Source organism: Oncorhynchus nerka, linkage group LG15, assembly GCF_034236695.1.
Source record: "Oncorhynchus nerka isolate Pitt River linkage group LG15, Oner_Uvic_2.0, whole genome shotgun sequence".
Classification (NCBI taxonomy): domain Eukaryota; kingdom Metazoa; phylum Chordata; class Actinopteri; order Salmoniformes; family Salmonidae; genus Oncorhynchus; species Oncorhynchus nerka.
The window spans coordinates 18,148,627-18,411,126 of NC_088410.1; the positions used below are offsets into that span (position 1 = coordinate 18,148,627).

At 46.0% G+C, this 262,500-nt stretch overlaps 8 protein-coding genes and 1 pseudogene across 17 annotated transcripts; 3 read left to right on the forward strand and 6 right to left on the reverse strand.

Moving 5' to 3' along the window:
* Positions 1-54,171: 54,171 nt before the first annotated feature.
* LOC115120901 (H-2 class II histocompatibility antigen, A-D beta chain-like) lies at positions 54,172-55,813 on the reverse strand (annotated as a pseudogene).
* A 3,530-nt stretch (positions 55,814-59,343) lies between these two features.
* Positions 59,344-80,025, forward strand: si:dkey-93h22.8 (uncharacterized protein LOC449943 homolog). 3 transcript variants are annotated; one of them, XM_065001165.1, is made up of 13 exons: positions 59,344-59,406; positions 63,525-63,629; positions 64,310-64,462; positions 64,987-65,094; positions 67,737-69,672; positions 73,090-73,143; positions 73,786-73,869; positions 74,116-75,277; positions 77,161-77,379; positions 77,533-77,605; positions 78,249-78,370; positions 78,800-78,951; positions 79,395-80,025. In XM_065001165.1, the coding sequence occupies exons 2-13, from the start codon at positions 63,561-63,563 to the stop codon at positions 79,496-79,498; spliced, it is 4,236 nt and encodes a 1,411-aa protein (XP_064857237.1). In that variant the 5' UTR covers positions 59,344-59,406; positions 63,525-63,560; the 3' UTR covers positions 79,499-80,025. The 3 variants fall into 3 exon arrangements, with proteins under 3 accessions (XP_064857237.1, XP_064857235.1, XP_064857236.1); XM_065001163.1 differs by lacking the exon at positions 59,344-59,406 and adding an exon at positions 60,322-60,468; XM_065001164.1 differs by lacking the exons at positions 59,344-59,406; positions 64,987-65,094 and adding an exon at positions 60,337-60,468.
* Positions 80,026-80,392: 367 nt separating this feature from the next.
* On the forward strand, positions 80,393-105,208 carry ogal (O-GlcNAcase like). Of its 2 annotated transcripts, none has more exons than XM_065001166.1 (17): positions 80,393-80,825; positions 83,262-83,313; positions 85,813-85,910; positions 86,502-86,632; positions 87,257-87,428; positions 87,783-87,881; positions 88,060-88,199; positions 90,630-90,780; positions 91,970-92,083; positions 92,305-92,573; positions 97,821-97,995; positions 98,246-98,331; positions 99,669-99,761; positions 102,312-102,397; positions 103,229-103,349; positions 103,656-103,773; positions 104,754-105,208. In XM_065001166.1, the coding sequence occupies exons 1-17, from the start codon at positions 80,759-80,761 to the stop codon at positions 104,888-104,890; spliced, it is 2,109 nt and encodes a 702-aa protein (XP_064857238.1). In that variant the 5' UTR covers positions 80,393-80,758; the 3' UTR covers positions 104,891-105,208. The 2 variants fall into 2 exon arrangements, with proteins under 2 accessions (XP_064857238.1, XP_064857239.1); XM_065001167.1 differs by having other exon boundaries at positions 80,394-80,825; positions 91,973-92,083.
* Positions 105,209-105,259: 51 nt separating this feature from the next.
* Positions 105,260-126,327, reverse strand: cant1b (calcium activated nucleotidase 1b). Its single transcript, XM_065001168.1, has 6 exons — positions 125,955-126,327; positions 111,873-112,390; positions 109,863-109,989; positions 106,955-107,095; positions 106,670-106,873; positions 105,260-106,419 (listed from the first exon to the last, which is right to left on the reverse strand). The coding sequence occupies exons 1-6, from the start codon at positions 126,310-126,312 to the stop codon at positions 106,049-106,051; spliced, it is 1,719 nt and encodes a 572-aa protein (XP_064857240.1). The 5' UTR covers positions 126,313-126,327; the 3' UTR covers positions 105,260-106,048.
* Positions 126,328-126,651: 324 nt separating this feature from the next.
* Positions 126,652-146,995, reverse strand: afmid (arylformamidase). Of its 2 annotated transcripts, none has more exons than XM_065001171.1 (11): positions 146,664-146,995; positions 145,762-145,852; positions 145,317-145,421; positions 142,699-142,747; positions 141,377-141,462; positions 141,079-141,151; positions 140,762-140,859; positions 137,394-137,472; positions 129,784-129,919; positions 129,273-129,380; positions 126,652-128,888 (listed from the first exon to the last, which is right to left on the reverse strand). In XM_065001171.1, exons 1-11 carry the CDS (start codon positions 146,691-146,693, stop codon positions 128,859-128,861), a joined length of 885 nt encoding a protein of 294 aa, XP_064857243.1. In that variant the 5' UTR covers positions 146,694-146,995; the 3' UTR covers positions 126,652-128,858. The 2 variants fall into 2 exon arrangements, with proteins under 2 accessions (XP_064857243.1, XP_064857244.1); XM_065001172.1 differs by having other exon boundaries at positions 146,590-146,674.
* Positions 146,996-147,380: 385 nt separating this feature from the next.
* Positions 147,381-151,654, forward strand: tk1 (thymidine kinase 1, soluble). Its single transcript, XM_065001174.1, has 7 exons — positions 147,381-147,581; positions 147,749-147,780; positions 148,184-148,297; positions 148,959-149,052; positions 149,860-149,949; positions 150,679-150,798; positions 151,222-151,654. The coding sequence occupies exons 1-7, from the start codon at positions 147,516-147,518 to the stop codon at positions 151,405-151,407; spliced, it is 702 nt and encodes a 233-aa protein (XP_064857246.1). The 5' UTR covers positions 147,381-147,515; the 3' UTR covers positions 151,408-151,654.
* A 948-nt stretch (positions 151,655-152,602) lies between these two features.
* Positions 152,603-172,982, reverse strand: syngr2b (synaptogyrin 2b). The gene is made up of 5 exons (XM_065001173.1): positions 172,730-172,982; positions 159,601-159,733; positions 157,992-158,096; positions 157,509-157,645; positions 152,603-157,290 (listed from the first exon to the last, which is right to left on the reverse strand). The coding sequence occupies exons 1-5, from the start codon at positions 172,847-172,849 to the stop codon at positions 157,045-157,047; spliced, it is 741 nt and encodes a 246-aa protein (XP_064857245.1). The 5' UTR covers positions 172,850-172,982; the 3' UTR covers positions 152,603-157,044.
* A 162-nt stretch (positions 172,983-173,144) lies between these two features.
* si:dkey-93h22.7 (platelet endothelial cell adhesion molecule) lies at positions 173,145-192,807 on the reverse strand. Of its 2 annotated transcripts, XM_065001169.1 has the most exons (13): positions 192,432-192,797; positions 192,320-192,346; positions 192,078-192,240; positions 190,992-191,167; positions 187,657-187,843; positions 187,275-187,381; positions 179,558-179,830; positions 178,575-178,877; positions 177,183-177,284; positions 175,417-175,447; positions 175,232-175,319; positions 174,991-175,056; positions 173,145-173,617 (listed from the first exon to the last, which is right to left on the reverse strand). In XM_065001169.1, the coding sequence occupies exons 1-13, from the start codon at positions 192,466-192,468 to the stop codon at positions 173,528-173,530; spliced, it is 1,650 nt and encodes a 549-aa protein (XP_064857241.1). In that variant the 5' UTR covers positions 192,469-192,797; the 3' UTR covers positions 173,145-173,527. The 2 variants fall into 2 exon arrangements, with proteins under 2 accessions (XP_064857241.1, XP_064857242.1); XM_065001170.1 differs by lacking the exons at positions 173,145-173,617; positions 174,991-175,056 and having other exon boundaries at positions 175,149-175,319; positions 178,592-178,877; positions 192,432-192,807.
* A 3,978-nt stretch (positions 192,808-196,785) lies between these two features.
* Positions 196,786-209,284, reverse strand: LOC115121480 (Fc receptor-like protein 5). Of its 5 annotated transcripts, none has more exons than XM_065001177.1 (10): positions 208,980-209,284; positions 208,524-208,550; positions 207,896-208,177; positions 207,350-207,661; positions 206,614-206,886; positions 201,555-201,875; positions 201,044-201,154; positions 200,888-200,927; positions 199,922-199,990; positions 196,786-199,417 (listed from the first exon to the last, which is right to left on the reverse strand). In XM_065001177.1, the coding sequence occupies exons 1-10, from the start codon at positions 209,017-209,019 to the stop codon at positions 199,306-199,308; spliced, it is 1,587 nt and encodes a 528-aa protein (XP_064857249.1). In that variant the 5' UTR covers positions 209,020-209,284; the 3' UTR covers positions 196,786-199,305. The 5 variants fall into 5 exon arrangements, with proteins under 5 accessions (XP_064857249.1, XP_064857247.1, XP_064857251.1 ...); XM_065001178.1 differs by having other exon boundaries at positions 199,304-199,417; positions 199,867-199,990; positions 208,980-209,283; XM_065001175.1 differs by having other exon boundaries at positions 199,867-199,990; positions 200,888-201,154; positions 208,980-209,282.
* Between the last annotated feature and the right edge of the window lie 53,216 nt (positions 209,285-262,500).

Below are 262,500 nucleotides of genomic sequence, written 5' to 3' on the forward strand. Positions count from 1 at the left end.
TTGAAGTCACACATGAGAACACACACACATATGCAAACACACACACGTCAGCTGGCGTATACAGTATGTGAGTGTTTGCCCTTCCTGATAGCAGTCTTTTAGTTCTGTCTCTCTCTTCCCTCTCTTCTCTCTCTCTTCCCTCTCTCTTCTCTCTCTCTTCCCTCTCTTCTCTCTCTTCTCTCTCTCTCTTTCTCTCTCTCTTCTCTCTCTCTTCCCTCTCTTCTCTCTCTTCTCTCTCTCTTCCCTCTCTCTTCTCTCACTTCTCTCTCTCTCTCCCTATAAAAAGAGTCTGTCCTGATAGCAGTCTTTTAGTTCTGTCTCTCTCTTCCCTCTCTTCCCTCTCTTCTCTCTCTCTTCCCCCTCTTCCCTCTCTTCTCTCTCTTCTCTCTCTTCCCTCTCTTCACTCTCTCTTCTCTCTCTTCTCTCTCTTCTCTCTCTCTCTCCCTATAAAAAGAGTCTGTCCTGATAGCAGTCTTTTAGTTCTCTCTCTCTTCTCTCTCTTCTCCCTCTTCCCTCTCTCTTACCTCTCTCTCTCTCTCTTCCCTCTCGTCTCTCTCTCTTCTCTCTCTTCTCCCTCTTCCCTCTCTCTTCCCTCTCTCTTCTCTCTCTCTTCTCTCTCTTCTCTCTCTTCTCCCTCTTCCCTCTCTCTTCCCTCTCTCTTCTCTCTCTTCCCTCTCTTCTCTCTCTCTTCTCTCTCTCTCTCCCTATAAAAACAGTATGTCCTGGTGGCAGGCGGTGTTGCCTCTTTGTCCCTTGTCCCTATGTCTTCACCCCACTCCTCATGTTGACACACACCAGCACGTGCGCATGCGTGCACACACACACACACACACACACAAACACACACACACACAAACACAAACACACATACAGTTGTAAGAAAAAGTATGCGAACCCTTTGGAATTACCTGGATCAAATTTGATCTGATCTTCATCTAAGTCACAACAATAGACAAACACAGTCTGCTAAAACTATTAACACACAAACAACTACACGTTTTCATGTCTTTATTGAACACACCGTGTAAACATTCACAGGTGGGAAACGTATGTGACCCTTGGATTTAATAACTGGTCGACCCTCCTTTGGCAGCAATAACCTCAACCAAACGTTTTCTGTAGTTGTGGATCAGACCTGCACAACGGTCAGGATGAATGTTTTCTGTAGTTGTGGATCAGACCTGCACAACGGTCAGGGTGAATGTTTTCTGTAGTTGTGGATCAGACCTGCACAACGGTCAGGAGGAATGTTTTCTGTAGTTGTGGATCAGACCTGCACAACGGTCAGGGTGAATGTTTTCTGTAGTTGTGGATCAGACCTGCACAACGGTCAGGGTGAATGTTTTCTGTAGTTGTGGATCAGACCTGCACAACGGTCAGGGTGAATGTTTTCTGTAGTTGTGGATCAGACCTGCACAGCGGTCAGGGTGAATGTTTTCTGTAGTTGTGGATCAGACCTGCACAACGGTCAGGGTGAATGTTTTCTGTAGTTGTGGATCAGACCTGCACAGCGGTCAGGAGGAATGTTGGACCGTTCCTCTTCACAAAACTGTTTCAGTTCAGCAATATTCTTGGGATGTCTGGTGTGAACTGGTCTCTTAAGGTCATGCCACAGCATCTCAGACGGGTTGAGGTCAGGACTGACAGGGCCACTCCAGTGTATTTTCTTCTGTTGAAGCCGTTCTGTTGTTGATTTACTTCTGTCTTTTGGGATGTTGTCCTGTTGCATCACCCAACTTATGTTGAGCTTCAATTGGTGGACAGACAGCCTCCTGCAAAATGTATTGATAAACTTGGGAATTCATTTTTACGTCGATGATAGCAAGCTGTCCAGGCCCTGAGGCAGCAACGCAGACCCAACCCATGATGCTCTCTCCACCATACTTTACAGTTGGGATGAGGTTTTCATGTTGCTGTGCTGTGCCTTTTTTTCTCCACACATAGTGTTGTGTGTTCTTTCCAAACAACACAATGTTAGTTTCATCTGTCCACAATTGTTTTTTGCCAGTAGCACTGTGGAACATCCAGGTGCTCTTTTGCGAAATTCAGAAGTGTATCGATGTTTTTTTGGACAGCAGTGGCTTCTTCCGTGGTGTCCTCCCATGAACACCATTGTTGTTTAGTGTTTTACGTATCGTAGACCCGTCAACAGAGATCTTAGCATGTTCCAGAGATTTCTGTAAATCTTTAGCTGACTCTGGGATTCTTCTTAACCTCATTGAGCATTCTGCGCTGTGCTCTTGCAGTCATCTCTGCAGGACAGCCACTCCTAGGGAGAGTAGCAACAGTGCTGAACTTTCTCCATTTCTAGACAATGTGTCTCAGCGTGGACTGACTTTTAAAGATACTTTTGCAACCCTTTCCAGCTTAATGCATGGTAACCATTCTTAATCTGAGGTCTTCTGAGATCTCTCGTGTTTGAGGCATGGTTCACATCAGGCAATGCTTCTTGTGAATTGCAAACTCTAATTTTGTGAGTGTTTTTTATGGGGCAAGGCAGCTCTAACCAAAATCTAAAATCTCGTCTCATTGATTCGACTCGCGGTTAGTTGACTCCTGACTCCAACTATCTTTTGGAGAAGTCATTAGCCTCGGGGTTCACATACTTTCCCCAACCTGAACTGTGAATGTTTATATGATGTATTCAATATAGACAAGAAAAATACAATAATTTGTGTGTTATCAGTTTAAGCACATTGTGCTTGTCTACTGTTGTGACTTGAAGATCAGATAAAATGCTATGTAAAATTTATGCAGAAATCCAGGTAATTACAAAGGGTTCACATACTTTTTCTTGCCTCTGTACAGAGCTGTAGGACTGACAATCCATGAAATCAAAATAAAATGTCTTAAAATGTTTTAACCATGTTTGGATGTAACAATCCCAGATTGGCCCTTTAAATTAGGGTAGGGTGAAGGGTAACCTGATCCTAGATCTGTGGTTAGATGTAACAATCCCAGATTGGCCCTTTAAGGTTAGAGTAGGGTGAAGGGTAACCTGATCCTAGATCTGTGGTTAGATGTAACAATCCCAGATTGGCCCTTTAAGGTTAGAGTAGGGTGAAGGGTAACCTGATCCTAGATCTGTGGTTAGTGGGCAACTTGTTCTGCTACGTCCAGACAGCCTGGGGGTTGAAGGGTTGACCACACTGGTCACTGTGGCTTGGCTGTGGGAGAGGAGAGGGTCAAATGCAATACAACACAGACACACACACACTCCTAAAACGTCTTCTACTGTACAGCACAGAGGGGCTGGCAGACTGAGCTGAAAACATGGAGCACCTGCACACGACATAGAAGGGTTGGGGTCCATTTGAATTGAAGGCAGTCAGTTCAGGAAGGAAAACAAGGCATCTATTTTCAATGACATCAATTCAAATCACTTCCTGAATTGACTGCCATCCATTCAAATTGACCCCAACCATGAGACAGCTCTGCTACATAGAATGAAGCTACACTATAGACACAAAAGTATGTGCACCCCTTCAAATGAGTGGATTTGGCTATTTCATCCACACCCGTTGCTGACAGGTGTATAAAATCGAGCACACAGCCATGCAATCTCCATAGACAAACATTTGCAGTAGAATGGCCTTACTGAAGAGCTCAGTGACTTTCAACATGGCACCGTCATAGGATGCCACCTTTCCAACAAGTCAGTTTGTTAAATTTCTGCCCTTCTAGAGCTGCCCCAGTCAACTGTAAGTGCTGTTATTATGAAGTGGAAACGTCTAGGAGCAACAACGGCTCAGCCGTAAAGTGGTAGGCCACACAAGCTCACAGAACTAGACCCCCGAGTGCTGAAGGGCATAGCGTGTAGAAATCATCTGTCCTCGGCTGCAACACTCACTACCGACTTCCAAACTGCCTCTGGAAGCAACGTCAGCACAATAACTGTTCTTCAGGAGCGTCATGAAATGGCAGAGCAGCAGCACACAAGCCTAACATCACCGTTCGTAATGCCAAGTGTCGGCTGGAGTGGTGTAAAGCTCGCCGCCATTGGACTCTGGAGCAGTGGAAACGCCTTCTCTGGAGTTATGAATCACACTGCATCATCTGGCAGTCTGACGGATGAATTGGGGTTTGGCGGATGCCAGGAGAACGCTACCTGCCCCAATGCATAGTGCCGACTGTAAAGTTTGGTGGAGGAGGAATAATGGTCTGGGGCTGTTTTTTTTGTTTGTGCTTGGCTCCTTAGTTCCAGTGAAGGGAAATCTTAACACCACAGCATACAATGACATTCTAGACAATTCTGTGCTTCCAACTTTGTAGCAAGAGTTTGGCATGACAATGCCCCCGTGCACAAAGCAAGGTCCATACAGAAATGGTTTGTGGAAGAACTTGACTGGTCTGCATAGAGCCCAGACCTCAACCCCATCGAACATCTTTGGGATGAATTGGACACTGACAGCGAGCCAGAGGCCTAATCACCCAACATCAGTGCCTGAACTCACTAATGCTCTTCTGGCTGAATGGAAGCAAATCTCCTCAGCAATGGTCCAACGTCTAGGGGAAAGACTTCCTGGAAGAGTGGAGGCTGTTACAGCAGCAACGGGGGAACCAACTCCATATTAATGCCCATGATTCTGGAATGAAATGTTGGACGAGCAGGTGTCCACATACTTTAAGGTATGATCTGATCCATGGCTCATGAGCCTTTAGGGTATGATCTGATCCATGGCTCATGAGCCTTTAAGGTATGATCTGATCCATGGCTCATGAGCCTTTAGGGTATGATCTGATCCATGGCACATGAGCCTTTAGGGTATGATCTGATCCATGGCTCATGAGGCTTTAGGGTATGATCTGATCCATGGCACATGAGCCTTTAAGGTATGATCTGATCCATGGCTCATGAGCCTTTAGGGTATGATCTGATCCATGGCACATGAGCCTTTAGGGTATGATCTGATCCATGGCTCATGAGCCTTTAGGGTATGATCTGATCCATGGCTCATGAGCCTTTAAGGTATGATCTGATCCATGGCTCATGAGCCTTTAGGGTATGATCTGATCCATGGCACATGAGCCTTTAGGGTATGATCTGATCCATGGCTCATGAGGCTTTAGGGTATGATCTGATCCATGGCACATGAGCCTTTAAGGTATGATCTGATCCATGGCTCATGAGCCTTTAGGGTATGATCTGATCCATGGCACATGAGCCTTTAGGGTATGATCTGATCCATGGCTCATGAGCCTTTAGGGTATGATCTGATCCATGGCTCATGAGCCTTTAAGGTATGATCTGATCCATGGCTCATGAGCCTTTAGGGTATGATCTGATCCATGGCACATGAGCCTTTAAGGTATGATCTGATCCATGGCTCATGAGCCTTTAGGGTACGATCTGATCCATGGCACATGAGCCTTTAAGGTATGATCTGATCCATGGCTCATGAGCCTTTAGGGTATGATCTGATCCATGGCACATGAGCCTTTAGGGTATGATCTGATCCATGGCTCATGAGCCTTTAGGGTATGATCTGATCCATGGCTCATGAGCCTTTAGGGTATGATCTGATCCATGGCTCATGAGCCTTTAGGGTATGATCTGATCCTTGCCCTATATAGAAGCTTGCTTTCCTCTGTTGCGTCCACATTTTTTGACAAACAATTGCTACCTAGTTCCTTCACACTGTTACCTAGAACCATAAAGGGATCTCTGGCTGTCTTTGTAGGTCAGGAGAACCGGTTTTGGTTCTAGGTAGCACCATTTTTTTTAAATAGTCCACCTCCCCAAACTACTCTCACCAGGGGAGATGAGGACATGGAAACCTCCAACCTCTGTTGACCTCTATTCATTTCATCCCAAAAAGGGGGATTTTAAACATCTGGCGTACTGGCAACCTGGAAGGAACTCAATGTCCTCTTCCTCAGAGCTGCTCTTAATTTAGGGCCACAAATAAGAACATAAACAACAACAACATAAAACAACAAACTGGTATAGGGACAGAACAGGCATTACTGGCGCCATGGGAACCAACGACCTCATGCCGATGTCACCAGCTGAGCAGAGCAGAGCAGCAGAATAGAACTGCAGTCATCAATAAAATAGAAAACTAAACTGTATTCTCTCTCTCTCTCTCTCTCTCTCTCTCTCTCTCTCTCCCTCTCTCTCTCCCTCTCTCTCCTCTCTCCCTCTCTCCTCTCTCTGCCTCTCTCTCCTTCTCTCCTCTCTCTCCTCTCTCTCTCCTCTCACTCCTCTCACTCCTCTCACTCCTCCTCTCTCCTCCCTCTCTCTTCTCTCCCTCTCTCTCCTCTCTCTCCCTCTCTCCTCTCTCCCTCTCTCCTCTCTGCCTCTCTCTCCTCTCTCCTCTCTCCTCGCTCTCCTCTCTCTCCTCTCTCTCCTCTCTCCTCCTCTCTCCTCCCTATCCCTCTCTCTTCTCTCTCTCCTCTCTCCCTCTCTCTCCTCTCTCCCTCTCTCTCCTCTCTCTCCCTCTCTCTCCTCTCTCCTCTCCTTCTCTCTCCTCTCTCTCTCTCCTCTCTCTCTCTCCTCTCTCTCCTCTCTCCTCTCCTTCTCTCTCCTCTCTCTCTCCTCTCTCTCCTCTCTCTCTCTCCTCTCTCCTCTCTCCTCTCCTTCTCTCTCCTCTCTCTCTCTCCTCTCTCTCCCTCTCTCTCTCTCCTCTCTCTACTCTCTCTCCTCTCTCCTCTCTTTCCTCTCTGTCCTCTTTTCTCTCAACAATAACATTACCCTTCATATAGACTGAAATATTCAGAGTAGCTAGAACAAGGAAGTGAATCATTCTATAAACATGCTTAAGTCCTTTCTGCTGTATCTTTCTTTTCCCAGGACACAATCGCCACGGCAGCCATAGTAGGGTCTGTTTCCCATGAGGCATTGCAAGCATTCAGGGCCCTGGGCACTTTCTCTCTCTCCTTGACAACGACCCAAACGTCCACAGCTACCACCACTACCAGCGGCAACCAAGGTCCCTATCGCTACGGGCGACAGACACACAGACACACATACACACACACACACACACAGACAGACGTAACGGATGGTTGCCACGGTTGTTACTCACCGGGACACGCGCAGCCGCCTACCGACATCTTCTCACATGTCTGACCTCGCTCTGAACGGAACGGTGCGGAGGATCCCTCCTTTTCCTCTCCTCCTCCTCCTCCTCTTTATTGTGCTCCTCAGCTTTTCGTCTCCTCTCTGTTGCTGTCCTCTGTTTTCTATTCCTTTTCTTCTCCTCTCTGATCCTGTCTCCTCTCACCAGTCACTGCTGCTACTGCTCCTGACTCTCACATGAGCGTCTGTTTTCCTGAGGTCCACACACACACGTACATACACACACACCAGGGACGGGGGAGGAAGGGAGAGAGAGAAGGAGAGAGGGGGAGTAGAGCGTAGAGAGAGCGAGAGAGGGGGAGTAGAGCGTAGAGAGAGCGAGAGAGGGGAATTGAGCGAAGAGAGAGAGAGAGAGAGAGTGAATAAGGAAAGGTTAAAAAAAGCAACAGAAACACAAAGGATTGTGTTCTCTCTCAGTCAGCCAGTCAGCCAGTCAGACAGCCAGTCAGCCAGCCAGTCAGACAGTCAGACAGCCAGTCAGTCAGACAGCCAGTCAGACAGTCAGTCAGTCAGCCAGCCAGTCAGTCAGTCAGTCAGTCAGCCTGTCAGCCAGCCCTCCAGTCAGCCAGTCGTGTTCGTATTTCTGTTCCTGCTCTGCTCTACCCTCATCAGCCAGCAAATTACTGTACAGGTGGGAGGAGAGAGGGAGGAAGAGAATGAGAGAGTGACAGAGAGAGAGAAAGAGAGAGAGAGTGACTGACTGACTGACTGAGTGAGTGAGACCGAAGGGAGCATGGCGCACTAGAGAGGGAGAGAGAGAGAGGGAGGGAGGGAAAGAGAGAGAGAGAGGGAGGGAGGGAGGGAAAGAGAGAGACAGAGAGGGAAAGAGAGAGAGAGGGAGGGAGGGAAATAGAGAGAGAGAGGGAGGGAGGGAAAGAGAGAGACAGAGAGGGAAAGAGAGAGAGAGAGGGAGGGAGGGAAAGAGAGAGAGAGAGGACTGTCAAAGTGATTGCATCCCAAAAACACCCTGCACCCTATTCCCTGACCAAATCTGGTGAAAAGTAGTGCACTATGGAGGGAATAGGGTGCAGGTTGGGAGGCAGGGTGACCTGGGAGAATAACAACCATGTGATGTGGCCCTTTTTTCTCTTTTAAAGATATAGAGGCTGTTTTTCACCGCTGCCTGCACTCACTCACACACACACACACAGGCGCACACACACAGGCGCACGCACACCCACACACAGCTCTCAATGTTCTGGAGCAGATGAGCTGTCAGTGGGGAGGCTGGTGGCGGCGGTGTGTGTATATGAGGAGCTTGTTACACTGAATGTCAGCTACACTGCAGAGGGGAAAGGAGGAGGGGGGAGGGGAGGGTGAGGAGGAGGGAGGGAGGGGAGGGTGAGGACGAGGAAGGAGAAGCGAGGGCAACTGACGTGCCTGAGCTCTCTCCTTTCTAGCTCTCTCTTTCTCTCTGCAGTCTGTCATACAGTGTTGATCCCTCCTCCACATCCATCTCTCCCTCCCCTGTTCTCTCTCTCCACATCCATCTCTCCCTCCCCCTGTTCTCTCTCTCCACTCCTCCACATCCATCTCTCCCTCCCCCTGTTCTCTCTCTCCACTCCTCTACATCCATCTCTCCCTCCCCTGTTCCCTCTCTCCACTCCTCCACATCCATCTCTCCCTCCCCCTGTTCTCTCTCTCCACTCCTCCACATCCATCTCTCCCTCCCCTGTTCTCTCTCTCCACTCCTCCACATCCATCTCTCCCTCCCCTGTTCTCTCTCTCCACATCCATCTCTCCCTCCCCTGTTCTCTCTCTCCACTCCTCCACATCCATCTCTCCCTCCCCCTGTTCTCTCTCTCCACTCCTCCACATCCATCTCTCCCTCCCCTGTTCTCTCTCTCCACTCCTCCACATCCATCTCTCCCTCCCCTGTTCTCTCTCTCCACATCCATCTCTCCCTCCCCTGTTCTCTCTCCACTCCTCCACATCCATCTCTCCCCCCTGTTCTCTCTCTCCACCCCTCCACATCCATCTCTCCCTCCCCTGTTCTCTCTCTCCACTCCTCCACATCCATCTCTCCCTCCCCTGTTCTCTCTCTCCACTCCTCCACATCCATCTCTCCCTCCCCTGTTCTCTCTCTCCACATCCATCTCTCCCTCCCCTGTTCTCTCTCTCCACTCCTCCACATCCATCTCTCCCTCCCCTGTTTCTCTCTCTCTCCACTCCTCCACATCCATCTCTCCCTCCCCTGTTCTCTCTCTCCACATCCATCTCTCCCTCCCCTGTTCTCTCTCTCTCTCCACTCCTTCACATCCATCTCTCCCTCCCCTGTTCTCTCTCTCCACATCCATCTCTCCCCCCCTGTTTCTCTCTCTCCACTCCTCCACATCCATCTCTCCCTCCCCCTGTTCTCTCTCTCTCCACTCCTCCACATCCATCTCTCCCTCCCCTGTTCTCTCTCTCCACATCCATCTCTCCCTCCCCTGTTCTCTCTCTCCACATCCATCTCTCCCTCCCCTGTTCTCTCTCTCCACTCCTCCACATCCATCTCTCCCTCCCCTGTTCTCTCTCTCCACATCCATCTCTCCCTCCCCTGTTCTCTCTCTCCACATCCATCTCTCCCTCCCCCTGTTCTCTCTCTCCACTCCTCCACATCCATCTCTCCCTCCCCTGTTCTCTCTCTCCACATCCATCTCTCCCTCCCCCTGTTCTCGCTCTCCACTCCTCCACATCCATCTCTCCCTCCCCCTGTTCTCTCTCTCCACATCCATCTCTCCCTCCCCTGTTCTCTCTCTCCACATCCATCTCTCCCTCCCCTGTTCTCTCTCTCTCCACTCCTCCACATCCATCTCTCCCTCCCCTGTTCTCTCTCTCCACATCCATCTCTCCCTCCCCCTGTTCTCTCTCTCCACTCCTCCACATCCATCTCTCCCTCCCCTGTTCTCTCTCTCTCCACTCCTCCACATCCATCTCTCCCTCCCCTGTTCTCTCTCTCCACATCCATCTCTCCCTCCCCTGTTCTCTCTCTCCACATCCATCTCTCCCTCCCCCTGTTCTCTCTCTCCACTCCTCCACATCCATCTCTCCCTCCCCCTGTTCTCTCTCTCCACTCCTCTACATCCATCTCTCCCTCCCCTGTTCTCTCTCTCCACTCCTCCACATCCATCTCTCCCTCCCCCTGTTCTCTCTCTCCACTCCTCCACATCCATCTCTCCCTCCCCCTGTTCTCTCTCTCCACTCCTCCACATCCATCTCTCCCTTCCCCTGTTCTCTCTCTCCACATCCATCTCTCCCTCCCCTGTTCTCTCTCTCCACCCCTCCACATCCATCTCTCCCTCCCCTGTTCTCTCTCTCCACTCCTCCACATCCATCTCTCCCTCCCCTGTTCTCTCTCTCCACTCCTCCACATCCATCTCTCCCTCCCCTGTTCTCTCTCTCTCTCCACTCCTCCACATCCATCTCTCCCTCCCCTGTTCTCTCTCTCTCTCCACTCCTCCACATCCATCTCTCCCTCCCCTGTTCTCTCTCTCCACCCCTCCACATCCATCTCTCCCTCCCCTGTTCTCTCTCTCCACCCCTCCACATCCATCTCTCCCTCCCCCTGTTCTCTCTCTCCACTCCTCCACATCCATCTCTCCCTCCCCCTGTTCTCTCTCTCTCTCCACTCCTCCACATCCATCTCTCCCTCCCCCTGTTCTCTCTCTCTCTCCACTCCTCCACATCCATCTCTCCCTCCCCTGTTCTCTCTCTCCACTCCTCCACATCCATCTCTCCCTCCCCTGTTCTCTCTCTCCACTCCTCACATCCATCTCTCCCTCCCCTGTTCTCTCTCTCCACTCCTCCACATCCATCTCTCCCTCCCCTGTTCTCTCTCTCCACTCCTCCACATCCATCTCTCCCTCCCCTGTTCTCTCTCTCCACTCCTCCACATCCATCTCTCCCTCCCCTGTTCTCTCTCTCCACATCCATCTCTCCCTCCCCTGTTCTCTCTCTCCACATCCATCTCTCCCTCCCCTGTTCTCTCTCTCCACTCCTCCACATCCATCTCTCCCTCCCCTGTTCTCTCTCTCCACATCCATCTCTCCCTCCCCTGTTCTCTCTCTCCACTCCTCCACATCCATCTCTCCCTCCCCTGTTCTCTCTCTCTCTCCACTCCTCCACATCCATCTCTCCCTCCCCTGTTTCTCTCTCTCTCCACTCCTCCACATCCATCTCTCCCTCCCCTGTTCTCTCTCTCCACTCCTCCACATCCATCTCTCCCTCCCCTGTTCTCTCTCTCCATTCCTCCACATCCATCTCTCCCTCCCCCTGTTCTCTCTCTCCACATCCATCTCTCCCTCCCCTGTTCTCTCTCTCCACATCCATCTCTCCCTCCCCTGTTCTCTCTCTCCACATCCATCTCTCCCTCCCCTGTTCTCTCTCTCCACTCCTCCACATCCATCTCTCCCTCCCCTGTTCTCTCTCTCCACATCCATCTCTCCCTCCCCCTGTTCTCTCTCTCCACTCCTCCACATCCATCTCTCCCTCCCACTGTTCTCTCTCTCCACTCCTCCACATCCATCTCTCCCTCCCCTGTCTCTCTCTCCACATCCATCTCTCCCTCCCCTGTTCTCTCTCTCCACATCCATCTCTCCCTCCCCTGTTCTCTCTCTCCACTCCTCCACATCCATCTCTCCCTCCCCTGTTCTCTCTCTCCACTCCTCCACATCCATCTCTCCCTCCCCCTGTTCTCTCTCTCCACATCCATCTCTCCCTCCCCTGTTTCTCTCTCTCCACTCCTCCACATCCATCTCTCCCTTCCCTGTTCTCTCTCTCCACATCCATCTCTCCCTCCCCTGTTCTCTCTCTCCACCCCTCCACATCCATCTCTCCCTCCCCCTGTTTCTCTCTCTCCACTCCTCCACATCCATCTCTCCCTCCCCTGTTCTCTCTCTCCACTCCTCCACATCCATCTCTCCCTCCCCTGTTCTCTCTCTCTCCACTCCTCCACATCCATCTCTCCCTCCCCTGTTCTCTCTCTCTCTCCACTCCTCCACATCCATCTCTCCCTCCCCCTGTTCTCTCTCTCTCTCCACTCCTCCACATCCATCTCTCCCTCCCCTGTTCTCTCTCTCCACTCCTCCACATCCATCTCTCCCTCCCCCTGTTCTCTCTCTCCACTCCTCTACATCCATCTCTCCCTCCCCCTGTTCTCTCTCTCCACTCCTCCACATCCATCTCTCCCTCCCCTGTTCTCTCTCTCCACTCCTCCACATCCATCTCTCCCTCCCCCTGTTCTCTCTCTCCACTCCTCCACATCCATCTCTCCCTCCCCCTGTTCTCTCTCTCCACATCCATCTCTCCCTCCCCTGTTCTCTCTCTCCACATCCATCTCTCCCTCCCCCTGTTCTCTCTCTCCACTCCTCCACATCCATCTCTCCCTCCCCTGTTCTCTCTCTCCACATCCATCTCTCCCTCCCCTGTTCTCTCTCTCCACTCCTCCACATCCATCTCTCCCTCCCCTGTTCTCTCTCTCTCTCCACTCCTCCACATCCATCTCTCCCTCCCCCTGTTCTCTCTCTCTCTCCACTCCTCCACATCCATCTCTCCCTCCCCTGTTCTCTCTCTCCACTCCTCCACATCCATCTCTCCCTCCCCTGTTCTCTCTCTCCATTACTCCACATCCATCTCTCCCTCCCCTGTTCTCTCTCTCCACATCCATCTCTCCCTCCCTGTTCTCTCTCTCCACATCCATCTCTCCCTCCCCTGTTCTCTCTCTCCACATCCATCTCTCCCTCCCCTGTTCTCTCTCTCCACTCCTCCACATCCATCTCTCCCTCCCCTGTTCTCTCTCTCCACATCCATCTCTCCCTCCCCCTGTTTCTCTCTCCACTCCTCCACATCCATCTCTCCCTCCCACTGTTCTCTCTCTCTCCACTCCTCCACATCCATCTCTCCCTCCCCTGTTCTCTCTCTCCACATCCATCTCTCCCTCCCCTGTTCTCTCTCTCCACATCCATCTCTCCCTCCCCCTGTTCTCTCTCTCCACTCCTCCACATCCATCTCTCCCTCCCCTGTTCTCTCTCTCCACTCCTCCACATCCATCTCTCCCTCCCCTGTTCTCTCTCTCCACATCCATCTCTCCCTCCCCCTGTTCTCTCTCTCCACTCCTCCACATCCATCTCTCCCTCCCCTGTTCTCTCTCTCTCCACTCCTCCACATCCATCTCTCCCTCCCCTGTTCTCTCTCTCCACATCCATCTCTCCCTCCCCTGTTCTCTCTCTCCACATCCATCTCTCCCTCCCCTGTTCTCTCTCTCCACTCCTCCACATCCATCTCTCCCTCCCCTGTTCTCTCTCTCCACATCCATCTCCCCTCCCCTGTTCTCTCTCTCCACATCCATCTCTCCCTCCCCCTGTTCTCTCTCTCCACTCCTCCACATCCATCTCTCCCTCCCCTGTTCTCTCTCTCCACATCCATCTCTCCCTCCCCTGTTCTCGCTCTCCACTCCTCCACATCCATCTCTCCCTCCCCCTGTTCTCTCTCTCCACATCCATCTCTCCCTCCCCTGTTCTCTCTCTCCACATCCATCTCTCCCTCCCCTGTTCTCTCTCTCTCCACTCCTCCACATCCATCTCTCCCTCCCCTGTTCTCTCTCTCCACATCCATCTCTCCCTCCCCTGTTCTCTCTCTCCACTCCTCCACATCCATCTCTCCCTCCCCCTGTTTCTCTCTCTCCACTCCTCCACATCCATCTCTCCCTCCCCTGTTCTCTCTCTCCACATCCATCTCTCCCTCCCCTGTTCTCTCTCTCCACATCCATCTCTCCCTCCCCTGTTCTCTCTCTCCACTCCTCCACATCCATCTCTCCCTCCCCCTGTTTCTCTCTCTCCACTCCTCTACATCCATCTCTCCCTCCCCTGTTCTCTCTCCACTCCTCCACATCCATCTCTCCCTCCCCTGTTCTCTCTCTCCACTCCTCCACATCCATCTCTCCCTCCCCTGTTCTCTCTCTCCACTCCTCCACATCCATCTCTCCCTTCCCCTGTTCTCTCTCTCCACATCCATCTCTCCCTCCCCTGTTCTCTCTCTCCACCCCTCCACATCCATCTCTCCCTCCCCTGTTCTCTCTCTCCACTCCTCCACATCCATCTCTCCCTCCCCCTGTTCTCTCTCTCCACTCCTCCACATCCATCTCTCCCTCCCCTGTTTCTCTCTCTCTCCACTCCTCCACATCCATCTCTCCCTCCCCCTGTTCTCTCTCTCTCTCCACTCCTCCACATCCATCTCTCCCTCCCCTGTTCTCTCTCTCCACCCCTCCACATCCATCTCTCCCTCCCCTGTTCTCTCTCTCCACCCCTCCACATCCATCTCTCCCCTCCCCTGTTCTCTCTCTCCACTCCTCCACATCCATCTCTCCCTCCCCTGTTCTCTCTCTCTCCACTCCTCCACATCCATCTCTCCCTCCCCTGTTCTCTCTCTCTCTCCACTCCTCCACATCCATCTCTCCCTCCCCTGTTCTCTCTCTCCACTCCTCCACATCCATCTCCCTCCCCCTGTTCTCTCTCTCCACTCCTCTACATCCATCTCTCCCTCCCCTGTTCTCTCTCTCCACTCCTCCACATCCATCTCTCCCTCCCCTGTTCTCTCTCTCCACTCCTCCACATCCATCTCTCCCCCCCTGTTCTCTCTCTCCACTCCTCCACATCCATCTCTCCCTCCCCTGTTCTCTCTCTCCACATCCATCTCTCCCTCCCCTGTTCTCTCTCTCCACATCCATCTCTCCCTCCCCTGTTCTCTCTCTCCACTCCTCCACATCCATCTCTCCCTCCCCTGTTCTCTCTCTCCACATCCATCTCTCCCTCCCCTGTTCTCTCTCTCCACTCCTCCACATCCATCTCTCCCTCCCCCTGTTCTCTCTCTCTCTCCACTCCTCCACATCCATCTCTCCCTCCCCTGTTCTCTCTCTCTCTCCACTCCTCCACATCCATCTCTCCCTCCCCCCTGTTCTCTCTCTCCACTCCTCCACATCCATCTCTCCCTCCCCTGTTCTCTCTCTCCATTCCTCCACATCCATCTCTCCCTCCCCCTGTTCTCTCTCTCCACATCCATCTCTCCCTCCCCTGTTCTCTCTCTCCACATCCATCTCTCCCTCCCCTGTTCTCTCTCTCCACATCCATCTCTCCCTCCCCTGTTCTCTCTCTCCACTCCTCCACATCCATCTCTCCCTCCCCTGTTCTCTCTCTCCACATCCATCTCTCCCTCCCCCTGTTCTCTCTCTCCACTCCTCCACATCCATCTCTCCCTCCCACTGTTCTCTCTCTCTCCACTCCTCCACATCCATCTCTCCCTCCCCTGTTCTCTCTCTCCACATCCATCTCTCCCTCCCCTGTTCTCTCTCTCCACATCCATCTCTCCCTCCCCCTGTTCTCTCTCTCCACTCCTCCACATCCATCTCTCCCTCCCCCTGTTCTCTCTCTCCACTCCTCCACATCCATCTCTCCCTCCCCCTGTTCTCTCTCTCCACATCCATCTCTCCCTCCCCCTGTTCTCTCTCTCCACTCCTCCACATCCATCTCTCCCTTCCCCTGTTCTCTCTCTCCACATCCATCTCTCCCTCCCCTGTTCTCTCTCTCCACCCCTCCACATCCATCTCTCCCTCCCCTGTTCTCTCTCTCACTCCTCCACATCCATCTCTCCCTCCCCTGTTCTCTCTCTCCACTCCTCCACATCCATCTCTCCCTCCCCCTGTTCTCTCTCTCTCCACTCCTCCACATCCATCTCTCCCTCCCCTGTTCTCTCTCTCTCTCCACTCCTCCACATCCATCTCTCCCTCCCCTGTTCTCTCTCTCCACTCCTCCACATCCATCTCTCCCTCCCCTGTTCTCTCTCTCCACTCCTCTACATCCATCTCTCCCTCCCCTGTTCTCTCTCTCCACTCCTCCACATCCATCTCTCCCTCCCCTGTTCTCTCTCTCCACTCCTCCACATCCATCTCTCCCTCCCCTGTTCTCTCTCTCCACTCCTCCACATCCATCTCTCCCTCCCCCTGTTCTCTCTCTCCACATCCATCTCTCCCTCCCCCTGTTCTCTCTCTCCACATCCATCTCTCCCTCCCCCTGTTCTCTCTCTCCACTCCTCCACATCCATCTCTCCCTCCCTGTTCTCTCTCTCCACATCCATCTCTCCCTCCCCTGTTCTCTCTCTCCACTCCTCCACATCCATCTCTCCCTCCCCTGTTCTCTCTCTCTCTCCACTCCTCCACATCCATCTCTCCCTCCCCTGTTCTCTCTCTCTCCACTCCTCCACATCCATCTCTCCCTCCCCTGTTCTCTCTCTCCACTCCTCCACATCCATCTCTCCCTCCCCTGTTCTCTCTCTCCATTACTCCACATCCATCTCTCCCTCCCCTGTTTCTCTCTCTCCACATCCATCTCTCCCTCCCTGTTCTCTCTCTCCACATCCATCTCTCCCTCCCCTGTTCTCTCTCTCCACATCCATCTCTCCCTCCCCTGTCTCTCTCTCCACTCCTCCACATCCATCTCTCCCTCCCCTGTTCTCTCTCTCCACATCCATCTCTCCCTCCCCTGTTCTCTCTCTCCACTCCTCCACATCCATCTCTCCCTCCCACTGTTCTCTCTCTCTCCACTCCTCCACATCCATCTCTCCCTCCCCTGTTCTCTCTCTCCACATCCATCTCTCCCTCCCCTGTTCTCTCTCTCCACATCCATCTCTCCCTCCCCCTGTTCTCTCTCTCCACTCCTCCACATCCATCTCTCCCTCCCCCTGTTCTCTCTCTCCACTCCTCCACATCCATCTCTCCCTCCCCCTGTTCTCTCTCTCCACATCCATCTCTCCCTCCCCTGTTCTCTCTCTCCACTCCTCCACATCCATCTCTCCCTCCCCCTGTTCTCTCTCTCTCTCCACTCCTCCACATCCATCTCTCCCTCCCCTGTTCTCTCTCTCCACATCCATCTCTCCCTCCCCTGTTCTCTCTCTCTCTCCACTCCTTCACATCCATCTCTCCCTCCCCTGTTCTCTCTCTCCACATCCATCTCTCCCTCCCCTGTTCTCTCTCTCCACTCCTCCACATCCATCTCTCCCTCCCCTGTTTCTCTCTCTCCACTCCTCCACATCCATCTCTCCCTCCCCTGTTCTCTCTCTCCACATCCATCTCTCCCCCCTGTTCTCTCTCTCCACATCCATCTCTCCCTCCCCCTGTTCTCTCTCTCCACTCCTCCACATCCATCTCTCCCTCCCCTGTTCTCTCTCTCCACATCCATCTCTCCCTCCCCTGTTCTCTCTCTCCACATCCATCTCTCCCTCCCCTGTTCTCTCTCTCCACTCCTCCACATCCATCTCTCCCTCCCCTGTTCTCTCTCTCCACATCCATCTCTCCCTCCCCCTGTTCTCGCTCTCCACTCCTCCACATCCATCTCTCCCTCCCCTGTTCTCTCTCTCCACATCCATCTCTCCCTCCCCTGTTCTCTCTCTCCACATCCATCTCTCCCTCCCCTGTTCTCTCTCTCTCCACTCCTCCACATCCATCTCTCCCTCCCCTGTTCTCTCTCTCCACATCCATCTCTCCCTCCCCTGTTCTCTCTCTCCACTCCTCCACATCCATCTCTCCCTCCCCTGTTCTCTCTCTCTCCACTCCTCCACATCCATCTCTCCCTCCCCTGTTCTCTCTCTCCACATCCATCTCTCCCTCCCCTGTTCTCTCTCTCCACATCCATCTCTCCCTCCCCTGTTCTCTCTCTCCACTCCTCCACATCCATCTCTCCCTCCCCTGTTCTCTCTCTCCACTCCTCTACATCCATCTCTCCCTCCCCTGTTCTCTCTCCACTCCTCCACATCCATCTCTCCCTCCCCTGTTCTCTCTCTCCACTCCTCCACATCCATCTCTCCCTCCCCTGTTCTCTCTCTCCACTCCTCCACATCCATCTCTCCCTTCCCCTGTTCTCTCTCTCCACATCCATCTCTCCCTCCCCTGTTCTCTCTCTCCACCCCTCCACATCCATCTCTCCCTCCCCTGTTCTCTCTCTCCACTCCTCCCATCCATCTCTCCCTCCCCCTGTTCTCTCTCTCCACTCCTCCACATCCATCTCTCCCTCCCCCTGTTCTCTCTCTCTCCACTCCTCCACATCCATCTCTCCCTCCCCTGTTCTCTCTCTCTCCACTCCTCCACATCCATCTCTCCCTCCCCTGTTCTCTCTCTCCACCCTCCACATCCATCTCTCCCTCCCCCTGTTCTCTCTCTCCACCCCTCCACATCCATCTCTCCCTCCCCTGTTCTCTCTCTCCACTCCTCCACATCCATCTCTCCCTCCCCTGTTTCTCTCTCTCTCTCCACTCCTCCACATCCATCTCTCCCTCCCCCTGTTCTCTCTCTCTCCACTCCTCCACATCCATCTCTCCCTCCCCTGTTCTCTCTCTCCACTCCTCCACATCCATCTCTCCCTCCCCCTGTTCTCTCTCTCCACTCCTCTACATCCATCTCTCCCTCCCCTGTTCTCTCTCTCCACTCCTCCACATCCATCTCTCCCTCCCCCCCTGTTCTCTCTCTCCACTCCTCCACATCCATCTCTCCCTCCCCCTGTTCTCTCTCTCTCCACTCCTCCACATCCATCTCTCCCTCCCCCTGTTCTCTCTCTCCACATCCATCTCTCCCTCCCCTGTTCTCTCTCTCCACATCCATCTCTCCCTCCCCTGTTCTCTCTCCACTCCTCCACATCCATCTCTCCCTCCCCTGTTCTCTCTCTCCACATCCATCTCTCTCTCTCTCTCTCCTCCACATCCATCTCTCCCTCCCCCTGTTCTCTCTCTCTCCACTCCTCCACATCCATCTCTCCCTCCCCTGTCTCTCTCTCTCCACTCCTCCACATCCATCTCTCCCTCCCCTGTTCTCTCTCTCCACTCCTCCACATCCATCTCTCCCTCCCCTGTTCTCTCTCTCCATTCCTCCACATCCATCTCTCCCTCCCCTGTTCTCCATCCACATCCTCTCCCTCCCCTGTTCTCTCTCTCCACATCCATCTCTCCCTCCCCTGTTCTCTCTCTCCACATCCATCTCTCCCTCCCCTGTTCTCTCTCTCCACTCCTCCACATCCATCTCTCCCTCCCCTGTTCTCTCTCTCCACATCCATCTCTCCCTCCCCTGTTCTCTCTCTCCACTCCTCCACATCCATCTCTCCCTCCCCTGTTCTCTCTCTCCACCCCTCCACATCCATCTCTCCCTCCCCTGTTCTCTCTCTCCACTCCTCCACATCCATCTCTCCCTCCCCTGTTCTCTCTCTCTCTCCACTCCTCCACATCCATCTCTCCCTCCCCTGTTCTCTCTCTCTCCACTCCTCCACATCCATCTCTCCCTCCCCTGTTCTCTCTCTCCACTCCTCCACATCCATCTCTCCCTCCCCTGTTCTCTCTCTCCACTCCTCTCCACATCCATCTCTCCCTCCCCTGTTCTCTCTCTCCACTCCTCCACATCCATCTCTCCCTCCCCTGTTCTCTCTCTCCACTCCTCCACATCCATCTCTCCCTCCCCTGTTCTCTCTCTCCACTCCTCCACATCCATCTCTCCCTCCCCTGTTCTCTCTCTCCACATCCATCTCTCCCTCCCCCTGTTCTCTCTCTCCACATCCATCTCTCCCTCCCCTGTTCTCTCTCTCCACTCCTCCACATCCATCTCTCCCTCCCCTGTTCTCTCTCTCCACATCCATCTCTCCCTCCCCCTGTTCTCTCTCTCCACTCCTCCACATCCATCTCTCCCTCCCCCTGTTCTCTCTCTCTCTCCACTCCTCCACATCCATCTCTCCCTCCCCTGTTCTCTCTCTCTCTCCACTCCTCCACATCCATCTCTCCCTCCCCTGTTCTCTCTCTCCACTCCTCCACATCCATCTCTCCCTCCCCTGTTCTCTCTCTCCATTCCTCCACATCCATCTCTCCCTCCCCTGTTCTCTCTCTCCACATCCATCTCTCCCTCCCTGTTCTCTCTCTCCACATCCATCTCTCCCTCCCCTGTTCTCTCTCTCCACATCCATCTCTCCCTCCCCTGTTTCTCTCTCTCCACTCCTCCACATCCATCTCTCCCTCCCCTGTTCTCTCTCTCCACATCCATCTCTCCCTCCCCTGTTCTCTCTCTCCACTCCTCCACATCCATCTCTCCCTCCCACTGTTCTCTCTCTCTCCACTCCTCCACATCCATCTCTCCCTCCCCTGTTCTCTCTCTCCACATCCATCTCTCCCTCCCCTGTTCTCTCTCTCCACATCCATCTCTCCCTCCCCTGTTCTCTCTCTCCACTCCTCCACATCCATCTCTCCCTCCCCTGTTCTCTCTCTCCACTCCTCCACATCCATCTCTCCCTCCCCTGTTCTCTCTCTCCACATCCATCTCTCCCTCCCCCTGTTCTCTCTCTCCACTCCTCCACATCCATCTCTCCCTTCCCCTGTTCTCTCTCTCCACATCCATCTCTCCCTCCCCTGTTCTCTCTCTCCACCCCTCCACATCCATCTCTCCCTCCCCCTGTTCTCTCTCTCCACTCCTCCACATCCATCTCTCCCTCCCCTGTTCTCTCTCTCCACTCCTCCACATCCATCTCCCCCCCCTGTTCTCTCTCTCTCTCCACTCCTCCACATCCATCTCTCCCTCCCCCTGTTCTCTCTCTCTCTCCACTCCTCCACATCCATCTCTCCCTCCCCTGTTCTCTCTCTCTCCACTCCTCCACATCCATCTCTCCCTCCCCTGTTCTCTCTCTCCACTCCTCCACATCCATCTCTCCCTCCCCTGTTCTCTCTCTCCACTCCTCCACATCCATCTCTCCCTCCCCTGTTCTCTCTCTCCACTCCTCCACATCCATCTCTCCCTCCCCTGTTCTCTCTCTCCACTCCTCCACATCCATCTCTCCCTCCCCTGTTCTCTCTCCACTCCTCCACATCCATCTCTCCCTCCCCCTGTTCTCTCTCCACATCCATCTCTCCCTCCCCCTGTTCTCTCTCTCCACATCCATCTCTCCCTCCCCCTGTTCTCTCTCTCCACTCCTCCACATCCATCTCTCCCTCCCTGTTCTCTCTCCACATCCATCTCTCCCTCCCCCTGTTCTCTCTCTCCACTCCTCCACATCCATCTCTCCCTCCCCTGTTCTCTCTCTCTCTCTCCACTCCTCCACATCCATCTCTCCCTCCCCCTGTTCTCTCTCTCTCTCCACTCCTCCACATCCATCTCTCCCTCCCCTGTTCTCTCTCTCCACTCCTCCACATCCATCTCTCCCTCCCCTGTTCTCTCTCTCCATTCCTCCACATCCATCTCTCCCTCTCCCTGTTCTCTCTCTCCACATCCATCTCTCCCTCCCCTGTTCTCTCTCTCCACATCCATCTCTCCCTCCCCTGTTCTCTCTCTCCACATCCATCTCTCCCTCCCCTGTTCTCTCTCTCCACTCCTCCACATCCATCTCTCCCTCCCCTGTTTCTCTCTCTCCACATCCATCTCTCCCTCCCCTGTTCTCTCTCTCCACTCCTCCACATCCATCTCTCCCTCCCACTGTTCTCTCTCTCTCCACTCCTCCACATCCATCTCTCCCTCCCCTGTTCTCTCTCTCCACATCCATCTCTCCCTCCCCTGTTCTCTCTCTCCACATCCATCTCTCCCTCTCCCCTGTTCTCTCTCTCCACTCCTCCACATCCATCTCTCCCTCCCCCTGTTCTCTCTCTCCACTCCTCCACATCCATCTCTCCCTCCCCTGTTCTCTCTCTCCACATCCATCTCTCCCTCCCCTGTTCTCTCTCTCCACTCCTCCACATCCATCTCTCCCTCCCCTGTTCTCTCTCTCCACATCCATCTCTCCCTCCCCTGTTCTCTCTCTCCACCCCTCCACATCCATCTCTCCCTCCCCTGTTCTCTCTCTCCACTCCTCCACATCCATCTCTCCCTCCCCTGTTCTCTCTCTCCACTCCTCCACATCCATCTCTCCCTCCCCCTGTTCTCTCTCTCTCTCCACTCCTCCACATCCATCTCTCCCTCCCCTGTTCTCTCTCTCTCTCCACTCCTCCACATCCATCTCTCCCTCCCCTGTTCTCTCTCTCCACTCCTCTACATCCATCTCTCCCTCCCTGTTCTCTCTCTCCACTCCTCCACATCCATCTCTCCCTCCCCTGTTCTCTCTCTCCACTCCTCCACATCCATCTCTCCCTCCCCTGTTTCTCTCTCTCCACTCCTCCACATCCATCTCTCCCTCCCCTGTTCTCTCTCTCCACATCCATCTCTCCCTCCCCTGTTCTCTCTCTCCACTCCTCCACATCCATCTCCCTCCCCTGTTCTCTCTCTCCACTCCTCCACATCCATCTCTCCCTCCCCTGTTCTCTCTCTCCACTCCTCCACATCCATCTCTCCCTCCCCTGTTCTCTCTCTCCACATCCATCTCTCCCTCCCCCTGTTCTCTCTCTCCACTCCTCCACATCCATCTCTCCCTCCCCTGTTCTCTCTCTCCACCCCTCCACATCCATCTCTCCCTCCCCTGTTCTCTCTCTCCACTCCTCCACATCCATCTCTCCCTCCCCTGTTCTCTCTCTCCACTCCTCCACATCCATCTCTCCCTCCCCTGTTCTCTCTCTCCACATCCATCTCTCCCTCCCCCTGTTCTCTCTCTCCACTCCTCCACATCCATCTCTCCCTCCCCTGTTTCTCTCTCTCTCCACTCCTCCACATCCATCTCTCCCTCCCCTGTTCTCTCTCTCCACATCCATCTCTCCCTCCCCTGTTCTCTCTCTCTCCACTCCTCCACATCCATCTCTCCCTCCCCTGTTCTCTCTCTCCACATCCATCTCTCCCTCCCCTGTTCTCTCTCTCCACTCCTCCACATCCATCTCTCCCTCCCCTGTTCTCTCTCTCTCCACTCCTCCACATCCATCTCTCCCTCCCCTGTTTCTCTCTCTCCACATCCATCTCTCCCTCCCCTGTTCTCTCTCCACATCCATCTCTCCCTCCCCCTGTTCTCTCTCTCCACTCCTCCACATCCATCTCTCCCTCCCCTGTTCTCTCTCTCCACATCCATCTCTCCCTCCCCTGTTCTCTCTCTCCACATCCATCTCTCCCTCCCCCTGTTCTCTCTCTCCACTCCTCCACATCCATCTCTCCCTCGCCCTGTTCTCTCTCTCCACATCCATCTCTCCCTCCCCTGTTCTCTCTCTCCACTCCTCCACATCCATCTCTCCCTCCCCTGTTCTCTCTCTCCACCCCTCCACATCCATCTCTCCCTCCCTGTTCTCTCTCTCCACTCCTCCACATCCATCTCTCCCTCCCCTGTTCTCTCTCTCTCCACTCCTCCACATCCATCTCTCCCTCCCCTGTTCTCTCTCTCCACATCCATCTCTCCCTCCCCTGTTCTCTCTCTCCACTCCTCCACATCCATCTCTCCCCCCCTGTTCTCTCTCTCTCTCCACTCCTCCACATCCATCTCTCCCTCCCCTGTTCTCTCTCTCCACATCCATCTCTCCCTCCCCTGTTCTCTCTCTCTCTCCACTCCTCCACATCCATCTCTCCCTCCCCCTGTTCTCTCTCTCCACATCCATCTCTCCCTCCCCTGTTCTCTCTCTCCACTCCTCCACATCCATCTCTCCCTCCCCTGGTCTCTCTCTCTCCACTCCTCCACATCCATCTCTCCCTCCCCTGTTCTCTCTCTCTCCACATCCATCTCTCCCTCCCCTGTTCTCTCTCTCCACATCCATCTCTCCCTCCCCTGTTCTCTCTCTCCACTCCTCCACATCCATCTCTCCCTCCCCTGTTCTCTCTCTCCACATCCATCTCTCCCTCCCCTGTTCTCGCTCTCCACTCCTCCACATCCATCTCTCCCTCCCCTGTTCTCTCTCTCCACATCCATCTCTCCCTCCCCTGTTCTCTCTCTCCACATCCATCTCTCCCTCCCCTGTTCTATCTCTCTCCACTCCTCCACATCCATCTCTCCCTCCCCTGTTCTCTCTCTCCACTCCTCCACATCCATCTCTCCCTCCCCCTGTTCTCTCTCTCTCCACTCCTCCACATCCATCTCTCCCTCCCCTGTTCTCTCTCTCCACATCCATCTCTCCCTCCCTGTTCTCTCTCTCCACATCCATCTCTCCCTCCCCTGTTCTCTCTCTCCACTCCTCCACATCCATCTCTCCCTCCCCTGTTCTCTCTCTCCACTCCTCTACATCCATCTCTCCCTCCCCTGTTCTCTCTCTCCACTCCTCCACATCCACCTCTCCCTCCCCTGTTCTCTCTCTCCACTCCTCCACATCCATCTCTCCCTCCCCCTGTTCTCTCTCTCCACTCCTCCACATCCATCTCTCCTCCCCTGTTCTCTCTCTCCACATCCATCTCTCCCTCCCCTGTTCTCTCTCTCCACCCCTCCACATCCATCTCTCCCTCCCCCTGTTCTCTCTCTCCACTCCTCCACATCCATCTCTCCCTCCCCTGTTCTCTCTCTCCACTCCTCCACATCCATCTCTCCCTCCCCTGTTCTCTCTCTCTCTCCACTCCTCCACATCCATCTCTCCCTCCCCCTGTTCTCTCTCTCTCCACTCCTCCACATCCATCTCTCCCTCCCCTGTTCTCTCTCTCCACCCCTCCACATCCATCTCTCCCTCCCCCTGTTCTCTCTCTCCACCCCTCCACATCCATCTCTCCCTCCCCCTGTTCTCTCTCCACTCCTCCACATCCATCTCTCCCTCCCCCTGTTTCTCTCTCTCTCCACTCCTCCACATCCATCTCTCCCTCCCCTGTTCTCTCTCTCCACATCCATCTCTCCCTCCCCTGTTCTCTCTCTCCACTCCTCCACATCCATCTCTCCCTCCCCCTGTTTCTCTCTCTCTCTCCACTCCTCCACATCCATCTCTCCCTCCCCTGTTCTCTCTCTCCACATCCATCTCTCCCTCCCCTGTTCTCTCTCTCTCCACTCCTCCACATCCATCTCTCCCTCCCCCTGTTCTCTCTCTCCACATCCATCTCTCCCTCCCCTGTTCTCTCTCTCCACTCCTCCACATCCATCTCTCCCTCCCCTGTTCTCTCTCTCTCCACTCCTCCACATCCATCTCTCCCTCCCCTGTTCTCTCTCTCCACATCCATCTCTCCCTCCCCTGTTCTCTCTCTCCACATCCATCTCTCCCTCCCCCTGTTCTCTCTCTCCACTCCTCCACATCCATCTCTCCCTCCCCCTGTTCTCTCTCTCCACATCCATCTCTCCCTCCCTGTTCTCTCTCTCCACATCCATCTCTCCCTCCCCTGTTCTCTCTCTCCACTCCTCCACATCCATCTCTCCCTCCCCTGTTCTCTCTCTCCACATCCATCTCTCCCTCCCCTGTTCTCTCTCTCCACTCCTCCACATCCATCTCTCCCTCCCCTGTTCTCTCTCTCCACCCCTCCACATCCATCTCTCCCTCCCCTGTTCTCTCTCTCCACTCCTCCACATCCATCTCTCCCTCCCCTGTTCTCTCTCTCCACTCCTCCACATCCATCTCTCCCCCCTGTTCTCTCTCTCCACATCCATCTCCCTCCCCCTGTTCTCTCTCTCCACTCCTCCACATCCATCTCTCCCTCCCCTGTTCTCTCTCTCTCCACTCCTCCACATCCATCTCTCCCTCCCCTGTTCTCTCTCTCCACATCCATCTCCCTCCTCCCCTGTTCTCTCTCTCTCTCCACTCCTCCACATCCATCTCTCCCTCCCCTGTTCTCTCTCTCCACATCCATCTCTCCCTCCCCTGTTCTCTCTCTCTCCACTCCTCCACATCCATCTCTCCCTCCCCTGTTCTCTCTCTCCACATCCATCTCTCCCTCCCCTGTTCTCTCTCTCCACTCCTCCACATCCATCTCTCCCTCCCCTGTTCTCTCTCTCCACATCCATCTCTCCCTCCCCCTGTTCTCTCTCTCCACTCCTCCACATCCATCTCTCCCTCCCCTGTCTCTCTCTCTCCACTCCTCCACATCCATCTCTCCCTCCCCTGTTCTCTCTCTCTCTCCACTCCTCCACATCCATCTCTCCCTCCCCTGTTCTCTCTCTCCACTCCTCCACATCCATCTCTCCCCCCCTGTTCTCTCTCTCCATTCCTCCACATCCATCTCTCCCTCCCCTGTTCTCTCTCTCCACATCCATCTCTCCCTCCCCTGTTCTCTCTCTCCACATCCATCTCTCCCTCCCCTGTTCTCTCTCTCCACATCCATCTCTCCCTCCCCTGTTCTCTCTCTCTCCACTCCTCCACATCCATCTCTCCCTCCCCTGTTCTCTCTCTCCACATCCATCTCTCCCTCCCCCTGTTCTCTCTCTCCACTCCTCCACATCCATCTCTCCCTCCCACTGTTCTCTCTCTCTCCACTCCTCCACATCCATCTCTCCCTCCCCTGTTTCTCTCTCTCCACATCCATCTCTCCCTCCCCTGTTCTCTCTCTCCACATCCATCTCTCCCTCCCCTGTTCTCTCTCTCCACTCCTCCACATCCATCTCTCCCTCCCCTGTTCTCTCTCTCCACTCCTCCACATCCATCTCTCCCTCCCCTGTTCTCTCTCTCCACATCCATCTCTCCCTCCCCTGTTCTCTCTCTCCACTCCTCCACATCCATCTCTCCCTTCCCCTGTTCTCTCTCTCCACATCCATCTCTCCCTCCCCTGTTCTCTCTCTCCACCCCTCCACATCCATCTCTCCCTCCCCTGTTCTCTCTCTCCACTCCTCCACATCCATCTCTCCCTCCCCCTGTTCTCTCTCTCTCTCCACTCCTCCACATCCATCTCTCCCTCCCCTGTTCTCTCTCTCTCCACTCCTCCACATCCATCTCTCCCTCCCCCTGTTTCTCTCTCTCTCCACTCCTCCACATCCATCTCTCCCTCCCCTGTTCTCTCTCCACTCCTCCACATCCATCTCTCCCACCCCCTGTTCTCTCTCTCCACTCCTCTACATCCATCTCTCCCTCCCCCTGTTCTCTCTCTCCACTCCTCCACATCCATCTCTCCTCCCCTGTTCTCTCTCTCCACTCCTCCACATCCATCTCTCCCTCCCCTGTTCTCTCTCTCCACTCCTCCACATCCATCTCTCCCTCCCCTGTTCTCTCTCTCCACATCCATCTCTCCCTCCCCTGTTCTCTCTCTCCACATCCATCTCTCCCTCCCCTGTTCTCTCTCTCCACTCCTCCACATCCATCTCTCCCTCCCCTGTTCTCTCTCTCCACATCCATCTCTCCCTCCCCTGTTCTCTCTCTCCACTCCTCCACATCCATCTCTCCCTCCCACTGTTCTCTCTCTCTCCACTCCTCCACATCCATCTCTCCCTCCCCTGTTCTCTCTCTCCACATCCATCTCTCCCTCCCCTGTTCTCTCTCTCCACATCCATCTCTCCCTCCCCCTGTTCTCTCTCTCTCCACTCCTCCACATCCATCTCTCCCTCCCCCTGTTCTCTCTCTCCACTCCTCCACATCCATCTCTCCCTCCCACTGTTCTCTCTCTCCACATCCATCTCTCCCTCCCCTGTTCTCTCTCTCCACTCCTCCACATCCATCTCTCCCTTCCCCTGTTCTCTCTCTCCACATCCATCTCTCCCCTCCCTGTTCTCTCTCTCCACCCCTCCACATCCATCTCTCCCTCCCCTGTTCTCTCTCTCCACTCCTCCACATCCATCTCTCCCTCCCCCTGTTCTCTCTCTCCACTCCTCCACATCCATCTCTCCCTCCCCCTGTTCTTCTCTCTCTCCACTCCTCCACATCCATCTCTCCCTCCCCCTGTTTCTCTCTCTCTCTCCACTCCTCCACATCCATCTCTCCCTCCCCCTGTTCTCTCTCTCCACTCCCCACATCCATCTCTCCCTCCCCTGTTCTCTCTCTCCACTCCTCCACATCCATCTCTCCCTCCCCTGTTCTCTCTCTCCACTCCTCCACATCCATCTCTCCATCCCCTGTTCTCTCTCTCCACTCCTCCACATCCATCTCTCCCTCCCCTGTTCTCTCTCTCCACATCCATCTCTCCCTCCCCTGTTCTCTCTCTCCACTCCTCCACATCCATCTCTCCCTCCCCTGTTCTCTCTCTCCACTCCTCCACATCCATCTCTCCCTCCCCCTGTTTCTCTCTCTCCACTCCTCCACATCCATCTCTCCCTCCCCTGTTCTCTCTCTCCACATCCATCTCTCCCTCCTCCTGTTCTCTCTCTCCACTCCTCCACATCCATCTCTCCCTCCCTGTTCTCTCTCTCCACCCCTCCACATCCATCTCTCCCTCCCCTGTTCTCTCTCTCCACTCCTCCACATCCATCTCTCCCTCCCCTGTTCTCTCTCCACTCCTCCACATCCATCTCTCCCTCCCCTGTTCTCTCTCTCCACTCCTCCACATCCATCTCTCCCTCCCCCTGTTCTCTCTCTCCACATCCATCTCTCCCTCCCCTGTTCTCTCTCTCCACTCCTCCACATCCATCTCTCCCTCCCCTGTTCTCTCTCTCCACTCCTCCACATCCATCTCTCCCTCCCCTGTTCTCTCTCTCCACATCCATCTCTCCCTCCCCTGTTCTCTCTCTCCACATCCATCTCTCCCTCCCCTGTTCTCTCTCTCCACTCCTCCACATCCATCTCTCCCTCCCCTGTTCTCTCTCTCCACATCCATCTCTCCCTCCCCTGTTCTCTCTCTCCACATCCATCTCTCCCTCCCCTGTTCTCTCTCTCCACTCCTCCACATCCATCTCTCCCTCCCCCTGTTCTCTCTCTCCACATCCATCTCTCCCTCCCCCTGTTCTCTCTCTCCACTCCTCCACATCCATCTCTCCCTCCCCTGTTCTCTCTCTCCACCCCTCCACATCCATCTCTCCCTCCCCTGTTCTCTCTCTCCACTCCTCCACATCCATCTCTCCCTCCCCTGTTCTCTCTCTCCACTCCTCCACATCCATCTCTCCTCCCCTGTTCTCTCTCTCCACATCCATCTCTCCCTCCCCCTGTTCTCTCTCTCCACTCCTCCACATCCATCTCTCCCTCCCCCTGTTCTCTCTCTCTCCACTCCTCCACATCCATCTCTCCCTCCCCTGTTCTCTCTCTCTCCACATCCATCTCTCCCTCCCCTGTTCTCTCTCTCTCTCCACTCCTCCACATCCATCTCTCCCTCCCCTGTTCTCTCTCTCCACATCCATCTCTCCCTCCCCTGTTCTCTCTCTCCACTCCTCCACATCCATCTCTCCCTCCCCTGGTCTCTCTCTCTCCACTCCTCCACATCCATCTCTCCCTCCCCTGTTCTCTCTCTCCACATCCATCTCTCCCTCCCCTGTTCTCTCTCTCCACATCCATCTCTCCCTCCCCTGTTCTCGCTCTCCACTCCTCCACATCCATCTCTCCCTCCCCTGTTCTCTCTCTCCACATCCATCTCTCCCTCCCCTGTTCTCGCTCTCCACTCCTCCACATCCATCTCTCCCTCCCCCTGTTCTCTCTCTCCACATCCATCTCTCCCTCCCCTGTTCTCTCTCTCCACATCCATCTCTCCCTCCCTGTTCTATCTCTCTCCACTCCTCCACATCCATCTCTCCCTCCCCTGTTCTCTCTCTCCACTCCTCCACATCCATCTCTCCCTCCCCTGTTCTCTCTCTCTCCACTCCTCCACATCCATCTCTCCCCCCCCTGTTCTCTCTCTCCACATCCATCTCTCCCTCCCCTGTTCTCTCTCTCCACATCCATCTCTCCCTCCCCTGTTTCTCTCTCTCCACTCCTCCACATCCATCTCTCCCTCCCCTGTTCTCTCTCTCCACTCCTCTACATCCATCTCTCCCTCCCCTGTTCTCTCTCTCCACTCCTCCACATCCACCTCTCCCTCCCCTGTTCTCTCTCTCCACTCCTCCACATCCATCTCTCCCTCCCCCTGTTCTCTCTCTCCACTCCTCCACATCCATCTCTCCCTCCCCTGTTCTCTCTCTCCACATCCATCTCTCCCTCCCCTGTTCTCTCTCTCCACCCCTCCACATCCATCTCTCCCTCCCCCTGTTCTCTCTCTCCACTCCTCCACATCCATCTCTCCCTCCCCTGTTCTCTCTCTCCACTCCTCCACATCCATCTCTCCCTCCCCTGTTCTCTCTCTCTCTCCACTCCTCCACATCCATCTCCCTCCCCCTGTTCTCTCTCTCTCTCTCCACTCCTCCACATCCATCTCTCCCTCCCCTGTTCTCTCTCTCCACTCCTCCACATCCATCTCTCCCTCCCCTGTTCTCTCTCTCCACCCCTCCACATCCATCTCTCCCTCCCCTGTTTCTCTCTCTCCACTCCTCCACATCCATCTTTCCCTCCCCCTGTTCTCTCTCTCCACTCCTCCACATCCATCTCTCCCTCCCCTGTTCTCTCTCTCCACATCCATCTCTCCCTCCCCTGTTCTCTCTCTCCACTCCTCCACATCCATCTCTCCCTCCCCTGTTCTCTCTCTCTCTCCTCTCCTCCACATCCATCTCTCCCTCCCCTGTTCTCTCTCTCCACATCCATCTCTCCCTCCCCTGTTCTCTCTCTCCACTCCTCCACATCCATCTCTCCCTCCCCTGTTCTCTCTCTCCACATCCATCTCTCCCTCCCCCTGTTCTCTCTCTCCACTCCTCCACATCCATCTCTCCCTCCCCCTGTTCTCTCTCTCTCCACTCCTCCACATCCATCTCTCCCTCCCCTGTTCTCTCTCTCCACATCCATCTCTCCCTCCCCTGTTCTCTCTCTCCACATCCATCTCTCCCTCCCCTGTTCTCTCTCTCCACTCCTCCACATCCATCTCTCCCTCCCCCTGTTCTCTCTCTCCACATCCATCTCTCCCTCCCCTGTTCTCTCTCTCCACATCCATCTCTCCCTCCCCCTGTTCTCTCTCTCCACTCCTCCACATCCATCTCTCCCTCCCCTGTTCTCTCTCTCCACATCCATCTCTCCCTCCCCTGTTTCTCTCTCTCCACTCCTCCACATCCATCTCTCCCTCCCCTGTTCTCTCTCTCCACCCCTCCACATCCATCTCTCCCTCCCCTGTTCTCTCTCTCCACTCCTCCACATCCATCTCTCTCCCTCCCCTGTTCTCTCTCTCCACTCCTCCACATCCATCTCTCCCTCCCCTGTTCTCTCTCTCCACATCCATCTCTCCCTCCCCTGTTCTCTCTCTCCACTCCTCCACATCCATCTCTCCCTCCCCCTGTTCTCTCTCTCTCTCCACTCCTCCACATCCATCTCTCCCTCCCCTGTTCTCTCTCTCCACATCCATCTCTCCCTCCCCCTGTTCTCTCTCTCTCTCCACTCCTCCACATCCATCTCTCCTCCCCTGTTCTCTCTCTCCACATCCATCTCTCCCTCCCCTGTTCTCTCTCTCACTCCTCCACATCCATCTCTCCCTCCCCTGTTCTCTCTCTCCACCCCTCCACATCCATCTCTCCCTCCCCTGTTCTCTCTCTCCACTCCTCCACATCCATCTCTCCCTCCCCTGTTCTCTCTCTCCACTCCTCCACATCCATCTCTCCCTCCCTGTTCTCTCTCTCCACATCCATCTCTCCCTCCCCTGTTCTCTCTCTCCACTCCTCCACATCCATCTCTCCCTCCCCTGTTCTCTCTCTCTCTCCACTCCTCCACATCCATCTCTCCCTCCCTGTTCTCTCTCTCCACATCCATCTCTCCCTCCCCTGTTCTCTCTCTCTCTCCACTCCTCCACATCCATCTCTCCCTCCCCTGTTCTCTCTCTCCACATCCATCTCTCCCTCCCCTGTTCTCTCTCTCCACTCCTCCACATCCATCTCTCCCTCCCCTGGTCTCTCTCTCTCCACTCCTCCACATCCATCTCTCCCTCCCCCTGTTCTCTCTCTCCACATCCATCTCTCCCTCCCCTGTTCTCTCTCTCCACATCCATCTCTCCCTCCCCCTCTTCTCTCTCTCCACTCCTCCACATCCATCTCTCCCTCCCCCTGTTCTCTGACTCTCCTCGTCTTTTCTCCATCTCTCACTCAGCCCATTTCCCACCTCTGTCCTCTCCAATCTTTCTCTCCACCGAATGACCTCCCCCTTCTCCTCCCCCTCGCTCCCCCCTCTTCTCTCCATCTCTCCCTCAGCACGTTGCTGTGGAGCGACTGATATTGTGTAAGTGTGTCCGCGTGTGTTTGTGTGTTTGTGCGTGTGTGTGTTGTGTAAGTGAGGGTGACTAGGCGCACTACGGACGACTAAACCACAGGGGAATCCTGGGATATGGGAGGACTCATGGAGCTGTGCATGGACTGGAAAGGTCACACACACACACACACACACACACAACACTCATGTGGACCTCTCTGTGATTGGAACCCCTTAATGGGAGAGTGATGCTCTGAAACACCTTCCTGACACACACAGACAAACACACACACACTCTCTCTCTTACGCCCTCCCTCTCTCTATTCTTCTCTCTCCCTCTCCCTCTCCCTCTCCCTCTCCCTCTCTCTCTCTCTCTCTCTCTCTCCCCTCCCCACCCTATACACTCCTCCTGTCTCCTGGTTGGTAGAGCTTTCCCTCCAAAATGACATCACAGCTAGATGCAATGTAGGACCTAATAAGAGAACAAAGGTTTGCTCTGTTGCTGTCGACTGTTCCTTCTCCCAACCACACACACACACACACACACACACACACACACACACACACACACGCTCACACATGCTCATACACGCTCACACATGCTCATACACGCTCACACATGCTCATATTGTCATATAATTTTCCACCTGTTCTTTGTGTGGATTTGAACAAATCTCAGTCTGTCATTTTAGAATGCTGAGCATGAGAGGAGAAGAGAGCAGAGGAAGGAGGGAGAGGAGTAGTGATGGAGAGAAAATAATTGAGGGATAGAGAGAGGAGGAGGGAGAGGAAGGAATAGAGGGAGGGAGGGAGACAGAGAGAGAGGGGGGGAGGGAGAGAGAGTTTAGAGAGGAGTGAGAGGGAGGAAGTGAGGGAGGTAGACAAAGAGAGAGAGGGGGAGGGATACAGAGAGAGGGGGAGACAGTGAGTGAGAGAGAGGGGGGATAGGGGATAGAGGATAGAGAGAGGGAGAAAGAGAGAGAAGGGGAGGGATAGAGGATAGAGAGAGGGAGAAAGAGAGAGAATATGAGGGATATAGGATAGAGAGAGAAGAGGGAGGGATAGAGGATAGAGAGAGAAGGGAAGTGATAGAGGATAGAGAGAGAAGGGGAGGGATAGAGGATATAGTGAGAAGGCGAGGGATAGAGGATAGAGAGAGGGAGAAAGATAGAGAAGGGGAGGGATAGAGGATAGAGTGAGAATGGGAGGGATAGAGGATAGAGAGAGAAGGGGAGGGATAGAGGATATAGTAAGAAGGGGAGGGATAGAGGATAGATTGAGAAGGGGAGGGATAGAGGATAGAGTGAGAATGGGAGGGATAGAGGATAGAGAGAGAAGGGGAGGGATAGAGGATATAGTGAGAAGGGGAGGGATAGAGGATAGATTGAGAATGGGAGGGATAGAGGATAGAGAGAGAAGGGGAGGGATAGAGGATATAGTGAGAAGGGGAGGGATAGAGGATATATTGAGAAGGGGAGGGATAGAGGATAGAGAGAGGGAGAAAGATAGAGAAGGGGAAGGATAGAGGATAGTGAGAAGGGGAGGGATAGAGGATAGAGAGAAAAGGGGAGGGATAGAGGATAGAGAGAAAAGGGGAGGGATAGAGGATAGAGAGAGGAGGAGTGAGATTGAAGGGGAGGGATAGAGGATAGAGAGAAAAGGGGAGGGATAGAGGATAGAGAGAAAAGGGGAGGGATAGAGGATAGAGAGAAAAGGGGAGGGATAGAGGATAGAGAGAGGGAGAAAGAGAGAAGGGGAGGGATAGAGGATAGAGAGAGGGAGAAAGAGAGAGAAGGGGAGGGATAGAGGATAGTGAGAAGGGGAGGGATAGAGGATAGAGAGACAAGGGGAGGGATAGAGGATAGAGAGAGGAGGAGTGAGATTGAAGGAATAAATAGCTCGTCCCCCATTACCCCGGGAGGGCCCTGTCACCATGGCAATGTGGCAGAGAAAGGATAGAGCAGGCATGATGAGCGCTCACACACACACAGAGAGACACACACACACACACACACACAAATCACATACACATGCACATGCAGGGCCGCAGAAATGAATTACAAAACACACACACTCTGTACAGAGTCAGAGTTTACTCACGTATCCACCCACATACACACCCACATGCACAGACACACATTCACATAACATGTACACACCCACATGCACAGACACACATTCACATAACATGTACACACACACATGCACAGACACACATTCACATAACATGTACACACACATCCTAATTCCAGGTTATAAGGCAACAAAATAGGAAAAATGTCAAGGGGGGGTGAATACTTTCACAAGCCACTGTGGTACTGTATATCTCCCTGATCTATTAGTCATGTCTGTGTGGTACTGTATATCTCCCTGATCTATTAGTCATGTCTGTGTAGTACTGTATATCTCCCTGATCTATTAGTCATGTCTGTGTGGTACTGTATATCTCCCTGATCTATTAGTCATGTCTGTGTGGTACTGTATATCTCCCTGATCTATTAGTCATGTCTGTGTGGTACTGTATATCTCCCTGATCTATTAGTCATGTCTGTGTTGTACTGTATATCTCCCTGATCTATTAGTCATGTCTGTGTGGTACTGTATATCTCCCTGATCTATTAGTCATGTCTGTGTGGTACTGTATATCTCCCTGATCTATTAGTCATGTCTGTGAGGTACTGTATATCTCCCTGATCTATTAGTCATGTCTGTGTAGTACTGTATATCTCCCTGATCTATTAGTCATGTCTGTGTGGTACTGTATATCTCCCTGATCTATTAGTCATGTCTGTGTGGTACTGTATATCTCCCTGATCTATTAGTCATGTCTGTGTGGTACTGTATATCTGCCTGATCTATTAGTCATGTCTGTGTGGTACTGTATATCTCCCTGATCTATTAGTCATGTCTGTGTGGTACTGTATATCTCCCTGATCTATTAGTCATGTCTGTGTAGTACTGTATATCTCCCTGATCTATTAGTCATGTCTGTGTGGTACTGTATATCTCCCTGATCTATTAGTCATGTCTGTGTGGTACTGTATATCTCCCTGATCTATTAGTCATGTCTGTGTGGTACTGTATATCTCCCTGATCTATTAGTCATGTCTGTGTTGTACTGTATATCTCCCTGATCTATTAGTCATGTCTGTGTGGTACTGTATATCTCCCTGATCTATTAGTCATGTCTGTGTGGTACTGTATATCTCCCTGATCTATTAGTCATGTCTGTGAGGTACTGTATATCTCCCTGATCTATTAGTCATGTCTGTGTAGTACTGTATATCTCCCTGATCTATTAGTCATGTCTGTGTGGTACTGTATATCTCCCTGATCTATTAGTCATGTCTGTGTGGTACTGTATATCTCCCTGATCTATTAGTCATGTCTGTGTGGTACTGTATATCTCCCTGATCTATTAGTCATGTCTGTGTGGTACTGTATATCTCCCTGATCTATTAGTCATGTCTGTGTTGTACTGTATATCTCCCTGATCTATTAGTCATGTCTGTGTGGTACTGTATATCTCCCTGATCTATTGGTCATGTCTGTGTGGTACTGTATATCTCCCTCCTCTCTGATTGTCTGCTGCTGAAAGGAATCCTGTCTTCTCCCTCTCCCTTTCTCTCCCTTTCTCTCCCTTTTCACTCACTTTCACTCTCTCCCTCGCTTTCTCTAACCCCCTCACTCTCAATCCCCCTTCTCTCCCTCCCCATCGCTCTCTCTTCTCCCCTCACTCTCCCTCCCCATCTCTCTCTATACCCCCTCTTTCAGACCCTTCTCTCTCTCTCTCTCTCTCTCTCTCAGGCCCTCTGGTTCTCACTAACAGATGTTCTTGACTCCATGTGGGAATCGCATTCCTGTTCTGAGAAAGAGGGAGGGAAAGAACGAGGGAAAAAAAGACCTGAGGAAAGAGAAAACAGACGAGGGCCACAACAACACAACTCTAACTTTCTTTCCTTCACTCCCAAGTGTGTGTGTGTGTGTGTGTGTGTGTGTGTGTGTGTGTGTGTGTGTGTGTGTGTGTGTGTGTGTGTGTGTGTGTGTGTGTGTGGAGATGGTGTCAGGTTAAAGATCATAGTACCTTTGCCCTTTTATAACACAGCTCCCCCTGTCAGTCTATATCTAAAAGGAGGGTACACACACCTCGTCTGACTGCATGGCTGGAGGACACACACACACTTTACACACATATTGCATGTGAACTAGAAGAAAGACACACAAATACACACTGCAGGACTGCACTGGAAAGACGTCTGCATGAGTCACACACACACACTTCCACAGACCTGCACATACCGGCGTACTTATCTCTCCGGGGCCTATTGAAAATGTACACATGCCAAAAGTGCATTGTGGGAATCTTCCTCTGATGGCAGGAGAAAAGGAGGGAGGGAGGTTTTTTTTTCTGAGAACGAGGCTTGAGTCTGATTCTGCAATGGGCAGTAGCTGTAGTAGTGAGAGAGAGAGAGAGAGATTTGGCAACGTTAACACATGTTTCCCATGCCAATAAAGCCCTTGAATTGAATTGATTTGAATTGAGAGAGAGAGACTTTGCACATCATTACAACACTGTATATAGACGTAATATGACATTTGAAATGTCTTTATTCTTTAGGAACTTTTGTGAGTGTAATGTTTACTGTTATTTTTTTATTGTTTATTTCACTTTTGTGTATTATGTATTTCACTTGCTTAGGCAAGTAAACATAGGTTTCCCATGTCAATGAAGCCCCTTAAATTAAAATTGAGAGAGACAGAGACAGAGACAGAGAGAGAGAGAGAGACAGAGACACAGAGAGACAGAGAGAGAGAGAGAGAGAGAGAGAGAGAGAGACACAGATAGACACAGAGAGACAGAGACACAGAGACAGAGACACAGAGACACAGAGACACAGAGACACAGAGAGACAGAGACACAGAGAGAGAGAGAGACAGAGACACAGAGAGAGAGAGACAGAGACACAGAGACACAGAGACACAGAGACACAGAGACAGAGAGAGAGAGACACAGAGACACAGAGACACAGAGACACAGAGACACAGAGAGAGAGGTTATGTTTTTCTTCTTTCTTCCCCACTTCAGGTTTCCTGCCAAACACACAGAGGCCTGAGTGGGAAAAGGGGGCAGTGGGTGGAGGGAGAGGGAGAGGAGGACGTGGTGTATGCGTGCATGTGTGTGTGTTTGTGTGTGCGTGCGTGCGTGCTTGTGTGTGTGTGTGTGGTGTGTGTAGCAACTGGGAGGCCGGATGCCGGATGCTCCCGGAAGGTGACCCACTTACACACACACACACACACACACACACACACACACACACACACACACACACACACACACAAACCTGCTTCCCCCTCCTCCTCTGCATGACTGAGAAGATGCTTTGGTCCCATTACTCACACTGTGTTACAATATATGGGAGTGAGGGAGGAGAGAGGGATGGAGGGGTGGGGGGATGGAGAGAGGGAGGAGAGAGGGATGGAGGGGTGGGGGGTGGAGAGAGAGAGGAGAGAGGGATGGATGGGGGTGGGGGATGGAGAGAGGGAGGAGAGAGTTATGGAGGGGTGGGGGGATGGAGAGAGGGAGTAGAGAGGGATGGAGGGGTGGGGGGGATGGAGAGAGAGAGAGGAGAGAGTTATGGAGGGATGGAGAGAGAGATGGCAGAGAGATGATGGGGTGGTGGGGTGGAGAGAGAGAGGAGATAGGTATGGAGGGGTGGTGGGATGGAGAGAGAGTGGACAGAGGGATGGAGGGGTGGAGGGATGGAGAGAGACAGAACAGAGGGATGAGAGAGAGAGAGAGGACAGAGGCATGGAAAGAGACAGAACAGCGGGATGAGAGAGAGGACAGAGGCATGGAAAGAGACAGAACAGAGGGATGGAGAGAGACAGAACAGAGGGATGGAGAGAGACAGAACAGAGGGATGAGAGAGAGAGAGAGGACAGAGGGATGGAGAGAGACAGAACAGAGGGATGAGAGAGAGAGAGAGGACAGAGGGATGGAGAGAGACAGAACAGAGGCATGAGAGAGAGAGAGGCCAGAGGGATGGAGAGAGACAGAACAGAGGGATGAGAGAGAGAGAGGACAGAGGGATGAGAGAGAGAACAAAGGGATGAGAGAGAGGGCAGAGGGATGGAGAGAGAGAGAGAGAGAGAGAGAGAGAGAGAGAGAGAGAGAGAGAGAGAGAGAGGACATGGGGATGGAGAGAGTGAGAGAGAGGACAATGGGATGGAGAGAGAGGGCAGAGGGATGGAGAGAGAGAGAGAGAGAGAGAGAGAGCAGAGGGATGAGAGAGAGAGAGAGAGAGAGAGAGAGGACAGGGGGATGGATAGAGAGAGAGGACAGGGGGATGGAGAGAGAGAGAGAGGACAGGGGGATGGAGAGAGACAGAACAGAGGGATGAGAGAGAGAGGACAGAGGGATGGAGAGAACATGAGATGGAGAGATAGAGGGATAGAACATGGATGACAGCGGAGGGATTGAAGAGGGTGAGAGGCTTGGAGGCACAGGTAGGGTCTGGGCCCAAATTTAAAGGACACTGGTTTCATTGAGGCACTGGTAGGGTCTGGGCCCAAATCTAAAGGACACTGGTTTCATTGAGGCACTGGTAGGGTCTGGGCCCAAATCTAAAGGACACTGGTTTCATTGAGGCACTGGTAGGGTCTGGGCCCAAATCTAAAGGACACTGGTTTCATTGAGGCACTGGTAGGGTCTGGGTGCAAATCTAAAGGACACTGGTTTGGTCAAAATGGCACCGGAAGCAATGGCAGCAGTTTTACAGGAGCCCAACCAACTGTGCCATTATGATGTTTCTGCAACCGTATTTTATGGCAGAAAAGTGCTTCTGGATGTCAGGACAGCGATCACTCACCTCGGATTAGACTAAGAGCTTCTAGATGTCAGGACAGCGATCACTCACCTCGGATTAGACAAAGATCTTCTGGATGTCAGAACAGCGATCACTCACCTCGGATTAGACTAAGAGTTTCTAGATATCAGGACAGCGATCACTCACCTCGGATTAGACTAAGAGCTTCTAGATATCAGGACAGCGATCACTCACCTCGGATTAGACTAAGAGCTTCTAGATGTCAGGACAGCGATCACTCACCTCGGATTAGACAAAGATCTTCTGGATGTCAGAACAGCGATCACTCACCTCGGATTAGACTAAGAGTTTCTAGATATCAGGACAGCGATCACTCACCTCGGATTAGACTAAGAGTTTCTAGATGTCAGGACAGCGATCACTCACCTCGGATTAGACTAAGAGCTTCTAGATGTCAGGACAGCGATCACTCACCTCGGATTAGACTAAGAGCTTCTAGATGTCAGGACAGCGATCACTCACCTCGGATTAGACAAAGAGCTTCTGGATGTCAGAACAGCGATCACTCACTTCGGATTAGACTAAGTGCTTCTGGATGTCAGGACAGCGATCACTCACCTCGGATTAGACTAAGAGCTTCTAGATATCAGGACAGCGATCACTCCCCTCGGATTAGACTAAGAGCTTCTGGATATCAGGACAGCGATCACTCACCTCGGATTAGACAAAGATTTCTTCTACAACTAGGAGGACGCACAAGACATTCTCCAAACACCCCTCAGGGCCGACATCCCCGTTATTTGCAAGAGGAAGCGATGCAGGTACAGAGGACAAAGAACCAGATGCCTGGTGCATATTTGTAAACAACAGCTGGTGCACGAAATCTAAGGAAGTCTCTAGATTTTGCTCGCCTGAAGTAGAGTATACTGTAATAAATTTCAGGCCACACTACTTGCCTAGAGAGTTTTCAGCTATACTTTTCATGGCTGTTTATTTACCACCACAGAACTGATTTAAGTTTCCCTGTATTAAAGTCTCCGGCACTAAGACCGCACTCAGTCAGCTGTATAAGGAAATAAGCAAACAGGAAACTGCTCACCCAGAGGCGGCGCTCCTAGTGGCCGGAGGCTTTAATGCAGGCAAACTTAAATCAGTTCTACCAAGTCTCTATCAACATGTTAAATGTGTCTAACCAGAGGGAAAGAAATTCTAGATCACCTATTACTCCACACACAGAGACGCGTACAAAGCTCTTCCTCGCCCTCCACATCTCTATCCTCCTGATTCCTGCTTACAAGCAAAAATGAAAGCAGGAAGCACCAGTGACTCTGTCTATAAAAAAGTAGTCAGATGAAGCAGATGCTAAGCTACAGGACTGTTTTGCTAGCACAGACTGGAAAATGTTTTGGGATTCTTACGATGGCATTGAGGAGAAGTACACCACATTAGTCACTGGCTTTATCAACAAGTGCATCGAGGACGTCGTGCCTACAGTGACTGTACGTAGATACCCCAACCAGAAGCAGTCGTGGGTGAACAGGGAGTACAGGAGGGGACTGAGCACTCACCCCTGGGGAGCTCCAGTGTTGACGATCAGTGTGGCAGATGTTGCTACCTACCCTCACTGCCTATGGGTGGCCTGTCAGGAAGTCCAGGATCCTGGTGTTGAACGCTGAGCTGTAGTCAATGAACAGCATTCTCACATAAAGGTTCCTTTTGTCCAGGTGGGAAAGGGCAATGTGGAGTGCAATAGAGTTGGCATCATCTGTGGATCTGTTTGGGCGGTATGCAAATTGGAGTGGGTCTTGGGTTTCTGGGATAATGGTGTTGATGTGAGCCATGACCAACCTTTCAAAGCACTTCATGGCTACGGACGTTAGTGCTACAGGTCTGTAGTCATTTAGGCAGGTTGCCTTTGTGTAGGCCTGATCACCGACAACGACGAGACAGCCTATAGGGAGGACGTAAGGAGACGTAACCAAGACTAAGGAGATGATTGTGGACTACAGGAAAAGGAGGACCGAGCATGCCCCCATTCTCATCGACGGGGCTGTAGTGGAGCAGATTGAGAGCTTCAAGTTCCTTGGTGTCCACATCAACAACAAACTAGAATGGTCCAAACAACACCAAGACAGTCGTGAAGAGGGCACGACAAATTCTATTCCCCCTCAGGAAACTAAAAAGATTTGGCAAGGGTCCGGAGACCCTCAAAAGATTCTACAGCTGCAACATCGAGAGCATGGTTGCATCAATGCCTGGTACGGCAATTTCCCGGCCTCTGACCGCAAGGCACTACAGAGGGTAGTGAGAACGGCCCAGTACATCACTGGGGCTAAGCTGCCTGCCATCCAGGACCTCTACACCAGGCGGTGTCAGAGGAAGGCCCTAAAAATTGTTAAAGCCCCCAGTCACCCCAGTCATAAACTGTTCTCTCTACTACCGCATAGCAAGTGGTACCGGAGTGCCAAGTCTAGAACCAAAAGGCTTCTCAACAGTTTTTACCCCCAAGCCATAAGACTCCTTAGGTAATCAAATGGCTACCCGGACTATTTGCATTGTGTTCCTCCCCCCAACCCCTCTTTTTACGCTGCTGCTACTCTCTGTTTATCATATATGCATAGTCACTTTAACTATACATTCATGTACATACTACCTCAATTGGGCCGACCAACCAGCGCCTCTGAACATTGGCTAACCGGACTATCTGCATTGTGTCCCACCACCCGCCAACCCCAGAGCAGCATAGGGCTCTGAACAAAGGCCAAGGGTCAATAGTGCTCTGGTTAAAGTAGTGTGGTATATAGGGAACAGGGTGGTGTTTGGGTATTAGCCCGGGTTTGAAAGTAATTACAGTATCCATCTCATTTTACTCCTGTTCGGCCATCTTGGATTAAACTGAATTAAACTCAGGTGTGATGGTGATTCATTATAGAAAGGCTGAGATTCTCCTCAGAGGAAGAGATGTGTTTGGTTGGGTTGGTGGGACAGAGATGGGCTTCTTCAAGTCTTCATCAGGGTTCCCAACATGACGCTTTGTCAATTAGATTGTTAGGTTGATCAGTTTTCGATTTGATAAAAACATTTTCCCTAAGTGTCTCATTCCTGTTATCTGTCAATCCAGCAGCAACATCACATAATCAGGCAGGTGTACTAGCCGGACCACAAAAAATCAGGAGATGGGCCGACAAATGGTTTGACACACCTGAGTTTCAGAATTACAACTGCACTAGACTCTACCCACACTCTCACTAGACTCTACCCACACACTCACTAGACTCTACCCACACACTCACTAGACTCTACCCACACACTCACTAGACTCTACCCACACACTCACTAGACTCTACCCACACACTCACACTACCCCACACTCACTAGACTCTACCCACACACTCACTAGACTCTACCCACACACTCACTAGACTCTACCCACACACTCACTAGACTCTACCCACACACTCACTAGACTCTACCCACACACTCACTAGACTCTACCCACACACTCACTAGACTCTACCCACACACTCACATAGACTACCCACACACTGACACTCCAGACTCTACCCACACACACTCACTAGACTCTACCCACACACTCACACCCACACACACTACACACACACACACACACTCACTGCACACTCTGTTTATTATCTATCCCACACTCACTAGACTCTACCCACACTCATAGACTTACCTCAAGACAGCTCAACTACCCACACACTCACTAGACTGTTCTACCCATCACTCTCACTAGACTTTTACCCCACCTACAGACATACCCACACTCAACCACCTCAACTCACCTCTACCCCCACTCATTGAGACTGGTACTCCTTGGATATCGCCTCACTATTGTTTTTAGTTACTCTACCCACACAAATCACTAGACTTTTAACCCACACTTCACTAGATATTTCACCCACAGTCTTCACTAGACTCTACCCAAAATCAGATTTGAATTGACTGACAAAAGAGACAGACAGATACAGTAGGTCTCTACATAGCGTGTTTATCATTTGAACAGGTACTGCCACCTAGTGGATGAAATAGGTTATAACAGCTAAACCGACTTGAATAGGCCTAGTACTCTGACCCAAATCAAATCAAATTCTACCCACAGTACTCACTAGACTTTACCGTGAAATACACTCACAAGACTTTCCCAACTATGCATATTAAAAACATGAAAAATATATATAGAATAGAACACAACACAAGACAAATAAAATACACAAGAATGGACTAGACTACATACCCACAATACTCCTGGCTCCTCCCTTCTCTCACGTGGTGGACCAATTAAAACACCTGACTTCATCTGACGGGTAACACTCAAGATTTATTTATTAAACTTGTATTAAACAAGAGAGACACACTGACTTAGGTCTCATTCACACTGGGAACCACTCACTCAGCACACACACACTCTTATACACAATATACACATACAATATACACATTATACACATACAATATACACAATATACACATACATTATACACAATATACACATACACACTCACTAGACTCTACACCAATATACCAATATACACATCACTAGACAATATACACATACAATATACACTCAATAGACTCTACCCACACACTCACTACAGATATCTACACCACACAATATACACATACAGACTCTACAATATACACATACTATACACAATATACACTACATTATACACAATATACACACACAATATACACAGACATTATACACAATATACACATACAATATACACAATAGACACATCATTATACACAATATACACATACAATATACACAATATACACATACTACACCTATACACATACAATATACACAATAGACACTACAATATACACATACACTACACATACAATATACACAAAATACACATTATACACATTATACACATACAATATACACTGACTTATTTGAGACATATACACATACAATATACACAATATACACATACAATATACACATTATACACATACAATATACACATTATACACATACAATATACACAATATACACATTATACACAATATACACATACAATCTACCCACAAAATACACATTTACAGACTCTACACATACAATATCATATTAGATTATGATCAAAAAAACAAACACATTCATCACTATAAAAATCGTGTTCAGATTTCTAAATTACCCACACCAAATGACAAACTGACTCCTAAACCTACATATCAACAGAGATGTCAGTATGTTACCTACCCACACTCTAAACAAAAAGACAGTAATGAGGTGACTCTACCGTGTCTTTAAACAGGTCCCAGACAACTTTAAAAACATGATGAGGTGATCTACGTGTCTTTAAAAGAGGTCCACAGACAACTTGGTAAAGGATGCAGTGATGAGGTGATCTACGTGTCTTTAAAATAGGTCCCAGACAACTTGGTAAAGGATGCAGTGATGAGTATTAAAGCTGTCAGATGTAATAAATGAAGGGCTCATAAAAACACAATCAAGGGATTTTAAGAAGAGTCCTGTTGTACTTCATCTGAGATGGTATCACCATAGTCAAGAACTATTAAAGTTGATTCTACAATTGGCTACATAGGCTAGATAGAGAAAAACAAGCTCTGTGTCTACCACAGGAAACCCACTTTACTGTTAAATGACTCACTCTTTTATCATAGACTCCTAATAAAATAAAACTGTCCATAGCCTGCACTTTTTAGTTCCCTCCACTTGTTTTAACATGTTGTTTACATAGCACAGTCCCCATCTCAAACAGCTATTTGCTACCATGTCTAAGGGCAACCCTGCTCATTAGTTTGACTCTAGGTGTCTGCACATTATACTCCTTGGATATATCATATTCCAGCCATCACTGGCCCATAGACTCAATGACACCTGACATTTGTTACAGATATATTAGGATCCATAGGGTCCAAACTGTCTCCTTAAGTTATCATAGGCTCCATAGGGTCCAAACTGTCTCCTTAAGTTATCATAGGCTCCATAGGGTCCAAACTGTCTCCTTAAGTTACCATAGACTCCAAGGGTCCAAACTGACTCCTTGTTACCATAGGCTCCATAGGGTCCAAACTGTCTCCTTAAGTTACCATAGGCTCCATAGGGTCCAAACTGTTCCTTATTTACCTAGGCTTTATAGGATCCAAACCGTCTCTTATTTAGACCAATAGATAAAACTTTCCATAAATTATCTTAGCTTTTAGTTTAAGATGACGTGTCTGACTTCAACAGAGTGCATTTAAGATAAGTCTGACTTCACAGAGTGCATTCAAGATAAGTCTGACTTCAACAGTTGCATTCAAGATAAGTCTGACTTCAACAGAGTGCACTCAAGATAAGCTGACTTCAACAGAGTGCATTCAAGATAAGTCTGACTTCAACAGAGTGCATTCAAGATAAGTCTGACTTCAACAGAGTGCACTCAAGATAAGTCTGACTTCAACAGAGTGCATTCAAGATAAGTCTGACTTCAACAAGTGCCAAGATATCAAAAAATAGAATTCCTGTGACTTTTAATGTGTCTGAGTCTGACCAGCTCCTTCATCAGTAATACCATCGATGCTTCCTCCGTCAAACTTTCCAATCTGCTTCAACTCCTAGAGCATCCCATCCTGACGGTTTAATTGTCCTTGTTTACTTGTGCGGGATATTCAGCTTTTTAAAAGCATGAAACATGTAAATAATAATGAACCAGGATTGTTACTACTAACTTGACCCACCTCATCCACTAGGTGGTGGTTTTGACTAAGCCAAAAGCACAGAGGTAACGCTGAAGATACTTTTAACTGTTTCCCCTTTTATCTGTGGTAATAGCGACTCGCTGTTATTGTAATGTTAATGAAGTCAGACTTATCTGTGGTAATAGTGGCTCGCTGTTATTGTCATGTTAATGAAGTCAGACTTATCTGTGGTAATAGCGACTCGCTGTTATTGTAATATTAATGCATCCACTCTCAAATCCCCATATATTACATGGTCATTGACTTCTAATGGTTTTCTAATTATTGCTAAATATTGTCAGATAAAAATGCACGTGAAGATTTTGGTTCCTTTCAGTCAGGTAAAGTCATTGAGAAAGTGAGGCCAGTTTCAAAACTTCATTTTAAAGCTTTATTCATAAACCCAACACTCCCAAGTATTACAGCTTTATTCGTAAACCCAACACTCCCAAGTATTACAAAAGTTATATGTATAAACAGTGGTGGAAAAAGTACTTAATTGTCATATTTGAGTAAAAGTATCCAGTAAAGTACTACTTGAGTAAAAGTATCTTAATAGAAAATGATTCAAGTAAAAGTGAAAGTCACCCAGTAAAATACTACTTGAGTAAAAGTCTAAATGTGTTTGGTTTTATATATTCTTCAGTATCAAGTCAATGCAATTGATAAAATATACTTAAGTATCAGAAGTTAAAGTATAAATAATTTCAAATTCCTTCTATTAATCAAACCAGGCGGCACCATTTTCTTGTAAACTCAGTCATTGTTTACAAACAAATCATGTGTGTTGAGTGAGTCTGCCAGATCAGAAGCAGTAAACCAGGGATGTTCTCTGTTTAGTGAGTCCGCCAGATCAGAAGCAGTAGGCAGGGATGTTCTCTGTTTAGTGAGTCCGCCAGATCAGAAGCAGTAAACCAGGGATGTTCTCTGTTGAGTGAGTCTGCCAGATCAGAAGCCATAGGGTCCAGGGATGTTCTCTGTTGAGTGAGTCTACCAGATCAGAAGCAGTAGGGACCAGGGATGTTCTCTGTTTAGTGAGTCCATCAGATCAGAAGCAGTAGGACCCAGGGATGTTCTCTGTTTAGTGAGTCTGCCAGACCATAGGACGACCAGGGATGTTCTCTGTTTAGTGACTCTGTCAGATCAGAAGCAGTAGGACGACCAGGGATGTTCTCTGTTTAGTGAGTCTGCCAGATCAGAAGCAGTAGGACGACCAGGGATGTTCTCTGTTTAGTGAGTCTGCCAGATCAGAAGCAGTAGGACGACCAGGGATGTTCTCTGTTTAGTGAGTCTGCCAGATCAGAAGCAGTAGGACGACCAGGGATGTTCTCTGTTTAGTGAGTCTGCCAGATCAGAAGCAGTCGACCAGGGATGTTCTCTGTTTAGTGAGTCTGCCAGATCAGAAGCAGTAGGACGACCAGGGATGTTCTCTGTTTAGTGAGTCCGTCAGATCAGAAGCAGTAGGACGACCAGGGATGTTCTCTGTTTAGTGAGTCCGTCAGATCAGAAGCAGTAGGACGACCAGGGATGTTCTCTGTTTAGTGAGTCTGCCAGATCAGAAGCAGTAGGACGACCAGGGATGTTCTCTGTTTAGTGACTCTGTCAGATCAGAGTAGGCACCAGGGATGTTCTCTGTTTAGTGAGTCTGCCAGATCAGAAGCAGTAGGCACCAGGGATGTTCTCTGTTTAGTGAGTCTGAGATCAGAAGCAGAGTGACCAGGGATGTTCTCTGATGAGTCTGCCACTTCAACAGTAGGTGACCAGGGATGTTCAAGATGAGTCTGCCAGATCAGAAGAGTAGGACAACCAGGGATGTTCTCTGTTTAGTGAGTCTTCAGATCAGAAGCAGTCAAGACCAGGGATGTTCTCTGTTTAGTGAGTCTGCCAGATCAGAAGCAGAGGTGCAGGGATGTTCTCTGATGAGTCCGCCAGTCTGACCAGGGATGTTCTCTGTTTAGTGAGTCTGCCAGATCAGAAGCAGTAGGACGACCAGGATGTTCTCTGTTTAGTGAGTCTGCCAGATCAGAAGCAGTAGGACACCAGGGATAAGTCTGAGTCTGCCAGATCAGAAGCAGTAGGACAACCAGGGATGTTCTCTGTTTAGATGAGTCTGCCAGATCAGAAGCAGTAGGACATTCAGGGATGTTCTCTGTTGAGTGAGTCTGCCAGATCAGAAGCAGTAGGACAACCAGGGATGTTCTCTGTTTAGTGAGTCTGCCAGATCAGAAGCAGTAGGACGACCAGGGATGTTCTCTGTTTAGTGAGTCTGCCAGATCAGAAGCAGTAGGACGACCAGGGATGTTCTCTGTTTAGTGAGTCTGCCAGATCAGAAGCAGTAGGACGACCAGGGATGTTCTCTGTTTAGTGAGTCTGCCAGATCAGAAGCAGTCCAACCAGGGATGTTCTCTGTTTAGTGAGTCTGCCAGATCAGAAGCAGTAGGACGACCAGGGATGTTCTCTGTTTAGTGAGTCCATCAGATCAGAAGCAGTAGGGAGGACCAGGGATGTTCTCTGTTTAGTGAGTCTGCCAGATCAGAAGCAGTAGGACAACCAGGGATGTTCTCTGTTTAGTGAGTCTGCCAGATCAGAAGGTGACCAGGGATGTTCTCTGTTTAGTGAGTCTGCCAGATCAGAAGCAGCGACCAGGGATGTTCTCTGTTTAGTGAGTCTGCCAGATCAGAAGCAGTAGGAGACCAGGGATGTTCTCTGTTTAGTGAGTCTGCCAATCAAAATGAACCAGGATTGTTTAGTGAGTCTACAGATCAGAAGCAGTAGGACGACCAGGGATGTTCTCTGTTTAGTGAGTCTCCACAGTAGGTGGATGTTCTCTGTTTTGAGTCCGTCAGATCAGAAGCAGTAGGACGACCAGGGATGTTCTCTGTTTAGTGAGTCTGCCAGATCAGAAGCAGTAGGACATGTTACCAGGGATGTTCTCTGTTTAGTGAGTCTGCCAGATCAGAAGCAGTAGGACGACCAGGGATGTTCTCTGTTTAGTGAGTCCGTCAGACTTATCAGGGATGTTCTCTGTTGAGTGAGTCCATCAGATCAGAAGCATAGGACGACCAGGGATGTCATGTTAATGAGTCTGCCAGATCAGAAGCAGTAGGACGACCAGGGATGTTCTCTGTTGAGTGAGTCCATCAGATCAGAAGCAGTAGGACGACCAGGGATGTTCTCTGTTTAGTGAGTCTGCCAGATCAGAAGCATAGGACGACCAGGGATGTTCTCTGTTTAGTGAGTCTGCCAGATCAGAAGCAGTAGGACGACCAGGGATGTTCTCTGTTTAGTGAGTCTGCCAGATCAGAAAGTAGGACGACCAGGGATGTTCTCTGTTTAGTGAGTCCGCCAGATCAGAAGCAGTAGGACGACCAGGGATGTTCTCTGTTTAGTGAGTCTGCCAGATCAGAAGCAGTAGGACGACCAGGGATGTTCTCTGTTTAGTGAGTCTGCCAGATCAGAAGCAGTAGGAGTAACCAGGGATGTTCTCTGTTTAGTGAGCTTTCAGAAGCAGTAGGACAACCAGGGATGTTCTCTGTTTAGTGAGTCTGCCAGATCAGAAGCAGTAGGACGACCAGGGATGTTCTCTGTTTAGTGAGTCTAGATCAGAAGCAGTACCAGGGATGTTCTCTGTTTAGTGAGTCTGCCAGATCAAAAGTAGGACGACCAGGGATGTTCTCTGTTTAGTGAAAAGAAGCAGTAGGACTACCAGGGATGTTCTCTGTTTAGTGAGTCCGAGATCAAAGCAGTAGGACGACCAGGGATGTTCTCTGTTTAGTTCCGCCAGATCAGAAGCAGTAGGAACCAGGGATGTTCTCTGTTTAGTGAGTCCGCCAGATCAGAAGCAGTAGGACGACCAGGGATGTTCTCTGTTTAGTGAGTCCGCCAGATCAGAAGCAGTAGGTAACCAATGTTCTCTGTTTAGTGAGTCTGCCAGATCAGAAGCAGTAATGACCAGGGATGTTCTCTGTTTAGTGAGTCTGCCAGATCAGAAGCAGTAGGACAACCAGGGATGTTCTCTGTTTAGTGAGTCTGCCAGATCAGAAGCAGTAGGATTGACCAGGGATGTTCTCTGTTTAGTGAGTCTGCCAGATCAGAAGCAGTAGGACGACCAGGGATGTTCTCTGTTTAGTGAGTCTGCCAGATCAGAAGCAGTAGGACGACCAGGGATGTTCTCTGTTTAGTGAGTCTGCCAGATCAGAAGCAGTAGGACGACCAGGGATGTTCTCTGTTTAGTGAGTCTGCCAGATCAGAAGCAGTAGGACGACCAGGGATGTTCTCTGTTTAGTGAGTCCATCAGATCAGAAGCAGTAGGACGACCAGGGATGTTCTCTGTTTAGTGAGTCTGCCAGATCAGAAGCAGTAGGACGACCAGGGATGTTCTCTGTTTAGTGAGTCTGCCAGATCAGAAGCAGTAGGACGACCAGGGATGTTCTCTGTTTAGTGAGTCTGCCAGATCAGAAGCAGTAGGACGACCAGGGATGTTCTCTGTTTAGTGAGTCTGCCAGATCAGAAGCAGTAGGACGACCAGGGATGTTCTCTGTTTAGTGAGTCTGCCAGATCAGAAGCAGTAGGACGACCAGGGATGTTCTCTGTTTAGTGAGTCTGCCAGATCAGAAGCAGTAGGACGACCAGGGATGTTCTCTGTTTAGTGAGTCTGCCAGATCAGAAGCAGTAGGACGACCAGGGATGTTCTCTGTTTAGTGAGTCCGCCAGATCAGAAGCAGTAGTGAGTCCGCCAGACCAGGGATGTTCTCTGTTTAGTGAGTCCGCCAGATCAGAAGCAGTAGGACGACCAGGGATGTTCTCTGTTTAGTGAGTCTGCCAGATCAGAAGCAGTAGGACGACCAGGGATGTTCTCTGTTTAGTGAGTCTGCCAGATCAGAAGCAGTAGGACAGGGACCAGGGATGTTCTCTGTTTGTGAGTCTGCCAGATCAGAAGCAGTAGGACGACCAGGGATGTTCTCTGTTTAGTGAGTCTGCCAGATCAGAAGCAGTAGGACGACCAGGGATGTTCTCTGTTTAGTGAGTCTGCCAGATCAGAAGCAGTAGGACGACCAGGGATGTTCTCTGTTTAGTGAGTCTGCCAGATCAGAAGCAGTAGGACGACCAGGGATGTTCTCTGTTTAGTGAGTCTGCCAGATCAGAAGCAGTAGGACGACCAGGGATGTTCTCTGTTTAGTGAGTCTGCCAGATCAGAAGCAGTAGGACGACCAGGGATGTTCTCTGTTTAGTGAGTCTGCCAGATCAGAAGCAGTAGGACGACCAGGGATGTTCTCTGTTTAGTGAGTCCATCAGATCAGAAGCAGTAGGACGACCAGGGATGTTCTCTGTTTAGTGAGTCCATCAGATCAGAAGCAGTAGGACGACCAGGGATGTTCTCTGTTTAGTGAGTCCGCCAGATCAGAAGCAGTAGGACGACCAGGGATGTTCTCTGTTTAGTGAGTCCGCCAGATCAGAAGCAGTAGGAGGACCAGGGATGTTCTCTGTTTAGTGAGTCCGTCAGATCAGAAGCAGTAGGACGACCAGGGATGTTCTCTGTTTAGTGAGTCCGCCAGATCAGAAGCAGTAGGACGACCAGGGATGTTCTCTGTTTAGTGAGTCCGCCAGATCAGAAGCAGTAGGATGACCAGGGATGTTCTCTGTTTAGTGAGTCCGTCAGATCAGAAGCAGTAGGGAGGACCAGGGATGTTCTCTGTTTAGTGAGTCCGCCAGATCAGAAGCAGTAGGGAGGACCAGGGATGTTCTCTGTTTAGTGAGTCCGCCAGATCAGAAGCAGTAGGATGACCAGGGATGTTCTCTGTTTAGTGAGTCCGCCAGATCAGAAGCAGTAGGATGACCAGGGATGTTCTCGGTTTAGTGAGTCCGCCAGATCAGAAGCAGTAGGACGACCAGGGATGTTCTCTTGATAAGTGTATGAATTGAACCATTTTCCTATCCTGCTAAGAATTCAAAATGTAACGAGTATTTTTGATTGTCAGTAAAATGTATGGAGTAGAAAATACATTATTTTCTTTAAGAATATAATGGTAAAGTACAGGCCTAAAAACCTACTTAAGTAGTACTTTAAAGTATTTTTACTGAAGTACTTTACACCACTGGTTGTAAGGTTAGATAGCTCAAGTTTAAAGGAAAAAACAAGTGAAACAGAATTGTGTCATTTTGACCAAAAGGCATCCATCCTATACAAAGGCTGCTCTCCAAATGGCACCCTATTCCCTATGTAGTGCACTACTTTAGACCAGGGCACATATGGCTCTGGTTAAAACTAGTGCACTATATAAAGGATAGGTGCCATATGGGCTCTGGTCAACACTAGTGCACTATATAGGGGATAGGGTGCCATATGGGCTCTGGTCAACACTAGTGCACTATATAGGGGATAGGGTGCCCTTTGCGACGCACCCAGAGTGTTGCTGTAGTAAAGGAATTAGTTGGTACTGTAACAGCAATGTAAAAAGCCTCAGTGATACACATATGTAGGATCTTAAATTGATCACTCTTTTGTTGCTGAGAATTTACCTGCACCACAGGAAATGCAGATGAGCTTTGTGATGTACATAAGTTCACTGAAAGCCCCAACCTAAAACACAAGATTATATTAACAGTATTGCCCTTTTCATGTAGCCTACTTTTGTCCAGCTTATAGCCTAACCACATCCAGCAATATTATGGACAAAACGTTTCAATCCTGTTACTACAGGATTATTTTGCTGTGACAATATAGGTCAAATTAAGATCCTACATCTGTAGCCTACACACAGACATTATACACGCACACATACCAATATGAAACTTCAATGTTCAGCAAACTACAGTGGAGACTAGCATAATATCAGAATGAGAAGTAAAGCATGTTTACAGTAATAGCAAACACAACATTCTTAAAACTGAAATCCGCACCAGGGGAAACAGTGCCACTGTTCAACCCAGCATATTTGTTAATGTTATTGTTTTTGTTGAGGAGTATCAACAACAACAATTTTGCAGTACATACTCTGCTGTTATATTGTATGTACAATGACGTACAATGGTGTCCAAGGAGAAAAAACTGTGTACGTTGTTGTTGTAATATCGCAAAAGGATGAGACAGTTCCACAATGACGGATTCCAGGGTCAAAGGGATACTGCGAGATTCTGGCATTTACAATATCATTTTTATTTCCCTGCGTGTAGTATGAAGGTGTCACGACGTCCGCCGAAGTTGGTGCCTCTCCTTGTTCGGGCGGCGTTCGGCGCTCGTCGTCACCGGCTTTCTAGCTTCCACCGATCCATGTTTCTGTTTTCCATTTGTTATGTCTTGAGTGTACACACCTGGTTCCCATTTAGTTATTATTATTATTTCCCTATTTAACCCTCTGGTTCCCATTATGTTTTGTGAGTGATTGTTCCTGATTTGTTGTTAGTCTTTTGTGTTAGGGTTAATGATCCCTGCGTGGATGTATTTTTCCGGATTATTTTTCCCGAGTAAAGTTCCGTCATTTTTTACTCAGTTCTGTGTCCTGCGCCTGACTCCGTTCTCACCTCTGCACAACTAACACCTGACAGAAGGAAGTTAGCGGTACTTTCGCGAGCCAATGCTAACAAGCGTTAGCGCAATGACAGGAGGTCTACAGGTATGGTAGCATTGAAGGCTAGTTTACACAGTTGTACATTAAGGTCGTTTAACATAAAAAAAGTGGTTCCAACTTCTTGTTTTGTTCAAAACAATTCAAGACAATTTGTGAGAAACTACTTCCTAAAAATATATCTTGCATCCTATAGCATATATGTAGGAACTTGTCCATATAGGCAATAGGGTGCCATTTGCAGAACTGTAATATGTAGTCACTGAGAGATCACTGGGATATGTAGTCACTGAGAGATCACTGGGATATGTAGTCACTGAGAGATCACTGGGATATGTAGTCACTGAGAGATCACTGGGATATGTAGTCACTGAGAGATCACTGGGATATGTAGTCACTGAGAGATCACTGGGATATGTAGTCACTGAGAGAACACTGGGATATGTAGTCACTGAGAGAACACTGGGATATGTAGTCACTGAGAGATCACTGGGATATGTATGTAGTCACTGAGAGATCACTGGGATATGTAGTCACTGAGAGATCACTGGGATATGTAGTCACTGAGAGATCACTGGGCTATGTAGTCACTGAGAGATCACTGGGATATGTAGTCACTGAGAGATCACTGGGATATGTAGTCACTGAGAGAACACTGGGATATGTAGTCACTGAGAGATCACTGGGATATGTAGTCACTGAGAGATCACTGGGATATGTAGTCACTGAGAGATCACTGGGATATGTAGTCACTGAGAGATCACTGGGATATGTAGTCACTGAGAGATCACTGGGATATGTAGTAACTGAGAGAACACTGGGATATGTAGTCACTGAGAGATCACTGGGATATGTAGTCACTGAGAGATCCCTGGGATATGTAGTCACTGAGAGATCACTGGGATATGTAGTCACTGAGAGATCACTGGGATATGTAGTCATTGAGAGATCACTGGGATATGTAGTCACTGAGAGATCACTGGGATATGTAGTCACTGAGAGAACACTGGGATATGTAGTCACTGAGAGATCACTGGGATATGTAGTCACTGAGAGATCACTGGGATATGTAGTCACTGAGAGATCACTGGGATGGGTGACTTGTTGGCACCAGTTCCATCCCTGTTGAACAAAATACACCACAATTTGAGTTTTTACATTTGTGCATTTTGGTTGTTAGCATTGATTGACTAAGTAGTTTATTAACATTATTCATTTATATTGTTGGTTTTGAAAAGTGACAGCAGCACAATCATGGGGGATAGATACTGTAGAGGCAGAGTGCAACAGACTGAACAATAAACTATACTATCTGTCTATAGAGATTGGCAGGTAGCCTAGCGGTTAGCGTATCTCACAGTATCCATAACTGAAAGCCGACAAGATGTGCCCATGAGCAAGGCACTTAACCCTAATTTGCTCCAGGGGCTCTGTACTACTATGACTGACCCTGTAAATCAACACATTACCGTGTATCCGGTGTATTTGACAATAAAACATCTTATACTCACCATCACCACCAGTGGTCTTCCTCCTGTTGTAGTAGAGACCAGCTGCTGCAAAGACCACCCCCAGCACCAGCCCAGACGCCCCGATGGCTATCTTACTCCTCTCAGACTCTGGCAGAGACATGTCTGGGATGAAATGTAGTGACATGAATGTCGTTATAGTTACAGTTGTTTGAAAAACAACATGCATCATTAATTACCTATCAGAGCTCTTTGCTCCCTTATTTCAATATTTCCTTACTTCCTTGCTTCCTTATTCCCTTCCCTAAACCATTCCAGTAACACTCAGTTTGTTCCCTGACTTCCTTGTCCCCTTACTTCCTTACCCCAGTGGAGGATCTTTGGTTCAGTGAAGCTGGCGTGCTCCACCATGCAGGAGATCTTCTCTCCAGGCGTGGGAGTGTACTCCAGGTAGGAGTGGATCTGATAGTGCCAGTCGCCATTGGCTAGCTCCTCAGAGGAAGTCATGTGTGAGGTCACTTCCTGTCCATTCCTCAACCACGTCACCCTGATCTGTTTGGGGTAGAACTTGTAGGCGCTGCACATCAACATGGAGGGGTGTCATTTTAGACAGAGTCAATTGAGGTGGCTTGTGTTGTGTCAAGACTGATACCCGAGCTAGTTCTCTTTTATTCCCTCAAAACAAACTCAGCAAGATTCCACCCTGGGATGGTGCGAGTTAGATAAGAACTGCACAGACAGGTTTCTTTCTGGAAGTTCCCTGACTTGTCAAACCCAAACGTAACTCATGTAATAATCAACAAAATGGTGCTTAAAAAAATATTGTAAAATTATGTGAAATCAATTTTTCCTGAAATATATATTTTCCCCACCACTGCTCTCCATAGAACTGCTTACCGTTGTTGTTTACTCCAGCCTCGTAGGCGACGGCACCATAATGCTTGCAGAAGGAAAGAAGTGGAGTTTGAAACGATGCCAGGACCACGGGATCGGCGTTACATTGCTCAGCCTTATGTATCCCAATGGGTGTGTAACCAGTCAATCTATTGAGACTGCTGTTGTATTCCATGACCTTCACCAGGTCTGAAATAGCTCTCCAGATGTACTCCACATGTGTGGATCTTCCCCTCTGGAATAACAAAGGTCGAGGATGGTGATAAAGTGTCCATCTGGTGAGAAAAAACATGAATGAACCATAAAGGTTTTTGTGTTTAATTTTTTTTTATTAAACTGAGCACATATGACTTTATGAAATTAATATAAAAAAAAAAACATTTCCAAATATATTGCTGAATTTCACAACAGCTACTGCAAAATCAAGCATTTTTGGCTGCAGAAATCACACAAAAAATTGCGCGAAACCCTGGAGGGACTGAATAATAATGAAGACATCAAAACTATGAAATAACACATATGGAGTCATGTAGTAACCCCAAAAAAGTGTGAAACAAATCAAAATATATTTTATATTTGTGATTTTTCAAAGTAGCCACTCATGACAGCTTTGCACACTCTTGGCATTCTCTCAACCAGCTTCGTGAGGAATGCTTTTCCAACCGTCTTGAAGGAGTTCCCACATATGCTGAGCGAAGGCCGTGGCCATGGAGTCAGCATTAGGGGGGACCAAATCTGCCGGGGGGTCTGTGGGTCTCCCCCAGAAACAAATCTACATTTTAAAACTAATTTCCTGTCATTCTAAAATTTTAATTTAAAATTCACTAACACATGGGATTACCTTTTTATTTATTTTTTACAATAATGTTTAATAGGGGGCAAGGAGATTAGGAAATTGGAAACAAGCAGGCAAGTGTGACTCAAAATGGCTAGGGTAAGGGAATAAGGAAGTAAGGAAGCAAACTGAGTGACTGACTGGAATTTCTGTGGTAAGGGAGCAAGGAACTAAAGAAATAGTGAAGTAGGGAATCAAAGAGCTCATATTAATGTGGTTAACCATTTCAGACATACTTTTATTTCATCCCAGACACAACTCTGCATGATTTAAGTGTGGTTATATGTATGTTAGAGATGTGTTTGTTTTGTGACTGTAACTTGAGCCATTCTAACTCAGTCTGAGAGGAGTAAGATAGCCATCGGGGCGTCTGGGCTGGTGCTGGGGGTGGTCTTTGGTGCAGTTGGTCTCATCTACTACAACAGGAGGAAGACCACTTGTGGTGAGACATACAAGAATCTATCAAAGATATTATAGTTCACTGGTGGTGAGACATACAATCCTCTATCTGAGATATTACATTCAGAGGCCTACCTTTTGACCCACAATTGCCTCACAATGACCATGGCACTAAGTTAACCTGTGATAAGTGTGTAACTTTTTAAGCCAAGCCCAGACCAAGTGGATAGGTTGGCGCATGAAACACAGACACAGAGAGCCTCCCAGCTGTGGCACAATGCAAGGATGCAAAATAACTCAACATAACTCAACTTAACTCATCACTGCCAGTACAGCACAAACAGTTCCCAGGGAAATTCTTAGATGAACACTTGCTCCTGACTTTTAGAGGGAATTCTGCCACTTGGTACCGCAACAAGTACAAAGGCACACAACTGATGGAAGGCAGAGGATTTGCTGTGGAGAGAAAAGGCATGGTGGTGCATCCTGGCCATCCCTGGTCGGCAGCTGGGATTCTGGATCCTGGAGGTCAAATGTGACCTGCGGCTCCAAATCTAATTTTATTGGTCACATACACGTGTTTAGCAGATGTTATTACAGGTGTAGTCACTGTATTTCATGTTTTCAAATAAAAATGTATAAGTTACATTGAACAATACATTGCAGTTAATGAGGTTACTAGTACACACACACCCCCCCACTTGCTGGAAATAAGCTCTCTCTCAGATTCACAAGGCCAGCACAGATATGTAGTATTTTATCGATTATGGAGACCAGTGTGATTGGCACAGTCTTTCAAATGCCGTATTGCCCTTTCGACATGGATGTGGACGTTTGCAATACGCCGAGTGTTGGTCACCTCCTCACAGGTGAGCTGCCCTCCTTGGCACATAAACGCTGGAAAGACCAAGGTCACCCTACGTTCATCCGGTACGTCCCGGATGTTAAATCCACGACCCCCAGTCGCCTCATCCCCAGAGCGAAGGTAATTCACAAAAGGCTGAGTGCTGTATTGTGGCCACACAAAATATTGACACTTTGGGCCCAATTTGGACATTTTCACTTAGGCGTGTACTCACTTTTGTTGCCACTGTTTAGACATTAATGGCTGTGTGTTGAGTTATTTTGAGGGGACAGCAAATGTACACTGTTATACAAGCTGTACACTCACTACTTTACATTGTAGCAAAGTGTCATTTCTTCAGTGTTGTCACATGAAAAGATATACTCAAATATTTACAAAAATGTGAGGGGTGTACTCACTTTTGTGATATACTGTATAGTATCTGCAGGTTTGGCAACCAGACTGTCGGCAAAAGTTCTCGATCCCTCATTGGATACCTGGGTCATCTCCATGGCACTGCTGATCTGTATAGTTAGACTGCAATAGTTGTGGTCCTCCAGGATGGGATCCATCCATTGTGACTGAGCATCAGAGAAGCCCTGGGGTGCAGGAGGTGACTAACTCGCCCATGCTTGACAGTCACCTTCAAGGTTAAGCATCACGTAATAGCTGTCATTGTAAGCTTGGACAGGCAATGGCACTGGAACATCTGATCAATAACACTGACATTTTGGGAGTCAACTAATAAAAACTGTTTGCCCGGTCAGTGAGCTGAAAACACCAACCTGCTGTCATTATGTTGTCAGTTCATCTTTGCAACTGTCGTTGGCGTTTCTTCTCTGGAGCTCTATCGTAGCCTAGTCATCGGGTTGGGTAAGGGTACTCGACTTGGTCAACAAAGTGGAACGAGCAGACAATGTCTTCGGTGGTTTCTTTCATTTGAGATTTCGCAACCACAATCTTCTTCTGCAGTTGGTAGACCATGGAAAGTGTACCATGGTGGACGCGTGCATTCTGACCTTTTTAATGGTGTATTAGTTTGAACCAAACAAAAAAACAACGTTAACAACGAAGGTCAAATGTACTATTCAACTAGCGATTAAGTTAGCTAGCTACTCCGGGAGAAAACATCTGCAATAAGAAGTCTACTTCAAACTGGAAACTACAGAATATTGTGGATTGAGTTTCCTTCACATTCTGGAGCCTACATTATTTTTGACTGTGCATCCTCATGCCGCTAGATGGCACTTTTGTAATAATGAAGAATAACAATCGATGGGTTAGTTTACAACTGGCAGAAAGCCGTTTGTTGTGATTCTGGATGGCCAGATAGCTAGCAACAATGACAAGAAGCTGCCTTGTGGGGAATCGTATGTGGCTCTTTTCAGTTAGTTATCTAACCAGCAAGTGTAATGATGTATTTGAGAGACAACAAGTGCTCATTGTGCAAATGTATTTATCTTTTCAATAAACATTGGAGATGAAATCTAGTTTCCATGTTGTGAACAATCTAAGCCAACCCTGTGTGTGTGTTTTGCCCCATAGTTGCGCAAGCATCAGTTTTGTTTGCTAAACAACCAACCTTATAATTTGAGGCGTAAAACAGAGGTATACTGGACCCCCTAAAACATACCACTTCGATACAGCTACGACTAGAAGTGACTTTTCGTAACAGGTGCAGACGTAGTTGGGGGAAGTAGTTTGGGGCGTCATATTTCCGTCAGGGGACAGCTACTCTGTGAAGTGCACGTGTGCAATAACTCAGTTCGCCTTTGCACTCCTTCTAAACAACGCCGATTTTTGGAAACTTTGACATGGGTAAAGTCTACAAAACTTAGTCCACTCTGTTCGTAACAGTTTATAGTATTGAGAACAGAAAACTGTATTGAGATAAAATGTTTAATCGATGATAAGATTTGCAGAATGTCTGCCAAAATCCATCTCGTTCAATCTCCTCCCATTGCCGGCCACTGGGCTTCCTCTCACTACCATATTTGGTGAAATATCTGTTCTTTCTGTGCCTTAATGCTCAAATGTCAGATGTGTTCAGACTGACATGGCTACTCTAGTTGTCATGGTAATGGCGGGTGTGTGCAGGGGCATAGGCTGATTGGTGGTGGTGCCCATTCTTCCTCTCAATCAGAAGTTGTTTTGTAGCTTGCAAAGTTTACCCCAGTTGCTTTTAATGTTTGATATGAAAGTCTACCACAGTTGCTTTGAATGTTTGAAATCTTAGTGTAAGAACACTTTTAAAGCCTCAAAGGATAAGATGATCCAACTTTCAAAATGAGTCATTTTCTGATTCCATGTGCTTTTTGTCTGTGCAGACTCCAGGAAAAATATCAGATTTGACTCAGCTATATACATTATTTTTTGTATTTGAGTCAAACTTCAAACTGCCACTCTGGCATTGCAGTTGGGTTGGGCATAAAACTAGAAAACAATTATTTGACAGGTATAAAATCCGTTCTTCGTTTCGGGCAATATAACATGCATTGACTTTGACATGATTAAGGTAACTACTGTGTAGGTGCATGACAGCAATAGCATTTGACATATCAAAGATATTTAATTTGGGGCTTTCTGCAGAGACCAAAGCGAATCGGATGACGATCTGATTTCCGGTCAGTTTTGTTGTTACTTGCAAAACAGTACTTGGTTATGATTTGAGCAAGATACAATTGATCCCAGATCTGCGTTTACCGGCAACCTCCGTGTGCTGGCGACCACGTGTCTGTGCGCTGACCAATGGCAACGCTCCTAGCTATAGCTGAACGAAGCCATGTGAGGATCTGTAAAATGGCGGCGCAGTGGCGTGAAAAAGATGAGCTTATAATCACCGGCAACACGGACTTTCTGACCGCAAACACATTCAATGAGGTACGGCTTTGATACATAATTTTACTGCATACATGCGGCCAAATAAAAATTACTTGTACCACTTGTCTTTAGCCTTTTTCATACACGAAAAATGGCAAACCAGCACGCGGTGCCTACACGTGGATGTGAACGGCTAGTAGTAGCTAACATTAGCTGCGAATCGCATGGCGGCATGGGAAAATAACTGCTGGTGACACAAGTAGCTAACTATGTCTCCCTTATTTCACGATTTAGTTCGGCATAAAATAATCTTATTGGCTTTCTGCAAAGTAATACCTGTCTAAGTTGCCGTGACAGTAAGTTGAATGTGCTATAATTCAATAGGGAGTCAGCAAAGTTTCTTCTCTACTCGGAAAAAGCGATGCTCTGTCTGCTGTTAACGTTCATAGTTGCTGGACTCTCACACCTTCTAAAGACTGGTCGTGTTGGGTATCCGGAAGCTGGCAACAATGAATTGTCGGTTGGCGTCAACAAAAAGCAAATGATAAGATTAAATTGTTGAGTTTATTCTTTCGAATATTCTGCATTCACGTTGCTGCCGATATGGATATTTAGCAAAGTACTGGAACACACTCACTGTCCCATACATAGCAGACCGGGACACATTACTTTTGTAATGTTGGAACGGGTACTGTCCAAGTGTTGGCATGCTACCTATGTCAACCATTGGCTCATACAAAAGTACACCCAATTCCGCTAAAATGCACCCTTATTTTACTCATTGTTTTTATATCATTGCATTTCGATTGCCTTTGCGTACCACCCATTTCAGTAAACATCCTCCATATATCATTCACACCTGTCAACACTGGTCTCACACCCAGGGTCTTGTTTTGTTGAACTAACTATAGCCGCTTTACTCTTGTGGCAAACATGAATGACAAACAGCGTTGTAGCTAGTGTGATTGTATAGGCCTAACATTGACGTTAATAGGAGTGTCAGGCACCTAGTAGCCAACAATGGCCTGTTATTTCAACGCTGTCCACCTCTTTGTACTACTGTACTATCCCGCTCAATTAAAATAGATAAGGAATAGGGTGCCATTTGGAATGGGCTCAATAATAATAAATACAAAATAACGTTAAGCCACGCTTTTCTGTTTTCCCCTTTCTGCACATTTTACAATGCTCCCATTGTTACTGTTCACTGTCTGCTCTCATCTCCCACACATGTATTGGTTGGGTGACTCTGAGAAGAACACTGTCTGCTCTCATCTCCCACACACGTATTGGTTGGGTGACTCTGAGAAGAACACTGTCTGCTCTCATCTCCCTCACACGTATTGGTTGGGTGACTCTGAGAAGAACACTGTCTGCTCTCATCTCCCACACACGTATTGGTTGGGTGACTCTGAGAAGAACACTGTCTGCTCTCATCTCCCTCACACGTATTGGTTGGGTGACTCTGAGAAGAACACTGTCTGCTCTCATCTCCCACACACGTATTGGTTGGGTGACTCTGAGAAGAACACTGTCTGCTCTCATCTCCCACACACGTATTGGTTGGGTGACTCTGAGAAGAACACTGTCTGCTCTCATCTCCCTCACACGTATTGGTTGGGTGATGCTGAGAAGAACACTGTCTGCTCTCATCTCCCACACACGTATTGGTTGGGTGACTCTGAGAAGAACACTGTCTGCTCTCATCTCCCACACACGTATTGGTTGGGTGACTCTGAGAAGAACACTGTCTGCTCTCATCTCCCACACACGTATTGGTTGGGTGACTGAGAAGAACACTGTCTGCTCTCATCTCCCACACACGTATTGGTTGGGTGACTCTGAGAAGAACACTGTCTGCTCTCATCTCCCTCACACGTATTGGTTGGGTGACTCTGAGAAGAACACTGTCTGCTCTCATCTCCCACACACGTATTGGTTGGGTGACTCTGAGAAGAACACTGTCTGCTCTCATCTCCCTCACACGTATTGGTTGGGTGACTCTGAGAAGAACACTGTCTGCTCTCATCTCCCACACACGTATTGGTTGGGTGACTGAGAAGAACACTGTCTGCTCTCATCTCCCACACACGTATTGGTTGGAGTGATGCTGAGAAGAACACTGACTGGGAACTCTCCCAAATGGCACCCTACTCCCTATAGTGCACTACTTTTCACCAGAGACCTATGGGCCTTGGTCAAAAGTAGTGCACTGCACTTCATATGTAATAGGATGCCATATGGGATTCAGCTTGTGACTATCACGTTTCTCAAGAAAGCTCCATTTGGATCTATAAGCCCTGGTTATAAGTAGTGCACTGCATTTGGGAATAGGGTGTCTTTTAGGACGTTGCCCCCATAATCATATTATAGACAGACAGTGTCCCAGCAACAACCACCACCACACCCAGGGAGGGGCCTGTTGTTGTCAAGGAGTGAGAGTGCAGACTAGTGTGCTATGGGCTAACTGTCACTTTCTATGACAAGACAACGCATGTCCTTATGATGCGAGACACTTTGTGCTGCTGTTTTTACACCTCGTTGGATAAATCAAACTGAAGTGTGGGAATGACTGTCTGAACATTTCCCTCCTCCGCCCCGCGTCAGGGCTCTGCTCTTCAACAGTCTGAAAACATGGCATGCACACACACTCATTCTGATGGGAAGAGGAAGCATACAAACGCAGCCTCAACAAACACTATTGACTAGCAGCTTGTTATATTGTATTCAGACTGCCCTTTGAGTTATGTTCCTCAAGTGTCTTTTAGGAGAAATGTGTTAACTTTCTCAATCTTTCCTTAATTCCCCCCGTCCTTCCTCTTTGCCACTTTCTGTAAATACATTAAAGAAGAACGTCAGAAGGGAGGGACTTTAGATCCTCTCCTCTAATACGATTGGGAAAGAGACGAGGAGATGGGATGCAGGGAATCACAAAAATACTTATGATCGAGCAACTGTTTCTGTAGGCTGCGTTTACACAGGAGGCCCAATTCAGATATTTTTGCTTTGCTCTTTTGACCAATCAGATCAGATCTTTTTCCCAATAATTGGGCAGCCTATTTGCCTGACTCGTGATTGAACTTGTTCTCCCTTTCTGATCTTGTTGCTTGTTACAGGCTGTCCTGGGTAAAGGGGAAGTCAGTGATCTGGAAATGGACACTCACTCCTGCCTGGACCCTTCCATCCTGGCTATGTTTGAAGACTCCGCCGTAGCTGCAGAGGTCAGCATCAGGACACAATGTTGGCCAACATTCAGATATACTGGGGCGTATTCATTACGCTGATTCTGTTGTAAAACATTTCTTAAAAGAAGGCAAATGAAACAGGGAGGGAACTTCCTGAATTTGTCCAATAGAAACTCTAATTTTGTTGTTTGCTTACAGTTTGGGTCTTAAACGGTTTCTGTAATGAATACGCCCCTGATGTAGACCCTGTTCCCATCTGAGACAGGTTCTACATCAGTGGTTCCCAAACTTCAGGTCGGGACCCAATCTGGGGTCCCCTGAGAAAATGTGTGATCTTATCAAACAAATTAAGATTTTTTAAAATCTTGAAATGGGTATAGAGTACAACCTTTTAGTGTCGACTAAGGGCCTTTTACACTATTAGAATGCCCTTTCATGTCATTATTATGGGTTGGGACAGCCTGCGGGGCATAAAGTGGAGGAAATATCGACACACAGCGTTAACTAGGGAATATCATGTTTCCAAGTGGGGTCCCCTGCATTTTCTACTGTCAATTTGGAGTCGTGTGCAGAAAAACTCCTGGTTTACATGAACTTGTCCAATTAGAAACACTCTGCCTGTTCCTCTGCAACTATTGTTTCCCGTCACAGAAATGAGAGATGCCATTTGTACTATTTTTAATTAATTCAATTTATTTCATTTGTTTTTTTTTTAGACTAGGAGCAGACTGGATGAGGAGAGTGAGTCCACGTTGTTGACAGCTCTAACGGAGATCCTGGACAGTGTTGACGATGAGACCCTGTCTCCCTTTGACACCCTGCCTGACACTGGGCTCTTCTCTGACCAGAGGCTACGGGACAACTCCCCGGTGGGTAAAAACCAAGTGTGGGTCTGTGTGTGTGATTCAGAATTAATTGAGAATTAAGAGTAACCAGCAGTCCTGCTCTGAGACGTTGTGTGAAAACAGTCCCAGGTGTTCTTGGTAACCAGCAGTCCTGCTCTGAGACGCTGTGTGAAAACAGTCCCAGGTGTTCTTGGTAACCAGCGGTCCTGCTCTGAGACGCTGTGTGAAAACAGTCCCAGGTGTTCTTGGTAACCAGCGGTCCTGCTCTGAGACGCTGTGTGAAAACAGTCCCAGGTGTTCTTGGTAACCAGCAGTCCTGCTCTGAGACGCTGTGTGAAAACAGTCCCAGGTGTTCTTGGTAACCAGCGGTCCTGCTCTGAGACGCTGTGTGAAAACAGTCCCAGGTGTTCTTGATTTGATGAGAATCAGGGGTACCGCTTTTATTTTGGTTTTATCTGTAAGTCATGCTGAAAATGGTGTCTGTGGGAGAACAATGTGATAGTTGTTTTGTAATTACTGTATTTCTCCTGTTTGGTGTGTTTCTCCAGTTGAGGCGGCTGCTGAGTTTAACACGGTCTCCACCTGATAAAGAAGCACTCTTTCGTTCCATAAAGACACCCTCTTCATCTTCATCCCCCTCCTCCTCTGTTGGAAAGGTAGAAACCTCATCCCTTTCTGTTTTATGGAAGTGTGTGTGTCAGATTAGGATTAGCCGTACTACTACTGGTAATCCCACCCGTTAATCTAGGTTTACAGAGGTAATTTCAATGATAAAAGAACCAATAGAAGAGTGCTCTCCAACCATGTTCCTGGAGAGACACCCTCCTGTAGGTTTTCACTCCAACCCTGTTCCTGGAGAGACACCCTCCTGTAGGTTTTCACTCCAACCCTGTTCCTGGAGAGACACCCTCCTGTAGGTTTTCACTCCAACCCTGTTCCTGGAGAGCTACCCTCCTGTAGGTTTTCTCTCCAACCCTGTTCCTGGAGAGCTACCCTCCTGTAGGTTTTCTCTCCAACCCTGTTCCTGGACTGACACCCTCCTGTAGGTTTTCTCTCCAACCCTGTTCCTGGAGAGACACCCTCCTGTAGGTTTTCACTCCAACCCTGTTCCTGGAGAGCTACCCTCCTGTAGGTTTTCACTCCAACCCTGTTCCTGGAGAGACACCCTCCTGTAGGTTTTCTCTCCAACCCTGTTCCTGGAGAGCTACCCTCCTGTAGGTTTTCTCTCCAACCCTGTTCCTGGAGAGCTACCCTCCTGTAGGTTTTCACTCCAACCCTGTTCCTGGAGAGCTACCCTCCTGTAGGTTTTCACTCCAACCCTGTTCCTGGAGAGACACCCTCCTGTAGGTTTTCACTCCAACCCTGTTTGTAACTATCCTGGGGTGTATTTATTACGTATTGCAACGGAAACCGTTTACTGTTTAAGAAGCAAACATAATGAAATGGAGAGGGTCCTACTTGAATTTGTCCAATAGAAACTCGATTTGATTGCAAAAACGTTTTTCCGTTTGGAGTAAACTGTTTCTGTTGCAGAACAGTCATTTAACTGGCGCTTCGCTTTTTCTGTCACCGAGCAAATTTCAGGTCTGCTGACCGCAAACTGGAACATTCTGTGCAACTTCCGACGCGCGTTTATTGTGACCACTGAGGCTGTACCAGCTTTAAGTTAGTGAGTAGGCTACTGTGGCTATTTGATCATCATGTAGGCCTACCAGAGTAGCCTACCATTCAAAACAAGGGAGATAAATGCCTCCCATAACATTTTAACATGGAAATAGCTGTTCAATCATTCAGCCTACAGTAGCAGCCAATGTGTGGTGTTCAATGTAGGCTACATTCTATGAGACGTTTGGAGAGAAAAACATGTAGGTCTTGACATGAACCGGTTTATCCACTTGTCATATAAGGAGGTGACTGAAAAATGTTGTTTGATGCAAGAAACCACTTTACAAAATAAAATGCATAATTATTCCCATACCGTTATTACAGAGAATCAAGACATTATGCTTCCCTCTGCCGATTGGATACTTAGCTCATTCAAGGCCGTCTCAAAATACAACACTGCCCCTTTAAGACATGCAAATGCTCTTTACTTGACTGGCTTTTCAAAGATGTTTAGAAATACAAACGTTTTGTGCTCTTGTAGGAAGCAACCACTTAATGCAAACTCTCATATGCAGATAACATCTATGCTGGCTGGGAGGCATACAGGTTTTTAGCAAATGGTTGAAATAGGCCCCATTCACAAAAGATATTGTGTCAAATCCAGCTCTTCAGATATGAAGAGGGTATTTACATGTTTGTTAACTACAAATGATCTGGGCTAATAACTCACTAACTAGCAAAGGATATGAACAAATGTGCACAGGTGGCTACATGCAGCTCTCGTTTTGATCTCAAAACAAGCCCATGCTGTCCAGTGGCCAGATGGCAATGGCTATTTTCATATAGGCCTACTGCGGCTCTGATTGGTTATGGTGCACTGGTCTTTGTAAGGGTGCATGTCAATGCAATAGAATCCTACTCCGATGCGTTCTGCCTACAACAACATCTCCTGCACAGTTAGTTTTGCATACTAAGTCCTGCGTAGTTCCTTTTGTATCTGTATGTTGCATTGAAGGTGACTAACATTGAGTTGATTCGATCCCAATTCCCACAGTAGAGGGAAACGTTGATAGTGGTAACTAACGGGGTAAACTCTAGAAAGTCGAGCAAAGTTCAATCTCGTGCTTCTCTGCGAGGGATGATATTTCATCTGCGTGGCAGTCCGAGGCGAGCTGTGCAACCGCTCACCTTAGAGGGACCATTGGCAGTCACGTTTTTAAAAAACTATTTCTGTCGAGGCGCACTTTGAAGATGCTGGAACAGTCAACATTTACTTTTCCTCTGCAAACAAAAGGAGTTATGAATAGAAACATCTGCCAACCCCATTGTAGAATTGTTTATCTATTTCTGTGAGAGATAAATATTCCTCTGGAGGTTATGAGTACCGTAGGACAAGCCCTGCACTGGAGTAACTTGTTTGATTTGAAATAAGAAAAACGGTTAAAGATTTACATTCATTTTAATGTACTAAATAAAATGCCTATCATAATGAATTTGACATAAATGGGTATGGGATTGGGTTGTGTCATAGTTTGGAAATGATATACAAAAAATATTAGTGTACTACACTATGGGATTGAGTTTGTCATGAAAAATAATATAGAGAATGATATCTTTATTAAAAATAGAGCAATAGCAAGCGAGATTATGAGCATAGCTGGAGTAACAGTCTTGACGTCGTTCTTCCTTCCAGGTTGAGACAGTCATTCCAGACAGACCCTGGAGGACTAGGCTAACTCCCAGAGCCCAGGGCTCTTCCACATCCACACAGAGGAGCGATGGAGAGGAGGAGGAGGGCGGCAAGGTCCACATTCACAGCCCGCCTCACGACTTCAATCAGGACTCGGGAGAACTCTCCCTCGACCGATCAGAAGTGAGAGCGCTGAACTCTGTAGAGAAGGACCATGGCTACTCCTCTACAGTGTCCCTGGTGGACCTGGTGAAACTCATGCACCCCTACTGCCTGAGGGTGTGCCTGGATGAGGAGGGGAAGGACTGGGTCAGCACATCCAGGCAGGAGGCCTCCTCCCTGGGGGAACGGAGTGCGGACCAGAGTGTACCCCTGGAGGGCGAGGTGTGGAGGTATACGAAGCCTGGTTCGGAAGAGAGCGGCGAGGAAATTGATGTGGACGGATCAGATGACGAGTGTCCCTCGGTAGGAGGGATGAAGGGGGATGGAGAACAGGGAAGTAAAGGTGAAGAAGTGAAGCAACTAAAAAGTCTACTTGTGAAGTGGGACGGGCCCACAGAAGGCCAGAAGACCAAGAACAAAAAAAGAGTGAGCTTCGGACCTGTCCTGGTGACATCCTACGAGCTACCAGCAGCAGACGAACCTGACTTAAACGTGCTCCCGGACTTGAGCGAGCTCACCAGCCAAATCCCCATTTTTGACTTCAACACCAAAACAACGACCATTTCCCTCACAACATCCTCTCCGGAGTCTTCAGCAGCATCTTCAAAGGACAGCCAGCATCAGGTTGTAACTGACTTGCCTGAAAGGACCGGAGAAAAGTCGTCGTCGGAGCCTCTACCACAGCGAGGCGAGTCCAAGCCCAGACCGGCCCTCAGTCTCCAGCAGTACCGCCTGCTGCGTCAGCAAAGACTACCCCTGGTGGGGAAACCTGAGAATTACACCACCAAATGGCCCTCTCTACCTGAAACCCCCACGGAGTTGCCTCCTATACCCTATTTACAAGGACCTAAATATAACATGTGGGGACCAACGACACCACATCATTACATAGGAAGTAAAACAGGGGGTGATGTCAGTGAATTCAAGTCTATATCTAAAACTAGGACGAAGATGGTCTCTCCTGCTTGTCTCAGTAAACCTGGTAAAGGTATTGGCATCAATGGATCAAAGCCTGTAAGAAGTGGGACTAAGACTCCTCCTACCAGCTCAGCTTTAAAGCCCAAACACAACTCAAAGGAAGCTAAATCTGCGAATGATGTTGGTGTATTAAAGCCTATTTGGACTGAGACCATCTCTCCTGCTAGTCCCTTACCAAGTCCCAACCTGAACTCCAACTCAGTGGCGGGTCTGGGCCAGAACAGGACTAACCCAGAAAAGAGTGCTGTTGCGGTCAGTAGCGACCCCCCAAACCCTGTCCTGGTCCCACTACCAGGAACCCGTCCATCTTTGGATGGATTTGATAGGAGCCGTGGGACCAACCAGGAGAAGCAGGAGCAGGAACAATCTCTACCTCCGTCCACCACCCAGGAGTCTTCGGCGCCCAAGCCCAAAATGGTGTTCTGCAACCGGGATCCAAGCCTGAAGAGCACCAGTCTCCTCCTTGAGATCCAGCGGAGGTTCTCCACCAAACAACCATTGCGGAAAGCACTTCACACCCAAAACACTGCAGAGACCACGAAACAAGGGGATCAGCCTCGCTCTCTCAGCCCAAGGAAAGGGATCGAGACAGTACCAGAAGGGTCCAAGTTTTCCCCAAGTGCACCAGTAATGGCAAGTCCATTGTCCAGCCCCTCAGTCCATCCACCCACCCATGCTGTTGCTCCTTACCCAGAGATGGAGAGGGCAAAGCGGGTAGCCCTTGGTAACCTCCTCCATGTCCGACTGTCCACCTCTCCAGAGAGTAACACCTGCATACAGACCCCCACCTGCGGCACAGGTAAGCCAGATGAGCCATAACACACATATAAACAATATATTTTGTTGTAGGGTGAAGTTGACTGATTTTGGGTCAGTTTAGTATTTTACTTACTACAGGTTAAGGTTAGGTTTGGTGGAGTGGACTCTGATCCTAGATCTGCACCTAGGGGAAACTACACCCTGAGTATATATTTATTCAGATAAAGCTAATTCAAATCAAATCAAATGTATTTATATAGCCCTTCGTACATCAGCTGATATCTCAAAGTGCTGTACAGAAACCCAGCCTAAAAACCCAAACAGCAAGCAATGCAGGTGTAGAAGCACGGTGGCTAGGAAAAACTCCCTAGAAAGGCCAAAACCTAGGAAGAAACCTAGAGAGGAACCAGGCTATGTGGGTTGGCCAGTCCTCTTCTGGCTGTGCCGGGTGGAGATTATAACAGAACATGGCCAAGATGTTCAAATGTTCATAAATGACCAGCATGGTCGAATAATAATAAGGCAGAACAGTTGAAACTGGAGCAGCAGCATGGCCAGGTGGACTGGGGACAGCAAGGAGTCATCATGTCAGGTAGTCCTGGGGCATGGTCCTAGGGCTCAGGTCCTCCGAGAGAGAGAAAGAAAGAGAGAATTAGAGAGAGCATATGTGGGGTGGCCAGTCCTCTTCTGGCTGTGCCGGGTGGAGATTATAACAGAACATGGCCAAGATGTTCAAATGTTCATAAATGACCAGCATGGTCGAATAATAATAAGGCAGAACAGTTGAAACTGGAGCAGCAGCACGGCCAGGTGGACTGGGGACAGCAAGGAGTCATCATGTCAGGTAGTCCTGGGGCATGGTCCTAGGGCTCAGGTCCTCCGAGAGAGAGAAAGAAAGAGAGAAGGAGAGAATTAGAGAACGCACACTTAGATTCACACAGGACACCGAATAGGACAGGAGAAGTACTCCAGATATAACAAACTGACCATAGCCCCCCGACACATAAACTACTGCAGCATAATTACTGGAGGCTGAGACAGGAGGGGTCAGGAGACACTGTGGCCCCATCCGAGGACACCCCCGGACAGGGCCAAACAGGAAGGATATAACCCCACCCACTTTGCCAAAGCACAGCCCCCACACCACTAGAGGGATATCTTCAACCACCAACTTACCATCCTGAGACAAGGCTGAATATAGCCCACAAAGATCTCCGCCATGGCACAACCCAAGGGGGGGGCGCCAACCCAGACAGGATGACCACATCAGTGAATCAACCCACTCAGGTGACGCACCCCTTCCAGGGACGGCATGAGAGAGCCCCAGTAAGCCAGTGACTCAGCCCCTGTAATAGGGTTAGAGGCAGAGAATCCCAGTGGAAAGAGGGGAACCGGCCAGGCAGAGACAGCAAGGGCGGTTCGTTGCTCCAGAGCCTTTCCGTTCACCTTCCCACTCCTGGGCCAGACTACACTCAATCATATGACCCACTGAAGAGATGAGTCTTCAGTAAAGACTTAAAGGTTGAGACCGAGTTTGCGTCTCTCACATGGGTAGGCAGACCGTTCCATAAAAATGGAGCTCTATAGGAGAAAGCCCTGCCTCCAGCTGTTTGCTTAGAAATTCTAGGGACAATTAGGAGGCCTGCGTCTTGTGACCGTAGCGTACGTGTAGGTATGTACGGCAGGACCAAATCAGAGAGATAGGTAGGAGCAAGCCCATGTAATGCTTTGTAGGTTAGGTTAGCAGTAAAACCTTGAAATCAGCCCTCACTTTGACAGGAAGCCAGTGTAGAGAGGCTAGCACTGGAGTAATATGATCAAATTGGTTGGTTCTTGTCAGGAGCCGTATTTAGCACCAACTGAAGTTTATTTAGTGCTTTATCCGGGTAGCCGGAAAGTAAAGCATTGCAGTAGTCTAACCTAGAAGTGACAAAAGCATGGATTAATTTTTCTGCATCATTTTTGGACAGAAAGTTTCTGATTTTTGCAATGTTACGTAGATGGAAAAAAGCTGTCCTTGAAATGGTCTTGATATGTTCTTCAAAAGAGAGATCAGGGTCCAGAGTAACGCCGAGGTCCTTCACAGTTTTATTTGAGACGACTGTACAACCATTAAGATTAATTGTCAGATTCAACAGAAGATCTTTGTTTTTTGGGACCTAGAACAAGCATCTCTGTTTTGTCCGAGTTTAAAAGTAGAACGTTTGCAGCCATCCACTTCCTTATGTCTGAAACACATGCTTCTAGCAAGGGCAATTTTAATTAGGCTATAGCTAAAAGAAGATTATTTTTGATTTAGTTAGAGCTGGTGTGAAATTAACAAAAATGTATAATTTGTGATTACTTAGATATCCTGTGTCAAATTCTTTCTAAGACCCATTCAGAAAGAGATTGTTGTCTCCATGTTCAGCTGAAGGAGTCAAAGCTTTAAACATATATTTGATGAGGCCTAGTGGTTAGTGTTGGACTAGTAACCGAAAGGTTGCAAGTTCAAATCCCCAAGCTGACAAGGTACAAATCTGTCGTTCTGCCCTGAACAGGTAGTTAACCCGCTGTTCCTAGGCCGTCATTGAAAATAAGAATTTGTTCTTAACTGACTTGTCTAGTTAAATAAAGGTACAAAAAAAAATGACGGCTGCTTTTCAGAAAGAGTTTATTTTGTATATATTTTGTAAGGGGTGGTGCAGTCCAACTCATATTTTTCCGATAGGAAAGATGGAGAGGAAAGAGTTCCTGAAATAGCAGGGTTCTGGACTGGAACCCATGTTGCTGAAATAGCAGGGGTCTGGACTGGAACCCATGCTGCTGAAATAGCAGGGGTCTGGACTGGAACCCATGCTGCTGAAATAGCAGGGTTCTGGACTAGAACCCATGCTGCTGAAATAGCAGGGGTCTGGACTGGAACCCATGCTGCTGAAATAGCAGGGTTCTGGACTGGAACCCATGTTGCTGAAATAGCAGGGTTCTGGACTGGAACCCATGTTGCTGAAATAGCAGGGGTCTGGACTGGAACCCATGCTGCTGAAATAGCAGGGGTCTGGACTGGAACCCATGCTGCTGAAATAGCAGGGTTCTGGACTGGAACTCATGCTGCTGAAATAGCAGGGTTCTGGACTGGAACCCATGTTGCTGAAATAGCAGGGTTCTGGACTGGAACCCATGCTGCTGAAATAGCAGGGTTCTAGACTGGAACCCATGCTGCTGAAATAGCAGGGTTCTGGACTGGAACCCATGTTGCTGAAATAGCAGGGTTCTGGACTGGAACCCATGTTGCTGAAATAGCAGGGTTCTGGACTGGAACCCATGCTGCTGAAATAGCAGGGTTCTGGACTGGAACCCATGCTGCTGTGGTGTTCTGGAGGAAGCAGCTTAGAACACTAGACCAGCAGAAAGTTCACCTCGACGAACTGCTACTGTCCCTGCATTCAGAAAGTGATTTCTCTTGGTTGCGTTGCAGGAATCCAAGCCACAGATCTGACCAGCCTTCTGGAGCGGTTTGAGGAAACACAAGGTGAGTGAGGGATCACTGGGGTTTCGTTAACTCTCTCCATTTCTTCTTCCAGCTATACTACGTCCCATCCACTCTGGGATTTGCATTAAGATGTATTGATTTGGTTGATGCATACATCCCAGCTACCCCTGTCCTTGTCATCTTACATACCTATAGTCCATCTGTAAATAGCCCATCCAATCTACCTACCTCATCCCCCATATTGTTTTTATCTACTTTTTTGCTCTTTTGCACACCAGTATCTCTACTTGCACACCATCATCTATTCATCTATCACTCCAGTGTTAATCTGCTAGATTTTAATTACTTCGCTACTATGGCCTATTTATTGCCTTACTTCCTCACGCCATTTGCACACACTGTATATAGACTTTTCTTTGTTTCTATTGTGTTGACTGTACTCTTGTTTATTCCATGTGTAACTCTGTGTTGTTTCTGTCGCACTGATTTGCTTTATCTTGGCCAGGTCGCCGTTGTAAATGAGAACTTGTTCTCAACAAACTTACCTGGTTAAATAAAGGTGAAATGTAAAACATCTTGAACATGGTGATGGAAAAAGGCACAACAGATCCTAAATCAGCACTTCTACTCTAAGATTGAACCCCTGATCTTGCCTCCCCATGTCTGTGTCTCTTCCCACAGCCAAAGAGGAGACTGAGAGTGAACCTGAAGGCAGTCCAGATAGGAGCCCTGTTAGAGATGAAGAGCCGAGCAACAACACTGAAGGTGAGTTAAAGGAAGGACTTGCACCCTATTACCTCCTTAGTGCACTACTTTTAACCAGAGCCATATATGGGTACTGGTCAAAAGTAGTGCACTATAAAGGGAATAGGGCACCATTTGGGATGAAACTGTTCTTCGACTTAATTTCTAGTCTAGTCAGCACAGTTGCTCAGAGGACTTTGCTGTGGTTATTCTCATGCTTTAGAATAGAACTTCAGTTCATCATCTGGTTTGTTGCTTTCTTTCCAGGGATGCTGACACTGCTGGGTGCCTATCTCCTCGGCACCCAAGATAAACTCTGTCTTCCAGCACCCACTGGCTTTCCAGAACTTGTCAACACACTTGAACCCCTCAGAACTCCGGGACCCCTCAGAACTCCGGAGCCCCTCAGAACTCCGGAGCGCCTCAGAACTCCGGAGCGCCTCAGAACTCCGGAGCCCCTCAGAACTCCGGAGCCCCTCAGAACTCCGGAGCCCCTCAGAACTCCGGAGCCGCTCAGAACTCCGGGACCCCTCAGAACTCCGGAACCCCTCAGAACTCCGGAACCCCTCAGAACTCTTGAACCCCTCAGAACTCCTGGACCCCTCAGAACTCCGGGACCCCTCAGAACTCCGGAACCCCTCAGAACTCCGGAGCCCCTCAGAACTCCGGAGCCCCTCAGAACTCCGGGGCCCCTCAGAACTCCGAAACCCCTCAGAACTCTGGAACGTTGCGATACTCAGGAACCTCTCAGCACCCAGAATGTTCTCAGCACTCAGGAACAGGCCCCTGCACAGCCGCGCTGGAAACCTCTTACCCCTGTCGCACCTCAGAGGAAGCAACCGGCGACCCCCAAACCTCTCCCTCCCAAGGCCATCCAAATCATCGACCCCCGTCCTCTACCACCCAAAAAGGCCCACCCCCTCCCCCCAAAGCCCCCTGTCACCCCCCCTGAGTTCCAGACACCAGTATCTGTCTCCTCGGACCACGACTACTGTCTATCTCAGGATCAACCAGGGAGTAATACTACTATGTTATGCAGCAAAAGACAAACCATACTCCCCGACCACCAACCAATTCCCAACCCCTCCTCAGTGCCCGGCACACAGAACTCTGGGAAATATTTGCGGCAGCCAGTGGACTCCAGGACTGTTCCAGAGACACAACTTCCCTCAGACTCTGCTCCGCCATCTACAGAGAGCTCCCCCTCTAGGACGGATGCCATTACTGCAGGGGAGACACAGGAAGAGAGAACCAGCCCCTGCATCCCCTCCCCTCCTTCACCCAGTCCCCCTGCCAGAGGTAGGAGGTCGTCCCGGCGCTATCGGACAAGGTCTTCATGCTCGGACTCAAGCTCTAGGTCCCCTTCTTCATCGTCATCTTCCTCATCCTCCTCCTCTCGATCCAGGTCTCGCTCTCCACCCCGAAAGAGGTAGGTTCAAATTCTGTGTGGTGACTGTTATTGCTCTTGAATTGAAGTTGGGGAGAGAGGAGGGGGCCATGTTAGTGGGTGTGGCCATGTTAGTGGGTGTGGCCATGTTAGTGGGTGTGGCCAATGGTAAGGTACTTTTTTGTTGTTGCTGTTTTAAACCTAATTTCTTCCAATTCTACATGTTTTGCCATGAGGCTGACAGAAAAAAATATCCGTTTTTAAAGATAATTTTTTTGCAGTTTTACACATTTCGCCAAAGCATAAAAACACGTTATGACATCAATGACATGAGAGGTTTTGAACTTCTCCCTGACTGTGTTCTTTTTATTTTGGTGATTGTTAGTTCTAAAAGATGATCTTCAAGATAAATGGCTCCACTATATCTACAACATACTTTACATCTGGTTTTAGTCATTAAGTTTACACACAACGTTTTACCCAAAATGTATTTTCTTTCTTTAACCCACGTCCTCTTTCCTCTTTGTCCCACCCCTCTCCTCCCGCCTCCCCACCCCTCTCCTCTCTCCTCCCGCCTCCTCTCCTCTCTCCTCCCCATCCCCCTCCCTCCTCCCCATACTCTCCTCCTCCTCCCCATCCCTCTCCCTCCTCCCCATCCCCTCTCCCTCCCCTCCCCCATCCCCTCCCCCTCCTCCCCCTCCCCCTCCTCCCCATCCCCCTCCCTCCCTCCTCCCCATACTCTCCTCCTCCTCCCCATCCCTCTCCCTCCTCCCCATACTCTCCTCCCCATCCCCTCTCCCTCCTCCCCATCCCTCTCCCTCCTCCCCATACTCTCCTCCCCATCCCTCTCCCTCCTCCCCATCCCTCTCCCTCCTCCCCATACTCTCCTCCCCATCCCTCTCCCTCCTCCCCATCCCTCTCCCTCCTCCCCATCCCGCTCCCTCCTCCCCATCCCGCTCCCTCCCCGCCCTCCTCCCCATCCCTCTCTCTCCTCTCCCTCCTCCCTCCTCCCCATACTCTCCTCCCCCTCCCTCCTCCCCATCCCTCCTCCCCATCCCTCTCCCTCCTCCCCATCCCTCTCCCTCCTCCCCATACTCTCCTCCCCATCCCTCTCTCTCCTCCCCATCCCTCTCCCTCCCCATCCCGCTCCCTCCCGTGCCCTTCTCCCCATCCCGCTCCCTCCTCCCAATCCCTCTCTCTCCTCCCCATCCCTCTCTCTCCTCCCCATCCCTCTCTCTCATCCCCATCCCTCTCTCTCATCCCCATCCCTCTCTCTCATCCCAAACCCTCTCTCCTCCCCATCCCTCTCTCTCATCCCCATCCCTCTCTCTCCTCCCCATCCCTCTCTCTCCTCCCCATCCCACTCCCTCCCCGCCCTCCTCCCCATCCCTCTCCCTCCTCCCCATCCTCTCTCTCCTCCCCAAACCCTCCCTCCTCCCCATCCCGCTCCCTCCTCCCCATCCCGCTCCCTCCTCCCCATCCCTCTCTCTCCTCCCATCCCTCTCCCTCCCCGCCCTCCTCCCATCCCTCTCCCTCCTCCCCACCCCTCTCCCTCCCCATCCCACTCCCTCCCGCGCCCTCCTCCCATCCCTCTCCCTCCTCCCCATCCCTCTCCCTCCCCCCCACCCCTCTCCCTCCTCCCCACCCCCCTCTCCCTCCTCCCCACCCCCCCTCTCCCTCCTCCCCACCCCCTCTCCCTCCTCCCCCCCCCTCCCTCTCCCTCCCCTCCCCATCCCCCATCCCTCCTCCCCACCCCTCTCCCTCCCCATCCCACTCCCTCCCGCGCCCTCCTCCCATCCCTCTCCCTCCTCCCATCCCTCTCCCTCCTCCCCATCCCGCTCCCTCCTCCCTATCCCTCCTCCCTATCCCTCTCCCTCCTCCCTCTCCTTCTCCTCCCCATCCCCCTCTCTCTCCTCCCCCACCAGGTTCTGTCCCAGGCGTTCTGAAAGCAGCTCCTCGTCCTCTTGCTCCAGCCCCGTCTCCCGTTCCCCGGTTCCCTGCCGGTACCGGCTCCCCTACCCACAGTCCTGGAACCGCTCTCGGTCCACATCAAAGTCCTGGACTCAGTCTGGTTCCAGATCTCGGTCCAGATCCCCCACCACACTGGCCTACAGCAGGGCCCAGAGGTGGAGGGACTGCTGCAGGTCAGTAATGGCTTAAAGTATTTAGTAAATGTTTTTAGGGGGGTGTATTATTAAAGGAGTTCTGAATGATTGTATTAGACTCTGATTAAAGTATAGCCACACGGGTCTTCTGTAGTCCGTCTCACCTTGCTGCCTCCTCTCCCCAACCTTCAGCTCCAACAACATCAGGGACTCCAGGAAACGAAAGAGACAACAAGATATGAGGAATCAAAAACTAAAAGCCATCGTGAGTACTGTGTAGTACATTACAAATCGTGGTACACCTTGTGTTTTTGCTGTTAACATTTTAGAAATATATTTTTTTAATACTTTTTAAGATGTTAAATGTAAATGTGACATTACTTCCTGATTTGATTTGGAGACCAAATTGCCACCAACTGTCCTCTTCGGTTCCCACCGGATGGCCAAGCTGCAAATTGAAGATCGGCTATATCATAAACATTTATGGAAACCAAAATGAGCTTTTTGGTCTTGGATTTAGGTCAGGAATAAGGTTAGCAGTGTGGTCAGGGTTAACGTTGGATGAGTTGCGGTGAAACTGCCACGTCCGTTTGAGATTATTACAATAACAAAGATGTTTCAAACAACACGCACTTTTATTCCCCGACATCATTGTATGTGTGATGAAACAGCAAGTACTACAATGTATTTCAATGGCATTGCTGGAGGCTCGTCTCCTCCTCCTCTAAAACCATAACAGATGCTCCTGGGAGAGACCTGTGAGGTGAGGGCCTGTGACAGCGTTGCCCCTTTCACACATCTCAGCTTTAATGTTTTGGGTTTAAAATAGGATTTTGAGAAGATCATTTGTATAAATGTGCAGGGCTTGTGATAGTGACAACCCTTGGTGCGTTGTTTTGTGTGGCCAGGACGAGCGCAGGGTGGTGTACGTGGGCCGCATCCAGAGGACCATGATGCACGCGGAGCTGAGAGAACGCTTCTCTCTGTTTGGAGAGGTGGAGGAATGCACCCTGCACTTTAGAGACAGGGGGTGAGTCTCTCTGCATCAAAAGAGATGGTCAAAAATTGTTAGCATCAGTGTCTTTAAACTCTTTTTTTCTCTAGACTTTCTCTGTCCTCTTTCCCCTTCTCGCCCCCTCACCTCTCTCTTTCTCTCTGTCCCCCTCACCTCTCTCTCTTTCTCTCTGTCCCCCTCACCTCTCCCTCACCTCTCTTTCTCTCTGTCCCCCTCACCTCTCTCTTTCTCTCTGTCCCCCTCACCTCTCCCTCTCTGTCCCCCTCACCTTTCTCTTTCTCTCTCTCTCTCTGTCCCCCTCGCCTCTCTCTTTCTCAGCCCCCTTAGATATAATCATACTTCATTTTATTTATTGAAGACTTATTTCATCAGGTAACTTACTAGCTTACCTTTGTCAGGTGGTTAGGAAATAACTATTTCTTAACCTGTGTTCTGTTTCCATAGCGACCACTACGGCTTTGTGACGTTCTACAACATGAAAGATGCGTTCGCAGCCATCGAGAACGGTTACAAGCTGAGGAGACCTGACGAGCTGCCCTTTGACCTCTGCTTCGGGGGCAGGCGTCAGTTCTGCAAATCTACGTACGCCGACCTAGGTGAGAACCTTTAAGGGTGGTCTCAATGAGAAAGGGGGATACCTACTCAGTTGTTCAACTGAAATGTCTTCCACATTTAACCCAACCCCTCTGAATCAGAGAGGTACGGGGGCCTTAATCGACATCCACGTATTCGGGCGCCTGGAGAACAGTGGGTTAACTGCTCAGTGGCAGAACAACAGATTTGACCTTGTCAGCTCGGGGATTTGATCCATCAACCGTTCGGTTACTGGCCCAACGTTCCTAACCACTAGGCTACCTGCCACACAATGGCGCCCTCTGTTTGTTAAGAATGTGTATCAGCCTCTCGAACGAAGGCTTTCCCCTTTTGGGAAATAGATGACGAGTTTACTAAGTCACATGCCCAGGGTCGCAGATGTAATTGCAGGGTAAACAGGTTGACATCATAGCATATTGGTAACTGAACTGGTTTGTTTCACCAGATTCTAATCGGGAAGAGGAGGAACCCACTCCAGCAAAAAGTGAGGAGGAGGAGCTGGACTTTGACACTCTATTGAAGCAGGCACAGAAAGGCTTGAAGCGGTAGCAGAGTCCTGGAGGAAGAGCGGGAGCCAAGAAAGGAATGATGGAGACAAGGTCCCAAATGTCACCCTATTCCCTATAGAGGGTACTAACCTTAGGGTTCTGGTCCCAAAGCAGTGCCCTCTATAGAAGGGAACGGGGTGTTATTTGGGACTGACTTACCTCAGAGCTACACACATACTTTAACATGTTTAAATGTTGTTTTAACTTGTATTGGTTCACTGTTATCAACTCATTTTATTTACCTTGATAGCACAACTTTGCTGATGCAGTAAACAGATTTTTAAAGGGAAAAGAATCATAGGAAAATGATTAGAATATTGTAAAGTTGTTTTTTTGTATTATTATTATTTTTTTTTAAGAAGGCTCTTTTTAAATATCTTTGTTTGCACTAATATTGCACTTGCAAGCTTTGCTTTACTCTTGTCTGTTACAATGTTTAAAAAGTTGAGATTCCCTTAAGTCATTTTATTCCCAATTATGAACATGTTCTTTATGAATGAATAAAGACTATTATTGTGTCATCCTGAACTAGTGTCCATCCCATTGCCCCGACTGGGTGGATCCATGGACTGACAGATGAAGGAATATCTCTACACTGTCAGTCTTCTTAAAGTGGAAATGAGTTGCTTAGTAAACAGCCAACCTTTGGCTTTGAAGCTCACAATGTAGAAAATAATTAACCTGCAACACTATACATTTCCAAAACTACATTGACTTTGAAAAATTGGTACAGGGTAATCACAAGCAAGACTAGTTTAAGATGAAGATAAATTAAGTTAAAGTAGACTTGTGAACTAATGCCAGTTTTTTTATTTGACACGTTGATAAAATGGGAGAGCGGACCCTTTAAAGGAAATTGTACACTGTCTCTTTAAGCACGCACCAACCAGTAGCCCTAAATCGATCCACGACGGTACACGCGCATGGTTAACTAAAACAATATTTTCTTCATTTTTTAATTATGATTCTTCCTATGATTGGCATTACTGTCTAATTGTGTAATACAACTTGTATCGCTTTATTTAGCGAGCTACTGAGTCTGCGCACTAGAGAGCAATAAGGAACTCAACTATCATTCTAATAAAATCCCATGCAGAGCTTCGTGGTTGACACAAACACAACTAGGCCATTTTGAGTGATCGATTGTCATTGAGTAACTTTACCTAGCTCGATGTGCTACTAAAGGCTTCATCTAACGCCAGATCAAATCATCTCCGGGACAGGTACACAAATTGAAACTACCTAGAACTTGGAGAAAACCATGCCGAAGCCGAGCGCTTCCAAGGCGACCGGGAAGACCCGCAGGTTCATCAGTGGTGTGGTGGAAGGTGAGAGTTCTACTCGTCATCACGTCAAATGGTCTACCTACTGCAAGATGTCAATCAAATAGCGTGCTGTAGGAAAGGCCTACAAATAGTGTCTGTTTTGATTCAATGTAGTTACATTACGCCACATATTTCAGGGTATGTGTCAGATTATAATATGGTGTATTTGTAAAAACACCATATAAACTCAGCAAAAAAAGAAACGTCCTCTCACTGTCAACTGCGTTTATTTTCTAATTCTAGGAGGGCATTTTAGTTCTATTGAGACATTGTAATTGTATTAAGACATTCAAATTCCATGAGGACATTCTAGTTCTATGAAGACTTGAATTATCTGAGTACATTTTAGTTCTATGAGTACATTTAAATTCTATGAGTACATTATAGTTCTATGAGTACATTTTAGTTCTATGAGTACATTTTAGTTCTATGAGTACATTCTAGTTCTATGAGTACATTCTAGTTCTATGAGGAAATTGTAGTTCTATGAAGACATTGTAAACGCAGCAAAAAAAGAAACGTCCTCACTGTCAACTGCGTTTTATTTTCAGCAAACTAAACGTGTAAATATTTGTATGAACATAAGGTTCAACAACTGAGACATAAACTGAACAAGTTCCACAGACATGTGACTAACAGAAATTGTATAATGTGTCCCTGAACAAAGAGGGGGTCAAAATCAAAAGTAACAGTCAGTATCTGGTGTGGCCACCAGCTGCATTAAATACTGCAGTGCATCTCCTCCTCATGAACTGCACCAGATTTTCCGGTTCTTGCTGTGAGATGTTACCCCACTCTTCCACCAAGGCACTTACAAGTTCCCGGACATTTCTGGGGGGAATGGCCCTAGCCCTCACCCTCTGATCCAACAGGTCCCAGACATGCTGAATGGGATTGAGATCCGGGCTCTTCGCTGGCCATGGCAGAACACTGACATTCCTGTCTTTCAGTAAATCACACACAGAACGAGCAGTATGGCTGGAGGCATTGTCATGCTGGAGGGTCATGTCAGGATGAGTCTGCAGGAAGGGTACCACATGAGGGAGGAGGATGTCTTCCCTGTAACACACAGCGTTGAGATTGCCTGCAATGACAACAAGCTCAGTTTGATGATGCTGTGACACACCGCCCCAGACCATGACGGACCCTCCACATCCAAATCGATCCCGCTCCAGAGTACAGGCCTTGGTGTAATGCTCATTCCTTCAACAATAAACGCAAATCCGACCATCACACCTGGTGAGACAAAACCGCAACTCGTCAGTGAAGAGCACTTTGAGCCAGTCCTGTCTGGTCCAGCGACGGTGGGTTTGTGCCCATAGGTGACGTTGTTGCCGGTGATGTCTGGTGAGGACCTGCCTTTACAACAGGCCTACAAGCCCTCAGTCCAGCCTCTCTCAGCCTATTGTGGACAGTCTGAGCACTGGTGGAGGGATTGTGCATTCCTGGTGTAACTCGGGCAGTTGTTGTTGCCATCCTCTACCTGTGCAGCAGGTGTGATGTTCGGATGTACCGATCCTGTGCAGGTGTTGTTACACGTGGTCTGCCACTGCGAGGATGATCAGCTGCCCGTTCTGTCTCACTGGCCACATCTGCAGTCCTTATGCCTCCTTGGCAGCATGCCTAAGGCACGTTCACGCAGATGAGCAGGGACCCTGGGCATCTTTCTTTTGGTGTTTTTCAGAGTCAGTAGAAAGGACTCTTTAGTGTCCTAAGTTTTCATAACTGTGACCTTAATTGCCTACCGTCTATAAGCTGTTAGTGTCTTAACAACCGTTCCACAGGTGCATGTTCATGAATTGTTTATGAGTCATTGAACAAGCATGGGAAACAGTGTTTAAACTCTTTTACAATGAAGATCTGTGAAGTTATTTGGATTTTTACGAATTATCTTTGAAATACAGGGTCCTGAAAAGGGGACGTTTCTTTTTTTTGCTGAGTTTATATCAGGGATGGTAAACTCCAGTCCTGAGGGGTGAAGGGGTGTCACTATCCCCCTATCTCTAGCAAACACAGCTGATTTAAACTAATTGCATTCTAAACTGAAGACGACTATTAGTTGATCATTGGAGTCAGGTGTGTTAGCTGGGGCAAAAAGAGTGACACCAATCAGGCTCTGGAGGACGGGAGTTACCCATCCCTGATATTTACAGTACCAGTCAAAAGTTTGGACACACCTACTCATTCCAGGGTTTTTCTTAATTTTTTACTATTTTCTACATTGTAGAATAATAGTGAAGACATCAAAACTATGAAATAACACATATGGAATCATGTAGTAAGCAAAAAATTATTCAAAGCAGCCACCCGTTGCCTTGATGACAGCTTTGCTCTGTGCGCCACATTATGCCTGACAATTATATGACCTTTGCTTCACTCAGGCTTTTATGGGCGACCATGGACAACTGTAAACGTTTATATGACCTTTGCTTCACTCAGGCTTTTACGGGCGACCATGGACTATGGAACAGAGGACTGAGCTTTTCCAAAGGTAGTAAACCATTTCTAAACACACTCACCCATACTCTTTCTCTCCCTCTTCATCATCCTCTTTCTCTCCCTCTTCATCATCCTCTTTCTCTCCCTCTTCATCATCCTCTTTCTCTCCCTCTTCATCATACTCTTTCTCTCCCTCTTCATCATACTCTTTCTCTCCCTCTTCATCATACTCTTTCTCTCCCTCTTCATCATACTCTTTCTCTCCCTCTTCATCATACTCTTTCCCTCCCTCTTCATCATCCTCTTTCTCTCCCTCTTCATCATCCTCTTTCTCTCCCTCTTCATCATACTCTTTCTCTCCCTCTTCATCATACTCTTTCTCTCCCTCTTCATCATACTCTTTCTCTCCCTCTTCATCATACTCTTCATCATCCTCTTTCTCTCCCTCTTCATCATACACTTTCTCTCCCTCTTCATCATACACTTTCTCTCCCTCTTCATCATACTCTTTCTCTCCCTCTTCATCATACTCTTTCTCTCCCTCTTCATCATACTCTTTCTCTCCCTCTTCATCATACTCTTTCTCTCCCTCTTCATCACTCTTTCTCTCCCTCTTCATCATACTCTTTCTCTCCCTCTTCATCATACTCTTTCTCTCCCTCTTCTTCACAGGGAACTTATTATCCACCTTATTGCTTTCACCGATCCAGTCCTTACAGGAAGTTGTTGCTTTCACCGATCCAGTCCTTACAGGAAGTTGTTGCTTTCACCGATCCAGTCCTTACAGGAAGTTGTTCCTTTCACCGATCCAGTCCTTACAGGAAGTTGTTGCTTTCACCGATCCAGTCCTTACAGGAAGTTGTTGCTTTCACCGATCCAGTCCTTACAGGAAGTTGTTCTTTTCACCGATCCAGTCCTTACAGGAAGTTGTTGCTTTCACCGATCCAGTCCTTACAGGAAGTTGTTGCTTTCACCGATCCAGTCCTTACAGGAAGTTGTTCTTTTCACCGATCCAGTCCTTACAGGAAGTTGTTGCTTTCACCGATCCAGTCCTTACAGGAAGTTGTTGCTTTCACCGATCCAGTCCTTACAGGAAGTTGTTGCTTTCACCGATCCAGTCCTTACAGGAAGTTGTTCCTTTCACCGATCCAGTCCTTACAGGAAGTTGTTGCTTTCACCGATCCAGTCCTTACAGGAAGTTGTTGCTTTCACCGATCCAGTCCTTACAGGAAGTTGTTCTTTTCACCGATCCAGTCCTTACAGGAAGTTGTTGCTTTCACCGATCCAGTCCTTACAGGAAGTTGTTCTTTTCACCGATCCAGTCCTTACACGAAGTTGTTCCTTTCACCGATCCAGTCCTTACAGGAAGTTGTTGCTTTCACCGATCCAGTCCTTACAGGAAGTTGTTCTTTTCACCGATCCAGTCCTTACAGGAAGTTGTTGCTTTCACCGATCCAGTCCTTACAGGAAGTTGTTCTTTTCACCGATCCAGTCCTTACAGGAAGTTGTTCCTTTCACCGATCCAGTCCTTACACGAAGTTGTTCCTTTCACCGATCCAGTCCTTACAGGAAGTTGTTGCTTTCACCGATCCAGTCCTTACAGGAAGTTGTTGCTTTTACCGATCCAGTCCTTACAGGAAGTTGTTCCTTTCCCCGATCCAGTCCTTACAGGAAGTTGTTCTTTTCACCGATCCAGTCCTTACAGGAAGTTGTTCCTTAGTCTCAGTGTGTTTGTTTGTGTAGAGAGCAGAAGTGTCTCAGTGTGTTTGTGTAGAGAGCAGAAGTGTCTCAGTGTGTTTGTGTAGAGAGCAGAAGTGTCTCAGTGTGTTTGTTTGTGTAGAGAGCAGAAGTGTCTCAGTGTGTTTGTTTGTGTAGAGAGCAGAAGTGTCTCAGTGTGTTTGTGTAGAGAGCAGAAGTGTCTCAGTGTGTTTGTTTGTGTAGAGAGAAGAAGTGTCTCAGTGTGTTTGTTTGTGTAGAGAGCAGAAGTGTCTCAGTGTGTTTGTTTGTGTAGAGAGCAGAAGTGTCTCAGTGTGTTTGTTTGTGTAGGGAGAAGAAGTGTCTCAGTGTGTTTGTTTGTGTAGAGAGCAGAAGTGTCTCAGTGTGTTTGTGTAGAGAGCAGAAGTGTCTCAGTGTGTTTGTGTAGAGAGCAGAAGTGTCTCAGTGTGTTTGTGTAGAGAGCAGAAGTGTCTCAGTGTGTTTGTTTGTGTAGAGAGCAGAAGTGTCTCAGTGTGTTTGTTTGTGTAGAGAGCAGAAGTGTCTCAGTGTGTTTGTTTGTGTAGAGAGCAGAAGTGTCTCAGTGTGTTTGTGTAGAGAGCAGAAGTGTCTCAGTGTGTTTGTTTGTGTAGAGAGCAGAAGTGTCTCAGTGTGTTTGTTTGTGTAGAGAGCAGAAGTGTCTCAGTGTGTTTGTTTGTGTAGAGAGCAGAAGTGTCTCAGTGTGTTTGTTTGTGTAGAGAGCAGAAGTGTCTCAGTGTGTTTGTTTGTGTAGAGAGCAGAAGTGTCTCAGTGTGTTTGTGTAGAGAGCAGAAGTGTCTCAGTGTGTTTGTTTGTGTAGGGAGAAGAAGTGGGGTCTGAACACGTACCTCTACGCCCCTAAAGATGACTACAAACACAGAATGTACTGGAGGGACCTGTACTCACCTGAGGAGGCAGGTTAGGAGGACACAGCGTCTCACACACACACACACACACACACACACACACAGCGTTGCAAACCCCTGACCCCTGTGGCCTATCAGTACCACCTAGTTACACCCCACCCTTAGTTCAGATAAGAGACATAGTGATTGTGTTGTTGTTGTTGTGGCGTTGCCTAGGAGATGCAGCTCCATACTGTTGATATGTTGTCATGTCAGATCATCGTTGATGACCTCACTTTGACCTGAAGATCCCATTTACCTTTGATCTACTTTGATTTAATTGATCTACTTAGCAACTATCTCATTGTTGTGAAAGCCTCTGTCTCGAATGACACCATTTCCCTCAGATAGTAGAAGTAGATGGTGCACGTCTTTAGGTCGTCATTTTGAGACTTGGACAAATAAAATGTTTTCTTGTCAATCCATTTACCTGGTTAAGTGAAGTTAAAATGGTCTTTTTATTTTACTTTGACGTGGCACCCTCTTCCCTAATCTATACAGCATGTACAGGATATATAATGCACAACCTTTTACCTGGTCAAAAGTAGTGCACTATAAAGGGAATAGGGGGCCATTTGGGGTGAATCTTAATCTTCTGTTCCAGAGAAACTGGTTGCTCTGATAACTGCAGCGAAGAAGAACGGAGTGGACTTCATCTACGCCATTTCCCCTGGACTGGACATCACATTCTCCAACCCCAAAGAGGTTGCCACCCTGAAGAGGAAACTGGACCAGGTGATGTTCTAGAACCATGGTAACCTAGAACTGGACCAGGTGATGTTCTAGAACCATGGTAACCTGGAACTGGACCAGGTGATGTTCTAGAACCATGGTAACCTAGAACTGGACCAGGTGATGTTCTAGAACCATGGTAACCTGGAACTGGACCAGGTGATGTTCTAGAACCATGGTAACCTAGAACTGGACCAGGTGATGTTCTAGAACCATGGTAACCTAGAACTGGACCAGGTGATGTTCTAGAACCATGGTAACCTAGAACTGGACCAGGTGATGTTCTAGAACCATGGTAACCTGGAACTGGACCAGGTCATGTTCCAGAACCATGGTAACCTGGAACTGGACCAGGTCATGTACCAGAACCATGGTAACCTGGAACTGGACCAGGTCATGTTCCAGAACCATGGTAACCTAGAACTGGACCAGGTCATGTTCCAGAACCATGGTAACCTAGAACTGGACCAGGTGATGTTCTAGAACCATGGTAACCTATAACTGGACCAGGTGATGTTCCAGAACTATGGTAGCCTAGAACTGGATCAAGTGGGGGTATTAGAACAATGTTTAGAGAGAAAGTGTGGCCTGTGAGAAAAGCTGATTTCTCCTCCCCTCCTCTTCCAGGTGAGTGGGTTTGGCTGCAGTTCCTTCTCCCTCCTCTTCGACGACATTGAGACAGAGATGTGTCCGGCGGACAAGAAGGCATTCAGCTCGTTCGCCCACGCCCAGGTAGCTGTCACCAACGAGGTGTTCACACACCTGGGACAGCCTGACACCTTCCTCTTCTGCCCCACAGGTGAGGTCAGAGGTCACCTCAGAATCAGAATGATCTAGAATGGACAAACGGTCAGTCAGACCCATAGAAATGGAGTCAGAAGGATCTAGAATGGACGAATGGTCAGTCAGACCCATAGAAATAGAATCAGAACGATCTAGAATTCCATATCAACATTCCAATGTCAGACAACCGCACAGTGAGAAGGTCATTGTAATTAAAAGCAGTGTTCCATTACATGTTGGTTGCTGGCAGCCATATTGGACACACCCTGTTTTAAGATTCAATATAAATTATTTATTTTCTCACAATTTGCTGCTTTTTGCAAGAGTCGTCAAGGACTAGAATGTCTGTGTGTGTTGTGGTTTGTTTCAGATTACTGTGCAGCATTCTGCACTCCTAACGTCTCCCAGTCGGCCTACCTTCACACTGTGGGAGAGAACCTCCTACCTGGGATTGATGTTCTCTGGACAGGTGAGAGCAGACAGGAAGTCACATTCCTTCCTTTTGTTGTCCACCAACTATGGTCTGTTTGCTAATTTTGCTCCTGGAATGTTTCCTCGGATGAGTGAGTTTTAAGGACATTACAAAGCGCAGTGTAAAGACTATCAGGCATCCCATCTAACCCACTCTATGCTATCCTGTCCTGCAGGTCCTAAGGTGGTGTCGCACCACATCACGGTAGAGTCCATTGTAGAGGTGTCCTCCGTCCTGAAGAGGGCGCCGGTTATCTGGGACAACATCCACGCCAATGACTACGACCCCCAGAGAATCTTCATGGGACCATACAAGGTGTCTATTATTAATACTATGACCCCAGGGGATGAGACCATACAAGGTGTCTATTAATATTATGATGACTATTAATACTGTGACCCCAGAGGATGAGAAGGTGTCATATGACCCCAGAGGAAGGTGTGTATATTATTAATACTATGACCCCAGAGGATGAGACCAAACAAGGTGTCTATTAATACTGTGACCCCAGAGGATGAGACCATACAAGGTGTCTGTTACCCCAGAGGATGAGACCATACAAGGTGTCTATTATTAATACTATGACCCCAGAGGATGAGACCAAACAAGGTGTCTATTAATACTGTGACCCCAGAGGATGAGACCATACAAGGTGTCTGTTACCCCAGAGGATGAGACCATACAAGGTGTCTGTTACCCCAGAGGATGAGACCATACAAGGTGTCTATTATTAATACTATGAGACCAGAGGATGAGACCATACAAGGTGTCTATTAATACTGTGAGCCCAGGGGATGAGACCATACAAGGTGTCTATTATTAACACTATGAGACCAGAGGATGAGACCATACAAGGTGTCTGTTACCCCAGAGGATGAGACCATACAAGGTGTCTGTTACCCCAGAGGATGAGACCATACAAGGTGTCTATTATTAATACTATGAGACCAGAGGATGAGACCATACAAGGTGTCTATTAATACTGTGACCCCAGAGGATGAGACCATACAAGGTGTCTATTATTAATACTATGACCCCAGAGGATGAGACCATACAAGGTGTCTATTAATATTATGACCCCAGAGGATGAGACCATACAAGGTGTCTATTACCCCAGAGGATGAGACCATACAAGGTGTCTATTACCCCAGAGGATGAGACCATACAAGGTGTTAATTAACACTGTGACCCCAGAGGATGGGACCATACAAGGTGTCTATTATTAACACTGTGACCCCAGAGGATGGGACCATACAAGGTGTCTATTATTAACACTGTGACCCCAGAGGATGAGACCATACAAGGTGTTAATTAACACTGTGACCCCAGAGGATGAGACCATACAAGGTGTCTATTATTAACACTGTGACCCCAGAGGATGAGACCATACAAGGTGTCTATTACCCCAGAGGATGAGACCATACAAGGTGTCTATTACCCCAGAGGATGAGACCATACAAGGTTTCTGTTATTAATACTATGACCCCAGAGGATGAGACCATACAAGGTGTCTATTATTAATACTATGACCCCAGAGGATGAGACCATACAAGGTTTCTGTTATTAATACTATGACCCCAGAGGATGAGACCATACAAGGTTTCTGTTATTAATACTATGACCCCAGAGGATGAGACCATACAAGGTTTCTGTTATTAATACTATGACCCCAGAGGATGAGACCATACAAGGTGTCTATTATTAATACTATGACCCCAGAGGATGAGACCATACAAGGTTTCTGTTATTAATACTATGACCCCAGAGGATGAGACCATACAAGGTTTCTGTTATTAATACTATGACCCTAGAGGATGAGACCATACAAGGTTTCTGTTATTAATACTATGACCCTAGAGGATGAGACCATACAAGGTTTCTGTTATTAATACTATGACCCCAGAGGATGAGACCATACAAGGTGTCTATTATTAATAGACTTTTCTATTCACCTTCTATTGTGGAAGGTTTATGATAATTATTAATTGTCAATTCAACCACTATTGCTTATATAATGCACTACTATTGCACTATAAGCAGTGTTCTAGAAGCAGTGTTCTAGAAGCAGTGTTCTGTAAGCAGTGTTCTGTAAGCAGTGTTCTAAAAGCAGTGTTCTAGAAGCAGTGTTCTGTAAGCAGTGTTCTGTAAGCAGTGTTCTGTAAGCAGTGTTCTAGAAGCAGTGTTCTAGAAGCAGTGTTCTGTAAGCAGTGTTCTAGAAGCAGTGTTCTGTAAGCAGTGTTCTAGAAGCAGTGTTCTAGAAGCAGTGTTCTGTAAGCAGTGTTCTAGAAGCAGTGTTCTAGAAGCAGTGTTCTGTAAGCAGTGTTCTAGAAGCAGTGTTCTGTAAGCAGTGTTCTAGAAGCAGTGTTCTAGAAGCAGTGTTCTAGAAGCAGTGTTCTGTAAGCAGTGTTCTAGAAGCAGTGTTCTAGAAGCAGTGTTCTGTAAGCAGTGTTCTGTAAGCAGTGTTCTAGAAGCAGTGTTCTAGAAGCAGTGTTCTGTAAGCAGTGTTCTGTAAGCAGTGTTCTGTAAGCAGTGTTCTGTAAGCAGTGTTCTAGAAGCAGTGTTCTGTAAGCAGTGTTCTAGAAGCAGTGTTCTAGAAGCAGTGTTCTAGAAGCAGTGTTCTGTAAGCAGTGTTCTAGAAGCAGTGTTCTAGAAGCAGTGGTAGACAGGGAGTATGTTAATAGTAGATGTAGAATAATAGAGAAGCCCCCCCCCCCCCCAATTCGCTACATGTCTTCCTCTTCTTAGGATCGTCCCACAGACCTGATCCCCAAGCTGAGAGGGGTGCTGACCAACCCTAACTGTGAGTACCACCCTAACTTCGTGGCGATCCACACCCTGGCGACGTGGTGCCGGTCTGAAGGAGGAAGAGTAGGAGGACAGAGAGACGTGGAGATGAGTGAGTATCTATGAGGTGTTACTGTTTTACACTCCTTTTAATGTCTTATGTGAGGCAGCTTGATGTACAAGTAACCCCTGGACAGGACGCTAGTCTATCGCAGGGCCTCGGCCCCCAATCCATCCCCTGAGTGCCATGCCGAGAGGCCTCGCCCCCAGTCCATCCCCTGAGTGACATGCAGAGAGGCCTCGCCCCCAGTCCATCCCCTGAGTGCCATGCAGAGAGGCCTCGCCCCCAGTCCATCCCCTGAGTGACATGCAGAGAGGCCTCGCCCCCAGTCCATCCCCTGAGTGCCATGCAGAGAGGCCTCGCCCCAGTCCATCCCCTGAGTGCCATGCAGAGAGGCCTCGCCCCCAGTCCATCCCCTGAGTGACATGCAGAGAGGCCTCGCCCCCAGTCCATCCCCTGAGTGCCATGCAGAGAGGCCTCGCCCCCAGTCCATCCCCTGAGTGCCATGCAGAGAGGCCTCGCCCCCAGTCCATCCCCTGAGTGCCATGCAGAGAGGCCTCGCCCCCAGTCCATCCCCTGAGTGCCACGCAGAGAGGCCTCACCCCCAGTCCATCCCCTGAGTGCCATGCCGAGAGGCCTCGCCCCCAGTCCATCCCCTGAGTGACACGCAGAGAGGCCTCGCCCCCAGTCCATCCCCTGAGTGCCACGCAGAGAGGCCTCGCCCCCAGTCCATCCCCTGAGTGCCATGCCGAGAGGCCTCGCCCCCAGTCCATCCCCTGAGTGCCATGCAGAGAGGCCTCGCCCCCAGTCCATCCCCTGAGTGCCATGCAGAGAGGCCTCGCCCCAGTCCATCCCCTGAGTGACATGCAGAGAGGCCTCGCCCCAGTCCATCCCCTGAGTGCCATGCAGAGAGGCCTCGCCCCCAGTCCATCCCCTGAGTGCCACGCAGAGAGGCCTCGCCCCCAGTCCATCCCCTGAGTGACATGCAGAGAGGCCTCGCCCCCAGTCCATCCCCTGAGTGCCATGCAGAGAGGCCTCGCCCCCAGTCCATCCCCTGAGTGACATGCAGAGAGGCCTCGCCCCCAGTCCATCCCCTGAGTGCCATGCAGAGAGGCCTCGACACCCTGTTTTAGTTTTTGCTATGACTCAACCTGGGGGATCAAACCCCCAACCTTCCAATCTTAGGATGAACCACAATGCCAATGAGTTAAATTAGCCCTAAACTATGTCATCGCCCCAGCAGGTGGTGATGATGATGAGGCAGGCTCAGACCCCTGCTACAGCCCCAAGAGAGCCCTCACCCTGGCCCTGACTGACTGGCTACAGGAGTTCCTCAGCACGGACCAGCCTGGAGGTACAGAGGGGAAAGATGACCAACCAAGAGGGCAGCTTCAACATTCAATTCAATACAACTTTATTTATCCCCTCGTGGGCAAACACATGAAAACCACACAAAAACAACACATCCTCGTCTCCATGAGGACCGTGATTCCAGATCCACTTTTTAATTACATCTACTCATTGTGACGAGATAAAACGGATGAATTAACTCTCTGGCTGTCGTCTTCACCTCAGGCCCTCGACCTCTGAACCCCACCCACCTGAAGAAAGAGTCCTCTGACGAGGAGCCCATGCAGACTGACGTGGGAGACCCCGTGTACGTGCCAGGTTCTGGGGACAACCCCCTGTTCACAGCAGAACCCCTGACCCTGGACGATCTCCAGCTCCTCTCAGAACTGTTCTACCTGCCGTATGAACACGGTTCTACTGCTAGAACCATGCTGACGGAACTGGACTGGCTGAAAGCACACAGAGAAGCAGTGGGAGAGGCAGAGACTGAGCTGGTGAGGAGTGTGTGTGTGTTGGGACTGAGATGGTGAGGAGTGTGTGTGTGTTGGGACTGAGATGGTGAGGAGTGTGTGTGTTGGGACTGAGATGGTGAGGAGTGTGTGTGTTGGGACTGAGATGGTGAGGAGTGTGTGTGTTGGGACTGAGATGGTGAGGAGTGTGTGTGTGTTGGGACTGAGATGGTGAGGAGTGTGTGTGTTGGGACTGAGATGGTGAGGAGTGTGTGTGTTGGGACTGAGATGGTGAGGAGTGTGTGTGTGTGTGTGTTGGGACTGAGATGGTGAGGAGTGTGTGTGTTGGGACTGAGATGGTGAGGAGTGTGTGTGTTGGGACTGAGATGGTGAGGAGTGTGTGTGTTGGGACTGGACTGAGATGGTGAGGAGTGTGTGTGTTGGGACTGAGCTGGTGAGGAGTGTGTGTGTGTTGGGACTGAGCTGGTGAGGAGTGTGTGTGTGTTGGGACTGAGATGGTGAGGAGTGTGTGTGTGTTGGGACTGGGATGGTGAGGAGTGTGTGTGTGTTGGGACTGAGATGGTGAGGAGTGTGTGTGTGTTGGGACTGAGATGGTGAGGAGTGTGTGTGTTGGGACTGAGATGGTGAGGAGTGTGTGTGTGTGTTGGGACTGGGATGGTGAGGAGTGTGTGTGTGTTGGGACTGAGATGGTGAGGAGTGTGTGTGTTGGGACTGAGATGGTGAGGAGTGTGTGTGTTGGGACTGAGATGGTGAGGAGTGTGTGTGTTGGGACTGAGATGGTGAGGAGTGTGTGTGTTGGGACTGAGATGGTGAGGAGTGTGTGTGTTGGGACTGAGATGGTGAGGAGTGTGTGTGTTGGGACTGGGATGGTGAGGAGTGTGTGTGTGTTGGGACTGGGATGGTGAGGAGTGTGTGTGTGTTGGGACTGAGATGGTGAGGAGTGTGTGTGTTGGGACTGAGATGGTGAGGAGTGTGTGTGTGTGTTGGGACTGAGATGGTGAGGAGTGTGTGTGTGTGTGTTGGGACTGGACTGAGATGGTGAGGAGTGTGTGTGTTGGGACTGAGCTGGTGAGGAGTGTGTGTGTGTTGGGACTGAGCTGGTGAGGAGTGTGTGTGTGTGTTGGGACTGAGATGGTGAGGAGTGTGTGTGTGTTGGGACTGGGATGGTGAGGAGTGTGTGTGTGTTGGGACTGAGATGGTGAGGAGTGTGTGTGTTGGGACTGAGATGGTGAGGAGTGTGTGTGTGTGTTGGGACTGAGATGGTGAGGAGTGTGTGTGTGTGTTGGGACTGGGATGGTGAGGAGTGTGTGTGTTGGGACTGAGATGGTGAGGAGTGTGTGTGTTGGGACTGAGATGGTGAGGAGTGTGTGTGTTGGGACTGGGATGGTGAGGAGTGTGTGTGTGTTGGGACTGGGATGGTGAGGAGTGTGTGTGTGTTGGGACTGAGATGGTGAGGAGTGTGTGTGTGTGTGTGTTGGGACTGAGATGGTGAGGAGTGTGTGTGTGTGTTGGGACTGAGATGGTGTGTGTGTGTGTGTGTGTGTGTGTGTGTGTGTGTGTGTGTGTGTGTGTGTTGGGACTGAGATGGTGAGGAGTGTGTGTGTTGGGACTGAGATGGTGAGGAGTGTGTGTGTTGGGACTGAGATGGTGAGGAGTGTGTGTGTGTGTTGGGACTGAGATGGTGAGGAGTGTGTGTGTGTGTTGGGACTGAGATGGTGAGGAGTGTGTGTGTGTGTGTGTTGGGACTGAGATGGTGAGGAGTGTGTGTGATGGGACTGAGATGGTGAGGAGTGTGTGTGTTGGGACTGAGATGGTGAGTGTGTGTGTTGGGACTGAGATGGTGAGGAGTGTGTGTGTTGGGACTGAGATGGTGAGGAGTGTGTGTGTTGGGACTGAGATGGTGAGGAGTGTGTGTGTTGGGACTGAGATGGTGAGGAGTGTGTGTGTTGGGACTGAGATGGTGAGGAGTGTGTGTGTGTGTTGGGACTGAGATGGTGAGGAGTGTGTGTGTGTGTTGGGACTGAGATGGTGAGTGTGTGTGTGTGTTGGGGAGATGGTGTGTGTGTGTTGGGACTGAGATGGTGAGGAGTGTGTGTGTGTTGGGACTGAGATGGTGAGGAGTGTGTGTGTGTTGGGACTGAGATGGTGAGGAGTGTGTGTGTGTGTTGGGACTGAGATGGTGAGGAGTGTGTGTGTGGGTTGGGACTGAGATGGTGAGGAGTGTGTGTGTTGGGACTGAGATGGTGAGGAGTGTGTGTGTTGGGACTGAGATGGTGAGGAGTGTGTGTGTGTGTTGGGACTGAGATGGTGAGGAGTGTGTGTGTGTGTTGGGACTGAGATGGTGAGGAGTGTGTGTGTGTGTTGGGACTGAGATGGTGAGGAGTGTGTGTGTGTGTTGGGACTGAGATGGTGAGGAGTGTGTGTGTGTTGGGACTGAGATGGTGAGGAGTGTGTGTGTGTTGGGACTGAGATGGTGAGGAGTGTGTGTGTGTTGGGACTGAGATGGTGAGGAGTGTGTGTGTGTTGGGACTGAGATGGTGAGGAGTGTGTGTGTGTGTTGGGACTGAGATGGTGAGGAGTGTGTGTGTGTGTTGGGACTGAGATGGTGAGGAGTGTGTGTGTGTGTTGGGACTGAGATGGTGAGGAGTGTGTGTGTTGGGACTGAGATGGTGTGTTGGGGAGTGTGTGTGTTGGGACTGAGATGGTGAGGAGTGTGTGTGTGTTGGGACTGAGATGGTGAGGAGTGTGTGTGTGTGTGTTGGGACTGAGATGGTGTGTGTGTGTGTGTTGGGACTGAGATGGTGAGGAGTGTGTGTGTTGGGACTGAGATGGTGAGGAGTGTGTGTGTTGGGACTGAGATGGTGAGGAGTGTGTGTGTGTTGGGACTGAGATGGTGAGGAGTGTGTGTGTGTTGGGACTGAGATGGTGAGGAGTGTGTGTGTTGGGACTGAGATGGTGAGGAGTGTGTGTGTTGGGACTGAGATGGTGAGGAGTGTGTGTGTTGGGACTGAGATGGTGAGGAGTGTGTGTGTGTTGGGACTGAGATGGTGAGGAGTGTGTGTGTTGGGACTGAACTGGCTGAAGGGACTCAGAGGCAGTGTGGGATATAGAGATAAATACTGAGTGGGACTCAATCAATGTAATAATTTAAGTATCTTTATTGATGTGGAAATTGTAAGAACTTACATGGACAACTCTCTAACACACATACACACTCTCTCTTTCTCACTAACTCACTCTCTCTGTCTCTATGTATCTCTCTCTCTATGTATCTCTCTCTGTCTCTATGTATCTCTCTCTCTGTCTCTATGTATCTCTCTCTGTCTCTATGTATCTCTCTCTCTATGTATCTCTCTCTGTCTCTATGTATCTCTCTCTCTGTCTCTATGTATCTCTCTCTGTCTCTATGTATCTCTCTCTATGTATCTCTCTCTGTCTCTATGTATCTCTCTCTCTGTATCTCTCTCTCTGTCTCTATGTATCTCTCTCTCTGTCTCTATGTATCTCTCTCTGTCTCGATGTATCTCTCTCTATGTATCTCTCTCTGTCTCTATGTATCTCTCTCTGTCTCTATGTATCTCTCTCTCTGTCTCTATGTATCTCTCTCTCTGTCTCTATGTATCTCTCTCTCTGTCTCTATGTATCTCTCTCTCTGTATCTCTCTGTATCTCTCTCTGTCTCTCTGTATCTCTCTCTGTCTCTATGTATCTCTCTGTCTCTATGTATCTCTCTCTGTCTCTATGTATCTCTCTCTCTGTCTCTATGTATCTCTCTCTCTGTCTCTATGTATCTCTGTCTCTATGCATCTCTCTCTCTCTGTCTCTATGTATCTCTCTCTCTGTCTCTATGTATCTCTCTCTCTGTGTATCTCTCTCTCTGTCTCTATGTATCTCTCTATGCATCTCTCTCTCTCTATGTATCTCTCTCTCTCTGTCTCTATGTATCTCTTTCTCTGTCTCTATGTATCTCTCTCTCTATCTCTGTCTCTCTCTCTCTGTCTCTATGTATCTCTCTCTCTATCTCTGTCTCTCTCTCTCTGTCTCTATGTATCTCTCTCTCTGTCTCTATGTATCTCTCTCTCTGTCTCTATGTATCTCTGTCTCTATGTATCTCTTTCTCTGTCTATGTATCTCTCTCTCTGTCTATGTATCTCTCTCTATGTATCTCTCTCTATGTATCTCTCTCTCTGTCTCTATGTATCTCTCTCTCTGTCTCTATGTATCTCTCTCTCTGTCTCTATGTATCTCTCTCTATGTCTCTATGTATCTCTCTCTGTCTCTATGTATCTCTCTCTCTCTGTCTCTATGTATCTCTCTCTCTCTATGTATCTCTCTCTGTGTATCTCTCTCTCTGTCTCTATGTATCTCTCTATGCATCTCTCTCTCTCTCTATGTATCTCTCTCTGTCTCTATGTATCTCTCTCTCTGTCTCTATGTATCTCTCTGTCTCCATGTATCTCTCTCTCTGTGTATCTCTATCTCTCTGTATCTCTCTCTGTCTCCATGTATCTCTCTCTCTGTCTCTATGTATCTCTCTCTCTGTCTCTATGTATCTCTCTCTCTCTGTCTCTATGTATCTCTATGTATCTCTCTCTCTGTCTCTATGTATCTCTATGTATCTCTCTCTGTGTCTCTATGTATCTCTCTCTCTGTCTCTATGTATCTCTCTCTCTGTCTCTATGTATCTCTCTCTCTCTGTCTCTATGTATCTCTCTCTCTCTGTCTCTATGTATCTCTATGTATCTCTCTCTCTGTCTCTATGTATCTCTCTCTCTCTGTCTCTATGTATCTCTCCCTCTCTGTCTTTATGTATCTCTCTCTGTCTCCATTTATCTCTCTCTCTATGTATCTCTCTCTGTCTCTATGTATCTCTCTCTCTGTCTCTATGTATCTCTCTCTCTATGTCTCTATACATCTCTCTCTGTCTCCATGCATCTCTCTCTCTATGTATCTCTCTCTCTCTGTCTCTATGTATCTCTCTCTCTCTGTCTCTATGTATCTCTCTCTGTCTCCATTTATCTCTCTCTGTCTCTATGTATCTCTCTCTCTCTGTCTCTATGTATCTCTCTCTGTCTCCATTTATCTCTCTCTCTATGTATCTCTCTCTGTCTCTATATATCTCTCTCTCTCTGTCTCTATACATCTCTCTCTGTCTCCATGTATCTCTCTCTCTATGTATCTCTCTCTGTCTCTATATATCTCTCTCTCTCTGTCTCTATATATCTCTCTCTGTCTCCATGTATCTCTCGGCCTCCTCTCTCCCTCTCTACAGACAGCAGAGTGGCGTTCCAGGGCGAAGTGTTTTGACGTGATGTGTGTTGCTGTGTTTACCATGTTTAACCGCCTGTCCAACGCCCCCAACCGGAGCATCCTCTACGACCTCTACAACTACATCTGTGACATCAAGAGTGGTGTCACCCTGGCCCGCGCCTACGTCAAACAATTGGGTACAACAGGGGCAGGGGGGGGGGATAGTGTGCGCGTGAGACGCATGAAGCGGCGCCGCCAAACAATTAAGTACAACGGGTGGGGAGGGGGGGAGAGACCCATATAGGTCAGTGCGTTGTTGTGTAGGTTGGTGCGTTGTTGTGTAGGTCGGTGCGTTGTTGTATGGTGTGGTACAAGGAGCTGTATGCAGTAGGCAATAAGCATACAGGTTGATGTATCATTTACATGTAATACTGTTTGTGTCCACAGGGGGGCAGAGTAGGCCCTCAGCCCAGGTGATGACTGACGACCCAGAGCCCTGGGGGTTTAGAGGGGGTCTCTCCGGGGAGTTCCAGGTACGGCGCTAACCCCCAACATCCACCCCTTTAACCCCCATCATCCACCCCTTTAACCCCATCACCCCTTTAACCCCCATAGCCCACCGCTTTTTAACCCCCATCATCCACCCCTTTAACCCCATCACCCCTTTAACCCCCATATCATCCACCCCTTTAACCCCCATATCATCCACTCCTTTAACCCCCATATACCACCCCTTTAACCCCCATCACCCACCCCTTTAACCCCCATCACCCCTTTAACCCCCATCATCCACCCCTTTAACCCCCATAGCCCACCCCTTTAACCCCCATCATCCACCCCTTTAACCCCATCATCCACCCTTTAACCCCATCATCCACCCCTTTAACCCCCATCACCCCTTTAACCCCCATCATCCACCCCTTTAACCCCCATCATCCACCCCTTTAACCCCATCATCCACCCCTTTAACCCCCATAGCCCACCGCTTTTTAACCCCATCACCCCTTTAACCCCATCACCCCTTTAACCCCCATATCCCACCCTTTAACCCCCATCATCCACCCCTTTAACCCCCATAGCCCACCGCTTTTAACCCCATCACCCCTTTAACCCCATCACCCCTTTAACCCCATATCCCACCCCTTTAACCCCCATATCCCACCCCTTTAACCCCCATATCCCACCCCTTTAACCCCCATATCCCACCCCTTTAACCCCATATCCCACCCCTTTAACCCCCATATCCCACCCCTTTAACCCCATATCCCACCCCTTTAACCCCATATCCCACCCCTTTAACCCCATATCCCACCCCTTTAACCCCATATCCCACCCCTTTAACCCCATAATCCACCCCTTTAACCCCCATATCCCACCCCTTTAACCCCATATCCCACCCCTTTAACCCCATAATCCACCCCTTTAACCCCCATATCCCCTTTGATGAGATGACTGGAATTATTTTGTATGCCTCTTACATCTCAATCGGTCAACAGAGTCATTGCATCAACATTGGTAATAAATTCTGCAGTCAAACTTTTTTAAATGTAAATATGTCATCTAAAATTGTTACTGGATGTGTGCAACAAAAGTTCAACATTCACCTTTTGCTACTATTTGTGTCAAGTCTACAAGTACAATGTGATGCACAACACAGAACACACTACAACTGTGTGTTCTTCTGCTGCCACATTCACATCACAGATCAACACTCAAACAATGACAAGCCACACACACACACACACACACACACAGGGGATCACAGACAACCATCTAGACAGAGCCATTGATCTCTCAGGCATAAAGAGATCTTTGACTTGGTACTGGCTGGTTGATGACAATAGTATTGCTGTTGTTTGTTGTTGTTCAGAGAATGCTGCCTTGCCATGGTAACAGAGATCTGTTCCGTCACCCTCCTATGACATCAGTGTATTCTATACGACCCTTCTGCCCAGAAGACAAGGTTAGTTATTTCAATATATCTAGAACTGACTCTAACATATCTATTAAAATATACGAGACGTGTGGGCCGACTGGGAATGGAAACCAGGTCTTCTGAGTGGTTTGCCATAAGACTGTGTTAGCCCACTGAGCGAAAGCCTGTATAGAGCACCACAGTGGACACGTCATCATTCCCATAAAACCTAGCAGTCAAACAGGGAAATGGTTCCAAATGTTTTTCCTCCATTCATTTTTCCCACAGGGGATTTTAGAAACACTTAATAAGGGCTGTGTTTCATGTAGACTTACCTTGGCGTGATGTTTTGATAACTATAAAGCTCTCTCGGGCAAGGTGACTTTTATCAATATATTCATCACTATTTACTCTGATTCGAAAATGCTAATTAGCATCAAAGTAGACATCATGCAGACTACAAATCCCTGCAAGCTCCTGCACATCATCTCTAGTTGACACCTTTGCTAACAGGTTTTGTGTCAATTTAAAACTTGCACAAGACAGTTCACAGAATTGTCCATATAAAGAGCTTTAGTCAATTTATTAATTACTACATCGATTCAGCAGTCTCGTCTATATCATGGCATTTGTAGTTCTGTTTGATAGCCACATTAGCATGATATTTTTTGGAGGTTAATACTGGCGAATATATTGATAGGTCACCTTGTCTGATGGGGGGGGGGTTACATGGTTATCAGAACGTCACGCCAGGGTAAACCTACACAAAACACAGCACTTATTTTAAGTGTTTCTAAAATCCCTTATGGGAAAAATGGATGATGCTAGGTTTTATGGGTATTCTGACTCATACTGTGGTACTTTGTTGTTTTAATAATTATTCTAATATGACTCGCGCGTTTCATTCTCATTGATAAGCTAGCTGATGCATGAAGAAGCTAACGCGTGTAGTTATAAGCTAGCTGATGCATGAAGAAGTTAACGCGTGTAGTTATAAGCTAGCTGGTGCATGAAGAAGCTAACGCGTGTAGTTAGAAGCTAGCTGATGCATGAAGAAGCTAACGCATGTAGTTAGAAGCTAGCTGATGCATGAAGAAGCTAACGCGTGTAGTTATAAGCTAGCTGATGCATGAAGAAGCTAATGCGTGTAGTTATAAGCTAGCTGATGCATGAAGAAGCTAACGCGTGTAGTTAGAAGCTAGCTGATGCATGAAGAAGCTAACGCGTGTAGTTAGAAGCTAGCTGATGCATGAAGAAGCTAGCGCGTGTAGTTATAAGCTAGCTGATGCATGAAGACGCTAACGTGTGTAGTTAGAAGCTAGCTGATGCATGAAGAAGCTAACGCGTGAAGTTATAAGCTAGCTGATGCATGAAGAAGCTAACGCGTGTAGTTATACGCTAGCTGATGCATGAAGAAGCTAACGTGTGTAGTTATAAGCTAGCTGATGCATGAAGAAGCTAACGCGTGTAGTTAGAAGCTAGCTGATGCATGAAGAAGCTAACGCGTGTAGTTAGAAGCTAGCTGATGCATGAAGAAGCTAACGCGTGTAGTTAGAAGCTAGCTGATGCATGAAGAAGCTAGCGCGTGTAGTTAAGCTAGCTGATGCATGAAGACGCTAACGTGTGTAGTTAGAAGCTAGCTGATGCATGAAGAAGCTAACGCGTGAAGTTATAAGCTAGCTGATGCATGAAGAAGCTAACGCGTGTAATTATACGCTAGCTGATGCATGAAGAAGCTAACGTGTGTAGTTAGAAGCTAGCTGATGCATGAGGAAGCTAACGCGTGTAGTTATAAGCTAGCTGATGCATGAAGAAGCTAACGCGTGTAGTTATAAGCTAGCTGATGCATGAAGAAGCTAACGCGTGTAGTTATAAGCTAGCTGATGCATGAAGACGCTAACGCGTGTAGTTATAAGCTAGCTGATGCATGAAGAAGCTAACGCGTGAAGTTATAAGCTAGCTGATGCATGAAGAAGCTAACGCGTGTAGTTAGAAGCTAGCTGATGCATGAAGAAGCTAACGCGTGAAGTTATAAGCTAGCTGATGCATGAAGAAGCTAACGCGTGTAGTTATAAGTGTAGTTATAAGCTAGCTGATGCATGAAGACGCTAACGCGTGTAGTTATAAGCTAGCTGATGCATGAAGAAGCTAACGCGTGAAGTTATAAGCTAGCTGATGCATGAAGAAGCTAACGCGTGTAGTTAGAAGCTAGCTGATGCATGAAGACGCTAACGTGTGTAGTTAGAAGCTAGCTGATGCATGAAGAAGCTAACGCGTGAAGTTATAAGCTAGCTGATGCATGAAGAAGCTAACGCGTGTAGTTATACGCTAGCTGATGCATGAAGAAGCTAACGTGTGTAGTTATAAGCTAGCTGATGCATGAAGAAGCTAACGCGTGTAGTTAGAAGCTAGCTGATGCATGAGGAAGCTAACGCGTGTAGTTATAAGCTAGCTGATGCATGAAGAAGCTAACGCGTGTAGTTATAAGCTAGCGCGGGCGTTAGGTTTGGTTCAAACCACCTCTGTAATACGTGAGGCATGTATCGGCTAGCTGACATCTTTATTGATTTTGTCTTTATAACATCTCTGTTGTTTCAGACTGAGATACAGAAGATCCACATGGAGATGCAGAGAGGAGAGGCCAAGGCTCCTGCAGCAGCACTACCTGCTCTGATCAGTGATGGGTGAGTGTGTGTGTGTGTACAGCATGACTCCCCAATGATCCACTCTGGACAGTCTCTGATCAGTGATGGGTGAGAGTGTGTGTGTGTACAGCATGACTCCCCAATGATCCACTCTGGACAGTCTCTGATCAGTGATGGGTGAGAGAGTGCGTGTGTACAGCATGACTCCCCAATGATCCACTCTGGACAGTCTCTGATCAGTGATGGGTGAGAGTGTGTGTGTGTGTACAGCATGACACCCCAATGATCCACTCTGGACAGTCTCTGATCAGTGATGGGTGAGAGAGTGTGTGTGTACAGCATGACTCCCCAATGATCCACTCTGGACAGTCTCTGATCAGTGATGGGTGAGAGTGTGTGTGTGTGTACAGCATGACACCCCAATGATCCACTCTGGACAGTCTGATCAGTGATGGGTGAGAGTGTGTGTGTACAGCATGACTCCCCAATGATCCACTCTGGACAGTCTCTGATCAGTGATGGGTGAGAGTGTGTGTGTACAGCATGACTCCCCAATGATCCACTCTGGACAGTCTCTGATCAGTGATGGGTGAGAGTGTGTGTGTACAGCATGACTCCCCAATGATCCACTCTGGACAGTCTCTGATCAGTGTTGGGTGAGAGAGTGTGTGTGTCAGCATGACACCCCAATGATCCACTCTGGACAGTCTGATCAGTGATGGGTGAGAGAGTGTGTGTACAGCATGACTCCCCAATGATCCACTCTGGACAGTCTGATCAGCCAGTAGTTTTTGTGCTTCAGTATCTGACTGTGCCTTCAGTCTAGACGTCCAGTATGTAATGTCCCAGCGTACCTCTCCCCCTCCCCAGGCTAGCAGGAGGGCAGCTGTCCCCCTCCCCAAACTGTGGTCTGGTTCTAGAGGATGAGAGGGGGGTGTGTGGGTACGCCCTGGGCCTCACTGACGCCACAGCAGCTGCACTGAACAACCAGGTAACTGCTAGGTTCCTACGGGACAATCACACACTGGAATATGACTTGGTCTTGTTGGAATCATTGACCCCAACATTATTCTGTCTCTCTGTATTACTTCATATGTCTTGTTGGAATCATTGACCCCAACATTATTCTATATGGTTGTAGTTCTGTCTCTGTATTACTTCATATGTTTTGTTGGAACATTGACCCCAACATTATTCTATATGGTTGTAGTTCTGTCTCTGTATTACTTCGTGTTTTGTATGAAGTTCCTTGACTCTGAAAATACGACTTGATCTTTTCTCCCCGTCCGTCTTGTAGAGGACGTTGCCAGGAGACTTCCCTTCCTTGGTAACCATGCAGCTCCAACCCCGGGTTACAGACCCCGCCCCCGCCAGGCGTATGATTGGCAGCCTGCTCTCGTTGATGAAGACCAGTGGTGAGTTGTTAACTTGTATATTATGGTGCACCTGCACAGTGGGTTTCTGGTCACTGTTGGACTGAGCCTAGAGCAGGACTCTCCAACCCTGTTCCTGGAGAGATACCCTCCTGGAGGTTCACTCCAACCCTGTTCCTGGAGAGAGACCCTCCTGGAGGTTCACTCCAACCCTGTTCCTGGAGAGAGACCCTCCTGGAGGTTCACTCCAACCCTGTTCCTGGAGAGAGACCCTCCTGGAGGTTCACTCCAACCCCTGTTGTAACTAAGCTGATCAACCAGCTAATTATTAGAATCAGGTGCACTAGATTAGGGTTGGAGTGAACCTACAGGAGTATCTCTCCTGGACCAGGGTTGGAGTGAAGCTACAGGAGTATCTCTCCTGGAACAGGGTTGGAGTGAACCTACAGGAGTATCTCTCCTGGAACAGGGTTGGAGTGAACCTACAGGACTGTAGTTCTCCAGTAACAGGGTTGGAGTGAACCTACAGGACTGTAGTTCTCCAGTAACAGGGTTGGAGTGAACCTACAGGAGTATCTCTCCTGGAACAGGGTTGGAGTGAACCTACAGGAGTATCTCTCCTGGACCAGGGTTGGAGTGAAGCTACAGGACTGTAGTTCTCCAGTAACAGGGTTGGAGAACCCTGGCTTAGTGTGATGGCTGCTATGCAGCGTGATGATGTCAGAGTTCAACAATACCTTTGACCCATTAGTAATCAGACCGGGGTTCAAGCACTTTCAGCTTTTGCTTTAGAGGTGGGGAATTGACTATTGGCACAATATAAAGTAGGACTCAGACACATCTGATCCATTTCTGGATAAAGTAACTATGCCAGATGGTGCTTCTCTCCCTGATGACATAGGACTGGATTATCAGAACTAACACACATCTATATTCAGAATGAGGTGCATCGTTCAGTTTGTTCCTCACATTCTCCCCCCTCGTCATTTGACTGTAGTTATCTGAATCTCTCTCCCCTACAGGGTCCAGAGGTGTGTTCTGTGAGCTGAGGCAGGGTGACAGGAGGATGTTTGACTTCTACTCTAAACTGGGCTCCTTCACAACGCTCAAAATAGCGGGGCTGCCTCAGGACGTCGTCGCCATGGGAACCAGCTTGTAAACTTGCCACCACATTTGCACTACTACATCGTCAGGTTTTTAAAATGACCTTTTGGAGAACCGGGACGAGAACGTTTGATTAATTCAGCTGCTTATGATGGCCATGTGTCAATCAATTACTATAGGATGATGTGTGAGATGTATCTGATCAAGTTTGTCAATGGGATCCACATTGTTTGACTGAGTATTTGTGGAACGAATCTTTGTAAATTCCGTCTTTACATATTGAAGTGAATGATTGACGCATTTATATCAGCCTGTAAGAGGATCTAACTCATGTACTGTATCTGTTGATCAATAAAGATTTGAAAAATTTGAATGTGTGTGACCCATGTTTTCTGTGGTAAGCTGTCCATTATTCAACCAACTCTTTGAACCAGAATGAACATTTTAATCTGAGCTGTTCTGTTTTAAAAGAGAGAAAACAAGTTATTAACATAACAGCTGGTGTAAGAAGATCATGCATCTTATTCAGTAGTCTGTTCAACATATGGCAAATGTTGACAACCCAACGTCATCTAAGTTTTGCATTTGTGAGTTCGTGTTAACAAGGGTCCTCTTCAGAAGGCACAAACGTAAAAAGATAAATACATTATAACGGAAAACTTCAGGTAATTAATGCTCAGTTTTAAAACGTTTCTTTCCGATTTGTGCCTACTGAACACAACCCTGTGAGCGTTTGACCACTGTTCAACCATAGATCTTCTTAGGCTGCGTTTAGAGATGCAGCCAATTATTTTGACCAGTCAAATCTGATGTGATTGGTAAAAACATCAGAATTGGGCTGTCTGTTTAAACCCAAACTTAGTGGACTACATTACCCAGACTCATTTGGGGGGCCAGGAAGTTGCCCATGTGAAGAATCTTAGGGTGTTTGTCACCAAACTCTGGACAACGTTGTTGGTGATGACTGGGACTGTAACCCTTCCTGGAACAGAGTCCTCCTACCTCATCACACTACTTCACAGGTGTGTCAGGCCACAGGTAGGTGATGTTGGTAAGTTGTAAAAACCAACCCTCTCTCCAGTCTCTCCTAAGGATCTCTCCATCCCTCCTCTCTCCAGTCTCTCCTAAGGATCCCTCCTCAGGATCTCTCCAGTCTCTCCTAAGGATGCCTCGTCTCTCCTCAGGATCTCTTCATCCCTCCTCCCCATCCATTTTAAATGAACTCCAGTCCTTCATACTTCAGGTCTCCTATCTTCGTCTCTGGCAGTAGCATCCTCCCGTCTAAAGTAAAGGCCAGGATGTACGTCGCTATCTTCCCTGCGTCCTCCTCCGACTTCAACGCTAGTACGATCTGATCGTCGGTGTCCGGTACGAACTTGAACGAGGAGAAACCGTGCGTTGGGTGGAGGGGTCCAGCGTGCCCCACGGTGACTTCGCGGAAGTCCGAGGGGCAGGAGAGGAGGAGGTTGGTGGCGCGGTGCTCGTCGGCGATCTCATCGTAGCGTTCGGAGCTGGCGCGGCGGGGGAGGAAGAACCAGCGCTGGAGGCGGTCGGACCACGCTGCAGACTCATGGATCAGGTAACCTGGAGGGAGAAAGAGAGAAAGTGTGAGATTAACCCAGTTGACAGAGATGGTGAGATGATCGAGGGAGTGTTTTTCCACACAACTGACTTGGTGCATCAGGTCGCCTCGGAGAAAGACAATAGAAAGTGACATCTTCAGAGGAACAGAGAGAGTTAGCGTGACACAAAGAATAAAGGGTGTGTCATACATTCTTCCAGGAACCAAGAGGATTAAAGACCGGTGTATTAGACTCCTCCCCCCCTCCCTCACCTGGCGGTTGAATCCCGGCTGCGCTGCGCAGGGCGTTGTAACGCGGTACCCAGTTCTCATGTTGCACGTTGCCGCGGTAACCCACCACCTTGATCCATTGGGGGTTGTCGTTGATGAACTCTCCGGTAGTGGTCGTCCACTCTTTACCCAGACCACCCACGTAGAGGCACTCATCCTTCACCGCCAGCCACTCCGCCTTGAACCCTACACAGAGGTCAAGGGTTAGAGGTTATTACAGTATGGTCCTGGTGATCCACACTTTACCCAGACCCCCCACACACACACCTTTTGAGACAGACCCGTCTCCATCAGTCAGTATAACCCAGGGTACCGCCTGGTTCCCCTCTATCCTGTAGACAACTCCTGTACGGTCGTCCACGCTGTACAGGTGACCGTTGAACGCAACTAGCTCCGACAGCTCCATACCTGGGGGTACAATGATCAGCCGGTCAATACGATGATCAGTCGGTCAATACAATGATCAGTCGGTCAATACGATGATCAGTCGGTCAATACGATGATCAGTCGGTCAATACGATGATCAGCCGGTCAATACAATGATCAGCCGGTCAATACGATGATCAGCCGGTCAATACGATGATCAGCCGGTCAATACGATGATCAGCCGGTCAATAGTCGATACGATGATCAGCCGGTCAATACGATGATCAGCCGGTCAATACGATGATCAGCCGGTCAATACGATGATCAGCCGGTCAATACGATGATCAGCCGGTCAATACAATGATCAGCCGGTCAATACGATGATCAGCCGGTCAATACAATGATCAGCCGGTCAATACGATGATCAGCCGGTCAATACAATGATCAGTCGGTCAATACGATGATCAGCCGGTCAATACAATGATCAGCCGGTCAATACGATGATCAGTCGGTCAATACGATGATCAGTCGGTCAATACGATGATCAGCCGGTCAATACAATGATCAGCCGGTCAATACGATGATCAGTCGGTCAATACGATGATCAGTCGGTCAATACGATGATCAGCCGGTCAATACAATGATCAGCCGGTCAATACGATGATCAGTCGGTCAATACGATGATCAGCCGGTCAATACGATGCACCCAGCACAGTCTTCATTAATATTAAGTACAGACAGTATTCACTCTTTCCATATGTTGTTGTGTTACAGCCTGAATTTAAAATAGTTTTAATTGAGATTGTTTTATCACTGGCCTACACACAATATCTCATAATGTCAAAGTGGAATAATATTTTTAGACATTTTTACTACAAAGATAAAGGCGTCCTTCCTAACTCAGGAGAGGAAGGAAAACGCTCAGGGATTTCACAATGAGGCCAATGGTGACTTTAAAACAGGTGCAGAGTTTAATGGCTGTGATAGAAGAAAACTCAGGATGGATCAACAACATTGTAGTTACTCAACAATACTAACCTAATGGACAGAGTGAAAAGAAGGAAGGCTGTACAGAATAAAAAATATTCCAAAACATGCATCCTGTTTGCAACAACGCACGAAACAAGTAATACTGCTAAAAATGTGGTAAAGCAATTCACTTTTTGTCCTGAATACAAAGTGTTGTATTGGATTACAGAGTACCACTCTACATATTTTTAAGCATAGTGGTGTCTGCATCATGTTATGGGTATGCATGTAATTGTTAAGGACAGAGTTGTTTTTCAGGATAAACAAGAAATGGAATAGAGCTAAGCACAGGCAACATCCTAGAGGAAAACCTGGTTCAGTCTGCTTTCCAACAGACACCGGCAGATTAATTCATCTTTCAGCAGGACAATAACCTAAAACACAAGGCCAAATCTACACTGGAGTTGCTTACCAAGAAGACAGTTAATGTTCCTGAGTGGTCGAGTTACAGTTTTGAATTAAATTTACTTAAAAATCGATGGCAAGACTTGGTTGGCTAGCAATGATCAACAACCAATTTGACAGAGCTTGAAGAATTTTAAAATGAAGAAGGCAAAGATTGTACAATCCAGTTGTGCACAGCTCTTAGAAACTTTACCAGAAAGACTCACAGCTGTAATCACTGCCAAAGATTATTCTAACATGTATTGACTCAAGGGTGTGAATACTTATGTAAAAAATATATTTCTGGATTTCATTTTCAATAAATGTTTTCACTCTGTCATTAGGGGGTTTTGTGTGCAGATGGGTGAGAAACATTTCACTTTGTCATTAGGGGGTATTGTGTGTAGATGGGTGAGAGGAAATCATTAGGGGGTATTGTGTGTAGATGGGTGAGAGGAAATCATTAGGGGGTATTGTGTGTAGATGGGTGAGAGGAAAAACATACATCTGTTGAATTCAGGCTGTAACACAATAAAATGTGGAATAAGTCATGGAGTACGAATACTTTCTGGAGATTTATTCTTCTCATACGACAGAAGAAAGGAGAACACATTCCAACTACTGTTATGTGATACTAGCCTGGCTGCCAGTCCGTCTCTGCCCTCTAGCCACTCCTTACAAAGCAAGACAGTTCCATAAGGAGTTGGCAAGAGAGCAGAAGCAGAGTGGTCTGGCAGCCAGGCAAAAAAAACAACACAGTGGTTTAAACCAGTGGCTTTCAAACCTCTCCTCATAGAACCTCGGACGTTTCACAATTCTATTGTAGAACTAGCTCACCTGATTCACCTAGTTGACAAGTTGAATCAGCAGTCCTAGCTCTGGAGTACATTAAAAACATGGAATGACTTGGGGGTCCCTGAGAACCCCTGGTTTAAACCATTCTCTTCTGCTTCGTCTTTGGGGTCTAGGCTGGGTTACTGTAAAGACGCACTATGCAGAAATCACTCCGCCATTTCCTGGTTGCTACAATTCTAGTAGTTGTGACAAAATGCAGGTATAGCGTAGAGAATCTAAAACTTAAGAACAGGAAGCATAGAAATAGAGCGCACAGGACAGATCTACTGCTTCTTAGACTTGCTGTCAATGAGAACTACAGATCTATAACACGCATTTCTTTGTGAATTTGGTCAAGTCGCCCCAAAAAGTGACATATTGCAGCTTTAAAAGCAATTTGTGACAAATGCTGATATACAAAAAAAATAAAGCTTTGAAGCCATTTTAATAAATGGTCCGGGTCCCAAATGGCACCCTATTCACTGTTTTCTGCACTACTAAGTGGTGCACTAAAGAGGGAAGAGGGTGCCATTTTAGATGGAACCACAGTAATTAAAACCACCTCGTCCCTTCTCAGCCAGGTGGCTCTCCAGAGTCAGGCTGTCTGCGTCCCACTCCACCTCCACTCTGTCCCCACTCTCAGACACCACCAGGTGGCCCCTCCGCATGACGCTGAACCACGTCTGACCCTACAGGACAGAAGATCAATAGTTTATTTTAGCATGTAGCTGAACCACATCTGACCCTACAGGACAGAAGATCAATAGTTTATTTTAGCATGTAGCTGAACCACATCTGACCCTACAGGACATGAGGTCAATAGTTTATTTTAGCATGTAGCTGAACCACGTCTGACCCTACAGGACAGAAGATCAATAGTTTATTATAGCATGTAGCTGAACCACGTCTGACCCTACAGGACATGAGGTCAATAGTTTATTTTAGCATGTAGCTGAACCACATCTGACCCTACAGGACATGAGATCAATAGTTTATTTTAGCATGTAGCTGAACCACGTCTGACCCTACAGGACAGAAGATCAATAGTTTATTCTACTCCTAAAATAACATAAATTAAGAAATACTGTATTAATCCCTGATGTAGCTAAACACGTCTGCTCCTTAAAATAAAATAAGTTTGTTGAATTAACATCAAATCCAATCACATTTTCTTTTGAGTAAACTTAAAATCACCACACACTTCAGAGTAAAACAGTTCAAAGAAATAGGCGTGCATCACACTGCTAGCTGTGGTCTAAGGCTCTGCTAGCTGTGGTCTAAGGCTCTGCTAGCTGTGGTCTAAGGCTCTGCTAGCTGTGGTCTAAGGCTCTGCTAGCTGTGGTCTAAGGCTCTGCTAGCTGTGGTCTAAGGCTCTGCATCACACTGTGAGCTGTGGTCTAAGGCTCTGCTAGCTGTGGTCTAAGGCTCTGCATCACACTGTGAGCTGTGGTCTAAGGCTCTGCTAGCTGTGGTCTAAGGCTCTGCTAGCTGTGGTCTAAGGCTCTGAATCACACTGTGAGCTGTGGTCTAAGGCTCTGCTAGCTGTGGTCTAAGGCTCTGCTAGCTGTGGTCTAAGGCTCTGCTAGCTGTGGTCTAAGGCTCTGAATCACACTGCTAGCTGTGGTCTAAGGCTCTGCATCACACTGCTAGCTGTGGTCTAAGGCTCTGCATCACACTGCTAGCTGTGGTCTAAGGCTCTGAATCACTCTGCTAGCTGTGGTCTAAGGCTCTGAATCACACTGCTAGCTGTGGTCTAAGGCTCTGAATCACACTGCTAGCTGTGGTATAAGGCTCTGAATCACTCTGCTAGCTGTGGTCTAAGGCTCTGAATCACACTGCTAGCTGTGGTCTAAGGCTCTGAATCACACTGCTAGCTGTGGTATAAGGCTCTGAATCACTCTGCTAGCTGTGGTCTAAGGCTCTGAATCACACTGCTAGCTGTGGTCTAAGGCTCTGAATCACACTGCTAGCTGTGGTATAAGGCTCTGAATCACTCTGCTAGCTGTGGTCTAAGGCTCTGAATCACACTGCTAGCTGTGGTCTAAGGCTCTGAATCACACTGCTAGCTGTGGTATAAGGCTCTGAATCACTCTGCTAGCTGTGGTCTAAGGCTCTGAATCACACTGCTAGCTGTGGTCTAAGGCTCTGAATCACACTGCTAGCTGTGGTCTAAGGCTCTGAATCACACTGCTAGCTGTGGTCTAAGGCTCTGCATCACACTGTTAGCTGTGGTCTAAGGCTCTGCATCACACTGCTAGCTGTGGTCTAAGGCTCTGAATCACACTGCTAGCTGTGGTCTAAGGCTCTGAATCACACTGCTAGCTGTGGTCTAAGGCTCTGAATCACACTGCTAGCTGTGGTCTAAGGCTCTGAATCACACTGCTAGCTGTGGTCTAAGGCCGTGATGAGACAAGAATAACTACCAATTGGATACCACGAAATTGGAGAGATTTATAATAACAAAAATAAATGTTTTATATAAAATGTAATAAATGAAAAAGAATAAAAAATAAAGAACATAGTCTAATTACGGATAAAGCTGAAATGTGTGTTTTTAAGCTGATTTAAATACCTTGGTGCTCATTGAGGCCGTGTCCAAGTCTGCGATCACCCCAATACGGTACCGGATGCTCCCGGACGCCATCCTCTCCGGGGGACTGAGAGGATATGTGTCGTTGTAGTGTTTATTATTCCAGTTGACGCCGCCGTTGTTTCCCACTGCCGCCACCGGTTGACGGTTACCATTATTGTTTATTTCATTGTCATTGTTCGTCCACCAGCTTTGCGCCCCGTTACCGTGGTGATGGAAGCGGTCAGAGGAGACGCCGAAGACGTCATTGCCGCCAGTTCCGACCCCCGTCGTCTGGTGCAGGTAGAACAGCAGGGCGAGGGCAATGAGTGTTGCCACGGTGATGGCCCTCCATTTTAGGCGGAAGCGGGGGTCAGAGGTGGCGCCGGCCATGAAGGCCAGGGCAGGAAGGCCTCGCACGGAGATCCGTAGGGAATTCATGGAACTGGAATCATCAGGACCACCACGTTCCGGCTCTGAATTATACCCTGAGATAATGGACATGGGAGAGGGAGAGGGAGCTGGGAAGGTGGGGAAAGAGGAGAGAGAGAGAGAGATGGACAGAGAGAGAGAGATGGACAGAGATGGACAGAGAGAGAGAGATGGACAGAGAGAGAGAGATGGAGAGAGAGAGAGAGAGAGAGAGATGGACAGAGAGAGAGAGAGAGAGATGGACAGAGAGAGAGAGAGAGAGAGATGGACAGAGAGAGAGAGAGAGAGAGAGAGAGATGGACAGAGAGAGAGATGGACAGAGAGAGAGAGATGGACAGAGAGAGAGAGATGGACAGAGAGAGAGATGGACAGAGAGAGAGATGGACAGAGAGAGAGAGAGAGATGGACAGAGAGAGAGATGGACAGAGAGAGAGATGGACAGAGAGAGATGGACAGAGAGAGATGGAGAGAGAGAGATGGACAGAGAGAGAGATGGACAGAGAGAGAGATGGACAGAGAGAGAGAGAGAGAGAGAGAGATGGACAGAGAGAGAGATGGACAGAGAGAGAGAGAGAGAGATGGACAGAGAGAGAGATGGACAGAGAGAGAGATGGACAGAGAGAGAGAGATGGACAGAGAGAGAGATGGACAGAGAGAGAGATGGACAGAGAGAGAGATGGACAGAGAGAGAGAGATGGAGAGAGAGAGAGATGGACAGAGAGAGAGAGATGGACAGAGAGAGAGAGATGGACAGAGAGAGAGATGGACAGAGAGAGAGATGGACAGAGAGAGAGAGATGGACAGAGAGAGAGATGGACAGAGAGAGAGAGAGAGAGAGAGAGAGATGGACAGAGAGAGAGATGGACAGAGAGACAGTGGGTAAAAGGGGAAAGAGAATTGGAAAAGGGAAGAGGGCAAATGTTAATTTCATTGTTCATTGTTGTTCATTCATTATATTGTCCACTGTTTATTGTTAAACTGGTGCTGAGAATTAGTCAAAATATCCATTCCACTAACCACGTTTTAACCCACAGTCAAGTCATCCCTTATAAAAATGAAAATGAAATCACGACAGCTGAGATGGAAACAGGTCGCTTCTGTAAAATTGTATTTAATTCCGAGAGATAATTTGTTCGTTCGACATGGTGGATCTTTTGGTGTCTGTAAAATGTATTATGTGAGAGATGGTGGTGGAAACGCCTTTATCAGCAAATATTGGTTATTTATACATCATATGGAAGTAAACATGGAGTCACGTGATGAGATGGTGTGTGTGGTCCTCCCACTACGACTCAGGACAGCATGCAGTTTATTAGACTACAGATGAAATAAGTTATAATGAACTTCACCGTGTGGGGAGAAAGTGCACAGTGATGAGATGGTGTGTGTGGTCCTCCCACTACGACTCAGGACAGCATGCAGTTTATTAGGCTACAGATGAAATAAGTTATAATGAACTTCACCGTGTGGGGAGAAAGTGCACAGTGATGAGATGTGTGTGTGGTCCTCCCACTACGACTCAGGACAGCATGCAGTTTATTAGGCTACAGATGAAATAAGTTATAATGAACTTCACCGTGTGGGGAGAAAGTGCACAGTGATGAGATGGTGTGTGTGGTCCTCCCACTACGACTCAGGACAGCATGCAGTTTATTAGGCTACAGATGAAATAAGTTATAATGAACTTCACCGTGTGGGGAGAAAGTGCACAGTGATGAGATGGTGTGTGTGGTCCTCCCACTACGACTCAGGACAGCATGCAGTTTATTAGGCTACAGATGAAATAAGTTATAATGAACTTCACCGTGTGGGGAGAAAGTGCACAGTGATGAGATGGTGTGTGTGGTCCTCCCACTACGACTCAGGACAGCATGCAGTTTATTAGGCTACAGATGAAATAAGTTATAATGAACTTCACCGTGTGGGAGAAAGTGCACAGTGATGAGATGGTGTGTGTGGTCCTCCCACTACGACTCAGGACAGCATGCAGTTTATTAGGCTACAGATGAAATAAGTTATAATGAACTTCACCGTGTGGGGAGAAAGTGCACAGTGATGAGATGGTGTGTGTGGTCCTCCCACTACGACTCAGGACAGCATGCAGTTTATTAGGCTACAGATGAAATAAGTTATAATGAACTTCACAGGGTGGTGAAAGTGTACAGTGATGAGATGGTGTGTGTGGTCCTCCCACTACGACTCAGGACAGCATGCAGTTTATTAGGCTACAGATGAAATAAGTTATAATGAACTTCACAGGGTGGTGAAAGTGTACAGTGATGAGATGGTGTGTGTGGTCCTCCCACTACGACTCAGGACAGCATGCAGTTTATTAGGCTACAGATGAAATAAGTTATAATGAACTTCACCGTGTGGGGAGAAAGTGCACAGTGATGAGATGGTGTGTGTGGTCCTCCCACTACGACTCAGGACAGCATGCAGTTTATTAGGCTACAGATGAAATAAGTTATAATGAACTTCACCGTGTGGGGAGAAAGTGCACAGTGATGAGATGGTGTGTGTGGTCCTCCCACTACGACTCAGGACAGCATGCAGTTTATTAGGCTACAGATGAAATAAGTTATAATGAACTTCACCGTGTGGGGAGAAAGTGCACAGTGATGAGATGGTGTGTGTGGTCCTCCCACTACGACTCAGGACAGCATGCAGTTTATTAGGCTACAGATGAAATAAGTTATAATGAACTTCACCGTGTGGGGAGAAAGTGCACAGTGATGAGATGGTGTGTGTGGTCCTCCCACTACGACTCAGGACAGCATGCAGTTTATTAGGCTACAGATGAAATAAGTTATAATGAACTTCACCGTGTGGGGAGAAAGTGCACAGTGATGAGATGGTGTGTGTGGTCCTCCCACTACGACTCAGGACAGCATGCAGTTTATTAGGCTACAGATGAAATAAGTTATAATGAACTTCACCGTGTGGGGAGAAAGTGCACAGTGATGAGATGGTGTGTGTGGTCCTCCCACTACGACTCAGGACAGCATGCAGTTTATTAGGCTACAGATGAAATAAGTTATAATCAACTTCACCGTGTGGGAGAAAGTGCACAGTGATGAGCTTGATGCTCCTTTCAATAAATATCAAGGGTTTGATTCTGGTGACGTGATGATTGATGCTTCACTGCTGCTTGACTAATAAAACAACTCTTGTTCTTGTCCATAGTAACATCATAATGTCGGTAGCCTACCCACACTGCATGGTAGGTAGCCTACCCACACTGCATGGTAGGTAGCCTACCCACACTGCATGTGACAGCTGTGGCTAGAGAACACGCGGAGGGGAACATGTGATGGAAACACATTGAACTTTAAGTTTTCATGTACTAAATAGAAATGTAAGTTAAAAAGTACATTTTGTTCACCAAGACATCAACCACAACAAGTCTGTTTGGAGGAAACCCCACTGTGGGGAAAATGATCAAATGTTTTACTTTTTAAAATATTTGCATGAAGATCTGTCAGCAAATTAGATGCAAACCAGCTAGTGACTGGACAAGGCTCCCCAGGACTGGGTCGTATTCACTAAACCAGCTAGTGACTGGACAAGGCTCCCCAGGACTGGGTCGTATTCACTAGACACTAAACCAGCTAGTGACTGGACAAGGCTCCCCAGGACTGGGTCGTATTCACTAAACCAGCTAGTGACTGGACAAGGCTCCCCAGGACTGGGTCGTATTCACTAAACCAGCTAGTGACTGGACAAGGCTCCCCAGGACTGGGTCGTATTCACTAAACCAGCTAGTGACTGAACAAGGCTCCCCAGGACTGGGTCGTATTCACTAAACCAGCTAGTGACTGAACAAGGCTCCCCAGGACTGGGTCGTATTCACTAAACCAGCTAGTGACTGGACAAGGCTCCCCAGGACTGGGTCGTATTCACTAAACCAGCTAGTGACTGGACAAGGCTCCCCAGGACTGGGTCGTATTCACTAAACCAGCTAGTGACTGGACAAGGCTCTCCAGGACTGGGTGGTATTCACTAGACACTAAACCAGCTAGTGACTGGACAAGGCTCCCCAGGACTGGGTCGTATTCACTAAACCAGCTAGTGACTGGACAAGGCTCCCCAGGACTGGGTCGTATTCACTAAACCAGCTAGTGACTGGACAAGGCTCCCCAGGACTGGGTCGTATTCACTAAACCAGCTAGTGACTGGACAAGGCTCCCCGGGACTGGGTCGTATTCACTAGACACTAAACCAGCTAGTGACTGAACAAGGCTCCCCAGGACTGGGTCGTATTCACTAGACACTAAACCAGCTAGTGACTGGACAAGGCTCCCCAGGACTGGGTCGTATTCACTAAACCAGCTAGTGACTGAACAAGGCTCCCCAGGACTGGGTCGTATTCACTAGACACTAAACCAGCTAGTGACTGGACAAGGCTCCCCAGGACTGGGTCGTATTCACTAAACCAGCTAGTGACTGGACAAGGCTCCCCAGGACTGGGTCGTATTCACTAAACCAGCTAGTGACTGGACAAGGCTCCCCAGGACTGGGTCGTATTCACTAAACCAGCTAGTGACTGGACAAGGCTCCCCAGGACTGGGTCGTATTCACTAAACCAGCTAGTGACTGGACAAGGCTCCCCAGGACTGGGTCGTATTCACTAAACCAGCTAGTGACTGGACAAGGCTCCCCAGGACTGGGTCGTATTCACTAAACCAGCTAGTGACTGAACAAGGCTCCCCAGGACTGGGTCGTATTCACTAGACACTAAACCAGCTAGTGACTGGACAAGGCTCCCCAGGACTGGGTCGTATTCACTAAACCAGCTAGTGACTGGACAAGGCTCCCCAGGACTGGGTCGTATTCACTAAACCAGCTAGTGACTGGACAAGGCTCCCCAGGACTGGGTCGTATTCACTAAACCAGCTAGTGACTGGACAAGGCTCCCCAGGACTGGGTCGTATTCACTAAACTAAACCAGCTAGTGACTGGACAAGGCTCCCCAGGACTGGGTCGTATTCACTAAACCAGCTAGTGACTGGACAAGGCTCCCCAGGACTGGGTCGTATTCACTAAACCAGCTAGTGACTGGACAAGGCTCCCCAGGACTGGGTCGTATTCACTAAACCAGCTAGTGACTGGACAAGGCTCCCCAGGACTGGGTCGTATTCACTAGACACTAAACCAGCTAGTGACTGGACAAGGCTCCCCAGGACTGGGTCGTATTCACTAAACCAGCTAGTGACTGAACAAGGCTCCCCAGGACTGGGTCGTATTCACTAGACACTAAACCAGCTAGTGACTGGACAAGGCTCCCCAGGACTGGGTCGTATTCACTAAACCAGCTAGTGACTGAACAGGGCTCCCCAGGACTGGGTCGTATTCACTAGACACTAAACCAGCTAGTGACTGGACAAGGCTCCCCAGGACTGGGTCGTATTCACTAAACCAGCTAGTGACTGAACAAGGCTCCCCAGGACTGGGTCGTATTCACTACACATTAAATGAAAGAAAACAGACAGAAACTGAACTTATCCAATAGGAAAGAATCTCAGTTTACTTTGCATTACATTTCCTGTTGCAACACGTTTGCACTAATGAATACGACCCTGGGCTACCAGTGCTTCTGGGTGTAGTTTACCACTAGGTACAGATCCAGAATCAGCTTCACCTACCCCAGTCCTATCTTTAACTAGAAGTAGGGAAAATGCCAAACTGACCCAACAACAGCATCTAGGGGCACCTTCTCCCTACCTGAACACACATTCTGTATGCAGTGCACGACTGTTGACATGGTCCCATAAGGCTCTATGTAGGGAATAGGGTGTCATGGCAGTTGAAACTGGAGAGGGCTCTGTGTCTGTGTGGTACAGTACTGCTACAAACAAGATGACATGTTCTCTGCCAGTCTTGCATCATGGTTGCTAGGGGCAACAGACTTAAAAGGTAGAGGACAGGTAGGTACTAGTTCCGTTGTTCCTCAGTCACAGTTACGCACCCACTCACTTGTACTACTGAGTCACGCAATGCTTCAAGACAGGCAGCAAGGGCTAGACACTACAATACTGTAGAATACCTACCAGGGTTCAAATACTATTTGAAATCTTTCAAAGACTTTTAGCGTTTGATCTCTAGTTCCAGATGGGTGGGGTTTGACCGCCTGCAACTATTCTATTGGTTCCACTGTGCCAGGCAAGCTCAATCAAGCCCAGATCGTGTATTTGAAATGATTTTAAATAGTATTTGAACCCAGGGAAACACACATTTGCTCTGTAAGTGGAACCAACTACCGTGGAGTGGCGTCTCCCTAGATGCTATCTGCCTCTGGTCTAGGAGAGACGGTGTCCAAAACGGCACCATATTTCCTGTTTGAGGCCCTTTGACCAGGGGCCATAGGGTTGAAAAGCAGTGCACTATGTAGGGAATAGGGAACCATTTTGGAAAGAAAATCTGTTACATAAACACTGGTTCTGTTCCACTTCAGTTAGGGCTCCTGAGTGGTGCAGCGGTCTAAGGCACCACATCACTACAGACCCTGGTTCTGTTCCACTTCAGTTAGGGCTCCTGAGTGGTGCAGCGGTCTAAGGCACCGCATCACTACAGACCCTGGTTCTGTTCCACTTCAGTTAGGGCTCCTGAGTGGTGCAGCGGTCTAAGGCACCACATCACTACAGACCCTGGTTCTGTTCCACTTCAGTTAGGGCTCCTGAGTGGTGCAGCGGTCTAAGGCACCGCATCACTACAGACCCTGGTTCTGTTCCACTTCAGTTAGGGCTCCTGAGTGGTGCAGCGGTCTAAGGCGCCGCATCACTACAGACCCTGGTTCTGTTCCACTTCAGTTAGGGCTCCTGAGTGGTGCAGCGGTCTAAGGCACCGCATCACTACAGACCCTGGTTCTGTTCCACTTCAGTTAGAGCTCCTGAGTGGTGCAGCGGTCTAAGGCACCGCATCACTACAGACCCTGGTTCTGTTCCATTTCAGTTAGGGCTCCTGAGTGGTGCAGCGGTCTAAGGCACCACATCACTACAGACTCTGGTTCTGTTCCACTTCAGTTAGGGATCCTGAGTGGTGCAGCGGTCTAAGGCACCACATCACTACAGACCCTGGTTCTGTTCCACTTCAGTTAGGGCTCCTGAGTGGTGCAGCGGTCTAAGGCACCACATCACTACAGACCCTGGTTCTGTTCCACTTCAGTTAGGGCTCCTGAGTGGTGCAGCGGTCTAAGGCACCGCATCACTACAGACCCTGGTTCTGTTCCACTTCAGTTAGGGCTCCTGAGTGGTGCAGCGGTCTAAGGCACCGCATCACTACAGACCCTGGTTCTGTTCCACTTCAGTTAGAGCTCCTGAGTGGTGCAGCGGTCTAAGGCACCGCATCACTACAGACCCTGGTTCTGTTCCATTTCAGTTAGGGCTCCTGAGTGGTGCAGCGGTCTAAGGCACCACATCACTACAGACTCTGGTTCTGTTCCACTTCAGTTAGGGATCCTGAGTGGTGCAGCGGTCTAAGGCACCACATCACTACAGACCCTGGTTCTGTTCCACTTCAGTTAGGGCTCCTGAGTGGTGCAGCGGTCTAAGGCACCGCATCACTACAGACCCTGGTTCTGTTCCACTTCAGTTAGGGATCCTGAGTGGTGCAGCGGTCTAAGGCACCACATCACTACAGACCCTGGTTCTGTTCCACTTCAGTTAGGGCTCCTGAGTGGTGGTGCACCACATCACTACAGACCCTGGTTCTGTTCCACTTCAGTTAGGGCTCCTGAGTGGTGCAGCGGTCTAAGGCACCACATCACTACAGACCCTGGTTCTGTTCCACTTCAGTTAGGGATCCTGAGTGGTGCAGCGGTCTAAGGCACCACATCACTACAGACCCTGGTTCTGTTCCACTTCAGTTAGGGCTCCTGAGTGGTGCAGCGGTCTAAGGCACCGCATCACTACAGACCCTGGTTCTGTTCCACTTCAGTTAGGGATCCTGAGTGGTGCAGCGGTCTAAGGCACCGCATCACTACAGACCCTGGTTCTGTTCCACTTCAGTTAGGGATCCTGAGTGGTGCAGCGGTCTAAGGCACCGCATCACTACAGACCCTGGTTCTGTTCCAGTTCAGTTAGGGCTCCTGAGTGGTGCAGCGGTCTAAGGCACCGCATCACTACAGACCCTGGTTCTGTTCCACTTCAGTTAGGGCTCCTGAGTGGTGCAGCGGTCTAAGGCACCACATCACTACAGACCCTGGTTCTGTTCCACTTCAGTTAGGGCTCCTGAGTTGTGCAGCGGTCTAAGGCACCGCATCACTACAGACCCTGGTTCTGTTCCAGTTCAGTTAGGGCTCATGAGTGGTGCAGCGGTCTAAGGCGCCGCATCACTACAGACCCTGGTTCTGTTCCACTTCCGTTAGGGCTCCTGAGTGGTGCAGCGGTCTAAGGCACCGCATCACTACAGACCCTGGTTCTATTCCACTTCAGTTAGAGCTCCTGAGTGGTGCAGCGGTCTAAGGCACCGCATCACTACAGACCCTGGTTCTATTCCGGGCTGTATCACATCCGGCCGTGATTGGGAGTCCCATAGGGCGGCACACAATTGGCCCGGCGTCATCCGGGTTTGGCCGGAGTAGGCAGTCATTGTAAATAAGAATTTGTTCTTAACTGACTTGCCTAGTTAAACAAAGGTTTAAAAAGAAAAAGATGTCAACAGGTTGGCTGTGTAGGTAAGGAGAGTAGGATGCATCATCATGAGGTTATCAGCCAGTCTGAGGACTTACTGAGGTAGCCGACCACAAGAGACTAACGCAGGAGAGACCAAACAAAACTATGTGCCTCTCTAACACAAATACACTCTCACTCAGGCAGTCACTCATTAAATCACCACTGCATGTATAAACCCAAACCTGCTGCCACAGAAACCAGCTGCCACAGAAACCAGCTCTGAAATCTTTTGATCTCTTCCCCTCTCAGATCCAGCTGTGAGGTGTATTGATCTCTTCCCCTCTCAGATCCAGCTGTGAGGTGTATTGATCTCTTCCCCTCTCAGAACCAGCTGTGAGGTGTATTGATCTCTTCCCCTCTCAGAACCAGCTGTGAGGTGTATTGATCTCTTCCCCTCTCAGAACCAGCTGTGAGGTGTATTGATCTCTTCCCCTCTCAGAACCAGCTGTGAGGTGTATTGATCTCTTCCCCTCTCAGATCCAGCTGTGAGGTGTATTGATCTCTTCCCCTCTCAGAACCAGCTGTGAGGTGTATTGATCTCTTCCCCTCTCAGATCCAGCTGTGAAGTGTATTGATCTCTTCCCCTCTCAGAACCAGCTGTGAGGTGTATTGATCTCTTCCCCTCTCAGAACCAGCTGTGAGGTGTATTGATCTCTTCCCCTCTCAGATCCAGCTGTGAGGTGTATTGATCTCTTCCCCTCTCAGAACCAGCTGTAGGTGTATTGATCTCTTCCCCTCTCAGAACCAGCTGTGAGGTGTATTGATCTCTTCCCCTCTCAGAACCAGCTGTGAGGTGTATTGATCTCTTCCCCTCTCAGAACCAGCTGTGAGGTGTATTGATCTCTTCCCCTCTCAGAACCAGCTGTGAGGTGTATTGATCTCTTCCCCTCTCAGAACCAGCTGTGAGGTGTATTGATTCCCCTCTCAGAACCAGCTGTGAGGTGTATTGATCTCTTCCCCTCTCAGAACTCTGTGAGGTGTATTGATCTCTTCCCCTCTCCATCCAGCTGTGAGGTGTATTGATCTCTTCCCCTCTCAGAACCAGCATTGATCTCTTCCCCTCTCAGAACCAGCTGTGAGGTGTATTGATCTCTTCCCTGTGAGGTGTATTGATCTCTTCCCAGAATCCAGCTGTGAGGTGTATTGATCTCTTCCCCTCTCAGAACCAGCTGTGAGGTGTATTGATCTCTTCCCCTCTCAGATCCAGCTGTGAGGTGTATTGATCTCTTCCCCTCTCAGATCCAGCTGTGAAGGTGTATTGATCTCTTCCCCTCTCAGAACCAGCTGTGAGGTGTATTGATCTCTTCCCCTCTCAGAACCAGCTGTGAGGTGTATTGATCTCTTCCCCTCTCAGATCCAGCTGTGAAGTGTATTGATCTCTTCCCCTCTCAGAACCAGCTGTGAGGTGTATTGATCTCTTCCCCTCTCAGAACCAGCTGTGAGGTGTATTGATCTCTTCCTCTCTCAGCTGTGAGGTGTATTGATCCAGCTGTGAGCACTACATATTGATCTCTCTTCCCCTCTCTCCAGCTGTGAGGTGTAATTGATCTCTTCCCCTCTCAGATCCAGCTGTGAGGTGTATTGATCTCTTCCCCTCTCAGAACCAGCTGTGAGGTGTATTGATCTCTTCCCCTCTCAGATCCAGCTGTGAAATCTATTGATCTCTTCCCCTCTCAGATCCAGCTGTGTTCTGTTATTCACCATTTCTCCTCCTCCTCTCTGAGCACTCAGCAACAGACATATTCCTCTCCTCCTCACACATCCCTTTCTTCAGCCGCCCACTCATCCAGCAAGTGAGGTCCATCTCTTCCTCTCTCTGTCCTTGTATCCCTCCCCCCCTCTCTCTCCATCCCTCCCTCTCTCTCTGTCCTTGTATCCCTCCGTCCCTCCCTCTCTCTCTCCCCGTCCCTCCCTCTCTGTCCTTGTATCCCTCCGTCCCTCCCTCTCTCTCTCTCTGTCCTTGTATCCCTCCGTCCCTCCCCTCTCTCTCTCCGTCCCTCCCTCCCTCTCTCTCTAGCCAGTGAGAGGAGAGGTAGAACTGCAATAATGACTGAGTAAAAGAACCTCCAAACCAAGTGTTTCCCAAACGGAACCCTATTCCCTATATTGTACTCTAATTTACCATAGTGCCCTGTTCAAAAGTAGAGCACTACATAGGGAATAAGGTGCCATTTGTGAAGGAGCCAGGTGATGTAACCTAATACAGGTAAATGAGGTAACGATGTTTGATTGACTGGAGCACAAAAGAGCGAAGCGCTAACCCATAAGTAAACAACACAGAAGAGCGAAGCGCTAACCCATAAGTAAACAACACAGAAGAGCGAAGCGCTAACCCATAAGTAAACAACACAGAAGAGCGAAGCGCTAACCCATAAGTAAACAACACAGAAGAGCGAAGCGCTAACCCATAAGTAAACAACACAGAAGAGCGAAGCGCTAACCCAGAAGTAAACAACACAAAAGAGGCAAAACCACCACTGTTTCATGGTGATTGAATCACTTTTCACCATGTGCTAATAGGCTGTTATAACACAGGTTCTGTGTCTCAAATGGCACCCTACTCCCTATATACTAGGTCAAAAGTAGGGCACACGTCAAACTCATTCCACGGAGGGCCGAGTGTCTGATGGTTTTCGCTCCTCCCTTGTATTTGACTGATCAATTAAGACATTGATTAGTTAGGGACTCCCCTCACCTGGTTGTCCAGGTCTTAACTGGACACAAGGTGAAAGGAGATGGCCCAGTGTCAGCTGGTTTCTCCATGGAATGAGTTGGACTCCCCTCACCTGGTTGTCCAGGTCTTAACTGGGCACAAGGTGAAAGTAGATGGCCCAGTGTCAGCTGGTTTCTCCATGGAATGAGTTGGACTCCCCTCACCTGGTTGTCCAGGTCTTAACTGGACACAAGGTGAAAGGAGATGGCCCAGTGTCAGCTGGTTTCTCCATGGAATGAGTTGGACTCCCCTCACCTGGTTGTCCAGGTCTTAACTGGGCACAAGGTGAAAGGAGATGGCCCAGTGTCAGCTGGTTTCTCCATGGAATGAGTTGGACTCCCCTCACCTGGTTGTCCAGGTCTTAACTGGACACAAGGTGAAAGGAGATGGCCCAGTGTCAGCTGGTTTCTCCATGGAATGAGTTGGACTCCCCTTCACTAAATCAATCAGATGCTATTAGTTTCCAGCTTGGGATACCTATGGGATATTGATGACAGTATTGTGAGTTAAAACCAGATGAAAATCTCCTAAATCTGATCAAACTAGCCTCAAACCAGTTTGTGTTCCTTTAAACTGGTTTTCCTAGATTCAAACTGGTTGATGTTAGTTTACAGCAGATATACTACCAAGCAGGATCAATGTCCTATCTGCATGACCCCTCTATGTTGAACTGTCTGCTCCCTGTACATGTCACTCATGTTATGGATTCCCATCACCTGGTCATCTACGTCTTGAATCGGAAACATCGAAAGGAAATAACAAAACCAGCAGACACCCCTGATACACCCCTAGGTCCCTTCAACAAGACATCATGGCCACGAAGACAGGAAGAGAGGTGGAGCCAGAAATCAGGCCAGACTACAAGGGGTGTATTCATTATGGAAACTGTTTAAGAACCAAACGGAAGCAAACAAAGAAAAAGGAACTAAACAGGAATGGACCTACCCAAATTTGTCCAATACAAACTCTTGCTTGCGTTTTCCATTTTGAGTAAACCATATATCGATAGAGGACTCATCGTGGATATAAACTGTTAACATGGACATTGTCACTGAGGGCTAACTTGCAAGCACGAAAACAGTCAACAAATGTCAAGCAAATATATGCCCGGGATACCCTACTAATTGAAGTTTTACTGTACTTTAAAATGGAGTTGGCTTCAATGGCACTGCTCATTCTGTCACAGACACTATAACTCATCAGATACAAAGATGAGTCATCCATCTCTATGGAGTAAAGGGTTTCTGTTGCAAAACGTTTTGCAGCAGACTAAACGTTTTGCTATAGGAATCGGTGTAATGATTACACCCCAGTAATCTTGGAGAAAAACGAATGACTGTCAAACTAGCAGACTGACCAAATGCGTATCTAGCTACTAGTTAGCTTTGATACCTTCACTCCTTAAGGTCCAAGGACCGTATGCTATTTTCAGAGGTAGACCATCTCTGCAGCCAAAACAGCCAAATACTCCATCTAAACGTCAATCGATTCTCAATTGCGACATGGTTCTAGAAACATAAAGCCCCGTACTTTCCTATCACAAAATAATTTCACAAATGCAAAACACATACACATATACACTTACTGTACGGTGTTTTAACCGGCTTCATCACAGTCGCAGCTGACAGTATCTTTCAGTGACAACATGTTTCTGGCGGCCTTCTGTTACACACAGGTGTTCAGAGCATGCGAGACAGCCAATTAGCATGCCGCATTCCTCCGTCTGTCTTCCGTAAACAGCTGTAACATGGAGATATGACCTTGTGGGAACACCAACCCACCTTTTGTTTTGAGAAAAGTATGTATCGCTTATATAAGGTTATGCTTCCAAAACCGTACGCAAGTGATGCGTGTTAATGTTCAGACAGAACGTCTGGGCTCTTATTATTAACAAACCTCCACTGTAGACGCCTTCGTCCAATTACTCCTGTGTGTAAAGTAACGGAACAGAGTCATGATCAAGGTCTAGCTATGATACATGTAGGAGCTACGTCAAAGGCTGGATGACTGTCAATCAATGGAAACTGGAAAAAGTCAGAGAAGGTCGGAAATAGTTTCGGAAAGTATATTCCTCTTTTAGCAAGCTCCTAGCTAACTTGTGCAAAAAACCCTTTAGCATTAGGGGCTAGCTTATTGGATAGCATTGATAAATCCGCCTCCAGACTGACTGCATGTCAGTTGAAATTATCCGTTACTTTATTATGCCTGGCTTTGTATACTTTAGACAGACCGTACTTATTGGGAATACTTTAGACAGGCCGTACTCACTGGGTGAGAGGGAGGTCTCCGCGTCCCCCCGTAGCGACTGTTTGGAGGAGGTTATCCGGTGTTTCGGTGTTTCTCGGTCCCTACTCCCCCTGCTCCATCGCTGGAAGAGAGTTGAGGCAGCCAGCTCGACTTCCGCCTTCTCGCTGCTTCCCTGGCGCGAGCGGAATGAACTCTGGAAACTCGGCCAACTTGCCGCGCATGACGACGCACAGCCGCCGACCGACGCATCCCAACGAGCGTCCTGATTGGTCCGTTCCTTTCTGCGTCGCTTGACCCAGCGTTTGCTTAAAATATTCTGTCCTTCGCGCTGAGTTGAACACATTGACTCTGACCTTCTCGGGTAACCTGTACAGTCCATACAAGTGGGTACAGTACAGTTCAGACTCAGAGATAAATAATATTTCCCTAAAAACTCCAAACGAAACGAATAGAACTGCTGCCGCGGTAGAATTAAAATAATGTTCTTGAACAACGCGTTGTCTCTAGAGCGCGATATTCTCTCGTGAATGGATGTCAGAAGGCTGGTCGAACACAATATCCCTTATGTTCCCCAAAAACAATGGTCCTATTTATAACGTTTCATATGAGGGTTATGAAAAGGCTCGACTTCCCTTGCAACCACAGTTTTCCCTGACAGACCCATCTCTGAAACTCACCAATATTTTCTCAAAAAGAAAGCTTTGACAGAATGGCACACTTCTATGACATACACATTTATTGTGATATTTTACATAATTCTCCCACCAACATTATTACTAGTCATGTAAACAATAATGTAAACAAGCATTTAGGCTACTAGACAAAGAAGCATAATGACCCACATAAAACCATTATTACATTTTAGTGTGCAAATCTAGATTGACAATTTCATATTAGGGTAGAATAATAAACAAAATACAGTATTCCTTAGTTCTAGATTGACAAATTCAAGTGTCAAACGGTTATTTTGGGGTACATGTTACAATTAATTCCATGTGTAACACACATCTGACAATTATATAGGTCAATTTGACATATGTCCAAAATGGTAACCTTTTCCCTAAAAAAGTGCACTGCGTTTCACCATTCGAGACGTACCCTATTGAATGCCAACATTCACCTTTCTTCATACTGATTGCAATTCATGTCATGTACTTAATGTTAACACGAGAAGTCCAGACCCTGTTCATGTCCTTTAGAAAATAACCAGGGTTTGAATTACGGGGGGGGCAGATTGAACACCCTCACCGTTCATGCACCCCCAAGAGGCCATGTATAATTTGAACCCTGGTTCTAATGGCAGGTCAATTAAATTAGAATAACAGGTGAACAACATAGTGGGGAAAGATTCCCAGTCAACATGGTTCAGAGAACAGGCATCCTTATTCAAGTCAATGATGTCATAATGGGTGGACTATTTCTATGGTTCAGAGAACAGGCATCCTTATTCAAGTCAATGATGTCATAATGGGTGGACTATTTCTATGGTTCAGAGAACAGGCATCCTTATTCAAGTCAATGATGTCATAATGGGTGGACTATTTCTATGGTTCAGAGAACAGGCATCCTTATTCAAGTCAATGATGTCATAATGGGTGGACTATTTCTATGGTCCAGAGAGGTTTAGAAACAAACACAGGAAGTGATGTAACAATACAAAGAAACAAAAAAGTGCCACTGTCGGCGCGTTATCAGCTACACTGTGCCACTAAAACAAGCGGTGAAATCGACTGGCCATTGGCAAAATTGCCATGAAGACAATATTAATTTGTGCATAGTGATTGGTTAACTGATTAGCTATCTCGCTCGCTCTGGAAACAAGTGTTGCTACTTTATCCTGGCAGGCTATGCTTCAGTCCCAAATGGCACCCTATACCCTACCTAGTGAAATAGACCTGGTTAAAACTAGTGAACTATATAAGGATGCAATTTGGGACACATAATATGTTTTCAAACTTTGGCTGGTCCAGGATCAGTTTGACTATTTCCCTAAAATATTCCTAAGAGCTTTACAAGTAGGCCATCATTGTAAATAAGAATTTGTTCTAAACTTACTTGCCTAGTTAAATAAAGAAAAAGATGTCAACAGGTTGGCTGTGTAGGTAAGGAGAGTAGGATGCATCATTATGGGGTTATCAGCCAGTCTGAGGACTTACTGAGGTAGCCGACCACAAGAGACTAACACAGGAGAGACCAAACAAAACCATGTGCCTCTCTAACACAAACACACTCTCAAAAGACCTTCTACGCAGCAGTCCTGGAGGAAGTGGCAGCTTAGAGGGAACATGGCTCTTGAACGTTTAAAATGAGAAAGTATGTAGAGATTATATTGGACCTAAAAGTTAAATAACTTCCCTTTTTCTGGCCCACAAATTGTTTTTGACGAACAAATCGGTCCGGGGAAAAAATCTGTGCGGCCATCCTCGGAATTTAGAAAATATCGATGCGGCCTTTGAGACAAAATGATTGCCCACCTTTCTATAAGACATAAAGCAGGGTCTGGAGTATTTCCTGGAGTATTTCCTGGTCATGACTTGAACCAGGAAGAACTCCAGGCGATAGCTTTTTGTAACGGAGCAGGGTGAAGATGCCCCTATACGCGGATCTTGGGTCAGTTTAGCATTTTTTCCCACTAATAGTTCAAGTTAAGAGGAATCAAAAACTGATCCAAGAACTGTAACTAAGGGAATCTTCACCCCGGAGGTTCTGTAACACAAAACACAATACCTGTTACCTAACCACCTTGTTTAGCCAATAGCCATCAGTCCATAATAACTGGTGCGTGGTGCCTCTAGATGTGGTTCAGAACAGAGGTGTTTGTGGTTGATATGTAAATGAATGATTGGCCAGTGTCCCTGTATCTCTTCAATGATTGGCTGGTGTCCCTGTATCTCTTCATTGATTGGCTGGTGTCCCTGTATCTCTTTAGCTCTTCCCCATCATCTTTAACAGCAGCTGTACAAGGAGGAGGTAGACGCATGAAGACAAAGGTCACACAGGTCAAGTTCATCTTAACCTTTGAGACAGACAAACTGATACTCATGATGAGTAATGATCATTAGCCCAAGGAGAGTGCCTCACAAAAAGCACACCACACTAAGGTCTGGAGGAAATAACACTGTCTAGCTAATACATGTTTTATTTTCTTCAAAGGTTGACTGTGACTTGGAAAGAGATAGGGAGGGAGGGAGGAAGGAGATAGGGAGGGAGGGAGGAAGGAGATAGGGAGGGAGGGAGGAGATAGGGAGGGAAGGAGGAGATAGGGAGGGGCGAGCAAGAGAAGGAGAAGAAAAAGGAAGGGATAGAGAGGGAGAAAGAGGTAGGGATGGGGGTACCTACCTGAGTGAGGTGGTAGTCTCCGTCGACTAGCTGCTCGATGATGTTGAAGTGATCTGTGTTTGGAACGTCCTCCAATGTTACCTTCAGTCCTTCTGTTGACTCCAGAGTCTGCAAGAGGGAAGGAGGAGAGGAGGGAGAGAGGAAGGGAAGAGAGGGAGAGCAAAGAGGGAGAGAGGAAGGGAAGAGAGGGAGAGCAAAGAGGGAGAGAGGAAGGGAAGAGAGGGAGAGCAAAGAGGGAGAGAGGAAGAGAAGAGAGGGAGAGCAAAGAGGGAGAAAAAAGGGACAGAAAGTTAGTAATTTTCTAGGCCCTAAAACTCTCCCAAAAATATAAGGGTGCAGCTGTGTTATAAAGGTGAATTGTTTTGTCACTTTCTGAAATCTACAAGAACAATCTAGATATATTCTAATGTGTCCCAGACAATGTCTGTTTTTCCATCCATGGAACTCAGACACATTCTATTCGTCAGCTCTGATTCTGTGTTCTACTTCTATGTGTTCAGTCTGTACTGACTTTGTAGTAGTCCTCCGACTGCTTCCGGAACTCTGGCGAGTCTTTCTGCGCCACGGCAACCACGATGTCACAGTTGGAGGAGGAGAGTTTGAGCTGCGGAACCAGCTGACTAGGACTGTTCCTCAGAGCCACCTCTCTGTGAAGAGACAGAGAGTGAGACATTTCATCTTCTTCACTCTCTCACATACACAATGTCAAACACACAGACTACATCTCTCTCTCTAAATATAGGATTCAGTTCATCTTCTTCACTCTCTCACATACACAATGTCAAACACACAGACTACATCTCTCTCTCTAAATATAGGATTCATTTCATCTTCTTCACTCTCTCATACACAAACACACACAAATAAATCGGCCATTGATAAACACCATTACTCATTGACCTTAGATGACCATTAGTAGATACGGTAGAGCAGTGGTTCCCAAACGTTTTATAGTCCCGTACCCCTTTAAACATTCAACCTCCAGCTGTACCCCCTCTAGCACCAGGTTAGCGTACTCTCAAATGTTGTTTTTTGCCATCATTGTAAGCCTCCACACACACTATACGATACATTTATTAACCATAAGAGTGAGTTTGTCACAACCCGGCTCGTGGTGAGTGACAAAGAGCTCTTATAGGACCAGGGCACAAATAATAATAATCAATAATATTGCTCTTTATTTAACCATTTTACATATAAAACCTTATTTGTTCATCGAAGATGGTGAATATCTCACCACAGGTTAATGAGAAGGGTGTGATTGAAAGGATGCACATAACTCTGCAATGTTGGGTTGTATTGGAGAGAGTCTCAGTCTTAAATCATTTTCCACACCTGCTGTGCCTTTATTTCGTTTTTAATGCTTGTGAGGGCTGAGAATCCACTCTCACATAGGTACATGGTTGAATAGGGCATCAGTGTCTTAACAGCGTGATTTGCTAAGGCAAGAAACTCTGCGCGCAGCCCTATCCAGAAATCTGGCAGTGGCTTCTGATTAAATTCAATTTTCACAGAACAGCTTGTTGCAATTTCAATGAGGCTCTCTTGTTCAGATATCGGTAAGTGGACAGGAGGCAGGGCATGAAAGGGATGACGAATCCAGTTGTTTGTGTCGTCCGTTTCGGGAAAGTACCTGCGTAATTGTGCACCCAGCTCACTCAGGTGCTTCACTATATCACATGACATTGTCCGTAAGCTTGAGGTCATTTGCACACAAAAGAATCATACAATGATGGAAAGACCTGTGTGTTGTCCTTGTTAATGCAGACAGAGAAGAGCTCCATCTTCTTAATCATAGCCTCAATTGTAACGTTGAAAGAGGTGACTGGGTTTGGAGTCAGGCGCAGAGAGCCAAGGAACGGGGAAAACACGCTTTATTGTCCAACCAAGAAATGTACAGAAATAGGTGGCACCAAACACAGGCGTACATACACACCACCTAGAATACCCCCTGGTATCTAACCGGACAGCGGAAACTCCACAGTCATAAATAATACCTCTAGAATACCCCCCTGGTATCTAACCGGACAGCGGAAACCCCACAGTCATAAATAATACCTCTAGAATACCCCCTGGTATCTAACCAGAGAGCGGAAACCCCACAGTCATAAATAATACCTCTAGAATACCCCCTGGTATCTAACCGGACAGCGGAAACCCCACAGTCATAAATAATACCTCTAGAATACCCCCCTGGTATCTAACCGGACAGCGGAAACCCCACAGTCATAAATAATACCTCTAGAATACCCCCTGGTATCTAACCGGACAGCGGAAACCCCACAGTCATAAATAATACCTCTAGAATACCCCCTGGTATCTAACCGGACAGCGGAAACCCCACAGTCATAAATAATACCTCTAGAATACCCCCTGGTATCTAACCGGACAGCGGAAACCCCACAGTCATAAATAATACCTCTAGAATACCCCCTGGTATCTAACCGGACAGCGGAAACCCCACAGTCATAAATAATACCTCTAGAATAGAACCCCCTGGTATCTAACCGGACAGCGGAAACCCCACAGTCATAAATAATACCTCTAGAATACCCCCTGGTATCTAACCAGATCTAAGCGGAAACCCCACAGTCATAAATAATACCTCTAGAATACCCCCTGGTATCTAACCGGACAGCGGAAACCCCACAGTCATAAATAATACCTCTAGAATACCCCCTGGTATCTAACCGGACAGCGGAAACCCCACAGTCATAAATAATACCTCTAGAATACCCCCTGGTATCTAACCGGACAGCGGAAACCCCACAGTCATAAATAATACCTCTAGAATACCCCCCTGGTATCTAACCGGACAGCGGAAACCCCACAGTCATAAATAATACCTCTAGAATACCCCCTGGTATCTAACCGGACAGCGGAAACCCCACAGTCATAAATAATACCTCTAGAATACCCCTGGTATCTAACCGGACAGCGGAAACCCCACAGTCATAAATAATACCTCTAGAATACCCCCTGGTATCTAACCGGACAGCGGAAACCCCACAGTCATAAATAATACCTCTAGAATACCCCCTGGTATCTAACCGGACAGCGGAAACCCCACAGTCATAAATAATACCTCTAGAATACCCCCTAACCGGACAGCGGAAACCCCACAGTCATAAATAATACCTCTAGTATCTAACCGGACAGCGGAAACCCCACAGTCATAAATAATACCTCTAGAATACCCCCTGGTATCTAACCGGACAGCGGAAACCCCACAGTCATAAATAATACCTCTAGAATACCCCCTGGTATCTAACCGGACAGCGGAAACCCCACAGTCATAAATAGAATACCCCTGGTATCTCTAGAACCTCTAGAATACCCCCTGGTAAACCCGGACAGCGGAAACCCCACAGTCATAAATAATACCTCTAGAATACCCCCTGGTATCTAACCGGACAGCGGAAACCCCACAGTCATAAATAATACCTCTAGACCCCTGGTATAACCGGACAGCGGAAACCCCACAGTCATAAATATCTAACCTGGGACAGCGGAAACCCCACAGTCATAAATAATACCTCTAGAATACCCCTGGTATCTAACCGGACAGCGGAAACCCCACAGTCATAAATAATACCTCTAGAATACCCCTGGTATCTGGAAACCCCACAGTCATAAATAATACCTCTAAGAATCTGGTATCTAACCGGACAGCGGAAAACAGAAACCCCACAGTCATAAATAATACCTCTAGAATACCCCTGGTATCTAACCGACAGCGGAAACCCCACAGTCATAAATAATACCTCTAGAATACCCCCCTGGTATCTAACCGGACAGCGGAAACCCCACAGTCATAAATAATACCTCTAGAATACCCCCTGGTATCTAATCGGACAGCGGAAACCCCACAGTCATAAATAATACCTCTAGAATACCCCCTGGTTTCTAACCGGACAGCGGAAACCCCACAGTCATAAATAATACCTCTAGAATACCCCCTGGTATCTAACCGGACAGCGGAAACCCCACAGTCATAAATAATACCTCTAGAATACCCCCTGGTATCTAACCGGACAGCGGAAACCCCACAGTCATAAATAACACCTCTAGAATACAGAAACACCCACCACCAAAGGACCAAGCAGCGTGGTAACGGGAAGCAGCAGCGATCACAGGACTCCTGGACATGGGAGGAGATTCTGGACGGCAAGGGACCCTGGGTATAGCTGGGAGAGTATCGCCGCCCCAAGGCTGAGCTGGAGGCAGCGAAAGCCGAGAGGCGGTGGTATGAGAAGGCAGCACAGCAGTGCGGCTGGAAGCCCGAGAGGCAGCCCCAAAAATGTATTGGGGGAGGCACACTTGTGTCGAAGTCAGGTCGGAGACCTGCACCAACTCCCCGTGCTTACCGTGGAGAGAGAGGGACCGGGCAGGCACCGTGTTATGCCGTGAGGCGCACGTGTCCCCAGTACGTGTGCTTAGCCTGGTGCGCTACATCCCAGCTCCCCGTATCGGCCGGGCTAGAGTGGGCATCGAGCCAGGTGCCATTTTTTAATTTTTTTATTTATTTCACCTTTATTTAACCAGGTAGGCTAGTTGAGAACAAGTTCTCATTTGCAACTGCGACCTGGCCAAGATAAAGCATAGCAGTGTGAACAGACAACACAGAGTTACACATGGAGTAAACAATTAACAAGTCAATAACACAGTAGAAAAAAAAGGGGAGTCTATATACATTGTGTGCAAAAGGCATGAGGAGGTAGGCGAATAATTACAATTTTGCAGATTAACACTGGAGTGATAAATGATCAGATGGACATGTACAGGTAGAGATATTGGTGTGCAAAAGAGCAGGAAAGTAAATAAATAAAAACAGTATGGGGATGAGGTAGGTGAAAATGGATGGGCTATTTACCAATAGACTATGTACAGCTGCAGCGATCGGTTAGCTGCTCAGATAGCAGATGTTTGAAGTTGGTGAGGGAGATAAAAGTCTCCAACTTCAGCGATTTTTGCAATTCGTTCCAGTCACAGGCAGCAGTACTGGAACGAAAGGCGGTCAAATGAGGTGTTGGCTTTAGGGATGATCAGTGAGATACACCTGCTGGAGCGCGTGCTACGGATGGGTGTTGCCATCGTGACCAGTGAACTGAGATAAGGCGGAGCTTTACCTAGCATGGACTTGTAGATGACCTGAAGCCAGTGGGTCTGGCGACGAATATGTAGCGAGGGCCAGCCGACTAGAGCATACAAGTCGCAGTGGTGGGTGGTATAAGGTGCTTTAGTGACAAAACGGATGGCACTGTGATAAACTGCATCCAGTTTGCTGAGTAGAGTGTTGGAAGCAATTTTGTAGATGACATCGCCAAAGTCGAGGATCGGTAGGATAGTCAGTTTTACTAGGGTAAGTTTGGCGGCGTGAGTGAAGGAGACTTTGTTGCGGAATAGAAAGCCGACTCTTGATTTGATTTTCCATTGGAGAAGTTTGATATGAGTCTGGAAGGAGAGTTTACAGTCTAGCCAGACACCTAGGTACTTATAGATGTCCACATATTCATGAAGCCGGCGCAGCGCATCTGGTCACCAGTGCGTCTCCTCGGGCCGGGGTACATGGCACCAGCCCTGCGCATGGTGTCCCCGGTTCGCCAGCACAGCCCAGTGCGAGCTATTCCACCTCGCCGCACTGGCCTGGCTACGGGGAGCATTCAGCCAGGTAGGGTTGGGCAGGCTCGAGAGTTCAGGGGCCTTGCTTTAACAAAGGTAACCATTTTCACTGTAGTGTTCTAAACATCTTTCAATCCGTCAGGCATTCCCTTGGCAGCAAGAAAGAGCCTCTGGGTGGATGCTGCAGTGGACCCAAGAGCCTCTGGGTGGATGCTGCAGTGGACCCAAGAGCCTCTGGGTGGATGCTGCAGTGGACCCAAGAGCCTCTGGGTGGATGCTGCAGTGGACCCAAGAGCCTCTGGGTGGATGCTGCAGTGGACCCAAGAGCCTCTGGACCCAAGAGCCTCTGGGTGGATGCTGCAGTGTACCCAAGAGCCTCTGGGTGGATGCTGCAGTGGACCCAAGAGCCTCTGGGTGGATGCTGCAGTGTACCCAAGAGCCTCTGGGTGGATGCTGCAGTGGACCCAAGAGCCTCTGGGTGGATGCTGCAGTGGACCCAAGAGCCTCTGGGTGGATGCTGCAGTGGACCCAATAGCCTCTGGGTGGATGCTGCAGTGTACCCAAGAGCCTCTGGGTGGATGCTGCAGTGTACCCAAGAGCCTCTGGGTGGATGCTGCAGTGGACCCAAGAGCCTCTGGGTGGATGCTGCAGTGTACCCAAGAGCCTCTGGGTGGATGCTGCAGTGGACCCAAGAGCCTCTGGGTGGATGCTGCAGTGGACCCAAGAGCCTCTGGGTGGATGCTGCAGTGGACCCAAGAGCCTCTGGGTGGATGCTGCAGTGGACCCAAGAGCCTCTGGGTGGATGCTGCAGTGTACCCAAGACCCAAGAGCCTCTGGGTGGATGCTGCAGTGGACCCAAGAGCCTCTGGGTGGATGCTGCAGTGGACCCAAGAGCCTCTGGGTGGATGCTGCAGTGGACCCAAGAGCCTCTGGGTGGATGCTGCAGTGGACCCAAGAGCCTCTGGGTGGATGCTGCAGTGGACCCAAGAGCCTCTGGGTGGATGCTGCAGTGGACCCAAGAGCCTCTGGGTGGATGCTGCAGTGTACCCAAGAGCCTCTGGGTGGATGCTGCAGTGTACCCAAGAGCCTCTGGGTGGATGCTGCAGTGTACCCAAGAGCCTCTGGGTGGATGCTGCAGTGTACCCAAGAGCCTCTGGGTGGATGCTGCAGTGTACCCAAGAGCCTCTGGGTGGATGCTGCAGTGTACCCATGAGCCTCTGGGTGGATGCTGCAGTGTACCCATGAGCCTCTGGGTGGATGCTGCAGTGTACCCATGAGCCTCTGGGTGGATGCTGCAGTGTACCCATGAGCCTCTGGGTGGATGCTGCAGTGTACCCAAGAGCCTCTGGGTGGATGCTGCAGTGTACCCAAGAGCCTCTGGGTGGATGCTGCAGTGTACCCAAGAGCCTCTGGGTGGATGCTGCAGTGTATCCAAGAGCCTCTGGGTGGATGCTGCAGTGTACCCATGAGCCTCTGGGTGGATGCTGCAGTGAACCCAAGAGCCTCTGGGTGGATGCTGCAGTGAACCCAAGAGCCTCTGGGTGGATGCTGCAGTGAACCCAAGTGGCGTCGGGAGCAACTGCTTGCATGCGCTTTACCACTCCACTGTGTCTCCCTGTCATGGCTTTTGCTCCATCAGTACAGATACCAACACATCTTGACCACCAAAGTCCATTTGATGTTACAAACCTGTCCAGTACTTGAAAGATATCCTCATGTTGTCCTGGTTTCCAGTGGTTTTCAGAAGAGGATGTCTTCCTTAATTAACCCCCTATAAACGTAACGGACATATACCAGGAGCTGTGCCAGGCCCGCTACGTCTGTTGACTCCTCCAGCTGTAACGCACAGAATTCACTGGCTTGTATGTGAAGCAGTAATTGTTTCAAAACATCCGCGGCGCATGAAGAATGAAGTCCTCCACAATAGTATGGGGCTTGCCTGTCCTAGCCACTCGGTAGCTCACCATATAAGACACTTCTAACCCCTTCTTATTAATGGTATCTGTTGCTTTTATACATGTCTCACTACTCGAAAGTCATCTTTATTCTCGCTCAAAAAAACTCCTGTGGCTTATTTTTCAAATTGTCATGTTTCGTTTCTAAATGTCTGCACAAGAGTGAAGGTTTCCCGCGAGAGAGTAACGGTTAATGTGATTGAATGAGTAACGGTTAATGTGATTGGATGTTCATTATTTGACTAGGCTCCCTGTATTTGACATTGTGTTGTTATTTCGCTGAACACTCGATGGTTTCATTTTATTTTTGGCAGTGAAACGAGGCTAATCAGGCGAGAGAGAAAAAACTCACCCAAATGTATATCCCCATGGAAAACATTAATGTACTGTTTGAAAATGTGAGAAAAAATACATTAAATTATATATTTTTTATTTGGTGTACCCCCGACAGCATTGCGTGTACCCCAGTTTGGGAATACCTGAGGTAGAGCATTCAGTGGTGCATCTTCAGGGGAGGATGGGTGTGGGGGTGTGTGGTACGTACTCTGTCATCTTCAGAGGCTCGTTGACATAGGTGGATAGGATGGGCAGGAGGTCATATATACCACTGACCAGGAACGCACCTGAGAGAGAGAGAGACAATGTATGGGTATGGAGATAGGAGGGAGAGACAATGTTTGGGTAAGGAGATAGGAGAGAGAGACAATGTATGGGTATGGAGATAGGAGAGAGAGACAATGTTTGGGTAAGGAGATAGGAGAGAGAGACAATGTATGGGTATGGAGATAGGAGGGAGAGACAATGTATGGGTAAGGAGATAGGAGAGAGAGACAATGTATGGGTAAGGAGATAGGAGAGAGAGACAATGTATGGGTAAGGAGATAGGAGGGAGAGACAATGTTTGGGTATGGAGATAGGAGGGAGAGACAATGTATGGGTAAGGAGATAGGAGAGAGAGACAATGTATGGGTAAGGAGATAGGAGAGAGAGACAATGTATGGGTATGGAGATAGGAGGGAGAGACAATGTATGGAGTAAGAGAGATGGAGATAGGAGAGAGACAATGTATGGGTAAGGAGATAGGAGAGAGAGACAATGTATGGGTATGGAGATAGGAGAGAGAGACAATGTATGGGTATGGAGATAGGAGGGAGAGACAATGTATGGGTAAGGAGATAGGAGGGAGAGACAATGTATGGGTAAGGAGATAGGAGGGAGAGACAATGTATGGGTAAGGAGATAGGAGAGAGAGACAATGTATGGGTAAGGAGATAGGAGGGAGAGACAATGTATGGGTATGGAGATAGGAGAGAGAGACAATGTATGGGTATGGAGATAGGAGAGAGAGACAATGTATGGGTAAGGAGATAGGAGGGAGAGACAATGTATGGGTATGGAGATAGGAGAGAGAGACAATGTATGGGTAAGGAGATAGGAGAGAGAGACAATGTATGGGTAAGGAGATAGGAGAGAGAGACAATGTATGGGTAAGGAGATAGGAGGGAGAGACAATGTATGGGTAAGGAGATAGGAGAGAGAGACAATGTATGGGTAAGGAGATAGGAGGGAGAGACAATGTATGGGTAAGGAGATAGGAGGGAGAGACAATGTATGGGTAAGGAGATAGGAGGGAGAGACAATGTATGGGTAAGGAGATAGGAGAGAGAGACAATGTATGGGTATGGAGATAGGAGGGAGAGACAATGTATGGGTAAGGAGATAGGGAGAGACAATGTATGGGTAAGGAGATAGGAGGGAGAGACAATGTATGGGTAAGGAGATAGGAGGGAGAGACAATGTATGGGTAAGGAGATAGGAGGGAGAGACAATGTATGGGTAAGGAGATAGGAGGGAGAGACAATGTATGGGTAAGGAGATAGGAGGGAGAGACAATGTATGGGTTGGAGATAGGAGGGAGAGACAATGTATGGGTAAGGAGATAGGAGAGAGAGACAATGTATGGGTAAGGAGATAGGAGAGAGAGACAATGTATGGGTAAGGAGATAGGAGAGAGAGACAATGTATGGGTAAGGAGATAGGGAGAGAGAGACAATGTATGGGTAAGGAGATAGGAGAGAGAGACAATGTATGGGTATGGAGATAGGAGGGAGAGACAATGTATGGGTAAGGAGATAGGAGGGAGAGACAATGTATGGGTAAGGAGATAGGAGGGAGAGACAATGTATGGGTAAGGAGATAGGAGGGAGAGACAATGTATGGGTAAGGAGATAGGAGGGAGAGACAATGTATGGGTAAGGAGATAGGAGGGAGAGACAATGTATGGGTAAGGAGATAGGAGGAGAGACAATGTATGGGTACAGATAGGAGGGAGAGACAATGTATGGGTAAGGAGATAGGAGGGAGAGACAATGTATGGGTAAGGAGATAGGAGAGAGAGACAATGTATGGGTAAGGAGATAGGAGGGAGAGACAATGTATGGGTAAGGAGATAGGAGAGAGAGACAATGTATGGGTATGGAGATAGGAGGGAGAGACAATGTATGGGTAAGGAGATAGGAGGGAGAGACAATGTATGGGTAAGGAGATAGGAGGGAGAGACAATGTATGGGTAAGGAGATAGGAGGGAGAGACAATGTATGGGTAAGGAGATAGGAGGGAGAGACAATGTATGGGTAAGGAGATAGGAGGGAGAGACAATGTATGGGTAAGGAGATAGGAGGGAGAGACAATGTATGGGTAAGGAGATAGGAGAGAGAGACAATGTATGGGTAAGGAGATAGGAGAGAGAGACAATGTATGGGTAAGGAGATAGGAGGGAGAGACAATGTATGGGTAAGGAGATAGGAGGGAGAGACAATGTATGGGTAAGGAGATAGGAGGGAGAGACAATGTATGGGTAAGGAGATAGGAGGGAGAGACAATGTATGGGTAAGGAGATAGGAGAGAGAGACAATGTATGGGTAAGGAGATAGGAGAGAGAGACAATGTATGGGTAAGGAGATAGGAGGGAGAGACAATGTATGGGTAAGGAGATAGGAGAGAGAGACAATGTATGGGTAAGGAGATAGGAGAGAGAGACAATGTATGGGTAAGGAGATAGGAGGGAGAGACAATGTATGGGTAAGGAGATAGGAGAGAGAGACAATGTATGGGTAAGGAGATAGGAGAGAGAGACAATGTATGGGTAAGGAGATAGGAGGAGAGACAATGTATGGGTAAGGAGATAGGAGAGAGAGACAATGTATGGGTAAGGAGATAGGAGAGAGAGACAATGTATGGGTAAGGAGATAGGAGAGAGAGACAATGTATGGGATGGAGGAGAGAGAGACAATGTATGGGTAAGGAGATAGGAGGGAGAGACAATGTATGGGTAAGGAGATAGGAGAGAGAGACAATGTATGGGTAAGGAGATAGGAGGGAGAGACAATGTATGGGTAAGGAGATAGGAGAGAGAGACAATGTATGGGTAAGGAGATAGGAGGGAGAGACAATGTATGGGTAAGGAGATAGGAGAGAGAGACAATGTATGGGTAAGGAGATAGGAGAGAGAGACAATGTATGGGTAAGGAGATAGGAGAGAGAGACAATGTATGGGTATGGAGATAGGGAGAGAGACAATGTATGGGTAAGGAGATAGGAGGAGAGACAATGTATGGGTAAGGAGATAGGAGAGAGAGACAATGTATGGGTAAGGAGATAGGAGAGAGAGACAATGTATGGGTATGGAGATAGGAGAGAGAGACAATGTATGGGTAAGGAGATAGGAGAGAGAGACAATGTATGGGTAAGGAGATAGGAGAGAGAGACAATGTATGGGTAAGGAGATAGGAGGGAGAGAAGATTGTCAATCATTCAAAATAAAAAAGCAGGTCTTTCTGTGGTTATGGAGAAAGATTACTGAGCTCACGTCTCTGCTGACAACCCGCTATCTACTGACCTCTAACCTCTCACCTTTGATCTGAGGGGTCACACTGTACTGAGACCAGTCTGTAGAAAGGATCATAGCAGCCAGGTGGGCCCCCGCAGAGTGGCCACACAGGTACAGACCACTAGAGAGAGAGAGAGAGAGAGGATTGCCAGTCAGAAACCAACCCCTAACCTAGACATTCATATCATCAAATCATGACATCTCCTTTAGTCAGATAGTAAAGATTATATTCAACCACTCTTGGAGGGCAATGGGAGTTGATAAAAAATGTGCTTCTATATCATTAATACTGCCTTTAGTAAGTACAGATCTGAGATTGAGACTGATGAAGAGGGAGCACCTAATGTGTGAATACTGTTGAATGACGGACACCACACTCCTCCGCACCTGAGACACCATCAAATCCATGTTCCCTGGATGGGAAACAGGGGGACGAGGAGGAAAGTAAGAAAACATAGGAACAAACGAGGGACAGATGGAGTGCACAATTTTAGACCAACAGGCTGCTGTGCTCTGAAGACCCCAGCTGCAGTCTACAGAAGTAGTACGCTATAGATAAACAGGGAGACATTTGGGACGCATTCATAATGTCTCCTATGTTACTATGACATCACAAACCAGGGACACATCAACGGTACCTTTGGGAGCGATGTCGTAACCCACGGCGACCACCACGACGCCCTTATGGACCAATGGGACAGCCATAAACCCGGACTCCTCCTTACTAGGAAGAAGAAACATATAGGCCTTTTCTCAAATGGATTTGCTCAACTCCTGCATCCTCGTGGAGAAAAATGCACTTGTATGAAATTAGACTCCTCTCTACCTGCTGTTCTCTACCTGCTGTTCTCTACCTGCTGTTCTCTACCTGCTGTCCTCTACCTGCTGTTCTCTACCCACTTCCATTTCACCTACTGACAAACTGACTCTCTCCCACCACTTATTGGTTTCCGGTCATGGAGGAGAGAGGATGGAGGAGAGAGGATGGAGGAGAGAGGACAGAGGAGAGAGGACAGAGGAGAGAGGACAGAGGAGAGTGGACAGAGGAGAGAGGACGGAGGAGCGAGGACAGAGGAGAGAGGATGGAGGAGAGAGGACGGAGGAGAGAGGACGGAGGAGAGAGGATGGAGGAGAGAGGACGGAGGAGAGAGGATGGAGGAGAGAGGACAGAGGAGAGAGGACAGAGGAGAGTGGACAGAGGAGAGAGGACGGAGGAGAGAGGACGGAGGAGAGAGGACGAGAGGAGAGAGGACAGAGGACAGGAGAGGACAGAGGAGAGAGGACGGAGGAGAGAGGACGGAGGACGGAGGAGCGAGGACGGAGGAGAGAGGACGGAGGAGAGAGGACGGAGGAGAGAGGACAGAGGAGAGAGGAGAGAGGACAGAGGACGGAGGAGCGAGGACGGAGGAGAGAGGACGGAGGAGCGAGGACGGAGGAGCGAGGATGGACTTTTTCCCAAATGAGAAAACCCGAGCAAAATAGAATATGTAGAATGGTTATTAATTCCCCAATATCACAGCCATGACCAGAGAGACAAATGACTGACAGACAGACAGACAGACAGACAGACAGACAGACAGACAGACAGACAGACAGACAGACAGACAGACAGACAGACAGACAGACAGACAGACATTTACATTTAAGTCATTTAGCAGACGCTCTTATCCAGAGCGACTTACAAATTGGTGCATTCACCTTATGACATCCAGTGGAGCAGCCACTTTACAATAGTGACAGACAGACAGACAGACAGACAGACAGACAGACAGACAGACAGACAGACAGACAGACAGACAGACAGACAGACAGACAGACAGACAGACAGACAGACAGACAGACAGACAGACAGACAGACAGACAGACAGACAGATAGATAGATAGATAGATAGATAGATAGATAGATAGATAGATAGATAGATAGATAGATAGATAGATAGATAGATAGATAGATAGATACCTAAGGAACTGCCAGTAGCCTCCATGGAGGTAGATTACCAGTGGGACATCTATAAGAAGAAAGAAAACATGGTTATGGGCAATTCCACAGTAACAGAATGATGTGGACACTCAGATTTCTTTACTTTCAAATATATGTCAAACAAAAAACTAAGTTAAACAGCCCCATACAACACAATAACTACTTTTAACCATTTCCACTGAAAATTTACCAAAAAATTTACTTGCTAAGTTTGGTAACAGAATGACGATTTGTGCCATTTTTTCCATCCTTCCACACACCTTCACCCCCTCCCCCGCAAACACCCACTTAGAAGATCCATGGACAGATGCTTATGAGCTGTCTAACCCAGGGCACTGCCTGTGTCTGTGTGGATCTGTGTCTGTGTGGACCTGTGTCTGTGTGGACCTGTGTCTGTGTGGATCTGCGTCTGTGTGGATCTGTGTCTGTGTGGACCTGTGTCTGTGTGGATCTGCGTCTGTGTGAATCTGTGTCTGTGTGGACCTGTGTCTGTGTGGACCTGTGTCTGTGTGGATCTGTGTCTGTGTGCCCTTGATAAGGGCTACCGCATCCCCTTTAAGGGCTACCGCATCCCCTTGATAAGGGCTACCGCATCTCCTTGATAAGGGCTACCGCATCCCCTTGATAAGGGCTACCGCATCCCTTGATAAGGGCTACCGCATCCCCTTGATAAGGGCTACCGCATCCCCTTGATAAGGGCTACCGCATCCCCTTGATAAGGGCTACCGCATCCCCTATAAGGGCTACCGCATCCCCTTGATAAGGGCTACCGCATCTCCTTGATAAGGGCTACCGCATCTCCTTGATAAGGGCTACCGCATCTCCTTGATAAGGGCTACCGCATCCCATTTAAGTCATTAGACATCTGTCACGGCTGTCAGTAATGTGCTGCTGCCTTACTGCACTACAGTACTACACAACAGTAGTACACTACAGTACTACACAACAGTAGTAGACTACAGTACTACACAACAGTAGTTATGTACACTACAGTACTACACAACAGTAGTAATGTACACTACAGTACTACACAACAGTAGTAATGTACATTACAGTACTGAGCTACACTATTACACTACAGTACTACACTATTACACTACAGTACAACACTACATTACTCCACTACACTACTGAACTACAGTATTACACCACATTACACTACAGTACTACACTACTACACCACAGTACTACACTATTACACTACAGTACAACACTACATTACTCCACTACACTTACGCATCACTGCACTTTGTATACCAGGGTTGGCTGGCCTTCTATAGTCACTCGTAGGCTCAGGCACTGGTATACTTTTATTTACAAAGCCATTTTGGGTTTACTACCTTTTTATTTGGGCATTTTTATTGTTCAGAAATGTGTTGGGTACTCTCTTCATTCGCTGGACTTTATCCTGCTAACTGTTCCAAATGTCCGAACTGAATTTGGTAAAAGGGCTTTTATGTACTCTGCACCATCGTCTTGGAACACCTTACAAAATACTTTTAAACTGGAAGAACTTGTCCTGATTGGTGTTTTTAAATCACTGATGAAGGATCTTGAGACTGATTCCCTGACCTGTCAATGTTTTTAATTTGCTGTTTTTGATTTTGCTTTACTCGTGAATTCAATGGGTTTTACTAGATTACTTGTAGTTTTTCATGTTGTTTGTCTGTAATTTTTGTCATGACTTGGTGCTGCCTATCTTGGCCAGGACGCTCTTGAAAAATAGATTTTAAATCTCAATGAGTCCTTCCTGGTTAAATAAAAAAATACACTACTGAACTACAGTATTACAGCACAGTACACTACTACACTACTACACCACAGTACTACACTACAGTACTACACTACTCCACTACAGTACAACACTACATTACTCCACTACAGTACAACACTACATTACTACAGTACTACACAACAGTATACCCCCTTTGGTCTCAACAACATACTGTAGCTGCAGTACACTAGTGTTAGATCAGGAGATCTGGAGAGAGTTTTGGTTTATGCTTCCTTTTAATACTATTGTGATGTAATATCTCAAATAATCAGTGACAGAAAATAACTCAGTTTTCATGTTTTCAGTGAAACCCTTCTTTTATTTAATTTCACCACGAGATGAAGAATGAGGGTGTGTGTCTCAGTAGCTGGGATCAGAGAGATGATGCCTGAGGGCTGTCTGTGGAGATGCCTGAGGGCTGTCTGTGGAGATGCCTGAGGGCTGTCTGTGGAGATGCCTGAGGGCTGTCTGTGGTGATGGGGGGGGGGGGCTGAGGGGGGCTGAGGGCTGTCTGTGGTGATGGGGGGGGACTGAGGAGTATTTATGTCTGTAATAAAGCCCTATTGTGGAGGAAAACTCATGCTGATTTCCAGGCCCACCCATGGTTGCGACCCTGCCCAGTCATGTGAAATCCATAGATTGGGGTCAAATGAATGTATTTCAATTGACTATTAACTCTAACTCACCAAAATCTTTGAAATTGTTGCATGTTGCGTTTATACGTGTGTCACTTGATTATCCTGTTATTCTATCATCATCTTCTAGTTGAAGACAATATCAGAGAGGGTGTGTTGTTGACAAACAAGATATATCACACACACACCTAGAGAAGTGGTGGTGGGAACATAGACGTCTAGTTTCTCCCCCTCTCCTTCTCCATAGGGAACGTTGAGGAGGGTTTGGGCCAGGCCACGGGCACGCTCCGTACCTAAACACGCACCAAAAACATGCACACGGAGAAATATACAGAGACACGCCCCTTTGTTTACTTTGCAAAAATGTATTTGGACTAAACTGTAGTGTAACCTACGGATACAGAAATACTTGTTAGCCATACGGGGCACAACAACAATAGAAATCAAACCAACGACATACAGTTGGTTACTTTCCAATCATTCATTTCATTATTCGGACTGCGGGCACCACCCATATGTCACGGCTAGCCTAAAGAAGATCCCTATAGCAATCAGTTGGCTATTGCTCTTTCCTGAACCCACACTCTTGTCAATAATCAACATTATCGGCTAGTTAATCAATCATCGACAGACCTTCTTTGAGCGCCGTCACGTGGGATTTGATAACGTCGTCTGCCGACATTCTGTGCGACCATTGGCTGGGCGAAAACTGCCTCTCTAGCTCCTGTCAAAGCAACCACACACAAGTGTGTTGTGAATCGGGGCGGCCATAGGTACAAGCTGGTTGGAGTGGGAACATTAGCTCATAAAGACCAGGCAGACAGCGAGGGCGCAGTCCAACAGCGCCCCCAGTCGGTAGTCATTCGGAACTTTTGATTAATAGCAGAAGTCAACATACAGATTTTTGTTGAAACTTTTGTTGTTTCAACAGATGATATGAGCAGTGAACTAAAGCATTTATAATCGATATTTAGATATGAGAAACGGTGCTTTATTTTATAGTAATAATGGCAAACGGATAGGCAAAGTTTAGAAATTAAGAGAGTAGGTTATGAAAAAGAGGAACTAGGCTACTTGCAGATTATTATATATTTCTAACAGTTGTTCAAATACTTTGTTATATAAAGGTTACATTTAAAAAATAAAAACAAATCATATTTTTTTCACCAGGTTCATATGTTAATATAGCATGTTGTTTTGTTATTATGCATGCCTGCTTCCTGGGGAATAGGGGCGCGCGTACTTACGAGAGACGCACATATTTGTGCTCTACAAATGTTGTGTATTTTCTTTTGGATGCAGAAGAGAACTGTAATGCGTTAAAACAACCTGATATCCGAGGTCCACGTCTTTAGTCACAATCAATCACACACAAAGCAGAGCTACAGCTGCACCGGTTACATATTTACAGTACAATGTCTACTGTGTAAACAGACACAAAATCATATTAACATCACTTACATCCTTATTCATATCCTTCCAACGTGACATTATATGAACAGACACAAAACGTACATCATATTAACATCACTTACATCCTTATTCATATCCTTCCAACGTGACATTGTTGCTCTTGAATGTAACAACAGCAGATAGGCTCCGAGAGGCACAACACAGAGAACCTTTGGAATTGGACAAAAGATCAGTAGGGGAAAAAACGACCATCGGGTCCAGTGGGTCAACGGGTCTGCGGGACGAGTGTCTGCGCGGTGTCCCAATGTTCTCAGGCAAAATGTTTCAGTTGGCTAATTCTACAAACAGCTGTTTATTTGTTAACGACAAGAGCTAAGATTTTGTACCACACAGTCAGTGAACCACCGTAACTTGATGGCACAACAATAACAGCTCCTGTTATGGATGTAAGATGGCACAGTGATGCCATCTGTTGGTAAATGTTCATTACGGCAACTCTTGTGTTTTACCGGGGTGCTTGAGATACCCGGATGTGTTGTGATGTACTGAACAAGACTGGTTACTCGCATCAATGCCTCTGTCTCGTCATTTAACATTCAAACAGCTTCGTTAGAATTGCAGCCCGCCAAATGTAACAGTGCATTAGTACAGTAGTGCCTTCAGAGTATTATAATGAATTGTCTAGATACATGTTAAATACTGTGGAGCTCAGTACAATCACAAATGAGTTATGTGAAAGTACAACTTCATAATGAGTATAATTAACAAAGTCTCCCGCCAGAAGAACGAACATTTGACCTACTGGCGCGTTTGTCACGTGATTATTCTGTGAGCTGATTGGTTCGTTCAGTGACCCTGATCAAGCGTTTACAGAAACCGCCGCGGCGGGACATTCGTAATCTTTTCAGCCTCTCGAAAGAGTGCAGTTATTTTTCATAATTATTAGAAATATTGTGAAACAGAAGGTTAACGTAATGGAGTGTTTGAATGTTCCAAGAATCCTGCCAAATTCCCCACGGAAAGCAATAGGACAGATCCAGGTACGTTCACATTTTTTTTGAGACAAACGCTTGCTAGCATTTTTCCAACGTTACCCTAAACCTTTTTATAATCATATAACAAAACTAATATGCAATGCACTGACTGTACGTTCATATTTCTATGTTGATCGTACACATCAAACTCATTGTCTCTCATTTGTTTGCAGGTCATCTTTGGCCCAATGTTCTCAGGCAAAAGGTTTCCGTTCGCTAATTCTACATAAACATCTGTTTATTTGTTAACGACGAGCTAAGATTTTGTACCGACAGCCAGTGAACCACCGTTAACCTGATGGCACAACATTAACAACCCGTTAGAATTGTAGCCCGCCAAATGTAACAGTGCATTAGTACACGGTGTATTGTAATCTGCATTAGTACACGGTGTACTGTAATCAGCATCTCAAGCACTGCTCGTAACAAGCTACTGTAGTGTACTTTACATAGTAATACAAATTAGAATATATTAGTAATTGCATTTATCCTATAAACTGTAACCATCTACTCCACGTCAGTGTTTTAGAGAGCGCTTCGTAGTTGTATTACTAGTTTGTGATACATTTTTTTCTATAACTGACTGAAATGTATTTTCTTATTAACAGCACTGAGTTGATAAGGCGAGTGCGTCGTTTCCAGGTCGCTCGGTACAACTGTTTGGTGGTCAAATATGCCAAAGATACACGCTACTCTGAGAAGGGCATGGCCACGCACGACAAGTAAGAACACTCTGGTTTATGTCAAATACATGATCTCCTGATTTGTATAGATAACATTACATTTAACCTCACCCCCATGAACTAATTAATACCCCGTTTCTCCTGATTCTCATTGTTGCTACCCAGGACAACAGTTGTTTCTCCTGATTCTCATTGTTGCCACCCAGGACAACAGTTGTTTCCCCTCTGCTTTTGCGAGGTTGAACAGTAGAATACACAAGGTGTCATTGTGACATGTGGCGGTGCTTCGGCAGTGTCTCTTGTTGTGTCACTCACTGACAGACAATCAAATAGCCATGTCAGATAACATCTTATAGATTGATAAATGAGTTTAGCGGCCAGCTATTTAAACGTGTTATCATGGTCGAATTACCAGCCTGGGGCCCATTGGTTTTTTGTTTTTTGTCAGTCTCACTCAGATATATTAAAAACGTTCAACATTTCTCTCCACCCTGTTGCAAAATGTGCAGAATTGCATGAAATTAGCTGTAAAACAGTTCATTTTCCTCTCTGCCCCATGGCAAAATGTACCGAATTGCAGCATCACTAATGTATTTAGTAGGATGGTCTCTTTTTATTTATATATATATATATATATATGAATGTGTGTGTGTGCGTATATATGTGTGTGTATATTTATTTATTTATACACAAACACCAGAAACACAATGGAAGCTGTACCAGCCAACTGCCTGAGTGACCTGCGTTCTCTAGCTCTGCAGGCCTGCGTCATCGGAATCGACGAAGGACAGTTTGTAAGTATAGCACATTAGTCTGTTAGCCTCTCACTGTGTCCAACAGAGTGATCCTCTTTGTTCCTCACTAGATCATTACCTGTATGTCATCTACAGCTAAATAAGCTGCCATTGATATGCATCTGTTATATCAATCTGTTAAGCACATGGCATCATCAGCACCATATTCCTTAGTGTTATGACCTCTGCCAACCTGTTTTCAAACGTCTCCCCCAGACGTTCCACGTATTTAAGATATTCCAGAGCGAGCACACCTGATTCAACTGGTTAACTAATCATCAGGCCCTTGACTAGTTGAATCAAGGCTACAACAGAACTGTGAAATGCCTCTGAGGAGATCACTGACCTAGGCTACATTACCTACATTACACGGACCTAGGCTACATTACACGGACCTAGGCTACATTACCTACATTACACTGACCTAGGCTACATTACCTACATTACACTGACCTAGGCTACATTACCTACATTACACTGACCTAGGCTACATTACACTGACCTGGGCTACATTACCTACATTACACTAACCTAGGCTACATTACCTACATTACACTGACCTAGGCTACATTACACTGACCTAGGCTACATTACCTACATTACACTGACCTAGGCTACATTACCTACATTACACTGACCTAGGCTACATTACCTACATTGCACTGACCTAGGCTACATTACCAATGGCTACATTACCTACATTACACTGACCTAGGCTACATTACCAATGGCTACATTACCTACATTACACTGACCTAGGCTACATTACCAATGAGGTCCTAACTGTTATTTTGTTGTGTTTGTCAGTTCCCAGACATAGTGCAGTTCTGTGAGGAGATGGCCAACATGGGGAAGACTATAATCGTAGCGGCCCTGGACGGAACCTTCCAGAGAAAGGTAAACATGGATGATGAGTCCTATCCAACGTCTGCTGCCTGCCTCCTGGTTGTCGAGCATCGTAATCATGTCGTCATCGGTAACAGTTGTCTCAGAGAATAGAATATTTTACATTTACATTTAAGTCATTTAGCAGACGCTCTTATCCAGAGCGACTTACAAATTGGTGCGTTCACCTTATGACATCCAGTGGAACTGCCACTTTACAATAGTGCATCTAAATCTTTTAAGGGGGGGGTGAGAAGGATTACTTTATCCTATCCTAGGTATTCCTTAAAGAGTTTCAGTTTAATTTGAATTAATAACTGCGTATGAATGATGTGTGTGTCTGTCTGTCTGTTTCAGACAGTACACTAGCCAGAGAACTGTACTGTCTGACCTAACTCTGCCCTGTCCTGTCTGTCTGTTTCAGACAGTACACTAGCCAGAGAACTGTACTGTCTGACCTAACTCTGCCCTGTCTGTCTGTTTCAGACAGTACACTAGCCAGAGAACTGTACTGTCTGACCTAACTCTGCCCTGTCCTGTCTGTCTGTTTCAGACGGTACACTAGCCAGAGAACTACTGTCTGACCTAACTCTGCCCTGTCCTGTCTGTCTGTTTCAGACAGTACACTAGCCAGAGAACTACTGTCTGACCTAACTCTGCCCTGTCCTGTCTGTTTCAGACAGTACACTAGCCAGAGAACTACTGTCTGACCTAACTCTGCCCTGTCCTGTCTGTCTACAGCCCTTTGGAGACATCCTGAACCTGGTTCCCCTGGCTGAGAGCGTTGTGAAGCTGAACGCTGTCTGTATGCAGTGTTACAAGGAGGCAGCATACACCAAGAGACTGGGGGCAGAGAAAGAGGTGGGGGATGTGATTTATATTAGAACTGAGGAGAAACATCACATACATTAGAAACATCACATGCCTTTCAGACTCAAAGGTTGTATTCCCTTGAACGTCTGGGAGTGAAATGAGACTGGTGGTTTTTCATATCCTCTTTGTCGTTACAACCAATCTCTATTGACATTCACTGTCCTGGTCTACTTGCTTCTCTCCCTTTCTGAAATCCCCTCTTGATCTGTATCATCCCTGTTTTATTAGTCAACCAGTTAGGAATGAAAAGTCCCTGCAGGAATCACAGTTATCACTGTGTCCCATTTCACCGTTTATAACCCATCCGATCCTTTCACATCTGCCCAAAGGAGTAAGGAGGTTGATTTTAGGTCTGTGCCTATATTTGGACATGATCTCACTTCCTGTTTCTTGTCTGTGCCCCGCCCCCAGTTGGAGGTGATTGGTGGAGCCGATATGTACCATGCGCGGTGCAGGAAGTGTTACGGTGGCCTGATGGATGTGTTGAAGGAGAATAGCGCCCCCCACAGGGACGAGACGCCACCGCATGTGATGACAGGGAAACTGCTTGACAACACTACATCGCCACGGAAACTCTTTGCCACCCTACAACTCTGATCATTACCAGTAGACTATTCTTAAAGGGATAGTTCACTCACATGACTTTAAAGGGGAAGTTGACTTGGATTGGAACTGAATGAGATGGTGAACAATCCCTTTTAATTTTAGGTTTGGTAATTTGACTGGTGATGGGTTAAAAGCGATAGTTGACTTCATTTTCTAATTGGAGTAATGAACTATCCCTTTTAAGTTTTGCACTTGGAATGAGCTTGGACAATAAATGAAGCTCCATCAACCCGCTGAACGGTATGGTATCTGTGTAGTAACTGTCATTTTATAGGGCTTCATATACTTAGTACATATCATATTTTGTAAGACTTGGATACACCTGCTAAACCATACATACTGCCACGCAATGAGTCTAGTGTGCACAACTTAATATTCAACTGTTACTTTTTCTAGTTCTGGTCTGATTTGCCTCCTATAATAATACAAATATATATATATTTTTTTTAATGTTCATTTATGGTTTGTGTTCAGTCATTTTCCAGATTTTACAAAATCTTAAGTCGAACCCATAACTCAGTGTGCAAGGTCTTTTTTGTGTGCCAATCACCCCTAAAAAACCTAAGGTGGAGGGGCTCGGTTGTGCCACTACATCATGCCAATTGCACGCTCCCTCAACATGAGACATCTGGCATTGTGTTGTGACAATTGCACCTTTTAGTGGCCTTTTATTATCCCCAGCACAAGGTGCACCTGTGTAATAATGCTGTTTAATCCGCTTCTTGATATGCCACATGTCAGGTGGATGGATTATCTTGGCAAAGGAGAAATGCTCACTAACAGGGATGTAAACACATTTGTGCAAAGGAGAAATGCTCACTAACAGGGATGTAAACACATTTGTGCACAACATTAGAGAGAAGCTTTTTGTGCGTATAGGGAAAATTCTGTGTTTCTTCAGCTCATGAAACATGCACCCAACACTTAACATTATAGTTGCCAATCACCCTAGTGAACTGAGTGAAAGGAATAGCATTGGATTGCAGTCTAATGTACTAGCCTTGACTGAAATAACCTGTTTAGGTCTTGGCAGTTGGCACATTGTTGTACAGTACAACTAGCTGCCAATTAAGATTATTTTTATGGTAACACCAATCTCCAAAGCACATGTTACCAGTACTGTAGCATGGTTACAATAGACAGTCACTTCAATCTGGACTTGTAAACATGTCTTTTTTTAAACCAGTCAAATTATGAGCAGATTTTATTCTGCCCCACGCCGACACACACGTCATTTAGACAGAACAGAAGTGGAATTAGAACCTTGTGACATCACTTCCTTATACAACAATGGATTCAATAGAACACAACTAACAGGTTTCTGGTGCTATCATTTTTTGGGTGTATTAAAGTTAAGTGAGACAGAATTGTAAATAAATTTCATAAATGTAAAATAAGTGAGGAACTCAAATCTACACTATTTCATTTAGATCAGTGGTGGAGATCAGATGGCAAATCAAAACCACATAGATAACCAATGATGTAACACGATAAAACAATGGACAAGAAGTGAAATATACATATCGCCCCTACAACTACAGAAAACAAAACGCAATCAATTAACAACCCATAACTAAACTACAAATCACATACTTACAGAAGTCTTGGCTATCGATCAATCATAGATACAAAGGTTGCTCACTGGGGAGGTTCAATTTGAACAGTATGGCTGCATTTACACAGGCAGCCCAATTCTGATTTTTTTCCCCCCAATTATTGGCAAAAGATCTGATCTCACTGGTCAAAAGATCAGAATTGGGCTGCCTGTGTAGATGCCGCCTTACTAGGCCACGCTGGACATTAATTAGGGGGTATGTTCAGAATTGCAAACAACAAATTGCAACATCTCCCATACAAAAACCTGACAGTTATGAACACAAGGCAACAGTTTGATCATCCTGAATATGCCCTTCAGTTTTTGCTCCAGTGCCATCATGGCTTTAAATGACTTTGTCCACGGTTTTATAATGTAAATATATGGACTGTTTGAGGAGGTTGATTGGGCAAATAGCGTGTTACACCATCGCCTTTCAGCCTTCTGTAGGAAGGACACTTCACACAGGCACTAGCGGAGAAGTTGAAATGGTTGGTGACACTATCAGTGGAGGCTGTTGAGGGGAGGACGGCTCATATTAATGTCTGGAATGGAATCAGACATAAGACAGCCACGACAGCCATGTCTGGTACCATTCCAGACATTATTCTGAGCCGTCCTCCCCTCAGCAGCCACGTGTCTGATACCATTCCAGCCATTATTCAGAGCCGTCCTCCCCTCAGCAGCCTCCACTGTCCTGTATACATAGAAATACAGAGGGAGTTTCCACCCTCCCTAAATGTTTCCATTAGCCTTGCATAGTAGCATCACTCATATTTAATACATGCAACTCTGTGTCCCAAATGGCACCCTAATCCCTATGTAGACTAGGGCCAATATAGTGTAGTGCACTATATAGGGAGTAGGGTGCCATTTGACACACAGTGAGGTCTTCCCTTTGGCCAAGTGGACTCCAATGATGAGTTTATATACAACGTATCTTTGTGTGTCTATATTTACCTTCACACATCTATATGTGAATATGTACATCTATGCTTGTCCATGGTGGACTCAAGGTCACCATGGTGTCAACATTACATACAGTAAGTCTAAGGCACCGTCAACAAAGTATACCAGGGTTCTTGTTAAGGAGAAGTGCATAACATTTCCATAGAAGCCAGTCTTCAATGGATTCTACGTCTGCTGTTTTCAGTCTTATCCTTTAATGGATTTCTACGTCTGCTGTTTTCAGTCTTATCCTTTAATGGATTCTACGTCCGCTGTTTTCAGGCTTATCCTTTAATGGATTCTACGTCTGCTGTTTTCAGTCTTATCCTTTAATGGATTCTACGTCTGCTGTTTTCAGGCTTATCCTTTAATGGATTCTACGTCTGCCGTTTTCAGTCTTATCCTTTAATGGATTCTACATCTGCTGTTTTCAGGCTTATCCTTTAATGGATTCTACGTCTGCCGTTTTCAGTCTTATCCTTTAAAAGCTGCAATCAGCCGTTGAAACAATAACAAACCGTCTCCCCACCCGTTTCGGTAAAAAGCTGAGGGACGGGGCTCAAACTCAGAGTTATGGATACGAGGACTGACCATCCATGATGTCACAATTATAGTTAACCATGTTGAGGCTAAATAGTGTTTGTTTACATTTACTTTGTTTACAAACAAGGTAAAGTAAAAACAATGCTTATTTTGGGTTCTGATGGGGTACAACAATTGAACTAACCTCATGAGGCATTTATAAGTTCTATTCTTCCAGAATCAGTTGGTACAGATCATTAATATGTCCAAAAATGTATCTGCAGGTTGCCACTTTAAAGAAGCAATTGATGAAATCCCAAGTATTGTATTGTTATCAAGTGCTTCAGTTAGTCCTGTATGACTTACATTTAAAGTCAGTCAGATGATTTGAAGTAGTAATCTATGAAGTGCCAAAGCACACTTGGACCTTGGTGGACCGGAGCTACACAGCCGCAGCCCTTGGTCGTGTTCATTAGTGCACACCACAGCAAAACTTCTTGCAATGATAAACAAACAAAGCATTTGCCTGATAAAAACCTTCCAACTGTTTTACTTGTTTTGAAAGCAGTAAGTCCCCTCAATGTACTCTGAACATTTAATGACTCTAGGACCAAGAAAATGTATTCAAAATAGCTTCTGAAGTTCAGTAATTGTGTGTTTGTTAATGTTCATATGTAGCTGGTTTTTCTTCCATTTGGTGCCTAATGAACATGACCCAGCTGCTACACTGAGGTTCCTGAAGTCAGTTGTGGCATTAAGAGGATTTATTCATGAATTACTTTTCCCTTTAGTAGTACAAAGCAGGTAGTGGTCTGAGACTCAGAACGACTGATAGGAAACCCACTAAGTAATACAAACCATAGATGGCTTTATCTAGCGGCAGTGGAAGACTTCTGTTCTGATTCTCCCCCCTTTTCCAGTGCACATGGTTCTAAAAGCATAGCACTGGTGTCAGGATTGGCTGTGAGGATGGAGGGAGATTGCATTGTCAAAGCCATGGGGGGGGAGTAGGCCAGTGCAGTGCACGCTTTGGGAGAAGGGTGGACAATTGGGACTCTAATTTATCTCCTGGTTACAAGCCTGGTTTCAACCTATCCAGTTGCTATAGTTTTTGTGGACAGTAGACATAAAATATGACTGAAAACTCAATCAGTACATAAATGACTAGATAGGAACATGCATATTACACAGATCAGTTGAGCAAACAAGCCTTGTGTTTTCCACGGGCGGTTTAATTTAACGTGCGGTTTAATGTGTTTTTTCCCTTGGGCTTTTTATGGCTTTACCTTGACTGTTATCAGATAGACAGGGTTTAAGAGTTATGAGAAAGGAATTGTAGATTGAATCCTAAATGACACCCTATCCCCTATATATAGTGCACTACTTTTAACCAGAGCCTTATGGGTCCTGGTCAAAAGTAGTGCACTATAAAGGGAATTGGGTGCCATTTGGGACACAGTCAAAGTCTGCTTACGGCTCCTGAAGTGGGACAAAAACCCAGCAGTTTACATAGGACATTAATAGTAAGGCTTTCTTGGGCATTTGGCTTATCCTGTAGAATTCAGTAGTCTCACGATACACTGGTCAATTAAATAAACATACTTTTTTGACATTGAATAAAACATTGTGCTTGCATGTCATCAAGATAATTGTGCTAAATTGAAAACAAAAAGATAAAATGTTTTTAAAAAAAGACACTACAGCCATTCAAAGAATTGGCGTTTCAACTATGAATATCTATTATGTACAGACACCAGAGGAGGCTGGCGGGAGGAAGATATAGGAGGATCGGCTCACTAATGGCTGGAATGAAATAAATGGAACCGAGTCAAACATGTGGTTTCCATATTTGATACCGTTCCATTTATTCCATCCCAGCCATTACAATGAGCAGGTCCTCCTATATCTTCCTCCCACCAGCCTCCTCTGACAGACACATTCTCCTTCCTTCTGGAGCATAGAAGCAGGGGACTAGAATTCTGAACAGAGAGGGGGGGAGACAAGCACACTGATTAGCTAAAGCAAGCACTTGCCTCTCCCACGAGAGCTCTCATTGGCTGTTTTTCGCATATCCCAAATCATGTGAGCTCCAGTGTCACGTGACCAGGACCTGACTTTTGCCCCTCCCCCTCAGCTGTCTCAGGGTAGAAGTCTCCTTTAAACCACATCAGCCACTGAATTAGTAGTGAGCAGACCTGTGTTCAAACACTATTTAAAACCATTTCAAATACTTTATCGGTCTGTGCTTTCATCCAGTTTCCCTGTTGCAAATTAAACCAATATAAACGTTGACAGAGTGAAAACCCCACCCACCTTGCACTCCAGACAGACAAAAGCAAAACAAATATTTCAAATAGTATTTGAACCCAGGTCTGGTGATAAGGAGCTTCCACTTCCTTTCTCCATAATTCTATCCCAGTAATGGTATGGGGAAATTGCCCCTTGGCCTAGACACTGATCTTGGGTCAGTTTTGCATTTCCCCCACTAATGGTTAAGGTTAGGAATGGGGGAAGTGAAGCTGATCCTAGATCTGTACCTAGGGGAAACTTCACCGCGGAGCCCCTCAGTAGTTGGGGGGTTGATATTCCCCCTGGGGTTGGGTGATGGTGCTGGGGGTGAAGGGGGGTTGTTGGAAGTCGTCTGGCGCGCTGGAAGGGTACGGGGAGTAGGTGGTGGGGGTGTAGGCCGAGGGGGCGTAGGTCGGAGGGTAAGGGGTGTGCTGCTCCGGCGGAGACTCGGCATAGATGCTCTGGGTGACGTCGGCAACACCACGGCGATATCTCCCCAAAGCGAAGTAGGTTAGGATTCCCTGTTGTAGCCACAAAGAGGAGTCAATTAATGAATCAATTAATGAATTCAATCAGTCAGTTAATGAATCAATTAGTGAATGAATAATTCAGTCAGTTAATGAATGGAGTCAGTCAGTTACTGAAGAGGTCAGTCAGTGTGGTGAAGTTATGACCAGGCCATAGTGTAGCTGTAGTAAAGGAGAGGCAGTAAGGCAGCTGTAGTGACAGTCCTCCTCACCCAGGTGGCGATAGAGAAGAAAGAGAAGGCAATGACGGAGCGGGCGGCGTCCTGGGGGATTCCTCTGACATCAATCGTACGACTCCATTGGCTAGTCAGGAGGCAGAAACACACGAACCACAGGAACGTCCACACAACTGATACAAACAGACAGGAAACATGGAATATACATATTTACACTACAACTACCTACAGGGTCACGTTCATTAGGGAACACAACTGATACAGACAGGAAACATGGAATATACATATTTACACTACAACTACCTACAGGGTCACGTTCATTAAGGAACACAACTGAAAACGTTATGAAACCTTTTATCAATGGGGGAAAAAATATAAGCATTTCTTATTGTATGTTCCAGGCAGTCCCGCCCCGTTTCAGTCTGTTTTCTTCCATGTGGTGCTATGATGAACAAGACCCAGGTGCCTGGAAGCTCTTTCCTCACACCACAACCCTAGGTCCACACACACCCTCCTCACCTGAGAATCCCAGGTCGGCCATGACAGCGTACTTCCTCTCCTTTGCGTTGCTCATCAGCGGCATGTAGGCGTCCAATAAGAGGAAGAAAAAACAGGCCAGGAAGGCTGGAGAAATAAAGAGATAAATATATATTTATAAAGTAACACTTTATTGAGACCGTAAGGAAATGAGGTGGTGAGTCAGGCAAGTGGGAGAAACAGGAAGGATGCAGGGTTTGAACCCCAGCCTCCTGAGGGGAGTCGTATTATGAGACAAGGCATCAACCCCAGTCTCCTGAGGGGAGTCGTATTATGAGACAAGGAATCAACCCCAGTCTCCTGAGGGGAGTCGTATTATGAGACAAGGAATCAACCCCAGTCTCCTGAGGGGAGTCGTATTATGAGACAAGGAATCAACCCCAGTCTGCTGAGGGGAGTCGTATTATGAGACAAGGAATCAACCCCAGTCACCTGAGGGGAGTCGTATTATGAGACAAGGCATCAACCCGTCTGCTGAGGGGAGTCGTATTATGAGACAAGGCATCAACCCCAGTCTCCTGAGGGGAGTCGTATGATGAGACAAGGAATCAACCCCAGTCTCCTGAGGGGAGTCGTATGATGAGACAAGGCATCAACCCCAGTCTGCTGAGGGGAGTCGTATTATGAGACAAGGAATCAACCCCAGTCACCTGAGGGGAGTCGTATTATGAGACAAGGCATCAACCCGTCTGCTGAGGGGAGTCGTATTATGAGACAAGGCATCAACCCCAGTCTCCTGAGGGGAGTCGTATGATGAGACAAGGAATCAACCCCAGTCTCCTGAGGGGAGTCGTATGATGAGACAAGGCATCAACCCCAGTCTGCTGAGGGGAGTCGTATGATGAGACAAGGAATCAACCCCAGTCTCCTGAGGGGAGTCGTATGATGAGACAAGGCATCAACCCCAGTCTCCTGAGGGGAGTCGTATTATGAGACAAGGAATCAACCCCAGTCTCCTGAGGGGAGTCGTATTATGAGACAAGGAATCAACCCCAGTCTCCTGAGGGGAGTCGTATGATGAGACAAGGCATCAACCCCAGTCTGCTGAGGGGAGTCGTATGATGAGACAAGGAATCAACCCCAGTCTCCTGAGGGGAGTTGTATGATGAGACAAGGCATCAACCCCAGTCTGCTGAGGGGAGTCGTATTATGAGACAAGGAATCAACCCCAGTCTGCTGAGGGGAGTCGTATTATGAGACAAGGAATCAACTCGTCTCCTGAGGGGAGTCGTATGATGACATGTGCCAGGAGTGTTACCACTACACCATAGCTCTGCATAAAGAGATACTTTCTATTGTCGATTGTCACAGAGACACAAACAATTATTTATATCTGAACCCAGGGCACAACGGTGGGAGATGCCATCTCTGATCCGGTTTGCTACCGGGCCCCGACCAGATTCTTCCACTCAAGGGTGGTTTCCCCCTAGGCACAGATCTAGGATCAGCTTCCCCTCCCCAATCGTAACTATTAGTGGGAGAAATGCTTAACTGTCCCAAGATCAGCATCTTGAGGCAACTTCACCCAACAGCATTTTCTCAGTCAGCCCTGGGATTAGAACCTGTAACCCAGAACCACTAGACTACTTACCTATGAGCCCGATGCCCACAGCGTAGTGACACGCCGAGTCATTCTGGTTGAAGACGCAATGCGCGTCGGGGCTGTGCGATTTGTTGACAAATCCCTCCGCTGTGATGCAGGAGAAGACCACGATGGAAAAAATCTAAGAAGGGGAAGAGAGGAAAGTTTCAAATGGACTGTTTTCACTGTGACCTGCATGTTTATTTATCCATCTAGTCGTCCCTCAACGACGGGGCCTCATTTCCCCCTCCCTCAACGACGGGGCCTCGTTTCTCCCTCTCTCAACGACGGGGGCCTCGTTTCTCCCTCCCTCAACGACGGGGCCTCGTTTCTCCCTCCCTCAACGACGGGGCCTCGTTTCCCCCTCCCTCAACGACGGGGCCTCGTTTCTCCCTCCCTCCAACGACGGGGCCTCGTTTCTCCCTCCAACGACGGGGCCTCGTTTCTCCCTCCAACGACGGGGCCTCGTTTCTCCCTCCAACGACGGGGCCTCGTTTCTCCCTCCTCGGGGCCTTTCTCCCTCCAACGACGGGGCCTCGTTTCTCCCTCCAACGACGGGGCCTCGTTTCTCCCTCCAACGACGGGGCCTCGTTTCTCCCTCCAACGACGGGGCCTCGTTTCTCCCTCCAACGACGGGGCCTCGTTTCTCCCTCCAACGACGGGGCCTCGTTTCTCCCTCCAACGACGGGGCCTCGTTTCTCCCTCCTCAACGACGGGCCTCGTTTCTCCCTCCCTCAACGACGGGGCCTCGTTTCTCCCTCCCTCAACGACGGGGCCTCGTTTCTCCCCTCAACGACGGGGCCTCGTTTTCCCTCCCTCCCTCAACGACGGGGCCTCGTTTCTCCTCCCTCCTCAACGACGGGCCTCGTTTCTCCCTCCAACGACGGGGCCTCGTTTCTCCCTCCAACGACGGGGCCTCGTTTCTCCCTCCAACGACGGGGTTTCTCCCTCTCAACGACGGGGCCTCGTTTCTCCCCTCCTCAACGACGGGGCCTGTTTCTCCCTCCAACGACGGGGCCTCGTTTCTCCCTCCAACGACGGGGCCTCGTTTCTCCCTCCAACGACGGGGCCTCGTTTCTCCCTCCCTCAACGACGGGGCCTCGTTTCTCCCTCCCTCAACGACGGGGCCTCGTTTCTCCCTCCCTCAACGACGGGGCCTCGTTTCTCCCTCCCTCAAAGACGGGGCCTCGTTTCCCCCTCCAGTCATCTATCACCGACGGGGCCTCGTTTCTCCCTCCCTCAAAGACGGGGCCTCGTTTCTCCCTCCAACGACGGGGCCTCGTTTCTCCCTCCCTCAAAGACGGGGCCTCGTTTCTCCCTCCCTCAACGACGGGGCCTCGTTTCTCCCTCAACGACGGGGCCTCGTTTCTCCCTCCCTCAACGACGGGGCCTCGTTTCTCCCTCCAACGACGGGGCCTCGTTTCTCCCTCCCTCAACGACGGGGCCTCGTTTCTCCCTCCCTCAACGACGGGGCCTCGTTTCTCCCTCCCTCAACGACGGGGCCTCGTTTCCCCCTCCCTCAACGACGGGGCCTCGTTTCTCCCTCCCTCAACGACGGGTTCTCGTTTCTCCCTCCCTCAACGACGGGGGCCTCGTTTCTCCCTCAACGACGGGGCCTCGTTTCCCCCTCCCTCGCCGACGGGGCCTCGTTTCCCCCTCCAGTCATCTATCACCGACGGGGCCTCGTTTCCCCCTCCCTCAACGACGGGGCCTCGTTTCTCCCTCCCTCAACGACGGGGCCTCGTTTCCCCCTCCCTCAACGACGGGGCCTCGTTTCTCCCTCCCTCAAAGACGGGGCCTCGTTTCCCCCTCCCTCGCCGACGGGGCCTCGTTTCCCCCTCCAGTCATCTATCACCGACGGGGCCTCGTTTCCCCCTCCAGTCATCTATCACCGACGGGGCCTCGTTTCTCCCTCCAACGACGGGGCCTCGTTTCTCCCCCCCAACGACGGGGCCTCGTTTCTCCCTCCCTCAACGACGGGGCCTCGTTTCCCCCTCCCTCAACGACGGGGCCTCGTTTCCCCCTCCAACGACGGGGCCTCGTTTCCCCCTCCAACGACGGGGCCTCGTTTCCCCCTCCAACGACGGGGCCTCGTTTCCCCCTCCAACGACGGGGCCTCGTTTCTCCCTCCCTCAACGACGGGGCCTCGTTTCTCCCTCCCTCAACGACGGGGCCTCGTTTCTCCCTCCCTCAACGACGGGGCCTCGTTTCTCCCTCCCTCAACGACGGGGCCTCGTTTCTCCCTCCCTCAACGACGGGGCCTCGTTTCTCCCTCCCTCACCGACGGGGCCTCGTTTCCCCCTCCCTCACCGACGGGGCCTCGTTTCCCCCTCCAACGACGGGGCCTCGTTTCCCCCTCCAACGACGGGGCCTCGTTTCCCCCTCCAACGACGGGGCCTCGTTTCTCCCTCCCTCAACGACGGGGCCTCGTTTCTCCCTCCCTCAACGACGGGGCCTCGTTTCTCCCTCCCTCAACGACGGGGCCTCGTTTCTCCCTCCCTCAACGACGGGGCCTCGTTTCTCCCTCCCTCAACGACGGGGCCTCGTTTTCTCCCTCCCTCAACGACGGGGCCTCGTTTCTCCCTCCCCCTCAACGACGGGGCCTCGTTTCTCCCTCCCTCAACGACGGGGCCTCGTTTCTCCCTCCCCCTCAACGACGGGGCCTCGTTTCTCCCTCCTCAACGACGGGGCCTCGTTTCCCCCTCCCTCAACGACGGGGCCTCGTTTCCCCCTCCCTCCCTCAACGACGGGGCCTCGTTTCCCCTCCCTCAACGACGGGCCTCGTTTCCCCCTCCCTCAACGACGGGGCCTCGTTTCTCCCTCCTCAACGACGGGGCCTCGTTTCTCCCTCCCTCAACGACGGGGCCTCGTTTCTCCCTCCCTCAACGACGGGGCCTCGTTTCCCCCTCCCTCGCCGACGGGGCCTCGTTTCCAACGACGGGGCCCTTCCAACGACGGGGCCTCGTTTCCCCCTCCCTCCGACGGGGCCTCGTTTCCCCCTCCCTCGTTTCCCTCCTCACCGACGGGGCCTCGTTTCCCCCTCCCTCGCCGACGGGGCCTCGTTTCCCCCTCCCTCGCCGACGGGGCCTCGTTTCCCCCTCCAGTCATCTATCACCGACGGGGTCTCGTTTCTCCCTCCAACGACGGGGCCTCGTTTCTCCCTCCAACGACGGGGCCTCGTTTCTCCCTCCAACGACGGGGCCTCGTTTCTCCCTCCAACGACGGGGCCTCGTTTCTCCCTCCCTCACCGACGGGGCCTCGTTTCCCCCTCCCTCAACGACGGGGCCTCGTTTCCCCCTCCCTCAACGACGGGGCCTCGTTTCTCCCTCCCTCAACGACGGGGCCTCGTTTCTCCCTCCCTCAACGACGGGGCCTCGTTTCTCCCTCCCTCAACGACGGGGCCTCGTTTCTCCCTCCCTCAACGACGGGGCCTCGTTTCTCCCTCCCTCAACGACGGGGCCTCGTTTCTCCCTCCCTCAACGACGGGCCTCGTTTCCCCTCCCTCAACGACGGGGCCTCGTTTCTCCCTCCCTCAACGACGGGGCCTCGTTTCTCCCTCCCTCAACGACGGGGCCTCGTTTCTCCCTCCCTCAACGACGGGGCCTCGTTTCTCCCTCCCTCAACGACGGGGCCTCGTTTTTCTCCCTCCCTCCGACGGGGCCTCGTTTCTCCCTCCCCTCAACGACGGGGCCTCGTTTCTCCCTCCCTCAACGACGGGGCCTCGTTTCTCCCTCCCTCAACGACGGGGCCTCGTTTCTCCCTCCCTCAACGACGGGGCCTCGTTTCTCCCTCCCTCAACGACGGGGCCTCGTTTCCCTCCCTCAACGACGGGGCCTCGTTTCTCCCTCCCTCAACGACGGGCCTCGTTTCTCCCTCCTCAACGACGGGGCCTCGTTTCTCCCTCCCTCAACGACGGGGCCTCGTTTCTCCCTCCCGGGGCCTCGTTTCCCCTCCCTCGACGGGGCCTCGTTTCCCTCCCTCCTCAACGACGGGGCCTCGTTTCCCCTCCCTCCTCAACGACGGGGCCTCGTTTCTCCCTCCCTCAACGACGGGGCCTCGTTTCCCCTCCCTCAACGACGGGGCCTCGTTTCTCCCTCCCTCAACGACGGGGCCTCGTTTCCCCTCCCTCAACGACGGGGCCTCGTTTCCCCCTCCCTCAACGACGGGGCCTCGTTTCCCCCTCCCATCTATCACCGACGGGGCCTCGTTTCTCCCTCCCTCAACGACGGGCCTCGTTTCTCCCTCCCTCAACGACGGGGCCTCGTTTCTCCCTCCCTCAACGACGGGGCCTCGTTTCCCCCTCAACGACGGGGCCCTCCCTCAACGACGGGGCCTCGTTTCCCCCTCCCCAACGTCGGGGCCTCGTTTCTCCAGTCATCTATCACCGACGGGGCCTCGTTTCCCCTCCAACGACGGGCCTCGTTTCCCCCTCCAACGACGGGGCCTCGTTTCTCCCTCCCTCCAACGACGGGGCCTCGTTTCTCCCTCCCCCGTTTCTCCCTCAACGACGGGGCCTCGTTTCTCCCTCCTCAACGACGGGGCCTCGTTTCTCCCTCCCTCAACGACGGGGCCTCGTTTCTCCCTCCCTCAACGACGGGGCCTCGTTTCTCCCTCCCTCAACGACGGGCCTCGTTTCTCCCTCCTCAACGACGGGGCCTCGTTTCTCCCCCTCCCTCCCTCAACGACGGGGCCTCGTTTCCCCCTCCCTCACCGACGGGGCCTCGTTTCCCCCTCCAACGACGGGGCCTCGTTTCCCCCTCCAACGACGGGGCCTCGTTTCCCCCTCCAACGACGGGGCCTCGTTTCTCCCTCCCTCAACGACGGGGCCTCGTTTCTCCCTCCCTCAACGACGGGGCCTCGTTTCTCCCTCCCTCAACGACGGGGCCTCGTTTCTCCCTCCCTCAACGACGGGGCCTCGTTTCTCCCTCCCTCAACGACGGGGCCTCGTTTCTCCCTCCCTCAACGACGGGGCCTCGTTTCTCCCTCCCTCAACGACGGGGCCTCGTTTCTCAAAGACGGGGCCCCTCTCCCCCCTCAACGACGGGGCCTCGTTTCCCCTCCCTCAACGACGGGGCCTCGTTTCCCCCCTCAACGACGGGGCCTTCTCCCCTCCCTCAACGACGGGGCCCGTTTCCCTCCCTCAACGACGGGGCCTCGTTTCTCCCTCCCTCAACGACGGGGCCTCGTTTCTCCCTCCCTCAACGACGGGGCCTCGTTTCCCCCTCCTCAACGACGGGGCCTCGTTTCCCCCTCCTCAACGACGGGGCCTCGTTTCCCCCTCCCTCAACGACGGGGCCTCGTTTCCCCCTCCCCTCAACGACGGGGCCTCGTTTCCCCTCCCTCGACGGGGCCTCGTTTCCCCCCTCCAGTCATCTATCACCGACGGGGTCTCGTTTCTCCCTCCAACGACGGGGCCTCGTTTCTCCCTCCAACGACGGGGCCTCGTTTCTCCCTCCAACGACGGGGCCTCGTTTCTCCCTCCAACGACGGGGCCTCGTTTCTCCCTCCCTCACCGACGGGGCCTCGTTTCCCCCTCCCTCAACGACGGGGCCTCGTTTCCCCCTCCCTCAACGACGGGGCCTCGTTTCTCCCTCCCTCAACGACGGGGCCTCGTTTCTCCCTCCCTCAACGACGGGGCCTCGTTTCTCCCTCCCTCAACGACGGGGCCTCGTTTCTCCCTCCCTCAACGACGGGGCCTCGTTTCTCCCTCCTCAACGACGGGCCTCGTTTCTCCCTCCCTCACCGACGGGGCCTCGTTTTCTCCCTCCTCAACGACGGGGCCTCGTTTCTCCCTCCCTCAACGACGGGGCCTCGTTTCCCCCTCCCTCAACGACGGGGCCTCGTTTCTCCCTCCCTCAACGACGGGGCCTCGTTTCTCCCTCCCTCAACGACGGGGGCCTCGTTTCTCCCTCCCTCAACGACGGGGCCTCGTTTCTCCCTCCCTCAACGACGGGGCCTCGTTTCTCCCTCCCTCAACGACGGGGCCTCGTTTCTCCCTCCCTCAAAGACGGGGCCTCGTTTCCCCCTCCCTCGCCGACGGGGCCTCGTTTCCCCCTCCAGTCATCTATCACCGACGGGTCCTCGTTTCTCCCTCCAACGACGGGGCCTCGTTTCTCCCTCCAACGACGGGGCCTCGTTTCTCCCTCCAACGACGGGGCCTCGTTTCTCCCTCCAACGACGGGGCCTCGTTTCTCCCTCCCTCAACGACGGGGCCTCGTTTCTCCCTCCCTCAACGACGGGGCCTCGTTTCTCCCTCCCTCAACGACGGGCCTCGTTTCTCCCTCCCCAACGACGGGCCTCGTTTCTCCCCCTCAACGACGGGGCCTCGTTTCTCCCTCCCTCAACGACGGGCCTCGTTTCTCCCTCCTCAACGACGGGCCTCGTTTCTCCCTCCTCAAAGACGGGGCCTCGTTTCCCCCTCCCTCAAAGACGGGGGCCTCGTTTCCCCCTCCCTCAAAGACGGGGCCTCGTTTCCCCCTCCAGTCATCTATCACCGACGGGGCCTCGTTTCCCCCTCCAGTCATCTATCACCGACGGGGCCTCGTTTCCCCCTCCAGTCATCTATCACCGACGGGGCCTCGTTTCTCCCTCCAACGACGGGGCCTCGTTTCTCCCTCAAAGACGGGGCCTCGTTTCTCCCTCCAACGACGGGGCCTCGTTTCTCCCTCCCTCAACGACGGGGCCTCGTTTCTCCCTCCCTCAAAGACGGGGCCTCGTTTCCCCCTCCCTCGCCGACGGGGCCTCGTTTCCCCCTCCCTCGCCGACGGGGCCTCGTTTCCCCCTCCCTCGCCGACGGGGCCTTGTTTCCCCCTCCCTCGCCGACGGGGCCTCGTTTCCCCCTCCAGTCATCTATCACCGACGGGGCCTCGTTTCTCCCTCCAACGACGGGGCCTCGTTTCTCCCTCAAAGACGGGGCCTCGTTTCTCCCTCCCTCAACGACGGGGCCTCGTTTCTCCCTCTCTCAACGACGGGGCCTCGTTTCTCCCTCTCTCAACGACGGGGCCTCGTTTCTCCCTCTCTCAACGACGGGGCCTCGTTTCTCCCTCCCTCAACGACGGGGCCTCGTTTCCCCCTCCCTCACCGACAGGGCCTCGTTTCCCCCTCCCTCACCTAGGGTCTGATGCCAACACCAGGGTCGTGTTCGTTAGGACAACAGAAAAACTAGGGCCTGATGCCAACACCAGGGTCGTGTTCGTTAGGACAACAGAAAACCTTTTACAACTGAAAACAAAAATGAACACTTCTTATTGGACGAGTCCAGGAAGTCCCTCCCTGTTTTAGTCTAGTTTTCTCTCTCCATTTGGTGCCTAATGAACCGGACCCAGGCCTCTGTTGTCAGTTCAGTTCCTGTCTGTCTCGTTACTGGTCCACCACCGTCATGTGACCCAGCAGCACTGACATACTTGTGACCAGAGATGCCACCAATTTCCTCTTCAAATATTAGTGAGACAGAGAGAGAGAGAAATGTGTGTTTCCTTTGAGAATGGGATGGAAAAGATAGAGAAAGGAGAAAATAGTGTCTCTGTCCAGTGAAAGAAAGACAACAGGAGAGAATGGTACAGATAGTTACTGGGGAGTTCCAAAAAGAGAGAACTGAAAAGTGAGAGTAACAGAGATCAAAGCCAGAGATAATTCAACAACAACAGAGAGAGAGTCTGCTGACTGGGGAAGTGATGGAGATAGAGGGGGAGAGAGAGATGTTTATTTCACTTGCTTTGGCCATGTAAATACAGGTTTCCCATGCCAATAAAACCCCTTTGGATTGAAATTGAATTCATCAACAGCAGAGAGAGAGAGAGAATGCTGACTGAGGGAAGAGAGAGAATTCAACAGCAGAGAGAGAGAGAGAGAATGTTGACTGAGGGAAGAGAGAGAATGCTGACTGAGGGAAGAGAGAGAATTCAACAGCAGAGAGAGAGAGAGATGACTTGGGAAGAGAGAGAATTCAACAACAAAGAGAGAGAGAGAGATGACTGGGGAAGAGAGAGAGAGAGAGAGAATGTTGACTGAGGGAAGAGAGAGAATGCTGACTGAGGGAAGAGAGAGAATTCAACAGCAGAGAGAGAGAGAATGCTGACTGGGGAAGAGAGAGAATTCAACAACAACAGAGAGAGACACAGAGAGAGAGAGAGAGATGACTGGGGAAGAGAGAGAGAGAGAGATGACTGGGTAAGAGAGAGAGAGAGAGAGAATGCTGACTGGGGAAGAGAGAGAATTCAACAACAACAACAGAGAGAGAGACAGAGAGAGAGAGAGAGAGAGATGACTGGGGAAGAGAGAGAGACAGAGAGAGAGATAGATGACTGGGGAAGAGAGACGAATGCTGACTGGGGAAGAGAGAATTCAACAACAAAGAGAGAGATAGAGAGAGAAAGAATGCTGACTGGGGGAAGAGAGAGAATTCAACAACAACAGAGAGAGAGACAGAGAGATGACTGGGGAAGAGAGAGAATGCTGACTGGGGAAGAGAGAGAATTCAACAGCAGAGAGAGAGAGAGAATGTTGACTGAGGGAAGAGAGAGAGAGAATGCTGACTGAGGGAAGAGAGAGAATTCAACAGCAGAGAGAGAGAGAATGCTGACTGGGGAAGAGAGAGAATTCAACAACAACAGAGAGAGACACAGAGAGAGAGAGAGAGATGAGAGAGAGAGATGACTGGGGAAGAGAGAGAGAGAGAGATGACTGGGTAAGAGAGAGAGAGAGAGAGAGAGAGAATGCTGACTGGGGAAGAGAGAGAGAGAGAGAGAATGCTGACTGGGGAAGAGAGAGAATTCAACAACAACAACAGAGAGAGAGACAGAGAGAGAGAGATGACTGGGGAAGAGAGAGACAGAGAGAGAGATAGATGACTGGGGAAGAGAGACGAATGCTGACTGGGGAAGAGAGAATTCAACAACAAAGAGAGAGAGATAGAGAGAGAGAGAAAGAATGCTGACTGGGGGAAGAGAGAGAATTCAACAACAACAGAGAGAGAGACAGAGAGATGACTGGGGAAGAGAGAGAATGCTGACTGGGGAAGAGAGAGAATTCAACAACAACAGAGAGAGAGACAGAGAGAGAGAGAGAGATGACTGGGGAAGAGAGAGAGAGAATGCTGACTGGGGGAAGAGAGAGAATTCAACAACAGAGAGAGAGACAGAAACAGAGAGAGAGAGATGACTGGGGAAGAGAGAGAGAATGCTGACTGGGGAAGAGAGAGAATTCAACAACAGAGAGAGAGAGAGAGAGAATGCGGACTGGGGGAAGAGAGAGAATTCAACAACAACAGAGAGAGAGACAGAGAGAGAGAGAGAGATGACTGGGGAAGAGAGAGAGAGAGAGACAGAGAGAATGCTGACTGGGGAAGGAAGAGTGATGGAAGAGACAGAAACAAAGGAAACAGTGTGAGAGCACCAACAGATGATAACCCATGTTATTTCCTTACGCCATGTCATACAACAATGGTGTGTGTGTGTGTGTGTGTGTGTGTGAGCGAGCAAGTGTGTATGCGATGACGAGTGTGTGTTCCACTGGATATGAGAGGGTCATTGGAAGACACTGCCAGAGAGAGCACTGGAGGGAGGGGGGCTAGATGGGGTATCACCTTACCTCCCATCTGCCCCCACCACTAGGGAGCAGGGAGGAGAAGTGGTTGTGTCGACAGACAGCACATTCTGTCCAGACCTAGGTAGTGTCCCAAATGGCATCATATTCACTACATAGGGCACTTCTTTTGACCAGAGCTCCATGGGCCCTGATCAAAAGTAGTACACTATATAGGTAATAGGATACCATTTGAGTCACAGACCCTACTGTGTTACACTGTTTACATGTTGGTGCGCTACACTGCTCAGGCTTACAGGCTTATAGGCCAACTACACTGACAATTTACACCGTGTGGCTCTCGTGTTATCTGTTAAGTGTATGTCTCTGTATGGAGGAGACTGTTTGAGCAACAGACATCTTGGTGGTATGTAGCTACAAGACCTGAGGTTAGATATTATTGAACAGGGCCTAGGGGCATCTGGTCTTGGTTAGATATTATTGAACAGGGCCTAGGGACGTCTGGTCTTGGTTAGATATTATTGAACAGGGCCTAGGGACGTCTGGTCTTGGTTAGATATTATTGAACAGGGCCTAGGGACGTCTGGTCTTGGTTAGATATTATTGAACAGGGCCTAGGGACGTCTGGTCTTGGTTAGATATTATTGAACAGGGCCTAGGGACGTCTGGTCTTGGTTAGATATTATTGAACAGGGCCTAGGGACGTCTGGTCTTGGTTAGATATTATTGAACAGGGCCTAGGGACGTCTGGTCTTGGTTAGATATTATTGAACAGGGCCTAGGGGCATCTGGTCTTGGTTAGATATTATTGAACAGGGCCTAGGGGCATCTGGTCTTGGTTAGATATTATTGAACAGGGCCTAGGGGCATCTGAAAAGTAGATAGATGTCGCACCCACACAACATTTTTTGGACTTCCTCAAACCTAATGGACCAATCAAACCAGGAAGATCCCTAAAATTACAATCTCTACCATTAGACCTATCAGACCACAGACTGACTAACTGGGCCTCTCTCTCTTCCTCTTTGGAAAGTCCCTCTCACTGCCTTCTGGTGGATCAACGTGACATTACAACATGACCAACCCAAATGGTCAGGCAGTGTGCTGCTACCACTCACTGCTATGTGACACGTCTTTTCCTATGTCAAAGAATAGGCCTAATGTTGAGGGGGAAACGATTTCTCAGTGTCTTTTCCTATGTCAAAGAATAGGCCTAATGTTGAGGAGAAACGATTTCTCAGTGTCTTTTCCTATGTCAAAGAATAGGCCTAATGTTGAGGAGAAACGATTTCTCAGTGTCTTTTCCTATGTCAAAGAATAGGCCTAATGTTGAGGAGAAACGATTTCTCAGTGTCTTTTCCTATGTCAAAGAATAGGCCTAATGTTGAGGAGAAACGATTTCTCAGTGTCTTTTCCTATGTCAAAGAATAGGCCTAATGTTGAGGAGAAACGATTTCTCAGTGTCTTTTCCTATGTCAAAGAATAGGCCTAATGTTGAGGAGAAACGATTTCTCAGTGTCTTTTCCTATGTCAAAGAATAGGCCTAATGTTGAGGAGAAACGATTTCTCAGTGTCTTTTCCTATGTCAAAGAATAGGCCTAATGTTGAGGAGAAACGATTTCTCAGTGTCTTTTCCTATGTCAAAGAATAGGCCTAATGTTGAGGAGAAACGATTTCTCAGTGTCTTTTCCTATGTCAAAGAATAGGCCTAATGTTGAGGAGAAACGATTTCTCAGTGTCTTTTCCTATGTCAAAGAATAGGCCTAATGTTGAGGAGAAACGATTTCTCAGTGTCTTTTCCTATGTCAAAGAATAGGCCTAATGTTGAGGAGAAACGATTTCTCAGTGTCTTTTCCTATGTCAAAGAATAGGCCTAATGTTGAGGAGAAACGATTTCTCAGTGTCTTTTCCTATGTCAAAGAATAGGCCTAATGTTGAGGAGAAACGATTTCTCAGTGTCTTTTCCTATGTCAAAGAATAGGCCTAATGTTGAGGAGAAACGATTTCTCAGTGTCTTTTCCTATGTCAAAGAATAGGCCTAATGTTGAGGAGAAACGATTTCTCAGTGTCTTTTCCTATGTCAAAGAATAGGCCTAATGTTGAGGAGAAACGATTTCTCAGTGTCTTTTCCTATGTCAAAGAATAGGCCTAATGTTGAGGAGAAACGATTTCTCAGTGTCTTTTCCTATGTCAAAGAATAGGCCTAATGTTGAGGAGAAACGATTTCTCAGTGTCTTTTCCTATGTCAAAGAATAGGCCTAATGTTGAGGAGAAACGATTTCTCAGTGTCTTTTCCTATGTCAAAGAATAGGCCTAATGTTGAGGAGAAACGATTTCTCAGTGTCTTTTCCTATGTCAAAGAATAGGCCTAATGTTGAGGAGAAACGATTTCTCAGTGTCTTTTCCTATGTCAAAGAATAGGCCTAATGTTGAGGAGAAACGATTTCTCAGTGTCTTTTCCTATGTCAAAGAATAGGCCTAATGTTGAGGAGAAACGATTTCTCAGTGTCTTTTCCTATGTCAAAGAATAGGCCTAATGTTGAGGAGAAACGATTTCTCAGTGTCTTTTCCTATGTCAAAGAATAGGCCTAATGTTGAGGGGGAAACGATTTTTCTCAGAGTTGAATTTGTGTGTGTGATTGTCATTATTGGACAAACAGGCCCTGGTATCTCAGAAGGCAGAAGTGTCCATGTGTTTAGGCTACTTTAGGCTGTTGTCCCATTAAATCAAATCAAATGTATTTATAAAGCCCTTCTCACATCAGCTGATATCTCAAAGTGCTGTACAGAAACCCAGCCTAAAACCCCAAACAGCAAGCAATGCAGGTGTAGAAGCACGGTGGCTAGGAAGAACTCCCTAGAAAGGCCAAAACCTAGGAAGAACTCCCTAGAAAGGCCATTGTTCTATAACCTCACCTGTATCAGACCATGGAAACACACCGTGTTCACTACGTTTCCCTTCAGCCTGGTTCCAGCTGTGTGAATCCTTTCAGTCTGATATATACTTCTGCGTGGTGTTTCTAAACAATAACAGCAGCAGGCGTCACATGGGGGGGCTAGTTCCCCTCAGTGTGTGGGGGGGTAACATCTTCAACACTTTGTGTCATGTCATGCATATGGACTGACAATGAAGCTCCATGTAAGCCTGGTTGGAAGTGTAGCCTAGGCACATAGCTAGACCTAATCGATTTAAAATAACCAACCACCATCCATTATCGCTTCGATAGTATCCTGATTGTTGTTGTCAACAGTCGCGCGTCCGCGTGAGCAGCTGTACTTTGCAGTGTCGTGACATCAACTGTAACATTATACATCTATCAAGAGGAATACGAGTCGACAATAACACATTGGCTAATATGCAATTAGAGGGCCATCTGTGGTAAAAAAAAAATATATATTCGGGATGATCAGATCAACGTTTAACACAAACGGCATAGTTCGCTCAGTTGCGTTAGATATTATCCAAAGACAAAGTGACAGGTGACGTTAGACAATGTCTTAACGTTAAGCCTCTGTGCTCAACTTCCTTGAAACATTTTAGTCAATAAGTAACTCCCGTTATTACTCTCTGTGTTCCTTGCCTTGTCAAACTCACCCAACTCAAGAAGCGCACGATAGTGTGCGGTTGTTTAGCAAACTTGTGAAAGTCGAAGCCACCGCCTGCGAGCGAAGCTCCGTACGCACTAGCGCCACCAACTCCCCCGGTCTCCTCCATCTCTGTCGCTCAACTTCAGCACAGGTCACAAGACAAGCAGCCGTTGATTTAGCCACGGATCTTCCTTGTAACACACAGATCGCTAGACTACCAACCGCCTTCTTGTTTTCTCCCCAACGACTTTCCTGAAAGTAAAATGACGCCTACAACGACGTACGTGGCGTGCTATCTCCCAAGGGACCGTCGTGAAAATGTCATTTCACACAAAAGTGAACAATATGGATACGATGCGGCTCACTTGGTCATAAACATGGTCATATGGTTCACTTTGTGACGTAGCAGACAGAAGAAGTCATAATTATCTATCCACTTTTATTCAACAAAAATATTTTTTATTTGTCTGTCTTGTAGCAATGGACATCTCCCTAATAGTTCATTGTATTCAGTTGTCTCTCTCTCTCTCTCTCTCTCTCATTAATTCAGTTTCCATTTTATTTGCATGGAATACATGTGTTCACATTGCCAAAGCAAGTGATATAAACAACAAACAAAAGCGAGAAGACAAAACAATATTAACAAAAAACTATTAGAAATGAACAGTAAACATTGCAGTCACAAAGGTTTGAAAAATACATTTCAAGTGTTATATTATCGGCTGTGTGCAATGTTTTAGCAACGTGCAGATAGTTGTAGTACGAATAGTAGGGGAAGATAAATGAACACAAGTACAGGTTGTATTTACAGTGTTGTTTGTGCTTCACTGGCTGCCCTTTTCTCATGGCAACGGGCCACACATCGTGCTGCTGTGATGACACACTGGTATTTCACCTAGAAGATATGGGAGTTTATTAATGGGGTTTTTTTGTTTTCAAATTATTTGTGGGTCTGTGTAATCTGAGGGAAATACGTGTCTCTAATATGGTCATACATTGGGCAGGAGGTTAGGAAGTGCAGCTCAGTTTCCACCTCATTTTGTGGGCAGTGTGCACATAGCCTGTCTTCTCTCGAGAGCCAGGTCTGCCTACGGCGGCCTTTCTCAATAGTAAGACTATGCTCACTGAGTCTGTACATCATTTTGGGTCAGTCACAGTGGTCAGGTAATCTGCCACTGTGTACTCTCTGTTTAGGGCCAAATAGCATTGTAGTTTGCTCTGTTTTTTGGAGTGATTATTTCCAGTATGTCAAATAGTTATATTTTTGCTTCCTCATAACTTGGTTGGGTCTAATTGTGTTGCTGTTCTGGGACTCTGTGGGGTCTGTTTGTGTTTGTGAACAGAGCCCCAGAACCAGCTGGCTGACGGGCCTCTGCTCTGGGTTCATCTCTCTGTAGGGGAGGGCTTTGTGATGGAATGTGTAGGAATCGCTTCTTTTTAGATGGTTGTAGAATTCAAAAGTTATTTTGTGGAATTTCATCCTCCAAGGTGCTCTTCAGTTCCTGGTGTAGCTGCAGTCTGATTGATTGGTTAATTTATTGATTGATTAATTGGTTAACTGATTCATGGTGGATGGATGGATTAATAGATTGATTGGTTGATTGATTGATCAGTTAGTTGATTAATTGATTGATCAATTAATTGATTGATGGGTTAGTTGATTAATTGATTGATTGATCAGTTAGTTGATTGATTGATTGATCAGTTCGTTGATTAATTGATTGATTGATCAGTTCGTTGATTAATTGATTGATTGATCAGTTAGTTGATTAATTGATTGATTGATGGGTTAGTTGATTAATTGATTGATTGATCAGTTCGTTGATTAATTGATTGATTGATCAGTTCGTTGATTGATTGATTGATCAGTTCGTTGATTAATTGATTGATCAGTTCGTTGATTAATTGATTGATTGATCAGTTCGTTGATTAATTGATTGATTGATCAGTTAGTTGATTGATTGATTGATTGATCAGTTAGTTGATTGATTGATTGATTGATCAGTTAGTTGATTGATTGATTGATTGATCAGTTAGTTAGTTGATTGATTGATTGATCAGTTAGTTGATTGATTGATTGATTGATTGATTGATCAGTTAGTTGATTGATTGATTGATTGAGCAGTTAGTTGATTAATTGATTGATTGATCAGTTAGTTGATTGATTGATTCATCAGTTCGTTGATTAATTGATTGATTGATCAGTTTGTTGATTAATTGATTGATTGATCAGTTAGTTGATTGATTGATTGATTGAGGCTACATTACCTGATCTGAGTCAACGATCCTGGCTGCTCTCACCACTCCGTCATCCTCCATGTAATCCTCTTCATCCTTCGTCGGGAGAAAAGGGGGATATGTTACACTCTGTGGGGAAGTTCAAAATGAACTTGAATGTGAAGTATGTACTTATTATCTTTCCACACACACACACACACACACACACACACACACACACACACACACACACACACACACACACGATAACTTTGTTATCATTCTCGGCCACCATAATGCACTTGCGACCCAGGAACTCTTCATCATCATCATCAAACACCATTATGTTGTGCATCTCCAGACCCAACTTGAGATCCAGCCTGTAGGAGATGGAGGAAAACGGGGATGAGTATCTGGCCACTGGGAAACAGGTGAGATCTCAGGGCTGAGGTTGTTATGGGAAGTAAATTCACTTACGTAGACTTTTCAACAAGATACTGTCTTTTCTCTGTGGGAAAAACAGGCAACAGGGTTAGAGAGACAAACTGAAAAGAGAGAGGAGAGAGAGAGAGACAAACTGAAAAGAGAGAGGAGAGAGAGAGAGAGAGACAGAAAAGAGAGAGGAGAGAGAGAGACAGAAAAGAGTGAGGAGAGACAGAGACACAAACTGAAAAGAGAGAGGAGAGAGAGAGACAGAAAATAGTAAGGAGAGAGAGAGACAGAGACACAAACTGAAAAGAGAGACAAACTGAAAAGAGAGAGAGGAGTGAGAGACAAACTGAAAGAGAGAGAGGAGTGTGAGAGACAGAGAGACAAACTGAAAAGAGTGAGGAGAGAGAGAGACAAACTGAAAAGAGAGAGAGACAGAGAGACAAACTGAAAAGAGAGAGAGAGGAGTGAGAGACAAACTGAAAGAGAGAGCGGGGTGTGAGAGACAGCGAGACAAACTGAAAAGAGAGAGAGACAGAGACACAAATTGAAAAGAGAGAGACAGACACAAACTGAAAAGAGAGGAGAGAGAGAGACAGAGAGACAAACTGAAAAGAGAGAGAGGAGCGAGACAGAGAGACCAACTGAAAAGAGAGATAGGCGCGAGACAGAGAGACAAACTGAAAGGAGAAATAGGAGCGAGACAGAGAGACAAACTGAAAAGAGAGAGAGGAGCGAGACAGAGAGACAAACTGAAAAGAGAGAGAGGAGCGAGACAGAGAGACAAACTGAAAAGAGAGAGAGGAGCGAGACAGAGAGACAAACTGAAAAGAGAGAGAGGAGCGAGACAGAGAGACAAACTGAAAAGAGAGAGAGGAGCGAGACAGAGAGACAAACTGAAAAAAGAGAGAGAGGAGCGAGACAGAGAGACAAACTGAAAAGAGAGAGAGGAGCGAGACAGAGAGACAAACTGAAAAGAGAGAGAGGAGCGAGACAGAGAGACAAACTGAAAAGAGAGATAGGAGCGAGACAGAGAGACAAACTGAAAAGAGAGAGAGGAGCGAGACAGAGAGACAAACTGAAAAGAGAGAGAGGAGCGAGACAGAGAGACAAACTGAAAAGAGAGAGAGGAGCGAGACAGAGAGACAAACTGAAAAGAGAGAGAGGAGCGAGACAGAGAGACAAACTGAAAAGAGAGAGAGGAGCGAGACAGAGAGACAAACTGAAAAGAGAGAGAGGAGCGAGACAGAGAGACAAACTGAAAAGAGAGATAGGAGCGAGACAGAGACAAACTGAAAAGAGAGAGAGGAGCGAGACAGAGAGACAAACTGAAAAGAGAGAGAGGAGCGAGACAGAGAGACAAACTGAAAAGAGAGATAGGAGCGAGACAGAGAGACAAACTGAAAAGAGAGAGAGGAGCGAGACAGAGAGACAAACTGAAAAGAGAGATAGGAGCGAGACAGAGAGACAAACTGAAAAGAGAGATAGGAGCGAGACAGAGAGACAAACTGAAAAGAGAGATAGGAGCGAGACAGAGAGACAAACTGAAAAGAGAGAGAGGAGCGAGACAGAGAGACAAACTGAAAAGAGAGAGAGGAGCGAGACAGAGAGACAAACTGAAAAGAGAGAGAGGAGCGAGACAGAGAGACAAACTGAAAAGAGAGAGAGGAGCGAGACAGAGAGACAAACTGAAAAGAGAGAGAGGAGCGAGACAGAGAGACAAACTGAAAAGAGAGAGAGGAGCGAGACAGAGAGACAAACTGAAAAGAGAGAGAGGAGCGAGAGAGAGGATAATAAGTAAAGTGTACACTCACGGTACAGCAGACCAATGAAACAACAGGTGGTCACCAAGGTAACCAGGAAGAGGAAACAGCCGAACACAACAGCCACCACCGTGGTAGGGAGGTGGTTCAACACTGGCAGAGGAAGAAGAAGAGGTAAACAAACAAAAACAACTTCAAACATCTAAATACAGGCTTTGATTGAACTACATACAACCCATTGACCTTATGTAGAGCCATGTGTCTGTAAGATTCACACACACTCAATTCCAGTCAAACAAGGACTGTCATGCCTGGGATGGAGAGGAGTGAGGTTAACATTACACATTCTACCCACACAAGGACCCTCATGCCTGGGATGGAGAGGAGAGAGGAGTGAGGTTAACATGACACATTCTACCCACACAAGGACTCTCATGCCTGGGATGGAGAGGAGAGAGGAGAGAGGTTAACATGACACATTCTACCCACACAAGGACTCTCATGCCTGGGATGGAGAGGAGAGAGGAGAGAGGTTAACATGACACATTCTACCCACACAAGGACCCTCATGCCTGGGATGGAGAGGAGAGAGGAGAGAGGTTAACATGACACATTCTACCCACACAAGGACCCTCATGCCTGGGATGGAGAGGAGAGAGGAGAGAGGTTAACATGACACATTCTACCCACACAAGGACCCTCATGCCTGGGATGGAGAGGAGAGAGGAGAGAGGTTAACATGACACATTCTACCCACACAAGGACTCTCATGCCTGGGATGGAGAGGAGAGAGGAGAGAGGTTAACATGACACATTCTACCCACACAAGGACCCTCATGCCTGGGATGGTCCAGTGGTCTAAGCCTCTGTGTCTGGAGCATTTGTACAATGTACCGCTGCCAGCATGGGTTTGAATCTGGCCTCAATGTACCGCTGCCAGAATGGGTTTGAATCTGGCCTCTATGTACCGCTGCCAGCATGGGTTTGAATCTGGCCTCTATGTACCGCTGCCAGCATGGGTTTGAATCTGGCCTCTAAGTACCGCTGCCAGAATGGGTTTGAATCTGGCCTCAATGTACCGCTGACAGAATGGGTTTGAATCTGGCCTCTATGTACCGCTGCCAGAATGGGTTTGAATCTGGCCTCAATGTACCGCTGCCAGAATGGGTTTGAATCTGGCCTCTATGTACCGCTGCCAGCATGGGTTTGAATCTGGCCTCTATGTACCGCTGCCAGCATGGGTTTGAATCTGGCCTCTATGTACCGCTGCCAGCATGGGTTTGAATCTGGCCTCTATGTACCGCTGCCAGAATGGGTTTGAATCTGGCCTCTATGTACCGCTGTCAGAATGGGTTTGAATCTGGCCCACTGCTCTTTCAGCTATCTCTCTCTATCCAATCAAAATATATTTAAGAAAAAGAAAAGACTCGTGTCAGACCAGACCTTCTTTATCGATGTACCTCGCCTCACTGCTGATCACCGTAGTGCCATCAAAGCTGTCGGACACCTCACAATGGTACGTTCCGGCGCTGCTCCTCCCCACAGATAACAACAAAATGGATTGCTCCGGCTGGTTCTCCACCCAGTAGAAGTCTCCACGGCCTTCTAGAACAGTTCCGTTGAGGAACCAGCGGTACTGGGGAAAGGTTCCCCTCTCCACGGAACAGTAGAACCTCAGGCCCACAATGGAGAAGTTTTCTCCCACGTCGGTGTCGTAGTGCATCGTCACAGCTCCACCTACTGGAACTGGGGGGGTGGCTATCATGTGCATACTGGCTATCATTTTACAAAAAACATTTTCACTCTGTAGGGGAAAAGGATGCCATTTGAGATGCAAATATGAAATGATGAGTTTCAATATATGAGAATTTATAAGTCCAGTGGGTGATAAGTCCAGTGGGTGATAAGTCCAGTGGTTGATAAGTCCAGTGGGTGATAAGTCTAGTGGGTGATAAGTCCAGTGGGTGATAAGTCCAGTGGGTGATAAGTCCAGTGGTTGATAAGTCCAGTGGGTGATAAGTCCAGTGGGTGATAAGTCCAGTGGGTGAAAGGTCCAGTGGGTGATAAGTCCAGTGGGTGATAAGTCCAGTGGGTGATAAGTAGTTTGTGATAAGTCAAGTGGGTGATAAGTCCAGTGGGTGATACATCCAGTGGGTGATAAGTCTAGTCCAGTGGGTGATAAGTCCAGTGGGTGATAAGTCCAGTGGGTGATAAGTCTAGTGGGTGATAAGTCTAGTGGGTGATAAGTCCAGTGGGTGATACGTCTAGTGGGTGATAAGTCCAGTGGTTGATAAGTCTAGTGGTTGATAAGTCTAGTGGGTGATAAGTCTAGTGGGTGATAAGTCCAGTGGGTCTTGAGCTGAGAACAGAACTATAGGTCAAATCATTTGCTTGAAACAGACGGACAGCGAGACAGACAGACTTACCAACGTGCATGGCCATCCACTGACCGTACACCACCCCGTCTCCGTTCTGCGCCTGACACTGTAGAAAGCCCATGTGGAGATCTAGAACCACTGGAATAGAGAACGTGGCGAATCGCTCGTCAACCGTCTCCGTGCTAATGAACTCTGACCTGCTGTTGAGGGAGAAGGTGATGGGCGGAGTCCCCTTGAGTGATTGACACGTGACGAGGGCAAAGTAGGTCCCGTCTCGTTCCTTCAGTACCAGGAAGAGGAGGTCTGGTTCAGACACGAGCTCTGAAAGAGAGGAGAGGATGGATGGATGGAGAGAGTTTTGAACAAGATATCATCTGAATACAGGGTTTGATTGAATACAACCCACTGACTTCACTTCACTATGAAGATGTGACAGACTTATGACAGAATCCATTTCAGCTGTCAGGAGCTTTGAGAAATACGCAGTGTGGAGTTTTCCTGACTGCTGGACCTGACCAGGGAAAACTCCTGCCCTAGACAAGAGAGATGGGGCAACTTGGAGGAGAACTCCTGCCCTAGACAAGAGAGATGGGCAACTTGGAGGAGAACTCCTGCCCTAGACAAGAGAGATGGGCAACTTGGAGGAGAACTCCTGCCCTAGACAAGAGAGATGGGCAACTTGGAGGAGAACTCCTGCCCTAGACAAGAGAGATGGGCAACTTGGAGGAGAACTCCTGCCCTAGACAAGAGAGATGGGCAACTTGGAGGAGAACTCCTGCCCTAGACAAGAGAGATGGGCAACTTGGAGGAGAACTCCTGCCCTAGACAAGAGAGATGGGCAATTTGGAGGAGAACTCCTGCCCTAGACAAGAGAGATGGGCAACTTGGAGGAGAACTCCTGCCCTAGACAAGAGAGATGAGGCAACTTGGAGGAGAACTCCTGCCCTAGACAAGAGAGATGGGGCAACTTGGAGGAGAACTCCTGCCCTAGACAAGAGAGATGGGGCAACTTGGAGGAGAACTCCTGCCCTAGTCAAGAGAGATGGGCAACTTGGAGGAGAACTCCTGCCCTAGACAAGAGAGATGGGCAACTTGGAGGAGAACTCCTGCCCTAGACAAGAGAGATGGGCAACTTGGAGGAGAACTCCTGCCCTAGACAAGAGAGATGGGCAACTTGGAGGAGAACTCCTGCCCTAGACAAGAGAGATGGGCAACTTGGAGGAGAACTCCTGCCCTAGACAAGAGAGATGGGCAACTTGGAGGAGAACTCCTGCCCTAGACAAGAGAGATGGGGCAACTTGGAGGAGAACTCCTGCCCTAGACAAGAGAGATGGGGCAACTTGGAGGAGAACTACTGCCCTAGACAAGAGAGATGGGCAACTTGAAGGAGAACTCCTGCCCTAGACAAGAGAGATGGGCAACTTGGAGGAGAACTCCTGCCCTAGACAAGAGAGATGGGCAACTTGGAGGAGAACTCCTGCCCTAGACAAGAGAGATGGGCAACTTGGAGGAGAACTCCTGCCCTAGACAAGAGAGATGGGCAACTTGGAGGAGAACTCCTGCCCTAGACAAGAGAGATGGGCAACTTGGAGGAGAACTCCTGCCCTAGACAAGAGAGATGGGCAACTTGGAGGAAAACAACCCCCTTCAGGGAAATACTTATTTTCTAACAGAGAAAAAGACAGTTTGGTAAGACTTAGATATGTGCATACTGGCTATCATTTTACATTTTAGCAGACACTCTTATCCAGAGCAACTAACAGGAGCACTTATGGTTAAGTGCCTTGCTCAAGGGCACAGACAGATATTTGACCAAGTCGGCTCAGAAACCAGCGACCTTTCTGTTACTGGCCCAACACTCTAACCACTAGGCTACCTGCCTCCTCTACACTCTAACCACTAGGCTACCTGCCTCCTCTACACTCTAACCATTAGGCTACCTGCCTCCTCTACACTCTAACTACTAGGCTACCTGCCTCCTCTACACTCTAACCACTAGGCTACCTGCCTCCTCTACACTCTAACCACTAGGCTACCTGCCTCCTCTACACTCTAACCACTAGGCTACCTGCCTCCTCTACACTCTAACCACTAGGCTACCTGCCTTCTCTACACTCTAACCACTAGGCTACCTGCCTCCTCTACACTCTAACCACTAGGCTACCTGCCTCCTCTACACTCTAACCATTAGGCTACCTGCCTCCTCTACACTCTAACCACTAGGCTACCTGCCTCCTCTACACTCTAACCACTAGGCTACCTGCCTCCTCTACACTCTAACCACTAGGCTACCTGCCTCCTCTACACTCTAAACACTAGGCTACCTGCCTCCTCTACACTCTAACCACTAGGCTACCTGCCTCCTCTACACTCTAACCACTAGGCTACCTGCCTCCTCTACACTCTAACCACTAGGCTACCTGCCTCCTCTACACTCTAACCACTAGGCTACCTGCCTCCTCTACACTCTAACCACTAGGCTACCTGCCTCCTCTACACTCTAACCATTAGGCTACCTGCCTCCTCTACACTCTAACCACTAGGCTACCTGCCTCCTCTACACTCTAACCACTAGGCTACCTGCCTCCTCTACACTCTAAACACTAGGCTACCTGCCTCCTCTACACTCTAACCACTAGGCTACCTGCCTCCTCTACACTCTAAACACTAGGCTACCTGCCTCCTCTACACTCTAACCACTAGGCTACCTGCCTCCTCTACACTCTAACCACTAGGCTACCTGCCTCCTCTACACTCTAACCACTAGGCTACCTGCCTCCTCTACACTCTAACCACTAGGCTACCTGCCTCCTCTACACTCTAACCATTAGGCTACCTGCCTCCTCTACACTCTAACCACTAGGCTACCTGCCTCCTCTACACTCTAACCACTAGGCTACCTGCCTCCTCTACACTCTAACCACTAGGCTACCTGCCTCCTCTACACTCTAACCACTAGGCTACCTGCCTCCTCTACACTCTAACCACTAGGCTACCTGCCTCCTCTACACTCTAACCACTAGGCTACCTGCCTCCTCTACACTCTAACCACTAGGCTACCTGCCTCCTCTACACTCTAACCACTAGGCTACCTGCCTCCTCTACACTCTAACCACTAGGCTACCTGCCTCCTCTACACTCTAACCACTAGGCTACCTGCCTCCTCTACACTCTAACCACTAGGCTACCTGCCTCCTCTACACTCTAACCACTAGGCTACCTGCCTCCTCTACACTCTAACCACTAGGCTACCTGCCTCCTCTACACTCTAACCACTAGGCTACCTGCCTCCTCTACACTCTAACCACTAGGCTACCTGCCTCCTCTACACTCTAACCACTAGGCTACCTGCCTCCTCTACACTCTAACCACTAGGCTACCTGCCTCCTCTACACTCTAACCACTAGGCTACCTGCCTCCTCTACACTCTAACCACTAGGCTACCTGCCTCCTCTACACTCTAACCATTAGGCTACCTGCCTCCTCTACACTCTAACCACTAGGCTACCTGCCTCCTCTACACTCTAACCACTAGGCTACCTGCCTCCTCTACACTCTAACCACTAGGCTACCTGCCTCCTCTACACTCTAACCACTAGGCTACCTGCCTCCTCTACACTCTAAACACTAGGCTACCTGCCTCCTCTACACTCTAACCACTAGGCTACCTGCCTCCTCTACACTCTAACCACTAGGCTACCTGCCTCCTCTACACTCTAACCACTAGGCTACCTGCCTCCTCTACACTCTAACCACTAGGCTACCTGCCTCCTCTACACTCTAACCACTAGGCTACCTGCCTCCTCTACACTCTAACCATTAGGCTACCTGCCTCCTCTACACTCTAACCACTAGGCTACCTGCCTCCTCTACACTCTAACCACTAGGCTACCTGCCTCCTCTACACTCTAACCACTAGGCTACCTGCCTCCTCTACACTCTAAACACTAGGCTACCTGCCTCCTCTACACTCTAACCACTAGGCTACCTGCCTCCTCTACACTCTAACCACTAGGCTACCTGCCTCCTCTACACTCTAACCACTAGGCTACCTGCCTCCTCTACACTCTAACCACTAGGCTACCTGCCTCCTCTACACTCTAACCATTAGGCTACCTGCCTCCTCTACACTCTAACCACTAGGCTACCTGCCTCCTCTACACTCTAACCATTAGGCTACCTGCCTCCTCTACACTCTAACCACTAGGCTACCTGCCTCCTCTACACTCTAACCACTAGGCTACCTGCCTCCTCTACACTCTAACCACTAGGCTACCTGCCTCCTCTACACTCTAACCACTAGGCTACCTGCCTCCTCTACACTCTAACCACTAGGCTACCTGCGTCCTCTACACTCTAACCACTAGGCTACCTGCCTCCTCTACACTCTAACCACTAGGCTACCTGCCTCCTCTACACTCTAACCACTAGGCTACCTGCCTCCTCTACACTCTAACCACTAGGCTACCTGCCTCCTCTACACTCTAACCACTAGGCTACCTGCCTCCTCTACACTCTAACCACTAGGCTACCTGCCTCCTCTACACTCTAACCACTAGGCTACCTGCCTCCTCTACACTCTAACCACTAGGCTACCTGCCTCCTCTACACTCTAACCACTAGGCTACCTGCCTCCTCTACACTCTAACCACTAGGCTACCTGCCTCCTCTACACTCTAACCACTAGGCTACCTGCCTCCTCTACACTCTAACCACTAGGCTACCTGCCTCCTCTACACTCTAACCACTAGGCTACCTGCCTCCTCTACACTCTAACCACTAGGCTACCTGCCTCCTCTACACTCTAACCATTAGGCTACCTGCCTCCTCTACACTCTAACCACTAGGCTACCTGCCTCCTCTACACTCTAACCACTAGGCTACCTGCCTCCTCTACACTCTAACCACTAGGCTACCTGCCTCCTCTACACTCTAAACACTAGGCTACCTGCCTCCTCTACACTCTAACCACTAGGCTACCTGCCTCCTCTACACTCTAACCACTAGGCTACCTGCCTCCTCTACACTCTAACCACTAGGCTACCTGCCTCCTCTACACTCTAACCACTAGGCTACCTGCCTCCTCTACACTCTAACCACTAGGCTACCTGCCTCCTCTACACTCTAACCATTAGGCTACCTGCCTCCTCACACTCTAACCACTAGGCTACTCTACACTCTAACCACTAGGCCTGCCTCCTCTACACTCTAACCACTAGGCTACCTGCCTCCTCTACACTCTAACCACTAGGCTACCTGCCTCCTCTACACTCTAACCACTAGGCTACCTGCCTCCTCTACACTCTAACCACTAGGCTACCTGCCTCCTCTACACTCTAACCATTAGGCTACCTGCCTCCTCTACACTCTAACCACTAGGCTACCTGCCTCCTCTACACTCTAACCACTAGGCTACCTGCCTCCTCTACACTCTAACCACTAGGCTACCTGCCTCCTCTACACTCTAACCACTAGGCTACCTGCCTCCTCTACACTCTAACCACTAGGCTACCTGCCTCCTCTACACTCTAACCACTAGGCTACCTGCCTCCTCTACACTCTAACCACTAGGCTACCTGCCTCCTCTACACTCTAACCACTAGGCTACCTGCCTCCTCTACACTCTAACCACTAGGCTACCTGCCTCCTCTACACTCTAACCACTAGGCTACCTGCCTCCTCTACACTCTAACCACTAGGCTACCTGCCTCCTCTACACTCTAACCACTAGGCTACCTGCCTCCTCTACACTCTAACCACTAGGCTACCTGCCTCCTCTACACTCTAACCACTAGGCTACCTGCCTCCTCTACACTCTAACCACTAGGCTACCTGCCTCTATACTTAGGTAAACACATTCTGAAGGGAAATAACAGGGCAGAATGTTTTACGTCTGTGTTCTTCAATTAAAACATCAACTTTAGAAAGGGGGTCTTTAACCTGTCTCCTCCCCTTCATCTTTAACCTGTCTCCTCCCCTTCATCTTTAACCTGACTCCTCCCCTTCATCTTTAACCTGTCTCCTCCCCTTCATCTTTAACCTGTCTCCTCCCCTTCATCTTTAACCTGTCTCCTCCCCTTCATCTTTAACCTGTCTCCTCCCCTTCATCTTTAACCTGTCTCCTCCCCTTCATCTTTAACCTGTCTCCTCCCTTTCATCTTTAACCTGTCTCCTCCCCTTCATCTTTAACCTGTCTCCCCCCCTTCATCTTTAACCTGTCTCCTCCCCTTCATCTTTAACCTGTCTCCTCCCCTTCATCTTTAACCTGTCTCCTCCCCTTCATCTTTAACCTGTCTCCCCTCCTTCATCTTTAACCTGTCTCCCCTCCATCTTTAACCCGTCTCCTCCCCTTCACCTTTAACCTGTCTCCTCCCCTTCATCTTTAACCTGTCTCCTCCCCTTCATTTTTAACCTGTCTCCTCCCCTTCATCTTTAACCTGTCTCCTCCCCTTCATCTTTAACCTGTCTCCTCCCCTTCATCTTTAACCTGTCTCCTCCCCTTCATCTTTAACCTGCCTCCTTCCCTTCATCTTTAACCTGTCTCCTCCCCTTCATCTTTAACCTGTCTCCACCCCTTCATCTTTAACCTGTCTCCTCCCCTTCATCTTTAACCTGCCCCCTCCCCTTCACCTACACTGATTGAAGTTGATTTAACAGGTGACATCAATAAGGGATCATAGCTTTCACCTGGTCAGTCTATGTTTACATTTTTTGTCATTTAGCAGAGGTTCTTATCCAGAGCAACTTACCATACTGAGTGCTTACTTTTTTGTACTGGTCACCCTTGGAAATCAGATCCACAACCCTGGCGTTGCAAGCGCCAAGCTCTACTAACTGAGTGCTACGGGGAGGTCGTCATTTAGGAAGGTTACCTTCACGTTCTTTAGCACAGGGACTATGGTGGTCTGCTTGAAACATGTAGGTATTACAGACTAGGTCAGGGAGAGATTGAAAACGTGCCAGTTGGTCTGCTCATGCCACCCTGATTCTAGATCCAGGGTGAAGTTTCCCCATAGAACAGTGGTTCCCAACCAGGGGTACTAGGACCGCTGGGGGTACTTGGCCTACCCACATGGGGTACTTGAGAAATCTGATGAGACCGCAGGCCTGCTGGTAAAATGCACATGAGGGGTACTATGGGCAGAGCAAAATTCAGTTGGTGGTACAGTAACCAAAAAGGTTGAGAACCACTGCCATAAAGAATAATAGAGGACTCTTCTTTGTATCTGTCCCATTATGACATCTGTGAGAGCACGGGCAGCACCATTGAGAGCATCTCCATTTTGAAGTAGTCAATTTTCTTCCTCTACTATTTCTACGAGTTGGTAAACAAACTGAAAGGGTGCACACTGCCACTTGCATTGTGTTGTTTGAACAGATATAAAGCCAAGGTTGGTGATTTACTGCCACCTGCAGTCATGGAATGTTTGTTCACGAGCATAATTCATTGGCTGTTCCCTCCTGATGACCAGGATGGAATGATGTGGTCCTTCCTTATTAACACATAGGAAGTCCCACCCAGTTGACTAATTCAAAATGGTGAAATCCCTCTGTTGCTGCCCATGTTAAAACGTTTTTTTTGTGGCACTAGAGCCCTCTATCTATCTCTATGAGTACACCCTAGGTACAGATTTAGGATCAGCTTCCCCTCCCCCAAGCCTTAAGCATTAGTGTGGAAAATGCTAAACTGACTCAAGATCGGCATCTAGGGGCAACTTCACCCTACTCCATAATTATGTGATACAAATTACCCCTGACCTCTGACCTTTGACCTTAATGACCTTGGCAGTGCTCCTAGAGGAGTAGACCTTGGTGATGTTGAGTTGGTTGGTAGCAACACAGGTGTACTCCCCGCTGTCCTGGGGCACCATCCTGTAGTAGTGCATACAAATACAGATACTGTCAACAATATTTCCAGTGAGTTTTCACATATAAGAAGCTAAATAATAAAACATTGACAAAGATCTATGTGACTGGAATGGTGTCTTTGTCAATAAATATATCAGTTCTCTTCAGTTGTTTGCATATCCAATGCACCCCTGATCTAAGATGCATCTTCAGGTGGACACAAATGAACCTCTGAAAGACAAACACAAGACAGACAGACCAGACAGACCAGTAATAACGGACCATCCACAATACAGTACCTGTAGATGAAGAGTTGTTCCTGTGTCTGATTGTGTAAAGGAGACAGGGGGAGGGGCTTCCCATCCACCAGCCACTGGTAGGAGACGTGGTTCCCTTTGGCGATGTTACAACGTAGGGACAGTGGCTTCCCTTCGTAGAACTCCACAGACCCTGATTGGACTACAACCTCTGCACCGTTGACTGGGTCTGTGGGACAACACATACAACCATGCAGTAGAACCATTCTCAGCACCTTAGAATCTGATAATGTTGTGTTCTAATTCTAGGAGGGCATTTTAGATCTGTGAAAACATTTGAGTTCTATTAAGACATTTGCATTATCTGAGGACATTCTAGTTCTATGAGTACATTCTAGTTCTATGACTACATTCTAGTTCTATGAGTACATTCTAGTTCTATGAAGACATTGTAAACGCAGCAAAAAAAGAAACGTCCTCACTGTCAACTGCGTTTATTTTCAGCAAACTAAACGTGTAAATATTTGTATGAACATAAGATTCAACAACTGAGACATAAACTGAACAAGTTCCACAGACATGTGACTAACAGAAATGGAATAATGTGTCCCTGAACAAAGAGGGGGTCAAAATCAAAAGTAACAATCAGTATCTGGTGTGGCCACCAGCTGCGTTAAGTACTGCAGTATATCTCCTCCTCATGGGCTGCACCAGATTTGCCAGGTCTTGCTGTGAGATGTTACCCCACTCTTCCACCAAGGCACCTGCAAGTTCCCGGACATTTCTGGGGGGAACGGCCCTAGCCCTTACCCTCCGATCCAACAGGTCCCAGACATGCTCAATGGGATTGAGATCCGGGCTCTTCGCTGGCCATGGCAGAACACTGACAATCCTGTCTTGCAGGAAATCATGCACAGAACGAGCAGTATTGCTTGTGGCATTGTCATGCTGGAGGGTCATGTCAGGATGAGTCTGCAGGAAGGGTACCACATGAGGGAGGAGGATGTCTTCCCTGTAACACACAGCGTTGAGATTGCCTGCAATGACAACAAGCTCAGTCCGATGATGCTGTGACACACCACCCCAAACCATGACGGACCCTCCACCTCCAAATCGATCCCGCTCCAGAGTACAGGCCTCGGTGTAACTCTCATTCCTTCGACAATAAACACGAATCCGACGATCACCCCTGGGGAGACAAAACCGCGTCTCGTCAGTGAAGAGCACTTTTTGCCAGTCCTGTCTGGTCCAGCGACGGTGGGTTTGTGCCCATAGGCGATGTTGTTGCCGGTGATGTCTGGTGAGGACCTGCCTTACAACAGGCCTACAAGCCCTCAGTCCAGCCTCTCTCAGCCTATTGAGGACAGTCTGTGGTCTAGAGTTTTTTTCCCTCTGGTTGTACATGTGACATGCTGGCAGAAATGATGTAAAACGGATGTAAGTTTGTCTGTTAAAGTCCCCGGCCGCTAGGAGCGTCACTTCTGGATGAGCATTTTCTTCTTTCCTTAAAGCCTTATACAGCTCGCTGAGTGGCCTTATACAGCTCGCTGAGTGGCCTTATACAGCTCGCTGAGTGGCCTTATACAGCTCGTTGAGTGGCCTTATACAGCTCGTTGAGTGGCCTTATACAGCTCGCTGAGTGGACTTATACAGCTCGCTGAGTGGCCTTATACAGCTCGCTGAGTGGCCTTATACAGCTCGCTGAGTGGCCTTATACAGCTCGTTGAGTGGCCTTATACAGCTCGTTGAGTGGACTTATACAGCTCGCTGAGTGGACTTATACAGCTCGCTGAGTGGACTTATACAGCTCGCTGAGTGGACTTATACAGCTCGCTGAGTGGCCTTATACAGCTCGCTGAGTGGCCTTATACAGCTCGTTGAGTGGCCTTATACAGCTCGTTGAGTGGCCTTATACAGCTCGCTGAGTGGACTTATACAGCTCGCTGAGTGGACTTATACAGCTCGCTGAGTGGACTTATACAGCTCGCTGAGTGGACTTATACAGCTCGCTGAGTGGACTTATACAGCTCGTTGAGTGGCCTTATACAGCTCGTTGAGTGGACTTATACAGCTCGCTGAGTGGCCTTATACAGCTCGCTGAGTGGCCTTATACAGCTCGCTGAGTGGCCTTATACAGCTCGCTGAGTGGACTTATACAGCTCGCTGAGTGGACTTATACAGCTCGCTGAGTGGACTTATACAGCTCGCTGAGTGGACTTATACAGCTCGCTGAGTGGACTTATACAGCTCGCTGAGTGGCCTTATACAGCTCGCTGAGTGGCCTTATACAGCTCGTTGAGTGGCCTTATACAGCTCGCTGAGTGGACTTATACAGCTCGCTGAGTGGACTTATACAGCTCGCTGAGTGGACTTATACAGCTCGCTGAGTGGACTTATACAGCTCGCTGAGTGGACTTATACAGCTCGTTAAGTGGACTTATACAGCTCGTTGAGTGGCCTTATACAGCTCGTTGAGTGGACTTATACAGCTCGCTGAGTGGCCTTATACAGCTCGCTGAGTGGCCTTATACAGCTCGTTGAGTGGACTTATACAGCTCTCTGAGTGGACTTATACAGCTCGTTGAGTGGACTTATACAGCTCGTTGAGTGGACTTATACAGCTCGCTGAGTGGACTTATACAGCTCGCTGAGTGCGGTCTTAGTGCCAGCGTCAGTTTGTGGTGGTAAATAGACGAAAACTCTCTTGGTAGATGGTGTGGTCTACTCCAGCAATACATTGAGGTTACCTTAATATTAGACATCGCGCCCCAGCTGTTATTGACAAATAGACACACACCCCCACCCCTCGTCTTACCGGATGTAGCTGTTTTGTCCTGCCGACGCACGGAAAACCAAGACAACTGTATATTATCCGCGTCGTCATTCTTAGTGAAACATAAGATATTACAGTTTTTAATGTCCTGTTGGTAGGATAGTCTCAAACAGAGCTTTTCCAGTTTATTCTCCAGTGATTGCACGTTGGCTAATAGAACAGATGGTAGAGGCGGGTCACCGACAAATTCTCACAAGGATCTGATCGGACCCTGATCTCCGCCCCCTGTATTTCCTTATTTTCTTCCTGCGAATGAAGGGGATTTGAGCCTTGTCTGGGAGAAACATTATATCTTTCGCTTCAGACTCATTAAAGAAAATAATCTTTGTCCAGTTTGAGGTCACTGTTCTTATAATCACTGTTCTTATATCCAGAAGGTCTTTTCGGTCATAAGAGACAGTAGCATCAACATTATGTACAAAATAAGTTACAAACAACAAGAAAAACACACAACTGGATAGGAGCCCGTAAAATGGCGGCCATCCCCTCTGGCGCCATTCTTCCAGGACAAAACAAAAGTTTTAATACAGGGCCTACGACTCACCGACTACTCTGAGGTGGTGTCTTTGACTGACAGTGGGTTGTATTACTGTGTTGTTCTGGACGCTGGCTACACACACCATGTAGCCCTCGTAGGAAGCAGTGATGAACAGAGGGAAATTGGCCATCTCACCAGACAGAGCACTGTAGAAGCCCAAGGCCTTGGACCGGTCACCTTCCCTGAGGACAGATGACAGTAATGGATGGGATACATAACAGAGGTAAAATGTATATTTTATTGTGTTGTTTACATGGTATTATATTGACAGGGCTCTGTAGAAACTTAAAGCTGCAATTTGTAACTTTTTGATGGCGACCCAACCAAATGCACATAGAAATGTGAGTTATAGATCTGTAATCCTCATTAAAAGCCTGTCTCAGAAGCGGTAGATCTGTTCTATGTGTGCTATTTCTATGCTTCCCGTTATTAAGTTTTGTTTTTGCATCTTTTACTTTCAGTTTTGTACACCAGCTTCAAACAGCTGAAAATACTATACTGGTCATGGAAAATATATTTCACAGCGGTTTAGGCTACAATGATTCTCTACACTACACAATGATTCTCTACACTATACAATGATTCTCTACACTATACAATGATTCTCTACACTATACATGCTGGTTTTGTCACATAAACTGAAATTAGGCGATCTATTCGAATTTGAACAAACAGGAAATGGCGGAGCGATTTCTGCATTGTGCGTCTTTAAGGTTGTCTCATGTGAGTTTCAAATGGACCCCTATAACCCTACCCCCTAGGCACTGCATTGGATTGATTAGCCTACTTGCCTACTGATATATTCATATTGATAACACCTCCTTTCAGATCTACAGTACCTAGGGTCTTGAGGTAGATATTGTAGCAATCTTAACCAAACACTTAGACATTTACATTTACATTTAAGTGATTTAGCAGACGCTCTTATCCAGAGCGACTTACAAATTGGTGCGTTCACCTTATGACTTAGCAAGCTGGTCAAGAGGTTCGGAAAAGGATCTTTTGGCGTAACAACTAAGGTTTTGGGTTGACAGTTGTTTGAGTCTCGGTCAGGGCTACCCCCTGAATTCCCTACAATACAGCAACACCCACCTGAATAGCTGGTAGAGGATGGACTCTTCTTTAGGGTAACGCAGAACTTCACACTGGAATTCTTCTACAGTCTTCTCTAGGGCTGTTGAGGGGCCGTACAGCAACGGTCTGCCTAGGACTGAGGCTCCTGGGACTGAGGCTCCTGGGACTGAGGCTCCTGGGACGGGGGGTACACAACACAGTCAGACACACTCAGAAACACACACACACACACACAACTAAGAAATTGGCACAAAACTTACTTGTCTCCTGGCAGAAGGTGTAGAAACCTTCAGAGAAGAAGAAAAAGAAGACTGTTGGTGTTCTATAAAATAATAATCTGAAAGCCATAATAACAAGTACAGCACGACTCACCCAGTAAAACTACTACTGTTGTTCTGAGAGTAGTCATCTTCTCTCCTTCCTCCGTATCCACAAAACACAATTTGACTGGAAGTTTGTTTTTGACTGAAGAAGCAGATATGGACTTGCATCCGTGTGTGTGTAAAGGTTTGAATGTGTTTACATTTGTTGTGCGTGTGTGTGTACTGCAGTTAGTGGTTGGAGGGGTTAGTGGTTATGGAGGGTGGTGAGAGTGAATGAATGGTGGAGACAGAGAGATAGAGCGAGAGAGCAGGATGTGGGGGCCGATAAAAATAACAGAAAGAAAGGTTAGGACCTAGTAACCTACACACCCCACTACACACACCAGACACACCCAGCAGACACACACACACCAGACACACACACACACACACACCAGACACACACACACACACACACACACACACCAGACACACACACACACACCAGACACAAGTGCACAGAACTGATAGTACTATACACCGTCCCCCTCCCTTATACCCCCTCTCTCCAACAGCAGATCCACAAAAACACAACATGCTTCAAATGTCACAACTTTATTAACACACGAGATGTAGCATTACATTTTGTATTGTTTCAGTATTGATAACAATTCTTCCATTAAAAGTCATAAAACATTTGAAAAGACAATTTACAGTCTTCATTTTTTGCACTTTGGTGCAATTTTCACAAGTATGTGGTACATTTTCACAACTCTTAGACTCTAAACAGATCATCAGAATGTCACGTGGTCAAAACTCTAAGCACATTTTCCATTGACTGAGTACTACAAACAAATTCACAACGTCACTTGTTCACTGCACCAAATCACTCTTTCAATTTGCACACATATTCAAGTATTCAAGTATCTGCCTTTCAAAATGCAATATTCACTTTTCTTTGGATATGATTTTCTTGTCACTTGTTAACAATACATTTGTCTATCACTTAATCAAACGGCTCAAAACGGATAACTACTGAACCAAAATGGAGAAGTGCTTAGCTTACCTATATAGTTTCATAACTGCTGAACCAAAATGGAGTAGTGCTTAGCTTACCTATATAGTTTCATAACTGCTGAACCAAAATGGAGTAGTGCTTAGCTTACCTATATAGTTTCATAACTGCTGAACCAAAATGGAGTAGTGCTTAGCTTACCTATATAGTTTCATAACTGCTGAACCAAAATGTAGTGCTTAGCTTACCTATATAGTTTCATAACTGCTGAACCAAAATGGAGAAGTGCCTAGTTTACCTATATAGTTTCATAACTGCTGAACCAAAATGGAGTAGTGCTTAGCTTACCTATATAGTTTCATAACTGCTGAACCAAAATGTAGTGCTTAGCTTACCTATATAGTTTCATAACTGCTGAACCAAAATGGAGTAGTGCTTAGCTTACCTATATAGTTTCATAACTGCTGAACCAAAATGGAGAAGTGCTTAGCTTACCTATATAGTTTCATAACTGCTGAACCAAAATGGAGTAGTGCTTAGCTTACCTATATAGTTTCATAACTGCTGAACCAAAATGGAGTAGTGCTTAGCTTACCTATATAGTTTCATAACTGCTGAACCAAAATGGAGAAGTGCTTAGCTTACCTATATAGTTTCATAACTGCTGAACCAAAATGGAGAAGTGCTTAGCTTACCTATATAGTTTCATAACTACTGAACCAAAATGGAGTAGTGCTTAGCTTACCTATATAGTTTCATAACTGCTGAACCAAAATGGAGTAGTGCTTAGCTTACCTATATAGTTTCATAACTACTGAACCAAAATGGAGAAGTGCTTAGCTTACCTATATAATTTCATAACTGCTGAACCAAAATGGAGTAGTGCTTAGCTTACCTATATAGTTTCATAACTGCTGAACACTGTAAAATGAATGTACATAAATGTATCCATTGACATCAATTTATGTTGGAATTTAAAATCAAATACTACATGTATGTGTCTGTAAATACTCCATCATCATTCTCCATCAGCCAGGGGGCTTCAATTGGACAACGTGGAGAGTCACTGGACGTGCTTCCATTCGGAATTACACTGTGCTGTACAATGCACTGCTGAAACACCTGGGTTATACAATGCACTGCTGAAACACCTGGGTTATACAATGCACTGCTGAAATACCTGGGTTATACAATGCACTGCTGAAACACCTGGGTTATATATTACAATATATACCTGGGTTGTACAATGCACTGCTGAAACACCTGGGTTGTACAATGCACTGCTGAAACACCTGGGTTATATATTACAATATATACCTGGGTTGTACATTACAATATATACCTGGGTTATATAATGCACTGCCGAAATACCTGGGTTGTACAATGCACTGCTGAAATACCTGGGTTATATATTACAATATATACCTGTGCTGTACAATGCACTGCTGAAATACCTGGGTTATATATTACAATATATACCTGTGCTGTACAATGCACTGCTGAAATACCTGGGTTGTACATTACAATATATACCTGTGCTGTACAATGCACTGCTGAAATACCTGGGTTATACATTACAATATATACCTGTGCTGTACAATGCACTGCTGAAATACCTGGGTTGTACATTACAATATATACCTGTGCTGTACAATGCACTGCTGAAATACCTGGGTTATATATTACAATATATACCTGTGCTGTACAATGCACTGCTGAAATACCTGGGTTGTACATTACAATATATACCTGTGCTGTACAATGCACTGCTGAAATACCTGGGTTGTACATTACAATATATACCTGTGCTGTACAATGCACTGCTGAAATACCTGGGTTGTACATTACAATATATACCTGTGCTGTACAATGCACTGCTGAAATACCTGGGTTATATATTACAATATATACCTGTGCTGTACAATGCACTGCTGAAATACCTGGGTTGTACATTACAATATATACCTGGGTTGTATAGCAATATGTTTATACCTGAGTTGTACATGACAATATATACCTGGGTTGTATAGCAATATGTTTATACCTGAGTTGTACAATGCACTGCTGAAATACCTGGGTTGTATATTACAATATATACCTGGGTTGTATAGCAATATGTTTATACCTGAGTTGTATACAACAATATATTTATACCTGATTTGTAGATTTGTATATAACAATATATTTATACCTGGGTTGTATATTACAATATATTTATACCTGGGTTGTATATAACAATATAGTTATACCTGAGTTGAATACAACAATATATTCTACTTGTTATCCAGATTTCATTGATACACTGATGAATTTCAAGCGGAGAGACAGGCGATACCATATCAGTTGACGAGTCACACAGGAAAACAGTGTTGCATGGGGCAGAAATAGCTACACCAGACTACACCAGGACGTTATAACTGCATCCTACTGCATTACAACACCTACACAATACCCCATATATCTGATCATCTGCACATGTACTGTACAAGGATACTGAAACAATAAGACTGACATATGTACTGTACAAGGATAATGAACCATTAAGACTGACATATGTACTGTATAAATCAAATCACATGTTATTGGTCACATACACATGGTTAGCAGATGTTAATGCGAGTGTAGTGAAATGCTTGTGCTTCTAGTTCCAACAGTACAGTAATATCTAACAAGTAATATAACAATTCCCCAACAACTACCTAATACACACACATCTAAAGAGGTGAATGAGAATATGTACATATAAATATATGGATGAGCGATGGCCGAGCGGGATAGATAACGTGCAATAGATGGTATAAAATACAGTGTGTACATGTGATATGAGTAATGGCAGATATGTAAACATTATTAAACTGCCATGATTTAAAGTGGCTCGTGATCCATTGTTAAAGTGGCCAGTGATCGGGTCTCAGTGTAGGCAGCAGCCTCTCTGAGTTAATCATTGCTGTTTAGCAGTCTGATGGCCTTGAGATAGAAGCTGTTTTTCATTCTCTCGGTCCCTGCTTTGATGCACCTGTACTGACCTGGCCTTCTGGATGATAGCGGGGTGAACAGGCAGTGGCTCGGGTGGTTGATGTCCTTGATGATCTTTTTGTCCTTCCTGTGACATCGGGTGGTGTAGGTGTCCTGGCGGGCAGGTAGATCGCCCCAGTGATGTGTTGTGCAGACCTCACTACCCTCTGGGAGCCTTGCGGTTGAGGACGGTGCAGTTGCCGTACCAGGCTGTGATACAGCCCGACAGGATGCTCTCGATTGTGCATCTGTAAAAGTTTGTCAGGGTGTTGGATGACTGTTACGCACGCCTCTTGAAGAGGGAACGCAACACCCTGCTACAACTAAACTCTCCGTGAAGTGAAAGAGGTATGGACTGTAGACGTAAGCAAGGATGACAACAGACAGAATGTGGTACCGTTTACAAGGACTTTATTCGTTTACACGGTAATATGGGGAAAAGGGGCTGGACGGAACCAAAGCAAAGAAAGTAAATCTCAAAGCCCCCCCCCCCTCTCCTATCTTACCTGCCTAACCAATACTTACCTAATTTAGCACCACCTGGTGCCCTAACCAAAATACAGGGGGTGGTCCGCCCAGGTCTTACCTTCCCCTTCCCCCCTGGGAACAAGTGAAACAGGAGAACAAATAATTTCTCAAACAAACAAAGGACATCAAATAAGCTCTATCTGAGCAACAAACTCACAGAACATACCAAGTGCTACCAACAACTAACATAGTAAATTATCCACAGCCATCAGCCTCCTCTCTCAGCAATGATTCTCTATCACATTCAATCTCTCTGCAATGACCTCCCAGCAATGACCTCCCAGCAATGATCCCCAGCAATGAACCTCCTGAACAGAACTCTGGCTTTTATATAGCTTCAGAATGAATGTGTAACTGGAGACAGCTGCGTCTTGACGAGGGGGCGGGGTCAGCTCTCCAATTAGCCATGGAGTCGACCAATCAGCTGCTTGAGGGATTTCAGGAAGCCATTTCCTGAAATAAACACATGCAAATACACAAACTACAACATAAACTGGGGAACGTAACATGACAAGCCAAATTTCTTCAGCCTCCTGAGGTTGAAGAGATGATGTTGCGCCTTCTTCACCACACTGTCTGTGTGGGTGGACCATTTCAGTTTGTCTGTGATGTGTACGCTCAGGAACTTAAAACTTTCCACCTTCTCCACTGCTGTCCTTTCGATGTGGATAGGGGGGTGCTCCCTCTGCTGTTTTCTGAAGTCCACGATCATCTCCTTTGTTTTGTTGACGTTGATTGAGAATTTGTTTTCCTGACACTACACTCCGAGTGCCCGTAAGACGGTCAGCGAAGTGGAGATGTTGTTTCCTACCTTCACCACCTGGGGGAGGCCCGTCAGAACGTCCAGGACCCAATTGCACAGGGGTTGAGACCCAGGGCCTCCAGCTTGATGATGAGCTTGGATGGTACTATAGTGTTGAATGCTGAGCTGTAGTCAATGAACAGCATTCTTACATAGGTATTCCTCTTGTTCAGATGGGATAGGGCAGTGTGATGTCAATTGCATTGTCTGTGGACCTGTTGGGGTGGTATGCAAACTGAATTGGCTCTAGGGTGGCCGGTAAGGTGGAGGTGATATGATCCTTGACTAGTCTCTCAGCACGTCATGATGACAGAAGTGAGTGCTACGGAGCAGTAGTCATTTTGTTCAGTTATCTTTGCCTTCTTGGGTACAGGAACAATGGTGGCCATCTTGAAGCATGTGGGGACAGCAGACTGGGACAGGGAGCGATTGAATATGTCGGTAAACACACCGGCCAGCTGGTCTGCGCACGTTCTGAGGACACATGCTCTGAGGGCACATGCTCTGAGGGCACATGCTCTGAGGGCACATGCTCTGAGGGCACATGCTCTGAGGGCACATGCTCTGAGGACACATGCTCTGAGGACACATGCTCTGAGGACACATGCTCTGAGGACACATGCGCTGAGGACACATGCGCTGAGGACACATGCGCTGAGGACACATGCGCTGAGGACACATGCGCTGAGGACACATGCTCTGAGGACACATGCTCTGAGGACACATGCTCTGAGGACACATGCTCTGAGGACACATGCTCTGAGGACACATGCTCTGAGGACACATGCTCTGAGGGCACATGCTCTGAGGACACATGCGCTGAGGGCACATGCTCTGAGGGCACCTGCTCTGAGGACACGTGCTCTGAGGACACGTGCTCTGAGGACACGTGCTCTGAGGACACGGCTTAGGATGCCATCTGGGCCAGCAGTGTTAACACGTTTAAATGTTTTACTCACGTCGGCCACAAAGAAGGAAAGGGCGGGCTCAGTCCTTGACAGCGGGCCTCAACGTTGGCACTGTATATCCTCAAAGCGGGCAAAGAAGGTGTTCAGTTTGTCTGGAAGCATGACGTCGGTGTCCGTGACAGAGCTGGTTTTCTTTTTGTAGTCCATGATTTCCTGTAGGCCCTGCCACACACGTCTTATGTCTGAGCCATTGAATTGCAACTCATCTTTGTCCCTGTACCGGCATTTCGCTTGTTTGATTGTTAAACTCACTCACAGAGTCAGCGTATAGATCGATGTGGTTCTCTGAGGCTGATCGGAACACACCCCAGTCTGCGTGATCAAACAATCGTGAAGAATGGATTCCGATTGGTCAGACCAGCGTTGAATGGTTCTAGTCACTGGTACATCCTGTTTGAGTTTCTACCTATAAGACGGTAGGAGCAAGATGGCGCCGTGGTCGGATTTGCCGAAGGGAGGGCGGGGAAGGGCTTTGTATGGATCACGGAAGTAGCAGTGGTCGAGTGTATTACCCCCGCGAGTACTGCAATCAATATGAGTTTTGAGTTTTGTTGTAAGAGTTTTGAAAATATAACACTTCAGTCTGAGAAATGGGCTGAAGTGTTTGAAAAAAACGTTATAAATAGTTTGTTGGATAAAATGACATTGAAGGATTATTTTGTGAGGAACTCGTCGGTCTTAGGTTGGGTTTTATTTCATCACGTCGGTTATATTGTGATCTCAAGGGTCTGAAAAGAGAAAGAACAGTTATGATAAAAAGTTGTATTTTACCAAAATATATATCACAAAAAAGTGATATACTCTATGGACATTTGTCAGTGTGATCTCCTTTTTCTACCCTGGATTATTCTGGAGTCTAGATTCAAAATCATGCACCTAATATCAGTAGTATATTGGCTGTACTATTGCTGCATTCAAAACAACTGGGAACCCTGAAAAATACGAGGTCAAATCATGACGTCAGTGATCTTCAGGTCGGAAAGTCGGAGCACAAGAAGGAGGCCAGAGTTCCCGAGATGGAATTTCGTGTTGGATGACCTTTCAAATAGACTTTTCAAATAGAGCTCGATTTCTTCCGAGTTCCCGGTTGTTTTGAATGCAAGGAAGTCGGAAGTCGGAGATTTCAGAGTTCTGAGTTCCGAGCTCTCAGTTGTTTTAAATGCGTCATCAACTCTACCTGATTCTCAACATCACTGTCAACACAGGAAGTGTCCACTTGCTTGACCCCTGACCTGGTAGTGATGTCAGACAGAGGAAGTGGATCTGGAATGATGCAGAAATGTTCGCTGAATCGTCTTTCACTGAAGGGGGAGACATTAAAGAGACAGAGAGCGAGAGAGAGAGACAGACAGGCAGACAGACAGAAAGAGAGAGAGAGACAGACAGGCAGACAGACAGAAAGAGAGAGAGAGACAGACAGACAGGCAGACAGAAAGAGAGAGAGAGACAGACAGGCAGACAGACAGAAAGAGAGAGAGACAGACAGACAGGCAGACAGAGAGAGAGAGAGACAGACAGGCAGACAGACAGAAAAAGAGAGAGAGAGACAGACAGGCAGACAGACAGAAAAAGAGAGAGAGAGACAGACAGGCAGACAGACAGACAGACAGACAGGCAGACAGACAGAAAAGAGAGAGAGACAGACAGACAGACAGACAGACAGACAGACAGACAGACAGACAGACAGACAGACAGGCAGACAGGCAGACAGACAGAAAAAGAGAGAGAGAGACAGGCAGACAGACAGACAGAAAGAGAGAGAGAGACAGGCAGACAAAAGAGAGAGAGAGAGAGACAGACAGGCAGACAGACAGAAAGAGAGAGAGAGAGAGAGAGAGACAGACAGACAGGCAGACAGAAAGAGAGAGAGACAGACAGACAGGCAGACAGAAAGAGAGAGAGACAGAGAGAGAGAGAGAGAGAGAGAGAGAGAGAGAGAGAGAGAGAGAGAGAGACAGACAGGCAGACAGACAGAAAGAGAGAGAGAGACAGACAGGCAGACAGGCAGAAAAAGAGAGACAGAGACAGACAGACAGAAAAAGAGAGAGAAAGCGAGAGAGAGATGTTTGTAAGGGCAATGGCACTAATCTGAGACAGTACAAGGAGGTTTTGGAAGGGATCATAGTTGGGTTGAATTAAACTGGATAGTTTCAAAACACTGTAGGCCTACAATAGACTCAAATAAATACAGGACTCACTTTGCTGCTCTCGCTCTCTGCTCGCTGCTTGCAACAACGTCTGAGAGAGAGGGGGGAGGAAGAGAGAGAGAGAGAGAGAGAGAGAGAGAGAGAGAGAGAGAGAAAGACTGAGAGTGATACATTTAAGAACAATGACCATATTCTGAACACACCCACCTCGTTGGCGGTTGAGCATCCTCATCACACAGGCCACACCCCCTGCCAGGGTCAGCATGAGGAAACAGCAGAATACTATGGCCATGACCTCTATGGTTGTCGTGGCAACTTCTGTATGGACAGAGATGAGACGGGAGAGAGAGGTCACCACAACCTCACCTGTAAAGTTTCAACCTAACTCACCTGTAAAGTTTCAACCTAACTCACCTGTAAAGTTTCAACCTAACTCACCTGTAAAGTTTCAACCTAACTCACCTGTAAAGTTTCAACCTAACTACCTGTAAAGTTTCAACCTAACTCACCTGTAAAGTTTCAACCTAACTCACCTGTAAAGTTTCAACCTAACTCACCTGTCGACTCGTCAACATGCATAAAGTTAATACAGTTAAATAAATTGTTATCATTTTGGTGTGCTTCCCAAATGGAACCCTATTCCCCATTTGGCGCACTACTTTTGACTATGGCCTATGGGTGACTAATTCTCCCTCATTTGGGACACATCCTAACTCACCTGTGACCTGCACAAGGACAGGTTGGCTTTCCACCCAGGCGGACGTTACGTCATAACTGTCCCTTGCCCTGCACCGATAATACCCAGAGTCCTCTAGGGTGATCTCGGTGAGGAATAGGGTGCGCCCTCCGTCCGCGAGGGCGTGAGAGGGGTGAGAGGAGTCTCCCTCGGAGGGGTGAAGGAGGAGGGAGCCGTTGAGGGACCAGGAGAAGAAAGGGAATGTCCCGAGGCCCAGGAGGCATTGGAGACGAGCGGCGGCCATCTTGGAATCAACCCTGTAAAGGTACTCCACATCCACCTTTGGTGAGCCTCCTACTGGGACTGGAGGGAGGGAGGAAGGAGAAGGATGAAGGGATGGGAAGGGGAAGAGAGGAATGAGAAGGAGGAAGGGATGGGAAGGGGGAGAGGCAGAGGGAGGGAGGAAGGGATGCGAAGGGGAAGAGGCGGAGGGAGGGAGGAAGGAGAAGGAGGAAGGGATGGGAAGGGGGAGGGAGGAATGAGAAGGAGGAAGCGATGGGAAGGGGGGAGAGAGGAATGAGAAGGAGGAAGGGATGGGAAGGGGAAGAGGAGGAGGGAGGGAGGGAGGAATGAGAAGGAGGAAGGGATGGGAAGGGGGAGAGGCAGAGGGAGGGAGGAAGGGATGCGAAGGGGAAGAGGCGGAGGGAGGGAGGAAGGAGAAGGAGGAAGGGATGGGAAGGGGGAGGGAGGAATGAGAAGGAGGAAGCGATGGGAAGGGGAAGAGGCGGAGGGAGGGAGGAAGGAGAAGGAGGAAGGGATGGGAAGGAGGAAGGGATGGGAAGGGGGAGAGAGGAATGCGAAGGAGGAAGGGATGGGAAAGGGGAGAGCGAGGGAGGGATGGCCACAGTCAACACTCATACAGCTATCATGACATAAAAACAGTCAACATTCATACAGCTATCAGGACATAAACACAGTCAACACTCATACAGCTATCATGACATAAACACAGTCAACACTCATACAGCTATCATGACATAAACACAGTCAACACTCATACAGCTATCATGACATAAACACAATCAAAACTCATACAGCTATCATGACATAAACACAGTCAAAACTCATACAGCTATCATGACATAAACACAGTCAACACTCATACAGCTATCATGACATAAACACAATCAAAACTCATACAGTTATCATGACATAAACACAGTCAAAACTCATACAGCTATCATGACATAAACACAGTCAACACTCATACAGCTATCATGACATAAACACAGTCAACACTCATACAGCTATCATGACATAAACACAATCAAAACTCATACAGCTATCATGACATAAACACAGTCAAAACTCATACAGCTATCATGACATAAACACAGTCAACACTCATACAGCTATCATGACATAAACACAATCAAAACTCATACAGTTATCATGACATAAACACAGTCAAAACTCATACAGCTATCATGACATAAACACAGTCAACACTCATACAGCTATCATGACATAAACACAGTCAACACTCATACAGCTATCATGACATAAACACAATCAAAACTCATACAGCTATCATGACATAAACACAGTCAAAACTCATACAGCTATTATGACATAAACACAGTCAAAACTCATACAGCTATCATGACATAAACACAGTCAACACTCATACAGCTATCATGACATAAACACAGTCAACACTCATACAGCTATCATGACATAAACACAGTCAAAACTCATACAGCTATCATGACATACACAGTCAAAACTCATACAGCTATCCCTGTTCTCTCCTCTCTGCACAGACCATACAAACGCTCCACACCGCGTGGCCGCGGCCACCCTAATCTGGTGGTCCCAGCGCGCACGACCCACGTGGAGTTCCAGGTCTCCGGTAGCCTCTGGAACTGCCGATCTGCGGCCAACAAGGCAGAGTTCATCTCCGCCTATGTCTCCCTCCAGTCCCTCGACTTCTTGGCACTGACGGAAACATGGATCACCACAGACAACACTGCTACTCCTACTGCTCTCTCTTCGTCTGCCCACGTGTTCTCGCACACCCCGAGAGCTTCTGGTCAGCGGGGTGGTGGCACCGGGATCCTCATCTCTCCCAAGTGGTCATTCTCTCTTTCTCCCCTTACCCATCTGTCTATCGCCTCCTTTGAATTCCATGCTGTCACAGTTACCAGCCCTTTCAAGCTTAACATCCTTATCATTTATCGCCCTCCAGGTTCCCTCGGAGAGTTCATCAATGAGCTTGATGCCTTGATAAGCTCCTTTCCTGAGGACGGCTCACCTCTCACAGTTCTGGGCGACTTTAACCTCCCCACGCCTACCTTTGACTCATTCCTCTCTGCCTCCTTCTTTCCACTCCTCTCCTCTTTTGACCTCACCCTCTCACCTTCCCCCTACTCACAAGGCAGGAAATACGCTCGACCTCATCTTTACTAGATGCTGTTCTTCCACTAACCTCGTTGCAACTCCCCTCCAAGTCTCCGACCACTACCTTGTATCCTTTTCCCTCTCGCTCTCATCCAACACTTCCCACACTGCCCCTACTCGGATGGTATCGCGCCGTCCCAACCTTCGCTCTCTCTCCCCGCTACTCTCTCCTCTTCCATCCTATCATCTCTTCCCTCTGCTCAAACCTTCTCCAACCTATCTCCTGATTCTGCCTCCTCAACCCTCCTCTCCTCCCTTTCTGCATCCTTTGACTCTCTATGTCCCCTATCCTCCAGGCCGGCTCGGTCCTCCCCTCCCGCTCCGTGGCTCGACGACTCATTGCGAGCTCACAGAACAGGGCTCCGGGCAGCCGAGCGGAAATGGAGGAAAACTCGCCTCCCTGCGGACCTGACATCCTTTCACTCCCTCCTCTCTACATTTTCCTCTTCTCTCTCTGCTGCTAAAGCCACTTTCTACCACTCTAAATTCCAAGCATCTGCCTCTAACCCTAGGAAGCTCTTTGCAACCTTCTCCTCCCTCCTGAATCCTCCTCCCCCTCCCCCCTCCTCCCTCTCTGCAGATGACTTCGTCAACCATTTTGAAAAGAAGGTCGACGACATCCGATCCTCGTTTGCTAAGTCAAACGACACCGCTGGTTCTGCTCACACTGCCCTACCCTGTGCTCTGACCTCTTTCTCCCCTCTCTCTCCAGATGAAATCTCGCGTCTTGTGACGGCCGGCCGCCCAACAACCTGCCCGCTTGACCCTATCCCCTCCTCTCTTCTCCAGACCATTTCCGGAGACCTTCTCCCTTACCTCACCTCGCTCATCAACTCATCCCTGACCGCTGGCTACGTCCCTTCCGTCTTCAAGAGAGCGAGAGTTGCACCCCTTCTGAAAAAACCTACACTCGATCCCTCCGATGTCAACAACTACAGACCAGTATCCCTTCTTTCTTTTCTCTCCAAAACTCTTGAACGTGCCGTCCTTGGCCAGCTCTCCCGCTATCTCTCTCAGAATGACCTTCTTGATCCTAATCAGTCAGGTTTCAAGACTAGTCATTCAACTGAGACTGCTCTTCTCTGTATCACGGAGGCGCTCCGCACTGCTAAAGCTAACTCTCTCTCCTCTGCTCTCATCCTTCTAGACCTATCGGCTGCCTTCGATACTGTGAACCATCAGATCCTCCTCTCCACCCTCTCCGAGTTGGGCATCTCCGGCGCGGCCCACGCTTGGATTGCGTCCTACCTGACAGGTCGCTCCTACCAGGTGGCGTGGCGAGAATCCGTCTCCACACCACGTGCTCTCACCACTGGTGTCCCCCAGGGCTCTGTTCTAGGCCCTCTCCTATTCTCGCTATACACCAAGTCACTTGGCTCTGTCATAACCTCACATGGTCTCTCCTATCATTGCTATGCAGACGACACACAATTAATCTTCTCCTTTCCCCCTTCTGATGACCAGGTGGCGAATCGCATCTCTGCATGTCTGGCAGACATATCCGTGTGGATGACGGATCACCACCTCAAGCTGAACCTCGGCAAGACGGAGCTGCTCTTCCTCCCGGGGAAGGACTGCCCGTTCCATGATCTCGCCATCACGGTTGACAACTCCATTGTGTCCTCCTCCCAGAGCGCTAAGAACCTTGGCGTGATCCTGGACAACACCCTGTCGTTCTCAACTAACATCAAGGCGGTGGCCCGTTCCTGTAGGTTCATGCTCTACAACATCCGCAGAGTACGACCCTGCCTCACACAGGAAGCGGCGCAGGTCCTAATCCAGGCACTTGTCATCTCCCGTCTGGATTACTGCAACTCGCTGTTGGCTGGGCTCTCTGCCTGTGCCATTAAACCCCTACAACTCATCCAGAACGCCGCAGCCCGTCTGGTGTTCAACCTTCCCAAGTTCTCTCACGTCACCCCGCTCCTCCGCTCCCTCCACTGGCTTCCAGTTGAAGCTCGCATCCGCTACAAGACCATGGTGCTTGCCTACGGAGCTGTGAGGGGAACGGCACCTCAGTACCTCCAGGCTCTGATCAGGCCCTACACCCAAACAAGGGCACTGCGTTCATCCACCTCTGGCCTGCTCGCCTCCCTACCACTGAGGAAGTACAGTTCCCGCTCAGCCCAGTCAAAACTGTTCGCTGCTCTGGCCCCCCAATGGTGGAACAAACTCCCTCACGACGCCAGGACAGCGGAGTCAATCACCACCTTCCGGAGACACCTGAAACCCCACCTCTTTAAGGAATACCTAGGATAGGATAAAGTAATCCCTCTCACCCCCCCTCCCCCTGAAAAGATTTAGATGCACTACTGTTCCACTGGAGGTCATAAGGTGAATGCACCAATTTGTAAGTCGCTCTGGATAAGAGCGTCTGCTAAATGACTTAAATGTAAATGTAATAAACACAGTCAACACTCATACAGCTATCATGACATAAACACAGTCAAAACTCATACAGCTATCATGACATAAACACAGTCAACACTCATACAGCTATCATGACATAAACACAGTCAACACTCATACAGCTATCATGACATAAACACAGTCAAAACTCATACAGCTATCATGACATAAACACATGCAGGAAACACATAGAATACCACAATACACACACACACATAGGTTTAGCCCGTACCCACTACCAGAGTGAGGGGTCTGCTGGTCAGTCTCTGTGCATCACTCTCCACTGTACACCGCACCGTGCCCATGTCACGCCCGGGAACCATGGCAACGGGGAACCAGGCAACCAGCGACTCCGTTGCCACGTCGGAACCCACCTCTTTGTCGTCAAGGAAGAGGTAGAAGGTCACGGGAGGGGTTCCCCTTGATGACCTACAGGTCACATTGCTGCGGTAACTCGAACCCTCTTTGGAGATGGTGAAGGATATTTGGGGTACGGAGAGATAGGCTGAGGGAGAGAGAGAGATAAAGAGAGAGAGAGAGAGAGATAGTAGGGCAGAGAGAAAGAAGGAAAGAGACAGAGGGGGACAGAAATAGGGGGGAGAGAAAGGGAAAGGAAGAGAGAGAGAGATGGGAGGGCAGAGAGAAAGGAGGGCAGAGAGAAAGGAGGGCAGAGAAAAAGGAGGGCAGAGAAAAAGGAGGGCAGAGAGAAAGGAGGGCAGAGAGAAAGGAGGGCAGAGAGAAAGGAGGGCAGAGAGAAAGGAGGGCAGAGAGAAAGGAGGGCAGAGAGAAAGGAGGGCAGAGAGAAAGGAGGGAGAGAAAGGGAAAGGAAGAGAGAGGGTTAAAAGGGAGCAGAACGTTTGACATGTTATAGGTTCTCTGTGTAAATAGTCTCTGTGATCGCCATTCCCCAGGTCATGTATGGTTGTGGTTGTGACTTAACCTTCGACTTTTAACCTCTGCAGTTGTACCTTTGACCCTAACCGTGACCTCTCTGCTGCTGGAGAACCTGCTGTTGGTCTGCATCCTGGTCCCCGCAATGCACGAATAATTCCCAGCATGCTTTGCTGTGACCCTCTCCACCACCAGCGTGTTCCCCACCGGCCAAAGCAGAAGCGGGGTCAAAGGTGAGGTTGGAGATGATGTCACTTCCTGTCTGTTGTAGAACCAGGTGTAGGAGAGGTGGGAGCCCTTGGTGACATCACAGGTGAGAGTGAGCCTCAACCCCTCGTAGAGAATGGGAGGATCAGGGTCAGAGGTCACCATAGTGCCTGAGACAGGGACTGAGGTGGGGTGGAGGACAGGAGAGGAGGAGAGGAGGAGAGGAGGATGGAGGAGAGGATGGAGGAGAGGAGGATGGAGGAGAGGAGGATGGAGGAGAGGAGGATGGACGAAGGGGATGGGTGAAAGCATTTAGCTGTGAAATGATTGATTCCACTGAAACAGCTCTACCACACACACACACACACACACACACACACACACACACACACACACACACACACCCTTCTACTCACTCACTACTTGCAGACGGACTGTTCCACTGAGGCCCATGTTACCACCTGCCGTCACCCTGCAGTGGTACGATCCTTCTGACGTCACAGAGATCTTCAGGAAGAACGTAGCCGATTGGTCGTCTTGGAGGTCGTTGCTCGTGGCGACCAGGTGGTTGCCATCCTTCAGGAGCTCGTATGTGTTTGGTGGAGGAGACCCAGGTGACCTACATTGGAACACTACCTTGGAGTTCAGGTAGGCCTTGTCTGGACCAATCAGAATAGGGCTAGGGAGAGATGAACCACCTGCAGAGAGGGAGTAGGTTGAAGTAGCCTCAAGATGCTGATCTCGGGTCAGTTTTGCATTTCCTTAATGGCTACGGTTAGGGTTGGGGAAGCAGATCCTAGATCTGTACCTAAAGGAAACTTCAGCCCAGAGCTCAGAAACATGGTTTTACATTGGTTTAGGTTCTTTAGAACATTGCTGTCAAGCAGTTGGAGAGTTTAGTGTGGCTGTGAAACTCAAAATTGGACATTTTCTCATTGAACCATATGGAGGATATAATAGACTGTGATAAGAGTCATGTGTGAGATTCAACTTTTAATTGAATGTAATTGGAAAACAGAAAACCGGAACAATTTGAATACATACCCATTATGGACACTAGACAGGCCACAACTGGAAGAGAACAAAGCAACAGAAATACCTTAGTACAGGACACTTGTCAACTTTACTCTGTTAGCCTGGGTCCTAGTCTCCTTAACAAAGCAACAGAAATACCTTAGTACAGGACACTTGTCAACTTTACTCTGTTAGCCTGGGTCCTAGTCTCCTTAACAAACCAACAGAAACACCTTAGTACAGGACTCTTGTCAACTTTACTCTGTTAGCCTGGGTCCTAGTCTCCTAAACAAACCAACAGAAATACCTTAGTACAGGACACTTGTAAACTTTACTCTGTTAGCCTGGGTCCTAGTCTCCTTATGGCATTGCCATCATTGGCTTGACAATGACAGCAATGGAGTCGGTAAGAGCCACAAGCAGATCTGGGGACAGGGTATAACTTTGTTGAAAAAAAATGAATACAAAATTGTTTCACTGACTCACCTAAAACAGGCAATAAACATAATTCTCGTTTTTTCTTCATACTCAAGCTCAGTCTTCATCCGTAGCATGTTGTCTGGATAAGTGTCATGGGTGTGTGTGTGTGTGTGTGTGTGTGTGTGTCAGGGTGTTGCACGGTCCACCACATGCTAGAGGGAGATAACTTGAGTATGTGCGTCTCTCATCAAAAACGTTCAACTATAAAAACTGTCCATCTAGACAACACTGTGACTACTAACCTACTACAACTATACTGTCCATCTAGACAACACTATGACTACTAACCTACTACAACTATACTGTCCATCTAGACAAACTGTGACTACTAACTACTAACTACTAACTATACTGTCCATCTAGACAACACTATGACTACTAACCTACTACAACTATACTGTCCATCTAGACAACACTATGACTACTAACCTACTACAACTATACTGTCCATCTAGACAACACTATGACTACTAACCTACTACAACTATACTGTCCATCTAGACAACAAACTATCTAGACAACACTAACCTACTACAACTATACTGTCCATCTAGACAACAAACTATAACTACTAACCTACTACAACTATACTGCCAATCTAGACAACACTATGACTACTACAACTATACTGTCCATCTAGACAACACTATGACTACTAACCTACTACAACTATACTGTCCATCTAGACAACACTATGACTACTAACCTACTACAACTATACTGTCCATCTAGACAACACTATGACTACTAACCTACTACAACTATACTGTCCATCTAGACAACACTATGACTACTAACCTACTACAACTATACTGTCCATATAGACAACACTATGACTACTAACCTACTACAACTATACTGTCCATCTAGACAACACTATGACTACTAACCTACTACAACTATACTGTCCATAGACAACACTAGACTACTAACCTACTACAACTATACTGTCCACAACACTATGACTACTAACCTACTACAACTATACTGTCCATCTAGACAACACTATGACTACTAACCTACTACAACTATACTGTCCATCTAGACAACACTATAACTACTAACCTGTCCATCTAGACAACACTACTGTCCTAACCTACTACAACTATACTGTCCATCTAGACAACACTATGACTACTAACCTACTACAACTATACTGTCCATATAGACAACACTATGACTACTAACCTACTACAACTATACTGTCCATCTAGACACTATGACTACTACAACTATACTGTCCATCTAGACAACACTATGACTACTACAACTATACTGTCCATCTAGACAACACTATGACTACTACAACTATACTGTCCATCTAGACAACACTATGACTACTAACCTACTACAACTATACTGTCCATCTAGACAACACTATGACTACTACAACTATACTGTCCATCTAGACAACACTATGACTACTAACCTACTACAACTATACTGTCCATCTAGACAACACTATGACTACTAACCTACTACAACTATACTGTCCATCTAGACAACACTATGACTACTAACCTACTACAACTATACTGTCCATCTAGACAACACTATGACTACTAACCTACTACAACTATACTGCCAATCTAGACAACACTATGACTACTACAACTATACTGCCAATCTAGACAACACTATGACTACTACAACTATACTGTCCATCTAGACAACACTATGACTACTAACCTACTACAACTATACTGTCCATCTAGACAACACTATGACTACTAACCTACTACAACTATACTGTCCATCTAGACAACACTATGACTACTAACCTACTACAACTATACTGTCCATCTAGACAACACTATGACTACTAACCTACTACAACTATACTGTCCATCTAGACAACACTATGACTACTACAACTATACTGTCCATCTAGACAACACTATGACTACTAACCTACTACAACTATACTGTCCATCTAGACAACACTATGACTACTAACCTACTACAACTATACTGTCCATCTAGACAACACTATGACTACTAACCTACTACAACTATACTGTCCATCTAGACAACACTATGACTACTAACCTACTACAACTATACTGTCCATCTAGACAACACTATGACTACTAACCTACTACAACTATACTGTCCATCTAGACAACACTATGACTACTAACCTACTACAACTATACTGTCCATCTAGACAACACTATGACTACTACAACTATACTGTCCATCTAGACAACACTATGACTACTACAACTATACTGTCCATCTAGACAACACTATGACTACTAACCTACTACAACTATACTGTCCATCTAGACAACACTATGACTACTAACCTACTACAACTATACTGTCCATCTAGACAACACTATGACTACTAACCTACTACAACTATACTGTCCATCTAGACAACACTATGACTACTAACCTACTACAACTATACTGTCCATCTAGACAACACTATGACTACTAACCTACTACAACTATACTGTCCATCTAGACAACACTATGACTACTAACCTACTACAACTATACTGTCCATATAGACAACACTATGACTACTAACCTACTACAACTATACTGTCCATCTAGACAACACTATGACTACTACAACTATACTGTCCATCTAGACAACACTATGACTACTAACCTACTACAACTATACTGTCCATCTAGACAACACTATAACTACTAACCTACTACAACTATACTGTCCATCTAGACAACACTATAACTACTAACCTACTACAACTATACTGTCCATCTAGACAACACTATGACTACTAACCTACTACAACTATACTGTCCATCTAGACAACACTATGACTACTAACTACTACAACTATACTGTCCATCTAGACAACACTATGACTACTAACCTACTACAACTATACTGTCCATCTAGACAACACTATGACTACTAACCTACTACAACTATACTGTCCATCTAGACAACACTATGACTACTAACCTACTACAACTATACTGTCCATCTAGACAACACTATGACTACTAACCTACTACAACTATACTGTCCATCTAGACAACACTATGACTACTAACTACAACTATACTGTCCATCTAGACAACACTATGACTACTAACCTACTACAACTATACTGTCCATCTAGACAACACTATGACTACTAACTACAACTATACTGTCCATCTAGACAACACTATGACTACTAACCTACAACTATACTGTCCATCTAGACAACACTATGACTACTAACCTACTACAACTATACTGTCCATCTAGACAACACTATGACTACTAACCTACTACAACTATACTGTCCATCTAGACAACACTATGACTACTAACCTACTACAACTATACTGTCCATCTAGACAACACTATGACTACTAAACACTATACTGTCCACTACTAACCTACTACAACTATACTGTCCATCTAGACAACACTATGACTACTAACCTACTACAACTATACTGTCCATCTAGACAACACTATGACTACTAACCTACTACAACTATACTGTCCATCTAGACAACACTATGACTACTAACTAAACTATACTGTCCATCTAGACAACACTATGACTACTAACCTACTACAACTATACTGTCCATCTAGACAACACTATGACTACTAACCTACTACAACTATACTGTCCATCTAGACAACACTATGACTACTAACCTACTACAACTATACTGTCCATCTAGACAACACTATGACTACTAACCTACTACAACTATACTGTCCATCTAGACAACACTATGACTACTACAACTATACTGTCCATCTAGACAACACTATGACTACTAACCTACTACAACTATACTGTCCATCTAGACAACACTATGACTACTAACCTACTACAACTATACTGTCCATCTAGACAACACTATGACTACTAACCTACTACAACTATACTGTCCATCTAGACAACACTATGACTACTAACCTACTACAACTATACTGTCCATCTAGACAACACTATGACTACTAACCTACTACAACTATACTGTCCATCTAGACAACACTATGACTACTAACCTACTACAACTATACTGTCCATCTAGACAACACTATGACTACTAACCTACTACAACTATACTGTCCATCTAGACAACACTATGACTACTAACCTACTACAACTATACTGTCCATCTAGACAACACTATGACTACTAACCTACTACAACTATACTGTCCATCTAGACAACACTATGACTACTACAACTATACTGTCCATCTAGACAACACTATGACTACTAACCTACTACAACTATACTGTCCATCTAGACAACACTATGACTACTAACCTACTACAACTATACTGTCCATCTAGACAACACTATGACTACTAACCTACTACAACTATACTGTCCATCTAGACAACACTAACTACTACAACTATACTGTCCATCTAGACAACACTATGACTACTAACCTACTACAACTATACTGTCCATCTAGACAACACTATAACTACTAACCTACTACAACTATACTGTCCATCTAGACAACACTGTGACTACTAACCTACTACAACTATACTGTCCATCTAGACAACACTATGACTACTAACCTACTACAACTATACTGTCCATCTAGACAACACTATAACTACTAACCTACTACAACTATACTGTCCATCTAGACAACACTATGACTACTAACACTACAACTATACTGTCCATCTAGACAACACTATGACTACTAACCTACTACAACTATACTGTCCATCTAGACAACACTATAACTACTAACCTACTACAACTATACTGTCCATCTAGACAACACTATGACTACTAACCTACTACAACTATACTGTCCATCTAGACAACACTATGACTACTAACCTACTACAACTATACTGTCCATCTAGACAACACTATGACTACTAACCTACTACAACTATACTGTCCATCTAGACAACACTATGACTACTAACCTACTACAACTATACTGTCCATAGACAACACTAGACAACTGTCCATCTAGACAACACTATGACTACTAACCTACTACAACTATACTGTCCATCTAGACAACACTATGACTACTAACCTACTACAACTATACTGTCCATCTAGACAACACTATGACTACTAACCTACTACAACTATACTGTCCATCTAGACAACACTATAACTACTAACCTACTACAACTATACTGTCCATCTAGACAACACTATGACTACTAACCTACTACAACTATACTGTCCATCTAGACAACACTATGACTACTAACTACTACAACTATACTGTCCATCTAGACAACACTATGACTACTAACCTACTACAACTATACTGTCCATCTAGACAACACTATGACTACTAACCTACTACAACTATACTGTCCATCTAGACAACACTATGACTACTAACCTACTACAACTATACTGTCCATCTAGACAACACTATGACTACTAACCTACTACAACTATACTGTCCATCTAGACAACACTATAACTACTAACCTACTACAACTATACTGTCCATCTAGACAACACTATAACTACTAACCTACTACAACTATACTGTCCATCTAGACAACACTATGACTACTAACCTACTACAACTATACTGTCCATCTAGACAACACTATGACTACTAACCTACTACAACTATACTGTCCATCTAGACAACACTATAACTACTAACCTACTACAACTATACTGTCCATCTAGACAACACATGACACTACTGACTACTACACTATGACTACTACAACTATACTGTCCATCTAGACAACACTATAACTACTAACCTACTACAACTATACTGTCCATCTAGACAACACTATGACTACTAACCTACTACAACTATACTGTCCATCTAGACAACACTATGACTACTACAACTATACTGTCCATCTAGACAACACTATGACTACTAACCTACTACAACTATACTGTCCATCTAGACAACACTATAACTACTAACCTACTACAACTATACTGTCCATCTAGACAACACTATAACTACTAACCTACTACAGCTATACTGTCCATCTAGACAACACTGTGACTACTAACCTACTACAACTATACTGTCCATCTAGACAACACTATGACTACTAACCTACTACAACTATACTGTCCATCTAGACAACACTATAACTACTAACCTACTACAACTATACTGTCCATCTAGACAACACTATGACTACTACAACTATACTGTCCATCTAGACAACACTATGACTACTAACCTACTACAACTATACTGCCAATCTAGACAACACTATGACTACTAACCTACTACAACTATACTGTCCATCTAGACAACACTATGACTACTAACCTACTACAACTATACTGTCCATCTAGACAACACTATGACTACTAACCTACTACAACTATACTGTCCATCTAGACAACACTATGACTACTAACCTACTACAACTATACTGTCCATCTAGACAACACTATGACTACTAACCTACTACAACTATACTGCCAATCTAGACAACACTATGACTACTAACCTACTACAACTATACTGTCCATCTAGACAACACTATGACTACTAACCTACTACAACTATACTGTCCATCTAGACAACACTATAACTACTAACCTACTACAACTATACTGTCCATCTAGACAACACTATGACTACTAACTACTACAACTATACTGTCCATCTAGACAACACTATGACTACTAACCTACTACAACTATACTGTCCATCTAGACAACACTATGACTACTAACCTACTACAACTATACTGTCCATCTAGACAACACTATAACTACTAACCTACTACAACTATACTGTCCATCTAGACAACACTATGACTACTAACCTACTACAACTATACTGTCCATCTAGACAACACTATGACTACTAACCTACTACAACTATACTGTCCATCTAGACAACACTATGACTACTAACCTACTACAACTATACTGTCCATCTAGACAACACTATGACTACTAACCTACTACAACTATACTGTCCATCTAGACAACACTATAACTACTAACCTACTACAACTATACTGTCCATCTAGACAACACTATGACTACTAACCTACTACAACTATACTGTCCATCTAGACAACACTATGACTACTAACCTACTACAACTATACTGTCCATCTAGACAACACTATGACTACTAACCTACTACAACTATACTGTCCATCTAGACAACACTATGACTACTAACTATACAGCTATGCTACTACAACTACTACAACTATACTGTCCATCTAGACAACACTATGACTACTAACCTACTACAACTATACTGTCCATCTAGACAACACTATGACTACTAACCTACTACAACTATACTGTCCATCTAGACAACACTATAACTACTAACCTACTACAACTATACTGTCCATCTAGACAACACTATGACTACTAACCTACTACAACTATACTGTCCATCTAGACAACACTATGACTACTAACCTACTACAACTATACTGTCCATCTAGACAACACTATGACTACTAACCTACTACAACTATACTGTCCATCTAGACAACACTATGACTACTAACCTACTACAACTATACTGTCCATCTAGACAACACTATGACTACTAACCTACTACAACTATACTGTCCATCTAGACAACACTATAACTACTAACCTACTACAACTATACTGTCCATCTAGACAACACTATGACTACTAACCTACTACAACTATACTGTCCATCTAGACAACACTATGACTACTAACCTACTACAACTATACTGTCCATCTAGACAACACTATGACTACTACAACTATACTGTCCATCTAGACAACACTATGACTACTAACCTACTACAACTATACTGTCCATCTAGACAACACTATGACTACTAACCTACTACAACTATACTGTCCATCTAGACAACACTATGACTACTAACCTACTACAACTATACTGTCCATCTAGACAACACTATGACTACTAACCTACTACAACTATACTGTCCATCTAGACAACACTATGACTACTAACCTACTACAACTATACTGTCCATCTAGACAACACTATGACTACTAACCTACTACAACTATACTGTCCATCTAGACAACACTATGACTACTAACCTACTACAACTATACTGTCCATCTAGACAACACTATGACTACTAACCTACTACAACTATACTGTCCATCTAGACAACACTATGACTACTAACCTACTACAACTATACTGTCCATCTAGACAACACTATGACTACTAACCTACTACAACTATACTGTCCATCTAGACAACACTATGACTACTAACCTACTACAACTATACTGTCCATCTAGACAACACTATGACTACTAACCTACTACAACTATACTGTCCATCTAGACAACACTATGACTACTAACCTACTACAACTATACTGTCCATCTAGACAACACTATGACTACTAACCTACTACAACTATACTGTCCATCTAGACAACACTATGACTACTAACCTACTACAACTATACTGTCCATCTAGACAACACTATGACTACTAACCTACTACAACTATACTGTCCATCTAGACAACACTATGACTACTAACCTACTACAACTATACTGTCCATCTAGACAACACTATGACTACTAACCTACTACAACTATACTGTCCATCTAGACAACACTATGACTACTAACCTACTACAACTATACTGTCCATCTAGACAACACTATGACTACTAACCTACTACAACTATACTGTCCATCTAGACAACACTATGACTACTAACCTACTACAACTATACTGTCCATCTAGACAACACTATGACTAACCTACTACAACTATACTGTCCATCTAGACAACACTATGACTACTAACCTACTACAACTATACTGTCCATCTAGACAACACTATGACTACTAACCTACTACAACTATACTGTCCATCTAGACAACACTATGACTACTAACCTACTACAACTATACTGTCCATCTAGACAACACTACTAACCTACTACAACTATACTGTCCATCTAGACAACACTATGACTACTAACCTACTACAACTATACTGTCCATCTAGACAACACTATGACTACTAACCTACTACAACTATACTGTCCATCTAGACAACACTATGACTACTAACCTACTACAACTATACTGTCCATCTAGACAACACTATGACTACTAACCTACTACAACTATACTGTCCATCTAGACAACACTATGACTACTAACCTACTACAACTATACTGTCCATCTAGACAACACTATGACTACTAACCTACTACAACTATACTGTCCATCTAGACAACACTATGACTACTAACCTACTACAACTATACTGTCCATCTAGACAACACTATGACTACTAACCTACTACAACTATACTGTCCATCTAGACAACTAACTACTGACTGTACTAGACAAACCTACTACAACTATACTGTCCATCTAGACAACACTATGACTACTACAACTATACTGTCCATCTAGACACTATGACTACTACAACTATACTGTCCATCTAGACAACACTATAACTACTAACCTACTACAACTATACTGTCCATATAGACAACACTATGACTACTAACCTACTACAGCTATACTGTCCATCTAGACAACACTGTGACTACTACAACTATACTGTCCATGTAGACAACACTATGACTACTAACCTACTACAACTATACTGTCCATCTAGACAACACTATAACTACTAACCTACTACAACTATACTGTCCATCTAGACAACACTATAACTACTAACCTACTACAACTATACTGTCCATCTAGACAACACTGTGACTACTAACCTACTACAACTATACTGTCCATCTAGACAACACTATGACTACTAACCTACTACAACTATACTGTCCATCTAGACAACACTATAACTACTAACCTACTACAACTATACTGTCCATCTAGACAACACTATGACTACTAACCTACTACAACTATACTGTCCATCTAGACAACACTATGACTACTAACCTACTACAACTATACTGTCCATCTAGACAACACTATGACTACTAACCTACTACAACTATACTGTCCATCTAGACAACACTATGACTACTACAACTATACTGTCCATCTAGACAACACTATGACTACTAACCTACTACAACTATACTGTCCATCTAGACAACACTATGACTACTAACCTACTACAACTATACTGTCCATCTAGACAACACTATGACTACTAACCTACTACAACTATACTGTCCATCTAGACAACACTATGACTACTAACCTACTACAACTATACTGTCCATCTAGACAACACTATGACTACTAACCTACTACAACTATACTGTCCATCTAGACAACACTATGACTACTAACCTACTACAACTATACTGTCCATCTAGACAACACTACTGACTACTACAACTATACTGTCCATCTAGACAACACTATGACTACTAACCTACTACAACTATACTGTCCATCTAGACAACACTATAACTACTAACCTACTACAACTATACTGTCCATCTAGACAACACTATGACTACTAACCTACTACAACTATACTGTCCATCTAGACAACACTATGACTACTAACCTACTACAACTATACTGTCCATAGACAACACTATGACTAGACAACACTATACTGTCCATCTAGACAACACTATAACTACTAACCTACTACAACTATACTGTCCATCTAGACAACACTATGACTACTAACCTACTACAACTATACTGTCCATCTAGACAACACTATGACTACTAACCTACTACAACTATACTGTCCATCTAGACAACACTATGACTACTAACCTACTACAACTATACTGTCCATCTAGACAACACTATGACTACTAACCTACTACAACTATACTGTCCATCTAGACAACACTATGACTACTAACCTACTACAACTATACTGTCCATCTAGACAACACTATGACTACTAACCTACTACAACTATACTGTCCATCTAGACAACACTATGACTACTAACCTACTACAACTATACTGTCCATCTAGACAACACTATGACTACTAACCTACTACAACTATACTGTCCATCTAGACAACACTATGACTACTAACCTACTACAACTATACTGTCCATCTAGACAACACTATGACTACTAACCTACTACAACTATACTGTCCATCTAGACAACACTATGACTACTAACCTACTACAACTATACTGTCCATCTAGACAACACTATGACTACTAACCTACTACAACTATACTGTCCATCTAGACAACACTATGACTACTAACCTACTACAACTATACTGTCCATCTAGACAACACTATGACTACTAACCTACTACAACTATACTGTCCATCTAGACAACACTATGACTACTAACCTACTACAACTATACTGTCCATCTAGACAACACTATGACTACTAACCTACTACAACTATACTGTCCATCTAGACAACACTATGACTACTAACCTACTACAACTATACTGTCCATCTAGACAACACTATAACTACTAACCTACTACAACTATACTGTCCATCTAGACAACACTATGACTACTAACCTACTACAACTATACTGTCCATCTAGACAACACTATGACTACTAACCTACTACAACTATACTGTCCATCTAGACAACACTATGACTACTACAACTATACTGTCCATCTAGACAACACTATGACTACTAACCTACTACAACTATACTGTCCATCTAGACAACACTATAACTACTAACCTACTACAACTATACTGTCCATCTAGACAACACTATGACTACTAACCTACTACAACTATACTGTCCATCTAGACAACACTATGACTACTAACCTACTACAACTATACTGTCCATCTAGACAACACTATGACTACTAACCTACTACAACTATACTGTCCATCTAGACAACACTATGACTACTAACCTACTACAACTATACTGTCCATCTAGACAACAAACTATAACTACTAACCTACTACAACTATACTGCCAATCTAGACAACACTATGACTACTAACCTACTACAACTATACTGTCCATCTAGACAACACTATGACTACTAACCTACTACAACTATACTGTCCATCTAGACAACACTATGACTACTAACCTACTACAACTATACTGTCCATCTAGACAACACTATGACTACTAACCTACTACAACTATACTGTCCATCTAGACAACAACACTACTGACTACTACAACTATACTGTCCATCTAGACAACACTATGACTACTAACCTACTACAACTATACTGTCCATCTAGACAACACTATGACTACTAACCTACTACAACTATACTGTCCATCTAGACAACACTATAACTACTAACCTACTACAGCTATACTGTCCATCTAGACAACACTATGACTACTAACCTACTACAACTATACTGTCCATCTAGACAACACTATGACTACTAACCTACTACAACTATACTGTCCATCTAGACAACACTATGACTACTAACCTACTACAACTATACTGTCCATCTAGACAACACTATGACTACTACAACTATACTGTCCATCTAGACAACACTATGACTACTAACCTACTACAACTATACTGTCCATCTAGACAACACTATGACTACTAACCTACTACAACTATACTGTCCATCTAGACAACACTATGACTACTAACCTACTACAACTATACTGTCCATCTAGACAACACTATGACTACTAACCTACTACAACTATACTGTCCATCTAGACAACACTATGACTACTAACCTACTACAACTATACTGTCCATCTAGACAACACTATGACTACTAACCTACTACAACTATACTGTCCATCTAGACAACACTATGACTACTAACCTACTACAACTATACTGTCCATCTAGACAACACTATGACTACTAACCTACTACAACTATACTGTCCATCTAGACAACACTATGACTACTACAACTAACTGTCCATCTAGACAACTATACTACTACCTATCTGTCCATCTAGACAACACTATGACTACTAACCTACTACAACTATACTGTCCATCTAGACAACACTATGACTACTAACCTACTACAACTATACTGTCCATCTAGACAACACTATGACTACTAACCTACTACAACTATACTGTCCATCTAGACAACACTATGACTACTAACCTACTACAACTATACTGTCCATCTAGACAACACTATGACTACTAACCTACTACAACTATACTGTCCATCTAGACAACACTATGACTACTAACCTACTACAACTATACTGTCCATCTAGACAACACTATGACTACTAACCTACTACAACTATACTGTCCATCTAGACAACACTATGACTACTAACCTACTACAACTATACTGTCCATCTAGACAACACTATGACTACTAACCTACTACAACTATACTGTCCATCTAGACAACACTATGACTACTAACCTACTACAACTATACTGTCCATCTAGACAACACTATGACTACTAACCTACTACAACTATACTGTCCATCTAGACAACACTATGACTACTAACCTACTACAACTATACTGTCCATCTAGACAACACTATGACTACTAACCTACTACAACTATACTGTCCATCTAGACAACACTATGACTACTAACCTACTACAACTATACTGTCCATCTAGACAACACTATGACTACTAACCTACTACAACTATACTGTCCATCTAGACAACACTATGACTACTAACCTACTACAACTATACTGTCCATCTAGACAACACTATGACTACTAACCTACTACAACTATACTGTCCATCTAGACAACACTATGACTACTAACCTACTACAACTATACTGTCCATCTAGACAACACTATAACTACTACAACTATACTGTCCATCTAGACAACACTATGACTACTAACCTACTACAACTATACTGTCCATCTAGACAACACTATGACTACTAACCTACTACAACTATACTGTCCATCTAGACAACACTATGACTACTAACCTACTACAACTATACTGTCCATCTAGACAACACTATGACTACTAACCTACTACAACTATACTGTCCATCTAGACAACACTATGACTACTAACCTACTACAACTATACTGTCCATCTAGACAACACTATGACTACTAACCTACTACAACTATACTGTCCATCTAGACAACACTATGACTACTAACCTACTACAACTATACTGTCCATCTAGACAACACTATGACTACTAACCTACTACAACTATACTGTCCATCTAGACAACACTATGACTACTAACCTACTACAACTATACTGTCCATCTAGACAACACTATGACTACTAACCTACTACAACTATACTGTCCATCTAGACAACACTATGACTACTAACCTACTACAACTATACTGTCCATCTAGACAACTATACTGTCCATCTAGACAACACTATGACTACTAACCTACTACAACTATACTGTCCATCTAGACAACACTATGACTACTAACCTACTACAACTATACTGTCCATCTAGACAACACTATGACTACTAACCTACTACAACTATACTGTCCATCTAGACAACACTATGACTACTAACCTACTACAACTATACTGTCCATCTAGACAACACTATGACTACTAACCTACTACAACTATACTGTCCATCTAGACAACACTATGACTACTAACCTACTACAACTATACTGTCCATCTAGACAACACTATGACTACTAACCTACTACAACTATACTGTCCATCTAGACAACACTATGACTACTAACCTACTACAACTATACTGTCCATCTAGACAACACTATGACTACTAACTACACAACTATACTGTCCATCTAGACAACACTATGACTACTAACCTACTACAACTATACTGTCCATCTAGACAACACTATGACTACTAACCTACTACAACTATACTGTCCATCTAGACAACACTATGACTACTAACCTACTACAACTATACTGTCCATCTAGACAACACTATGACTACTAACCTACTACAACTATACTGTCCATCTAGACAACACTATAACTACTAACCTACTACAACTATACTGTCCATCTAGACAACACTATGACTAACTACTAACTATACTGTCCATCTAGACAACACTATGACTACTAACTACTACAACTATACTGTCCATCTAGACAACACTATGACTACTAACCTACTACAACTATACTGTCCATCTAGACAACACTATGACTAACCTACTACAACTATACTGTCCATCTAGACAACACTATGACTACTAACCTACTACAACTATACTGTCCATCTAGACAACACTATGACTACTAACCTACTACAACTATACTGTCCATCTAGACAACACTATGACTACTAACCTACTACAACTATACTGTCCATCTAGACAACACTATGACTACTAACCTACTACAACTATACTGTCCATCTAGACAACACTATGACTACTAACCTACTACAACTATACTGTCCATCTAGACAACACTATGACTACTAACCTACTACAACTATACTGTCCATCTAGACAACACTATGACTACTAACCTACTACAACTATACTGTCCATCTAGACAACACTATGACTACTAACCTACTACAACTATACTGTCCATCTAGACAACACTATGACTACTAACCTACTACAACTATACTGTCCATCTAGACAACACTATGACTACTAACCTACTACAACTATACTGTCCATCTAGACAACACTATGACTACTAACCTACTACAACTATACTGTCCATCTAGACAACACTATGACTACTAACCTACTACAACTATACTGTCCATCTAGACAACACTATGACTACTAACCTACTACAACTATACTGTCCATCTAGACAACACTATGACTACTAACCTACTACAACTATACTGTCCATCTAGACAACACTATGACTACTAACCTACTACAACTATACTGTCCATCTAGACAACACTATATGACTACTAACCTACTACAACTATACTGTCCATCTAGACAACACTATGACTACTAACCTACTACAACTATACTGTCCATCTAGACAACACTATGACTACTAACCTACTACAACTATACTGTCCATCTAGACAACACTATGACTACTAACCTACTACAACTATACTGTCCATCTAGACAACACTATAACTACTAACCTACTACAACTATACTGTCCATCTAGACAACACTATGACTACTAACCTACTACAACTATACTGTCCATCTAGACAACACTATGACTACTACAACTATACTGTCCATCTAGACAACACTATGACTACTAACCTACTACAACTATACTGTCCATCTAGACAACACTATGACTACTAACCTACTACAACTATACTGTCCATCTAGACAACACTATGACTACTAACCTACTACAACTATACTGTCCATCTAGACAACACTATGACTACTAACCTACTACAACTATACTGTCCATCTAGACAACACTATGACTACTAACCTACTACAACTATACTGTCCATCTAGACAACACTATAACTACTAACCTACTACAACTATACTGTCCATCTAGACAACACTATGACTACTACAACTATACTGTCCATCTAGACAACACTATGACTACTAACCTACTACAACTATACTGTCCATCTAGACAACACTATGACTACTAACCTACTACAACTATACTGTCCATCTAGACAACACTATGACTACTAACCTACTACAACTATACTGTCCATCTAGACAACACTATGACTACTAACCTACTACAACTATACTGTCCATCTAGACAACACTATGACTACTAACCTACTACAGCTATACTGTCCATCTAGACAACACTATGACTACTAACCTACTACAACTATACTGTCCATCTAGACAACACTATGACTACTAACCTACTACAACTATACTGTCCATCTAGACAACACTATGACTACTAACCTACTACAACTATACTGTCCATCTAGACAACACTATGACTACTAACCTACTACAACTATACTGTCCATCTAGACAACACTATGACTACTAACCTACTACAACTATACTGTCCATCTAGACAACACTATGACTACTAACCTACTACAACTATACTGTCCATCTAGACAACACTATGACTACTAACCTACTACAACTATACTGTCCATCTAGACAACACTATGACTACTAACCTACTACAACTATACTGTCCATCTAGACAACACTATGACTACTAACCTACTACAACTATACTGTCCATCTAGACAACACTATAACTACTAACCTACTACAACTATACTGTCCATCTAGACAACACTATGACTACTACTAACTATACTGTCCATCTAGACAACACTATGACTACTACAACTACAACTATACTGTCCATCTAGACAACACTATAACTACTAACCTACTACAACTATACCCATCTAGACAACACTATGACTACTAACCTACTACAACTATACTGTCCATCTAGACAACACTGACTACTAACCTACTACAACTATACTGTCCATCTAGACAACACTATGACTACTAACCTACTACAACTATACTGTCCATCTAGACAACACTATAACTACTAACCTACTACAACTATACTGTCCATCTAGACAACACTATGACTACTAACCTACTACAACTATACTGTCCATCTAGACAACACTATGACTACTAACCTACTACAACTATACTGTCCATCTAGACAACACTATGACTACTAACCTACTACAACTATACTGTCCATCTAGACAACACTATAACTACTAACCTACTACAACTATACTGTCCATCTAGACAACACTATGACTACTAACCTACTACAACTATACTGTCCATCTAGACAACACTATGACTACTAACCTACTACAACTATACTGTCCATCTAGACAACACTATGACTACTAACCTACTACAACTATACTGTCCATCTAGACAACACTATGACTACTAACCTACTACAACTATACTGTCCATCTAGACAACACTATGACTACTAACCTACTACAACTATACTGTCCATCTAGACAACACTATGACTACTAACCTACTACAACTATACTGTCCATATAGACAACACTATGACTACTAACCTACTACAACTATACTGTCCATCTAGACAACACTATGACTACTAACCTACTACAACTATACTGTCCATATAGACAACACTATGACTACTAACCTACTACAACTATACTGTCCATCTAGACACTATGACTACTAACCTACTACAACTATACTGTCCATCTAGACAACACTATGACTACTACAACTATACTGTCCATCTAGACAACACTATGACTACTAACCTACTACAACTATACTGTCCATCTAGACAACACTATGACTACTAACCTACTACAACTATACTGTCCATCTAGACAACACTATGACTACTAACCTACTACAACTATACTGTCCATCTAGACAACACTATGACTACTAACCTACTACAACTATACTGTCCATCTAGACAACACTATGACTACTACAACTATACTGTCCATCTAGACAACACTATGACTACTAACCTACTACAACTATACTGTCCATCTAGACAACACTATAACTACTAACCTACTACAACTATACTGTCCATCTAGACAACACTATGACTACTAACCTACTACAACTATACTGTCCATCTAGACAACACTATGACTACTAACCTACTACAACTATACTGTCCATCTACTACTAACCTACTACAACTATACTGTCCATCTAGACAACACTATGACTACTAACCTACTACAACTATACTGTCCATCTAGACAACACTGACTACTAACTACTACAACTATACTGTCCATCTAGACAACACTATGACTACTAACCTACTACAACTATACTGTCCATCTAGACAACACTATGACTACTAACCTACTACAACTATACTGTCCATCTAGACAACACTATGACTACTAACCTACTACAACTATACTGTCCATCTAGACAACACTATGACTACTAACCTACTACAACTATACTGTCCATCTAGACAACACTATGACTACTAACCTACTACAACTATACTGTCCATCTAGACAACACTATGACTACTAACCTACTACAACTATACTGTCCATCTAGACAACACTATGACTACTAACCTACTACAACTATACTGTCCATCTAGACAACACTATGACTACTAACTGTCCATCTACTACTAACTACTACAACTATACTGTCCATCTAGACAACACTATGACTACTAACCTACTACAACTATACTGTCCATCTAGACAACACTATGACTACTAACCTACTACAACTATACTGTCCATCTAGACAACACTATGACTACTAACCTACTACAACTATACTGTCCATCTAGACAACACTATGACTACTACAACTATACTGTCCATCTAGACAACACTATGACTACTAACCTACTACAACTATACTGTCCATCTAGACAACACTATGACTACTAACCTACTACAACTATACTGTCCATCTAGACAACACTATGACTACTAACCTACTACAACTATACTGTCCATCTAGACAACACTATGACTACTAACCTACTACAACTATACTGTCCATCTAGACAACACTATGACTACTAACCTACTACAACTATACTGTCCATCTAGACAACACTATGACTACTAACCTACTACAACTATACTGTCCATCTAGACAACACTATGACTACTAACCTACTACAACTATACTGTCCATCTAGACAACACTATGACTACTAACCTACTACAACTATACTGTCCATCTAGACAACACTATGACTACTAACCTACTACAACTATACTGTCCATCTAGACAACACTATGACTACTAACCTACTACAACTATACTGTCCATCTAGACAACACTATGACTACTAACCTACTACAACTATACTGTCCATCTAGACAACACTATGACTACTAACCTACTACAACTATACTGTCCATCTAGACAACACTATGACTACTACAACTATACTGTCCATCTAGACAACACTATGACTACTAACCTACTACAACTATACTGTCCATCTAGACAACACTATGACTACTAACCTACTACAACTATACTGTCCATCTAGACAACACTATGACTACTAACCTACTACAACTATACTGTCCATCTAGACAACACTATGACTACTAACCTACTACAACTATACTGTCCATCTAGACAACACTATGACTACTAACCTACTACAACTATACTGTCCATCTAGACAACACTATGACTACTAACCTACTACAACTATACTGTCCATCTAGACAACACTATGACTACTACAACTATACTGTCCATCTAGACAACACTATGACTACTAACCTACTACAACTATACTGTCCATCTAGACAACACTATGACTACTAACCTACTACAACTATACTGTCCATCTAGACAACACTATGACTACTAACCTACTACAACTATACTGTCCATCTAGACAACACTATGACTACTAACCTACTACAACTATACTGTCCATCTAGACAACACTATGACTACTAACCTACTACAACTATACTGTCCATCTAGACAACACTATAACTACTAACCTACTACAACTATACTGTCCATATAGACAACACTATGACTACTAACCTACTACAACTATACTGTCCATCTAGACAACACTATGACTACTAACCTAACAACTATACTGTCCATCTAGACAACACTATGACTACTAACCTACTACAACTATACTGTCCATCTAGACAACACTATGACTACTAACCTACTACAACTATACTGTCCATCTAGACAACACTATGACTACTAACCTACTACAACTATACTGTCCATCTAGACAACACTATGACTACTAACCTACTACAACTATACTGTCCATCTAGACACTATGACTACTACAACTATACTGTCCATCTAGACAACACTATGACTACTACAACTATACTGTCCATCTAGACAACACTATGACTACTACAACTATACTGTCCATCTAGACAACACTATGACTACTAACCTACAACAACTATACTGTCCATCTAGACAACACTATGACTACTAACCTACTACTACTAACTGTCCATCTAGACAACTACCTACTGTCCTATACTGTCCATCTAGACAACACTATGACTACTAACCTACTACAACTATACTGTCCATCTAGACAACACTATGACTACTAACCTACTACAACTATACTGTCCATCTAGACAACACTATGACTACTAACCTACTACAACTATACTGTCCATCTAGACAACACTATGACTACTACAACTATACTGTCCATCTAGACAACACTATGACTACTAACCTACTACAACTATACTGTCCATCTAGACAACACTACTAACCTACTACAACTATACTGTCCATCTAGACAACACTATGACTACTAACCTACTACAACTATACTGTCCATCTAGACAACACTATGACTACTAACCTACTACAACTATACTGTCCATCTAGACAACACTATGACTAACTACAACTATACTGTCCATCTAGACAACACTATGACTACTAACCTACTACAACTATACTGTCCATCTAGACAACACTATGACTACTAACCTACTACAACTATACTGTCCATCTAGACAACACTATGACTACTAACCTACTACAACTATACTGTCCATCTAGACAACACTATGACTACTAACCTACTACAACTATACTGTCCATCTAGACAACACTATGACTACTAACCTACTACAACTATACTGTCCATCTAGACAACACTATGACTACTACTAACCTACTAGACAACTATACTGTCCATCTAGACAACACTATAACTACTAACCTACTACAACTATACTGTCCATCTAGACAACACTATGACTACTAACCTACTACAACTATACTGTCCATCTAGACAACACTATGACTACTACAACTATACTGTCCATCTAGACAACACTATGACTACTAACCTACTACAACTATACTGTCCATCTAGACAACACTATGACTACTAACCTACTACAACTATACTGTCCATCTAGACAACACTATGACTACTACAACTATACTGTCCATCTAGACAACACTATGACTACTAACCTACTACAACTATACTGTCCATCTAGACAACACTATAACTACTAACCTACTACAACTATACTGTCCATCTAGACAACACTATAACTACTAACCTACTACAACTATACTGTCCATCTAGACAACACTATGACTACTAACCTACTACAACTATACTGTCCATCTAGACAACACTATGACTACTAACCTACTACAACTATACTGTCCATCTAGACAACACTATGACTACTAACCTACTACAACTATACTGTCCATCTAGACAACACTATGACTACTAACCTACTACAACTATACTGTCCATCTAGACAACACTATGACTACTAACCTACTACAACTATACTGTCCATCTAGACAACACTATGACTACTAACCTACTACAACTATACTGTCCATCTAGACAACACTATGACTACTAACCTACTACAACTATACTGTCCATCTAGACAACACTATGACTAACTACTACAACTATACTGTCCATCTAGACAACACTATGACTACTAACCTACTACAACTATACTGTCCATCTAGACAACACTATGACTACTAACCTACTACAACTATACTGTCCATCTAGACAACACTATGACTACTAACCTACTACAACTATACTGTCCATCTAGACAACACTATGACTACTAACCTACTACAACTATACTGTCCATCTAGACAACACTATGACTACTAACCTACTACAACTATACTGTCCATCTAGACAACACTATAACTACTAACCTACTACAACTATACTGTCCATCTAGACAACACTATGACTACTATGACTACTAACCTACTACAACTATACTGTCCATCTAGACAACACTATGACTACTAACCTACTACAACTATACTGTCCATCTAGACAACACTATGACTACTAACCTACTACAACTATACTGTCCATCTAGACAACACTATGACTACTAACCTACTACAACTATACTGTCCATCTAGACAACACTATGACTACTAACCTACTACAACTATACTGTCCATCTAGACAACACTATGACTACTAACCTACTACAACTATACTGTCCATCTAGACAACACTATGACTACTAACCTACTACAACTATACTGTCCATCTAGACAACACTATGACTACTAACCTACTACAACTATACTGTCCATCTAGACAACACTATGACTACTAACCTACTACAACTATACTGTCCATCTAGACAACACTATGACTACTAACCTACTACAACTATACTGTCCATCTAGACAACACTATGACTACTACAACTATACTGTCCATCTAGACACTATGACTACTACAACTATACTGTCCATCTAGACAACACTATAACTACTAACCTACTACAACTATACTGTCCATCTAGACAACACTATGACTACTAACCTACTACAACTATACTGTCCATCTAGACAACACTATGACTACTACAACTATACTGTCCATCTAGACAACACTATGACTACTAACCTACTACAACTATACTGTCCATCTAGACAACACTATGACTACTAACCTACTACAACTATACTGTCCATCTAGACAACACTATGACTACTAACCTACTACAACTATACTGTCCATCTAGACAACACTATGACTACTAACCTACTACAACTATACTGTCCATCTAGACAACACTATGACTACTAACCTACTACAACTATACTGTCCATCTAGACAACACTATGACTACTAACCTACTACAACTATACTGTCCATCTAGACAACACTATGACTACTACAACTATACTGTCCATCTAGACAACACTATGACTACTAACCTACTACAACTATACTGTCCATCTAGACAACACTATGACTACTAACCTACTACAACTATACTGTCCATCTAGACAACACTATGACTACTAACCTACTACAACTATACTGTCCATCTAGACAACACTATAACTACTAACCTACTACAACTATACTGTCCATCTAGACAACACTATGACTACTAACCTACTACAACTATACTGTCCATCTAGACAACACTATGACTACTAACCTACTACAACTATACTGTCCATCTAGACAACACTATGACTACTAACTACTACAACTATACTGTCCATCTAGACAACACTATGACTACTAACCTACTACAACTATACTGTCCATCTAGACAACACTATAACTACTAACCTACTACAACTATACTGTCCATCTAGACAACACTATGACTACTAACCTACTACAACTATACTGTCCATCTAGACAACACTATGACTACTAACCTACTACAACTATACTGTCCATCTAGACAACACTATGACTACTAACCTACTACAACTATACTGTCCATCTAGACAACACTATGACTACTAACCTACTACAACTATACTGTCCATCTAGACAACACTATGACTACTAACCTACTACAACTATACTGTCCATCTAGACAACACTATGACTACTAACCTACTACAACTATACTGTCCATCTAGACAACACTATGACTACTAACCTACTACAACTATACTGTCCATCTAGACAACACTATGACTACTAACCTACTACTAACATCTAGACACTGACTACTACAACTATACTGTCCATCTAGACAACACTATGACTACTAACCTACTACAACTATACTGTCCATCTAGACAACACTATGACTACTAACCTACTACAACTATACTGTCCATCTAGACAACACTATGACTACTAACCTACTACAACTATACTGTCCATCTAGACAACACTATGACTACTAACCTACTACAACTATACTGTCCATCTAGACAACACTATGACTACTAACCTACTACAACTATACTGTCCATCTAGACAACACTATGACTACTAACCTACTACAACTATACTGTCCATCTAGACAACACTATGACTACTAACCTACTACAACTATACTGTCCATCTAGACAACACTATGACTACTAACCTACTACAACTATACTGTCCATCTAGACAACACTATGACTACTAACCTACTACAACTATACTGTCCATCTAGACAACACTATGACTACTAACCTACTACAACTATACTGTCCATCTAGACAACACTATGACTACTAACCAACTATACTGTCCATCTAGACAACACTATGACTACTAACCTACTACAACTATACTGTCCATCTAGACAACACTATGACTACTAACCTACTACAACTATACTGTCCATCTAGACAACACTATGACTACTAACCTATACAACTATACTGTCCATCTAGACAACACTATGACTACTAACCTACTACAACTATACTGTCCATCTAGACAACACACTATGACTACTAACCTACTACAACTATACTGTCCATCTAGACAACACTGTGACTACTAACCTACTACAGCTATACTGTCCATCTAGACAACACTATGACTACTAAACTACTACAACTATACTGTCCATCTAGACAACACTATGACTACTACAACTATACTGTCCATCTAGACAACACTATGACTACTAACCTACTACAACTATACTGTCCATCTAGACAACACTATGACTACTAACCTACTACAACTATACTGTCCATCTAGACAACACTATGACTACTAACCTACTACAACTATACTGTCCATCTAGACAACACTATGACTACTAACTACTACAACTATACTGTCCATCTAGACAACACTATGACTACTAACCTACTACAACTATACTGTCCATCTAGACAACACTATGACTACTAACCTACTACAACTATACTGTCCATCTAGACAACACTATGACTACTAACCTACTACAACTATACTGTCCATCTAGACAACACTATGACTACTAACCTACTACAACTATACTGTCCATCTAGACAACACTATGACTACTAACCTACTACAACTATACTGTCCATCTAGACAACACTATGACTACTAACCTACTACAACTATACTGTCCATCTAGACAACACTATGACTACTGTCCATCTAACTATGACTACTACAACTATACTGTCCATCTAGACAACACTATAACTACTAACCTACTACAACTATACTGTCCATGTAGACAACACTATGACTACTAACCTACTACAACTATACTGTCCATCTAGACAACACTATAACTACAACTATACTGTCCATCTAGACAACACTATAACTACTAACCTACTACAACTATACTGTCCATCTAGACAACACTATGACTACTAACCTACTACAACTATACTGTCCATCTAGACAACACTATAACTACTAACCTACTACAACTATACTGTCCATCTAGACAACACTATGACTACTAACCTACTACAACTATACTGTCCATCTAGACAACACTATGACTACTAACCTACTACAACTATACTGTCCATCTAGACAACACTATGACTACTAACCTACTACAACTATACTGTCCATCTAGACAACACTATGACTACTACAACTATACTGTCCATCTAGACAACACTATGACTACTAACCTACTACAACTATACTGTCCATCTAGACAACACTATGACTACTAACCTACTACAACTATACTGTCCATCTAGACAACACTATGACTACTAACCTACTACAACTATACTGTCCATCTAGACAACACTATGTCCATCTAGACAAACCTACTACAACTATACTGTCCATCTAGACAACACTATGACTACTAACCTACTACAACTATACTGTCCATCTAGACAACACTATGACTACTAACCTACTACAACTATACTGTCCATCTAGACAACACTATGACTACTAACCTACTACAACTATACTGTCCATCTAGACAACACTATGACTACTAACCTACTACAACTATACTGTCCATCTAGACAACACTATGACTACTAACTCCACTACAACTATACTGTCCATCTAGACAACACTATGACTACTAACCTACTACAACTATACTGTCCATCTAGACAACACTATGACTACTAACCTACTACAACTATACTGTCCATCTAGACAACACTATGACTACTAACCTACTACAACTATACTGTCCATCTAGACAACACTATGACTATGACTACTACAACTATACTGTCCATCTAGACAACACTATGACTACTAACCTACTACAACTATACTGTCCATCTAGACAACACTATGACTACTAACCTACTACAACTATACTGTCCATCTAGACAACACTATGACTACTAACCTACTACAACTATACTGTCCATCTAGACAACACTATGACTACTAACCTACTACAACTATACTGTCCATCTAGACAACACTATGACTACTAACCTACTACAACTATACTGTCCATCTAGACAACACTATGAGCTAACCTACTACAACTATACTGTCCATCTAGACAACACTATGACTACTAACCTACTACAACTATACTGTCCATCTAGACAACACTATGACTACTAACCTACTACAACTATACTGTCCATCTAGACAACACTATGACTACTAACCTACTACAACTATACTGTCCATCTACAACTATACTGTCCATCTAGACAACACTATGACTACTAACCTACTACAACTATACTGTCCATCTAGACAACACTATAACTACTAACCTACTACAACATACTGTCCATCTAGACAACACTATGACTACTAACCTACTACAACTATACTGTCCATCTAGACAACACTATGACTACTAACTACTACAACTATACTGTCCATCTAGACAACACTATGACTACTAACCTACTACAACTATACTGTCCATCTAGACAACACTATAACTACTAACCTACTACAACTATACTGTCCATCTAGACAACACTATGACTACTAACCTACTACAACTATACTGTCCATCTAGACAACACTATGACTACTAACCTACTACAACTATACTGTCCATCTAGACAACACTATGACTACTAACCTACTACAACTATACTGTCCATCTAGACAACACTATGACTACTAACCTACTACAACTATACTGTCCATCTAGACAACACTATGACTACTAACCTACTACAACTATACTGTCCATCTAGACAACACTATGACTACTAACCTACTACAACTATACTGTCCATCTAGACAACACTATGACTACTAACCTACTACAACTATACTGTCCATCTAGACAACACTATGACTACTACAACTATACTGTCCATCTAGACAACACTATGACTACTAACCTACTACAACTATACTGTCCATCTAGACAACACTATGACTACTAACCTACTACAACTATACTGTCCATCTAGACAACACTATGACTACTAACCTACTACAACTATACTGTCCATCTAGACAACACTATGACTACTAACCTACTACAACTATACTGTCCATCTAGACAACACTATGACTACTAACCTACTACAACTATACTGTCCATCTAGACAACACTATGACTACTAACCTACTACAACTATACTGTCCATCTAGACAACACACTATAACCTACTACAACTATACTGTCCATCTAGACAACACTATGACTACTAACCTACTACAACTATACTGTCCATCTAGACAACACTATGACTACTAACCTACTACAACTATACTGTCCATCTAGACAACACTATGACTACTAACCTACTACAACTATACTGTCCATAGACAACACTATGACTACTAACCTACTACAACATACTGTCCATCTAGACAACACTATGACTACTAACCTACTACAACTATACTGTCCATCTAGACAACACTATGACTACTAACTACTACAACTATACTGTCCATCTAGACAACACTATGACTACTAACCTACTACAACTATACTGTCCATCTAGACAACACTATGACTACTAACCTACTACAACTATACTGTCCATCTAGACAACACTATGACTACTAACCTACTACAACTATACTGTCCATCTAGACAACACTGACTACTAACCTACAACTATACTGTCCATCTAGACAACACTATGACTACTAACCTACTACAACTATACTGTCCATCTAGACAACACTATGACTACTAACCTACTACAACTATACTGTCCATCTAGACAACACTATGACTACTAACCTACTACAACTATACTGTCCATCTAGACAACACTGACTACTAACCTACTACAACTATACTGTCCATCTAGACAACACTATGACTACTAACCTACTACAACTATACTGTCCATCTAGACAACACTATGACTACTAACCTACTACAACTATACTGTCCATCTAGACAACACTATGACTACTAACCTACTACTAACCTACTCAACTATACTGTCCATCTAGACAACACTATGACTACTAACCTACTACAACTATACTGTCCATCTAGACAACACTATGACTACTAACCTACTACAACTATACTGTCCATCTAGACAACACTATGACTACTAACCTACTACAACTATACTGTCCATCTAGACAACACTATGACTACTAACCTACTACAACTATACTGTCCATCTAGACAACACTATGACTACTAACCTACTACAACTATACTGTCCATCTAGACAACACTATGACTACTAACTACTACAACTATACTGTCCATCTAGACAACACTATGACTACTAACCTACTACAACTATACTGTCCATCTAGACAACACTATGACTACTAACCTACTACAACTATACTGTCCATCTAGACAACACTATAACTACTAACCTACTACAACTATACTGTCCATCTAGACAACACTATGACTAACTACAACTATACTGTCCATCTAGACAACACTATGACTACTAACCTACTACAACTATACTGTCCATCTAGACAACACTATGACTACTAACCTACTACAACTATACTGTCCATCTAGACAACACTATGACTACTAACCTACTACAACTATACTGTCCATCTAGACAACACTATGACTACTAACCTACTACAACTATACTGTCCATCTAGACAACACTATGACTACTAACCTACTACAACTATACTGTCCATCTAGACAACACTATGACTACTAACCTACTACAACTATACTGTCCATCTAGACAACACTATGACTACTAACCTACTACAACTATACTGTCCATCTAGACAACACTATGACTACTAACCTACTACAACTATACTGTCCATCTAGACAACACTATGACTACTAACCTACTACAACTATACTGTCCATCTAGACAACACTATGACTACTAACCTACTACAACTATACTGTCCATCTAGACAACACTATGACTACTAACCTACTACAACTATACTGTCCATCTAGACAACACTATGACTACTAACCTACTACAACTATACTGTCCATCTAGACAACACTATGACTACTAACCTACTACAACTATACTGTCCATCTAGACAACACTATGACTACTAACCTACTACAACTATACTGTCCATCTAGACAACACTATGACTACTAACCTACTACAACTATACTGTCCATCTAGACAACACTATGACTACTAACCTACTACAACTATACTGTCCATCTAGACAACACTATGACTATAACCTACTACAACTATACTGTCCATCTAGACAACACTATGACTACTAACCTACTACAACTATACTGTCCATCTAGACAACACTATGACTACTAACCTACTACAACTATACTGTCCATCTAGACAACACTATGACTACTAACCTACTACAACTATACTGTCCATCTAGACAACACTATGACTACTAACTACTAACTGTCCATCTACTATGACTACTACAACTATACTGTCCATCTAGACAACACTATAACTACTAACCTACTACAACTATACTGTCCATCTAGACAACACTATGACTACTAACCTACTACAACTATACTGTCCATCTAGACAACACTATGACTACTAACAACTATACTGTCCATCTAGACAACACTATGACTACTAACCTACTACAACTATACTGTCCATCTAGACAACACTATGACTACTAACCTACTACAACTATACTGTCCATCTAGACAACACTATGACTACTAACCTACTACAACTATACTGTCCATCTAGACAACACTATGACTACTAACCTACTACAACTATACTGTCCATCTAGACAACACTATGACTACTAACCTACTACAACTATACTGTCCATCTAGACAACACTATGACTACTAACCTACTACAACTATACTGTCCATCTAGACAACACTATGACTACTAACTACTACAACTATACTGTCCATCTAGACAACACTATGACTACTAACAACTACAACTATACTGTCCATCTAGACAACACTATGACTACTAACCTACTACAACTATACTGTCCATCTAGACAACACTATGACTACTAACCTACTACAACTATACTGTCCATCTAGACAACACTATGACTACTAACCTACTACAACTATACTGTCCATCTAGACAACACTATGACTACTAACCTACTACAACTATACTGTCCATCTAGACAACACTATGACTACTAACCTACTACAACTATACTGTCCATCTAGACAACACTATGACTACTAACCTACTACAACTATACTGTCCATCTAGACAACACTATGACTACTAACCTACTACAACTATACTGTCCATCTAGACAACACTATGACTACTAACCTACTACAACTATACTGTCCATCTAGACAACACTATGACTACTAACCTACTACAACTATACTGTCCATCTAGACAACACTATATGACTACTAACCTACTACAACTATACTGTCCATCTAGACAACACTATGACTACTAACCTACTACAACTATACTGTCCATCTAGACAACACTATGACTACTAACCTACTACAACTATACTGTCCATCTAGACAACACTATGACTACTAACCTACTACAACTATACTGTCCATCTAGACAACACTATGACTACTAACCTACTACAACTATACTGTCCATCTAGACAACACTACTGACTATCTAACCTACTACAACTATACTGTCCATCTAGACAACACTATGACTACTAACCTACTACAACTATACTGTCCATCTAGACAACACTATGACTACTAACCTACTACAACTATACTGTCCATCTAGACAACACTATGACTACTAACCTACTACAACTATACTGTCCATCTAGACAACACTATGACTACTAACCTACTACAACTATACTGTCCATCTAGACAACACTATGACTACTAACCTACTACAACTATACTGTCCATCTAGACAACACTATGACTACTAACCTACTACAACTATACTGTCCATCTAGACAACACTATGACTACTAACCTACTACAACTATACTGTCCATCTAGACAACACTATGACTACTAACCTACTACAACTATACTGTCCATCTAGACAAACTACTAACCTACTACAACTATACTGTCCATCTAGACAACACTATGACTACTAACCTACTACAACTATACTGTCCATCTAGACAACACTATGACTACTAACCTACTACAACTATACTCCATCTAACTATGACTACTACAACTATACTGTCCATCTAGACAACACTATGACTACTAACCTACTACAACTATACTGTCCATCTAGACAACACTATGACTACTAACCTACTACAACTATACTGTCCATCTAGACAACACTATGACTACTAACCTACTACAACTATACTGTCCATCTAGACAACACTATGACTACTAACCTACTACAACTATACTGTCCATCTAGACAACACTATGACTACTAACCTACTACAACTATACTGTCCATCTAGACAACACTATGACTACTAACCTACTACAACTATACTGTCCATCTAGACAACACTAACCTACTACAACTATACTGTCCATCTAGACAACACTATGACTACTAACCTACTACAACTATACTGTCCATCTAGACAACACTATAACTACTAACCTACTACAACTATACTGTCCATCTAGACAACACTATGACTACTAACCTACTACAACTATACTGTCCATCTAGACAACACTATGACTACTAACCTACTACAACTATACTGTCCATCTAGACAACACTATGACTACTAACCTACTACAACTATACTGTCCATCTAGACAACACTATGACTACTAACCTACTACAACTATACTGTCCATCTAGACAACACTATGACTACTAACCTACTACAACTATACTGTCCATCTAGACAACACTATGACTACTGACCTACTACAACTATACTGTCCATCTAGACAACACTATGACTACTAACCTACTACAACTATACTGTCCATCTAGACAACACTATGACTACTAACCTACTACAACTATACTGTCCATCTAGACAACACTATAACTACTAACCTACTACAACTATACTGTCCATCTAGACAACACTATGACTACTACAACTATACTGTCCATCTAGACAACACTATAACTACTAACCTACTACAACTATACTGTCCATCTAGACAACACTATGACTACTAACCTACTACAACTATACTGTCCATCTAGACAAACTATGACTATGACTACTACAACTATACTGTCCATCTAGACAACACTATAACTACTAACCTACTACAACTATACTGTCCATCTAGACAACACTATGACTACTAACCTACTACAACTATACTGTCCATCTAGACAACACTATGACTACTAACCTACTACAACTATACTGTCCATCTAGACAACACTATGACTACTAACCTACTACAACTATACTGTCCATCTAGACAACACTATGACTACTAACCTACTACAACTATACTGTCCATCTAGACAACACTATGACTACTAACCTACTACAACTATACTGTCCATCTAGACAACACTATGACTACTAACCTACTACAACTATACTGTCCATCTAGACAACACACTATGACTACTAACCTACTACAACTATACTGTCCATCTAGACAACACTATGACTACTAACCTACTACAGCTATACTGTCCATCTAGACAACACTATGACTACTAACCTACTACAACTATACTGTCCATCTAGACAACACTATGACTACTAACCTACTACAACTATACTGTCCATCTAGACAACACTATAACTACTAACCTACTACAACTATACTGTCCATCTAGACACACTATGACTACTAACCTACTACAACTATACTGTCCATCTAGACAACACTATGACTACTAACCTACTACAACTATACTGTCCATCTAGACAACACTATGACTACTAACCTACTACAACTATACTGTCCATCTAGACAACACTATAACTACTAACCTACTACAACTATACTGTCCATCTAGACAACACTATAACTACTAACCTACTACAGCTATACTGTCCATCTAGACAACACTATGACTACTAACCTACTACAACTATACTGTCCATCTAGACAACACTATGACTACTAACCTACTACAACTATACTGTCCATCTAGACAACACTATGACTACTAACCTACTACAACTATACTGTCCATCTAGACAACACTATGACTACTAACCTACTACAACTATACTGTCCATCTAGACAACACTATGACTACTAACCTACTACAACTATACTGTCCATCTAGACAACACTATGACTACTAACTAACAACTATACTGTCCATCTAGACAACACTATGACTACTAACCTACTACAACTATACTGTCCATCTAGACAACACACTATAACCTACTACAACTATACTGTCCATCTAGACAACACTATGACTACTAACCTACTACAACTATACTGTCCATCTAGACAACACTATGACTACTAACCTACTACAACTATACTGTCCATCTAGACAACACTATGACTACTAACCTACTACAACTATACTGTCCATCTAGACAACACTATGACTACTAACCTACTACAACTATACTGTCCATCTAGACAACACTATAACTACTAACCTACTACAGCTATACTGTCCATCTAGACAACACTATGACTACTAACCTACTACAACTATACTGTCCATCTAGACAACACTGTGACTACTAACCTACTACAACTATACTGTCCATCTAGACAACACACTATAACTACTAACCTACTACAACTATACTGTCCATCTAGACAACACTATGACTACTAACCTACTACAACTATACTGTCCATCTAGACAACACTATGACTGCTACAACTATGCTGTCCATCTGGACAACACTATGACTACTAACCTACTACAACTATACTGTCCATCTAGACAACACTATGACTACTAACCTACTACAACTATACTGTCCATCTAGACAACACTATGACTACTAACCTACTACAACTATACTGTCCATCTAGACAACACTATGACTACTAACCTACTACAACTATACTGTCCATCTAGACAACACTATAACTACTAACCTACTACAACTATACTGTCCATCTAGACAACACTATGACTACTAACCTACTACAACTATACTGTCCATCTAGACAACACTATGACTACTACAACTATACTGTCCATCTAGACAACACTATGACTACTAACCTACTACAACTATACTGTCCATCTAGACAACACTATGACTACTAACCTACTACAACTATACTGTCCATCTAGACAACACTATGACTACTAACCTACTAACTATACTGTCCATCTAGACAACACTATGACTACTAACCTACTAACTATACTGTCCATCTAGACACACTACTAACCTGCTACAACTATACTGTCCATCTAGACAACACTATGACTACTAACCTACTACAACTATACTGTCCATCTAGACAACACTATAACTACTACTACAACTATGCTGTCCATCTAGACAACTGTCCATCTAGATGACTACTAACCTACTACAACTATACTGTCCATCTAGACAACACTATGACTACTAACCTACTACAACTATACTGTCCATCTAGACAACACTATGACTACTAACCTACTACAACTATACTGTCCATCTAGACAACACTATAACTACTAACCTACTACAACTATACTGTCCATCTAGACAACACTATGACTACTAACCTACTACAACTATACTGTCCATCTAGACAACACTATGACCTACTACAACTATACTGTCCATCTAGACAACACTATGACTACTAACCTACTACAACTATACTGTCCATCTAGACAACACTATAACTACTAACCTACTACAACTATACTGTCCATCTAGACAACACTATGACTACTAACCTACTACAACTATACTGTCCATCTAGACAACACTATGACTACTAACCTACTACAACTATACTGTCCATCTAGACAACACTATGACTACTAACCTACTACAACTATACTGTCCATCTAGACAACACTATGACTACTAACCTAACAACTATGCTGTCCATCTGGACAACAACTACTAACCTACTACAACTATACTGTCCATCTAGACAACACTATAACTACTAACCTACTACAACTATACTGTCCATCTAGACAACACTATGACTACTAACCTACTACAACTATACTGTCCATCTAGACAACACTATGACTACTAACCTACTACAACTATACTGTCCATCTAGACAACACTATAACTACTAACCTACTACAACTATACTGTCCATCTAGACAACACTATGACTACTAACCTACTACAACTATACTGTCCATCTAGACAACACTATGACTACTAACCTACTACAACTATACTGTCCATCTAGACAACACTATGACTACTAACCTACTACAACTATACTGTCCATCTAGACAACACTATGACTACTAACCTACTACAACTATACTGTCCATCTAGACAACACTATGACTACTAACCTACTACAACTATACTGTCCATCTAGACAACACTATGACTACTAACCTACTACAACTATACTGTCCATCTAGACAACACTATGACTACTAACCTACTACAACTATACTGTCCATCTAGACAACACTATGACTGACTACTACAACTATACTGTCCATCTAGACAACACTATGACTACTAACCTACTACAACTATACTGTCCATCTAGACAACACTATGACTACTAACCTACTACAACTATACTGTCCATCTAGACAACACTATGACTACTAACCTACTACAACTATACTGTCCATCTAGACAACACTATAACTACTGACCTACTACAACTATACTGTCCATCTAGACAACACTATGACTACTAACCTACTACAACTATACTGTCCATCTAGACAACACTATGACTACTAACCTACTACAACTATACTGTCCATCTAGACAACACTGACTACTAACCTACTACAACTATACTGTCCATCTAGACAACACTATAACTACTAACCTACTACAACTATACTGTCCATCTGGACAACACTATGACTACTAACCTACTACAACTATACTGTCCATCTAGACAACACTATGACTACTAACCTACTACAACTATACTGTCCATCTAGACAACACTATGACTACTAACCTACTACAACTATACTGTCCATCTAGACAACACTATAACCTACTACAACTATACTGTCCATCTAGACAACACTATGACTGCTAACCTGCTACAGCTACTGACTGCTGTAACCTACTCTATGCTGTCCGTCTGGACAACACTATGACTACTAACCTACTACAAGCTATACTGTCCATCTGGACACACTATGTTGGCCTACCAACCTACTACAACTATACTGTCCATCTAGACAACACTATGACTACGTCTGGACCTACTACAACTATACTGTCCATCTGGACAACACACTGCTAACCTACTAACTATGCTGTCCGTCTGGACAGCACTACTGACTGCTGACCTGAGCTATGCTGTCCGTCTGGAACACTATGACTACTAACCTACTACAACTATGCTGTCCGTCTGGACAACACTATGACCTGCTACAACTATACTGTCCATCTGGACAACACTATGACTACTAACCTATGCTGACTGACTATCTGTCGTCTGGACAGCAACTAGCTACTGTCCATCTAGACAACACTATAACTACTAACTGTATCTACAACTACTAACCTGCCTATCTAGACAACACTCCGTCTGACTACTAACCTGCTACAACTATACTGTCCATCTAGACAACACTATGACTACTAACCTGCTACAACTATACTGTCCATCTAGACAACACTATGACTACTAATGCTGTCCGTCTACTACACCTGCTACTGGCTATGCTGTAAAATCTCCATCTATGCTGTAAAATCTGGACAACACTATGACTACTAACGTCTACTACAACTATACTGTCTCCATCTATGCTGTCCGTCTGGACAACACTATGACTGCTAACCTACTACAACTATACTGTCCATCTGGACAACACTATGACTACTAACCTACTACAACTATACTGTCCATCTGGACAACACTATGACTACTAACCTACTACAACTATGCTGTCCATCTGGACAACACTATGACTACTAACCTGCTACAACTATGCTGTCCGTCTGGACAACACTATGACTACTAACCTACTACAGCTATGCTGTCAACACTATGACACTGACCTGCAACTGCTACTGTCCATCTGGACACAACTGCTGACCTGCTGCTGTGGCTATGCTGTCCGTCTACTGACCTGCTGCAGCTATGCTGTCCATCTGGACAACACTATGACTGCTACTAACCTACTATGCTGTCCGTCTGGAACTATACTGCTCCATGCTGTCCGTCTGGACTAGACAGCTATGCTGTCCGTCTATGACTACTAACAGCTATGCTGTCCGTCTGGACAACTACTACTGACCTGCTCCATGCTGTCCGTCTCTAGACAGCTATGCTGTCCGTCTATGACTACTAACCTACTACAACTATACTGTCCATCTGGACACACTATGACTACTAACCTGCTACAAGCTATACTGTCCATCTAGACAACACTGTGACTACTAACCTACTACAACTATACTGTCCATCTAGACAACACTATGACTACTAACCTACTACAACTATGCTGTCCATCTGGACAACACTATGACTACTAACCTGCTACAACTATGCTGTCCATCTGGACAACACTATGACTACTAACCTGCTACAACTATACTGTCCATCTAGACAACACTATGACTACTAACCTACTACAGCTATACTGTCCATCTGGACAACACTACCTGCTGCTATGCTGTCCGTCTACTAACCTGCTACAACTATGCTGTCCATCTAGACAACACTGCTGGCCTGCTGACTATGCTGTCCGTCTAACCTGTGACTACCTGCTGCAGCTATGCTGTCCGTCTATACTGACCTGCCATGCTGTCCGTCTGGACAACAGACTGCTGACCTGCTACAACTATGCTGTCCGTCTGGACATACACTATGACTGCTGACCTGCTACAACTATGCTGTCCATCTGGACAACACTGCTGCTGACCTGCTAACCTACTACAACTATACTGACCTGCTCCATCTGGACAACACTATGACTACTAACCTACTACAACTATACTGTCCATCTGGACAACACTGACTATGACCTGCTGAGCTATGCTGTCCGTCTGGACAACTATGACAGCTATGCTGTACTACTACAACTATGCTGTCCGTCTGGACTACACTGTCCACCTCTATGCTGTCCGTCTGGACAACACTACCTGCTGCTATGCTAACGCTACTGTCCGTCTGGACAACATCTATGACTACTAACCTGCTACAACTATGCTGTCCATCTGGACAACACTATGACTACTAACCTACTACACTATACTGTCCGTCTGGACAACACTATGACTACTAACCTACTACAACTATACTGTCCATCTGGACAACACTGACTACTGACTACTACAACTGACTGCTACCTGCTCCATGCTGTCCGTCTGGACAACACTATGACAACTATGCTGTCCGTCTGGACAACCTGCTACAACTATGCTGTCCATCTGGACAACACTATGACTATGCTGTCCGTCTAACCTACTACAACCTGCTACAGCTATGCTGTCCATCTAGACAACACCTGCTGCAGCTATGCTGTCCGTCTAACCTACTACCTGCAGGCTATGCTGTCCATCTGGACAACACTATGACTACTAACCTGCTACGGCTATGCTGTCCGTCTGGACAGCACTGTGACTGCTACTAACTATGCTGTCCATCTAGACAACACTATGACTACTAACCTACTACAACTATACTGTCCATCTAGACAACACTATGACTACTAACCTACTACAACTATACTGTCCATCTGACAGACAACACTATGCTGTCCGTCTGACTACTAATGCTGTCCGTCTGGACAACACTACAACTATGCTGTCCATCTGGACAACACTATGACTGACTACTACAACTATACTGTCCATCTGGACAACACTATGACCTACCTGCTACAACTATACTGTCCATCTAGACAACACTATGACTACTAACCTACTACAACTATACTGTCCATCTAGACAACACTATGACTACTAACCTACTACAACTATACTGTCCATCTGGACAACACTATGACTACTACACTATGCATCTACTGACTACTAACCTGCTACAACTATGCTGTCCGTCTGGACAACACTATGACTACTACTAACTATGCTGTCCATCTGGAGACAACTATAACTATAACCTGCTAACCTATGCTGTCCGTCTGGACAACTATGACCTGCTCCATGCTGTCCGTCTCTGACAACTACTGTCCATCTACACTGACTACTAACCTATGCTGTCCGTCTACACTGTGACTGCTGACCTAGCTATGCTGTCCATCTGGACACTGTGACACCTGCTAGCTATGCTGTCCGTCTGACTACTAACCTGCTGCCCAGCTATGCTGTCCATCTGGACAACTACTGCTACCTGCTCCTATGCTGTCCATCTGGACAACACTATGACTACTAACCTGCTACAAGCTATGCTGTCCATCTGGACAACACTGACTGCTAACCTGTCGGCTATGCTGTCCATCTGACTGCTGACCTGCTACAACTATACTGTCCATCTGGACAACACTACTGCTGACCTGCTACAACTATGCTGTCCATCTGGACAACACTATGACTGCTGACCTGCTATGCTATGCTGTCCGTCTGGACAGCACTGACTACTAACTGCTACTGTCCATCTAGACAACACTATGACTACTAACCTACAAGCTATACTCCGTCTGGACAACTACTACCTGCTATCCATCTGGACAACACTACCTGACTATGCTAACACTACTACAACTATACTGTCCATCTGGACAACACTGACTACTAACCTGCTACAACTATACTGTCCGTCTGGACAACACTGCTGACCTGCTGCAGCTATGCTGTCCGTCTGGACAACACTACTGAACAGCTATGCTGTCCGTCTGGACTACAACTATACTGTCCATCTAGACAACACTATAACTATGCTGTCCGTCTAACCTGACTGCACCTGCTACTACTGTCCATCTGGACAACACTGTGACTACTAACCTACTACAACTATACTGTGTCTGGACATCTATGACAACACTATACTGTCCATCTACTAACCTACTACAACTATACTGTCCATCTAGACAACACTATGACTACTAACCTACTACAACTATACTGTCCATCTAGACAACACTATGACTACTAACCTACTGGCTAACTGTCCATCTGGACAACACTATGACTACTATGCTGTCCGTCTGGACCTACTACTGGCCTGCTCCATCTAGACAACACTATGACTGCTAACCTGCTACAACTATACTGTCCATCTGGACAACACTATGACTACTAACTGCAACTATACTGTCCATCTAGACAAACTGACTACTAACCTGCTCCACTGTCCATCTAGACAACACTATGACTACTAACCTACTACAGCTATGCTGTCCATCTAGACAACACAACTACAACTATACTGTCCATCTAGACAACACTATGACTACTAACCTACTACAACTGTCCATCTGGACTGTCCATCTAGACAACACTATGACTACTAACCTACTACAACTATACTGTCCATCTAGACAACACTATGACTACATCTATGCTGTCCGTCAACTATGACTACTGACCTGACAACTATGCTGTCCATCTGGACAACACTATGACTAACCTACTACAACTATGCTGTCCGTCTGGACAACACTGTCCACCTCTAGCTATGCTGTCCGTCTGGACACTATGACTACTACAACTATGCTGTCCGTCTGGACAACACTATGACTGCTAACCTGCTACAACTACTGTGTCTGGACCATCTAGACAACACTCCGTCTAACTACTAACCTACTGTCCGTCAACTATGACTGCTGCCTGCTGCAGCTGTCCATCTAGACAACACTATGCTGTCCGTCTAACTACTAACCTACTACAACTATGCTGTCCATCTGGACAACACTATGACTACTAAACTACGGCTATACTGTCCATCTGGACACAAACACTATGACTACTAACCTACTACAACTATGCTGTCCATCTGGACAACACTAACTACTAACCCTACTGCAACTAACTGTCCATCTGGACAGCACTATGACTACTACAACTATACTGTCCATCTAGACAACACTGCCTACAGCTATGCTGTCCGTCTAACCTACTACAACTGCTGTCCGTCTGGTCCATCTAGACAACACTATGACTACTAACCTGCTACAACTATACTGTCCATCTAGACAACACTATGACTACTGGCCTACTACAACTATACTGTCCGTCTAGACAACACTATACTACTACTACCTGCTGACAACTATGCTGTCCGTCTGGACTACTGACACTACACTATGACTGCTACCCTGGCTACTGTCCATACAACTAGACAACATCTAGACAAACTCCGTCTAACTACTACTACAGCTATACTGTCTCACATCTAGACAACACTACTGACTACTAACCTACTACTGGAACTATACCTGTCCATCTGCTATGCTGTCCGTCTGGACAACACTATGACTACTAATGCTGTCCGTCTACTACAACTATACTGCCATCTAGACAACACTATGACTACTAACCTGTATCTGGACACACTACTGCTACTGTCCATCTCCGTCTGGACAACACTATGACTACTAACCTACTACAGCTATGCTGTCCATCTAGACAACACTATAACTATGCTGTCCGTCTAACCTACTACAACTATGCTGTCCATCTGGACAACACTGTCCTATGCTGTAGACAACACTATAACTACTAACCTACTACAACTATACTGTCCATCTAGACAACACTATGACTACTAACCTACTACAACTATCCGTCTGGACGACACTCCACCTCTAGACAACACTATGCTGTCCGTCTGGACTACTAACAGCTATGCTGTCCGTCTGGACAACTATACTGTCCATCTAGACAACACTATGACTACTAACCTACTACAACTATACTGTCCATCTGGACAACACTATGACTACTAACCTGCTACAACTATACTGTCCATCTGGACAACACTGACTACTAACCTACTACAACTATACTGTCCATCTAGACAACACTATGACTACTAACGGCTATGCTGTCCGTCTGGACAACTATACTGCTCCTATCTAGACAACACTATATCTGGACAACACTAACCTACTACAACTATGCTGTCCATCTGGACAACACTGACTACTGACTGCTACAACTATGCTGTCCGTCTGGACAGCACTACTGCTGACCTGCTCGGCTATCTGTCCGTCTGGACAACACTATGACTACTAACCTGCTACAACTATACTGTCCATCTAGACAACACTATGACTACTAAACAGCTATGCTGTCCGTCTGGACAACAACTACTGACCTGCTATGACTATGCTGTCCATCTGGACAACACTACTGACAACTATGCTGTCCGTCTGGACCACTGTGACTATGAACTATGCTGTCCATCTAGACAACACTAACCTACTACAACTATACTGTCCATCTGGACAACACTATGACTACTAACCTACTACAACTATACTGTCCATCTGGACAACACTACTGACTGTCCGTCTGGACTAACTATGCTGTCCGTCTGGACAACTATACCTGCTGCTGGCTATGCTGTCCATCTGGACAACACTATGACTACTAACCTACTACAACTATACTGTCCATCTAGACAACACCTATGCTACTCCGTCTAACCTACCTACAACTATACTGTCCATCTGGACAATGCTGACCTAGACTGTCCATCTGGACACACTATGACTACCTAACTATGCTGTCCGTCTGGACAACACTATGACTACTAACCTGCTACAACTATGCTGTCCATCTAGACTAACCTACTACAACTATACTGTCCATCTAGACAACACTATGACTAACCTACTACAACTATACTGTCCATCTGTCCTAATCTAGATACTGTCCGTCTGGACACTATGACTACTAACCTACTACAACTATACTGTCCATCTAGACAACACTATGACTACTAACCTACTACAACTATACTGTCCATCTAGACAACACTATAACTACTAACCTACTACAACTATACTGTCCATCTAGACAACACTATGACTACTAACCTACTACAACTATACTGTCCATCTAGACAACACTATAACCTGCTACAACTACTAACCTACAACTAGCTACTGTCCATCTAGACAACACTATGACTACTAACCTACTACAACTATACTGTCCATCTAGACAACACTATGACTACTAACATCTGGACTACAACTATGACTACTAACCTGTCCATCTAGACAACACTAGCCTGACTGTGACTATGCTGTCCATCTGGACACACTAACCTACTACAACTATGCTGTCCATCTAGACAACACTATGACTACTAACCTACTACAACTATACTGTCCATCTAGACAACACTATGACTGTATCTAACACTGACTACTAACTATACTGTCCATCTAGACAACACTATGACTACTAACCTACTACAACTATACTGTCCATCTAGACAACACTATGACTACTAACCTACTACAACTATACTGTCCATCTAGACAACACTATGACTACTAACCTACTACAACTATACTGTCCATCTAGACAACACTATGACTACTAACCTACTACAACTATACTGTCCATCTAGACAACACTATGACTACTAACCTACTACAACTATACTGTCCATCTAGACAACACTATGACTACTAACCTACTACAACTATACTGTCCATCTAGACAACACTGACTACTAACCTACTACACTATACTGTCCATCTAGACAACACTGTGACTACTAACCTACAACTATACTGTCCATCTGTGACTAACTACACTATACTGTCCATCTGACTACTAACCTACTACAACTATACTGTCCATCTAGACAACACTATGACTACTAACCTGTCCATCTACAACTATAACCTACTCCATCTAGACAACACATGACACTACCTGCTACAACTATACTGTCCATCTACTATAAACCTACTACAACTATACTGTCCATCTAGACAACACTATGACTACTACAACTATACTGTCCATCTAGACAACACTATGACTACTAACCTACTACAACTATACTGTCCATCTAGACAACACTATGACTACTAACCTACTACAACTATACTGTCCATCTAGACAACACTATGACTACTAACCTACTACAACTATACTGTCCATCTAGACAACACTATGACTACTAACCTACTACAACTATACTGTCCATCTAGACAACACTATGACTACTAACCTACTACAACTATACTGTCCATCTAGACAACACTATGACTACTAACCTACTACAACAACTGTCCATCTAGACAACATACTGTCCATCTATCTAGACAACACTATGACTACTAACCTACTACAACTATACTGTCCATCTAGACAACACTATGACTACTAACCTACTACAACTATACTGTCCATCTAGACAACACTATGACTACTAACCTACTACAACTATACTGTCCATCTAGACAACACTATGACTACTAACCTACTACAACTATACTGTCCATCTAGACAACACTATGACTACTAACCTACTACAACTATACTGTCCATCTAGACAACACTATGACTACTAACCTACTACAACTATACTGTCCATCTAGACAACACTATGACTACTAACCTACTACAACTATACTGTCCATCTAGACAACACTATGACTACTAACCTACTACAACTATACTGTCCATCTAGACAACACTATGACTACTAACCTCCATCTAGACAAACACTATGGCTATACTGTCCATCTAGACAACACTATGACTACTAACCTACTACAACTATACTGTCCATCTAGACAACACTATGACTACTAACCTACTACAACTATACTGTCCATCTAGACAACACTATGACTACTAACCTACTACAACTATACTGTCCATCTAGACAACACTATGACTACTAACCTACTACAACTATACTGTCCATCTAGACAACACTATGACTACTAACCTACTACAACTATACTGTCCATCTAGACAACACTATGACTACTAACCTACTACAACTATACTGTCCATCTAGACAACACTATGACTACTAACCTACTACAACTATACTGTCCATCTAGACAACACTATGACTACTAACCTACTACAACTATACTGTCCATCTAGACAACACTATGACTACTAACTACTACAACTATACTGTCCATCTCTATAACTACTAACCTACTACAACAACATCTAGACAACACTATGACTACTAACCTACTACAACTATACTGTCCATCTAGACAACACTATGACTACTAACCTACTACAACTATACTGTCCATCTAGACAACACTATGACTACTAACCTACTACAACTATACTGTCCATCTAGACAACACTATGACTACTAACCTACTACAACTATACTGTCCATCTAGACAACACTATGACTACTAACCTACTACAACTATACTGTCCATCTAGACAACACTATGACTACTAACCTACTACAACTATACTGTCCATCTAGACAACACTATGACTACTAACCTACTACAACTATACTGTCCATCTAGACAACACTATGACTACTAACTAACTATACTGTCCATCTAGACAACACTAACTACTACTATACTGTCCATCTAGACAACACTATGACTACTAACCTACTACAACTATACTGTCCATCTAGACAACACTATGACTACTAACCTACTACAACTATACTGTCCATCTAGACAACACTATGACTACTAACCTACTACAACTATACTGTCCATCTAGACAACACTATGACTACTAACCTACTACAACTATACTGTCCATCTCTAGACAACACTGTCCATCTAGACAACACTATGACTACTAACCTACTACAACTATACTGTCCATCTAGACAACACTATGACTACTAACCTACTACAACTATACTGTCCATCTAGACAACACTATGACTACTAACCTACTACAACTATACTGTCCATCTAGACAACACTATGACTACTAACCTACTACAACTATACTGTCCATCTAGACAACACTATGACTACTAACCTACTACAACTATACTGTCCATCTAGACAACACTATGACTACTAACCTACTACAACTATACTGTCCATCTAGACAACACTATACTACATCCAGACAACACTATGACTACTAACCTACTACAACTATACTGTCCATCTAGACAACACTATGACAACTATACTGTCCATCTAGACAACACTATGACTACTAACCTACTACAACTATACTGTCCATCTAGACAACACTATGACTACTAACCTACTACAACTATACTGTCCATCTAGACAACACTATGACTACTAACCTACTACAACTATACTGTCCATCTAGACAACACTATGACTACTAACCTACTACAACTATACTGTCCATCTAGACAACACTATGACTACTAACCTACTACAACTATACTGTCCATCTAGACAACACTATGACTACTAACCTACTACAACTATACTGTCCATCTAGACAACACTATGACTACTAACCTACTACAACTATACTGTCCATCTAGACAACACTATGACTACTAACCTACTACAACTATACTGTCCATCTAGACAACACTATGACTACTAACCTACTACAACTATACTGTCCATCTAGACAACACTAGACAACACTATGACTACTAACCTACTACAACTATACTGTCCATCTAGACAACACTATGACTACTAACCTACTACAACTATACTGTCCATCTAGACAACATGACTACTAACCTACTACAACTATACTGTCCATCTAGACAACACTATGACTACTAACCTACTACAACTATACTGTCCATCTAGACAACACTATGACTACTAACCTACTACAACTATACTGTCCATCTAGACAACACTATGACTACTAACCTACTACAACTATACTGTCCATCTAGACAACACTATGACTACTAACCTACTACAACTATACTGTCCATCTAGACAACACTATGACTACTAACCTCCATCTAGACAACACTACTATACTGTCCATCTAGACAACACTATGACTACTAACCTACTACAACTATACTGTCCATCTAGACAACACCTACTACAACTATACTGTCCATCTAGACAACACTACAACTATACTATCTAGACAACTACTGACTACTAACCTACTACAACTATACTGTCCATCTAGACAACACTATGACTACTAACCTACTACAACTATACTGTCCATCTAGACAACACTATGACTACTAACCTACTACAACTATACTGTCCATCTAGACAACACTATGACTACTAACCTACTACAACTATACTGTCCATCTAGACAACACTATGACTACTAACCTACTACAACTATACTGTCCATCTAGACAACACTATGACTACTAACCTACTACAACTATACTGTCCATCTAGACAACACTATGACTACTAACCTACTACAACTATACTGTCCATCTAGACAACACTATGACTACTAACTACTACAACTATACTGTCCATCTAGACAACACTATGACTACTAACCTACTACAACTATACTGTCCATCTAGACAACACTATGACTACTCCATCTAGACAACTACTACTATACTGTCCATCTAGACAACACTATGACTACTAACCTACTACAACTATACTGTCCATCTAGACAACACTATGACTACTAACCTACTACAACTATACTGTCCATCTAGACAACACTATGACTACTAACCTACTACAACTATACTGTCCATCTAGACAACACTATGACTACTAACCTACTACAACTATACTGTCCATCTAGACAACACTATGACTACTAACCAACTATACTGTCCATCTAGACAACACTATGACTACTAACCTACTACAACTATACTGTCCATCTAGACAACACTATGACTACTAACCTACTACAACTATACTGTCCATCTAGACAACACTATGACTACTACAACTATACTGTCCATCTAGACAACACTATGACTACTAACCTACTACAACTATACTGTCCATCTAGACAACACTATGACTACTAACCTACTACAACTATACTGTCCATCTAGACAACACTATGACTACTAACCTACTACAACTATACTGTCCATCTAGACAACACTATGACTACTAACCTACTACAACTATACTGTCCATCTAGACAACACTATGACTACTAACCTACTACAACTATACTGTCCATCTAGACAACACTATGACTACTAACCTACTACAACTATACTGTCCATCTAGACAACACTATGACTACTAACCTACTACAACTATACTGTCCATCTAGACAACACTATGACTACTAACCTACTACAACTATACTGTCCATCTAGACAACACTATGACTACTAACCTACTACAACTATACTGTCCATCTAGACAACACTATGACTACTAACCTACTACAACTATACTGTCCATCTAGACAACACTATGACTACTAACCTACTACAACTATACTGTCCATCTAGACAACACTATGACTACTAACCTACTACAACTATACTGTCCATCTAGACAACACTATGACTACTAACCTACTACAACTATACTGTCCATCTAGACAACACTATAACCTACTACAACTACTACTAACCTACTACAACTATACTGTCCATCTAGACAACACTATAACTACTAACCTACTACAACTATACTGTCCATCTAGACAACACTATAACTACTAACCTACTACAACTATACTGTCCATCTAGACAACACTATGACTACTAACCTACTACAACTATACTGTCCATCTAGACAACACTATGACTACTAACCTACTACAACTATACTGTCCATCTAGACAACACTATGACTACTACAACTATACTGTCCATCTAGACAACACTATGACTACTAACCTACTACAACTATACTGTCCATCTAGACAACACTATAACTACTAACCTACTACAACTATACTGTCCATCTAGACAACACTATAACTACTAACCTACTACAACTATACTGTCCATCTAGACAACACTATGACTACTAACCTACTACAACTATACTGTCCATCTAGACAACACTATGACTACTACAACTATACTGTCCATCTAGACAACACTATAACTACTAACCTACTACAACTATACTGTCCATCTACTAACAACACTATGTCCATCTAGACAACACCTACTACAACTATACTGTCCATCTAGACAACACTATGACTACTAACCTACTACAACTATACTGTCCATCTAGACAACACTATGACTACTAACCTACTACAACTATACTGTCCATCTAGACAACACTATGACTAACCTACTACAACCTCCATCTACAACACTATAACTACTATACTGTCCATCTAGACAACACTATGACTACTAACCTACTACAACTATACTGTCCATCTAGACAAACTATGACTACTAACCTACTACAACTATACTGTATCTAGACAACACTATGACTACTAACCTACTACAACTATACTGTCCATCTAGACAACACTATGACTACTAACCTACTACAACTATACTGTCCATCTAGACAACACTATAACTACTAACCTACTACAACTATACTGTCCATCTAGACAACACTATGACTACTAACTATCTAATGACTACTACAACTATACTGTCCATCTAGACAACACTATGACTACTAACCTACTACAACTATACTGTCCATCTAGACAACACTATGACTACTAACCTACTACAACTATACTGTCCATCTAGACAACACTATGACTACTAACCTACTACAACTATACTGTCCATCTAGACAACACTATGACTACTAACCTACTACAACTATACTGTCCATCTATAACTACAACACTATACTGTCCATCTATGACTACTAACCTACTACAACTATACTGTCCATCTAGACAACACTATGACTACTAACTACTACAACTATACTGTCCATCTAGACAACACTATGACTACTAACCTACTACAACTATACTGTCCATCTAGACAACACTATGACTACTAACCTACTACAACTATACTGTCCATCTAGACAACACTATGACTACTAACCTACTACAACTATACTGTCCATCTAGACAACACTATGACTACTAACCTACTACAACTATACTGTCCATCTAGACAACACTATGACTACTACTACAACTATACTGTCCATCTAGACAACACTATGACTACTAACCTACTACAACTATACTGTCCATCTAGACAACACTATGACTACTAACCTACTACAACTATACTGTCCATCTAGACAACACTATGACTACTACTACAACTAACTGTCCATCTAGACAACACTATGACTACTAACCTACTACAACTATACTGTCCATCTAGACAACACTATGACTACTAACCTACTACAACTATACTGTCCATCTAGACAACACTATGACTACTACAACTAACCAACAACTATGTCCATCTAGACAACACACTATGACTACTAACCTACTACAACTATACTGTCCATCTAGACAACACTATGACTACTAACCTACTACAACTATACTGTCCATCTAGACAACACTATGACTACTAACCTACTACAACTATACTGTCCATCTAGACAACACTATGACTACTAACCTACTACAACTATACTGTCCATCTAGACAACACTATGACTACTAACCTACTACAACTATACTGTCCATCTAGACAACACTATGACTACTAACCTACTACAACTATACTGTCCATCTAGACAACACTATGACTACTAACCTACTACAACTATACTGTCCATCTAGACAACACTATGACTACTAACCTACTACAACTATACTGTCCATCTAGACAACACTATGACTACTAACCTACTACAACTATACTGTCCATCTAGACAACACTATGACTACTAACCTACTACAACTATACTGTCCATCTAGACAACACTATGACTACTAACCTACTACAACTATACTGTCCATCTAGACAACACTATGACTACTAACCTACTACAACTATACTGTCCATCTAGACAACACTATGACTACTAACCTACTACAACTATACTGTCCATCTAGACAACACTATGACTACTAACCTACTACAACTATACTGTCCATCTAGACAACACTATGACTACTAACCTACTACAACTATACTGTCCATCTAGACAACACTATGACTACTAACCTACTACAACTATACTGTCCATCTAGACAACACTATGACTACTAACCTACTACAGCTATACTGTCCATCTAGACAACACTATGACTACTAACCTACTACAACTATACTGTCCATCTAGACAACACTATGAATATAACCTACTACAACTATACTGTCCATCTAGACATCACTGTGACTACTAACCTACTACAACTATACTGTCCATCTAGACAACACTATGACTACTAACCTACTACAACTATACTGTCCATCTAGACAACACACTATAACTACTAACCTACTACAACTATACTGTCCATCTAAACAACACTATGACTACTAACCTACTACAACTATACTGTCCATCTAAACAACACTATGACTACTAACCTACTACAACTATACTGTCCATCTAGACATCACTGTGACTACTAACCTACTACAACTATACTGTCCATCTAAACAACACTATAACTACTAACCTACTACAACTATACTGTCCATCTAGACATCACTGTGACTACTAACCTACTACAACTATACTGTCCATCTAAACAACACTATGACTACTAACCTACTACAACTATACTGTCCATCTAGACATCAATGTGACTACTACAACTATACTGTCCATCTAGACAACACACTATAACTACTAACCTACTACAACTATACTGTCCATCTAGACAACACTATGACTACTACAACTATACTGTCCATCTAGACAACACTATGACTACTAACCTACTACAACTATACTGTCCATCTAGACAACACTATGACTACTAACCTACTACAACTATACTGTCCATCTAGACAACACTATGACTACTAACCTACTACAACTATACTGCCCATCTAGACAACACTATGACTACTAACCTACTACAACTATACTGTCTATCTAGACAACACTATGACTACTAACCTACTACAACTATACTGTCCATCTAGACAACACTATGACTACTAACCTACTACAACTATACTGTCCATCTAGACAACACTATGACTACTAACCTACTACAACTATACTGTCCATCTAGACAACACTATGACTACTAACCTACTACAACTATACTGTCCATCTAGACAACACTATGACTACTAACCTACTACAACTATACTGTCCATCTAGACAACACTATGACTACTAACCTACTACAACTATACTGTCCATCTAGACAACACTATGACTACTAACCTACTACAACTATACTGTCCATCTAGACAACACTATGACTACTAACCTACTACAGCTATACTGTCCATCTAGACAACACTATGACTACTAACCTACTACAACTATACTGTCCATCTAGACAACACTATGACTACTAACCTACTACAACTATACTGTCCATCTAGACAACACACTATAACTACTAACCTACTACAACTATACTGTCCATCTAGACATCACTGTGACTACTAACCTACTACAACTATACTGTCCATCTAAACAACACTATGACTACTAACCTACTACAACTATACTGTCCATCTAGACAACACTATGACTACTAACCTACTACAACTATACTGTCCATCTAGACAACACTATGACTACTAACCTACTACAACTATACTGTCCATCTAGACAACACTATGACTACTAACCTACTACAACTATACTGTCCATCTAGACAACACTATGACTACTAACCTACTACAACTATACTGTCCATCTAGACAACACTATGA

Bases quoted from the DNA above. Each gene is read 5' to 3' on its own strand.
- si:dkey-93h22.8 (XM_065001163.1), top strand. From the start codon at position 60,337: ATGGCAACGCTCCTAGCTATAGCTGAACGAAGCCATGTGAGGATCTGT. The intron at 64,463-64,986 runs GTGGGTAAAAAC...GTGTTTCTCCAG, and splicing joins GGCTACGGGACAACTCCCCG to TTGAGGCGGCTGCTGAGTTT. The intron at 69,673-73,089 runs GTAAGCCAGATG...GTTGCGTTGCAG, and splicing joins GACCCCCACCTGCGGCACAG to GAATCCAAGCCACAGATCTG.
- ogal (XM_065001166.1), top strand. From the start codon at position 80,759: ATGCCGAAGCCGAGCGCTTCCAAGGCGACCGGGAAGACCCGCAGGTTC. The intron at 80,826-83,261 runs GTGAGAGTTCTA...TGCTTCACTCAG, and splicing joins CATCAGTGGTGTGGTGGAAG to GCTTTTACGGGCGACCATGG. The intron at 88,200-90,629 runs GTGTCTATTATT...TCCTCTTCTTAG, and splicing joins TCTTCATGGGACCATACAAG to GATCGTCCCACAGACCTGAT.
- cant1b (XM_065001168.1), bottom strand. From the start codon at position 126,312: ATGGACTGTACAGGTTACCCGAGAAGGTCAGAGTCAATGTGTTCAACT. The intron at 106,874-106,954 runs GTGTGTGTGTGG...ACCTCTGTGTAG, and splicing joins AGACGGGTCTGTCTCAAAAG to GGTTCAAGGCGGAGTGGCTG. The intron at 106,420-106,669 runs GTGAGGGAGGGG...TTCTCCCTCCAG, and splicing joins AGCCGGGATTCAACCGCCAG to GTTACCTGATCCATGAGTCT.
- afmid (XM_065001171.1), bottom strand. From the start codon at position 146,693: ATGTCACGTTGGAAGGATATGAATAAGGAT. The intron at 140,860-141,078 runs GTGCTCCCTCTT...CTCTCTCTCTAG, and splicing joins CAACAGTATTCACACATTAG to TGGTCTGTACCTGTGTGGCC. The intron at 137,473-140,761 runs GTGAGAGGTTAG...TCTCTCTCTCAG, and splicing joins TGTGACCCCTCAGATCAAAG to GTGCGTTCCTGGTCAGTGGT.
- tk1 (XM_065001174.1), top strand. From the start codon at position 147,516: ATGGAGTGTTTGAATGTTCCAAGAATCCTGCCAAATTCCCCACGGAAA. The intron at 149,950-150,678 runs GTAAACATGGAT...GTCTGTCTACAG, and splicing joins ACGGAACCTTCCAGAGAAAG to CCCTTTGGAGACATCCTGAA. The intron at 150,799-151,221 runs GTGGGGGATGTG...CCCCGCCCCCAG, and splicing joins GACTGGGGGCAGAGAAAGAG to TTGGAGGTGATTGGTGGAGC.
- syngr2b (XM_065001173.1), bottom strand. From the start codon at position 172,849: ATGGAGGAGACCGGGGGAGTTGGTGGCGCTAGTGCGTACGGAGCTTCG. The intron at 157,646-157,991 runs GTGAGGAGGGTG...TGTTTGTATCAG, and splicing joins GGCCGACCTGGGATTCTCAG to TTGTGTGGACGTTCCTGTGG. The intron at 157,291-157,508 runs GTGAGGAGGACT...TGGCTACAACAG, and splicing joins TCTTCTCTATCGCCACCTGG to GGAATCCTAACCTACTTCGC.
- si:dkey-93h22.7 (XM_065001169.1), bottom strand. From the start codon at position 192,468: ATGACTACTCTCAGAACAACAGTAGTAGTTTTACTGG. The intron at 175,057-175,231 runs GTGGCCGAGAAT...CTCCCGACGAAG, and splicing joins TGGGTCGCAAGTGCATTATG to GATGAAGAGGATTACATGGA. The intron at 173,618-174,990 runs GTAATGTAGCCT...CATATCTTCTAG, and splicing joins GGATCGTTGACTCAGATCAG to GTGAAATACCAGTGTGTCAT.
- LOC115121480 (XM_065001175.1), bottom strand. From the start codon at position 209,019: ATGAAGAAAAAACGAGAATTATGTTTATTGCCTGTTTTAG. The intron at 208,551-208,979 runs GTGAGTCAGTGA...GTTCTCTTCCAG, and splicing joins ATGTTTATTGCCTGTTTTAG to TTGTGGCCTGTCTAGTGTCC. The intron at 207,662-207,895 runs GTGAGTAGAAGG...ACCCCACCTCAG, and splicing joins AGTCCGTCTGCAAGTAGTGA to TCCCTGTCTCAGGCACTATG.